Below are 267,861 nucleotides of genomic sequence, written 5' to 3' on the forward strand. Positions count from 1 at the left end.
ACAAAATATATAACAAGTCAAAAAGGGTACAACATCACCATTAAATAACTATAAAATGAACAAATATTAGATAATTCGGATTACAGATATCCTTCTTCAATAATAGCAAGATGTCAAATGAATCATGTCAAAATATTCAAACTGATAAACTTTTTCTAAATCTTGAAATTTATACAATTTAAGCGAACACCACAGACGCTGATACAATTTTAAAATTTCCAAACACGGCGCAAAGATTACAAAGATATGCCAAATGAAAATAGTAATTTTCGATGTGAACTGGCACAACTCTAAATTTCCAAAGGTTGTGACAGTTTAGATGTTATAACTGCATTGAAGTCAGTCCTCAAACAAAAACATCAAAAATGTCCTAACCAATCAAAGTTTGTATAATATTTCAAATTTGACAACGGTAGGGCAATTGCAACAGAAACTACATATTTAAGCCTCCCAAACGAATAGCTGTCTAATAATGATTTGAAAAATATTTGATCTAATGAGGTAAAATAATTGAACGTGGCTACGTACTTATACATCCATCCCGAATGAATGAAGCCCTGTAATTTAAACTGGTATTTTAAAAGAATTTCGAACTGTAAAGCCAGTACTAAAGCCGGAGTTACTGGAAACAAGTGGTGACAGGAAAATGAGGGACTCATTCTATGTTTTTTTCATTTATGCCCTCTGCGGAAACTGTCCGTAACTTTCTTATCCAAAATCTTTCCCGAGCGACTCTGTCGACCTTCGACCAACCCTCGTTGTGGTCTATGATTGTGATGGTAAGGTTTTTGAGATCATATTGTTTGTGCCCAGGTGATCTCAAATGACGACTTACGGGTAGGTCGGGCTTGCAAGTGTAGTCACTTCGATGACCATTCATGCGTTTGTTGAATGGCTGCTCTGTCTCGCCAACATACTGCATGCCACATCGACACTGAAGGAAGTATACAACATTCTGGGTTTTGCAAGTTACATTGCAAAATATAGTGTACACAGACCCAGTCGAGTGGCAAGTAAATGTTTGAGTATTTAGTATTTGTTGACAAGTCAGACAACGTCTGTCACAACATGACTTGCACCATCCTGCAATTAATTTAGAGTTGTGCCAGTTCACATCGAAAATAACTATTTTCATTTGGCATATGTTTATAATCTTTGCAACGTGTTTGGAAATTTTAAAATTGTATCAGCGTCTGTGGTGTTCGCTTAAATTGTATAAATTTTAAGATTTAGAAAAAGGTGGTCGTGTGGTCTAGCGGGACGGCTGCAGTGCAGGCGATTTGGTGTCACGATATCACAGTAGCATGTGTTCGAATCCCGGCGAGGGAAGAACCAAAAATTTGCGAAAGCAAATTTACAGATCTAACATTGTTGGGTTGATGTTTAGACGAGTTGTATATATATATATGTATTAATTTACAGATCTAACATTGTTGGGTTGATGTTTAGACGAGTTGTATATACATTATGAACACAGCCATGTATCACCATCATTGATGGCGATCCGATGGATACATCTGTTGTAGAGTTGTCACTGACTCAGACGTACTTATATTTAAGTACATATACACATATATATATAAAAGCCTAAAGAAGTGTACAAAACAGCACCGATAACAAAAGCAAGAAAACTATAAAGGTAACTATTTAAAGGGGCACTAGCTACGAGATATATAAAAAATCTAAAGTTTGATTTGTTTCTGTTCAATCAGTAATGAAAGTGAAATAGTGAAATACAAATTCGCTTTCTGCAGCCAAAAAGGTTCAATTTCGTCAAATTACGCTAAGAAACATTGATAAATACTTATTTATTTTTGCAAGTGAATGAGTCTACCTCTTTAAATCCGTATTCATGTGAACTTCAATTTAACCCCTAGCTAGAGATTGACAACGCATGCATTGTACGTGTACTGGTTATTTAAAGAAAAAGAATGTCAACAATGAAAGTGAAACTACGGTAAATCATTTGATTACTAATTCGATGCACATCAAATCATTCTTATACGGTTAAAAACAATGGGAAACATCTATTTTTAAACTATAAAATCAAATCAAACAGACCTATAAAAGTCCAATTGCATGTGTTCGTTTAATCTATTCATATCTTTATTTATGTTTACATCGCTTATATGGTCATCTGAGGTCAAGTCGATAGTTAATTAGATGGCGTCTGGACTAAAATACACACGAAACGAACCTATATATTATCTAGCCCATGCTCTGTAAACTATTTATTTTAGATAGTTTGGATAAATGTTTTACATTGTTATAAATCAATAAGTCAAAGCGGTGACCATGAATTTGACAGCTTGTGCCCCTTTAAATATTTCGGATAACAGATATCCTTTGTCGTATGGTTATGATGTTTAATGGATCATATCAATCTTCTTTGATTAAACTTAACAATATTGGAATTTATACAATTAAACAGTTTAATCGAACATCAATTAAGACGCTTGTACAATTCTAAATAATTTAAACATGATATAGGTTATATGGCTATTTACAACATAGAAAGCATTGAAAATACAACTTTCAAAAATTGAAATGATCAAAACTGCACGGTAAGTTTAGTACTTTAAAAATTTGATACACTGCTTGGGGACGTTTCGTCCCCGAGGGTATCACCAGCCTAGTAGTCAGCACTTCGATGTTAACATGAATATCAATTATATGGTCATTTTTTTAAATTTCCTGTTTACAAAACTTTGAATTTTCGAAAAACTAAAAATTTTCTTATTCCAGTAATATTATTACGTCAGCCGTATTTGGTATAACTTTTTGAAATGTTGGCTTTATAAATATTTTGATCTGAGCGTCACTGATGAGTCTTATGTAGACAAAACGCGCGTCTGGCGTATTAAATTATATTCCTGGTACATGTGATAACTTTTTTTATCAAAGATATCTAAGCTATCCAATTTTAAGTGGTTTTTAATTTTAAATTTTCTATTATATATTTGATGAACATTTTTAATTTTCAAAAATGTACAAAAATTTGTAATTTTGACATTTTAAAACTTTGCTCAATATTCGAAAAAGAAAATTTGAAAAGTTTTTCTAATTTTGAATTGATAAGTGTAACAGGGACACCAACAATATTAGATCTTCAAATTTTCTTTAGCAATTTCTTGTGCAGATGGTATAGTCATGTTGTCACAGGAGCAGGGGTTTGAAGACTGTTGAGGGAAGAACAGTCGCATTGAATTCCATTTTACAAAGTGTGAGCAAAACAAGGTTAAAACGTCAAAAGAATTGGGGTATTGCAGTCAACACTGTAATATAATATTTATCCCTATAAAACAAGTAACTGTTTCATCAAAGAAACACTAAATGTCATATAAGTACACAAGCAAAAAGGAAAGACGATAATTTAAAATTGACCATAGCCCAAAAACACAATTGATGGATGGATGTGAAATTTTATCACGTAATATTATATAGCAACAGCTTTTGTTGTTTTATATAAATGTTAAATCCAACATGCAAATATGAAACAGTTTTGTATTTGACGTGTCAATAATTTATGAGAAGCATACAGAATAAAGAAGAATGATGGCTGCTCAAAAGATTATGGCTCTTATAACTGCATGTTCCTTACTTGATTGTAAGTATATCAATAATTATTCATTCAATTTCCACAACTTATTGAGTCTGCTTAATACCGGGGATTATCATGCTCCGTAGAAATCGGATCCAGGTTGTACACACGAATTGCATTAAACAGTGTATATTTATTTTTGAAAATTGAAACTGTACACTTATCTTCATGAAATACATACTCGAATGGTTGAAAAAGCCATATCAGCTGGACTATTATTGTTAGATTGGCGTTGTCTTTCGTCCGTTTTTTGTCTTTTATGCTTTAAAACATTTCTTCCCAGACTTCCAAAAAGATTGCATTGATCATCAAAAGTTATATATTATCAAAATAATATTGATAACTAAGCGATCTCCCACTGATGCAGCAACCATACTTTTAAATTACTGTTACATGAATGCACAGTTAGTCAATTAAATATTAAAATATGCATCAATTCAAGTAAACCAATACAGCAAACATGAAGTCTTAAGTTATGTTTAATTGTTAACGAGGAACTTCCTTAAACCGCAAAATGCGATACAACTTTACCATGTTTACTGAAATGAATGCTTAGGTTGTCTTTCTTTTAACAAATTATATGATGTAAACCTTTATTAGCGATAGTGAGAGAAAGTCGTGATTTCCTTCTTCATACAACAAAACTCTTCTTGAAGTTACACGCTTGATATTTTTAAGAATTTTAATTTAACAGTACAGTATATATAAATTTGCACGAAGAAAAGCTACTGTTCTCCGACATGGTATGCGATCTCATAAATGTTGCTTTGTCACGCATCGGACGTGATTGCGTATTTCCCATCCTGCACAGCCAGACAGACGCAAGTTTTATTGCAAGGTCAGAGAAGTCAAAGTGACCATATGCATATGTTAACCCTTGTGTATATATAAAAATGAAAATAAAGTACCAGGATGCAATTGAATAGAACGTAATGACTACAAAGCTTCAATAAATAAATAAGTGAGTTAAAAATGCAGTGAAATATTCAATTTTTCAATACGCTTCTCAATCATTTTTTTTAGCAGGAAATGTATTAAGAACAATGGATACATTGATGTTTGGTACTGCAAAATGGTCAATCTTAGTTTCATTGCAACGATTGTCATAGATACAGTTTGGATCATTATGCAGTAGTTATTGAAGTGTAACGAGCTACTATAAAAGAAAAAAAAATACGCATATTATATACGTTAACCATAAAACCAAAACAAAATGTACAAGCCAAATTTATCTTTACAGATGCAGCAACATACAAATGCTCCATTGGCTGGTATCCTGGTCATAGTGGCAACTGTTACTATTTTAGTCGATTTGGAGCAACGTTTTGGAGTGCAATGGTAAGTTTAACTACCAACACGAGGTTCACATTTGTCTGTGTGAATTACGGGAAAAAACATGTATTACTAACTGTTTTTGCAATTCACACGTAGACATCTGTTTACTTCAAATTAGTTCCCTGTATAGACCAAGTCTTCAGTTGATAGTTGTTACACAAATGTAGCAAATATATACAAATTGACCGGAAAAAGTTTTTAAAATCTTTGTAAAATGTTTTTTAAATGAACTCAGAGCGTCTGAACAGTTTGTAACCTTGTGTTTTGGGAATATTAGTCAAAAGTAAAAGAAGCCTCGGTGGCCAAGTAGTTACTACTGTAATCACTATAAGCAGTCAATACTGAGGTTATGAGTTTGAATCCCGCTCGGGCAGGTGCACACGAATCCAATCTTAATATACTAGGATTGTCAGTTTTCCTATCGACGGTTGGGGGTTTTCTCCGGGCACTCCGGCTTCCTCCACCAATAAAAACTGTCCGCAACGAAATAGCATGAATGCGGTGCTTAAAAGTGGCGTTTAAACACCAAAAATCAAATCAAATAAAAAGTAAAATCACAATAATACTGAAAATTCAATACAGCAATTCCCTAATCAAATTGCAAAATCAATCGCTCAAACAACACATCAAACGAATGGATAACAACTGTCGGTTTAGGCATTTACTTAATACCCGGTATGAAAAAGATGGTGGATTAAAACTGGTTTTAAAGCTTGCTAAACCTCTCACGTGTATGACAGTCGCATTAAATTCCAATATATTGATAACCATGTTTGATGAGTCTTATGTAGACGAAACGCGCGTCTGGCGTACTAAATTATAATCCTGGTACCTTTGATAACTATTTACACCACTGGGTCGATGCCACTGCTGGTGGACGTTTCGTCCCCGAGGGTATCACCAGCCCAGTAGTCAACACTTCGATGTTGACATGAATATCAATAATGTGGTCATTTTTTTTTTATAAATTTCCTGTTAACAAAAGTTTTAATTTTTCGAAAAACTAAGGATTTTCTTATTCCAGGCATAGATTTCCTTAGCCGTATTTGGCACAACTTTTTGGAATTTTGGATCCTCAATGCTCTTTAACTTTGTAATTGTTTGGCTTTATAAATATTTTGATATGAGCGTCACTGATGAGTCTTATGTAGACGAAACGCGCGTCTGGCGTACTAAATTATAATACTGGTACCTTTGATAACTATTTGAACAAAACATACATACATGAAAGGTAAAAATGTCAGGTATTAAAAGGTACAGCAGTCAACATTATAACCCTGGTACCTTTGATAACTATTGTGTTATAATCTTAATCATTTTAAAGAATAACCAAATGTGTAACAAAGAAGCACAAAAAGGCATATACCGTAGATATCAATTTTTCGTGGATTGATGAACATTTGCATTATCGTTGATATTTGAATTCGTGGTTTTGACAATCTCTGCATGGAAATCCGACAGAAAATTTGTAATTCGTTGAACATTCAAATTCGTGGTTCACCTGTTCCCACAAAACCCACGAAAATTGGTTTACAACGAATAATAATGAATCCACAGTAGTCAAGCACATTAGCGAAAATGAAAGACAAAAATACACCTTTCTTTACAATTATATAATAACACAATGAAGGGATGTATAAGAACAGAAGCACGTTATATGCATAAAAAAACAGGCATATAGACAAAGCACATTAGCAAAAATTAAAGACAAAAATACGAAAACTTACCGTAGCACAATAACACAATGACAGTATGCATAAGAACAGATCCACGTCATATGTATCAAAGCTATATCAGATTGATATTAATAAAAAAAAAGTTAACCATTTGTTTTGTCGGGTTGATACAAAAAAGTTAACAGTACAATGTAATTGTTTGGGATAATTCCTTCCCTGAACAGAAATCAGTAAATTGGCCAAACATTCAAAGGATGTGAACTAATGTAGTTGTATGAGCTCAATTCAGTCACAAATTTAAGTAGCGTTACTTCTTGAAAATTAATCTACGGTAAACTAATAGGCTGCAATTAATGGTTCAATTAATTCAATGTTGATTATTATGTTTTTTCAACTAAAAAGACAACCTCAAAATTACAGCATTTAGGCATTTCAAATGCTTTTCTGTATTTTATTCTTTAGAAAGGTGTGTTTCAAGCTAGTCACATTATATTATCAGTGACGTGTATTACATTTGTGCAATATGAGTGATTCACTAGTTGAGCAGGATCAGCGTGTTATATTCTAAAGCAGCCTGGGTTGTCTGCTCTTTTTGGTAGGTTATGTGATACTCAGCATTGATAAGTTTTTGTGTAGTCTTTTGCTATGTTGTTTGGTGTCTGTTTTTCATTGTTGTATGTGTTTTCTACGATTAAGAATTTAAAGTGGCCCGTGGTATTTTCCGTTTGGTTTTTTTTAAAACGCACATAAATGCAGATCATGCTTTATGCTTACCTCAGACTTGGTCTGTCGAGAAACTGTTTCAGATATCATAAATATTCTTTTCAGAGTTTCTGTAAAACTGTCGGTGGCAAACTGATTGAAGTTGACAGCTATAGAGAATTCAATGAGATCATTAGAATAGCAATAAACAAACGTAAGATTTGTACCATTTAATTTAACTGAGGAGGTTTGAAAACAATATATTACTTGATCAAGTGAAAATCATTATCAGTTTGCAAAAGAAAAACATTTATATATCTAATTAGTTATCAAAGCTACCAGGAGTATAATTTAATACGCCAGACGCGCGTTTCGTCTTCATAAGACTCATCAGTGACGCTCAGATCAGAATAGTTATAAGGCCAAACAAGTACAAAGTTGAAGAGCATTAAGGACCCAAAATTCCAAAAAGTTGTGCCAAATACGATCAAGGTAATCTATTCCTGGAATAAGAAAATTCTTTTCGAAAAATTCAAAGTTTTGTAACAGGAAATTTATAAATGCACTAAATAATAATAATAATATATGATGATGATAATTTTTATAAAGAAAAATTCTATTCTGATATTTGTGTGCTTCTTTTGTTGTTACTAGATAAACGTCTATTGAAGCATCTATCATGCAAGAGCAGAACGAGAAGACATCATCACATTATACGCATCGTTAAATTTTAATTAAATGTTGGTTGGTTGAAAGATAAACTCTAAAGCAATACTATAACATAATAGATTACGAATACAAAGATTATATAAACCTTAAATTTGACTCATATATACAAGTAGTGGCAATAGAATATTTCGATTAGCTTTCTCACATAGACCTATCTTTGCAACGATATAAGCAGTGACTCCCAAAAATAATAAGAATAAAAAGTTAACTGAACAAAGCAACAAAACGTCACTTCTTTTATCTATTGTGTCGGTTTGTTTTGTTCATATATCGTTTTCAAAATAATGGAATTTTATTTGACTGTCATACAAGTGTGAAGTTTAGCTAGCTAGAAAACCAAATTTCGTTCTTATGTTGTACTGTTATACCACTGTCCCAGGTTAGGGGGAGGGTTGGGATCCCGCTAACATGTTTAACCCCGCCACATTATTTATGTATGTGCCTGTCCCAAGTCAGGAGCCTGTAATGCAGTGGTTGTTGTTTGTTTATGTGTTATATATTTGTTTTTCGTTCATTTTTTTTACAAAGATAAGGCCGTTAGTTTTCTCGTTTGAATTGTTTTACATTGTCTTATCGGGGCCTTTTATAGCTAGCTGACTATGCGGTATGGGCGTTGCCATTGTTGAAGGCCGTACGGTGACCTATAGTTGTTAATGTTTTCATTTTGGTCTTTTGTGGATAGTTGTCTCATTGGCAATAATACCACATCTTCTTTTTTTATATTAGTCAACCATTTTCTACATAAGAAAATGCCTGAACCAAGTCAGAAATATGACAGTTGTTATCCATTCGTTTGATGTGCTTGAGCTTTTGATTTTGTCATTTCATAGACTTTCCGTTTTGAATTATTCTCGGAGTAAGGTACTTTTGTGATTTTACTTTTTGCTCAATATTGTTATTCCACAAAGCTGTTTTGTACTTCCAATAGAATCCTAATGGCATCATTAAAGCTATAAGTGCAATGTAAAATATGCGAAGCATGCATTGGAATGTTATTGATCATACATTGAATTGTAGGATTCCCGAATTTTTGGATTGGCATAACAGACTTGTACTATGAAGGTGTATGGCAGAAAGCTACAACACAAGCGAGACAATCTTATTTCAGATGGTATGCGGGAGAACCTAACTCTGATGGAGGAAAAGAAAATTGTGTGGAGGTGTATACTAAGCATGGTATGACATGGAATGATCAGTCATGTACAGATATAAACCCATTTATTTGCGAGAAGTGACATAACATTTCCTTCTTTTCCTAAAAAGATGTAGTTTTGAATATTAAATGTATTTACATATGAAGATATGTTATGATCAATTCTTAACCCATGGCAAGTTAAAACAGAGTGATGAGTATAAAAGACAGATATGCATGAGGATACATCGTAACATTTAGACAGGTTCGTGAAATAGGTGTATCTTTATGATGATTCTTTAACCAACTTGACAAGCATAAATGATAAACTACTTTTGCTCATTGTTGAAGACCGTACGGTGTTAAAATGCCTGTGTTATTTTCGTCTCTTATGGAAAGTAGTCTCATTGACAATCATACCACATCTTCTTTTTTTATAGGTCCTCTTTGCATGTTTTTTACCATTTATTACGAACCCATAACATATACAATCGATTAAAAAAAGCATTCTGCGATTGTTGATAGAAAGAATTGTTGCTCATTATTTTTCTGGTAATTGTGACCAAGTTTACTAGTTGTGACCTTGATACACAAGCTACTCATACAAAATCTAACATAAATCATGCGAATATCTCTGTTCGAATATCTCTGCTATTTTATTTGACTTTCAAAATACCGCCTGCCTTTCACGTTTAGTATCTTGTATGTCCATCACGATTTTCCATGTCACAATTAAGCAATGCAATTGCCGGATTTTTATCAAGAAGAGTAATGTTAGATCACTTGTTACTCTTTCTGTGAATAAACTCATCATAGATACCAGGATTAAAATTTTGTATTTGCGCCTATCAGTGACGCTCGAATCCCAAAATGTAAAAAAAAAAACAAAAAAAATACGAAGTTGAAGAGCATTGAAAACCAAAAATTCCTAAACATTTTGTCAAATACAGCTACGGTAGTCTATTCCTGAAAAAGCTTAAGTTTTTCAACAATTCAATGTTTTGTAACCAGTTAATATATATAATTACGATCATATATGCATATCAATGATAATTCATGTCAACACACGGGTGTTGACTACTTGGCTGGTGATACCCTTGCGGAATTTAAACTCCACCAGCAGTGGCATCGACCCAGTGGTTTTAAATAAACTCATTATAGATACCAGGAGTTAAATGAAGAGCATTATAAGTATACTGAAAAACAAGAATTCAATACCATTAATGTCCTATAGATTAGGATAAAATAAAGATTTTTTTTTAAATAAAGTCATTTGTACATGTGATTTATTATACAAATTAGCATAATAAAACTTTTTCATATGACTTTAAAGTAACTTATTGTGTTTCCCTCGGTTTAAGTTTGTAACCGGGATTTGTTTTCTCTCAATCGATTTATGACTTTCGAACAGCGGCATACTACTGTTGTCTTCATTTATTGTATGAATTGTTTTAGAAAAAAGGGGTAATATGCATAAACATAACTTCAGTGTTTTTGATAATTATTTGATAGAATGTTTATTTCGAATTTCTGTTCTATAGCAATACAATCCTTTCTTAACATCTTTTTCATTTTGTATCGATCACTGATTCTTCAAAAAAGTAGATTTACAAATTAGAACACAAAATTATATAGTATAACACGAAATTCGTAATCGTTGTAAGAAACGATATTTTTTTTTAACCCAGTAAGGAAACTTTTTAGATATATGTTGTGCATTCGATAATTCGATAATACATGCCCCGGATCAAGTGAAAAGCTGGACACAACACAACACTCTTCAAGAATTCATAAATTCACGGCTAAATTTGAGTGTGCACTATTCAAGGTTCTATTAAAACACAGTTTTACCTTATTTCATATTTAATGCATATGCTAAAAAAAAAAGTCACTTGTGATACTATTAATGACAAGTATAACCAAAGTATGCACTTTTTAGCACGCAATGTAAAGGTTCCTTACCATAAAAAATTGTTATATAATTAATTTATAAAGTTTATGGCTACGATATTTTTAGTGGTACCTACCGCAAACTGGTCTGGTGTCGTACCATGTCGTCTAACTCGGCGCCGTATAGATGTGCAACTCATGGCTTGTATTATATCTTACCCGAGTTATGTTTTACTATTTACCGTAAAACGGCATGAGAGAAAATAGCTTTCATTATGTTCTTATTTCTCTCTTCTTTTTCTTATACACTGTATGATTTTTATTTGATTTTTATATTATATTAAAACGATAAACTAACCTCTCTACCCGACATGCTGTTCGTCGTGATGTCGTAAATCAGTCTACATTTTGTCATTAATGAACTTCACATTACAATTCGGAGTATATTTTGAACCATCATGTAAAATTTCAAACGACAATTCGTCACATAAATAAACTGTCTTCATTTGATCCATGAAATTCAATATTAAGGAACCCCGTGTTGAAGTGGAGACCGATGGCGATGAAATAAGCCATTTATCTTTAATTGATAATCTCTTTTATAATAAACAGTCAGTGTACAAAATGATTTAAATAAAAAAGCATACTTCTCATAACTGTAATAAAAGTATTAATTATTCTATTAGTCGTAGGGTATTTCAGTCGCCTACGAATTGTATTTTCTACATTGTCATAAGCAATCTTTTTACATTCTGAAGCAGAAAATTTATGATAAAAAAATGTTTTTGTATGAATTGAGTATAAGTTCTGTTCTTTTAGGCATACTCTGTTTCAACACTCGATTTTTTTTAATTTAAACCCAGGAATATATTTCCATAGCTATGTTTGGTTATATCTTTCTGAAGTTTTTTCCTCAGTGTTTTAATACTTTATTTCGGCCTTTTCGATTTTTTTTAATACAGCGTCATTGATGAGTCTTTTGTAGACAAAACGCGCGCGAAAATAATCCATTGCATATCTAAAAAATCACTGGTCAATTACAAGTTGTTTAATCAATGTTTATACAGTATAATACTGTGTTTCTTATTGAAAACATAAGTGTTAAATTTAGAGGTAGACTTTTTCAACAAATTGTCGGGAATCCTATGGGAACGGACTGTGCACCTTTCCTTGCCGACCTCTTCTGATTTCGATATGAATCGGGGTTCCTTCAGACACTTCAAAAACAGAAGATCAAAGAAGCCAGATGATTTAATTTCACATACAGATATTGATGATGTTTTTTTCCATCATCAATCTAAACTTTTCTGATTGGGTTTCCTATTTATATATCCCCTAGAAGTAGAAATTAAAGAAACAGTAGATAAGGGGTTCATCCGCCTCATTTTTAGACTTATACTTCGAACTTGACATACACAGTTATCTCAATACCACAATCTATGACAAACAAGACGATTTAATTTTGAAATTGTCAATTTCATCCACATTAGTAGCAATATACTAACTTCACCTGCATATGGGATATACATTTTCTAACTTTTTCGGTACACAAGAGCTTGAAGCTCCTACTCAGACATTGTAAAACGTCACCAGTGTCTGAGCAGAAATTTGATGAACTAGGGGTATGTCAAAGAACGTGTCGTCCTTTTTCTGAAAAAGTTCATCGGATGGTACCAAGACCTTGTTGATAAATATTCCGTTCAACTTCGCAAACAATACACGATGATCTTGAAGTATAGATTCTGGGTACTGCCGTTGTTTATCATCATTAAAACGTATTATAGTATTTGTTTATGTGTCTTTATGAATATAACTTTCAATGCTTAGTCAGTTTTTGGTGATATCAATTTAACGTGTCTCTGTACATCACGTCATTGTGTTATTGTTCCATGATATTTTTTGTTTTCTTGTCTTTCATTTTCCGCATATGTGCTTTGTCATTATGCCGTTTTAAGTTTCTTTGATACATATGACGTGGCTCGGTACTTATACACCCCGTCATTATGCTATTGTTCTATGATAATTCTTTCGTGTTCTTGTCTTTCATTTTAAGCTAGTAATGTGCTTTATCATTATGTTTTTTTTTGTGTTTCTTTGATACATATGACGTGGCTCTGTACTTATACATCCAGTTGCTATTGAAAACAAATATTTCTTGTCTGTCTTTTTTGCTAATGTGCTTTGTATATATGCCTTTAGGTGCTTCTTTGTAACATATTTGATTGTTTTATAGAGATTAAGATTATAACATAATGTTGACTGCTGTATCCAAATTTTCACCTATTATGTCTGTTTGTTTTGTTCACACATTGTTGTCAATAAAATGAAATTTGATGCGACTGTCATACAAGTCAGAGGTTAAGCTAGCAAAAAAACACAGGTTTAATTCATCATTTTCTACATAGGAAAATCCTGTAAAGATTCAGAAATAGGAAAGTTGTTATCCGTTCGTTTGATGTATTTGAGTTTTTGATTCTGCCATTTGATTAAGGACTTTCCGTTTTGAATTTTCCTAGGAGTTCAGTTTTTTTTTTTTGTTGTTGTTATTGGTTTTGGTAGGCGGCTTACTTATGTAGTAATGTTTTGTGATTTTACTTTTTGTTAGCACAAGTTTTCCTCCTATTCCCATCTGATATTTTAACTTGTCTTACCAGATTTATAAAAAGTGGGATAAGGAGGAATGAACTTTCTATCATTGTAGAACAGTTGTTAATTTTAGAAGTATTATTTGCTTTTATCTTTTAACCTTAACGTTCATTTTAGAATAGAGTATTTGCTTTGTTTAATGTCATATTCTAACGGTTTTTTAAACAATGGAAGCATGCTGTAGAATACTTTACATATTTGAATACTATTTCAGAATTACGACATGCACATGTAAAAAATTAGTAATCATTGCTTTATTAACTTGTTTTTCTTTCTTTAAAATTGTTAATTCAAATATTTGACTTGTTTATGTTTGTGAACTTGCAAGTAAATGGAAACTTAAAGGGGCACTAGCTACGATATATATAAAAAAATAAAGTATGATTTTTTTTTAGATCAATCATTAATCGAATTGAAATAATGAAATAATAATTTGCTTTTAGCAATCAATTTCCTTTAATTTTGTTGAAATAAGCGATTAAACATAATTTTTGACTGATTTACTTGCAAGTGAAAACGTCATCATCATTCTAACCGGTATTCGTGTGAACTTCAAGTTAACCCCTAGCTAGAGATTGACAACGCATGCATTGTACGTGTACTGGTTATTTAAAGAAAAAGAATGTCAACAATGAAAGTGAAACTACGGTAAATCATTTGATTACTAATTCGATGCACATAAAATCATTCTTATATGGTTAAAAACAATGAGAAACATCTATTTTTAATCTATAAAATAAAATCAAACAGACCTATAAAAATCCAATTGCACGTGTTGGTTTAATCTATTCGTATCTTTATTTTTGTTTACATCGCTTATATGGTCATCTGAGGTCAAATCGATAGTTAATTAGATGGCGTCTGGACTAAAATACACACGAAACGAACCTATATATTATCTACCCCATGCTCTGTTAACTGTTTATTTTAGACTTGATAGTTTGGATAAATGTTTTTCATGGTTATAAACCAAATATGAGAATTTGAGTCAAATCGGTTACAATGAATTTGACAGCTAGTGCCCCTTTAAGAAACATAAATCTGTTGATTCAGGATTGTAAAAGTCTGGATATGTGCTGACGATATATATCATGAAATGTATATTCTGAAGCGAAATAGCTATTTTTCGTTGTTAAAAGTAAAGGTTATTTTCAAAATAATTTTAATAATTTTATATCGATGTGATGGAAAAAGTAAAATATCAAATTTACCGAACTACGAGCAAATTCGAAAAGAAAATTCCACAATTAAATGGTAAAATCAATAGCTCAAACATATCAAACGAACAGAAAACAACTGTCATATTCCTGTATATGGATAAACATTTTCTAATGTAGAAAATGGTGAAATAAACCTGGTTAATAACTAGCTAAACCTCTCACTTGTATGGCAGTTGCAAAACAATACATTATATTGACAACGATGTGTGAACAAAACAAACAGACATAATAGGTAAAAATGTCAAAATAGGGGTACCGCTGTCAAGATGGTGTTATAATCTTAATTACTATAGAAACTAACAAAAAGGAAAAAAAAGAAAACAATGCATATAGAAAAAAACATAAACAAAACCGAAAAACAAGAATACAAAAATGTACCATAGCACAATAACACAAAGACGGGTGAATAAATACCATGATGAAGAAGTATATTGGGTTTTGATTTGCATTGGTTTTTTCTGGTGGCTTTTTTTTGTTATTGTAAATACCCATCTGAACAAGAAATATATGTTCAAAGTCTAATCTTCATGTTTTTGTTTGAAACCTCTTGAACTTTTTAACCCTGATACAAACAATAGATATTATAAGTTATCTACGTTCATATCCGTAGATATGGATATTTTAACACCCTGAAGTACGCAAGTACACCATGAGGCGTAGCCGAAGGGTGTACAGGGTACTGAAGGGTGTTTAAATATCCATATCTACGGATATGAACGTAGATAACGAATTTATCCCCGGTCTTAGTCCGAATCGGACGAGTTTAATGGAAATTCGGGTACAAAGTGTAACGTGACAACAACGTTTTTTTCATTATCTAAAAAAGTTTTATGGAAATTTGGAAATTTTACATAGTTTCTACGGGGTGTAGGATACTACCTTTGGTAGAACCCTACAGGTAGTCAAATATAAGACAAGGAAACTGGATTGTGTCAAATTTGGCGCTCAATGTTGTGAGAGTTACGTCATAGATGGTGTGACGTCAACGTGGGTCATTTGCATAGCTAGGTCAGTAGTCCCATTCCTTGAAAATTTGGCAGTCAAGTGATGCATTTAATAGAATGAGTGTAAATGATCGGCATAATAGAACAAAATCGTAAATGAATTAAATATTTAATTACAAACATCATGGATAATCTACAGAATTCAATATTTCACAAGGAGCAATCATGGAACTAAGGAAAACTTGCGTGAAGTTCCCCGGGATAATGGTTAGCAACGTCCGGGGATATGGGTTAGCAACACCCAGGGGCTATGGGTTTTGTAAAGACGTGCGTTAACCAATCAAAATCCTAGGTATATACTAAGCCGGGGATAATGTATTTTTAACGTAATTTATATTTTGGAATTGCACATAACTATTTCTTTCTCTGACAGTTTAAATCTTTTTTTTTTACACTTAATGGATTGGATGTATACTGATTGACATTTTATACTTGGAAAACATAGTTTATTCCATAGTTGGAATGTCTTTTGAACTAGCTGACAGAAGTTGCGAGTACTCTTAGACTGGTAGTGCTTTTTAGTTTTTGTAAATTTATTATTTATTGACTCGGGATATATTTTTTTCATATATTTTGGTGTTACCACTTTCATAGTTTTTGAGTGCTCAATTTTTTTTAACCACGGCTTTATGTTCCGGTCCCTATCCAGATGCCTTTAATTCCGCGGTTGTCGTTTTTGGATGAATAGTTGTTGTTGTTGGTTGATAATTATTTATTTATTTTTTTTTTGGTTGATATTATTAGCATAAATCAGGCCTTTGGTTTTATCTATTGTTTTGTTTTACATTTTGGCATGGTGGGACCTTTTGTAGCTTACTATATGCATGGTATGAGTTTTTCTTATTGTCGAAGGACGTACAATGCATTTTTATATGTGTACATCATCGTCCTGGTATCTTGATGACAGTTGGCAATCAAATAACACTTTTGTTATGTTTATAACCATACAAGACAAGCAAAATCGAAAATCAAACAAACAGAACACAAAATAGAAGGAAAAAAATTTCATAATATGTCAGATACAGTATAGCTGTGTCTGTATTTAGTCAGGAATATCACAGTTGTTTTCAATTCGTTAGATGTGTTTGAGATTTTGATTTCAAGGGACTGTCCGTTTTATGTTCCCTAGCAGCATCATTGTGGTGATAAATGTATATTTAATTATCTTTGAAAAAAGAAAGAGGTGTGGTTTGATTGTCAATGAGGCAACGATCCACGACTCCAAATGACGTGAATACAAGCAATCGTAAGATCTTAATCTCATTACGATAAACTATGTAGTTCAGTCGCATAATCTGATCTATCTGTATATTTATAGTTTCAGTAAAGTCATGAAACAAAATTGTCATGTGTCCCGTGGTTGTCTAGATGTTTGTATTTTTCTGATTTTTTAGATTTAGGATGTTTGGTAAGTTTTTTTGCTTAGATTTTTTTTCCATGTTATTGTTTTCGTGTTCAAACTAACGTTTGCTACTTGTTTGGTGCATTGGTGTGGCTTTGATATGGAGAACGGCAAAAAATTTTGTTTCTTTCCATTTGTTTTTGTTTTCAAGTAGATTTGTAAACAAATACATCATATCCTCTTTTCTATTGGTTTCAGATCTATGAATGATAAAACAGAAATTAATAGTTTTGATGAAAATATTTCAGCAAAACTAGCTTTGTAGAATGACGTTGCTAATGCTAGACTGTTACCTAATCACTCCACGGGTGTCAATTCAGTCAGACTGGAAAATGCACGTTGGATTCAAGCAACGCTTCATCTTTAAATAGATGTGATAGATACCTGATACCAACATATAATGCACATGTCTCATGTTTGTTTTTAGAGGGAAAGCAGACAAACACTATCACCATAAGTAACTATAAGAGACAAGACTAAAGAAGACGTCTAAAATCTTTATTTCACCAATAAAACATACAACAATAGTAATTGTGTAATAAAAACAATAAATTAAATATTCATTTAACAGAGCACAAACAACACTGTGCAACTTGTATTGTCATTAAAATTATATGTCATTCTAATTTTAAAAGAAATAATAATATATCAAATATTTCAACACATGCTTTAACATTCATGCAATGTAACTTGTCGGGTACTATTCATATGTGAGAATAAATTATATCACAAACAGCCTAAAATGTCTTCATTCAGAATTATTGAATTTCCAACTCCCATAAAAATATTTCAATTGTTCTGCAAGATTAAATGTTTACATCAATGCAATCTTCACGAATGTTAGTTGTAACCCTCTGGTGGAAATCAGCTCGTGGTCCTCGAGTCGAATGTTCATCAATTATATCATCTTTTGTGAGGGAAAGGGGTTCAGGGGTCTTTCGGGTGTTATCATTGTCTTCCGATTCCGATAAATTGTCATTAATGTGCTCAACATCAATATAAGATTGACTATTTTCACCATCCTCGTCATCGCCTCGGAGACGTTCATGAATGCGCTTGTGCCTTTCCAGATTACTTTTGTGACTTGTTGCATAATCACAGTGCGGGCAAGAGTAGTCTTTTTGACCACTGTGTACAGATAAATGCCTTTTCAACAACGCTTTTCGACAAAAACGTCGTCCGCAAAACGCACATGAATACCCGTTGTGATGGAAGATCATTATATGTTCTCTTAATGATGCTTTTGTCGTAAAGTTGACACCACAGCATTCTAAAACTTTTTCACAAGCCTGGTGCATAGTTGATATATGTCTCTTCAAATTGTTTCTTCGGTCTGTGACGTATCGACAATGTGGACACGGAAACAACTTTCCCCGAAATGTATTGCATACCAACATAGCCAACTCTAAATAATTTCTGTTAATAAATGGAGATTTCACTTTGGACAAATCTGTTGGAAAGCCAGGCGGAGTTGCGAAATTGTGATATTGGGCAAGTGTCAGTTGCTTTAGTTCGTTTGATGCTGTATTTTGAAATGGATACAATGCAGTTGGATACTGAAGGACTGTAGATGGTAAGGATGCCGTACTAGAAGAAGATCCGGTAGGAAGAGGTATATTTGGGAATGGTGACATATACGGTGCTGCCATTGCTCTGAGGGAAACACTAGTTAAACTAGATCGTATGTCAGGATTTCCGAGCGTATGCATACTTTCTCGTGGTTTAGGGATTGGATTTCGAATTGCAGGCATAGATGTCGGAATGCAATTGGTCTGTAAAGATCTGTTATATTCAGTTGGTAGTCTTGAATTATCATCGCAGAGTGGAGGCCCACTGTAAAATAAAGTCCATATTTAATATAAATATATTAACAATTTGTTGAATGAAATACATAACACTGTAAGCCGTACATTTGTTATACTGTTGACGAAATTCCTAGACAGAATGCACTTAAAACAAAACATATGATTGGCAAAGGAAGTTTTATAAGATAAAAAGTTGAAATAATATATGTTTTTTTGTTAATTTTGTTTATATTATAATTTCGTTCGACAAGCTGCTTCATTACAAATTGTTTTTAAAAATGTATTAGCTGTTGGAGATTATCATCGAAAATCTTGGAACTTGGTGCTTGAGAGATGATTAACTGGTGTCGAAGTTTAAAACTACTGACCAACATTAGCTAAATAAAATTCCAGCAATATTTAATTTGAGAAAGACGAATTTAACTAAAATGATATATATAAAGATTTTGATAAATCTGGGTTCTGTGGATTTTTAGTTTGCTTATCATTTAGTGATCAGTGAATCGGTTTCTGGATATTTAGGCGAGGGGGCATATATAGTCGAGTTATTCATATTCATTTTAATAATAAACTCATGAAAGATACCAGGTTTTAAATTTTAAGCGCCAGAAGCGCGTTTCGACTACAAATCTCATCTGTGGCGCTCGAAGTAAAAAGGTTTAGAAGGCCAAATTAGTTTCAGTATGAACTGCTTTAAAACACAATATAAATAATCCAAAAATTTATTCAACTTAAGATTTGCTCATGTTTTGATGTTTTAATAATAACTAAAAAAAAGTCCGCGAACAAAAATGATAGTAAAATTTTGTTTTAATTCTCAAAAATGCCAACATGTACTTGATAAAAGTTAAATCAGATTGATAGTTACAGAAAGCCATTTCAAAAGAACCAATAGGACAAATTTACAAAATTGAATTGTTCATACGATTGGTCGTAATGTATAGTGTATACTTCAAGGATTTCAATGGCTGCAAAACTAATTAAAAAAATAAACAGATTAATTCTAAAATATTAACAATGTAACATTTAATATATAAAACTAAATGTCACTGTACTTTGAAACAATAATATGCATATATATATATATATATATATATATATGTGTATAAAATAATCATACTAAAGACTTTACCGTCTTTTACATATTATATTTCATGCAATATGGGTCAAATAATGCACTTCATCGACATATATTTAGTAATACATAATGTTTTTGTAAACATTTTCAGACATCAGATGTTAAATTGTCTGTGGTAATAAAAAGCAGTGACAGGTTGATTAGCCTTACTACAACGACTGGAAAATACAAAATACAAATCCATTGGAATCAATCAAAACATGAATTGACAATTTAACAGTTATACTGTAAGAATAACTATTCAGTATCTGATAATCATTGATAGAGGGCTCTCTATGGTGCAATCAGTCAGCACTCAGTGTAACCAATATAAAATCAATGAACAAATACAATGTTAGTTCAACACCAAAAGAAACATGGAAAAATAAAGTTAAATACTAGTATTAAGAAACTGCATTTGATGTTCAAACTGTGGTCTCGTATCTTTTATTATTTTTAAAATAAATATTATTATTATTATTATTATTATTATTATTATTATTATTATTATTATTATTATTATTATTATTGTTATTATTATTCTTATTATTATTATTATTAATGAAGCTACTGTAATTTTCAAATACATAATAGTCAACAGAAGTAATGATACCCCAGTTCGAACTCAAATTTACAATAAATATAATAAATCTGAAATCTGTTAAACTACTAAATGAAAATATTCAATTGCAAAGCGAGTGCACATGATTCAAACATTCCAAAGCACTAGTCTCTGACTTTTTTTTATAGATTTTTTTTTTTATTTCAGAGTCAAATGCCTATTATACTAAGTCGTGAAATCAAATTGAGAGAATGTTATTTATTCATTAAAGGGGTGTTTTTGTATTTTTTTTTCTTTGCCTAACCGGCTACCAACATCGGCAATGATACCAGAGAAAAAGAATCTATGTTTTTTTTATAAGATTATACTTTGATTTCAAGTTTTAAGCCGGTTTTTTTATTTTCAAAAAAAAAAAAAAAAAAAAAATCTTGTGTCGTTTCTTTTTCTTAAATTAGTAATGCAGCTTCTGTGAAGATTTTTTATATTACACTCTTTACTAATAAACACCATTAAAAAATGTATCGTGTTTGAAAAAATCTATAAAAAACCCTATCAACAAACAAACCACATACAAAGGGACTGAATGTTTTAACATAAAAACAAATATTTTGTAAATTTTTCAAATTCTATTATACCTCTAAATCATGCAATCTTATCTTTCTTCAATAATTGTAACAATACGACGATAGGCTCAAATAAAAATATAATTCCATTCAACAGGAAAAGAATTTCAAAAAACAAGTTCATGTTAGAAGAAAATAGCTTCACTTAAAAAGTAAGACCTAGTCGGCAACAAATAAAATTAAATGTAATTATATTTCTATTTAAATCTATTTTCAAACAATAATGGTTAATAATCAATATAACATTGATGAAGAAATAATACAAGACTAGAAATTTTATGTAATCCTTCAAAGTAGCAGAATCTATCAAGATAAATTACACATAATGAGTTTGATAATAATTGAACGGAAAATAGAAATATTAGGAGGGCGCTTTTCCTAGCTTGAAGTCCGGATACGAATAGTCATGTAATTATTTCACTTTGGCAAGCAGAAGGAAGACCGTTGATAGCAATCGCGTGTGTTGAAATTAAATGATTATAATATCTTTTTATTTACTGACATTAGTTTGCCATTCCGACCGGATTAGCTCAGGTAACATAATAACAAAAAGGTCCGTATTTGGTTCGGATAATATCTTTAATTGTTGTCTCCTGCTATCGGAAATGAGGTAGTTCATGCCATTGCAAAAAGATTTTCAAATGATGTTTTAATGTTAAGTGGTTAAATTCAGTGCGATCTTGCTGTTTGGGGCTATTGAAAATACAACTTTTGAAATTGATAAATAATTAATGGATCAAAATACAGTTTATGCGATTAATTTTCTTTATAAGTTAGGATATAATAACATTTAAACTGTTACTGTTGAAAGGTGCACTCTCACTGAGATAATTGTTGACAATAGAATTCAATTTAGTTGTTAACGTTTTTAAAACGAGCACCATCATCTTCTCAAGAGAGCTTATGTCATATCATAAACAAAGCATAGAGAAGGGGCATCCGTTAAGCCGTAAACTTTGAATAGCTAGAACAATACGAAACTGAATTCTACTGAATATTTTAATTACGAATAATAGTTTGCTATATTGAAGCAAACCTTGCTAGATTTATAGGTTATTTAATATAGCATTTTCGATATGGGTTCTGGGAGCTTATTCACGAAGCATCCGTTAACTAACGGACCAGTTAACTTAACGGAGACGTCCGTTAAAATTTAACGTAGTATTCAAAAACGTTTGCGTTAACATTGTGATAACGGGTGCGCTATTAACGTATCATTCCGAGACCCCATATTAGATTGGGGTGTTTCCCCCATTGAAATAGCCGTGCAAGCTGATATCAGTCCGCTGGTCTAACACATGTTTTTCTCCATTTTATGCAGTATTAGAAATCCAAAAAAAATATTGTCATTAAACTTAAATATCTTGTAACATAATTTTTGTAAAAGGTTTGTCTGTCCTTGTTGAATATTTTTTTTCAAACGGCAGCTTTGTTTCAATTTAATTCCTGCTTATCATTATCGCTTTTAAAATAATTTTAATATTATTACATCACATTTGAAAATATGTTGTATGGTCTTTTAAAAAATAAAAAATAAATTAATCATGTTTAAAGATATAAAATAAAAATAAAATATTATATACTTTTTATAAACTACAGACCTAATAACGAATACATCCATTCTTTGATAGTTTTATAAATTTATTAAAAGTGGAAAAGAATGATGTTCAGAGAAAAGTAAAATGTGAATGCTACCTTTTATTTACGGAACCCCTGGTGAGGTGTTCAATATAACGGACGATGATACACACTGTCACAGATGGTTTACTAAATTGAATTTTCATTTCAATGTAAAATGTTTCATCGAGAATTTATCAAACACAATTTCTCAGTACGTTTGTGAGTTATAAAAATGACATAAAGTTTAATGTAATTACAACAATTTTTCTCTTAACGTCATCTTGCTGTTTAGCGTTTTTATCTTCGTATAGTGTTAGGTTTTGTTAAATAAAGCAACACTCCGGGAGATTTGGTTTTACCATTGAACAGTGTAATAAGGAAGGCAACAGATTTTGGCATAAAATTTGTAAAATGAGAAATCAAAAGGAATACACGATTGGTGAATGGCTTTGCTTTTATCAGTTTTAGTATTCTAATATCAAGTTTAGGTGAATTCATCAGCAATAAAACAGAAACCCATCAACAATATGAAAGAGGTGATGTTGTAAATAAACTTTTAAATTTTACTCTTTGAAATATAAGAAAAATAACAAAAATACGCAGTTTACAAAATATATTGAAAAAAAAAATAATAATATAACAATTTGAGTATTTTTCTTATAAAATCGTCTCACAGTACACTCGATATTAATAATAAAATTTGGTATTTGTGTTCTTTCTTCTTCTGTATTATTTTATCTTTCCTTTTTCTTAAGGCCGTGTATCGTCTGTACTTTTTCGACATTCGATTTTGATCGCTCTATTGATATCTTCATACGTATTCTTGTTGTAAGGGTCTGGATGTTTTTTTTTATTCATTAATTTTCTAGACCATTTTTCTCTTCCCCCCCCCCCCCTCTATTTTGCTTATTTTTCTCTGTTCCTTATAGTTTAACACTTCTATTGTTTGCCCCTTATTTGGCACTTTGTGCTTATTATTCTCTATTTTGTAAACCCCTTCCAAATTCTCTGTTGATAACTTTCAAGCGACTCTCCTCATTGAGGTTACTACATTGTACATTTGTAAATATCTGTAACAGTTATATCAAGGCTGGGACTATTATACTAAGTATAAGGTTGCAATATTTGAATATTTTCTGATTTGAGCATCCCCCGCTGAAATCAAATTAATTTTGTTTCTACGGTTTAATCAAATACTTTTCACTTACACTATCAATAAAAAAAATGTGTTGTTATATATATACTTCATACTACATTATCCAGAAAAGTCATTCATTTTTCTTGAGTGACATTATCCAACTAACCGTTGTAACAACCTTTCAGCTTGTTTCATGTAGTAGCAAGCACATTTTTCACGCACAGGTATGCAGGTTTAATTTATTTCCTTCCATACCTGCGGTTTATTGATTGTAGCTGCAATTTTGTTATTTGTTTTAGTTTTACGACTTTTGGTCTAGATGGGGGTAAGAGAGGGAGTGAGCTTTAGCATGTATAAAAAATAAAATCACAAAAATACTGAACTCCGAGGAAAATTCAAAACGGAAATCCCTAATCAAATGGCAAAATCAAATGATTTTTTCAATCGGGTAACAAACTAAAACTGAGGGAAACGCATTAAATATAAGAGGAGAACAACGACACAACATTAAAATGTAGCACACACAGAAACGGACTAAGCATTAGACAAAATCCTATGAGAATAACAAATATAACATCAAAACTAAATACATGATTGGCAAAATAGTCAAAATATGGTTACAGCAGTTATCACTGTCTTACAATCTCAAAACAAACAAACATTTACAAAAAGCATCTATAATATTTTCACATTTTGTGTCTGTATCAAGTCAGATTAGCTGGACAATATGTTTGTGTTGTTTTTGCCTTTTTCTGTTTCTTTCATTTTTGTTTTTGTTTTTATACTGTGTAGTATTTTGGCAATTCCTGTTATTCCTTTTATGTAATATTCAGCCTTATTTATTGAGAACATCTACGGGTAAATATTGCAGATAGTGCAGGAAAGTTTGCCTTGCAAGGCCACTTACAAATTCTTAAAACAACAATGTTGGAAGGATTAACACATTTTCTCTATATACAAAAGACATCTGATATAATGCCCGGATTCGTACAAATAATAAAAACGTGGCGGTGTATTTATACCTCCCGTACATCCAAAAGATCGTTCATACACACTTTTACTTAAAACTTTCTTGGAACCTGAATTTTCAATTCTAACAGGCTAAATTTATATGAAAATATATACCATGTAGTTGTTACAGATAACTACAGAAATTGTATAATAGTAAATTAAACTATACATCCACAAATATGAATTGAAATTCTTTTTTATAGAGTTCATGTTATTTTGATTGTTAGCAATGGTGGAGAGAACAACACGCAAAACCCTAAATATGTTCTATATAAATAGTGAATGAAATGAACAGACCACAAAAAATCAAAATCTTGATCCTACCATCAAATACATTTCTACATGAATTAGGCCGTTAGTTTTCTCGTTTATATAATTTTGAATTTGTCATTTCGGGGACTTTTATAGCTAACTATGTAGTATGGGCTTTTCTCATTGTTGAAGGTCGTATGGTTGTTAATTTCTGTTTCTTTTGGTCTCTCCTTTTTATTAGTGAACAGAAAACATAAAAAAAAAATATTTAGACAGCAAAAACTATACTAAGGATATTCCTACCTTGGTTAAGTATTCTTGAAAATGGTGCGGTTGTGTTATATATTTTTGGCAGTACAAAATAAAAGTGGGCGGTAAAAATCAACAATGAAAATTAAATTAGCAATGGAAAAATTAATTCAGCTAGATAATTACAGAAAACTAAAACACATCTTCAAAAGAATAATACAATATAACAACCAATCAATGAACACTTCATGTTGCTGAAAACAAGTTAAGAGTCCTACTTGATAAGAAAGTCATGCTCCCTTATATACTCTCATCTTGGTCACCTTTCCTGAATGTATTTAAACATTTTTTTTTTCTTCGTTAAACCAAAATAAAAAGCCGTCCGACTCGAAACCAATTGCAAGAGCTATGACAAGGGCTACTCAAACTGCGTCCATATCACGACCCTCCTCACAAATCATCCTATTGTGAATTCTATATTGAAGTAACATTTAAATCAAAGATGAAAGACTAATTTTCAAAGCATTTATAACAGTGACTGTTTTTAAAAGTCATTAACTCTTTCTTGAAATTCACAGTATCACAGTTTTATGTTTTACTTCTTTTAAATTGAGTTTTACTTTGCGTAGTGCTGTGTGGTTTTTTCTACATTTATTTTGGCTAAAAGTATAGGGGGAGTATATATATAAATTATGTACCCTGATTTCTACTTTAGCGTCACACCGAGTCAGATTTTAACGTGCTATTTCACAAGGTTACAGTCCGAGCGAAGGCATGACACCCTATCGAGACAAATTATTCTAACTTTTGGTCAATCTTTCTCCTCACATTCATTATGACATATATTTGTATTGTGTTTCAACTTATATTAACTTATTAAATATCACATCAACATGTTTCTCGTCCTAAATATTTAATCAACTTGCCACTGGACGTTAAACAGCAATTCATCCATTTATCATTTTATAAACAAAAGCGGATAATTTGATAGAAGTATCATAGAAAGGCCTTTTTTTCGATCTTATAGTTAATGAATACCGGTTACTTCAGAGTATACTCCGAACTCGTGATACTAAACTATATGATATTCCTATAGATGTGAAGCCATTTTTCTAACAAGTCATTCGTCATTAAAAAAAATTTATATTTGATTTAAAAAAAAATAGTACAACGTATCTATAGATTTTAGTATTTTTATTGTACGTTAAGATAGTAATTGATTATGAACCCTGGAAGTCTTTATAATTAGTCACTAGAAGACACCCGTGAAATCGCTGGTCCCTGACTGATTATGACCCGTGTATGAAGCAAATCCTAAATACACTGTTTGGTGGTGCGCCTGTCAGATGCAGAACGTACATATAAGGTATAGGTAACATGTGAATATACTATTGGTATCGGTATCGGATTAAACACGGAACTTGTTAATTATTGGGAAAACAAAAGGGTCTGGAGTGGTGTAATTTTTAATCAGCACCATTGTCCTATATTAACTATATATAAAGTTGATTTTTTTTTATTTTTCGTTTTAATCCGATGACGGCTGACAAATTTTACTATTATAGATAAAAAAAAAAAAAAAAGACCCAATACTATAGTATGAACGTTGCCAGTCTATACCTAAACCCGTAATCGGATCGTTCCCCTACACAAGCCGTATAGACAGTAAAATAAAATTGTACAATAGTAATTAAAATCAAAAAGATCGGTTTCTTTCCTCAAAGGAAATGAAACGGCGGGAATCGGCGAAAAACGCATACAGAATAGTAACAGAAATAGAATCCAAAACTTAAAAGATATCTTTGTCCTCTTGGTCTATCATAAAAGAACTGCAATTAGCTTGATCATTACTGGACCGTGTTTTCCCTACGAAACTGTTTTATACAAATACAATCAAAATCAATGTATACATGTCTGGGCAATTTCTTTATATGAAACAGTTTCGTAGGGGAAAAAGGGGGAAAATGTTCAGTTATCAATATTTCGGACTGCGTATCATTAGTGAGCAGTAGCTCACATATTCACTTTTGTTTAGAGCAATAATTATATATATGGCTACTTCAATTTTTTAAAGGCGTCTTTTAGATTGTGAATTAATCCTTTTTATATAATATATATTTTACAAAATAACGGAAGTTTTTCATTTATAATATTCTCAATAAAAATTGAATAATATGACTTACATTGGCCATGACATTTATTCCACTCGGACAGTGCTTAAATGTTACTATGACAAAAGTTTTAAAACAATTTCATGGCATTCTTTTTAAAACAAATTTAATCTATGGCCCATTTTAAAATTGTTGATTGTTAAAAAAAACTGCGCATGATAATTCATTCCAAAATAAATCCCTGTTGGATTGCCTTCATTAATTTAACCATAATTTGTTCGTCAGTATATAAAGATTATGCAGTTCACACAAAATTGATATTTATAAAATGATAAACATTATACATCAATATATATTTTATATCGATTTTAATAGATTCTTCCATTATTTGTTGAATTGAAATTTAATTGGTTTTGTAGAAACAGGTATTGGGTTTCGAGTTTGAATGATGTCTGTTCTATGAGCTCACCTGGATGACAAGTTGCACGCAGCGCAGTTGACGGCTACAATTGCCGTTGTGTATAGCAAATACCAGCTACTTCAATTACATCGCAGCTAGAAACTATCACAAAATAACAAATACCTTCAAAATTCTGAAAAGGACTAAACGATGAGCTAGGTGTGTAAAAACATATTAAAATCAATTAATCTTCAGGTATGCCACTGTTATGGCGATGACTGGAAAAACGCCACCACAAAGGATGATATTCTATTCATTTTGTGCTAAGTTATTAGTAACGCAAATAGAATGCATCAGTCCTTTTACAACAGGTTGAAACTATAAGAAAGCAAAACAATTGCATTACAGTTGACTTGCTGAAATCTATGTATCCGTAAATAGAGCCTGGATGTGCATCAAAATATAAATGGAATATAAATAAATGCTTGAGAAGCAAGCGAAATCACATCGATATTCACGCGGATACATTGAAAAGATCAAGTCTTTTTCTATTATATTTTTTTCACGTTATATTATTCGTGAAGATGGAAAATTGTAGGTTAAATCATTTAAGAGGTGAGAAGTAAGACAGTTGCGAAGTTTGTGTTATCTAAGGTAAGCGCGAAACACCGGCAAATAAATACTCTTCCAAAGTTGACAATAAAAAAAGCCAAAATGTTAAAACTTATCGTTTTAAAAAAAAATTGATTGTCTTTTATGTGTCATCATAAAGTCGTTTCATTTTTTGTAAACGAGATTTGCCGTATAAATAAGGTTTGAGCACTATGATTTTTATGAATGAAAGCAACATAGTATTTCAATAAACGAGGATAAGTAACAATTTAGTCTTTACCGATAATATCATTTCCACGGAACTATATAAAAGGGTTTATTATTCATCACAAAGAGGACGTATATTAATTTATTTATGTATTTAACAAATATTTTAAATTAATTTATTTATTTATTTAATTTTCATTTAATTTTAATTTTTGATTTGTTTTGTTTTATTGTGCAAAGGTGACGACTCGTTCCAACGCTCTCGCCACCTTTGCTTTTTCTAATCTGTTTTTTTTTTGTATGATTTCAAGTATGTACTTATGTATCATATCATATGTTATATTGCTAGCCTAAATAATATATGCAAAAGTATTACCGAAAGACAAAAGATGCAAAGCTCCAAATGTAGAAATAACACTTTTGTTCTTATAAAAAAGAAGATGTGGTATGATTGCCAATGAGACAACTATCCTCAAAAGACCAAAATGACACAGACATTTACAACTATAGGTCACCGTACGGCCTTCAATAATATCTTACATTGATATTAAATTTAAAAAGGTTATTTGTATTTGTTATTCACTTTTCCTCATGATTTCCAAAATATTAAAACAATGCAAGTCTATGCAACGTTTCCTTCTTTCTTTTATCTAATCGAATATTACATGTAATTATAAATTACTGTTAATTGTTTAAATCAAAAGAATTGTTTTAAAACCATATGCACTTTTTGTTTGTGGGTATCTTCTAAGATATATTCCTACGTTTTGTGTCGACTCATACATGTATGCATTCTGTCTGTAAATCCTTCTTTTTTTTCTAATTCTTTAAATATTTGTAAATACCAAAATTTCTATTTCATATTAAAGTTCGTCCAATTCATATCATCAAAAAAATAACAAAAAACAATAACAAAAATAACAAAAAAATAACAATTGAATAAGATAATAAAATTTTTATCCTAAGTGTCTCAATTTTTTTATTATTAATTTCATTTTCCTTTTTTAACATTATATATTTTTTTTAAATGGCTTTTTTTTGTAAATGCATATCTATATCCCCTTTTAAAAAAATAATTATTGATTAAAATACATTTTAAAACTCTACAACTTTATCATATACTATAAATACTTTAATGTCCTAATTTATTTTTGTATGAAAACTCAATGAAATTTCCTTACCTCATGGGCATTCCAGGGAACATCATTTTCATTTCAACAAATTCTAAGATTTTTCTATATAAAATTTCTCTGAATCTTGTTCAAGATAAATTAAGTTATCAATTGCAATCTTTTAAATAAAAAGATGTTTTATATTATTAATATAATTGTGTGGTGGGAGTGTCTTAATATATCACATGATCCTTTTATCGATATCTAATTGGTTCTTTTGTGAGACACTTCTGTAAATTACCGGTTTCGGTTTTCATGACTATATAGAGCTCTCATATCACGTTGAAGAAAGAAATTGTTTACAGTAATTTTCGGAACAACATGTAAATTGACAGACTCAATTAAAACACAAAGACTAACTTTGATCAAAGGTAGACATCTTGGACAGAACAAAATTCAAGATAAGAACCGAAATGTTTAAGTCGTGATCTTTATTAAGTACGTACAAGCAAACGAAATTTGTTTTTCATTTACTTATAGAACGATTTTATATTTACGGTAAAGCTCCATAAACAATATTTTGTAGCCATCTTTAAGTGAAATATTATATGGTATCATTGTCAAGACCCCAGCGGGGAAAAGTAATTGGCATTCTATTAAATTAAATAAATACAGTTCAACTTTAGTTGTTCCCATTCGCCTCCTTTTGTTCGTGTATTTAAAGTCAATTCATGCTGACGAGACTCTAATTTTCAATTGTTGGCATCAACTTCCCATTCAAGTGCACCTACAGCGATAATTATCTACCAAATTTGAAAATAAAACGTTGAAGTGATATGGTACTCTGTCTATCGACAGCCTTGTAGGGTAATGATTGTCCATGTATTCATTGAAGTATCTCCCTAGCGCAGGTGAACGACGTCCATAGAAGGGTATCATGGTAAAATTATTCAAATAAAAAGTGGAATTCATCAGTGAATGCTCTAATTATCCTGATTGCTCCCTAGGTTCGTAAAAATAACATAGATTAATTTCAAATCTTAATTTTCACAAACTTGTCACTTTGTCAATGTATAGAGTCATCCTTTTTCCCACCCCTTCACAGCGCGTGCTTGCTAAGAGATATGCACGCGCGTAACCATGAATTTTTCATTGGTTTAGTTGCGTCTGAAATAATAAAGAATAATGTTTCGGGTTTCCTCACAGACACATGTCTGAGATTTTCTTAATTTCATCTTGTTGTCGAAACCAGCAGGGATTCAACTTAAAGCCGCCCATCTACATCTGCCCCTCTGCCTTTTTTTAGAAAATAAAAGATAGTTGTCTCTCTAGAATGCTATTTTGTGGACATTAAATTATGAATTATGAAAAATGTCACAACCATTCTGAATGAATATTTAGGCAAATTTTCTTTTGAATTGTCAAAAGACTACTATCTTGTTTATATATTTAGCATAACCAGATTATGGATGTTTACATAAAGTGATACATTTCGCGTGCCATAATACGTATATATAAAAGAGGGCATCATAGATATACTTTAAAAAAAATCACGATTCGATGTTTTGTGATGTCTTATGGATATACATCTCACATGCAATATATATCTGAAAAGTACTATTGAATGTGCAGTAACTAAATTAAAAGTGAGTTGTCATATTTTTTAAAAGCAGTGGCGTAACTTGACTATTACTCCTAGTGAGGTACAATTTGAGCTTTTGGAGTAAATGTTTCAGTGCCATGCGGTTAAGCAGTAGATGGTTAAAAAGCAACTGGTATAGAAAAATAATTTTAGCATTTATAGATGCAAAAACTCGAATGTATACATATTACATATACATAGTATATTGATTAGTAATTGGCGTTTGCTTTTCGTCCAATGACAAATATTTCATGCATTTTAGGAATAGAACAAATTTACAAAATCCAATCTACAGAAAGGGTTGACCAGGATGAAGTGCATGTATTTTAACTGCAACTAAGAGGATATGTGAAACGAGAGCAGACACTATCTCTATGAACAACCGACATATTGTTGAACTGGAAATAGAGTATAGGATGTTGGATGGTGTCTGGGAATATAAAGTATACATCACGCTTAGCCAATCGAAAGCCGCCCCACCTACCTCCAGAGTGGAAAAAAGAGAAGAAAGATATCAAATTAAAGAACATTCAAACCCATGAGTCGATAATAAACTGGCAACGCCATGACTAAAAATTGAAAAGACCAAGACAAACAATAGTAATACAAAACATAGAAAACTATAGACTGAGCAACAGAACCCAACCAAAAACTTGGGTGAACTCAGATGCTTTGAAAGGGTAAGCAGATCTTGCTCCACATGTGACACATGTAGTATCGCTCATGTTATTAATAAGTCTAATTCGGTAGGTCACATTCGGGAAAAGGATTTGTATTTAATGTTTCGACATTAGGAATATATCCGCTATTCTCTGTGAAACGGATATTCCATAACGGTCAACCAACTCTTAGATTGCGTCTGAAAATTTACGAAGGGATGACTTCAACTTCACCACTTGGAACTTTTGGTTTAACAGCTTTTTTTGGGCATGCGCATCACCCCTCTATCAAGGAAATCATGATAAAAAATGCCTTATCGGGCCTTTTATAGCTGACTATGCGGTTTGGGCCTTGCTCATTGTTGAAGGCCGTACGGTGACCTATAGTTATTAATGTCTGTGTCATTTTGGTCTCTTGTGGACAGTTGTCTCAATGGCAATCATACCACATCTTCTTTTTTTTAAGTCATGGAATATCGTATAAACTGTGAGATATTTATAGATAATTACATGGCATTTTCCATATTTGCCGGGGTACCGTCCTTAGACTCCCATATCAATCCAAAGTGTCGTGCATGGGCTGATAACCGTGCCAATAGGAAAATGACATGTAATAATCTATTTATCACATATTTTCCAGCTGGAGAAAAAAAGAAAGCATATTATATATTAAATTATGTTTAATAATTTCAACAAAAATTAGAAAAAAATATTTGAAGAAAGAAATCAAAAATATTTATCACAGTGAGTTAAGGTCTTTTTAAGGGCTGATATGGATTTTCGAGGGCTGATATCGAAAAACGTACATATTAGTACAAAATGTGTGATTAATATTTCGTATTTCAGCATAAAGTTAATAATATATTTGAATAAGCTTTCAAACTTCCAAAATCTTGTTTTAGCCTAAAGGAGCAGTGGCATTTAGGCCTGGTTTTGGCTAGAAAATATTGTAAAACTATTTCAAATTTGCATATATTGTTTGAAAATAAATGGAGTCAGGAAATGTAAATGAAAAAAAAATTCACCATTAATGAAGTAAACTGTATGAAAAGTCTTTAGAGAACCATTTTTGCCTATCAACTAATAACATGCATATGCTTTTAAAAAGCTAGTTATTTTGTAACTGAGTAGCAAACATCCTTATTAATTTTGACATGAATTTCAAATGTAAACAATAAAAAATTATCAAAACGAGTATTAATTGTTTATAATAAGCAAAACTTGAAACTGGTATTTAATATACTTCACTATTCCTAGGCACGATATGAATTATGTATGCATGCTCAGTTTTTTGATGGGTTTTGCCTTTGTTTTTATTCAACCCGACAATTATAGATAAGGTTCAAGGGGCCAAGAACGATGGTAGAAATTATTCAGACATTTATAAACAAGTGTTAGAGCATACTTCCAAGTGATTTAGTGCAAGGTAAATCTTAAGGAATGTACACTATATTATGAGCAAGAATAGGACATTTTAAAATGAGTTGCCAAGTACTCTTTTCACAGTTACATTAAGTGCACTAGCTATACGCTCCGAGTTCCTGTGTCTTTGGTATTGCCCAACAGTTTCTTAATATACAAAATAAATCAAATATAAGAATCGAAATCGCTGTGCATGCCAGTTAGTTTTAATTCTGTGTCTTCATCTCGTAAATATATGAACAATTTTCTACCTGACACATTAATCAGTAATCGCAACAAAATTACAGTAATTATTATCTGATTATACCGTCAAGATATCAGGTAAACAAGGGATAATTCTGGAAATCACATCTAATATTCATTCTCTAGTAATAACAATGGCGTGCTTGGTGTGAACGGTTTGACAGTAAAGTACGTTAGTGACACAACACGCGTTTTTGCGTAAGGAGTTCTTTAACATTTTATAGGTTTCTTTATTTTCATAATTATCAATAATTGTAGTTGATTGGTTTTATGAATATAGTATGTTGGTAATATCTCTGAGAATAAAAAAGCTAAAGAGCATATTGTTAAGGCTCATAATTCTTAATTTCTTAAATCTATGCATATTTTTTGGTACGGAGTATATTAACCTACTTCACATACATGTACAATTGCACTCAAGACAAATGTGAATTTTTTTGAAAAGGTTCAAATCTTTATTACCAAATTCGTGTAAAGGGTGTAATTTTCGCTGAATAAATTCTGTTAAAGGGTGAGGAACTTTTTATGATAAACCACTATTTAAATTTTTAAAGTTTACATTTTAGAAGTAATACATAAAATGTCAAATTATTAAGAAAATGCAGAGTAAGAAATAAGAAATATAAAAAACAATGCAATATGTATATTTATTGGAAAATTCATCCCTACGAATTTTCGAAAGAAAACATAACGAGAGACTCGCCCGCGGCGGTCGACATACAATCAGGAAGATTTTATTTGTATACTTTGCTAAAAAAGCAATTCAATGTTCGTTCATGATATTTTCAAAAGTGGTGAATGCAGAAAAAACCCACTAATTTATCTCAAAATATTATGAAATCGATAATTCTAAACTCCAAATCATATATCTGTATAAGAGAGTAGTCACATTGGCACTCATACCACATCTTCTTATATCTATATATTATAATGTTTGTGTTTTTTCGCCGAAAGAGAATACTTTTCTCAGTGACAACGGTCCCACATCTTATCATTTTTAGGAACGACGAAGAATTATTTCATGACAAAAGACCAGAGAGAATAATCTCATTATATAATAGGATATATCATGTAATTGTATATATATATATAAAAATGTATCTTTGAGAGGGATATAAAAAAGACCTTCACAAACGTGCAAAAAAATGTTATAATAAGAGAAACAGCATAAAGATTACATGTATTAACTGAAGTATGAAGCATAATAGAAACCTCTTACTAGTATACTGTCAAAATTGAGAAATTGTGTTCGAGAAAAATACATAGCAAGTATATCATCAAATCTGGGTTGACCTTTTTATATTTTATATAAAGAAAATACAGTAGTATCATAAGTACTTTTATCAACTTTTTTGGTGGAATTTAAGAAAACAAAACAACAAATAACGCGTGGCACTTTTCTGGTACGACCGTAATGACATTATACAATGTTTACTTTTCGTGAGTTAGATAAATTGGTTTGACGAGGGATCTTTGTTTCGTAATAAAGACATGTTTTCATTTTTGACGAAAAATCACGATGCCAATGTCAAAAAGGTCAGAGACATATTTGTTAAAATTACAATCTAATAACATCTTAAAAATGAAAACATATTTGGTTGGTACTAAAAGTCCAATTTCCACAGAGTTAAAATCGTCTAATCATCTACTTAATTTGTTTCAATGACCTTTAACTTGATATGAATAAACGCTTTCTCCTTGGTTTTAAATAGGTACTCTATCTTTAATTTAATTTTGCTTCCTTTTTCCTTTTCGTCTTTCTTTCTTTTCACTCTATATGTTTGTTTGTACTTATATTTTGCTTGATAGTTTATTTTTCACATCTTTCAATACATAATGATGATAAAGTAATAATACATAATAATGATATAGTAAAATTTACATTTATAAGAAATACAGATATCACTATAATTCAAGACGATTCGGTTGGAAAAACTGCAGAAAGCGGACCAAATATAGTTAACCCGCGGCAGTTAGGGACCAAGTTACGTTAACATTTAATAATTTGTAAGTGATATTTAGCACTCGATAAAAGTAAAATAAACTAAATAAATTGTTTAAAATTTAAGAGCAGTCGTAGTTATACCTCACCGCAGGTATCAATTATTTCTATACCTGTTCCCTTCACGACTGTAACGCCATGATATCACGTGTCTTATTTGGCTTAATTGATGAGTTTCAAACGAGACGCTTACGACCCTTCTCTCAGCAAGCCTTTTAGCAGTAAGAATTGCAGCATTATTTTACACATTATTCACTGTCGATTGTGTATTTGATTTCATTTTATAATTAATTTAATTGAAAATATTTGTGGCTCTTATTATGTTAATATTATAAATTACTTTTTTGTTATTGAAGAGCGTAAAATACCACACACCTTAACTGTTAAAGAGGAAAACATTGTTGTATTATTGAAACGGTTTCAATTTATATAATAGTAAATGGCGGTTTTACTGTGTATTGACGAGTGTTTCTGTTAATGTAGAAAAGTTGAAACAAATCAAGGTGTCCAAAACATTCAACGAAAATTTGTCGATACTTAATTATACGATATAGCATTACATGATATAGAAATTAGTTCAATGCGCATTTCTATGTTGTTTGGGACAAACCCGAAAAATGTATGAAACATGGGAATCTATGATATCACTCAAGAAATAAAACCAAAAACATATTTCAAAATAAAAAAAAAACGATAGACTCAAAAGGATAATTACACAATAAAGCATTTTTCCATTTTGGAAAATCTTATAAACATCTAGAAAAGACTTATCAAAAAAGCAGTGCTGTCAATTTGTAGAAAGAAAAAAACAACTCAACATTGCAAATTGTCAGTTAATATGAACCACTGAATGAATAAATGAATGCTTCATTTGCAAGAAGCATAACCATGCTATTTCAAACGAAAATATATACAAGACAGGACAAATAAACAAAAATGCAATATACATGACAAATATACAAAAATATATACAATACATGACATACAAAATATATACTATACATTACAAACAAACAAACAAACAAATATATACTACACGACAAACAGACAAAATTATGTACAATACATGACAAACCAACAAAAAAAATATATATACAATACATGACAAACACACAATATTAAATACAATACATGACATACAAACAAAAATAAATACAATACATGACAAACACATATTATTATATACAATACATGACAAACAAACAAAAATATATAAAATACATGACACACCAACAAAAGTATATACAATACATGGCAAACACACATTATTATATACATGACAAACCAACAAAAGTATATACAATACATGGCAAACACACATTATTCTATACATGACAAACCAACAAAATTATGACAAACACACAATACAATGCAACAATTCATGACAAACCTACAAAAATATATACAAAACACACACAAATATATACAATACATGACAAACCAATAAAAGTATATACAATACATGACAAACCTACAAAAATATATACAATGCATGACAAACACACAATATTATATACAATACACGACAAACACACGATATTATATACAATACATGACAAACCAACAAAAGTATATAAAATTGAGAAAGGAAATGGTGAATATGTCAAAGCGACAACCACCCGACCATAGAGCAAACAACAGCCGAAGGCAACCAATGGGTCTTCAATGTAGCGAGAATTCCCGCACCCGTAGGTGTCCTTCAGCTGGCCCCTAAAATATGCATAATAGTACAGTGATAATGGACGTCATACTAAACTCCGAATTATACACAAGAAACTAAAATTTAAAATCATACAAGACTAACAAAGGCCAGAGGCTCCTGACTTGGGACAGGCGCAAAATTGCGGCGGGGTTAAACATGTTTATGAGATCTCAACCCTCCCCCTATACCTCTAGCCAATGTAGAAAAGTAAAAGAATAACAATACGCACATTAAAATTCAGTTCAAGAGAAGTCCGAGTCTGATATCAAAAGATGTAACAAAAGAAAATAAATAAAATGACAATAATACATAAATAACAACAGACTACTAGCAGTTAACTGACATGCCAGCTCCAGACCTCAATTAAACTGATTGAAAGATTATGTCTTCATCATATGAATATCAGGTACAATCCCTCCCGTTAGGGGTTTAGTATCATACTATCATAAAATATATGAGAAGAACATAACCCGTGTCATGCCAACAACTGTTTTTTTAGAAATAAATGTGTTTAGTTCCGATGCAAAGACCCTATCAGTGAATCAATGTTAAAGCCAAAATATGCAATCTTTAATGACCTGACAACAGTATCGTAACTATATCCCCTTTTAATAAGTCTATTTAAAGGTTTTGTTAGTTTCTGAGGAGAATACTGACATTTTTGTGCTTTATAAAGAATATTTCCATAAAATTTTGGATGTGAAATACCTGAACGTATAAGATGTCTGCATGTTGAGTTATATTTACGAATTATTTCCTTATACCGGTGATAAAATTTAGTAAATGTTTTGACCAGTTTGTGATATCGAAAACCATATTACTTTATACAATACATGACAAACATATACAATACATGACAAACAGCAGAGAGCAGTATAAGTAGTAACAGAATACTATTATGACAATACATGCGATTTTGTATTCCAAAGTGCTTTTTCAATAATTGCACAGTTTTACTAATATTTTACAATGAGCTTGTAATAAATTATTTAACTGTACCGATTTGTATGTGTTACTACAAAAAATACTATTAACTATCGTCTAAAAATTCATAGTTTTCTGCATTCTTCCAAAGCTGTAGTCCGATTTTGTCTTTTATACGTGTTTTAACACAATCAAATGATAAACTGTACTGCATGGGATCTTGTGAAATCTATACATCGTTAAATATAAGGTTACATAATGCATGTTTTACGTTAGAAGCCATTATTTGCATCTTTATTATTTTTTTTATAAATAAATCTGTTATCATATGATCCACTAGCACACAGATAGCAAACAATTTTAGAAATTGTTGACTTTTATGATGTTTATGGTTCTGTTAAGGACCAGTTTTAGTTTTGATGCTTCAATTTTGTTTGATGTATTTACCTCCCCGACCGTGGTCTTTTACGATGATTGGTTCGTACGTTTTTAATACAGTATGCATAATACCTTTTGGAAGCAATATAGCTAATATTCACTTCGATCAAATCAAGTTACAAATACGCATACCATGGTAACAAAAGTTAAAACAATTGTCCGTTAAAAAGTATATGAATTTCGCATAAGGGTTTCTGTATTTTATATTTTTTCTTAAACAGAAGTCTAAACCAACGCATTACATAATGTTGAAAAGTAAAGTATGATAAGTTTTATATCAGTCGAACTTATTGTATGTTGGAGTACTCGTTAAAATTTTATTCTTTTTCTGTTTTTTTTTCTGTTTTTTTTTTTTTTTTTTTATTTCGTTCGTACCATAAATATCGTGTATAATAAGAAATATGTCTTGTTTAAATAGTCAACTTTTCGGGCTATAAAAACAGGTTGCAAATTTAAAAATATCAAGACGAGTTGCAAAACTTTCGACGAGAGACATCTCACCTGAGAATGCGACTTCAAACGACTTAATTACGGCAGGACCACTCACAAAGTAATATGGCGCCTGACAAGGGTACATGTTCTATCACAAAGTTTGTTGATTGATAAAACTTATTCTGTCAGGTAACATGTAATTTGATGCGAGTCGTGTTGGCAGAGAATGACGTCGGGTTCTATGAGGACATCAATTGTTGATAAACTACTTTCGCTTTCCACGAGTATCGAATGAAGTCAAGACAATGGCAGAAATTCTTGACTCTGACAACTCAAAGTAAGGTTGAAATTAACAATCAAACTACTATGTTTAAGAGATTGAAAGTCATTGACATATCCTGAATAGTTTGTTGACAGTTGATGCCTTTATTAAGAATAACAACATAAAGGTGCATCCTTTTTAAAAGGTAGATTAAGTCCAGCTGTCAATATCGTCTGATGGTCAATTTTCACTAATACCAACATGGTCCCATCAGAAAATCATGCGACAAACTAGCTTCAATAACATATTAAATATCATCTGATAAGCTATCAATAAGTACCTTGATTGTTATTAAAACAAAAATCTCTTTAGTAAAAACATCTTAACACGTTCCGAATGAGAATATGGGCATTTGCCTTGAGAGCTGAACATTCATGTCTCACAACTGCTGTGTACTCATTTTTAAGAATTTTAAAGTTATTTGCTTGAAATCGTCATCTATGGAATAAATCTTAAAATCTATATATAATTCATATATAAACCATAAGAATATAAAACTTACGTTCTTTATATTATTTATTTGAAAAACTATGTTTGTGTTAATTACAAATACCACTGTCGTTTCGAAAAAAATAGTTAAAAGGAAACTGTCTACTAAAAATACGACAAGGACTTCCTATTTCAACTAAAATCAAATCTCGATAAAATTCCCTAATAATTATAATACTATAAATGTATTGATATGTATTATACCGAATTTAGAACTTGTAAAGTTTGGTACTTAATACATTGCACTTAAAATTTAAAGAATCGAGAAAAAACATTAAAATTCTAATAGTAGTTCATGTTGTTCCATTTTTCTGGTATAATTTTATTTCTTTTTATTGATGGCTCTGTTTTTGTCTATAAGTTGGTCTACAGAGTAAACCTAACATCTCCTTTTATGTGTATAATTCAGATAATTTGCCATTTGTCAGCTTATATCACGATAAGACAAAAACAACATGTTATAAAACATTACGTATATCTGACATGGAGGGCAAACAAAATAATAATGTTTAAGGACACTTTCAAAAACACTGATTATTCAATAGCTCCCAGAAGATTTTTCATATTGTTCGTGTAACTGATCTGCTGCCATATTGCGACAACCAACAATCCTCCTGGCGCAGACTATCACTCCGATTTCCGTCTCAGAATGACCAATCACCGTCTTCGTCTCTTCTGGTAACAGAAACCAGACCCAGAATTGGCATTTTTAAATACAGAATTATGCAGTAACGAGACGTAATGTTTGTTTACAAATTAGTTGATTAAGTTAATAATGAAGGGTTGAGATTTTACAATAGCTCGTCGACACCGTTGTGAATAAAACAATTAAGAAACAAATTTATCACAAAAAGTTGCTGATGAATGAGTTGTACTATTAGTTTGCCAAAGATGAATTTCTTTTCAAATTGATCAGCGTAAAAAGTATTGGAATTTAATTATTATATTAAACACCATTTAAACATGGGTTACTCATTTGAACTGTTCATTCAATTTACAACTGCCATAATTATAAATAACAATGATATTGTATTTTTAATTGCCAATTTGTTGTTATGGATACTAATGATTATTATCATGACAATGTTAGGGTATATAGCGCGCATGTACTTATAATATTATATTTAAACTATAAAGGCAACAGTAGTATACCGCTGTTAGTATACCCATGGAAGTAATATTCAATATTACTTCCATTGTATATTACTGTTCGAGATTCATAAATCGGGTTTTAACTAAAACTGAGGGAAACACATAAAATATAATAGAACTACAACACAACAGAAACACAACATTAAAATGTAACACACACAGAAACGAACTATTTGTTTTTCTATTTGTCAAGATACATCAACCCAACAACATAAAAGAGACATCAAGAGGTTTAACACATATAAAAGTGTATAGATAAACTATTATTCTTTAGTTTTCTATGTTGTGTCGTGTGTACTATTGTTTGTCTGTTTGTCCTTTTCATTTTTAGCCATGGCGTTGTCAGTTTATTTTCGATTTATGAGTTTGACCTTTCGTCCCTCTTTTAGAGGCCATCATGATTGACTTAGTAGATGAATCATTGTTTCGGAGTTTACTTCAAACCATATTGTTGGTACTTTATTATCAGCTAGAAATGAGAATATTAATGGTATACTTGATATCATTTCGAATTGTGCAGAGTCGCATTATAGAATGGTAGATTGATATATCATAGATTTATTTCTTTCGATTATAGCTTTACACACAAAACATGAAAGATGATACAAACACAGTGTTTACAATGTCGTCAATACAAACAAACATATAATAGTACAACATAAATGCAAGATCACATAAAAGTAAAAATATAAACAAATATATATTAGCCATGACGTATTTTTATACACGTATTAGCTGTATGCAAGGTATAGGGGAGGGCTCAGATTTCCCAAACTGACATGTTTAACCCCGCTGATTTTTTTACGCCTGTCCAAAGTCCGGAGTCTCTGGTCTTTGATAGTCAATACATGTTTCTTAGCTTTGTTTTATATTTTAGTGTGACGTCCATTTTCACTGAACTAGTTTCATTTAGGGGCTGCGGTACGGACCCTTTGGTGGCCTTCGGCAAGTTGTCTGCTCTTTGGCGGGGTTGTTGTCTCTTTAACACATTCCCCATTTCGATTCTCAATTTTAAGGCAGATAATTAACATACTAGGATAGTTAGTAAGACATGTACAGCTTTTGTTTTCAATCGGTATTTGGTAGCGAAATGCAATTCATGATAAGACGTTTTAAAGAAAACAGAAATTAAAGTAAACGGTAATAGGATTTAAGATTTTGCAGCTTTTGACTTAGCTAGAACAAAATTAAAATTAAAAGTCGCATTTTATTAACTTTTATGACCCGAGCTTTAGTTTCATGGTTTTTTTTTGTGTTTTTTTCTTGTTTTTTTTTTTTTACATATTTTACTTGTAACGGTCGCATCAGAACGTTTTTTCTATTTTCCTATTTGTATTTCAGTTGTTTCGTGTTACTCAATGTTAATAGTTGTTTGTTTATAATGATTGTTATTATTTATTAATTTATTTTGTATGAAGTGGCGAAATTTTCAAGGGACGTATATTGTCCTAGTGTAAGTGTATCATTCAAACACACCCTCATTAACGTCGTTCAAGAGATGTATGAGAAAACGTAAGATATAACATTTGTATCCAAATACCTGTTAAAGACTTCTTGCATGTTGCTTAACACGCGCTAATAGAATTAGTAAACAGAAAATTGGTTTGTAAGTAGCCCTAATTCAATCATACACACTTCTCACAGACATAAGATAATAAATATTGATAATGTTTGTGTAAACTTATCTCTAAGTCGTGATTTAGTTTACCTGAAGTTTATTGGCTTGTTATAAAAGATGCATTATATTTAGTATAATTAACTTTATGATTTGTTATATTGGATACGCTATCGGCTAACCTCGGGTGACTTCGCTTCTCTCCGTCTATCTTAAATGGAGTTATCTTAGATGATGCTACGGAATCGGCCGACTTTTGACGAATGTTTGGATACTGAAAACTAGAGGTCGATGCATTACTTTGTTCTCAAATTTCTCAAGCTAATTTAATCTTTCCATAAAGGTTTGGTTTATTTTCTACACTTCATTTGTGGGTTGTTAGTTTGAATCAATTTAGCCAAATTCCTATTAGCGTTATATTCACTGGATTTGCTAAATATTGGAACAACAACTAACAAAAAAGATGACTATGTTACACAGAAAGAAAAAAAACCTTTGTTCTTTAGTCTAAAGATAGTTGCCTAATTGACAACCTTACCGCATTGTTTTATACAGACGAAAGGACGTAAGAAAAAGTTAAAGATGACTGATATGTTGCCTTAAAAGAATTTAAGAATAAAAAAAAGTCTCATTGAGTCATCTTATATTATGCGACCTATCTCTTTATTTTCAGCAATTTAAATTCAAATACTTAAGCATGTCAAGTAGTAGGATCTTTTTTCAATATTGTTAACACGCTTTATAAATTACCGAGCGTTTAGAGTCAAATAAACAAAACAAATAAAATCAGCTTGCGTAGATGCCTACATACATTGATATATTTTTTTACATTTGTATTGTAAACAAAAGGGCCTCATAAAAAGTATAATTTGATAAAAAGTCGAAGAATCAAATGTTAAACTTAATTTGTTTTAAGTAAACATGATATGCGTTATCTCCCGTTTGATAAGAAAAATAACACAAATGGACATTACAAAATTGAATGCAGTATACGTGTGTTATACTTATGTAAATGGGACATTATCCTCGTTTTTCTGATTCTTTTTCTATGTATTTAACTGCGATTTAATCAAATATGAATTGTTATTCAAACATTGTTATATATTCACCTAGTGTATAATTTTATTCGAAAAAAAACATACTGTTAAAAACATTTGTTTATATTCAAACACTATTAAAAACGTCGTAATACTGATCTGTTTATTTAAAGCTTATTCAACGCATGACACATTTTTTAATAATTATACAGAACAAGAAATGGTGTTTTCATTTTCGCATGAAATTTTCAAATGTCATCGTATCTATGCATGTTACCAGACGTCTATTACTAGACGGAGTGTGTTACTCATAGTTTAATAGATCACACTGCGACACATCCTCCATAAAACAAGTGTTCTTAGGACATTCATATACATCCATTCGGTCTGGTCTACATCTTACAAATTTCTTACAAGTATATGGATGTGGTTTGTAAGCATCGCCAGTCTTTTCGTCACAGTAATTTTCTGAAATGGAGAACTTGCCATTAATTATATTCTTTGTAACGATTATAACTATGTTTAGAAATTGTGCTATACGAGCTAGACGCTAATGAATTCCAACCATTAAAACCAAATATACGTATATGATATCACTGGTGCGTTCAATTCTGGTGCCGACAAACAAGTTTGTAATTTAGACCTTCTATATTTAGCGCTTCATCTTAAGCCATAATATTTATTTGTAAAAGACTCAGAAACAATTAGAAATCGAGGCTTTGTACTCAAGTAAGTGTTATGACTGAAAGTGCTTGAGAATTGTCAATATAGTTTTACCTGGAATCACAAGTATGTGTTCCGTCCCAGCCTGGACACCATCGAATGAGGATACAGCGTATAATATGGTGTTGTTCATTTCTAGAGTAGGCTTGAACTTGACAATACTGTTAATGTATGTTTTACAACTATCCTCCCTTATTTTCATTCGCCATGAGAGGTCGGCCGCTGTAAACGTCTGTGGTGCATCTGTCAAATTACCTCCTTCATCATCTGAATACAGCCATGTTATATTGCCAATCGGAGTGGGATAACCGCCTTTCCATGTAGCCTCAATTTCAACAACCTGTCCTTCAATTATTCCAACTGGGCTCTTCATTTTGATACTTGCTGACGGTTTACCTATTTATAGAAAATATTTGGGCTTTTATTTTTTTAAAGTTTTTATTTACTTTCTTCTGTTTTTTTTTTTTTATTTTCTACCTTCTACGTATTTTACAGCTTGTTTCATTTTAACTGTTGAGAAGTCGACATATTGAAGATATGGACATGTTATACAATGATTACTACTAAACCATTCTAATCTTTTAAAAATAGCACATTAAACAGTGATACAAAAAACGAAACATATTTGTAAATAAAAAACACAATGATATAATATAAAAGCACTACATGTCAACGTACATTTTATCCAATTCTGATAAAATTTCATGAAAATATATGATTTTTTTAATAAACATTCACATACGTTTTAAAAAACTTGATTAACAATTTTGTTTAGAATTAACTGATTTTACAAAATATGTATATCGATATCAGAAAAAAATAAAATGCATTCAACGATGATTGCTCAAAATCATCTTCCCCTAACTATACTTCTTGTGATTTGATAAACTTAATTTTAATAGACTTGTCCGCCTTCTGCAAATCTGCCACCCTCGTATCATCCAATCAAAATCTGGCATTTTGTTATGAAGAATAAAAAAGTAAAATATAACCCTCGTACTATCCAATCAAAAACTGGAATTTTGACCTAAAGTATTATAAAAATACTTATAACAGAGCACAACCAACGACCACACAATGATCAATGTCAAAACGTGTTCGTATTGTGGGGTGAAAACCAATAGAACAACTAGCAAATACATAAGTAAAATATGGACTTTGATAATAAGTATAATCTGGTAATATGCTTAGCCATAAAAAGTCCCTGGATAGTAAAATGAAAAATGATTCATTATAGAAAATAAACTGCCTTATTTAATCAAATAACATTTGACGAAAAACAATTGAATGGTTCGATTTATTGAATGCTCGTGTTTGACGGCACTTTTAGCACTATTGGTTGTATCTTAGTGATCAGTTTTGATTGGCTGAAGAAACCGTAGTGCCCAGAAGAGCATCGACTTTTGGCAGAAATCTGATAATCCTGGTCAATTGACAATGGGGTCGAACTAAACTAACAAACCCTCAACATCATTTTTGATAAGCTGCACTGGTAAAAATGCCACACATATGTACATGTATGACACATGCGTTTCACATGTGTGTCACACGCATGTGAAAGAGACGTTTCATGCCACGCATGTTACACATGTGTAAAAAACGCAAGTGATACGCATGATGCACACATGTGAATTTCATGCTTACGGAAACACACCTGTGATACATGCGTGACACATGTGTGTCATTTTTGCCCTAGTAGTGATATTTCGATGGACTACATACTAACATAGTCCACTCGGCCATCGAATCCTCAATCATGATGAAGCAACAAAAACCAATGTATTTCAGTCTTATATATTGGGACTTGCAAATAAAGAATGTGCCTGTGTAAACATGTTAGTGTCTAACCAGCTGGTCAGTAGTGTAACAGTATAAAACGCTCCACAGTTAACATACTGAAATCTATTGCTGTCAGTCAAAAAGCCACTGAAATCTATTGCTGTCAGTCAAAAATTCATAAGATTTCGATTGACAGGTAGTGCAAAGGTTGTCTTATTATTAATGATTAATATAATTGAATTATGATCATTTTACAAGTTGATGTCATATTCAAAAGCTGTTTTTCGATTGACATTAAACATAAAAAAAAAATCCGGCAGTTTTTCTTCACAATGAATTAAAGATTTCAAGTGTCAAATATATAATGAATATATCACTGTCATGTAAAATAAACATATGTTTAACATAAGGAAATCAAAATCGTTGAATACAAGTTTCACGTTTACCTTTGGTTTTATTTCATTAATCTGTTTATCGTTCTTATTTAAAATGATCACAGCATTAAAGAGTAGTTCAGTAATTTAGTACCTTGGAATATTTGTACTTATAGGATGACCTCCTCCTTTGTATCGTCGTAGCATGTTCATATATGGAATGCGGGAAGCCAAGGTTCGATCCTAGGCCGCAACAAACCAAAGACATGAAATTCAGTACTTATTTTTGTTCCCACCAGGTAAACGACATTTTTTAGTAAGCGCAAATACTGGTCAGTTAGGGGTCAGAATAATATGTCTGGATAGTATGACTTGTTTTCCTGTTGGCTGTTACCTTGTGACAAAGCAAGCTAAAACATCGCTCAGCATGTCGGCCTAAACTAATAGTTATCAAAGGTACCAGGCTTATAATTTGGTACACCAGACACGCGTTTTGTCTATATAAGACCCGCCAGTGACACTCGGATCAAAATAGTTATAAAGCCAAAATAAATGCAAGGTTGAAGAGCATTGATTACTTAAAAAAATAAATTCAAGGTTGAAGAGCATTGATTACCTAAAATTCCAAGTAAAAATATGCCAAATACGGCTAAGGTAATCTATGCTTGGGATAAGAACATCCATAGTATTTTAAATAATTCTTTTTTTGCAAACAGTAAATTTATAAAAATGACCATATAATTGATATTCATGTCAACACCGAAGTGCTGACTACTGGGCTGGTGATACCCTCGGGGCGAAACTTCCCCCAGCAGTGGCAACGAGCCAATGGTGTAAGTAGTTATCAAAGTTTCCAGGCTTATAATTTATTACGCCAGACGTGCGTTTCGTCTACATATTAAACCCTCATCAGTGACGCTCAGATTAAAAAAGCTAGAATGCCAAAACAAGTACAAGGTGGAAGAGTATTGATTCTCCAAAGTTCCAAAAAAGGTTATGCAAAATACGGCTCATGTAATCTATGACTGGGATGAGAAAATCCTTTAAGTTAGTATTTAGAATAATTAATATTTTTGCAAACAGTAAATCACAAAAAGCACCATATAATTGATATTCATGTCAACACCGAAGTGCTGACTACTAGGCTGATGATACCCTCGGAGACGAAACGTCCACAATCAGTTGCATCGACCCAGTTGTGTAAACAGTTATAAAATGTACCAGGCTTATAATTTGTTACGCCAGACGCGCGTTTCGTCTACACAAAATTCCACCCAGTGGCATCGACCCAGTGGTATAAATAGTTTTCAAAGGTATTAAAAGCAGGGTTCACGTGAAACATTAATATAAATATGTTCTTGCTCTAAATATGCATATAATTTACTAATCGACGCGTGAGACATTCATTTATCAATTTGCCATTTTATATTTAGAATTAAAACATAAAAGTGACATTCCTTGTATATGAAAACACTGGAAGTGGAAAACGGACCTTATTAACACGGATTTAAATATTGAATTATTACACTAAAGAGTGCACTCAAACGTGATACAAATGTTTATATTACTGCTCTGCTACAACAGAACCCGCTGTAAATGTAAATGACTGTTTCCCGAGTGTTCAGTTCTCGCATGAATCAGTTCTTCTATATTGATATCGCTTAATCGTCCAAGATTTTCTATGCACAAGTTTTGCTGTCTTTTAGAGCTTGAATGACAGAACACAAATTTTTCTTTGTGCATGTTTAGCTGTCCTTCTTTTCCATACTAAAGACAATGCTTTATATGAACAAGTTTGACTATGCCACGATCGCTCTACGTTCTATGAAAAAAATATGAAAATATTGACGATTGTAGTATGGTCGTGGTACTATCGTGGTTAGGTCTTCATGATCGGGATGATCTTGGCCAACGTTAAACATGTTCAAAACACGTGGTGCGGTCGTGGCAAAATCATGTAGTAGCTATAGAGGCGTAGCGAGAGCACAGTAAGGTCATGGTAAGATCCGAAAGGTGGCTATACCATCGTAATGAGAGCGTAGCGAAATCGTAGTTCTAGTCGATCTCACAGCGACGTTACTTCGACCTATCTACGACCATCACTTTCTCCCGCGACCCAACAACTCTTCTACTACGACTATACCACGTTTATACTACTATTCAAGACCATAGTACGATTCTAGTACGATAATGCCGCCCTCATCACACTCTTACCAACTGAATACGTTCATACTACGACAATTTCGAGTTCTAGCCATGATTATTGTCATTGTCACATAACATATATTAAAGCTCTCCAGGTTTCGTCGGTCTATATGTAATTTGGACCTCATGTCCCTTATTTCCAACAGCTCAACCATGCTTGACACATCTGTATTATTCCCACTATTGTTCAATAAAATATTGCCATTTGAACTTGACGGATCAGCAATACACTGTGAATCAGGTTGGATTGATTGATGCAACATCTCTTCTGGGTCCAGATTCGTACAAGGGGCCCACCTGACTCTATCTCTACACCTACCACCACGCCCACGATTTCTGGTAGGTGTTGGTGGCATGTTCGTGTTGTTTTCGAAAATTAAACGTTTTAATGACAATGGTGAGGAATGGAACAGTATGCATATGGAACATGATGTTGACATAACTTCTGAGAGCGTATGAACGTGGTACGATCGTAGAATTATCGTGATAAGAGCGTGCTATAATCGCAGCAGAAGAATGGAAAGATCCTGTTGCAATCATATAAATCGTGGTATTGTCGTAGTGAGAACGTGATGAGCGTGGTAAGATCGTGATAATCGTAGCGAGTGCGCTGAAAGAAATGTGAAGACGTGGTATAATTGTAGCGGGATCGTTGTAGAAGCGTAATGAGGACGTAGTAACATCGTGAAAACAACGAAAATCTACATTTTCATGCCGCTTATACCGCGACCTCATGATCACCACGATTTGACTTTATTTTAGATCGCTTGTTGCAATCGTGGTCTAGTGTGGGGCATTAGGCAAAGTTATCAATGCAAAGTTTGGCTGTCCTTTTGATTTTGAAACTCCCTAAAGCAAAGTTGCTGAAGAAACATGCATACTCTTGCTCAAGCATTATAAAAAGCACGATGAAAACTGGTTGTGACCAAAGCTGCTCCTGATTAGTTAAATGTTTTTATTCATTACGACTTACGTTGGACTATAAGCTTTCCATGTTTCTCTGTTGTTGTCAAATTATCTTTGAATCCGCAAACAAAATCGTCTTCGTCCTCACATTGGACATCTTGTATTAAAACTTTTAGCGTTAGTTTTGTCATATTTGAACCATCCAAGAGTTTGAAACCATAATCATATGTTTGCCTTGGCAGGAATCCGGAAGCTATAGTTTTATGTGATTTTGTAAAATTCAGCTTTATAGTTTTCCCTTTGAGGTATACAGAGTCCCACTTATTTGTTTGTATTATGCAGGAAAATGTTGCTTGCTTTTTGCCTATGGCTGTTTCAACATCTGATATAAGTACTGGTTCTGTAAAATTATTTAAGAAATTAGAGGCTGATTATAGTCATTACTTTAATGTAAACAAAACGAATCATGCTAAAAGTTATAATCTTACTAATCAATGCGGATTTTTTCTCAATGATAAAGTTTAAATCAATTTAATATCATACAAACATTTGCTGTCAATGATTGGGAATAAATTAAAGATAAAACAATAGACTTTCACATCAGTTTATTGATTCAGAGACCTACCAATTGTTGGAGGCGAAGGCGAAGAAGGATACCATTCCACTGTTTCCTCAGTTGGTGTTGGTGGAATCAGTACTAACTTCGGCTTTTTTGTTGTCGTCGTAGAAGTGGGTTCGTTCTTCCAAAATGAACCCTTTCCTATTGGTTTTGCTGGAGAAGTAAACTTTAATTCATGTTCTGCATCTCGTAAATCAGTTATATACTTTTCTTTGATAATATTCGTGTTGTTATCTGAAATGGTTTTAAACATTGCAATCGTTCAAGGTTTGTTTTTAAAAAATGGGCGAAAAATGCTATCTTGAAGATTCTAGTACCAAGAAGACGACAAACACGGGGTAGCCAAAATGTAAAACTCTTTTCAAGTCAATGTGTTCCAAAGAGTTTTCCATATAATAAGCTAGATATACGTATCTTACGTGTTTTAAGAAGTCGAAAAAGACTGAATCATTTTACTCTCTAATCTTGTTTTATAATAATATTGTTTGTATACTATATGCCTTCCTGGGGCACTAATTTGGTAAATAAAAATATTCTGTATTCTATATGAAAGCTATATAGAAGTGGTTCTCTGACAGAAAAGAAGATCAGCTAGTCCTCTTAAGCCTATATAATTGTAGATAAATTGGTTAAATTAGAGTTTACTTGTATCACCATTCATGGCTGGTGTCACAACCATTTACTTGGATATTTCAAAATACTTTCAACAGATGGATCAGAGCACACTCATATGGAAGTCTTTTTTTCGATAAAAGCATTTTCTCCAAAAATTAAAATTAGGTGATGTATTTGTTATAGTAAACGGCAACCGTACATATTTAACCCTAAAATCAAGGTCAATTCAAAAGACATAATGATGATTCGTCACAACTCGGCCGATTCCGTACCTTCAACTTCACCCGAGGATTGACGATTGACATAATGATGATAAGTGAGTTCATACTTCAATTAAACTAGAAAATGATAGTGCGAATTGGGCATCCGTGTATTATGGACACATTATTTTTGTTGATTATTTACAAGTGTTATTTTTTTTTTTTTTTTTAAAGTTTTTTTTTTTTAAATCTCAGTACCCCTCTCTCATATCCTCTGTCTTCCCCTTCGCCCCACATCTTATCATTATCTTACGCACACTGACATTCTCTCTTTCACTCACTCTGTCTCCACTCAAACTGCTCCATGCTCTCGCTCTCGCTCTTCCCTCTCACACACTCACTTAGTACTCTTTCTCTTTCACACACAGAAAGTCTCGCTCTCTCTCTTAATCAGTCTTCTCACTCATGCTCTCACACAGAAACTCTATCTCTCTCTCTCCTCTCCATAAAACATACATACACTCTTGCTCTCTCTCTCTCAACTCCTCTCTCACTCACATCCCCTGTCGCTCACTTCCTCTCTCCTCTCACAAGCTCTCTCACACACATACTCTCTCTCACCTCCTCTCTCCTTTCATTTGCTCTCTCTCTCTCTCACATACTCTCCCACAAACACACTCTCTCACACACATTCTCTCTCTATCACACCTCTTCTCAGATGCTCTCTCACACACACACACTCTCTCTCTATCTCTCAGCTCCTCTACCCTCTCACAAACATACTGTCTCTCACCTCCTCTCTCTATCACATACTATCTCACACACGTACTCTCTCACCTCTCACATGCTCTCTCATCTCCTCTCTCCTTTCACATGCTCTCTCTCTCACATACTCTCCCACAACCATACTCTCTCACACACATACTCTCTCTCTCACCTCCTCTCTCCACTCACGCAGCCTTTCCATCATGCAGCACTCTTTCCTTCACACACTTTAACTTCTATATTCTCTTCAATCGCACACTCTCAACTTGAGACCTAAAATGGCTATGACAGTATAGTTGTACTCCGTCAGGGCTGTGGACACCACAGTCCATAGGGGAGGACGCTTCTGTCTACCAATGTCTGGGAAAGGTTGGTACTCGTCCCTTCAGTTAAACTTCATTAGGTATGAGTACAACATTAGATAAGAAAATCTATGCTTTTTATTGCAATGAAAATGTCCTTCTTCACCGGTCTGTTAACATTTTACAATTTGCAATATATACCTGTATGAAGAATTAACTGTTTTGTTTTCATTTGCATATCACTTTCTTTTAATATTCTTGACCATTTGTATGTTCAATTAGCTGTAGTACTGGAAATCTACTTTCAATATTCGGTACTATTTTGTTACTTTAAAATTATTGTAATATTTAGGTACTAGTACCTGTATTTTACAGGACTTGATTTGTTCAAAATTTAAGTACTACATATTTTTGGTTACTTCGTTACATTTTCAGCATTTTGAAAGTATGTCAATATCAAATCTCTTAAAATTATGATTTACAATCATGTAATATTGTGATCGCCTTTGGTATTATTTCTGTACCAAAATTTAAGTACGCATCAAGTACTGTAAAATACAGGTACGTAAATAGTACAATAATTTGAAAGTAAAGAAATAGTACTAAATATTAAAAGTACATTTCCAGTACTACAAATTTAAAGTGCAGAAATAGTACCTTTGCAAAAGTAGCAGTAAAAAATTATTATCCTATCTCCGAGTACTCTTGTGACAATTATGTGCTAGTTTAAACGAGAAGTCTTGTATGACTCAAACGTTGGTCTGATGACGAGAACACTATCCGTACGTCTTAATTTTCGTTTTTCTCCCAAAATTATCCAAACTGAACAGTCATAAGAATAGATGACAAATGCGACTATGCATGGTACCTATAAAACACAGAGGCTTGGTGATTAATTTATTGTGGAAGGAAAAGAAGTGACACACAAAATGAGATCTTCTCGTTTAATAGTATAGACAGATACCAAAACGATTATGTATTTGCATGTTACTGTTTTGATGTTCATTCTATTTATCATGGGACTATCATGTCATCGTGTGATTAAAACATGCTTACCTTGAAGTATCGCTAATGTTTCATTTGCTGTAAAATTTCCAGAAATGTGAATAAAATTTTGTCCACTTTCTATTATTTCTTTTTGTGCTAAAATAAATAGTATAGTTCATTTAGATTTATAAATAGTTTTAAAAATTCTCTATGAACCACCCTATATTTCTTCACACAAAAGAAACCTTGGATGGAGAGTTGTCTCTTTGGCACTCATACCACATCTTCATATATCTATCTGCTAGTAGAAAAAAGACGATGGATCGCTTTTTTACATGCAGTGTCAGCTACTCTGTTACAAAATAACAAGCTTTAACAAAGACTTGAATAATTGATAGTATATGAAAACAGGAAATAAAAAAGCAGAACAAATAAAGGGTCTGTGTGTTTTGTTTTCGAGATATAATTCATTGAAAATTAGGCGGGAAATAATTCTCTATATTTTTCGTGACATCTTTTCCTCGAAATACGATGAAAAATAACAAGGATTTCATGATTTTCAAAGCAGTCATTTATAACTATATGTAATAAAACTATCGAAAACGTAGGAGTTAATGGGCAACTTGTTGTAAAGGTACTAGATGGATAAAACCAGAGGATTTCGAATATCAGGTTAAAATTCAAAAACAAGAGGAGCAAACTTCCTTAAATGCTTTTAAAATGTAATGACGAGACTATGATTATGTGATATAGACATGAATCAGCAAAAGAAAACACTTTCAAGTCTTAAGTTTGACACTACCAGCAATGCTGCACACAATTTATTTAAAGCTAGCTTGATAAATTGTACAGACATTCGCAATTTGGTCTCTGGGTGTCTTTTGATTATATGTGACGTTGGAACCCTGTCTCATAAATACCGTCTATTGAAAAGCTCATTTTTTTTTACAATAATAATATTATGATCATCGATTTAAGTTGAGATTAAATTACATTTCATAAATTATATCCTGGCATTCAATCACTTATAATGTAGTTTAACTGTTTTATTGAAACATGTTGACTTCAATTTGATTAAGTTGAATTTAATTTTCAGGAAATATTTAACTCCAAATTGCCAATTTATTCATTTAGAGTTGTTTTGATAAAAGAGATTAATCCAATACTAAAATTCACCGTTTGGCAATTCAGAGTGAAAAAATAAGGTGAAAAAACTTGATATGAAATATTTCTGTGATAAAAAAAGTGCTATTTTGAACAAGGTTTTTAGTTTAGAATTTTAAATTTATGGAAAATGTTAATATGAAATTATGTCAAATGATTATTCTAAATGTCGTACGTATAGACTAGATCATGGAATTTATTAAATGTTATTTACGTTTCCTACAATTGGGTTGTCAAAGGTGCCAGGATTATAATTTAATACGCCAGACGCGCGTTTCGTCTACATAAGACTCATTAGTGACGCTCAAATCAAAATAGTTATAAAGCCAAACCAGTACAAAGTTGAAAAGTATTGAGAACCTACAACTTCAAAAAGTTGTGCCAAATAATGCTTAGGTAATCTATGCCTAGGATAAAAAAAATCCTTAGTTTTTCGATAAATTCAAAGTTTTGTAAGGGAGCTACCATTTGATTTTTATTGGGGTGGGGGGCTAGGATGAAATTTGAAAAAATAGGCAGGACAGGAGTTTTGAGTATGCCAAAAAAAAAGTCAGGACGACAATTTAGGTAAAAAAAAGTCAGGATAAACTGAAAAAAAAAGCAGGACCAAACAGAGTGAAAAATAAAAAGGCAGGACAGAGATTACAGCTAAAAAAAAAATGCAGGACAAAATTTTTCATCCTAGCCTAAGACTCATAAGGCTCATCAGTGACCCTCCGATCAAAATACATGTAGTTATAATACCGATAGATGGATGGTTAGTACTCGAAGACGAACGATTCTATTTTCGGATACATACATAAGGGTATACCCTTCTCGAACAGTAGCCCCAAGTTCTGTTTGATTAAAGTTAATTCTAATTCGTTTAATTTAAAACTTAAAACTCATCTTTTATTTGTATAATATCTCACAGTGTATATTTCAAGATAAAAGATTATAGGCAGCAACTGAACGACACAAACCCTAAATAAATCCATTCTTATTTGTCTCTCCTATTGCGTCACCCTGTAGTGACTTATTTATAGATATAGTAAAACATTTACATGCATCTTTGAATATGTTAACCAAGAACTTGACGATTTCTGTAATGAGAATCACAAATTAATTTGTCATTCTTACAGCATGTACATAAAGTCATGATATGATAATAAGTGTGGTCTAAGCATGATGAATGTAAATTTACCTATACAACAGGACAAAATTTTAGGTTAAATATCATTCCTTTTTGGACGTAATTTTGAATAATATTAAAAAAATATCATACTTTTGTTATCGGTTCTGTGTGTTTGTGTCGTTTGGTTGCTTACTCATTAATGTATCCAACATCTATATTTTACTTATGGTGAATAATTAAATCTGACTTACTTGCAATGTAGAAATAATGTATAACAAGTGCAACAATTGCTGCCGTCAGTGCAATAAAAGTTATTCCTAAACACACTAAAAATCTAGTTCTGTTTCGTATCTTTTTATAGTCCATGTCTCGCTGTGAGCGTTCGGACGAAACAGATACAGACCGTGGGTGATAAGGAGGGGGCATCTCATCGTCATCTGTTTGGAATTTTGGTGGAGAATACCAACTTGTCTCATGCGTCAAAATTGGAGGTTGAATAGGAGTTTTATAATTGCAAGGTAGAGTTGTTCCATTATTAAGCATCTACAATAAAAATAAATTGGATGTGATTCTCTTCAATTTGTTTAAATTTTGGTATTATATTTTATAATTGGAAAGAGTATTTACGTATGTTAAGGCTGTATTTATTAATGTATTTATTCTAAATATTTTAACATCAGAAATGTTAAAAGAAAGAATGAAATAAAGAAACCAATATTTCTAGCTTGGTGAACTTTCTTTCCTTGAATATGCCTGTAGTACCTTTACAGAACTTTGTCAACGTAAATGGTTTAAGTGTTCAGTATCTTCAAATAATTGATTCTAATGTTAGATGTATGGTTTCTTTAATATGTTAATTCGTAAAAATTCAAGTAGATCTGTTCCCAAAACAACTTCTAAATGTAAAATACGAGAATGAATGATTAAAAAAAAGATGTATCATTCGTAATTTAAATAAAATACATGTACAATGATTATAAATACCTGTGATAAATCATGATGCTTCAAGTAGCGCAAATACCTCCTATAAAGTGTGCCTTCAAAGAACAGGGTCCAGGCAGGTCTATCGATCTTGTCATCGTCAAAACTCATCAGTAAATATATGTATTAGTAAATCCTAATTTGAAAAATTTTCTTTTGATGTATGCTTGAGAGAGAAAAAACGTGCATTGCTATTCTGGGCGTGACGGACGTGGCAACAAGGTAATTAATTAAGGGAGAAAATTTAACAAGTCAAGATAAATATGTGTTTTTAAAATTAATTAGCTATGTTAATATATGCAAATGAAAATTACAGATTATGTGTATGTAAACATCCGACTACTCAAGCGTAGGATTTTGTTGTTTTACGTAAATAGTTTTATAAATGTTGGCTTCCGAATTTAAGGAGTAATAGATGTGTCCAAAACATTACAAATGCCTAGATTTTGACACATGTGGTTTGAAATTGTAATGTTTCGTTTTATTTAAATCGGTTTTTATTCCTGATATTAACTTTTTTTTTTTTTATTATTGGAAATTTTTTAACGTTCAGTAGCAAATATTACCAACATATTGTAGCGGGCAGGGGCTTGAAATGCTGGATCAAGTATAGAATACGTGATTGTAGTACCATCGGACTTATATTTAAGTCAAATGAAGTGAATCGGTTCTTATACAAATTACATAATTGTAGTACCATCGGACTTATATTTAAGTCAAATGAAGTAAATCGGTTTTTATACAAGTTAAATTATTTTCCAGGTTTATTATTTGAAGATTGTAGTTATGTTTAATCGCCATATTAAGTTGGGATTGACAGGTCGACAGGACGACAGGTCGACAGGCCGATAGGTCGACAGGTCGACAGGCCGACAGGTTGATAGATTGACAGGCCGACAGGTCGACAGGTCGACAGGCCGACAGGTCGATAGGTCGACAGCGACATGTCAACAATTAGCTTGATTGACAGTCCGACAAGTCGAAAATGTAGCTATTTCTTTTTTTATAATTTTTAAAAGAATTGTCAATCTGTCAACCTGTCGACCTGTCGACCTGTCTACCTGTCTACCTATCGGCCTGTCGACCTGTCGTCCTGTCGACCTGTCAACATTTTCATTAGATAAATACATTTTCAATTATAATTTTGAGGCTTTACAACGAATACAGAGTTCTGTGAATAAAAGTAATAGAATTTATCATGCGAAAGCACATATAATTCAGTGGTTTTAATTTAGTTTAATAGAAAAGTGAAAAGCAATGGTGACTGTTTAAAAAAGAAACTAACACCCAACAAGCAGTAACACAATACGATACAGTTCAATTGCTGACTTGTCAACTTGCTGACTATTTTTTTTGAATACTCAACTTCCCCCTACACAACATCCTGACTTAATGACAAATAATCTATATGGATAACATGAAACATCTGTTGACCTGTCGACCTGTCGTCCTGCTGACATGTCGACCTGCTGACCTGTCGACCTGCTGACCTGTAGACCTGCTGACCTGTCGCCCTGCTGACCTGTCGACCTGTCGACCTGCTGACCTGTCGACCTGCTGACCTGTCGACTTGCTGACTATTTAACTGAGTACCAAACCTTCCCTCTACACAACATCCTGACTTAATGACTAATAATCTATGGATAACATGAAACATCTTCTGACCTGTAGTCCTGCTATCCTGTCGACCTGCTGACCTGTCAACTTGCTGACCTGTCGACCTGCTGACCTATCGACCTGCTGACCTGTTGACCTGCTGACCTGTCGACCTGCAGACCTGTAAACTTGCTGACTATTTAATTGAGTATCCAACCTCATGCTAGTCCCTATCCACATTGACATATTAACAGCTGTTATGTTAATCCCCAAAAACACCGACCCACAAGAACATATTTAATGTTTCAGCGAATGAATATTTCGATTATTGCCGGAACTAGGCCTTCAGATTGTTGCGCGCCTAAACATATTTAAAGTATTGGCGTATGGATATTTCGAATATTGCCGGAACTACTTAAACGTATTCTATACTTGGGCCGTATAACGCGATAATTTAGTTACGAACGGATCAAGTTAACTCAGTGCAATGAAAAAGAAAAAGTTAACATGAAAATGGATTAAGATACAGTACACGTATAAAGATATGTATTATAGGTCGAAATATTTAGTTTATATACATCTATAAACTTTTACTGTTTCGACCACACTCGGTTCTTATTCACAAGTACACATAGGACATGTATTTTTTTTAAAATAGCAGGATAGAATGAACTTTCCTGAAATATGTTAACGTTGCTTTTAAAATTTCACAAAATTCAAAACATGATGATTGCAGTCGTGTGACTGTCAGTTTATAAATGTGGACATGATAGTGCTTTAAATTAACTCCTGATATTAACTTTTTTTTTTTTTTATTATTGGAAATTTTTTAACGTTCAGTAGCAAATATTACCAACATATTGTAGCGGGCAGGGGCTTGAAATGCTTCGACCCAAGAGTTTTTACTCAAATTATATGAGTAGTTTGTAAATAACAAAGTCAGTATGACAAGATATGAGCTGGTCAGTATAATATAGGCATTTGCTAAAAGTCACGTAAATAAGTTTCTATCTTTTATTCATTTCAAGAATCATATATTTTCATTTATATTCAAGATAAACAACAATTTAAACTAGTAATATACTTAAACTATAGACTTAAATGATATGACAAGAATCTATTCAGTATGATACATGTACAAAGTTATCTCTACACTCAAGAGATATTCATTAACTTATCTCTAAACTCAAGAGATATAATTTACTAACTTATCTCTAAACTCAAGAGATAATATGTTGGTGTGTCAGAAAAATACATAAAAAGGCTGAGTTCTGCTCTCTTACTAAGAAAATAAATTACCTAAGAGAAAATCCTAACTTCAAGTGAATTTAATCAGAATACCTCTTTCTGACATTTTTGTAAGTGATACCTCATCAGTTACATAAAAAATGTTTATTATTAGTTATATTCAGAACGTTTCCTGAATAAGAACTAACAATTAACTACAGTTTATAACCTTAAATAAACTGTTTTGTTTATCATAATTTCCAGACCTTTAGGAAATTATCCCTTAACTGCCTAATTTCTTATTTAATCCTATTTATTACAAAATGACAAACGTTAACAGTAAACATGAACTTCAATGAACAATTTCAATAATCCTAACTTTAAAAGATAAACTAGAAATAAAGCTTTAAAGAGTCCGCTAAAATGAAATACTCCTTTTAAACTTGAAAACGCTAACTTTACTATTTTCCTTTACAAATTTACCTTTTAAAAAAATAAAGTTTCCAAGAAAAATTAACCATTTTGACTAAAATAAATAACGAGCAAATAAAAATACCAACTGTAAGAACCAAAAGTTTAAGCAGAACTGACGACCAAGCGTCGAAATTACGTCAATGTTGGATTGTTGGATTGTTGGATGGTTGGATGGTTGGATTGTTGGATCGCGCGCTTGCCGTCCAACCAAATATTTGAATTCTTAAATAAATTACAAAAATCACAATAATATACAATTTAAGTAACCTTTACATAATAAACAAAGTTTGCATGGTACTAAACGAATTTTTATGGTAACTAAAAATACAACAATATATACAGCGCCACCGGAAGTCGCAATACGTAAACAACATTGCAAAAAGTTATGTGTGTCACCGGCGGACCGAAATGATAAATATCAAGGATAGTGAGCATTAACATCTACAAAACATTGAAGACGTTGACTATAAATACTAAAAGGAATTACAAGAAGTATGTGAAAACAGTTGCCAACACGTAAAAATAGTGTTTTTATTGAACAATCGTCCAAAGTGACACATGGGTTTTACTGCGCATGTCAATACATTTCATTCATAAAATTCAAGCACAGGTGCGTGGAATTTACTACGATTTACTACGATCTACTACAGTTGCTACAATTGGATCTTCACAAAAATACAAGACATACAGTTGGATTATTCAATGGATTATTACTATGAACTGGTAAACTATTACATGAACTTCAACTGGTTTATCAAATATATGCAAATGACATTCAATTCAATATTTCTAGAAACTCATAGATAACATTGTAATTGTTCTTACTATACTTATTAAATGTTAATTAAAACTTATTTGCTTCAATTATCATATGTTCCAGACTACAAGCATTACAAGTAGTATAATACAAGTTATTTCACACAGTTACTGTTTCCTACATAATAACTGTCATAAAAAATACAGAATATTAAACAGTACATATGTATGCTTTATCAATACCAATTTAAAACATACATCAAAAATATCTTACATGTCTATAACACGTCACAATAAAATACATGTACCCTAGTCGTCCTACTCTACAATATCATCAACATAAGAGCATTATATATAACGGCATACGAAAATGTGCCTTTCTCTATGAATAATTATAGACAACCGGATTCAATGTGATTGTTTCAAATTTAAAAGTGGCATAAAAACAAGCTATTCGCTCGAAATCATTATTCAGATTTCTATAGCTTCAAGGCGGAGAAGCAGCATTTAAGGTGGTACCCAACACTTTCACTAAAATCAATTTGGCTCGTTTAATTTTCCTAAAATTTTCACAAAGTATTTCCTTTGACCCTTTAACAAAAATATAAAAATTTCAAAAAGTTTGAACCAACCATTTTATCAGAAAAATTACACTGGTTATATAGCAGTTTGACAAACACCAATTTTGATCATTGAGAAGCTTAATATTCCCTTTACAACACAACGTAATTAAAACGTTTAGCTGACTTTACAGAGTTATCTCCCTGTAGTTTAGGTACCACCTTAAATATTTTGATATTGTTGCTACTTTGAATCGAACCCTTGACCTCAAGGTCTCATGTTAAACAAGCAACCACAAAACAACAGAAGCTGGAAGCGGTTGTCTCCAATTGCATAATGACTTTTTTCAGAAATGAACTGTATTTATTCAAATTGCGGGATGCTGGGGAAAATGGTTTTCGTAAAAGGTATCATTTACCTACGTCAAATATGAATTTGATTTTGAAAATTGTTTTTGATGTATTATGTTATGGAACCTAAAAGACACGTCGAATGCGATAGTTTTCGCGTTTCCTTTTAGAATCAAGTTTTTACATTAGTGACCTTAAACTTCTCTGCGATCCGGAAGATAATGAAATTTCAATTTTATTCTCAAATGTGTTTTTATCTGCCATTTCATGAGATTTTCTCTTAGTTACCTCAAACATTGGATTTGTTTGATTTCCATGTGAATGAGACTACTATAGGTCTCGGTGTGTGTGAATGAAAGTGCATTTCGACTAAACTGATTAGTACAGATACAGATTTCTGCGTATATGTTGCCGTTTGTTATTTGCCGCCTGCATGCTCAAGTCGAGTAATTGAACCAGATCTATTTTTTCAAAATCTGTTGGAGGGAGTATATAGTTATCAAAATAAAGGAAGTATTGTGATTTGCGGAGATTTTAACTCGCGTGTTGGTAGAAACTTGGACTATATAGAAGGTGTAGATAACGTAAAACAGCGCACCGTAGTAGATTTTAGCAAAAATCACTCTGGAGATGTTTTTATAAACTTTCTTTGCGATACCAATATATCAATGTTGAAGGACGATTTGATGACCGTGAATTTACATATATATCTCCTACGGGGAAATCGGTTGTAGACTATATGTGTGTACCATATGAAGATATAGACAATATTTTAGATTTTAAAATTATTCCGATGTCAAAGATAATATGCGAATGTAACTATGTACCAGACAGGATTCCGGATCACTCGTTGTTGTGTTGCGATACAAGACAACCGAAATTTGAACAAACCTCAAATTCCGCTCATGATAGTACCGATAAACGAAAAAGATACAAACTAAATTTAATGCCTGATGATTTTTAAAGTAACAATGAAATTCTCGATGTAGTGAATTCAACAATACTACAAATTGAAAACTCGATTCGTATTTCGGGGAATATTCAACATGCGTATGATGCATTCACGACACTGATTCATAAGGAGATGGACAATAAAATTCCCGTGTCAAACGGATATAGTAAAAGAAAGAAATCGTTGTCCAAGCCGTACTGGAATGACACTTTGAATTGTCAATGGGAAAAAGTTTGTGCAGTGGAGAAAAGCTGGCTAAAAAGTAGTATTTCTAACTCAAGGAAGCGCACATTGAAAGAACAATTTTGTACAGAACGTAAAACGTTTGACCGTTTAAACAGAAAGTATAAACGTAAATATCAATCAGACGAAAGACAGAAAATGGAAGATAAACTCTATGCATCAAATCAGAGGGACTTTTGGCGTTCTATCGGTAAAATTGGCATTCAAAACGAAAGAACAAAGTGTATACCATCAGTGATTGTAAACGAAGATGGAACTATTGACACAAATAAAAATAATGTATTAAACCGCTGGAGAGATGATTTCAAAAACTTATTTACCGAGGATTCTAACTTCGCAATTCCCGATGAACAGGAAAATGTGCATGAACAACGTGATATTTCTGCATTAAACGAATCGATAACTCGAGAGGAAGTAACATTTGCGATCATAAGTGCAAAAAATAGAAAGTCGACGGGAATAGACGATATTCCGGCCGAGGTTCTGAAAAACGATTCAGCAGCAGAATTGCTGTATACTATTATCAGTGGATGTTTCGATCTAGGAATAGTACCGTCGGAGTGGAATAGAAGCATCATTAACCCTATATTAAAACCAAATTCAAATGATGACAGGAATCCATTGAACTATAGAGGAATAACGTTGATATCGGTTCCGTGTAAAATTTATTGCATCATTCTTAATGCACGGCTCACAAAATGGTTAGAAGACAACAACTACTTAAGTGAAGAGCAAAACGGTTTTCGGAAAGGTCGAAGTTGCGAAGAACACATTCATTCACTCTACCAGACTTTGAACGACAGGAAAATTGCACGGACATCAACTTTTTGCATGCTTCATTGATATGACAAAAGCATTCGACACAGTCAATCGAACATTATTATGGTATAAGTTGCGAAAAATTGGAATACAAGGCAAGTTTCTTAGTGCTGTACAATCCCTCTGTGATAACGTCGAATGTACCGTCCGTGTGAATGACGATCTGACTCCATGGTTTGATGTCACGAGTGGCGTAAAACAGGGATGTATTTTATCACCATCTTTATTTTCGATATACATTAACGACCTTGCGGAACGTATTAACGCCTTAAATTGTGGAGTACCAATAGACGACTGCCAGATGAGTATACTACTGTACGCAGATGACATCATATTACTTGCGCCGAATGAACCCTGTTTACAGAAAATGCTTGATATTGTAACGAAATGGTGTGAAGCCTGGAAATTGTCGATAAACGATAGTAAGACGAAGATAGTTCACTTCCGACCACCTTCAATAGACATTTCGCAAAGTACGTTTACATGGGGTGGACATACTTTACTTTTTACCGACTCATACAAATACCTTGGTGTATGGTTTGATGAACACTTAACATTCCAGAAAAATGCAAAAGAACTATCTAAAGCCGCCAGTCGTGCTCTTGGTGCATTATGTGGAAAAGTAATAAGAGCTGGAGGTATGACCCATTCTGTATTTACTAAATTATACAACACAATGGTAGAACCAGTTCTCCTATACGGAAGTGGTGTTTGGGGATATAAGGACTATAGCATCTCATCCGTTCAAACTGGAGCATGTAAATTCTTTCTGAATGTTGGAAAACACACTTCAAATCTATCTACAAGAGGTGACATGGGTTGGACATCATGTAAAATTAAACTGCAGAAATCGTGTCTTCGGCTATTGTGCAAACTTCACAGACTTGAAAACAATCGACTCCCAAGTAAAGTTTGGCGTTGGGCGGCACGACGACGAAAAGGTTGGACATTCGAAGTCAACAAACTTGTGACTAAACTTGATGTATGTGGTCTTATAAGGGACACATCTTTATCCACAAAATACGTAATGAAAATAATTAATGAAAAGCTAGAACAATTGGACAATCATCAATGGTGTGAAGACATTTTCAACGACCGTGGTACATTAAACGGAAACAAACTCCGTACATACAGACTATACAAACAAACAGTAAACGTTGAGTCATATGTAAAAATGAACATTCCACTTAGTCAAAAGAGATATATGGCTATGTTTCGAGCCGGCTCGTTACCTCTGGCCTTGGAGACGGGCCGCTACTCCAGGCCGTAAGTTCCAATTGAAGATAGACTTTGTATATATTGCGATCTCGGATATGTAGAGACTGAGAAACATTTTCTGATGGAGTGCCCTTTATATGCAGATATACGATATGATTTATTTTGTGAATGTAATTATTTAATTGAGAATTTTGAAACAATGCATATGGACGATAAGTTTATATTTATAATGAGATCCGAGCAAATTCAGAAATGTCTATGTAAAATTTTGCAGAAATGTTTTATGAGAAGGAAATTATTTACATTTGATTGAAGAAGTACATTTTTATTTTGATAGCCTAGTTTTTGTCTAAGTTTTAAACATTAAGCATATTTGTTTTTCTCAAATTTTTAAAATAAGGTATTTTTATTTATTGAGTAATATTTTTATTATATTTATTTCTATTTTAGAAGACAATTCATAATTTTTTAATAAGAACTCTTATAGTGTTTTTCATATAATTAGTACTATCATTTTATATTTTTACAAAGTTTTTTTTTGAAAGCGATTTTGAAAAAGTAATTTATTAGATTGTTAACTGTAGAAATATTTTACCAATTTAACATGCAGTTTATTGTAAATATGTACATGTATGCTATTAAAGTGTCTCATAAGTCAAATGTTTGGCTAGGCATTGATTGAATTTTAAAGATGTTACTTAATTTACTTGTATATGTGTACTGTATCAATCGATGTGTGACACTCAAATAAAATATATATTTATTTATTATAATAATGTATGGTAAAATAGAAATGAATAAATGTCATGCATCTTAATCAGCCGTAACCGTTATATGATTGCTAATCACAATTCAATTATGCACATGTACCTGGTTAAAATAGAGACAATATCAAAAGGGATAATCAAAATCATAAGTCGAAAACCAACTAACAGTGCCATGACAAATTAAAAAACCGACCACAGAACAAACAACAGTACAAAAAAAAAACATAGAACTAGAGGCTCTCAAGAGCCTGTATCGCTCACCTGACTCTACTTGGGTTTTTGAAATCATACAAAAAAAAGATAGTTTGGCTACAAATTAACAACACTTGGCCATCATTAGGAAAGGAGCATTCATGCTATGTTTGGTTTCATTCAATTCCGTGGTTCTCTAGAAGAAGACTTTTGTATGCATTTTCCATAGTCCTATGTTAAACTAAGCCCCTTGCTGGCGGCCATCTTGGATGATGGATTGGCTACAAAGTAACAACACTTGTTCAGCATCTCATCAGGAACATTCATGCTATATGTTTGGTTTCATTCCATTCAGTGGTTCTCTAAAGAAAGAAATTTGTTTGTATTTGCCATGGGGTCCTATGTTAAACTAAGTCCCCCCCTGGAGGCCATCTTGGATGATGGATCGACTAAAAAGTAACAACACTTGGTCGGCACCTCATAAGGAATATTCATGCTATGTTTGGTTTCATTCCATTCCGTGGTTCTCTAAAAGAAGTCATTTGTATGCATTTCCCGTAGGGCCCTATGTTAAACTAAGTCCCCTGCTGGCGGCCATCTTGGATGATGGATCGGCTACAAAGTAACAACACTTGGTCAGCACCTCATAAGGAACAATCAGTGGTTCTCTAGAAGAAGTTCAAAATGTAAAAAGTTTACTTATGTTGCCCATTCTCTTGTTTTCTATACATTAGTTTGTGGACTTGGTTGTCTTTTTGTTAATTTTTGTTTGGTCAAATCTACCTCTCATTAGAATATTAAAACATTGAATGTTTATGCAATTTTGATAACTATTTAATTGCAAAAACTTAAAATTTCATTTGTTGTTAGATTTTCCCTACCAACAGTCTTTTTCTTTCTTTAATTTTGATAGATGATCATAGATAGGCAGTGCATTAACAAATACTGATGCAGAATACAAATTAAATCAATGAAGAGTCGTTTATGTCAAGGTTCCACAGGGTCACTGTAATATTTGTCACTAGATGCTTAACATTCCTGAATTAAACAATCATGGCTTAGTATACTATTGACATGCTGAATGTAGTGTTAGTTGTGGTATCTGTATGTTACAGACACAAGGTTTTTGGCCAAATTTGTCAAGGCAGATGAAACTATTGAGAGAAATATAGAGATCAAAAATTTTATTAGACATATAATATATGTTAAATAGAAAATATGCAGTGAACAAAAGACAATGCTAAGTTTCAGATAAAATATTTCATACAATTTTAAGTGAAATAATATGTAGAGCTCCATCTACATTTATACAATGTATCAGGAACTTTAGAGTGAGATATGTCAGATTCATATATTCAAAGCATACATAAAATATACACATACAGAAAGTTCTTTTTAACTTTATATCATATTGTTATCCTCATTGACAGATATGTAGTTTCTATGTACTGAAAAAAAAATTCTGAAAGATTTTTAAAGTTTAATTAAAAAATATACCTGAACTTAGTTACTTTTTTATGAATTGTTTTTAATAATTTTCATACCTTCAGATGTCAAAGGGAAAACTGTTTTTGTGAATAAAACAAACTTATTGAAAATATGTTGGAGGTGCTAACTTTGATGACCTTCAGAAAATATTGGGTCATTTATATTTGTTTTTATATTTCACAAAAAACTTAAATTTGCATGAATCTTATACAAAATCTAAAAAAGTTTTCTACAATGTCAAGTTTCCAAGCTCATATCTTCCTCCTTGCAAAAATTTAAACTATGAAATAAGCATTTGACCTATAATGGTTTACTTATACAAATTGTGACTTGGATGGAGAGTTGTCTCATTGGCACTCATACTAAATCTTCTTATATTTATGATCATTTATATATAAGGGTAGTAATGCCCTTTAACGTCAGGCGTCAAACAGTAATTTGCTGTTACCGTAAGCGTCAAATTGGTTAAAATTTTACCGTGATTCGTCATAATAAGCTTATCCTCATTCGTCAGAGATCTCAAATTATTATCGTGACAGACATTTTTGGAAAAAAATGTACGGGATTCAAAACCTGTAAAATTTCCTAAAAAAATAACTATGTCTGACATTTACCCAACAATAGGTTGTTCAATTAGCCTGAAAATTACATAGCAGATAGATCTTGACCTTTTCATCACTTTGACACCCTGTCACTTTTGCTCTTACTGTTTTAGTTTTTGAGATATAAGCCAAAAACTGCATTTGACCCCTATGTTCTATTTTTAGCAATGGCGACCATGTTTCTTGATAGATCAAAACTTCGGATACAATTTATAAACTAGATACCCTAAGAAACATTCAGTTAAAGTTTGGAAGTATTTGGCCCAGTAGTTACAGAGGAGAAGATTCTTGAAAAACTGCATTTTACCCTGTGTTCTATTTTTAGCCATGACGGCCATGTTTTTGACGAAATAGAAAATAAAACACAAACATTATTTTATACACCCTACTGATCATTCAGTTGAAGTTTGGTTGAATTTGGTTGAGTAGTTTTAGAGGAGAAGATTTTTTAAAGTTAGCAAATATGATGAACAAATTGTGAAAAATTGTCATTAAAGGACAATTACCCCTTAAGGGGTCAATTGACAATTTTGGTCATATTAACTTATTTGTAGATCTTACTTTGCTGATCATTTTTGCTGTTTACAGTTTATCTTTATCTATAATAATATTCAAGATAATGACCAAAAACTGCAAAATTTCCTTAAAATTACCAATTAAGTGGCAGCAACCCAACAATGGGTTGTTTGATTCATCTGAAAATTTCAGGACCGATAGATCTTGACCTAATGAACATTTTTACCCCATGTCAGATTTGCTCTAAATGCTTTCGTTTTTGAGATATAGGCCAAAAACTGCATTTGACCCCTATGTTCTATTTTTAGCAATGGCGACCATGTTTGTTGATAGATCAAAACTTCGGATACAATTTATAAACTAGATACCCTAAGGAACATTCAGTTAAAGTTTGGAAGTATTTGGCGTAGTAGTTTCAGAGGAGAAGATTCTTGAAATAGTTTACGACGACAGACGACGGACGACGACGGACGCCAAGTGATGGCATAAGCTCACTTGGCCCTTCGGGCCAGGTGAGCTAAAAATGAACAACACGTTTAACCGAATGTGATTTCTTGTGCTTCAGAAAGGTAAGCAGATTATTCTCAACATGTGGCGCCCGTCGTGTTTCTCGGGCAAGTACAATTAAACGCGATAGAAAGTCTTAATGGAATAATGGAAGGGATTGTGTTTTACATTACGACAATTGGAACATATCCGTCGCCATCTATGAAACAGATATTTCATAACTGTTAGCAAGCTAACTTCACTACATTTATTGTACCAGTTTTTATTATCAACCTGTTTTGAACAGTTTTGCAAGTAATGAAATAAGATTTAAGATAATAAATCAATTTCAAGAAATAAATACATTTTGAGTCTTCCTTTAGATACTGCTGCACCTCCGAAATAGCCAGGATATGATCTGTATTTTAGAAATTTGATATTGACAATATTTAGAAATCATTTAAATCAAGGTATGTATCCTCTTGCTATCGTCCAAGGTTTTGATTTTTAAATATATGATTTTAAGGGGGTATTCACACTGTCAACGTTTGCACTTGGTGGAATTTAAGATTGTCAATTAATTTTGCTTCCGTCATCACTCCAGAATGAAGACATATTGATATATAAAGATCTAGTGCATTCAAATTGTTGGTAATAATGTTATTACTACCAATGGGTTGGTACAATAACTTGTTGACTGTAAGTCTCCGAGGTTAACAACCACGTGGTAAAATATATTTATTGTCATATTTATAAATTAACTGTTTACAAAACATTTGAATTTATTAAAAAACTAAGGCTTTTCTACCTCAGGAATAGATTACCTTAGCTGTATTTGGCAAAACTTTTAGGAATTTTGGTCCTCAATGTTATTCAACTTCGTACTTTATTTGGCCTTTTTAACTTTTTTGGATTCGATCGTCACTGATGAGTCTTTTGTAGACGAAACACGCGTCTAGCGTAAATACAAAATGTAATTCTGAGTTTATTTAGAAACTATTACAAGAAGATTTAAGCATAATATAAATGCCATTCGTAAGTAAAACCTTATGATATGCAAAAACATAATTTTCTCAAACAGAGCTATTATCTTTAGATAGTTTGTCAGGATGAACGACTGAAATTAGTATTTCACAAAATTCTAAGAAACCAACGAGTATTTGCTGGTTATTTAAGTGTCTCGGTTTCTCAACTACTTAAAACATTATCATTTTGTCGTAAAGCCAACATATCAACTTTATTCCTAAGACATCATTACTGTTTTCTGCATGTTTCGAGCTTTGATACTCACTTGATATGGCATTGGAATCAAACGACAAAATAATCATACATGTATGACTTTAACCTTGATCTCACTCAAATTTTATTTTTATTACTGCCTTGTGAATCTCTCTGTACCCAGACTTGAGCCTTGTTTGACATTGGTATAAAATATCCGAGTGTGAAAAAGGGAAATTTAAGTAGCGGCTCATGATTAGGATAAGTGAAGGATGCATAATTTCCTTGGTTTATTTTTGTAGACAACTAGTATAGTTTTGGCTTTGCTTTGTTTACTTTTTTCTTTTTTTATTGACTTTCTTTCGTTCTCTTTCGTTCTCTTTTTTTTTCTTTCTTTTTTTAGTTTCATTTTTTCTTGTCGTTTTTTTTTTTAGATTAAATATTGCAACAAACCATCAAATAAATTTATAATACATTTTTTGTTCTAATTGTAAGAATTCGCTTTTTTTGACAAGCATAGATGAAAGAAATACCTTCAAGTCTTTCTTAACTTGTCTCTTTTGTTATACATGTTAGTTTATATTCCTCGTTATATTTTTTTATAAACGTACCTGATGAATGTGTATAATGTAAATAACTCAAATGTTTGTTGTCGTACATTAAAAAAATTGACACAAGTGGTACAAAAGAATGAAAATCGATACAAAAGATACAAAAAAGGAATCCTTTATTGAAAATAAAAATAGGAATGTCCAATTGTATATATAAGTTCAATGTCGTAACGTTCTGGAAGGCCACATATTTTCTATTAGTAGAATATGATTCGTGTGGCTGTTCAAAGTTGTTCTGTGCCAGTTGAAGTCGCTGGTTCAATCTGTCAACAAACACACTTTGTTCAATGTTCTATTGAAGTGTCTGAAAAAAGACAATAACACATTTAAAATGTTTGACGGACGCATAGACTATATCTCCATAAAACTATATAAATAGAAACAAGTGGCATGAAAATAAAGTAATTCATCAAATGGTTATGAATTCACGAGTTATGTCGCTTTGTGTGTTTTAGAAAGAAAAAAAATGTTCATAAAAATAACGAAAATCAAAACTGATTTGTTATAATTGAATTAAAGGCACCAGTTACATACAAGTTAAGGTAAAGCCCATAACATGATCGATGAGGAGTCGCATTCACTCGGAGGGGAAGTATATCGACACCAAGGTTGTGAGTTCAAAAGCCGCAAGTGGTAGGTGCGTTCGACTTCGATCATTATTTTCTAGAAGTGCCAGTTTTGCCTTGTTGCTGAAGGTCGGGTTTTCTCTTTGGCTCACACCATCAATAAGATTTGGCTATGACAATGGCGTTGTCAGTTTATTTTTTGACTTATGAGTTTGAATATGTCCTTTTCAGATCTTTCGCCTCTCTTTTATAATTATGTTATAAAAAGTATTATCGTTTCAATACCCATTTCTACTTCATAACTGATTTCAAACATTGAACAGATCAAGTTACTAAAAAATATACAAATACAATAACAATTTTTTTTCGCACAAACAAAATTACAATAACTGGCAAAGGCCAATATGAATAGAGAATGATGAAATAATAGGTTTTGCTGGAGAAGATAAAATCTCCTTTCTATTTTCTGGACATTTACGTATGTAAAGACTAGTTACTGTCTTAACTTTAAAAGAATTGCTTTCAATGCAACATTTCATATTTACCTTTGCTGTGAACATTCTTAGATGATTAAACCTGCTTTATGAAAGATTTCAATGCAACAAAAACTACATCAATGATTCATTTCCAAAATTGCTATCTTCCAAAATATATTTACATACTTACCTCTCACTGGTAAACGCACGTTTGTGAATCCTCACTGTAACATAGTCCTTCTGGACATTCCATCACATCAACCTTGTCTTCTAGACATCTCATGTACTTTTTACAAGTGTAGGGATGACGAACCGTCGAAAACAATGGAACAGACTCGCAGTAATATTCTGAAATAACATATTTTTGGATCTTTGAAACAGATATGATTCACAAAATGTGTTTGAATTTGAACAAATAAATGCTCTGGTTTTTATTGTATAGTTTTTGAAAGCTTGTAGATTATTTGTTTCTTGCATTATCGAAGGTTGTATTTTATATCATATTATGATTTATTTCTAACTCACAATGAGGAGGGTTGAGATAAATCACAACAAGCCACCTGATTTTTGTTCAGTCCCAATTTGGGACTTAGATAATACATGCGAATTCCTTTTTGTTTTGTCTATTGTTATACAACCGTCTTATATAACTGATGTTATAAGGAATATATACGGTTCGTCAATCCATGCGGTAACGAAATAATGTATTCTTTATCTAATTAAACGTTTTACCTGATATCAGCCATATTTCTCGTTCTGTATATTCTTCAGAATCTGGGGCTTGACAACGGATTTTAGCACCATTCCACTGCATTGGGAAATGGAAGTCTACTTGGACGGTTTCTTGTCGACGACAATTTTTATCTGTTACTGTTCTAACTGCACTATGAAACCTATACTCCACATACTCTGTATGGTTTCTGAATTTTACCCAAAACTCAAGATGACCTTTAGGATACCCTGGATTTCCTGTACAAGAAAACTGCACACTTGTCTCCCCAAAGATTTCAGTATTTATATCAAATACTGGTTTACCGACAGGAGGAGCTGTAATAGATAAAAAAAATTATGTGTATTTTAACTAATATCAACATTGTAAAAATATGATAATGATCCTATTGGAATTTTCATTAAAAATTAACATAAGCATATTTTGGTTATATTGTCTCTGACAGGTTCAAGAATATGTCAACACATGTATATACGTTGGTGAAGTCATATCAATTTATTACTACCACTGAGTCGATGCCTCTGCTGGTGGGCTGTTAGTCCCCGAGGATATCACCAGCCCAGTAGCCAGTACCTCGGTAAATATAAGCTTTGGATTTCAAATATTTTGGCCACGAGCATCACTGAAGAGACATGTATTATCGAAATGCGCATCTGGTGCAGGAAAATTGGTACCTTTAATTTTATTACTACACATGTACCACTGGGTAGATGCCTCTGCTGGTGGACTGTTAGTCCCCGAAAGTATCACCAGCCCAGTAGCGGTACTGGCATGAAAATACGGTATTTTTTGTGTTATTAAAATTTGCTGTTACAAAATGTCAAATGATTAAAAATTAAGGAATGCATCTGCCTCATGCAAAGCTCTGATTCCTTTCAAGGATTTGGCTATACTTTTTGAAGCTTTTGAATTATAGCTCTTCATCTTTTATATAAGCTTTGGATTTCAAATATTTTGGCCACGAGCAGCACTGAAGAGACATGTATTGTCGAAATGCGCATCTGGTGCAGGAAAATTGGTACCTTTAATTTTATTACTACCACTGGGTCGATGCATCTGCTGGTGGACTGTTAGTCCCCGAGGATATCACCAGCCAAGTAGCCAGTACCTCGGTACTGGCATGAAAATACGGTATGTTTTTGTGTTATTAAAATTTGCTGTTACAAAATGTTAGAAATTATTGAAAATCAAGGAATGTATCTCCCTCATGCGAAGCTCTGATTCCTTTCAAGGATTTGGCTATACTTTTTGAATCTTTTGGATTAAAGCTCTTCATCTTTTATATAAGCTTTGGATTTCAAATATTTTGGCCCCGAGCATCACTGAAGAGACATGAAGTGTCGAAATGTGCATCTGGTGCAGGAAAATTGGTACCTTTAATTTTATTACTACCACTGGGTCGATGCCTCTACTGGTGGACTGTTAGTCCCCGAGGGTATCACCAGCCCAGTAGCCAGTACCTCGGTACTGGCATGAAAATACGGTATTTCTTGTGTTATTAAAATTTGCTGTTACAAAATGTCAGAAATTATTAAAAATTAAGGAATGTATCCCCCTTATGCAAAGCTCTGATTCCTTTCAAGGATTTGGTTATACTTTTTAAACCTTTTGGATTATAGCTCTTCATCTTTTATATAAGCTTTGGATTTCAAATATTTTGGCCACGAGCATCACTAAAAGACATGTATTGTCGAAATGCGCATCTGTTGCAGGAAAATTGGTAACTTTAATTTTATTAAAGTGAGTTCGTACACCGACATATGTGAAGTGAATAACAGAAAGTAAATATAGGAAACTTTGTAATAGCTGGCCTAATAATCTGTCTTTTTAAATCATCAAATGTGATGTTTCCCGTGTTTTCTCGTGTTTTCCTTGAAAGCTTTAGACACTGGTACTTTTGATGTTTTAGGTGTTTCTGACTGACGTGTTTCTATAAACGTATTTGTCATAATTGAAATTAAATTGAGAATTAAAACAGGGAATTTGTCAAAGAGACACCAAAACAAGCAAAGAGCAAACTACAGCCCATGACCACCAATGGGTCTTCAACACAGTGAGAAAAAGGGCTTCATAATTGAATTTTCTTTTAATGCTTTGATAAAACTGCTAATGTATAATTTGGGCATTGTTCTCTGAATATTTCAGCAATTAAAACAATACAGACGTTATGATCATTCAAAATATGTTCCTGTTTACAAAGGAGTTACAACAATCGATGTGGTCAAGATGAACTTATTTTACATATGTATAAATGTGATACCCCAAGTTTTTGTTGGGTTCGTATTGCTTAGTATTTAGTTTTCTATGTTATGTCTTTTGTACTATTGTTTTTCTGTTTGTCTCTTTCTTTTTTAGCCATGGCGTTGTCAGTTTATCTTTTTTATCTGTGAGTTTGCATGTCCTCTGGTATCTCTTTTACGCTAGAAGTACTCAATGAACCTGCATGAGTAAGGTACTATAATAACGCCATCATTCTTTTTATATATGATTGCTTATAAAACAGTTATTGAATTTCAGGGTTTAATATGGAATACATACTTTTAACAACAACATCTGCTGACTGGTGATATCCTCTGTCTACAGAACAAACATATGTTCCTTCATCCTTGCAGCTAAATGTATTGAAAGTAAGTTGGATCTCTGCATACGTGTCTTGAATATCACTGGATACAGCAACAGTGCTCCCAAGGTTAGAAGTTGCAATTCCTTTAGATTGCAGAATAACCATTTCTCTCGAATTTTTGGCAATTTCTAGTTCCTGCCATGATGTGAAATTTTCAATACGACATTTTGCAAGAACGGCAGAAGCCCCTTCGAATTCTTCAATTGGCTGAAAGAGCAGCCCTACAAATATTATTGAAAAGTTTATCTGATTTGGTTTATTATGAAAATGCTTTATCATTGCACTCATTTAAAACCCATCCTGCACGATCACCTGTCTTTAGTATATGAGGTAACAAAATGAACCTAGGTGACTCTATTGTTGAAAAATTAAATGTAAGTGTTTTAAATTACCATCATATCTTCTTGAAATTGAAAGAAATTCAAGATAATAAAATTTAAAAAATAGAAATTCCATGTTTGGTAAGTTCCTGCTTACTACTGAAATAGACTGTGTGTTTATAGGTCTACTGATTATGACTACTTGCTCTCTTTTTTCCTATACTCGGTTGTTTCTATATAACTAATCATGATAATGTTGCTTTTTGAACATCTTCATGTTTTCATACCTGGACAACCAAAATCTCCACAGTCTTGGACCTCAGCATTATTCCCATTACAATCTTTCCCGCCATATTGTGCAGCTGGATTATTACATTCTCGTTTTCTTTGCTGAAATCCACCACCTCCACAACTAACAGTACAAGATGACCACTGCATCCAGTCTGACCACTGACCATCAACTATATAAACAGTAAACTCAATATAGTTTGTTTATATTTTACAATTAGAAATCAATATATTATTACATCAAATAGAGATAACTAAATCTGTTTCATAATAATCGCAAAGATGAATAGCATTACAATCAAAGACCACCTTAAACATTCTTATATCATTTAAATATTTGAATGATTTCCTAACTCACTTTTAAATGCAATTTCTTTATTAAAAAAATAAGAAATAAATAAAAAAATCACAAATATACCACGAGTAAAATTCAAAACTGTAGTCCCTATTCAAATGTCAAAATCAAAAGTTCAAACACATCACACGAACTATTTTCAATTTTACCGTTTCCCATTCAGTCTTTAGTTTAGCATATTCATAAATATCATTATAATCTGATAGATAAAAAAATCTCTTAAATAACATCAACGCGCACACATTTTATCAGTAGGTTCGATACTCTGAGATTGCTTCTAGTAATTGTAATCAGTCTTTTGTTACATTGATGTTTATTAATGGTTTGTTTGTAATCACATTCACATTCAAAATATCAATTTTTACTGCAATTAAAGCGTGTGGAGAAAAAAATCTTTTTTGTGATGCCGAGGTCCACATATTTGAAATTCTAAACATTGTAAAAGTGTTTTTAAGTATAAAGTATACACTTATCAAAGTGTTCTTTGCTTTTTCTTTTCCTGTACTTTTTATTGCATTCGTGTTATGTTTCTTTAGTTTTTTAAGGATGAGGCTTTAAAGGGATAGGGTTGAACTATTTTGTTCTCTCTTTTGTTGGTCAGATATGAAATGACATGTACATGGTTGTGTTATATTGTTGCTGTTTCATTGACATTTACCACATATCTTCTTTTATGCACAAAATTATAAGCAACGTTTTATTGTATTTAAAATCCACAATCGAAGGCAGTAAATAAATACAGTACTGTTTATTGTAGCCCTTAGATTAGTTGTTAAATTGAAAAAGTGCGGAATAACTTTTGAATTTGGAGATTTAGAAAGGCAATTCCTATAAATCTAATAATACTATTTCTTATATCAAACTTTTCATATTTCACTGATCATTGCGCAGAAATTATTTATATAAACTTTACTTAAACTTTTAAATGATAGTATCGCGAAATATACTTATTTTTTTGTTATTTGTTTCCTTTCTTACTGCACTATGAAATACTATGAATTTGTATAGAAAATGTGAAGACAATACGCAAAAATTGTATTTAACTAAAACCTTACCTGGACAATTGTTTGTTTTGCAAGCTTTGTTCTCTTTATCTTGTCCAGAACAATTACTTCCATTATACTGCGGAGTTGGATCTGAGCAGCTTCTTGTTCGTGCTGCTTCTCCCCCTCCACAAGTCACCGAACATACTGACCATGCACCCCATGCAGTCCATTTTCCGTCAACTAATGATAAATAAAATGTAGGTATAGATATATTTTAGATAAATATATAGTATGCTGTATATATTAGTGAATGCTCTAAGTATTCCATGTATTTCCTTATTTAATCATCATTTCCAAATGATAGGGAGGTATTAATGATAATCCGTCAAACTCAAACTCACTTGGACAATGCTGTGAATTACACAGTTTGTTTTCTGTTTTGTCTCCTTCACATTTAGTACCACCATACATTGGTGCAGGATTAGTGCACGATCTGCTTCGTGAATGTTGACCGCCTCCGCAAGACACTGGACAAAGTGACCATTCACTCCAAATTGTCCAGTTACCATTAACTGAAATAATGATACTAGTATATAGTAAACCATTGCTTGAGGTGATAAATATAATCAATATATAGCATAAGCTTAAATGATTGTCTTTAGTCAAAGAATTAGATGATCTCTATTTTTACATACACTCCACACAGATTGCACTATTATTAAACAACTAAACATTCTTTTTCACGCTTTTATCTATAATGTATTTTATTGGTCTCAAAAAGTAATTAAAAATATAGATGTGAAAAAAGTACAAATGACTTTGGCATTAATTCAAAATGAGAAATTATCTTTCTAATGTGTGTCTGATGCAGCACATTTGGTACCATTAAAGGCAACTTAAACTGTAGAATTGGCCGAGCATGCATAGTTTCGAATAGTAAATAAACTGATAGAAGTTAAGATATGAATATAACTTGGTAAAACTGATAGAATGAAGTTATTTTTTAAAGTGGAAGAAACTACCAAAGGATTATCAAACACCATAAATGCAATACAAACAGAGAACACAAAGGGCAAAACAAAACCAACGCGATACGATATCATAAACAACTATTCACAACACACAATACAGAAAGCTAAATAGTGGAAACACGAGCTCCAACAACTATTAAACTGTCAATGAATTCCGGTGCTCGACAAGGATCAACAGTCTCTTCTTCATTAGTGAGTACTGTCGCGTTTCATAACCTGTCTGTTCATAATATGAATGCATATATTTTTTGTAGATGTGTGACCAAACATTTATCACATAATGTTCATTTTAATGTTCTATACCATATTTGATTTCAGAATATATTTTTTTTTGAGAAATACGATAAGGCATCGACTCAATTTACAAGTTTGCATTACTTACTAGGACATGGCTGAGTATTGCAATTTTGAGTTTGATTGTCGTCTCCAGGACATTGTTGTCCCCCATATTTCGGTTCTGGTTCTGTACATGATCTGTTTCTACTATGATCCCCTCCACCACAGGTCTCACTGCATGATGTAAAAACACTCCAGTTTGACCACTGTCCATCAACTGAAAGAAAACACGATAATGGAAGAAACAACTCAGTTCGTACATGACGGTCAAAACATTATAATACACTAATGTTACCATTTTTTGTGGAAACAAAACGTAGTACAATATAGGGGTCTGGATTAGAGAACTTTATTTCTGAATCCATTATGTTTAATGCAATTTTTTGGTTGTTATATCAAATATTACATTGGTTTTTATGTATTGGTTGTATCATTTTAGTAGTCTCTGTTTGATTGATTTATTCAATTGTTATCTCTGGTATTTTTGTGAGTGTCATTATTGTCACATGGACAAATACCTCAGACTCTTATACCTCTTTTGTTCTTTTTTCATGGGAAAACCGTATCATACTACACGAGTATTAACACTTGAATAACTATGTATTTACTTTAATAATAGATAAACAAGTATATAATAAGTATATAATACTAACTAGGACAATGTTGAGTATTACAAATCTGTGTTTCAGTCTTATTTCCTTCACACTCATCCCCGCCATACTGTGGCTTTGGGTTTGAACATGATCGGGTTCTGGTATGTATGCTCCCTCCACAAGAAACAGGACATTCTGACCAGCTACTCCAGGTTGTCCAATTACCATTCACTGAAAAGATAATTTGTTCCCGTACATGTAAAATGATTGAGACAAGTTTTCAGTGAAAACTTATACAGTATTAGCTTTGGATTACTGAAATGAGGAATTACAATTGGTGTCACTTTAATCTTATTCGAGATTTATCAAAATTTCAATTTGAATTGCGAAGAAAGATGCTGGGATCTTTTTAAAATTGTTCATTCAAATGACAAAATCAGCTTTTACAATTGTTAGTTCAGTCAACAATTCCGAAATTATCGTAGTTGACTTTGCCCTTCATCTTATTTGATTTTATCCTCCAACTAGTGATTGTAAGTCGACGAAACACCCGTTTTGAGTCGTTAAGCATTCATTTTGGTATCGTTGATACCTTTAAATCATATCATTCGAAAAGGTTTTGCAATTGCATGCATTTCACTTTTAAACTTTTGGTATATTTACCTGGACATGACTGCGTGTTGCATTCATTGGAGTCGATCTCTTCCCCAAGGCATTGCTCTCCACCATATTCTGGTTTTGGATTAGAGCATGATCTATTTTTGTATTGTATACCTCCACCACATGACTGGTCGCAATCTGAAAATTCACTCCATGGTGACCATTGTCCATCAACTGCATTTAAACAAAAAAAAAATCGTTAAAGAGGGGCGAAAGATACCAGAGGAACAGTCAAACTCATAAATCGAAAATAAACTGACAACGCCATGACTAAAAATGAAAAAAAAACAAACAAACAATACTACACATGACACAACATAGAAAACTAAAAAAATAAACAAGAAAGAATAAACAACACGTAACATTCGATATTGCATTGTTTATATGATAGCAATTTGTTTTGAATAAAATTGTGATTTCGACCTTAAAAAAAAACAATATTTCATTTGATTATTTGTACTGTATGTCTTTTCATACTTTTTGTTTCATTTTAACAACTAACGTTTTTGATTTGAATTGCTTTACATAAGAAGCTAAACGTATAGAAAAGTAAACGAATGCCGTGTTTAAGGGAGGGCTTAGGTCTAGTAAAGTGCACTGTAGAGTTGATATGCTTCTAAACTCAACGCAGAATACTACGTTTAATCTTTTCGTAAAAATGCATTGCTTTTGTGTACATTTTCATTTGATTTTTGTACTCCAAAACAGTGACAAGTAGCTAGATTATTTTCAACTGCATTATTATTTTTTATTGTTTACACAACAATATTTATTAACATTGAAAGAAATCAATATCTCCTACTTTGAAATTAATTTGAATTACGGACGGATCTCTCTCACGCAAAACTTTCATTTCTTGTCCATATCTCGTTTTACTGTTGGTACATTTTTTTGTTTGTTTAGCGTTTCAACGTTTTTACAAATGTTGGTTGTTTAAATAAGGAAAATAAATTTTCGAAATCTTTCGATCAAAAATAGTATGCAAGGGAAAGAATAATATCAAGAAAAAACGTTTGTGTAACAGTTTAGCCTAAACCAAATGCAAGCATAATTTCAAATGAAGCAACTAAAAGACTCACTTGGACAATGATTGAAATTACAAGACTGTGATTCAGTAATGTTGCCATCACAAATATCCCCACCAAACTGTGGCTTAGGGTTCGTGCATGCTCGCATTCTTGTGTGTGTACCACTTCCACATGATACTGGACAAGCACTCCAGTTACTCCATTCCGTCCAATTACCATTTACTAAAAGGTATAATGAATTTAAAACTTACAGTGTAACCTGTCTTATCCGACACACTGGGGGACCAGAAAAAAAATGTCGAATTAGGTAGGTTGTCGGAATAATCAGGGTTTTTCTGAAAGTATAGACATATTTTGGAACCGTGCAAATGTGTCGGTTAAAGCAGGTGTCAATTTAGGCAGGTTACACTGTATTTGACTACACAAAACGAATTTGAAGTTTATAATTTACATATCTACTGTGACTGGTAAATTTTAGTACCTCACATTTCGATGCACAATATTCAATTCTATATTGTTAAAATTTTAAGAGCCCTACCAACTATCATGAATGTCAAACCAGTTGTTAACAGTCCAATGTATTTAGCACATCATATATTTTAACTTTTACTGTAAATGAAGAATTGAGAAGGACTGGATGATAATTTTAACAACCATTCATTTGAAAACCCTATTTCATGCAGTTTATTAAATTACTACTGATTTAATGTCTTTCTTTCATTTAATGATGATTAAAAAAATGGTGTTAAATCATTGCATATTCATATTTAAAATACGTACTGGGACATGGCTCGTTATTACAACTGTTTGTTTCATTTTCCACTCCAACACAATAGTTTCCGCCATATTGTGGTTCTGGATCAGTGCATGATCTATTTCTATTTTGTTGTCCTCCACCACAAGTCTGGCTACATATTGTAAACTCGGTCCAGTGTGACCACTGGCCATCGACTGAAAAATGAAAACTAAAATGTAGGAATTCAACAACAAAAACAAAAAGTAAGTATCAAAGTATTTTGACGAAGTCTATAAAAACTAGAAGTCAAGCCTCCGTTCCAAATTTTGAAAGTTAATGCTAACCATCCATTTTATGACAAGGACTGAACTTATCGATTACATGTATATGTTCGCAGACATTATATCACATAATTTATCAAGAAATCCAAAAAACATATTTTGGCATTCGAACTGAATACTATTATCAAACCCTAAAAAGATTTACGAATACAAGATAATAAGTATTTCAATCATATGGGTAAACACTATAAAAGAGTAAATTTGTTTAAGTATGGAAAATTCGATATCGTGTGAAAAAGTTTAAAATTATTAGTCGATTTTTTTTTATTTTCATATAATTGAGGGCTTGAAATATGAATTATCATCAAATATCTTTTGAATAATAATGAACACAGTAGGAAAATGGTTTTTGATTTATGCTTACTTGGGCAAGGGTCGTCATTACATGTTTCCGAGGTTGTAGCATTTCCTGCACATGGAGTTCCACCATACTGTGGTAAAGGATTTGAACATGTTCTTTCTCTGTCTTTCAATCCCTTTCCACAAGTAACACTACATTCATTCCAGGATGACCAATCAGTCCAATTTCCATCAACTGAAATGAACAATTGATAAATTTAATGGTAATAAATTTAATAAAATCATTAAATCCTTGGACATGAATTATGTATAAGTACTACCTATCATTGCAAATTCTATATAAACATGATTTTGTATCAACATTCTAAATGATAATGCAATAAGATGTGAAATATTGTATATGTCAATGGTTATGCAATATCAGAACTGACGATCAAATTCAAAAATAAAATTCTCCAACTGTAATTAAGGGCTACATCCATGTCCTTTTCAATGTTAAACTTATCTGTAAAACAATTAAAAGTTTGAATAACAATCTCAATTACTGCTGAGACTTTAAGTTTATGTACTTAACAGCTTCTACTTCTAATATTTAGTTGATTATATGATGACAATAAAATGACTTTATTGTCATATCTCATTTGTCTAATTTACTTAACGGATTAAGTGAAACATTATTAACTAGCTGATAATAATGTAGCACTTTTCATGTAGATATACTTGCAAAATACATACTTGGACAAGGATTGTCTGCACAATGAGAAATGTGGGTATCATTTCCTGTACAATATTTGCCACCAAATTGAGGTTCAGGATTTGAACATGTCCTGTTTCTTATCTTTAGTCCACCTCCACACGTGACGCTACATTCCTCCCATTCGCTCCACCCAGACCAGTTACCATCAACTACAAACAGACAAAAGCATTACAATAATGACATAAACAGTTACAATCCTCTGGTATCTTTCATCCCTCTTTTACAACTAGTAGTGGTTCGAAAAAGAAATATATATTGATCTATCTTTAGAAAACAAAATAATAATAGAATCATGTATTAAAGAGGTGATGAACATTTCATTAGACAAATTTAATTTCAAGATCAGGTACATTACGATTGTTTTCTTACTTGGACACGGGTCTTCATTACATGTTTCAATATTTGTGGTATTTCCGAAACATGGATCTCCACCATATTGCGATACAGGATTAGAACACTCTCTGTCTCTGACTTTCAAGCCACCTCCACATAAAGCGCTGCATTCATTCCAGGATGACCACTCTGTCCAATTGCCATTGACTGAAAATGACACATTATACTATTATCAACCAATCCACCAGCATTAATGGTACAATATGCTAACCACTATATGTAACATTTGTCACATATGGACCATTTTACAGGAACAAACAGATTAAAGAACAATCTAAACATTACATAATTCGCTAGATGTATATATTAACAATTTCAGATCTAGAAATCAGAAACATATGCTGTTATTATAAATGTGAATATAAAAGGAAGTTAAGGTTGTCATTTGATGATTCTCCTAGTGTGTGAGAATATAATGTGTGTGTGAATATATTACCTTCATACTGAGATAGAGGATAACGTTCATAAACATTGACTTCCATACGCTTATTGTTATTTCCCTTGTATATAAAAAGAAATCACAAAAAATCAGTAGGAAGTATGGTAAAAGAAAACAAACTTTTTAATATTTTCTAAGTCATCGAAATTGTTTTCCTTACTAATAATTGCGAATGTTAAAATTTGAAGAACACATTTTTCGGGTTAACTGTATATTCACACAGTCATACTTTGTTTAACATTGCCACTATTATTTCACAAATGTATTACAATCGTTGATTATAATAAAATAAAACGTAATGATAAAATTTATACTGCAAATTACTCCTTACTTCAGATTAAGTGAAAAGTATATCAATAGTGCCCAACTGCATATTCGTACAGACAAAAATTGAAATACTTCATTTTATATCTTCGACAAAGAAAAATATTATCACTGCATCAACCTAATTCTTTTACATGAAGATGTACTTGCGCAATACATACCTGGACAAGGTTTGTCTGCACAATTATATATGTTAGTATCATTTCCTGTACAATATTTGCCTCCAAATTGGGGTTCAGGATTTGAGCAGGTCCTGTTCCTATTCTTGATTCCACCTCCACATGTTACGCTACATTCCTCCCATTCACTCCATTCAGACCAGTTGCCATCAACTACAAAGAGACACGAGCATTACTATAATGACGAAAACTGTAACAAGTTATTGTGGTTCGAAAAAGAAATACATTTTTATGTATAGAAATCAAAATAATAAAAACATGCATTAATGATTAATTATTGTTATTCTTTTACTTTTCTACATTGGCTAGAGGTATAGGGGGAGGGTTGAGATCTCATAAACATGTTTAACCCCGCCGCAATTTTGCGCCTGTCCCAAGTCAGGAGCCTCTGGCCTTTGTTAGTCTTGTATGATTTTAAATTTTAGTTTCTTGTGTATAATTCGGAGTTTAGTATGACGTCCATTATCACTGTACTATTATGCATTTTTTAGGGGCCAGCTGAAGGACACCTACGGGTGCGGGAATTCTCGCTACATTGAAGACCCATTGGTTGCCTTCGGCTGTTGTTTACTCTATGGTCGGGTGGTTGTCGCTTTGACATATTCACCATTTCCTTTCTCAATTTTATTAATGAGTTAATGAATTTTCCATTAGACAAAATGTATTTAACTATGAGTTTTTTCAAGGTTTTCTTACTTGGGCACGGGTCTTCATTACATGTTTCAATATTTGTTGTATTTCCGAAACACGGTTCTCCACCATATTGCGGTACTGGATTTGAACAGTTTCTTTCTCTGACTTTCATGCCACCTCCACAAGTAAAACTGCATTCGTTCCAGTTTGACCACTCTGTCCAATTCCCATTGACTAAAAATGACACATTATAGCTTTTATGAATCAAACCGCCAACATGAACAGTAAAACATACTGATCACCCCATATACTATTTGTTACATTAGTTACTTTTTATTAGTTACAAACAGAGTAATGGACAGTTTAGAAATCAGGTTATTCGCCGGAAATATAGATTAACCATTTAAGAACTGCAAATCATGAATATTTTCTGTTATTATAGATTTGAATATAATTTGATGTCAAGGTTTGTCGTGTGAAGATGCTATAAGTATGTGAAATGTGATTTTTGTATGAACACAGTAAACTCATACTGAGATAATGACAACTTTGATATACATATTGCAATTTCCTTTATATATAAATTCATTAAAAGTTTGGAAAAAGAAAAACAAACTTTCTTTTTCTTTCTAAGTCATAAAAATTATTTTACTCAATCAACCAATGCGAATATATAATATGTGAACAACATTTTTTTATGGTTTGCTGTATAAACATGTAGAAATAGATTATTTAAGATTATAACTATCTTTTGACAAATATATTTCTTATCATTACCTAAAAACAAAAGTAGCCCTCGTCAACCTTCGTAGTAATATTCCTCACACAATACTCTTTACTTTAGGTTAGGTAGAAAGTATATCAACATTACCCGACTGCATATTCACACAGACAAGAATGTAATACGTTATTTAATATCTTCCCTAAAGAAAAGTATTAATCTAATTCGTTTACATGTTTACTTGCGCAATACATACTTGGACAAGGATTGTCTGCACAATCAGAAATGTTAGTATCATTTCCTGTGCAATATTTACCCCCATATTGGGGTTCAGGATTTGAACATGTTCTGTTTCTAGCCATGAGTCCACCTCCACATGTAATGCTACACTCATCCCATTCGCTCCATCCAGACCAATTGCCATCAACTATAAACATATATATAAGAGCGTGACATAAATGACGTAAACTATAATAAAAAGTATTGTGGTTCGCATTAAAAATGAATATCAAACATCACAAAGCAAAATAATGATAAGATCATTTAAAAAAGAGAGCTGATATGATTGCCTACAAGACTACTCTTCATAAGAGACACAATGACACCGAAATTACCAACTATTGGTCACCGTTAAGCCTTCAACGATGCGTAAAAGCCATACTTCATAGGTATCTATAATAGGCCACGAAATGACAATTGTAAAACAATTCAAACGAGACAACTAACGGCCATGTATTTAAAAGATGATATGGCAATGTTTCTGATGATTTTAGATGGAGTTTAGGATGTCATATATGAGGCATTAGTACTTTACCGATTATCAAATCTCATAAATAAAGTTAAAAGGATAAAATCAAGATAAAAACGAAAATTAAGAAATTTGCAAGACTGATTGTGATAATTAATGAGATGTCAAATCAAAACGTAAAGAGATAAAACCTCACTTATAGTTTATAAGGATTTTTTTAAACAAGTCTCGGTAATCTAAGTTCAACATATAATGGAGTTCTTTGTATATTAGTTTAAAGGTTGTTGCTTCCTTAATTAGTCGACATTATGATATCATAACTGTAATGTAGAACTTTATCTAAGACAAAAATAATTTCACTATATGGTACCATTTAGGAATCGTTTTCTTACTAGGGCATGAGACTTCATCACATGTTTCAATATCTGTAGTATTTCCGAAACACGATTCTCCACCATATTGCGGTACGGGATTTGAACAGTTTCTGTCTCTGACTTTTATGCCACCTCCACAAGTAACACTGCATTCATTCCAGAATGACCACTCTGACCAATTCCCATTGACTGAAATTGACCCAGTATACATAGAATAACGCAGTCCGCTAGTATGGATATTAAAACATACTGACCTACCTTTTACATTTGAAACATATGATTCTTTTTAACAATAACGTACTGTATATTGAACAGTTTAAAAAATCACTGGAGATATTACTGAACCATAATTTCAGATCTAGAGATCATGAAAATCGTCGATTATGATGAATTTTTATATGATTTGAGATGATGGTAGTCGTGAAAATATAATTTTAGAATGAACTCATAATGAATTCATGCTGAAAAAGACGATAACATTTTTAAATTTTGACTTTATTAAGCTTAAGCAATTTTATTTTTATATAATTAGTCGAAAATTATGGTAAAAGAGAAAAAAAACTTTTCTACTATTTGCTTAGTCATATAGATTGTTTTCTTAAGTAATCATTGCGTGTATGAAATTTGAGCATCACATTTTTCTGGCATTCCGTATAAGCACACATATATATTTATAGATAAAAAAAAATTAGATTGAGATGAAAGTATATCATAATGGGCCAAATTGTTATACATCAGTTTATATCTTCACCAATAACCACTTTTAACATAGTACTTTACAATGTAGATAAACTTGCGAAATACATACTTGAACATCGATTTTCTGCACAATTCAAAGTGTGCGTATCATTTCCCGTGCAATATTTGCCCCCAAATTGGGGTTCAGGATTTGAACAGTTTCTGTTTCTAGTCTTGAGTCCACCTCCACATGTGACGCTGCATTCCTCCCAATTGCTCCATTCAGACCAGTTGCCATCAACTACAAGCAAAGTAGAGTATGCATTTAAAAAGTGATATGAAATCGTGTCTAATGATTGGAACTTATAATTTCAGATTTGATGCAATATTGCTCTACAGATTACTTAGTAATATCACAATGACCATCAAAAATTGAGTGAATCGGAAGACCTCAAAAAGGAACAAGACTGGGTTTATCATTAGGGAAATGAGAATAATCAAAATCTGTAGTGATGACAAAAATCGTAGAGTCGGGAGACTTTCCATTACACAAAGTATGTTCACTTTAGGGATCGGCATTAGGACCTGTTTCTTACTTGGACATTGGAATTCCTTGCATGTTTCAATATTTGTAGTATTTCCAAAACACAGATCTCCACCATATTGCGGTTCAGGATTTGAACAGTTTCTGTCTCTGACTATCACGCCACCTCCACAAGTAACACTGCATTCATTCCAGGATGACCACTCAGTCCAATTCCCATTGACTAAAATTGACATATGATATGATATATATATAATAACACATCGTGAATATTAAAATTATACAGAGCTATCCACGGAACTCTCATTTCACATCTGTATAATATGTCTCATAAATACTGGAACTCAGGAATATATTTGTCAACATTATCATAAAAACAAATTTATTTCAATGTTGCATTAAAGAATTATGCTGGTGAATTCCTCGTTCCAGATATAATTCTCCGAAAGTATGGTAAAACGATAAAATATAATGCTACAAAACACATACTTGGACAAGGGTTGTCTGCACAATTAGATATAAGGGTATCATTTCCGGTGCAATTGTTGCCTCCAAATAGGGGTTCAGGGTTTGAACATGTCCTGTTCCTTGTCTTAAATCCACCTCCACATGTGACGCTACATCTCTCCCATTCGCTCCATCCAGACCAGTTGCCATCAACTAAAAATAGAAAAAAAACAGACCATAAATGCCCTATACTATTACAACTTATAATGGTCTGAATAGGAATCAAAAATGTGAACATAATTTAACTACAAAAAACGAAAAAGAAATGATATTATCGTGTAAAAAAATTCACAAAAATGTTTAGGTCTTATATAAGATTTTACTCTTTGCAATGTGCCTTATTAAACTAGAACCTTTGAATAACAAGAAAAAAATAATCAAGAAAAACACTATGACATTTTGAAATTTTAAAGACAATAGAGTTCTGTAATAGTAAAGGATTTTCATATCAAAATTTCAAAAGCAGGTGGTTTAAATTTAACTGGCGAGATGACTGATCAAAAAGTTAGTTGCTAAGTAGATTGTTGCCTTCTTAATGTGGTCAAGAGATAGATGAATATCGTTTTGATAAGAAACTTTATATTACATAAAATTATGTTCACGATCAGGAACGGCATTACATTTTTTTTTTCTTACTTGGACATAGGTCTTCATTACATAGTTCAGTATTTGAGGAATTTCCGTAACACGATTCTCCACCATATTGCGGTATAGGATTTGAACAATTTCTGTCTCTGACTTTAATTCCACTTCCACAAGTAACACTGCATTCATTCCAGGATGACCACTCTGTCCAATTGCCATTGACTACAATAGACATATGATATATACATTGACACAATCTGCGAACGTTTTTAATAAAAAAAAAAAATATATATATATATATAGACAATATATATATATATATATATATATATATATATATATATATATATATATATATATATATATATATATATATATATATATATATATATATATATATATATATATATATATAGACAATATATATATATATATATATATATATATATATATATATATATATATATATATATATATATATAGACACATTCGACAGCAATGTAAATGTCATAAACAGGTTAAAAACGTACAAATTATGGTAGCAATACCTTTTAAAAATTGGAGCTTAGGAACATTTCTGTAAATATTTCCCATAATAAACTTCATTTAAGTAATGACGTTAAAGGATATGTGCATTTTAAAGTTATTTTATGGATTGTTTTTCATCGATATTACCCTTCAAGCAAAAATGAATACAAAAAATGTAAAATGAATATTTATAAAAGAAGATTATTGTCAAGCATAATTCGATATCTTTACCAAATTGAATTCTTATTACTATTTATTTTCCAGTTCTTTTCAATGTACATATTACAAAAACATACTTGGACAAGGATTTTCTGCACAGTTAGAAATTAGTGTATCATTTCCCTGACACTTGTTGCCTCCAAATTGAGGTACAGGATTTGAACATGTCCTGTTTCTTGCTTTGAGTCCACCTCCACATGAGACGCTACATTCGTCCCATTCGCCCCATCCTGACCAGTTGCCATCAACTAAATAGAAAAGAGCAATCTGATAGTAATGATTTTTGATTATGATAAAAATACGAATGTAATTGCCCTTAATTTAAATTCTGTAATAACTCATCTTATCCATAGAGTAAGTTTGTTTTAAAGTAGTTTATATATGATAAACTTATTAATTTTTTCAAGAGGCGGTTGATTGTTATATAAATTGTAACATACATCTTTCAATTAGACAAAATCATGTTCATGTTCAGGAACGGAATCAGGATAGTTTCCTTACTTGGACATGGGTCTTCGTTACATGTTTCTGAATCTGTGGAATTTCCGAAACACTGATCACCACCATACTGTGGTTCAGGATTTGAACAGTTTCTTTCTCTTATTTTAATGCCAACTCCACAAGTAGCACTGCATTCATTCCATGATGACCACTCGGTCCAATTCCCATTGACTAAAATTGACAAATGATAAATAGTATAATGTGTCCTTTTAACGGTACCCGTTCGAAATTATGAGGCGTATTACGCCTGGAAATAAGGCGTAAACCAGGCGTCAGTGGTAGTTACGTGTCTAGATCCAGGCGTAAGGGGGCAGGTAACGTAAATTTGTAGTCCTTACTGGCGTAGAAAAAAGTGGTAAACCTGGCGTAAATTGAAATAAGCAAGGAATAAATTTTCTTACGGGTATACTATTGTTGATAGGGCGTCAATCATAATACCCATAATGCTTTGTTTAGAGGATCATGGGATTTTTGTTTCAAAATTTGGCTCCTGGTTTTAGTTTGCAAGAGTTGTACTTATGGCAGCTTTACATATTCAGGGATATTATAGTTAGCTTGTTTTGTGCGTTTTAGAAGAATTTGTAATTGGAATAATTATTATGGAATCAAATTGAATGAAAATTGTGAAATAAAAGGAAAGTAGTATACATGGTAAATAATAATTATGTGAGTATAACTAAGTTATTAAGAGTTATTTTCTATCAGAAATTTTGAAATCCCTAAACTTTTATTCTTCGATAATAATATCAAAATCTTTTACTTTAGGTTAAATTGCATTATTATCATTTATATTTTAGTTCAAAAGACAATAATTTAAAAAAAAAACTTATTTAAAATGCTACTTTTATTTCAAGAAAAAGTAATTGTCATAATTCTTATTTGAACTTAAACTTATTTGAGCCAGTGTCTGTCAATAATGTATTTATTTATATATTAGCTTCCTCAATGGTCAAAATTTCAAGTTTTTTGTCAAACAATGGGAAATAAAATAAGTGTAATATTATGTAAGGATATAACGCCTGGTTTATTTATTGACCAGGCGTACTCATTTGCATATAACGCCTTTTTTTTTTTTTTTTTTTTTTTTTTTTTTTTTTTTTTTTGTGGACCAGGCGGACTCATTTAAAAATACGCCTAATTTTAGCCTAATTTTACGCCTGGTTTCCGCCTCGGTTACGCTTGGTTTACGCCTGGTTGATGCCCGGTTGACGCCTTAACACGCATTGTGTAAACACTGTAATGCCGCCCGTATATTGTACGATTATTACGCCTGGTTTCCCGTCATATACGGGCGTCACACTTCGTACAGAAAATGTACAAAGAAATTTATTTGAAACTCGACATACTTGGATGGTTTTACTTTTGTTTTTTTATCGGAGCTTGGTTCATTTTAGTTCACTATTGTAGCAGAACTGTAATAGTTGTACAAATAAAGTAAGTTTATTATTTGCTTTTGTGCATACTGAAATATAACAAAATATAATTGAACAGTTAAAGAACTACAGAAAAAGATTACTGTCAATCGTTACTTTTTTCAGTGCTTTAATCTAATTCTTTTCCTTTAAAAAACATGCATTAAAACACATACTCGGACAAGGATTTTCTGCACAACCAGAAATGTTGTTATCATTTCCTATGCACTGTTTGCCTCCATATTGGGGTTTAGGGTTTTTACAAGTCCTGTTTCTAGTCATGATTCCGACGCCACATGTGACACTGCATTCCTCCCATTCGCTCCATTTAGACCAGTTGCCATCAACTATAAACAGACAATAACATCAAACTAATATTGTAAACTTATTGTGGTTCATTTTAGAAATAAATTTTAGAATTCACAAATGAAATTATAATATGACAATACAACACAAACTGACAGGAGCATGACAATAATGCTGTTAACTATTAAAACTTGGAGAGACTCGAATACGAAATATTTATTAAACTTCAGAAGTAAAATAATGATATGATCATATATACTATTTCAAAATATTAAGGATTTTCTAATCCCAGGCATGAATTACCTTAGCCGTTTTTTGCAATTGCGGGTCCTCAATGATCTTCAACTTTTTACTTTTTTGGCTTTATACTTATTTTTGATCTGAGCGTCACTAGTGAGTCTTATGAAGACGAAAAACGCGCGTCTGTTGTAACAAATTATAAGGCTGGTACCTAAATATTAATAATCATTATCTATATAGAGTAATATATTTTAGTTAAAATCATCTTGCATTTTCTAGAATTGCTGCCAAATATGGCAATAACCAATCATACATGTATTAAGATAAAATGTCGAAAAGGTTACAATGGATAGGATGGGTAAATTAGTGTTATTTTCATTTTCTAGCACTTGGTCGATATCGCTGCCGAAAAAAATGCTTGGCATCTTGGGTGTTTACAGTTCAGTATTCAGTGTTACGGTGCTGACAACATGATTTAAAATTAACATCTGTAATCTACTCCTTTGGAAAAGTAAGAAACTATCACGTAAAAAGGTTTTAACTTCAGTACCATTAATATGATTTTGACCTTTTTTCTTTATATGAAAATACATTAATTTGCGGTTACGGTTAAAATACAAGCTGTTATTGATAAAATTTCTGCATTTCAAAATTATGACATTGAATGTCTAAGATCTCAATTTATATTGCAAATTCATCATCCTTCTTGAATTGACATACAAATGAAATTATTTCCATTGAACAAAACCTTTCTCTTCTGTCACCAATACAATTATTGTAACTAAAATCATGGTATTTAGGGTTCAGACACAATCTGTTACGAAACTGTCATCCACATGCTTATATCAAACGACACCATGTACCCAAGCTGTCCAATAATCATTAATTGATATTTAGACACAGGAAAAGAGGGAAACAGTTTAAAAATGACATTTGCTTTGCTTGTATTGATAACAAAAGCTTATTATTTAACTTCCAGCTTAACATGATTTTTCATGCTATTATATCACCAAAGGAACTTTTCTAATCCAATTAGAAATTATTGGAATACATACTATTGTTTTATTTCCGTTACTTTAGAATTTATTTAATCTAAACTCTAATAACTGCTTCCCATATTCTTACCCTTATAATCCCTCCTCCACTCAATTTATTTCTCCTTTCTGAGAAACCGTAACCAATGGATTTTAGTTGATGTCACTTATGAGATGTCGAACGAAAACGCAGAAAATTATTGTTTTAACTACTAAAGACATATTTAGACAAAATAGCTTTTGAACCCGATTATTGTACCAGACATTTCTAAATTTACACTTAAACTTTGAATTAAATACAGTGACGTTTATATAATCTTAATTTTATTGATCTCACCTGGGCAATAATGCTCGTTACATAATTTACTCTCTGTGTTATTTCCTATACAATCCATTCCACCAAACTGAGGTTCAGGATCCGAACATGTTCGATTTCTAGACTTAATTCCTCCACCACATACATCAGTACAGTTGTTCCATTCGGACCATTCTGTCCAACTACCGTCAACTGTATATAAAAGGAACCATTGAAATTTTATTTTCGAAACGAAGGTCAAACGTATTTGAGACGTCGACTTCTTTCTGGAGTAAGGCTTGACTTTTATCTTTCGGACAAAATCAAACGATAATTTCAGGTTTATTGGCTCAATTTCAGTTAAGCCTGAGTCACATTTCGAAAGTATAAATCTTATGCTTGTGTAGTGAATCGTAACTTGTAACATGTGCATATGAAAAGAGAAATAGCAGTGTTATTTTGCTATATTTGACTGTACATAAAATGCTGTAAAAAGCAAAATCACAAAACAAACTAGACTCCAAGGAAATGTCAAAAAGAAAAGTCCGTCATCAAATGGCAAAATCAAAAGCTAAATGATAATAACCTTTTTACAATTCCACGATGTGTATTTTTTATTCTTTTTTTTTTTTTTTTGGAGTGGAGAAGCCTGAAAAATGTTAAGCCCTATGAACATTTGGTTTGAATTCTTTGATCATTAATTGTTAATTACATTGACTGCTTTTTCATACACAATTTTCTTTTTCAAAAACCCGGTTTGGCTTCTACTAACTATTTAAGATTCAGACTGTAAATGTAGCTTATTCATACAATAGATGATTTATATACTGTCTCATGGAAATCAAATCTAATTTCTCCTGACCTTTCATTTCATTACAATTATAACTCATTTTTATAAACAAAAAATGTTCTTGAAATATTGTGTCATGAACATTGACCATAACCCGCCCCTCCACAACTTTTCATTGGTAAAGTAAGAGTAGCACACAGATGAGAGCATACTTTATTATAGCAATGAATTACAATATGATTCACAACTGTTGCACACTTTCTAGTCCGTTTGTTGCAGTCTCTATATATTCTTGTATATTCCTTGTGTGGTAATTTTTCTGTACTATTCCTCCTGAATACACTATGTTAATACTATTCAAATTTTCACAAATGTTAATTCTTGATGCATGCATGATGATAAACAAAAATATTTATCCTGTCAATTTGTTGTATCTTTAAACAAATTATTTAATTGTATGATAACGACATTTGAATGAATCATATATTTTTCCGGTTTCTATGTTTACTGACTCCTAACACCTTCATTTGGTGCACCGCTTGGTCGTTTTTCACTCTGCAGAATAGTATCATCTTTTACTCTGAAATGTAACACATAAATGAGTTCAAACAAATTTAAAGGATTAAATCATACATATAAATCATGTATGTTAATAACTTTATACAATATGGTCAGTTAATGTATCCCTTTTTTACTTTATAATTAAAAGATATATGTGCATTTTCTATTGATTTTTTAATTAACAATGATATAATATGAGGGAGATAATAAAATAAAAATCCTTAGAAATTTGTAATGGGTTAAGCAAACTTAATACTGCAATTTCAGAAAAAATTATAAAAATATATTCATAGCAAATGAAATAAAAAAAAACAGATATCAATTGATATTAATATTAGAAAATAATAATAAAAAAAAAATTAATAACATTATTCCCCCATCACAATAGTTAAAAAGGGTAGATTAAGTGAAGTTTATATCTTATTATAAGTGCTTTTTTAATGTAGATATGATAATCAAGAGTTTTTAATGGGCCATATATTACTGTAACATCACTTGATAGTTTTATACTTCTATTATACAATAGACTTAATTGTGATTATGGTTATCAAATTAGTTCAATCAAAACATACAGTGTTTTACAATGAGATTGGAAAATATCTCAAGTCACGTTTCATGTTAAATATAAAAATAACATCAGGTTCCCCCTTTTAAATTCAAAAACACAAAAAGCGAATCTAAACTATTGTGACGCTCTGGATGGCTCCTTTAATTTTGTTATGATACCTATTTATAAATTGAGTGATTGTGAATATTACCTTCCGCAGACGTCAGGATAATCTGGATTATATTGAAGCATACTTTATAGTTAGTCCGTGACATTTCATTCAAATCATTATAAACTATAACATTCCAGTGATAAATTTTATGTAAACTAATCATTAGTACAATTACTTACCTCAATAATATATAATTAGCCTTTGTCCTTTAACTTCCTACGAACAATTGCCAGTGATCATCTATTGAAAAATAACGTGGTTTGTTTTGCGATTGCAAGTTCAAAAACGGCATGACCGCAGAAGTTATTTTTTAATATTTTCAAGTTTCTATGAATTTGCTTTCTACATATTCATTTATTTAGGTATTTTTGTCATCATAAACAAACAAATACTTTTGTTTACATTGAAATGAAATAATTATTTGAAGGTAAGTTTTCTCATAACATAACATCAGACAGTAGTTTTCATCCTATCAGAATCGCTGATCATGGTTTTTGAGATTAGGATGCAATCACTGAAATATTTTACTTTTTTCTTTCTTCTTTTTAAGGTACATCTCATGCAGTATTTGATATATTACATATAAAAAATCAATATGATGTGACAAAACAAAACAACACCAGAAAACTAAATGACAGTATTTCAAGATAAAAATTATAATTATTTTATGCAACCAAATAAGGGTAACTGTACTCGCTTGTCTTACTACCAGTATAAAATTAAATACATTAAGGTGGTACCTAACACTTTAACTAAAATTAATTTGGCCCGTTTAATTTTCTTAAAATTTTGACAAATGACTTACTTTGACCGTTTGACAAAAATATAAAAATTTCAAAACATTTTAACCAACCGTTTTATCAGAAAAATTACACTGGTTATATAGCAGTTTGACAAACACTTATTTTGATCATTGAGAAGCTTAATATTCCCTTATGAACACTACGTCATTAAAATGTTCTGCTGATTTTACAGAGTTATCTCCCTGTAGTGTTAGGTACTACCTTAAATAATCCTCTATTCTAAGAGTAATTGATTTTATTAAAAAATTAAAGTGTACGTGAATAATATCTTATAAAATATCAAATAGAAAGCATTGACATTCTATATTTCTGTTTGTTTTATGTAAATCTGTTCTTATCATTATGAAATTGAATGTCTGTCGTGAACATCTATATTTAAAATTATCATCATTACCTGACAAAACATACTGCATGCAAACCATTGTGACCAAGTTGTTCAAATACCGTTTACCTCCATTTAACAAACACAAAAAGTTTACAATGTGCGCATATTTTGTGTGATTTGTTTTATTTTTGCTGGCATCCGAAACAATAATATCTATTGTCTCAGCAAATTGACCTATTTGGCTTATGATACATTCTATCCTCGTGAAGAATTAGCTAAGAATACATGTCAGTCCATTGTACAATCGAAACAAACGTTTAGAATCGATATAGACTTATTGTACAGACACCTGTTCACACTTGAAGAATATGTGTGACTTCTGAACACATTTATGTCGATGGAAGGCCTCCTCTTTGAAGTATACAAACAGTAAAGTTTATTCATATCCAAGCGACGAGACTGCTTATGATATATTGGATTACAAATTCAATAACAATTGTGACCCTTCTCTTCCAAAACAAATTAAGACAAAATAGTCTCTACCTTTATATTTGAACTTAAGAAACATAAAAAGGAAAACAATACCAATTTGCTATTTGTAATGTATTCAAAATTATAGCTAAATATGTTTTACCTGGACATTCATGTTCGTTGCACACATTATTGTCTACGCTATTTCCAATACAATCAATTCCACCAAATTGTGGTTCAGGGTCTGAACATGTTCTATTTCTAAATTGAAGGCCGCCGCCACATGAATCGGTACAATTGTCCCATTCTGACCATTCTGCCCAACTTCCATCAACTGTATTAAAAAAAAACTTCGGGTGATTATTATATTTTATATGGGATAGACAGATGCACTGTAAAGGGAACAACCTGAAGATATTATATCATATTGAAATATCACGAACGTAGAAATATTAAAATAAATTAAAAAGAGAACAAAAATAATGTAAGTGAATAGAAAATTCCTAGCTAACTAAATATAATAACTGTATTGACAACAACTAATACGGTTCAGGACATTGATAAACAAGAATGTGTCCAAAGTACACGGATGCCTCACTCGCACTATCCTTTTCCATGTTCCATGGACCATGAAATTGGGTAATAATCTAATTTGGCATTATAATTAGAAAGTTTCAAGTTGATTGGACTTCAACTTCTCAAAAACAACCTTGACCAAAAACTTTAACGTGAACGGACGCACAGACGAACGGACGGACGAACGAACGGACGGACGAACGAACGGAGCACAGACCAGAAAACATAATGCCCCTCTACTATCGTAGGTGGGGCATAAAAATTGCTTCACACCAATTAGAATAAATATTCAATTGCATATGTCATGTATTTTTGTTTTACACTTTATGAAGTTGACATGTAACAAAGTAAAAATGAATGTTTAATTGTGTCCAGCTCTTTTAATTCTATAATATCATCAGAAAACATCATTGACACATGATTATCCATGCATTTGATTGCATAAAGGATTTTGAAATGTTTATCCTCAGTTTTATTTCATAATGAGGTAGGGTCAAATGTCGCGGTAAAACTAACAAAGTCAAATTACGAACTTGTTAAAGCCGAATGGAATTCAAACACGAAACAAAATAAATAGTATACTCCAAAGCAATGTTTTCAAATGTTAAAAATTCCAATACAATCAAATTGTAATTTAACGCATTATATAAAAAAAAGATGATAATCTTATTAATCAATTTCTATCTGAAAGACTTCAAATGTTTGATGCTGCTCTTTAAAATATTTGGGTACAAACTCAAATGTACCCAAACATGGTATAAATGCACTTTTAAGCACATTTTGTGGCATTTATAATTTGGCTAGATGTTCAAAATTACACACAAAATGCAAATAGTAATTGGTGTACACATATGCATCTACGATTTTGTGACTTATTGTTCTACACTGAAAGAGTTTCACAAAATAGCTATGCTGTTTAATAAGTTTAGAGGAGACTGAACCAATCTCTTTAAGAGTGAACAATTGATTAATTCAGAATATTATGTGAAAACATCAAAATATTTATCAAGTGATTACTTTCATTAGACCCTCAACTTCAGAACTCTTACGCCTGTGAATGTCTTCTAGACACCTGACAATCCTAACTGTAACGACAGTATTTGAACCTAACAAATAAAAATGCTGTAGAATAAAAAAAATAACGCTTGCTTGTTCGGGGCAGTTTAGGTTTCTGAAGCACGGAAGCAATATAATCATTATGTTATTTTTTATAGAATTGTATTTATAACCTGGGCAATAATGTGTGTTGCAGGAATAATTTTCTGTTCCATTTCCAATACAGTCAATCCCACCAAACTGAGGTTCAGGATTTGAACAGTTTCTGTATCTGAACGTAAGACCTCCCCCACAAGTATCACTACAACTGTTCCATTCAGACCAATCTGTCCAATTGCCATCAACTGCAAAATGAATCGTAAATACAGACTTACTCAACAGATGCAAAAATGTATCAGAAATGTATTATCTCAAGCTGGGATAAATTGTTAGCTATGCCTGTTAGTATATAAAATTGTGAAGTGTTTAACTCTGGCCATGCAAACTTAAACCAAACAGCTTCTGACATTATGAACGATTTGTTTTATTTTTTAGTAAATATTTTTCATTAAACCGTATTTTTAAAAGTCATGTATTTCAATGTAAATGCCTTAAAAAATCTTGTAGAAGCAACGAATTAAGACTTCATTTACTTTCCGTTTAAAAAGAGTTATATTATAATTTATTATCATTATCATTACCTGGACAGTAGTGGTCATTACAAATATCGCCTTCTGTACTGTTTCCTAAACAATTTTCTCCTTCAAATCTTGGTTCAGGATCAGAACAGTTCCTTACTCTTGACCGAAAACCACCACCACAAGACTGTGTACAATTGTCCCATTCTGACCATTTTGTCCAGTTGCCATCCACTAAATGTTGAAATATTTAGAAGTTTAAGAATTCAGGAAATAAAAAGTAAATATCAAAATGAACTTCATTCAATCGCCTAGCGTTTAAAAATGTAACTGTCAAGAGTTGAGAGATATCTTATTACACGATATTTGAGGGAGGGATATTTTTTTAACCTTATAGATTTAAGACGAGATGTAGACAAATTTAATCCAACTTTTCGATGGCAATGTTCTTCCATGGTTACATCCTCAGGCGTGGTCGCCGATTATTGTGACGTCACAAGTGAAAATTCAATAGATTATTTCAAATATTTTGGCCACGAGCATCACTGAAGAGACATGTATTGTCGAAATGCGCATCTGGTGCAAGAAAATTAGTACCGTTAATTTTATTACTACCACTGGGTCGATGCCTCTGCTGGTGGACTATTAGTCCCCGAGGGTATCACCAGCCCAGTAGCCAGTACTTCGGTACTGGCATGAAAATACGGATTTTTTGTGTTATTAAAATTTGCTGTTACAAAATATTAGAAATTATTATAAATTAAGGTAAGGAATGTATCTCCCTCATGCAAAGCTCTGATTCCTTTCACGGATTTGGCTATACTTTTTGGACCTTTTGGATTATAGCTCTTCATCTTTTATATAAGCTTTGGATTTCAAATATTTTGGCCACGAGCATCACTGAAGAGACATGTATTGTCGAAATGCGCATCTGGTGCAAGAAAATTAGTACCGTTAATTTTATTACTACCACTGGGTCGATGCCTCTGCTGGTGGACTATTAGTCCCCGAGGGTATCACCAGCCCAGTAGCCAGTACTTCGGTACTGGCATGAAAATACGGATTTTTTGTGTTATTAAAATTTGCTGTTACAAAATATTAGAAATTATTATAAATTAAGGTAAGGAATGTATCTCCCTCATGCAATGCTCTGATTCCTTTCACGGATTTGGCTATACTTTTTGGACCTTTTGGATTATAGCTCTTCATCTTTTATATAAGCTTTGGATTTCAAATATTTTGGCCACGAGCATCACTGAAGAGACATGTATTGTCGAAATGCGCATCTGGTGCAAGAAAATTAGTACCGTTAATTTTATTACTACCACTGGGTCGATGCCTCTGCTGGTGGACTATTAGTCCCCGAGGGTATCACCAGCCCAGTAGCCAGTACTTCGGTACTGGCATGAAAATACGGATTTTTTGTGTTATTAAAATTTGCTGTTACAAAGTATTAGAAATTATTATAAATTAAGGTAAGGAATGTATTTCCCTCATGCAAAGCTCTGATTCCTTTCACGGATTTGGCTATACTTTTTGGACCTTTTGGATTATAGCTCTTCATCTTTTATATAAGCTTTGGATTTCAAATATTTTGGCCACGAGCATCACTGAAGAGACATGTATTGTCGAAATGCGCATCTGTTGCAAGAAAATTAGTACCGTTAATTTTATTAAAAGAGAGGTGAAAATCAAATTATCAGACCACAATATTTTGAATTGATTTTCAATAAGGTATAGACTTTTCTTTATTAACTATGCAAATGAATAATATGTGTTTACCTGGACAATTGTGCACATTACACATATCATCTTCGGTGACATTACCAAGACATTCATTTCCACCAAACTGAGGTACTGGGTTCGAACATGTTCTGTTTCTAGATTGAAAACCTCTTCCACAAGAGTGGCTGCAGGTGGTCCATACTGACCAATCTGTCCAATTACCATCGACTGAAATAGATATAAACTTAACCTAAGCCTCTTGTATCAATATCACTTTTGTTTCTGGATCCTAATTGCAATTGTGAATGTGTCCTCACATGTACAAGTATAATTCATAATAAAATACTATTTAAATCAATTCTCGACAGACAATGTAATGATTTTGATTATTCTTATTCTTGTATAATCAACACTATGAAATTTGTCACATAAAAAAGTATCTTCTTGTTTTATGTAGCAAATTATTAACTTTATTTAGAATATATCGCATTCAATGATAAATCACCACGGTAAACAATTTAATATTCACAATTTTATGTTCCATGTAAGCTTTTTACAACAAACAAATGAATAGGGAATATTGTACAAAAAACAGTAGTTTTTACGCATTGGTATCCCTTACATAATCCCACTCGTATTTAAAGTATAGGAACACAGGAAGTAGGCGTTTAGCAGATACGAAAAGTGATAAAACGATACAACTCATTTATGTTCAGAGAATAACTAAATATGTAATTGATCTATTCAGTATTTCTTGAGAACTTGTCGAGTTAGACAAATGAACAGACAATATGATTGGTAAATAACAGGTTGATGAGTCTTTATATACTGAATCATTTTATAGCATAGCTTCCTATGATGATCAAATATATTTTAATATTGACGAATATATCCCGAATTTCATATAAGTAGTATGAAATGAAGACAATGGGTATTATGATGATTTACTGTTTGTCCAACATGCCATTTGTCATTTCGTTTGCAACGCATATTGTCAATGTCCCACATAATCATGTTGTAAGACGTGGTTTATTGTACTTATGCATGGTTGTGCCATCATAAATCATAAAGAAAATTGAAACTTGTTTTACAATGTGACAGAGATAACTACAGATATAAATATAGGCAACAGTAGTATACCGCTGTTCAAAACTCATAAATCTATGGACAAAAAACAAAATCGGGGTAACACACTAAAACTGAGGGAAACGCATTAAATATTAGAGGAGAACAACGACACAACATTAAAATGTAACACACACAGCAACGGACTAAGTATTAGACAAATTCCGATGAGAATAACCAATATAACATCAAAACCAAATACATGAATTTGGGATAGAAAAGTACCGTGACACTTCTTATAGTAATGTGAATTCACATTCTATAAATGTGGATATTCAAAAGGAGGTAAAAAAATGAGAAGAGGTATTGACAAATGACATACGATGCTGACATAGGGAAGAAAATCCACTTATGTTATAATAATACCTGGGCATTCATTAGTGTTGCAGTGATTATTCTCGGTATTGTTTCCAATACAGTCTTCACCACCAAATAGCGGTTCAGGATTAGAACATGTTCGATTTCTAAGCATAAGACCTCCTCCACATGACTTGCTACAAATACTCCATTCTGACCAATTTGTCCAATTGCCATCAACTAAATTTAAGATTCAATTAATATGTTTTACTCATATGTCGTTAAATCTGAAGCACATTGTGTAGAGAACTGAATGAATAAAAATAATTGGAGTTATTTAAATACAAGATAACATTTAGATTCCAAATATGGAAACAGAATTTTAACATTATGTCTTTAACTTCACTAAGTGCAACACATTCGTTTCATCTTTCTAAATCTCATCCTTTCCAAGTTACTTCAATATCAGCAAATGGTAGTCATCGGTATTTAAACTATTGATGTGATAAGATAATCGATACTCCCGTGATGTTAGCAGCAATGTCATGTCTTATGAATACAAACTAGTCCGCTTAAAATAACTGCGGCCTCAATTACATTCGGTTCTGTAATGAAATCTTTAAAGTTAGAACATCTGAACATAAATAAATCAAAGACTGAACTTACTTGGACATTTATCGTCACTACACGACTTTGTGTCTGTGGCATTTTCTATGCAGTCTTTTCCGCCAAACTGGGGATCTGGATTTGAACATGATCTATTTCTATAGACTATCCCGCCTCCACATGACACACTACATTCGTCCCACGCTGACCATGTAGTCCAACTTCCATCAACTACAAACGTAAGAAGTATTACACTTAATTTCTTTCATACTTACATTCCATACATAAAAAATCATATTTCCGTTTTAAGTCTTTTAAGGCAAAAATGTTGACCATGATCCATCAACTTAAGAAACAAAATTATCCATTGGTTCATGAAATTGCACAAAAATGCGAACAGTTGAAACATTTATCAAACGAAAGTATGTTAAAATTCATTATAAATAATACTATGTTTTAGTTAGAGTTTTCATACACAAATATCATAAAACATTTCTATCAATGTCTTCTTAATCCATGTATGTGGTAAACTTATCCTTAATACTAACTTACTTGGACAGTATTGACTATTACAGACGCTTATTTCTGTATCATTGCCAAAACAGTCCTCACCTCCAAACTGAGGTTCAGGATTAGAGCAGTTTCTATATTTTGTTTGAATTCCACCTCCACATAATACATCACATTCATCCCAGTCAGACCACTCAGTCCAGTTACCATTAACTAAATTACAAGATGAATATTTGCGTTATTTGTGCGTAAAAAAATAGTATTGTAAATATTTGTGGTGATGATACTGTTAACAAATGAATGGTTGCTATACGGGACATTCATTGTTAATTTCACATGATCAAGACAGACTTAAAAGTGTTTAGATTGTATAATGATAGCTACCTACAAAAAACATATAGAATTCTCAAATGTTTACCACTGTTATCCTATACTGAGATCAAATTTCATTAACAAGAATAATTTTCAAAAGACGCTTGCACGCTTTTGAACTTTCGTCAGAAAAGACCAATCGGAAACCCAGATATATAAAAAGAGTGACGAAGATACCTTTTTCTGCGAAACGTTTATTTTCAATGTTGCGTCGGTAGACGAAATAATTACGATTGACATACTTTGGTAGGATTGCTACGGATGATTCCAACAACAAAAGTAGACGTGGTATACACCATTGTAAAGATAAATCAATTCAGATTTACGATATAACAAGTTTAGAGTGGTTGACAGCGGAGAAATCGACATATAACGGAATTTCGTCACCACCTGACAATTTTTTTTAAAATGCGAGTCAAGTACCTTGTGTTATATTAAGGTATATAGGAATTTTTTTCTGAAACAAGTGCCTGTGCTTAAAGCCCGTCTGGAGTGTCTGGGGTTTATTTCACAGTTTGAACATTTAACTAATGACTTGTTAAATATGCTGAACTTTGTTTTCGCGTTTAGTCATTTTACAGAATTTGAATACATAGATGTGAAACACAGTTCATGTGCAAATAAAGCATATTTTAAGAATTATTTCAAAACACTGTAATATGTACTTCATACTTGGACAGGGGTCATCGTTACAATTCTGCTCTTCACTTTTATTTCCAAAACAATGGGTACCGCCGTACTGTGGTTCTGGATCGCTGCATGTTCTATTTCGTGACTGTGAACCTCTACCACAAGACATACTACAGGCTGTCCATTCATTCCAATTTGACCAGATACCATCAACTGGGAAAATAAAAAAAAACAAACAGTAGTTGAAGAAGATGGATTAAAACCTGGTTTTATAGCTATTTAAATTTAGTTTCTTAATGTTAGCAATCCTTACTTGGACAAACAATTTTGTAACATTTAATATCTTCTAAATCATTCCCATCACAATATTCTCCTCCAAGCTGTGGTTCAGGATTGTTACATGTCCTATTCCTACACTCATGCCATTCGCTCCAATCGGACCAATTCCCATCAACTGATAACATTCAAATTTTATATAATAGAATAAAGACATTAGCGTGTCAACGACAAATTTATAAAGTTCTACTTAAAGACCAAATGTGTTTAGAATATAGATTATAAGAATATCGGTATCCCATGTTTTTACATGAGCGCCACTTAAAAGTTAATTGTAATCGAACCACGAGTGATATCTTAATATCATCACCATATATTTGACTGAAACAAAGTACATAAAACTCTAACATTTACTGTTCTTTAGTTTACATATAAGGAGCAAAAATATTACTGTCTTACTTGGACATAATATAGCATTGCAAATTGCAACTTCAGTATCATTTCCATGGCAATCTTCCCCACTATACTGTGGTATTGGATCGGTGCATGTTCTATTCCGAGTTTTATCTCCACCACCGCATGTTACACTGCATTCTTGCCAACCACCCCAGGTTGACCAGTTCCCATCTACTGTAGAAAGAAACAAAATATTCCTAAGATGATAACATTTCCAATATATTCTATCTTTCCATATGAACAGATAATAAAATTTTTTCCATCTACTTACAACACAAAACAAGCGTAAAGCTCTGATAGAGTATACGTTTTGAAAGCAGTATGTTTTATTTTCATTCCAATTTACATTCTAAGCTATATCATAATTATCTTGACAATCATAACTATTACATAACATACGGTGAATTAATTGCCATTTCATAACATACCTGGACAATCGTTTGTATTGCAGATATCTGTTTCAGTTTCGTTGCCATTGCAAAGTTTCCCACCTAATTGCGGTGAGGGGTCAGTACATGACCTATTTCTTAATTTATAACCTTTCCCACAAGAAATTGTACATTCAGACCACTCATTCCATTCTGTCCATTGCCCATCAACTACAACATATATTATCACAAGCTATAACCCTTGATATATATTGCGTTAAGATAGAAAAACGTTATAATGGATTGTTCAAATTAGTTTGTCAAGTACTTCAAATAGGTTTGTTTGCTCTGACCGGATATTGAAAAAACTGATAGTTGTTTGGGTCTACCAGACGTAATGTGTATCATCTTTAAAACTAGAGGCTCTTAAGAGCCTGTCGCTCACCTTGGTCTATGTGCATACATGTATTAAACAAAGGACACAGATGGATTCATGACAAAATTGTGTATTGATGATGGTGATGTCTTGTAGATCTTACTTTACTGAATATTCTTGCTACTTACAATTTTCTCTATCTATAATAAACTTGGCCCTTTAGTTACACAGAGGAAACTATTTTTTAAAAATTTACAAAAATTTACCAAATCAATGAAAATTGTTAAAAATTGATTATAAAGGGCAATTACTCCTTAAGAGGTCAACTGACCATTTTGGTCATGTTGACTTAATTTGTAGATTTTACATTGCTGAACATTATTGCTCTTTACAGTTTAACTCTATCTATAAAAATATTCAAGATAATAACCAAAAACAGCAAAATTTCTTTATAATTACCAATTTGGGGGGGAGGGGGGCAGCAGCAACCAAACAACTCTTTGTCCAATTCATCTGAAAATTTTAGGGCAGATTAATATTGACTTGATAAACAATTTAACCCCTTGTCAGCTTTGCTCTAAATGCTTTGGTTTCAGAGTTATAAGCCAAAATCTACATGTTCCCCCTATGTTCTATTTTCAGCCATGGCGGCCATCTTGGTTGGTTGGCCGAGTCACCGAACACATGTTTTAACTTAGATACCCCAATGATGATTGTGGCCAAGTTTGGTTGGTTTTTTTTTTTGTAAAAGTTAACGACGACGACGACAACGGACGACGGACGACGGACGACAAGTGATGAGAAAAGCTCACTTGGCCCCTTGGGCAAGGTGATCTAAAAAAGACATGGACATACTTCATTTTCAAACCCCATGAACTAGCCTTGGCTACGAATATGTTCAGTATAAAATTTAGCTATAATGTTTATCCTATGACAATAATACTATTATAATAGTAAAAATAAATACACCTCCTACCTGCTTGAAAAATCAATCGATTTCTTTGCTATTTGTGTATCCAAAGACAATGTATGCCTTATTTTCTCGTATCTCAAATCTTTGAATTTCGAATGTGCTTCAAGGCAAAATTAATATATCTGAATAAATAGTCTATTGATAAGATTTTCTACAACTTGTTACACAAATTATTAACAGTTCACTTTACATACTTGGACAGGAAATGATGTTACAAATTTTCACTTCGTCATCACTTCCTGTGCAACTAGAGCCTCCATTCTGTGGCTTCGGATCAGAACATGTTCTATTTCTTTTAGTCTTTCCAATTCCACAAGTCAATGAACAATCTGTCCATTCACTCCATCCTGCCCACTGTCCATCAACTATGGTCATACAAATTACACATTTTTTAGTTATAATTGTTTTTTGTTAGTGAAGGATTATGATCAGAATATACTTTTTGATTTAAATTTTTCGAAAATGAATAACTACACTGCACAAATCGCAGCATGCATATACAGTTGTTACGCAAAATATAGTTACATCTTTCTAAGAACATCAACATCCTTATCAGTGTAATGCATGTTCATTTTGGTTTTGTCGTACGGATTTCAGAAATATATGAATATTATATAGACTTTTGTTTTATTCCGACACCACATGGTAAGCACCAATCTTTAGAAGAACTAAAACACACCCGCGAAATCGCGGGCATTCAGAGCGTAGTTTAAAGTATGTAAAGTGTTGTTGGAAGAATTTTGTGAAATATTGAATGACTGGAGAATTTCAGCAAAATTATCATAAATCATAGGTTATTGGGGACAGGAAAATGTTTTTTTTTAATCCCTCCTCCTTTATTTCCAAAATTCCCAATGTGTGGTTTTCTATCAATTTCAATATGAATATTCATTTAGTATGTTATGAACATTTAAGTAAGGAGCCTGTACTTCAGTGGTTGTCGTTTGTTTATGCGTTACATATTTGTTTTTCGTTCATTTTTTGTACATAAATAAGGCCGCTAGTTTTCTCGTTTGAATTGTTTTACATTTTCATTTCGGTGCCTTTTAAAGCTGAGTATGCGGTATGGTCTTTGCTCGTTGTTGAAGGCCGTACGATGACCTAAAGTGGTTAATTTCTGTGTCATTTTGGTCTCTTGTGGAGAGTTGTCAACATGGCAATCATACTACATCTTCTTTTTTTTGTAATCAATGAATTTTGTAAAAGATTTAATGACTGGAGAATTTCAGAAAAGGTATCAAAAGTGCACATGAATAATTTTAGCGCTTATCTGTATATTATGAACATTCACTATATAAATAAAGTGTATTTACTTTCAATTCTAAGTTTTCTAATCGATCCATGGTGGTCATTGATATAATATACAGACCCTCTCTATTTAATAAACTCTGTGACCACCGTGGATAGTAAACTTCAAAATGATAGCAGATAGAATTCTGAAAATACACTTTATTCGTAGTATATGTATGTTCAAAGTATACAGAAAAACGCAAACCGGAAGTATAATCTGACTTAAAATTTTGTCCAATGACGGGACAATATCCGGATGCCCTTTTTCTCGATTTTCTCCCAAAATAACTCAATCTGAATAATCATATGAATGGATGACAAATGCGACTATGCACTGTACCTATAGGACACAGAGGCGTGTTGATTAATTTATTGTGGAAAGAAGAGAAGCGACACCCAAAATGAGGTCTTCTCGTTTAATAGTATAGATAAGAATCAAATTACTGTACATGACAGTATCAATTGAAAAAAGTAAAATCACAAAAATACTGAACTCCGAGCAAAATTTAATCGTAAAGTCCCTAATAAAATGGCAAAATCGAAAGCTCAAACACATCAAACAAATGGAAAAACTGTCATATTTCGTACTTGGTACGGGCATTTTCAAATGTAGAAAATGGTGAATTGAACCTGGTTTTATAGCGTTAAACCTCTCACTTATATACAAGTCGCATCAAATTCCGTTATATTTACAGCTAAGGCTCCGTGTTGGGGACCGTTCTTTGACCTATAATGGTTTAGTTTTATAATTGTGACTCGGATGGAGAGATGTCTCATTGTCACTCATATTATATCTTCTTATTTCTATACCTTCCAGTAAAACGCAGATAAGTTGATACATGCAATGTTTTAATCTATTATATATGAGCATAATTCACTCATTTTTATTGGTCTTTCATATCATAGCATTATATATAATATTGTAGTTTGTTTCGAATTTTCTTGAAATGAATGTGTATAAGGACAATATCATCATTTCCCTTAAAAATCATATGTGAAACATACTTGGACAAGGAATACTGTCACAGTTTTTGAAATCAAGATTATTCCCAGTACAATTTTGTCCACCATACTTCGGTTCAGGGTCATTACATATCCTCATTCTGTCTTGTGACCCTATTCCACATGACTTGGAACATCCAGACCACGTTGTCCATTCTGTCCACCCACCATCAACTAAATAAACAAATTATTCTAGGATAAATATCGATTTTTTTTTACATTTTACGTACGGCTTTACTGCATCTAGATGCGCTAAACAATTTTTTGTTGTCCATCTCCTTGTTCTGATTTAAATCTAAAGTGAAACTTAGAAATGTATTATGTTTAACTCTATCAAATAGAGTTCCACTTACAGACTGTATTCTCTTTCGGTCATGGTCAATTCTGAAAAAAAAAAAACGGTTCGGACGCACAAAGTTATTTAATTTTATTTTCGTCAGTTACTACCATTCTCGATAGGACTCCTGGTAGACTAATTGTTCCAAAAAATATCATCAGATCAGTAGCCAGTGTTTGGTATTAACCCGATTAATATACTATTCGTCTAAAGTTGTTGAAAAATTCTGTCAGAAACTATGGTTTCAACTTTATCATGCAGAGTTGAATTTAGATAAATTATTATCCTGGTACGTCCTTTTTCCTTTTTGGTAACATAGTTCTTTACGTGTCTAAGTATTTGTAAATCCCTGGGTAACAAATAATTGGGTATGAACTTTCCTGATGAAGGTTTTACAATTTCGCACAACATTTATGAAGTGTTTGTTATTCTGTAGAAATGAATCCTGAACATTCCCTTTCAATTAAATAACATACACAGTCAAAATTAATCACTTAAATACCTGGACAAAATTCGACTCCACATTTATCCGATTCCTCTACATTGCCATTGCATTTCTTTCCTCCAAACGTAGGCTCTGGGTTAGAACATGTCCTTTGCCTTGTCGTGATTCCACCATCACAGGATAGGGAACAATCAGTCCATGCGTTCCATTCTGACCAGCTTCCATCAACTGAAATAACGTTATCCATAAGTAAAAATGCTTCCATTTGAAATACATACAATGCAAATGAAAATTTTATTTTTAAATTTGAAAATAAATTCTATAGTATTACAATTGCAAAAAGAGTCATCTATTGGATAATGTGCGTATGCATACTGTCTACATAATTTGTGTTCTTCAACTTGAAGTCATATCTTTACGATTTACCATTGCTATTGTTCGTAACATTATACTTTACACATTTTTTTTTCGAAAATAGAGGATGTTGAAGTAGCAACGTATTAAATGACATAGTTTTTGATTTAAAAAAAAGAGAAAGAAATGAACATCTTGTACTTTAACTGAAATGTTCTTCTGATAATTATTAAACAAAATGTTACCTGGACAAGGTTGGTCATTACATATGCTTGATACGATTTTGTCACCGACACATGTCCGTCCACCGTATTGAGGACTTGGATTAGAACAAGACCTAGATCTTTCCTTCCTACCTCCGCCACAACTACCAGAACAGTCAGTCCATGAGATCCATTCAGACCACATACCATCAACTGAAAAATATAAATATAATTATCGAATGAATTCAATTCATTTCCCCTTCTGAATTAACTTCGAGTTCGGTATTTTTGTTATAATTTTTTCAATTATTCAAACCGAAATACTGACCCTTCCTGAGCATAGACTTAATTTTTCATTCAAGTTTGTATTGCATTTTGTTTTGATCTTAGTATTGTTACTGTCAATATATTTTATGATATTTTGAATTTTTGAAATTTTGTCGGTCATTTTAACATCGAAGTATCATCACTTCAGTGTTTTCTAGTCTTTGCAACATATAATGGGCAGAAGTAAAGTGCAAACTTTGACTATACCTTTTTTTATATTAAAAATGTCTTCTGAATAATCTAGTTTTCAATTTTCTATCACATGAGTTATTAATAAATCATACATGTGACGCATGTACTCATATTTATATTCATGAACAATAAAAAAAAATATCTATTTTTGACTATCATGTCTTTTGTTTGTTTGTTGTTGCGTTGAAGATAATTATCAGTAATGATTTTACTTGTAATAAAAAGAATTTTAACAAACAACATGCTTCTTCGTAAATATAAAAAAAAATGTCTGACATTGATTTTTTGTAAAGTTATGAATTTCTCAATATAAATGAAGTGTACTTTACTGGGACAATCTCTCTCTTGGCACTTTTCATTATCAATGTGGACACCAATGCAATTCTGACCACCAAAGGACGGAGACGGATTGGTACACTCTCGTTTCCTTTTCTTTACTCCCATGCCACAAGACATACTGCATTTCTCCCAGTGATTCCACTCTGTCCATTTTCCATCAACTGTATATAACAATGTATAGAGTTTTTGTTTTTCTTTTAGTTATTCAATATTAAAACTCTTATTGAATAATTTTTGGGTATATAATGTATTGGTTTTGTTCATAATAGAGCGTTGGTTTTTAGTCGTTGTTTTTAATTTACTGTGTCTTTGGTGGAGAGTTGTCTCAATGCAAAGCATAGCACATCCATTATGTATATATGCACACAAGTTATTACAGAATTAGTAGATGTTAATTCTGGCTATTTCTTTCGTAAGCCTACGTCTCTTTCACATATATCCTATATAATAATGTTGATATTGATCATTTCAATTATAAATTTATTCACAAAATGTAACTCATAAGATTGAGACCAGAATCCCTTATAACTGTTCTTTCCATATTGTTTTCTAATTTTTACTCAAAATCTTTAAAAAAAATGTCGATTTAAGATGATTTAAGATAATTTAAGGTAATTGGTAAATATAAAACGAACCTGGACAAGGATCGGATTTGCAAGCCTGTACTTTAAGTTCATTCCCGTCACATAAATGATGTTGTATATCAAAATCCGAACAATATCTTATACGTTTCTGAATACCTTCCCCACATGAACTACTGCACGTTGACCAGTTTGACCATTCCACTTCTAATTAAAATGTTTTTACATAATTAAAGATTCTAAATTGAGGGAAGAAGGTAAAAAGGTGACAATCAAAAGTCATTACATTGCAGTCGTTAACTTCTATGTCATTTTTGTCTCTAGTGGAAAGTTTTCTCATTGGCAACCATAAATATCTTATTTAATAAACATGGCTAAAAAATAAACAAAGAAAATATCTAGTTTAAGCATAAATATTTTGTGCTGTGAAATGTTTAAAAGTATTGTGCTTTTTTTGGTTTTTAAAATTCATAAAACAGACACTCTTTCATATGTGATTGACAATTTCTTTTTTTTTTTTTTTACTTTGAATTTTCGTTCAAGCTTCAGCTATTTAGAATATTGGTAAAATATATGTATTGGGATACTTATATATATATATATGAGTCTAAAAGATTGTGTAACAATACCGATAAATAGATGGAAAACAAAACACTAAAAAATGTTGAATATCATCGCACAAAGATGGAGACTGAACAGATGATATAAATTATACAATAATTGCAAATATTTCGGCTCAACAAATGGCCTTCGTCAGTGTTAAATGTTTTAACAACACTGATATATAATGTATAAGGTGTAAACATCGATCATTAATAATACAGGTAAGTTTTGGTCGATTGATTTTAATCCAAAATCCTGCATATCATAATATAAACATTAGACTGTAAATGTAATTATTTCTTTCTATTGATTCCCTCTGGATGGAGGACGCCCAGTTCTTTTATCCAAAACCTCTCCCGATTCTCTCTTTGCCTATGTTGCCATGTACAAGCTTCAGCTATTCAGCTTCCCCAGAAACAGTCTGCTAACTTACAGAGAAAAACAGAAAAGTAAAAGAATCACATGTGTGCTCACTTACCATCCATGCCTGAGAAATAGTTTCAAGACCATTCGTGATCATTGGACAGCAATCGAGAAAAATTCTAAGTTATCCAAAATCTTTCCTGAGCCGCCCATGATTGCCTTAAAAAAACCTAACAACCTGAGAAATATACTTGTCCGTGCTGACCTTTCCAAACCTAACCATACTGTAGGGAATTGCCAGCCTTGTGGGGATAAGCGTTGCAAATGTTGCAACCAATTGCAGAATTCATCAACATTTCACAGTATGACCACAGAAAAGACATACAAGATCTTCTGCAATGTCAACTGCAAAAGCTCAAACGTGATTTACGTTCTTGAGTGTCCTATATGTGGTCTCCAATATGTTGGTGAATCTATGCAGCCATTTCACAAACGCCTTAATGGCCACAGGAGTGACCTCACAAAAAACCGTACATTCCTGTCAGCCAACACTTCAGGTTACCAGATCACAATCTGAAAGATTTTTATCACATGAAGATCCTTGTGATCGAACAGTATTGTACATGTCAACATAAGCAAAGAGAGAATCGGGAGAGGTTTTGGATAAAAGAACTGGGCGTCCTCCATCCAGAGGGAATCAATAGAAAGAAATAATTAAATTTACAGTCTAATGTTTATATTATGATATTCAGGATTTTGGATTAAAATCAATCGACCAAAACTTACCTGTATTATTACTGATCTATGTTTACACCTTATACATTATATATCAGTATTGTTAAAACATTTAACACTGACAAAGGCCATTTGTTGAGCCGAAATATTTGCAATTATTGTATAATTTATATCATCTGTTCAGTTTTTCCATCTTTGTGCGATGATATTCAACACTTTTTAGTGTTTTGTTTTCCATCTATTTATCAGTATTGTTACACAATCTTTTGAACTGATACAATTTTTCCTGTTTGTGTAGTATTGTCAACTCTGATGAACCAATACCTATTAAGTTTACTGGTTGGTAGATTCTTATAGACTATATATATATATATATATATATATACGTATCTATAAACATATGCTTGTTAATTTTATCAATTGCTATTTTTACCAGTAAACTCACTTGTAAGATATTTATGTTTATCCGGAAGTTCAACGGTTCCAGGAACATTAGCCATTTCCAGTGTTATATTGATGCTCTTAATGTTAACTAAAAAATCTCGAATTAAATAGTATAGCTTGTCGGTTTTAACAACTTTTGGAGACTTCTTTTTAATGATGTCCTCTACTATATTTTCGGTGTCAATCGGTGAGTTCTTTAAGAAATCCAGATTAAAGAAGATTCCAACTTTACCATTAATATTACTGTAAAAAAATCATTCAATATTAAAGTTTGGTTGTACCAGTCATTTGAAATTCTATTTAAAATGATATACCACATTCTAATTTTACGGTATTTCTTTTTGGAAAGCACGTGCATAAAGATATGATCATTGAACCTATAAATGATTGTTGTCTTAATTGATATCAATTTATACTAGCAAACCGAATGACATCAATATCCTACATCCTTACTATTTTGTATTCCACAAGACCATGCATTTGTCGGACTGAATATGACGTGTAAACATTTAAGCCATTAGTTGTGTACTGATTTATGCGTTAGTGTAAATGAACATGACTTAATTAGTATCTGTTATTAGCTTTCAATTACTTCGAGTACTCATAATTTTGTTTGTCTTCATTTAATTGATTTTGAGCATCGTGCCGATTTGACTGTCATAGTGAGTTCTGCAAACAAAATACAAAAACACTTACATCATATTGATAACATCACACTTGACGAAATGTGAAGCCAGGTCACTTGAGAGGAAATATCTATACATCTGAAAAAATCAAAACATTTGTCGTAATATCTCATGTTAATATTCAATCGTCACAAAGGCATGTTTGTGTTATTGCTCTTGCTGCTGTTATCACTGATGTTAAATAAAAGTTATCACACCTTCTCATTTCATGATTATATGTAATAAAATTAAAACTTATAGATCTAAATCTTTTTATATTAATCAATAATGGCATTATTTTGAGTCGATATGGTGTGCAAACAAAAACCTACAGCTAAGATGAACCTTATACTTAAGGCTATCTCAATAAAATTGTCACATCTTGTCATACTTTTCTAATCATTTCTTACGATATAGCATAGAGGTTTTGCTATGGAATGAAACTCATCGGATGAACTATCCTTCAAAACATCATTAAACTCTTCGTTGTCAATAATTAAACTGCTATGTGCTCGAAGGAGGGCTGAAACATTAAAAAGGAATATTTTATACCAGGTTATGCAACCGTTAATATCACTATTTAATAGGTTTCGTGATATGTTTTGCTGAAAAATCTCTTAAATACAGATAAAACAATATACATGAATATCTATGCCAGTAAAAATATTTCTTATACCTCAGATATAAATCATCATTTGGTCTTACCGAAATATATCATTGCTTTCTACAACAGAATTTGATAGAACTGAAATTCCTGAAAAAAAAACTGAAAGCTTCTATCGGGATCTTCTATGGCAATTTCCTGTTTAAATCTTGAAAATATATAAGGTAAAGAGGCTTAATATATCTCAGAACTATTGTTTAGTTTGGATAAAGAATGAATGAATGAAAAATATACATGGACCCTTTCCTACTTTGAAAAAAATGACGCCTTGCGATAGGAGAAATCTTCAAAAAAGTAAAAACACAAAAATACTGAACTCCGAGGAAAATTCAAAAAGGAAAATCAAAAATCAAAAGGCAAAATCAAAAGTCCAAGCACATCAAACGAATGGATAACAACTGTCATATTCCTGACTTGGTACAGGCATTTTCTAATGTAGAAAATGGTGGATTGAACCTGGTTTTATAGCTAGCTAAACCTCTCACTTGTATGACAGTCGCATCAAATTCCATTACATTGTCACTGAAATTCCATTACAAAATGTCAGTGATATTCCTTTATGAGGTTCTAGGTTGGGGTAATTCATTTCTGTATTCTTTAATTTTTTATGTATTTTTCTCTTAGTTTTATATTTTTTGGCCACTATCCTCTTTTCTTTTTTTTTGTTTTTTTTTGTCCATTTTTCTCTATTTTTGTCCTTTACTTTATATTCTGTAAAACCCCATCCACAATCTCCTTTACAAGCGTTGCCTAACAAATGGAAGGAATGAGTGATAAATTGTACACCAAGAAAAATACAAAGCTGTTAAAAATAATAGACTTAAATAAAACGTTAAGTATTAAAGACTGAATTTGTAATATTCTTAGTAAAACGGCTGATGACAATACGGTAAAAGAAACAATAAACTGTTGACACAAAGGTATGTCTTGGTAATAACGAAAATTTCTAAATGTTAAAAATGAAAGGCTGCAATGTATAACTAGCTGTAACCTTTGAAAATGAAATGATTGACATCCAAAATACAGTACAAATATTCAAAGTTAATGAAAAGTAATTTGGGATAGGACCAAATAACATCCATGGAAATGCCATATGCCATTGCTTATATACAAACTTATTTATTTATCATTCTGTGACATCATTTGGTTTCGGTGGTTAAAATACAAGTTATCTGTGGTATTCGGTTTTCAAGCAGTTCATTGGATTTTTAAATGAAAAAAGTATTCCATTTGATGTTGTGATTTTTTTCGGTGATAAAATACAAAAAAGTGACGCACGTGACTTTATAGGCGTTATAAAATATGTGAATCACACTTTATTACCAAAACAAATAAACTCGTTTTTACTATAATTGTTGTGGTGGCTTATCAATCTCTATGAAAATAAATACATGTTCCAAATAAGCAAAAGAGGCTTGTCACAGTTAATGAAAATTGACAATGATGGATATTCGAGGGCAGCATGAGTATATTTGTACTTTTATTATGATCTGAATGACATTTATTGTATACGCTTAAGTTAGTACTGTTGTTTATTTAAATGTTTTATCACATACTTCTTTGTATAAAATTAAACGATGAACATTATGTTTGTTCTTTAAAATAACAATTTAATATGTACTTTTGATGTGTTCCCTTTTTTTAATCTTTGGAAAGGGAATAACTTTCAGTTTCACCTTTTAAATTTGGTCAAGATAAAAACTTGATTACACAATCAGGAATATAACACTTGTTTTCCATTCGCTTGATGTGTTCGGGCATTTGATTTTTTCGTTTGACAAATGACTTCCTATTTAGAATTTTTCTTGGAGTTCTGTACTTTTTAATTTAATTTTTAATATTCCCAATTGTATGTTTATTGCTTCAATGTAGTCTATAAGTACATTAGGGACGTCAACCGCCAATAACCAATCACTCAATCTGTATGTAGCATCTAAAATCACCTCAGGTTTTAGTGGAGAACTTTTTGATTTTTATTTTTCTGTGTATTTGAGAATATTCATGCTTTTTTTTTAATTTCTTTTGGTCGTGTTGAGGTCTGTTCTTTCTTTGATATATGAGTAATAACTTTCCCATTATATTTGCTTATCTTTAATGTTTACCAGGACAAGGATTATGTTGACAAGCTTGCTCGTCATATTCATCCCCATCACATAAATGATTTTTGATATCAAACTCCGTGCAATTTCTAGTACGTTTCTGGATACCTACACCGCAGGTTTTACTACATTCAGACCATGTCGACCATTCTACTTCTGAATTAGAACATTTTTAATGAATTGATAATACGTTAAGTAGTAGTTTACAACAGGGGAATAAAACAAGAAAAAAATATCAAAGACAGTAATTCGAATAAAATAAACGTCACTAAATTGAAATCAAAAACAGAAAAAAAAAACATCAGCACAAATGAGTAATTTTGAAATTCATAAAACCATTAAACTTGATTTTTTAAAGTTTTGCTGAAGGTTTTTAGCAGCTTTAACTAATTACTTGATCACTTTTTTCAACTTAATGTAATTTTAATAATAGAATATTAAAAGATATAAGTGTATGATTCATTAGCGTGAATTCTATCAACATATATCTATTACCAGTAAACTCACTTGTAAGATATTTATCTCTATCCGGAAGTTCAACAGGTCCAGGAACATAAACCGTTTCCAGTGTTATTTTTAAGCTCTTAACGTAGACTAAAAAATCTCGAATTACAAGGTACAATTTGTCGTTTTTAACGAGTCTTCCAGATTTCTTTATAATGATGTCCTCTATAGTCTTTTTGCTATCAGTCTGTGAATTCTTCAAGAAATCAAGGTCAAAGAAAACTCCAACTTTGCCATCAACATCACTAAAAAGAAATAAATCGTCTTGTATAATGTGAAAATACAGTTTTAAAACCAGCAGCGGTATTGACCCAGCGGAAGTTATTATATAAGCGGTACCAATTTTACTTTTCCATATTTTCGGGACAATTAATGTGTCTTAAGTAATGGATGTCTAGAGTGATGCATAAGGCCAAATATTTAAAATCAAAAATCCTAATACATAAGTTGAAGAACTGATCAAACGAAATTGGATCAAAAATATAGTCACAAGCATGTTTAACCTAACACACTCTACATGTAACTTTTATATGTCAACAGACTGTAGTTTAGTGGTTGTTGTTGGTTACTGTCTATTTAAAAATTTAGAATAGAAATTGTGAATGTGTCAAAGAGACAACAACCCGACTAAAGAGCAGAAAACATAATTTATTTACTTTTCCGTTTATTTACCTTTAATAAATCAGGCCATAGATTTTTATTTAATTATTTCTCAAGAACTTGAATTGTTTGAAATTTTTTAATTTTGGGGCTTTTATAGCTGACGGTATGGATGTTGCTCATTATTGAAGACCTACCGTCATATATATCTACTGAAATCCTTTTCATATGACCTATATAAGATATTTGCAGCATTCGAAACCAAACCAAATATCCATTTTCTTAATACAAATATATATAAGACGCTACCAAAATAACAGAATGAGCAACACAAAGCCCATCATCAACGTGATATTAATAAAAAAATACAATAATACTTACACCATTTTAATAACATTACACGTAACAAAATATGAGGTCAATTCACTTGTTAGGAAATACTTATGCATCTGCAAATAACAAGAAATTCGTCATTATTCTATAACTATAACTAACATACAAGTGGGAGGTTTGGATAGCTATAAAATCAGTTGTAACCCATCATTTTCTTCGGCAAATACCTTTTGCCATGTAGGAAATATAAGAGTTGTTTTTCTCTAGTTCCGTTAATTGATAGTGTTGATTTCGTCAGTTTTTATGGTATATACATGGACTTCCACTTTTTTTCTTTTGCCTTGGAGTTTGGTATTTCTGTTATTAGTATACCTTCATAATGTATTGTAGATTGTAGATTGCAATTGTTAGATTTGTGACACTTATATTTATATTCAAATGCAAACACTTTGGATTTTTAAAGGTGTTGCAGCTGTTATCATTGAGGTAAACAGTTGTTCATATATTTTTTTGTTATTTGAAGAAGAAACATTAATGGCGTGTTCTTCTAATCAGAATTAATTAATCGAAGACCATCTGATGTTATCCAGTATTATATCTTTAGTATACTATACTATGCAACAAAGCTGCAAGCAAGATAAAACTATCACTTTAAGCTATTTTATGTTAATTTTCACATTTTATAATAGTGTTCTGAAAAATCCTTGCCTCATTACATAGTGGTTTCGCAATGGATTGAAATTCATCAGATGTAATGTCCTTCAAAGCATCATGGAATTCTCTGTTGTCAATTATTAAACTAATATGCGCCCTCAGCAGTGCTGAAAAATAAATATTTATTTATTTATATCATTATTAAACTAATTTCATCAATCATTGTTTATATTTCTTAAAAATGTCTACTTAATTCACCATTTTAATCCATGGGAGCTATTATTATATGCAGTTTTATTTATTCGAGTGAAAGGAATTCTTGTATGGAAGACAATAATCATCCGTTTTATAGGCTAAATGTATTGTGCTTTTCCATGTCAGCATTTGACAAGACTGTGAAATCCCAAAAACATTAGAACGGGGTTGTGAAGATTCCATCCGTCCTCCTATGAGTCTTTTTTAAGTGACGGAAAATGTGACGGTTAAGAGACGAACTATATCCCAATCCGTACGTTTAAATTGGATGAAGGATAGATAAATGCAAAATATATCTCAACCCTTTATAAAAAAAAATGTTTTAAATTTTGGACGTCTTCGATAGGAGATATCTCTAATCACCTAAATGCTACTCTAAGTTCTATTAAGCGTTGCTAAACAAATTCAAAGAGTCAGTAATAAATTGTACATATATAAAAAGCAAGAAAGTGTAATGGTAGATGATATTAAATGGTTACATATACAAGGCCGATACTGTAAAATTTTAAGTACTTTAGCGGACGATAGTTGGGCCAGGTCTCGCCTTTTTTTACGAGTAAAACGATGCAAATGCTGAAATTCAAATACAACAATATGAGACTAGAGGGTTGGCCAAATAATCTTCATGGACATACTATAATTATGTCATTGCAAATACAAATGCTTACGAAATACCATTAACGTCCAAATAGTCGAAGCGATATAAAGACAATCACGCCGTGTATTATAGATGCTTGAAATAGCTAGTACTTTCGTGTACCTATTTACACTCTTGCTAGTTTATAAGCGTAATTAAAGGTAAAACAAATATAGAGTAAATCGCATGCAATCTCTACATGACAAAGTAGTCCATTTGATGTGGTGAAAATTTATTCTTAAAATTAGACCTTTCTAACTCATAAACATTATAAATAATGTGAAATAACAGTTAATAGCCAAAACAATAAAAACATATTATTATTATTTTTGTAATGGCTTATCAATTTTTATGACCATAACAACATGTTTGAAAAAGGCAAATGGGTTTTGTTACAGTAAATGAAAACTGACAATGATAGATTTCCGCGGGCAGAATGGTTAAATTTGTACTTTAATGTAATCTGAAATTTTGAAATAATATGTTCTTATGAGAGAGCAGAAACATATGTTAAAAACCAATGAGAAAACAAAAATGAAACTGTGTAATCATAAGTGAAGGGTTACTCTCGGGGTTACTTTGTAGGTGTTTTAATGCTTATCATGATTAGATCTAACAGAGGGTACAATGACATTTATTGAATACGTGCATGTTAGCGCTGTTTTTTTAGAACGTCTTTATTGTTAACTAATCGTAATTGATTGCATAAGATGTGATTCTCTTTTAAAGATTATATGATTAACATTCTCTAATCTCTGTAAATTAAATGTTAACTTAATATAGGTTTGGGATCGCATTTAAGATGTGCATTTATCTTATCTCAAATCCAAATAAAAGGAATGCGTTCTTGTTTGAGATTTAAAAAACTTGTTAAGATCAAAATCTTTACAAATGTACTTTTAAGTTGTAAATTAGAAACAACAGCAAACTACCGACCTTCACACTTAATGATTAAATCAATTCGTTTATTTTTTTGAATTTGTCAGGTTTTATGGAATTTCTTCCTATGTGAATTTAACTTGGAATTTGCTATTTTGGTTATAGGATTTTATGGACAAAGGTTATTTAATATCAGTGTCTTTAAAGACAACTATGTCTATGATTAATACAGTTTTACTATAGAGTTTCGAATGATGTTAGGGTAAATTCAAATGTGGAACGGGTGCTTGTAAAGAAGTTTAAACCTAACCTCGCCGTAAGGCTATGGACAAGCAGTTTTTTTTTCAGACTCTCCGTTTTCCTGCTTTTTGTTCATTACTACTGTCTCGAGATTCCTTAATTTTTTTTTACAGATATAGCCTTTGTTAGACATTACGCTGTTTATTGTATGAATTATTTTAAATGTTCTTCAAAACTAAAATAAAATGTTGGCTAGTTGACATTGTGGAAGGCCACAAGACGGGTGCCGCATGTGGAGCAGGATCTGCTTACCCTTCCGGAGCACCTGAGATCACCCCTAGTTTTTGGTGGGGTTCGTGTTGTTTATTCTTTAGTTTTCTATGTTGTGTCATGTGTACTATTGTTTTTCTGTTTGTCTTTTTCATTTTTAGCCATGGCGTTGTCAGTTTGTTCTAGATTTATGAGTTCGACTGTCCCTTTGGTATCTTTCGTCCCTCTTTTGTAATTGAACACCATCGCTCTAACGTCCCACGGTCTCAACAAGTCTTGAAAATTAAGGCCGTCAGATGTCCAAAACCATTTTTGTCCTGTACCAAGTCAGGAAAATGACTATTGTTATATTATAGTTCATTTCTGTGCTGTTACATTTTAGTGTTGTGTTTCTGTTGTGTCGTAGTTCTCCTCTCATATTTGATGTGTTTCTCTCAGTTTGTAACCCAGATTTGTTTTTTTTCTCAATCGATTTATGAATTTTGAATAGCGGTATACTACTGTTGCCTTTATTTAGACTTTAAAAACTCATCATAGATACCAGAATTAAATTTTGTATTTACGCCAGACGCGCGTTTCGTCTACAACAGATTCATTAGTGACGCTCGAATCCAAAATATTTAAAACAAAACACAAATAAAGTACGAAGGTGAAGAACATAGAGGACCAAAACTAAAAGTTTTGCCAAATACAGCTGAGGTTATCTTTTCCTGAGGTAGAAAAGCCTTAGTATTTCAAAAACTCAGAAGTTTTGTAAGCAGTTAATTTATAAATATGACCATATCAATGACAATTCATGCATAACTTGTCGTGGATAATTTTTTTTAAAGCAGCTGCCTACCAGATAATTACAAAACATGCAAATTTTAGTGAAAACCCGATTTTACCGATGTAAGGGAAACAATCATTATCGAGTTACATATGTTTATCGCAGATGATCAACTGTCTTTGCTTGATATATTTTGAAACCTTTCTATCGTTGATAGGAAAAAACACGTTTAATACTTTTTCTTTCAAAAATTAAATTGTAATTTCATATCTATAAATCATTCAAGTTATTATTTATTTTAAGGAAACTAACCTCTAAAGTATTATATAACAGTGAATTATGGGAATTTTAGACTGATGTGTGCTGTTAATGCGTCAAAGCACTGCATCTTATCATTCTTAAAAGAACATCAATTACTTAGATTTACAACATGTGTTTTAATGCAAGTATAAATCTCCATCCGTCAATGTTATCAATCTTAGTTCTAAGCTTGAAGCACTAGATTTGACATGACCATGCCGAAAGGTATTCTAAAAAAGATTGTAGAAAATATTTGGAGATAGTATTTCAAAGTTTTAAATTTGTAAAATTCTACAAGTTGTCGTAAAAATAAGATTATTGCGATTTTATGTAATTTTTCTTCTTCGATGAAAAATATCTTGCTGTGAAGTGAAAAGATATTGACGTTTAGAGGAGCAGGGACTGATAACCTGAAGCAGCTGAGTTTACCCCAGTTTGAGATGGGGTTTATATATCGCCTTCTGTGAATTAGGTGTCGGGGTGTTATAGTTGGTTTCCTGAGACTTTAAGTCCGCAGTGAAACTGGCTTTGTGCGTTTATAGTATAACAAATAACTATTCTTATATTTTCTAATACGGAAACATTTATCCCTAAAACAGAAAAGTATGGATTATTTATAAAGTGTTTTGAATACGTCTTTATCGTGTACGTCTCTGATAAACTGTAACAATGAATTTAAAAAAATTGAAAACAACACGTTTAATAATTCTATGTGTCCGAAGCACTCTTCTGGATTTACCTTCATCAGGAACGCTCAAAGCCAAACATTTGAAATCTGATAAGTACCGAAACCGTTGAAGAGCTATATGACAAATATACCTTAAATAAATAGCCAAATTCATCTAAAGTCAACTTTGCCTGAGGGAGTTGAAACCTTAGTTTCTTAATAATTTCAAAATTTATAAACGGACAGTTTTAGAAAAGTTAGTTAAATCATGCCAGTTCCGAAGTACTGACTACTGAGCTGATGATACCCTCGGGGACTGATAGTTCACCAGCAGAGGTATCAATTCAGTAATGTAAAAAAATGAAAAGATTTAAGATGCACATGATTCACCCATACAATTTTCTACAATTGCTTATATTTTTCCTTGTTAAAACGCTCATTCTGACTTTGAACAACTTTCTTAACATTATTTATCAGCTTTTTTGCAGTTCCCGTAAGTGTTTAGGTAAAAAAAGTAATCATATATATATGTTGTGTACAAGTTGTCATTTTATACAAATTATAATTTGTACAAAAATATCGTACAAATTATAATTTGTATTTTGACTTTGTACAAATTACAATTTGTTTAAAAAATTTCACTTATAACTTGTACAATATTTTATAGCATGGATTTTGGTATTAAAAAGCATTTATTTAAAAAAAAAAGAAGATGTGGTATGATTGTCAATGAGACAACTTTTCACAAGAGACTAAATGACACAGAAATTAACAACTATAGGTCACACTATAGAATACTTATTCAATGACCACACATTAAACCTTCTTTTCAAGATCTAAAAAATACGTAAATGGAGACTGGAAATATAATTGAAACATGCATGCCATGAATTACACAAGAATCTTGACCTTGTGATAATTCTGATATATTAATAATAATTGGCCTCTTTGAACTATTAATAACTGAAAATCGAAAAAATAATTCATTTATCCTTTTTATTTTCTGGAACATTACCGATTTAATTCAAGGGCAAAATAAGCCAATATTTGTACAGAAAGCAAATAAAATATGCGAAAAAGGTTCTTTAATTGGTCTTGAAAAAAAAAATCTCAAATTCTACTCTATAGATTTTGCTTTTAAAAAAACTATATTATTACTGGTTGTTGGTGTGTGAATTTCTATTTTAATGATGTAAAATAATCATGAGGTCACCAACTTCGTTTTTACGGTATACATTCCTTTTCGATTTTCAGTTACAATTCATGTAATTCAATGATCCAAATTTACATGTAAAATTATACCAATAGATGTGAAATAGCCGATTTTCAATTCATTGACCTTATTACGTGTCAGAAAACAGATCTAGAACTTGATGTTGGGGGGATGTCATTAAATCTTGGGGGTATTTATTAAAGAGAGAAAAGAGGAACGAAAGATACCAGAGGGACAGTCAAACTTTTAAATCGAAAATAAACTGACAACGCCTGGCTAAAAATAAAAGAAGACAAACAAACAATAGAACACATGACACAACGTAGAAAACTAAAAAATATAAAATGTTTGGATAAAATATAAAGTAATAAGCACAAAATTTTGTGAAATTCACAATGCCATAGTTCATTCATGAATATGCTCAAACAAATACAGAACTTTTTTTTATATTGTATTAAGGTTAATTGTGTGGTCATTGAATAAAATTCTATAGTGTTCTCAATGATTTTTTCAAAGCAAAATTCATACTATAACATATTGTACAAGTTATAAGTGAGTTTTAGTCCAATTTTGTACAAATTGTACAAGCACTGTATGTACAAATTACAATTTGTACAAAGTCAAAATACAAATTATAATGTGTACGGTATTTTTGTGCAAATTATAATTTGTACAAAATGATAAATTGTACACAACATATATATATATATATATATATATATATATACCAGGCTTAGAATTTGTATGCCAGACGTCAATATCGTCTACAAATAAAGGCAACAGTAGTATACCGCTGTTCAAAACTCATAAATCCATGGACAAATAACAAAATCGGGGTAACAAACTAAAACCGAGGGAAACGCACTAAATATAAGAGGAGAACAATGACACAACACCGAAACGCAACACACACAGAAACGGACCAAGCAACAGACAAAACACCACGAGAATAACAAATATAACATCAAAACTAAATACATGAATTTGGGATAGACAAGTACCGTGCCACGTGCTACAAAAGACTCATCAGTGACACTCGAATCACATAAGTTAAAAATACCAAAATAATTAAAAGAACTAAATTGAACAGCATTAAGGGTACACAATATCTTTCAAAATGGATAATTAATGTTCTGCATATTAAAGACAATTGATGATAAAGATTGCATGTTAAAACAATCATTTATCGCACAAAATTTACACAAATTATGGATGAAAGTGTTATATGTGCTGTTATAAGATCATGTTTTAAGTCGATCTTTCTCTAAAATTTGTTCAAATTATAGGTAATTTCAAATGTATAAAAAATTTGCAATAGATATGTGAAGATGAGGTATGAGTGCCAATGAGACAACTCTCAATCGAAGTCACACTTTATAAAAGTAAACCATTATACTAGGTAAAAGTACGGCCTTCAACACGTAGCCTTGGCTCACACCAAACAGCAAGCTACAAAGGGCCCCAAAAGAATACTAGTGTAAATGGGAAAACCCAACAGTCTAACCTATATAAAAAATGAGAAAAGAGAAACACACAATTGCAATGAGTTTAAACGTTTTAATGGTACCAAACATTCACCCTTATCTAAAACAATTATGTAACATCACAACATAGAAGGACACACTATAAAATATCAACTAAAATATCTCTACTCAATCAAATGACGTAGTGACACAAATGAGCATACATTTAAACACAGAACGGATACATGTGAGCTATGATACATTGTAAATACAAAATTAATAATAATAAGGGATGGATAATAAAAGTGAAAGAATTATATCGCTGTGAAATGCTAAACAATTTCAGGAAAAACACCAAAAGCAAATTCCTCCGTTTTCAGTTATTTAAAACTCAGATAAATGAAAATATTTTTTTTATTTTTATAGTTATACTTCCGTCTGTATAACTTTCCGTTTAGGAACACCAAGAAATTTCTTTAAAGCAATAAACCTATTATAAAACTTGGTACAAACGTGTTCTTGGTAAGAATTGATGAAACAAAATCATTTATCAATATACATATGAAAATGTATCAAGATAGTGATGTATTCAAATAGATGTTTAGAAGAATAACAGGCACTGTCAAAAATATCGGAAAGATACCAAATCGTGACTTTCTTTTTCATAAATCAGGCTGTTACGCTATCTTTAAAACTCGAACTAGCAAGATTATTACATATACCAATTAACTATAATAAAGGCAGGCAGTGTGTCGACTTGCATTCAAACATCGTAAAACTTACTACAGAGATAAATATTGTAATAAAAATCACCGGCGTCTTTAGCTTCAAGTAGTTTAGAATCAGATACTTTGACTAATAATACTGAAATTAACTTTGAATTATCTGACATGTATCTTAACATCATGAACATCACACACAACCAATAATAAAATGTTTGTCATTGCGCTTACTGTCTGGTTGCCGTATATTATCTAAAGGAGGAAAAGCTGAAGAGGTTTTACCCAGAAAGAATTTTAAATAGCTGAAAATCAAATCGACCTTTGGTGAGGGTTTTTTACTATCTTCTGACGTTATATGCATATTTTTGTCTTAAGTCTACACACAGTGGTAAACTAAAACATGCAAATTTTTAAAAAGAATGTTATTAATTTATTGATTCTAAATGAAGTTTACTAACCAAATTATTGGTACAGACTCGAGTTCAAAATCAATATTCATTTTTAAACCTGCTTATTAGATACCAATTTTGCATTTTCTCTATCGTCGATCTATTTATTGGGGAAACTTCATCTACATATTTGAATATTCGTCAGGTGAAAAATTCTGTGAAAAATATTTAAAAATGCATGAAAACATACCTTTTTCTTTGGTAAAGAAAATAGATATTCCTACAATCATAGCTAACGCTGCCAACAAAGCTATGGCTATTAAGATAATGGCAATGATGTTTCTTCTGTGGTGTTTCTTCTTGTCTGATTTACGAGAAATGGTTGAAAATGACTGTCGAGTAGATGAACCTCCAAAACTAGATATCCAGTGGGATCCATGATATCGTATTGCAGGCTGAAATTAAATTATATAAAGAAATGAACATTGTAAATCACCCCAAACTTGATTTCTAGTGGGATAAATGATATCTTATTGCAGGAAAAAATTGAATTGTATAAAGACATTAACAATGTTATTTTCACAAACTAGATATCTAGTTGGATCCATGATATCTTATTGCAGGCTGAAATTGTGTCATATGTATCATATAAAGAAATGAACAATCTAACTCCTCTCAAATTGATATCCACTGGAATCCATAATATCTCATTGAAGACTCAAATCAAATTATATAAAGGAATGAACAATGTAATACCTCCCAACCTTGATATCCATTTGGATCCATGATATCTTATTAGAGGCGAAAATTCATTTATATAAAGAAATGAACAATGTTACTTTAATAAAATGTAAGATCACAAAAATTCTGAACTCCGAGGAAAATTCAAAACGGAAAGTCTCTAATCAAATGGCAAAATCAAATGATAACACACATCAAACGAATGGACACCAACTGTCATATTTCTGACTTGGAACAGGCATCTTCAAATGTAGAAAATAGTAGATTGAACCTGGTTTTATAGCGCTAAACCTATAGTTTGTTCCGAGATTTATTTTATTATGTAAACAATATGATATTTATGGTTTAATCTCTTGCCTTTCCGAACGATTTTGATTTCGCATATTGCTTATACTTCTTTCTAATAAGCTGAACATGTTAGATCTTTAAATAATAAGGTCGGGGTCCTGCATAAACACATGTAGAAACAATAGAACAAATTTAAAACTTTTTCAACTGTTTGGATTGTTTTCTTATAATAAACTTAACTCATTTCAAAGAAATGTATTGCTTTTTCGAAAAAGAAAAATATGATGGACAGCAAAAGGTTTTATTAATTCATTAACTGGATCATTATCTTTTGGGTTGGATAGGGCCTGGAAATAATCGTCATACTGATAAGTACTGATAGTTATGCAACTTTCAACAAGTTATCATTGATCAATTACAAGTAGTTCTTATCAAACTTACTTAACATTGAAAATTATAGAATTATTCAAAGTCACTATACAATAACTTAGGGGCAAAGCATCGAAATAGTCGTCAAACTAATATAAACTTATAGTAATGCATCCTCACGAAATATATCATTGCTCTATTACAAGTAGATCTTTTCAAACGAACATAAACGGAGAACTTAACTTTGATAATTGCTAATAAATTCAAAGTCACCTAGGGGATAGTTCCTCAAAACAGTCATCAAACTGATATATACTGATAGTAATGCAACTTTAAATTACATGTTAATGATGTATCATACGTAGTTCCTATCGAACAACTAACTTAAACAGAAAATTTTAAAATAATTGTTGACGCCGTCGCCGGAACAGCAATTCCTATGTCTCGCTTTCCGCAACTTTCGCAGGCTAGACAAAAATGAACAATATATTTAATTTGCAGTGTAATTCGTTTATGATAGAATAAAAGCAAACTTTTATTTGGTCGGGTTGTTGTCTCTTTGACACATTCCCCATTTCCATTCTCAATTTTATTTTTTTTATCAATTGTTAAAATATAATAACTGAATGATTTTTCTCAATCAGTTCAAAAAATAAATTATACTATTTCATTGATAAATCACAATAAAATTAACAATAAATATTAAAGAAACGTTTTTCACTAAACAACGAATCTATAATTTATTATAATTTTCAAAAATGCTGAATAATGTTTATCTGTTGTAAAATATAAAAACTTTTACATGTTAATGAATAATTCAAATATTTGGTTAATTACTGTCAAGTTGTGTCATTAACGAGACTATTTCGTGAAAAGTTCACATGTCTTACGTTATCCGTATCATAACAAATGTAAATGTATCACAATAAATACAACATACTAATTGATTTCAAGTTAACTATATCATATAAAAGACATTTGAAATCAGTTATGTTAACATTATTAATTCGTGCATTCAAAATTAAATTACACGAATACAAATACCTGTATTATCGTAAACCAAAGTACAAAATACAAATAAATTAACATACGTAGTATGAAATAAAACTACAAATTTATTGTATATACATTCAGTGATTACCAAAGAGATTCTAGGCATTTAATAACTGTTCGTATTATTTGAACAACTTGTTTAGCTCAGACGGCTTGCTATTCTTAATATCTTGAACATTTATAATATTTTGTCTATTTATAAAATGATGCTTTTAAAGCATTTGTCTACTCTCGTCTGTTATATTAAACATGTTCAACTCTGCGAATTTTATCATCTACCAATTTCACTTAAAATTTTTGTGTTCATGCACTTATAATTTTATTAAACGAATGCATGTCTGTCAAACATTAGTTATCAAAAACACATATCTTAACACCTTATGGCACGAGCAGTCATTTATCATTAACGAAAAAACTCAACTGAAGATAAAACCTTACATTTGTTATTTAGTAGTGTTTCCATATGCTCTAATTGAAATCATAAAGTCAAAATATTTTCGTTGAGTCATGTTCTGTTGGATTGAAATATTTGCTAGTAAGAAGAACAGCTACTATTTGTGGTATTTTACATTTTTAAAGGACATCATAGTGTTTATTCCCTTTGTTTTCATTGGTAAATTATCTTGTCCTGTTTTCTTTTATTTTCGTTTTAATGTTTTGTTTTTGCAATTCCCTTTTTACCTATCTATTTCTATTCTAGTTGTTATCGGGTGACTTTCACGAAGTCTTGTTGCTAAACGACATGTTATTATTTCACTTCTCATCCGGGCATTTTGGCTACACCCGTGAAATTGATATCAAGATTATTTCTAGTAGCTATGTTATATTTGTATTGGACTTCTGATACAAACATTTCCATATGAATTGTGTTCGTGGATATCCCGTAAATTCAATTCGAAACTTCTATGTAACAGACAGCTAATGAACAGTAGTGCTTTGGTACGTCACAAGATTATCCTTACATCCTTTAATAGTACACTGGACAAATCTTGACAATTCGATGGAAATTTGTTTTTTAACGTTCAGTGGCAACTATGTGATGCATAATAAGTACGTTGACTTGTTTATTGATATTATATTGATATGAACAGTAAGTTTGCTTTAGATTGATTATTGTTTGCGTAATGTCCAGTGGCAAATATTTCTAACATGTTAAGGACGATGCCATGTATCAACCAACTATAAAGAAAAACATCATATTCCCCAAGTTTTCAGCTAATTTAGAAAACGTTTCAAAGGAGATCGATGTGGATTGAGGAAAAATATGGTTGATCATTACATTATACTAACATATGCAAATGCTAGAACGTCAAATGACTGGCGGGATAGTTAAATAATTCTTTTAAAATTTTGTTTCGATTTTTTTTTATTCGCATAATTAAAATGTGTGCAGAGTTTTTAAGAAATTCAGTTGTTTTCGTTATTACGATGACCAACTCCAAGTGGTGTTTACATAGACATAGAAATACACTAAAAAGTTAATTTGTTATTGTAATAAATCACGTTCAAATGTATATTTACTTTTAATCCCCCTCTGTCATCTAAATGACCTACCATGAATCAAAATATATAGAATTACCACGATGCAGAAAAAACTAAAAGATCTGTTTGCTTCGTTTCTTCTGGTACCTATTCTAACATCGGCTCGGACTTCTTTTGAACTGAATTTTACAGTGAGCATTTATGTTTGTTTGTTATTCCATATTGGCTAGATTTATAGGGGAAGGGATAATTAGATCTCACAAAACATGTGTTTTTGCGCCTGTCCAAAGTCAGAAACCTGTGGCCTTTGTTAGTCGTGTATGTGGTTAATTCGTATGTTTCGGAGTTTAGTATGACGTCAGTTTTTTTCTGAATAAGTATACGTTATTGTATAAGTGTTTATGGACAAAAATGCATTTACAGATCTCATTTTTTCTATTAGATTGCATGTAGCAAAACCAACTATTATATTGATATATATTATTAAATTCCGAAATCATTTTAAATCAAGCCTTCATACATAGCTCTGGTCCCATACATATATCCGAAATATGACAAGGTACAAAAAGAAAGCTCCGGTACAAATTCACAAAAATAAAATGTAAGATTTTTTAACTGTATGATGTAAATAAATAAAAGATAAAAATCTCGATGCAAATAAATTTGATAAAACATTATACAATCGAACAAAACCACTCACATGGCTTCAAATTATAAAACAAATGTTTGAATTAAATTTGCCTTTTGATTAAAAGTCAGTTCTTTGAATGGTATATTTATAAACAGAATTGTTTTTAATTTCAAAATTGGCTCCCCTTGTCTATGGTCGACACAATAGCATATTTCTATTTTTGTCCAGCGCCGGCAAAATAGCCACTGAGTTTTGGTATTGGTCCAATTTGGATTCATCAGCTTTTAAACATTTATATTGTGTTTTGGAATTTTCAAATATATGTTGGCTCCAATCTTTAGTGTAGAGACTTTAATTGTTAAAATGCATTTATTGTGCAGAAACGTTGGTTCCTTTAATGTTCTAAGCTTGTTTACATTAACATTGACCTTTTATGTAAGGCTATACATACTTATTTACTCTCATTAAGATTATTTATGTAATAAGTGCAATTTTTCATTATATTCTTAAGTGAATATACTTCAATTCTGACTAATATTTACAAATTACTTGAAGTTACCCTTGTCCTGGATAAGACTCAAATAAGTACATTGATACTTTAATCATGTACAAACTGTTTAAGCGTCAATATGTTAAGTATCTGATTCAGTCCAAATATCAATCATGTACTATTCAAAAAAGTTGATAACCTAAGAAATATAAGAAATATTTTGAGTTTTCTTTTTCTTTTTTGCAATGCTGATAGTTACACATCGAGAAATCGGTAACGATTCTTTTCATATATACTGCATATTTACAGAAGATAATTCGAAATTTGCAAAGCTATGTACTTCAGAACTTAAAGTTCTGACCTTTTTAGACTTGTCATAGTGCATTCAATATAAGTTACATTTCCCATGAATACGGGTATTTAACAGGAGAAATATTCGCTTTCATTTTGACATGACTTTGAATTCTGAACAAAAACATTAACACCATTATATGTAGTCTTTCTGTACTAAAATCACTTTTAAAGTTTTTTGCATGTTTAGAAAATGACCTACCCTAAAGAAACCTCTATCTATAGATGTAAACGTTCCATTTAATCTACACCTTCCTTCAGTTGAGCATTCTGATATTGGAGACGAACTGCTTCGCGTGCTGTTCTGCATACGGCCACCTATTTTCCAACTGTCCAGTAATTCCATCCATTTAGCTTTACTCACACCCGGGAAATTGTCATACCTGTGTTCACTTATTGATGAATTGTCTCCCTGTGATATCTGTTCGGCAGATGGGATCGTTACAGTATTTGCCCCAAGCCTATTTGCAATGCTATTTGTATTTATCATATAGTTCTCTGGACAAAAATCTACCAGAGAGTTCTTTTCCATTTCAGTGTATCTTGGTGTAGTAGGCTCAACTAGTAAATCAGTAGCATCAGGATAATCGGCATGAGGTACCAGATTTTCTCTCGAGTTTTCAACTGGTATTTCCGATTTGTTTCTTGGTAATTTCGGTGGATATGGACAATAATACTGCATAGGAGCGGCTTCTATGTCTTTGTCAATTATGCTGTCAGTATCAGTGTTTGAAACAGAGGGTATTGACCCAACGTTCGGGAAATCGGAAAGGTTCTTCCAGTCGTTGAGGTATCTAGAGGAATGTTCTTTGGAAGTTTCACTGACAAAAATTGGAATATTTGACTGACTATCACTGCGATTTCCTATAACCGACGGTCTTTTCATATTGTAATTATCGGTATATAAGTTAGTCTTTTCGCGGGCTGTTTGGAAATCCGTATTTTTTGCAGGATCCATATAAAAACTTGGATTCATAATGCTATCCTTATTCTTTGAATTGTCATTTTCAACTCTATAATCTACATTATTTGTTTTTAGATACTCAATATTTTCTGAGTTTAACCCTATTGAGCTGTCCTCGGCATTTATATTGTCAATGTTTCTACTTGGATTCAAATTGTCGTTTATGTTGTATCTTGCTAACCACAATGACGGATTCACTACACTGTCTTCTGATTTCACATGAAAATCGTTTTCGAATGTATAATCTAATTCGTCTGTATTTAAATTCTCCGCATTAATAGATTCAGTCCAAGAAGTTGAATTCGCTATACTGTTTAACTCTTCTGATTCTTGATTTATAATTATAAAGTCTACTTTTTCCGATTTGGTAGATCCTTCGGGTTCTGAATTATCAGTTCGCAATGTACAAGTTAAATCATCGCCAGGCGACCAATTAATTCCATTATCGTCCGTCAAAAGATGGTCTTGTAACAAAGTATTTTTATCAAAATCAATTACTTGTTGATTTGTTACTTCAGGATATCCTGTGTCAACATTTTGTGGAAAAGAAAAACGGTGTGTCGCCAAAAGCTGTTTCCATTTCGGAATTTCCTCTCGGTTTGTTTCAGACGAAATTTTCCGCTCGTACCAGCAGCGCCATTTGGATTTTAATTCTTCACGTTGTCCACTATGCAAAAGTTGTACACCTTTACGATTTGACGGAATGTCATCCATTGTCTTTTAATTGACAGGTGTTAATTAAAAATTTATGCATAGATATTCATAAATAAATAAATAAAACATCAAACACTTATCACTCAATGTACAATACACAAATACTAGTGCATCATGGGTAACGATAAACCAAAGTAGTTTTTTCTACTTTAAACCAGAAAAGTAAAAACCGAACGATAATCTTCCTGATTAAATTGCACTCGTAGCACACAGCGTATTTCAAGAAACGCCCATTTTATGAAAAAAAATTTAAACACTTGATTTTTAAACTCTTATATTAATTTTAACTTTTTCACCTTAGTATCATTAATACAAATCTCACTTATGCAAATGTCTCCACCTTTACACCTCAAAGACGTTTAGTTGTTCCCCTCCTTTAGAATGGAATGAAATTTAATTATTCTTAAATGAATCATTTTACGCAACACATGTTAGAATTAGGTTTATCTTTCTTAGTAAAACATGCAAAATTCCGTCACACGCCTGAGAGAGAAGTGCCCTATCTGCATGTTTAAAGTGTAATCCATTTTTATGATTACTTCAATGCATCATCGTATGTAATAACAAACGACAATTCTTTCACTAGTCTGTGTATATAAAAAAATAGACTTACTGGTTTCTTCTCGCAAAATTGTAATACCAGATTCATCAACTTTAGATAATAAATTTGTTTTATAAAAAATATGTTGAATCTTTTCATGCTTTACATACATTAAGTTCATTGAATGTTGGGTCACTTTTAGATCTAGATTGTTGACATACAATTATTTCATATACAACACAACGTAACGAAAACGGTATTGAATTCGAAGATAAATAGCTCTTTAAAACGCATATATATGGAATCACATAAACACGTTTTGTAATAAGAAAATTAAAATTGATAAGTTTAACGTTATCTTCCCAAAGTGTATACGGAAATATATGAAATTTGTATTGTATTAAAGTGTGCATTTCCTTTGTAAGAAAGATATTTCTTATATAAATATGTTTATAAGTAGGTTTAATCACTTTTGTTTGAAAAACACAATCTGCTTTTAAATCATAAATGATTTCGAAAAAAACCAAAATGAAGTTATTTGTTACAAATATATGTAGACTGTAAAAAAAATACTACAAGTAAATGCAATTTAAAAGTGTATCAATTCCTACAAGTAAATGTAAAGTATGTGAATTACCACTGCTGTGTCCTTTCAATTGCTTGCTGGGACTTAATCTCTAGGAGATCTGTTGACTGACTGCTTTTATGTTTAGTATTTGTATTTCTAAAATGATCTTTTTTAATTTTGAATTGTCGGTCTTCGCATTATATAATCATAATAAAACAATTGCTCCTCACTCAAATGACACAATTTCAAATATTGTTCTTTCGGATACACAGGTCTATTTATTTTTATGCTATTAATCTTCTTTTTTTTGCAATGCCTATCTTTTAATGTCTATAGCGAACCACAATAATGCACACAAAAATCTTATATATTTGTATTAATTGGGTTATATCTTAGTTCCCCTTATATCAATATAATATACAGAATCACATACATTATAAGTGACAAGTTATACTATATATTGACGATTCTGTTTTTGAAAAACCAATTGCCCATAGGTCGTATTCCAGATATACGTCAAGTTATAAAAGTTCAATAAAAATTTATAAATTTCTTAAAATATTTTAACCTAAGGCCTTGGATTCTTCATAATTTGCACTCTTTCTCCTTTTCGTTACATTGAAATATTCTTTGATGTAAATAGCAGAAGAGAATTGAGATTAAATTAAATTGAAAATTAAGGCTAAAATTTGCTGATAGCGTGATAAAACCTAGTGCAAAAAGGTAGGAATTTTAGTTTTTTGAAAGCTTGCATTCATTTTAGTTTTAATGATTCTTTCCAGACAAAATTGAATGTGGTTAATTGGAAAGATCTACATTTTGACATTAAAGTGATTCGTGGATTATTTTTTGTTTCTATTGATGACAAGTTTCATTAATATTTGCGTTAAACTGTAAAAACAAATTAAGAATTTCGAGTTGTCTTAAGCACAAAGAATAAAGCAGTCTAAAGGGTTATCGTACCAATATTGTAATAAGATCTCTGAATATAGTTCACATTGGCACTAATATTGATATTGTCATTAGCAAATTAAAACATAACTAAATTTCATTATTTTTTCAGGCGAGATGTATAGAGACACAGACACGTTAACTTTTATTTCTATAGAAGTCGCTCTTCACTATACTACTACCTGTCGATACATTTATTTTTGGCATTGCACAAGTTATGTCTTCTTTGACTATTAATGACGTTAAAATACTAAATCCCTGTGATGTGTTTTAGTCGATTTTAGTCTCTGATGCATGATTTTTTATTATTTATTGGTTTTGGCTTTTAACTAGCTGTCAGTAACTGCGAGTACTCTCAAATCGTATTTTCTTGTTAATTCGACCTGTTGATACTGTTTATAATGCTTTTTTGTTATTTTTTATTTATATGGATCTTGTCTGTACACCAGCTTTCATCATTTGTAATATCTTCAATTTTTCACTTATTCTTACAACATTTGTATAAACTTCAAGATTATAAAAAAACCGGTTTTTTTCTAAAGTGAACATTGATTGGTTAAATATTTCTCAGTCATGTCCTGTGTTTGAATTTGTTTGTTAGCTTTTTGGTCATGAATGTTTGTCTCTAATATTTAATTAACTGTGCATTTGTATTCAGATATCGCAGATCAAATTTATTCGTTCATTGTTTAATTATACGTTTTTTGATTGAGTAAAGTCTGCCAATTGATATTTTATCGTATGTTTTTCTTTGTTGTGATGTTATGCTATTGTTTCAGAAAAAGGGAGAAGGTTTGGATCCATTAAAACGTTTAATCCCGCTGCAAATGTTTGCACCTGTCCTAAGTCAGGAATCTGATGTACAGTAGTTGTCGTTTGTTTATGTAATATATACGTGTTTCTCGTTTCTCGTTTTGTTTATATAGATTAGACCGTTGGTTTTCCCGTTTGAATGGTTTTACACTAGTAATTTTGGGGCCCTTTATAGCTTGTTGTTCGGTGTGAGCCAAGGCTCCGTGTTGAAGACCGTACTTTAACTTATAATGGTTTACTTTTTAAATTGTTATTTGTATGGAGAGTTGTCTCATTGGCACTCACACCACATCTTCCTATATCAATATAAAGTTTCAAGGACTTATGAACAGCATTTCTGCATCTGTCAGAGCTAATAGTGACAAGTGTTAAACATTTATAGGAATATTTAACAAATTCTAACAATATCAAGCGAAACCATTTAATGCATCTGCTTTAACATTTGACATAATATAATTATGTCACGTATGTGATATTGTTTGTTTATTTAAAAAGGGTGTGGTGGTTTTATTCTTTTCTAGGCTGATTGGTACTTTAGTATACTTATACATTCATACCACATCTTCTTTTTTATATTAACTCCTGATTGTAATACATATCAATATTTAATACGGATTTATATAACTATTGTACACATTGGCCTACTATTATTTGCATCGCACATGTATGAAAATAATTAATAAGTGTGAAAAGTTTCCGAAAATACAGGTCCAGTATATTTTCACTAGCAGGAACCGCCAGATTTGAAGACTTGGTGGTGGTACTAATGACCACAATACTAAAATTACTACGAGGACTCTCAAAAAGTGAAAACCGATTGAATATTTTTTTACATTGCAGTTTTGACGTAAATGAAGTATTTTGTGAATATTTTTAAAATAAGTATGGTATGATTGCCAATGAGACAAGTCTCCAATAAATAAAAAATGACAAAGAATGTAAACAACTATGTGTCACCATACAGCCTGGAAGAATAAGAAGATGTGGTATGATTGCCAATATGACAAGTTTCCAACAAAGACAAAATAACAAAGAAGTTAACAACTATGTGTCACCGTACTGCCTGGAAGAATAAGAAAACCCCGTACCACATAGTAAATTATACAACTCTTTAATAAATTTTATGTTACCGGAATGAGCGTGATTTTCTTAACACTTGAAGCTTTTTGTTTTCTTTACAATTTTGATCACGAGTTTGGCAGTAAAGATAAATTTGATTCCTGTAGCATATATAAAATATATAGACGACAATACATTTTGTTATAATATATATACATAGACAATTCTAAATGACATGATACCTACGATGGATATATATATATATCGATGGTGCAGTAGAAAGATGAAAATAGTGAATGCACATGCAGATAGCTTGGAGTCAATAATTAACGCTTTACGTTAAAACACGACTGGAAACGATGCTGTTCATTAGTTTGCTCATTTGTGCCCCCTGAGTAAATGTATACTAAAACGTAAACGTTATCGCATTAAATTCGAAAACAGGAAAGATAAAAAAAGTTATAACAAACTTAAAATTAGAGAAAAACAACAAGTTCTCTTCCAACGTAAGAGAAAGGTCTTACGCATCCACAAAACATGTATACACATTTAATAAAAACCACATGCAGGATAAACCTTACTATGGTGGCAGGTACCAGTTTTGGTGTACCAGAACATGTGTCCCACGCAGAAATTTTGTTATAGTTAAGTATTGAGGTATATAATTGCATCATGTGGACTGAAAAAATAAATGAATGTAAATTCTAGGCTATTGTACTACACAAGTAAGTAGTTGCATACACAGGTTGGGGATTTCCTTCACATATAGGTCCAATCAGATGTCAAAATAGTGGTCTCCTCACTTTACGGCATCCAATCAAAGTGGGGGGAAAATTCAGTTTTATGTAAACAAAAATATCATGAGATTTTGATGGTAAGGATAGGTTCGAACAAGGCTCTAATTCACTGAATATCCTTTCTCTCTTGAATTTTGGCTAAAATTCTTGTCGGCTTTTAGCAGGATTTTGCAGGTGAGGATTAGATTTGTATCAGAGCATCACATTTTTTGCCTTATTTGCAATTCATTTATAAATTTTTAAATTTCCATGCTGGACAGACACCCAAATTTAAAGGTTTTCTATATATTAACATAAGCACGCACACATCTTAGTTCCTTGAAACCATACATTTTATTTGTATATAAGCTTGAATGAATTTTCAAGAAAATAAAATCATCAATCCATGAAATTCTAAAGATTTATTGTAAAATAACTGGTTTCTGCCACCTATACACATGTAACAACGTGAACCGGTTAAACAAGATAACGGATCCAAGATGTAAAACGAATAAAACTTTGTTATGAGAGATCGGTTGATACGAATCATATAAAAATGTAAATACTTGCAGCAATTTAAAACAATCACCAAACAACCATCCTTATACAAATTAAAGGTATCATTCTGAAACTTGGCATACATTAATAAGCTGACCAAACCTACTGCATTATCATATATATAGGTAGAAAGCATATCTCGAACATTTTTCGACAGTTCGTAAATTAAGTTAAATAACCCCATTATTCAACAGAATGCCATTCACATTTTTAACGGGTAGTAGCTAAAGTTAAGATTATTAAATTGATCTGAAGATTAAAGTAAAAGTTTGTGGAAGGCGTGATCAAACCAGGTGCTAAAAGGTATGAATTCGAGTTTTTGAAATAATTGCATCTAAACTCGTATGGTCTAGTATGAATGTGTTTCGCAGACAACATTTAATTAATGTGTTTATTCAAGTTTGTTGGTTTCTTCTCGCAAAATTGTAATACCAGATTCATCAACTTTAGATAATAAATTTGTTTTACAAAAAATATGTTGAATCTTTTCATGCTTTACATACATTAAGTTCATTAAATGTTGGGTCACTTTTAGATCTAGATTGTTGACATACAATAATTTCTTATACAACACAACGTAACGAAAACGGTATTGAATTCGAAGATAAATATAGCTCTTTAAAACGCAAGCTTACTGTAAAACTTATGTTAGAAACTATATATGGAATCACATAAACACGTTTTGTAATAAGTAAATTACAATTGATAAGTTTAACTTTATCTTCCCAAAGTGTTTAGGGAAATATATGATATTTGTATTGTATTAAAGTGAGCATTTCCTTTGTAAGGAAGATATTTCTTATATAAATATGTTTATAAGTAGGTTTCATCACTTTTGTTTAAGAAATAATTGATGGCAGCTATACTTTATTGTATTTTTAACATGGGTAGGCATTATATTCGTGATTATTTTTGCCAGAGCGATAGCGAGGGATAAAATAACACGAATATAATGCCTACCCATGTTAAAAATACAATAAAGTATAGCTGCCATCAATTATTTCGATTCTGATTAGGACAATTACGGTAATTTCTATGTTCGCTGTGTATAAGGTTATAGTATGTGTGTAGGCTCTTCCATCAACCTCCCTGTTGATTTTTATTCAACTAGTTCAAACCAGTTTAAGTTGTAATAATTTTAAAATTCTAAATTAAAACAGAAATTAACAAATTTATTAACTAAAACAATGTTTGTGTCACAAAATAACAAAAAAGTTATAAATCAACGTCTTTTCCTTTGGCTTTGAGGTCAATTGTAGCTGACACGCACATTTCAGTCCGCACTTTTCAGTCAGTTGAACTTGTCAATGGCAGTGGACGTACCAGGAGAATCGGGTAAGTCTTTATTAACTAAATTTATCGTAAATGTTCCCCCGGTTATTGTAGCGTTTGTAAAAATGCTCATGTCTGACAGAGGATTCCTGGATAAGGTTGTACATGTACTGACATTTGAGACTTGGCAGGAGGGGCCCTTTGACACAGATTCATTACTGTTACTTTCGGTAGCTACACCCTGTAGAGTTGATGAGAGGTCACGCCTTTGTGCATCTGACGGTCCAGCAACGTAACTTTCTAACGATTTAATGTGTTTATGACCCGTAAAAAGTAAAATCACAAAAATACTGAACTCAGAGGAAGATCAATTGGGAAAGTCCATAATCACATGGCAAAATCAAATAACAAAACGCATCAAAAACGAATGGACAAAAACTGTCATATTCTTGACTTGGTACAGGCATTTTCAAATGTAGAAAATGGTGGATTAAACCTGGTTCTATAGCGCTAACCCTCTCACTGACATGATTGTTAAATCATCGACCCCGGCGCGTTTCAGCCCAGTACCAACGGTAGCTTTTATACAATTGTTGGTGTATCTGTAGGAAAGACCTGCTTCATTTGAAATCCTTGGCATCATTTGACTCAATTTGTTTTTTCCCATGGCTTGATTAGCATACCAGCAATTAGGTTTTGGATAAAGCAATGGCTGTTGAAACAGCGCATTACATTTAGGACTCAATTTAGATACATAAAAATCAAAACTTGCCACTGGACAGTTTTCATCTCCTGATTTTTCATACATACGCAACTCTTGACGGTTTTCATGGGAATCAACGCCATGGTGAGTTTTATTTGCCTCATTGTATGTCATTTTATAATATGTATGGTCCCTGTCATCTTTGAACTTACCAAAAGATGACTTTGTCAAACTATTTAACCCTTCCTAACCTCGTCTGCCAAAATTCAACATTAAGTCCCAGAATACTTTGTTTTGTAGTGTTACTGGTGAATCTGTGTTGAAAACCCCACTTGAATATAAACGCTGTATGTCTCCTTCAGCTACAGGTTTTTTGTGTACCGTAACATCTTTGCCGGCTCTTTTTAGGGTTTTTATCATTCCCGTTATAACATGATTTGATGTCATGAAGGCATTATCTTGCATTAAATTAACATTACGGTTGTATGGTGGAGATGTGAGATGACGGGATATTGCTGCACGTATTCCAACTAATGCTGATTTAGAGTAATCTGTCCCTTTTTTTGTTTGCAGGCTTGGATAGAAAAAACATAATCTGTCGTTTAATATGGAGCTTTCAAGTTCCTCAAACTTGACACTGTATTGGTTTTCTGTCAACCATCCTGAAATATAAATTAATATTTTATCAAGTTTAAATTATATTCACTTTTATAAACAATGCAAATTTGGAAATGTATATATGTCACAATATGATGTTTTAAGGCCTTTATTCTTTATTTTATTGGTTGAATGATTTGTAAAAGTCTTGTTGCGACTCACAGTTCATAATACATGTACATGTACGTCACACGAAATGCATACATTTTTTGCTGATAAATTTTGTTTTTCTAATGATGATTAAAATTCAAACTGAGTGACAATCTTGTTGCATTTGTAAATGGATTGGAAACCTTGGTGGTATATTGGTAATTACGCCTATTTTTTTATAGAAGAATGGGGTTCGATTCCCTGCTAGGGTCAATCCATTTTATCATAATTATGAAACAATTTTGTCATTTCAGTACGACAGTAATAATAACCTATAATTTATTTTACATTTTATCGTTAGATCATATGTTTCAATGAAATTATTATGCCTTTGCAACAGGAATAGTGAGGACACAATGTAGTCATAATAGCAGGAAAAATCATAATAATATATACATGTATATACAATGATAGATAATTGTTGTGATGTGAGTGAGTTTATTTACCTCTGAAAAGGCGCACTCCCCAATCAGTTTGTTGCTTAGTTGTCTCTTCTACTCTGGCCTGAGCCAACATATCTATGTGCTCTCTGCTTTGCATTTCTTTGAACCTTGGTTTCTTTAGTGGTGGTTCTGGTTCTAAAGCTAGTTCTGGTTCCAAAGCTTGTTCTGGTTCTTAAGCTTGTTCTAGTTCTAACCTTGGTTGTGGTTCTTCTACTGGTTCAGAAACTCCTTCAGCAAAAGTTGAAAGCTCGTCATCTGATTAGGAGCTCTCTTGCTCGAACTGGTATATTGTGGCATCAGTAAGTCTGGCAAACATTGACGTTACTGATGCATCACATACTTCGTGTCTGAATACTCTCTTTGTTTGTCCTGATGAGATATTCCTAATAATATACTGTAAAACAGTCGTTTCTGGTTGTAATGGTCAATTATTGTGTAGTTCTGTCCTTTATGTTCTACCTTAAGTCCAATTTTTAAGGGGATTGTTCTCGCATACTCCATTCTATTTTGTAAACAAGCAGACGATAGATGAAACGTGTTTTTCAGAGGGAGGGGTTTTGAAGTTGGAACAGCCAACATGGACGTTGCGGTATCTAGGTCAAATATGTCAATTTCGAATTGTAACACATTGTTGTCATTGTGAAAGTATTAGTAACAAAATGTGTATCATTTTAGAGTTTGAAAGTGTTATAAGTTAATGGAATACATTAAATGCATACCAATTTGATAAAATGTGCAAACTAATTTTATTGGATAATAAAGTATGGTTTCTTTACAAAGCTAATGAAGCACGTCATATTAGAATTGAAAAACACAATCTGCTTTTAAATCATAAATGATTTCGAAAAAAAAACAAAATTAAGTTATTTGTTACAAATATATGTAGACTGTAAAAAATACTACAAATAAATGCAATTTTAAAGTGTATCAATTCCTACAAGTAAATGTAAAGTATATGACTTCCCACCGCTGTGTCCTTTCAATTGCTTGCTGGGACTTAATCTCTAGGAGATCTGTTGACTGACTGCTTTTATGTTTAGTATTGGTATTTCTAAAATGATCTCTTTTAATTTTGAATTGTCGGTCTTCGCATTATATAATCATAATAAAACAATTGCTCCTCACTCAAATGACACAATTTCAAATATTCTGTTCTTTCAGATACACAGGTCTATTTAACTTTATGCTATTAATTTTCTTTTTTTAAATTTGCAATGTCTTACTTTTAATGTCTATAGCGAACAACAATAATGCACACAGAAATCTTATATATTTGTATTAATTGGGTTATATCTTAGTGCCCCTTCTATCATTACAATTTACAGAATCCCATACATCCTAAGAGACAAGTTATACTAAATATTGACAATTGTGTTTTTGAAACCAATTGCCCATAGGTCGTATTCCAGAAATAAAACCAATGATACACGTCAAGTTATAAAAGTTAAATAAAAAATTATAAATTTCTTAAAATATTTTTACCCTAAGGCCTTGCATTCTTCGTAATTTGCACTCTTTATCCTTACATTATATTGAAATATTCTTTGATGTAAATAGCAGAGAAGAGTTTAGATTAAATTAAATTGAAAATTAAGGCTAAACTTTGCTGATTGCGTGATAAATCCTGGTGCAAAAAGGTAGGAATTTGAGTTTTTTTTAAAGCTTGCATTCATTTCAGTATTATTCTTTCCAGACAAGATAAGTGATAAGTTTCTTCCTCAACTGTAAAAAAAAATAGAAAAAAAAGAGAATTAAGCAGTCTTCAATTTCAATTTCAAGCACTTTCACGAACAGTATTTATGCATCTTTCAGCGCTAATGGTGACAAGTGTTGAACATTTGTAAGAATACTTCACGGATTCTAACAATCTCAAGCGAAACCACTTAATGTATCTGCTTTTACATTTGACATAATATAGTTATGTCACGTATGCGAATTTATATGTTTATTTGAAAGGGTGTGGTGGTTTTATTCTTTTCTATTCTGATTGGTACTCTAGTATACTTAGCTCTTGATTGTAAAATATATCAATATTTAATACGGATTCATATAATTTTGGCCTACTATTAATTGTATCGGACATGTATGAAAATAATTGATAAGTGTGAAAAGTTTCCTAAAATACAAGTCCAGTATATTTGCACTAGCATGAACCGCCAGATTTGAAGACTTGATGGTGTTACTAATGACCACCATACTAAAATTACTACGAGGACTCTCAAACAGTGAAAACCGATTGAAGAATATTTTTTGCATTGAAGTTTTGACGTAAATGAAGTATTTTTGAATATTTTTGAAACAAGAAGATGTGGTATGATTGCTAATGAGACAAGTCTCCAACAAATACAAAATGACAAAGAAGTTAACAACTATATGTCACCGTACAGCCTGGAAGAATAAGATGAGGTATGATTGCCAATGAGACAGGTCTCCAACAAAGACAAAATGACAAAGACGTTAACAACTATGTGTCACCATACAACCTGGAAGTATAAGAAGACCCCGTACCACATAGTAAGCTATACAATTATTTAATAAATTTTACACTACCGGAATAAGCGTGATTTTCTTAACACTTAAAGCTTTTTGTTTTCTTTACACTTTTGAGTTTGGCTGTAAAGATAAATTTGATTCCTGTAGCATGTATAAACTATATAGACGACAATACATTTTGTATAATATATATAAATAGACAGTTCTAAATGACATGATACCTACAATGGAGATATCGATGGTGCAGTAGAAAGATGAAAATAGTGAATGCACATGCAGATACCTTGGGGTCAATAATTAACGCTTTGCGTTATAACACGACTGAAAAACGATGCTGTTAAAATAAATCATTTCATAGGTTGCATCATTAGTTTGTTCATGTGTATCCCCTGAGTAAATTCATACTAAAACGATATCGCATTATGCAGCAATTAAATTCGAAAAAAAGGAAAGATCAAAAACGTTTTCACAAACATAAAATTAGAGAAAAACAATAAGGTCTCTTCCAACGTAAGAGAAAGGCCTTACACATCCACAAAACATGTATACACACTTAATAAAACCACATGCAGGATAAATCTCTCAATACAAATGTCACAACTTGAACCGGCTAAACAAGATAATGGATCGAAGATATATAACAAATAAAACTTTGCTATGACAGATCGGTTGATATGAATCATATAAAAATTTAAATACTCGCAGCAATTTAAAACAATCACCAAACCATCCTTCTACAAATTAAAGGTATCATTCTGAAACTTAGGATACATTAACAAGCTGACCAAACCTACTGCCTTATTATATATAGGTAGAAAGCATATCCCGGACATTTTCCGACAGTTCGCAAAATACGTTAAATAATCCCATTACCCGTTAGTTTCAACAGAATGATATTCACATCTTTAACGGGTGGTAGCTAAAGTTTAGATTATTAAATTAATCTAGAAATTAAAGTAAACGTTTTCGGAAGGCGTGATCAAATCAGGTGCTAAAAGGTATGAATTCGAGTTTTTGAAATTATTGTACTTAAACTCGTATGGTCTAGTATGAATGTGTTTTGCAGACAACATTTAATGTGTTTATTCAAAAGTAAATTTGGAAAAATCTTCAATTCTTTTCACTGCAGTGATACTTCGATTACTTTTTTGTTTTTTTTCTTGACGACAGGTTTCATCAAGGTTTGCATTTAACTGTAAAGAAAAATGTCTTAATTACAAAGAATTGGTCAGTCTAAAAGTTGAAAGGACTTATGAACAGCATTTATGCATCTTTCAGGGCTAATGGTGACAAGTGTTAAAAATGTATAAGAATACTTAGGGCATTCTAAGAATCTCATGGAAAACCACATAATGCATCTGCTTTTACATTTGACATTATATAGTTATGTCACGTCTGATAATTTACTTGTTTATTTAAAAGGGTGTGGTGGTTTTATTCTTTTTTATAGGCTGGTTGGTACTGTCTCGTATACTTAGCTTCTGATTAAGATACATAACAATATTTAACCATATAGTTATTGTTCACATTGGCTTATAGTTATTTGTATCACATATAGAATAATAATTGATAGCCGTGGAAATTTATAAGAAAATACAGGTCAAAATTCTTCACTGCAGAGTCCATTTCTTGCGACAACAGAATAACATTATTTCGAAAACACTGGAAAAAGGACAACATATTAAAGACACATATTACAATGATGAATTGGCATATATATAATACGTTGTGATATAAAAATAAGATGTGGTATGATTGCCATGGATCCAAATTTACATAGCAACCAACAATTTTGGTTCACCGTAAAGCCTTGAACAATGAGCCATACCACATTGTAAGCAATTAAATTTATTTTGATAAATTTTACGTGACCGGACTGAGCATAACTTTCTTAACACTGAAGCTTTTTGTTTTCTTTGCACATTTTAGTTTGGTTATATTTGAATTTCCGGATGTCTGCATTTAAATTTCTTTAAATTCGGGACCTCGTGATTTCAAGCTTTTTAGCCCGGGATTTCTGGATCAGGAATTTTATACTTAATTACGCCAAAAGGCTCATCAGTGACGCTCGAATCAAAAATGTTAAAAAGGCCAAATAAAGCAAGAAGTTGAAGATCAAAAATTCCTTAAAGTTTTACCAAATACAACTAAGGTAAATAGATTTCTCAGAGGTCAATAATTAATGCTTTACGTTTTTACACGACTGGAAAACAATGCTGAAAGTTTTTAATAAAAAAACAATTCAGTTTCATAGGTTGCATTATCAATTTGTTCATTAGTACCCTCTGAATAAAGTCCTATAAAACGTTATCACAATAATGCAGCAATTAAATTCGAAAAAAGGAAAAAATCAAAATATTATACTTAATTTTAACATAAAGTAAGAGATAAACAATAAGGTCTCTCCCAACGTGAGAGAAAGTCCGTTAATGCCAATAAATCATGTTCAGATACCTAATAAAACCACATGCAGGATAAACCTCACAATACAAATGTCACAACGTGAACCGGTTTAACAAGATAACGGATCCAAGATATATAACAAATACAACTTTGTTATGACAGATATGAATCATATGAAAAATGTAAATACACTCACAGTTATGTTTAACAATCACTCTGCAAATTAAAGGTATAATTCTGAAACTTAGGACACAAAGTTATAACCTGGTCAAACATTAAGCACTTATATATTAGATAGAAAACACTACTCAAAATATTTTCAGACTGGTTAGCAATAGAGGGTACAATAAATAGTTAAATACCCATAATAGTTGTGAGAATTATTTGTCGGTACATTCAGCAACCGACAATTACACAGCTGTGGTCTTTAATACATGTTAGAAACTTGAGCACACTATGAAATTGTGCAACATCATATTGTTCACTGTAGGAAATGTTGTTTTTTTCAAAATACATTGAAATATTGAAGAACAACGAAAATATTTACTTTAAAGGGTTTTAATCTTTCATTTCAGGGCAAGTGTTTATATATGTAGAGTATTATCAAAGTGTTCAGCTCTCGTCTTTTCTGAATATGTGAATCATTGACTGAGGTATAGAAATATATATTGTCGAGTGATTTCTCCTTTCCAGTAGTGAAACTCGTTCTACAATCATGAGTCACGTCAGTTTGAATTGAAGATGTTTTATTGATGCTTGGTGTATGGAAATGCAACACTGTCAGCACATGGTAAAGAACCCTTACAATAACTCTTTGAAGAATACATATATTGCCTGTGTCAGTGTTATATACCTGAAGTAATCGAACGTGTGCTCTTTTAACAGTGTCAGTCAAATTTGAATTCAGCCACGAAACTCCCAACTGACCAACAACAGAAATAATCTATTGGTAATGTTCCCAATATGTATGAAATACTTTCCGCTGGACACTACGGAAACACTTATCAAGCGTAATATAAACTTCATTTATGGCTCAAAAATTTAAGATGCTCTGTAGACTTTAGCCGAACCCCATTTTGGTTAATGCTACTTGTAGAATTTGATTTCTGATTTTTTTTTGTGTGTATAGACCTGTGACTCCAGATAATATTTCAATTAGTGCAATTGACAGAACAACAGGTAATATATGAAGTTTTTCGTACAGAGGTCTATATAATTTTGGAATTCTATGCTTGAAAGCTAGGTTCGTTTTTTTTTTTTTTTTTTTGCTGATTGTTCAAAGAAGTTATCAGGGATTTATGATAAATTAAATTCACTCTTAGTCAAATGTTTCTCTTTTGTGGCTTGATTGTCTGAATGTACCACATTCCTTTTTTTATTGGGTATTTATAGTAACATGCTATGCAATCAAGAAACAACCTGACAGATGTCAAGTTTGAACTTATTCATATCTATCATATAAAGTAAAAGAGGATATATCAAAACCTTTTTACACAATCTGTGCTATTCAAATTTAAATAAATGGCTTAAAAGGTAAATACAACATTTTAAAGCAAAATCCATGTAATATCCAATTGAAAGACGTAACTCACTGATTATAGTTCCAGAGAAAAAAGTGACAACCATTGCAACTAGGGGCATGAATACATTTGATAAGTAAGAAGTTGATCAAGAGATAAATATGAAAAGCTTTATACAGCAAAGCATGCCCACATGAAACCTGGTTATAAATTTATACAGCTCTGATTTGATGTTCACATGAAGAATGTGACAGTAGTATCATGAGACAGACAGATATAAGGACCTGATGGCCAAACAGACAAGGGTAAAACACTTTACACCAACCTCCAAAGTAGGGGTAAACAAATACCCACTTAAAATCAATGGTGCAGGACAGAAAAGCCCTTACAAGAAGAGTTTCCAAATCCATTTATAAATTCTAAGGATAGTAACATTGACTTTAATGGAAAAATGGAATATATTTGTAAAAAAGGGAACATACAAAAAAAGGAATCAAGAATCAAAAGTCAAAGAAAGACCAAAAATACCATGGACAACAAAAAGACAAACAAACGATACAAGTCAACACTAAAGAAAAAACTAAAAACAAATGAAAAACAAAAGCCACAGCAAAATTTGGGCAACAAATTAACTTTAATATTCTAGATTTGAGGCTTTTGAAGTTCTTTTTTTTTATTTACATTGACACTGACATGAAACATCGAAATCATGATGCATGTGTTTGGTTCAGAAAAAAAGGTAATTAAATTGTAATTAAAGTTTGTGTTGCCATATCATTTCTATAATTTTATTTCAGTATAAACAGATAATAATCATTAACAAAACTTATAACATTTTGCTTATACAGTATCTATATCTCTGCACTTAATTGTCAAAGGTTACATAGTTCATATTATTGCATCTTATACATTCAGTTATCTCAAAGATTTATGCAAAACCTATTTTAAGAGGTAAAATATGCAAAACAATACTCAGTTACTAAAATTTACGAGTTTATTTGACAAGATTTCATTTAACTGCTGTAAAAAAACAACAGTAAATATTTCATAGACGTTAAATTGAATGCTTTGCAAAGTCAAATTAGTTCTTAACTAATAACATAAACAAAGTAAACTTATGTAGAATTATGAAGCAACACAAATTTTTGTACAAGTTTTGGTAACATAGAATTATTCAAAACAATCTTGACATATAGTTGTACATATAAAGAATGAAATAGACTATGATCCTTATATCATTTTCATAAAAAAAATATGAACTCTCATCTCAATGAAACCTATTTTCAGTGATACAATATATAACAATCATCAACCATCAAGATATTTATCTTTGAAATGACCACAATAATCTTTGACAAACCTGAAATGTAGCTAAAACTAATAGATTGTGGTATTTTCTACAGGATTCTCAAAATATTAGTCAAATTAAGGAACAAAATTTGTCGTTTTAAACTTTGTCATCTCAAACTTTTCTCCTTATTCATGGATACTTTTCTTATTAATAATTCTTTGGTTTTAATAATTTTCACTTATTATACATCAATCAGTCAGCATTCCCAATAACAATTAATGCACTGAGTTGTGTGCCTGAATACCACACAAATTTATTGACTCTAATCTTATTAAATTGGGATGGTTTTGTCCAACTTCCGCCACCAATAAAACTGACCTCCATGAAATAGCCAGAAGTGCTGAAAGTGGTGTTAAACAACAATCAATCAATCTAACCTAACATCTTTACCTTAGCTTATGACAGTACATTCATCAAACTTTTAAATAATGCATTTATGTCAGGCATTTGAAATGACATAAAGTTCTACACACAAAATCTGATAAAGACATTGCAAAAGCCAAAGCAATCCAGAAAATAAAATATCAATATGTAATATCAATCATTAATAATTATCACAGTAATCAACACATAATCAAATTGTTTTATAATACCGGTATCTAATATTTTTTTATGAATCTATATCAACAAGTCTTCCAGTTCTTTCCATAATACCACAGGTTCTGGGTGTTTTCTCTGCTTTAAATAGGAATCCATCTTTCCATCAAATAAACCAAAAATTCCACCTGTAAAAAACTTTTGGTTTTAATTGATAATCAAATTTGCATTATTTCATAAGTCAGTTAGAATACCTGTTAGTATATACAAATTGAGTTCACAGCAATAACGTGAGGAAGTTTCATAACGTTATGTTTTATGGGACAAGAGCTTTTTTTAATATAAACCACTCTAAATTTGATTTTACTCAGCAGTAAATGAAAGTCTGAAGAACTAAATAGATTATTAGAAAACTAAGGTTCCAACTCTCAGCAGAAAAATTTACCAAAGATTGCTTTTACTAATCTTAATAAAGGTTCCTTTTGGTCAAACAGCTCCTAAATTGTTTGCATAGCTTAACAGCCCTAGCATTGAATGTTCCTGATGAAGCCGAAGGTAAATCCAGAAAGGTATTTAAGACTGAACAAATCTATAAAGAGTTATCTATATGCCAAAGTGAAATTGGTTAAATAAGATGCTGAAGATCTTAGGTACAAACACATACACTAAAGATCTGCTAACATCATATAGCCTTATAAATGTATAGACTATATACCTATATCACCAAATGATTCACTTTATCAATTTTTAAAAAGTTTTAGTTCAAATAAGCCAGTCAGGAAGTTGTCCTCATTTCTAGATGTTTGTTATTGTTTGGGGAAATTGGTTTCATGTATTTACCTGTATGTATGAATAAAATTCTGTTTCCTTGGAACCTATCTGGATTTGATGAAAGTTCTTGCACTAGCCCATTTGCTCCTTTACCAGTGTAACAAGGATCTAATATAATACCAGTACTTCTACTCACGGACTGTATAAATTCTAAAAAAAAAAAATACTATTAAATTACATTCTTGGGCTACTGCTTTTCATGGTTTTGTGAATGGCTTTCTGAACTAATTATAAAACTGTAGACCAGATTTTTAATTCTCATAACATTTAGTTTTGATGAATGAAAGTAGACGTCCAATGATTGATGATATGTGATGATGAAGTGTTCATTTTCCATCTTCGTAATTGTCATACATAAAAAATTGTATTAAGCTTTATTACTATTTTATTTCAAATGAATTAATTAAAAAATTGAAAGTACATCTGTACCATTTTTTTACGTTATTGTTTTCTTGAAGTGACAAGCTTATGGCCAAATTAACACCTTTGATGATCATTTATCCGGCAGAGGACATTTTAGCGCATTGATAGGACATTTTAGCGGAAAAAAAATGGACGTTTTAACACCAAAGTAAAACGCTTTTTAGCACCAGATTTTTAACCCATTTTTGCAAAAAAATTAAATTGTCAATGCCCATTTTGACGAAATATTTTAATAAATGATATATAATAAATAAAAGACTTTAATAGAATCAAGACATGTCCATTAAAATACACCACTTAAAGTCTAAAAGATTAATTCAAATGTTAAAGTCCTTTCTTTTCTAAAATTTATATTCCAGATTAAATACAGCACTAAAAGTCTAAAAGTCTAAAAGGTTAAAATAAATTGATAACAGTCTGTTCTGGCTTGGAATTCATATCATAGAGAAGGTATGTAATGGGCTCTGGATATACCCCCTGCACAATACTGTTGATTTGCATTACAAACTGTTCTTTCTCTTGTCTAGATTGTGGTGCACATTCGTCTATACCTCATATTTTTATATATGTTGTTTGCAATTTGATAATAGAATACAGAAAAACATAAATAGCTGGGTGACAACTATAAAATTGCTCATTATAATGGACATGGAAAGACTCTGAACCATTATTTGTTCGCTTTGAATTACACGGAACTTCTGCCCAAAGCTCAAGTGGGAACATAGAACCTTTAGTTACATAGTAATAGTATTCGGTTAGATAATCTGCAAATTCGACACATCTCTTGATCCATGATGAACATATAAACAACTTAAATATTAAACCAGAATAAACTACTGTTCATGGTTATAGTGAAGCAAGCATTTATTCAACAATGTAAGTTTTCGGTAAAATGGGCTATCGATAATACAGGTGAATGGATTAAACCCGCGCTAAAATGGGCTCTAATGTCGGCGCTAAAATGTCCTCTAGTAGTTTTAAAATAATTGCTAAAATGTCCTTCGCCCCAATTATCTGCTGATTTTTCAAACTCAATTTAATAAGTGTCATCACTTCTGATTACAAGTGTGCAATATTTAAAGTGTTCATTTTGCAATTTCCTCCAATTGAGACAATGTGTGAGCATAGATGAATCAGATAATTTCCTAAAGCAATAATTGAATAATTTTTTTTTATTTAAAGTTGTCAGTAACGAAAGACGTACAAGTAAAAGAAAATGAACACCTTATTTGCAATGTCCCACAAATCATAACGTAAGGTCGTTAAACAACATAATTTTTTTATGATTATTTACAAGATTCAAATTTTTCACTTGATTTTTTTGGGGGACAAACCATTGACAGGTTGCAGTTACAGTGAGGGTCTTGATGATGATCCTTCATTTCTGTATTCGTTAAAATTTTAAGTAATTTTCTCTATTTTTTTATATTTAATCTCCATTATACTCTATTCTATATATCTTGTGTCCATTTTTTTTTTTTATATTCATCAAATTTCAGCACTAGATTATTCTTTGTTTTTGGGGGGGGCCTATTTTCCCAGTTTTCATGGATGGGATTGTGAACTAAATATGCAACAAGAATTTTACATATTTTACTTTAAAAAACCTAAATTGTACGACTTTTTTTATCATGAAAAATTATTTTTGATGAATGAAAGTCAGACACTCGATGATTGATGATATGCAATGATGAAGTGTTCCTTTTCCATTTCTGATTTTTTTTCTCAGAAAACTTAAAACCACAATTTTAGAAACCCACCACATTTTGCTCAAACCATAAAAATTGATAACCACAAATAAAAGTACTTTCATAGTATGATGTTCAACATGAAACGAAATGGTTAAAGGTTCTTGTTTTACTTGTTCTACTAAAAAAGATTCTATTTACTGCAATAAGTATCTATATTGTGTGTCATATGAGAAAATAAAAATTGAAGATGTATGAAGATGAAGACTCAAATATATTTTGACGCAAATTATTAGTAATGTGTTTAAATAGAGTTTACTTCAGTGCAAAATTTCAAAACAGTTAATCTTCTTCCTTAAGCACTATAAACAAGTGTTTAGTACTTTTTTTATCTGCTAATTTCAATATAATTTTAGCTATAAATTAAACAAATAAAGTGATAAGCTCCTTTTAGATTGAGTTGCTCTCTCTGCACTATTGAGAAGTGTTGAAAATAAAGTAAGCTTGAGAAAAAAAACTTCCGGACTATGAACGATTATTTTTCTTAAGTATGCAGTTCAAAAAAGTATTTTAAACTTATTATCAGTAACTTTCCATCTTTCCTAATTTTTACAAGATATCTATGAACAAGTGTTTTAGACAGAGGATTTTTTTATACTTCCTAAACTTTTTAAAAATAGAGTAAAGTTTTAAGGCCTCTTTTAACGAATCTGATGATAAAAATTGTTTGAAGTTATACTGAATTTTTCATGACTTATGAGTACTTTTCCTGGTAATAACTTTTTATTTAACTCCGCAATGCATAAAAATAAATTTAATTGATTATTTCATATAATTGTTAAGGCTATCCATTTAAAATAGCCACCACCCATCTAATTTTAATTAAAGTCCCTTCAAACTTTCCCATTCAATTAATTCTGGAAAAGCCTTAATATAAGTAAAATGACAATCAGTGTTTAAGCAAGTAACTGGTTTCAATATTTTTATTCTATTTAGGAATAAAGACATTTGACACTTGGTATACAACTACAAACTGAAAATATGTCCCTCAATATATATTTTTATTTTATTAACAAACCTTGTTCTTCAGGAGTAGATAAGCCATACCCAAGTCCTATGTAACCATCAACAATATCTATTATGTCATCGGCACAAACTGAATCACCAAGTCCTACTTCTTTTAATGCGTCGTTGGTGAGATTAATAATTGATTGCTTGTTATCGGAAATAGTTATTGCATGGATTCTGTATCAAAAAAAAAGTTTGGGTAACTAAAGATAAATATAACAAATTGATAAAAACTTGATTTGTTAAAATATACGTTGATCTCTATTTTACGAAATTTTCCTTTTATCTTACTGACTGATTATTTCCTGCTCAGAACAGTAGAGTGATATGAAAAATCAACACTAGAAACTAAGGGCGCATGTGCCGTTTTTAAGGTAAACATCAACATCATCATTAAGCCAAAATTTGACTGTCCCTCTGGTATCTTTTGTCCTTCTTTCAAAAGAGAGATAAACAGATTTTCATTGATCATCTCACATCAACTGATTTTCTTATTTTTGCTGTACTGGACAGACCTTTTATTATAAAATTCTAAAAGTTTCATATTTCTCTACAAATAAAATTGAATAGGGATTCCACAGTCAAATAACAGTTACTACAACTTTTACGTTGCAATGACAGAACCTATCCTCATTTACATTATGTATCATATCTATCCTCAATAAGTTAAAATTTAATGATTTAAGCAGTTTAATATAACAATACCTGAGTTTTGATTGGTTTAGATAGTTAGCTATAGAAAGTCCTGCTGCTGTTCCACCACTTCCACAGGCAAACACAATATCATCAAAATCTTCTAAAAGTCCCTTAGAATTGTTAATATTACCAATAAGACAGAATTCATTTATTTTCATATAAAATATAAATCAAATACAAACACTGCATGTTGATTTAAAAAAAAATAAGCATTTTAAAAAGTGTTGACAATACATTATATGCTTTTATTTCATCCTTAAGTCTGGAACTGATAATTGTCTCTCATAGTTGAAGGGTGTACAGCGAAATATAGTTGCTAACATTTACGTCATTTGATTCCTAGTGAATAGTTATCTCATTGGCAATCATAACACATCTCCTTATTTATAGGGGCTTTTATGGCCAAGTGGTCAAAGTAGTTACTGCTGTAATCACTAGCCAGTCAACACTGAGGTTGCGAGTTCGAACCCAACTAGTGTTGGTGCACTTGACTCCAATCTTAATGGACTGGGAATGTAAGTTTTCCTATCAAGGTTGGTGGTTTTTCCCGGCATTCCGGTTTCCTCAACCAATAAAAATGGTCTCCAAGAAATAGCCCAAAAATGGTGATTAAAAGTGGCGTTTAAGGTAGCACAATACAAAGATTTTATAACTCCAACTCCCAAGTTTTAAAATGCTGTAACTTTCTTAATAATGCTTGAAAATTTATAAAAGTGGTAGTTTTGGATAGCTAACAGATTACTCTTTCCAATTAATGCAATGTTAGTATTATGCAACAATTATGTAACCAATTATAATGTTAACTGTGTCTAAAATATTTTTCACCAAATTTCCACTTTTAAATGAAATTAGCTTCTGCATAGGTATCCCTAGAGGGTTGATTTTATTATATGTTGTTCCTATGGCCATTATCTACAAAAGGGTGTCTCAGATTTCAGATAGAATGTATAGAACAAATTTTACACCTAATCAAACATTATCTTCTTTTATGTGGTTAGGATGTTTACACTAATTAGAGATTTATGAGAGAATGGAATACCATAGAGACAATCTGAGACACCCTTTTGAAGCCCATGATGTGTTGATTAAGGTTTCGTTAAAATTTTCTGTATAGTTAAAGAGATGATAGAGCTAAATTCATTCAAGTGAACTTACCCAGATTTTGCCACTAATTACATAATAATTGATTACATAATGATTGCATAATAAAAATATTGCATTCATGTAAAAGATTTATCTTTTATCTATCTATATATACCTCTTTTATTATTTTCTATGCATTCCTAAGAAAGTTACAGCATTTCAAAGGTTAGTGATCGGAAGTAAAAAAATCTTTGTATTGTGCTACCTTAATACACAAACAAAAATCAATCTTATTTTATACTCTCACTCAAGCGACTGACATATAGTTATTTTCTCACAGCTTTTCTAAAACTGGAAAACTATGAAGGACTAGACTATATCAAAAAGATAATTAATGGTATATGTTCAAAGTTGAAACAGTATTAAATATAAAATCATCGAGTACCATATGCATATGCTTAAAACCAATTCTTTGATAGAAATTGTGAACATATATTTATGCATCTCTGAATACCTGAGAAATCATTTCTTGGAATGCTGTAAGATAACCATATAATCCAACAACATTAAATCCACCAATCGGTAACAAGTAAGAATCTTCACCTGTTTCATTCCTATAGAATAAAATAACTGTCAATGGGAGATAACTCCAATCAAAATTTCCTTATTTATAGTTGTTAGTTTTCAGTTTGATACATATATACACATATACCATGTATAATACTAATCGTTTTGTACAAATGTTTCACAGGCACTTGTCTCTAAAAAAATATTCTCCTTTTTCATTCCTATAAAATAAAATAATTATCAATGGGAAATAACTCAAAACATAATTTCCACATTTAGTTTTCTGTGTGATATATACACATATAGCATGTATAATAATAATCTGTTTGTACAAATGTTGCACATGCACTTGTCTCTGCAAAAAAATCCTTTACACCATATATTACGATATATAGGAAATTTGTTTTTAGAGACAAGTGCTAGTGACATGTTTAAAATAATAAACTGTTATCACAGAGATATGTCTCGCCTTTTAGTAATTTTGATTATGCAAATGTTGAAATCAAATTAGCAATACTTTAACACCTTACACAAGTTATGACAGTATTCAAAGTCAATGAACCATGAATCAGTTACTTGGCAAAACATTCTCCATGCAAATGAGATGTGCCAATGCTTATACAACTGCATACTAAAGACCATCATTATCATTGACTTATTATAAGTCGATTCCAAATCTAAATACAAACATTTACTAATAAACTATAGAAAAGTTTCAAAGTCAATAAGAGGGGGTAGGGCTATATAATCTCCATGGAAACAATACTTGCAAATGCCAATAAATTTGTATACCAAATTTCATTGACTTAACATTAGCAGTTCATCTTAAAGTGATATAATCACAAACTAATACATGTAAACTTAGATAAGTTTCAAAGTCATTACACTTTGACTGAGGGATGAGGCCAAATATTCTCCATGGAAATGAGATGTGCCTTATCTCCATGGAAATGAGATGGCACATCTCATTTCCATGGAGAATATTTGGCCTCAACTCTCAGTCAAAATGTAATGACTTTGAAACTTATCTAATGCTTATACAACTGAATACCAATTAACATTTGCCTTCCACGAATGGTTCCCCTTGAATTGACCTAATCACAAACAAATACATGATAACTCAGAAAGAAATTCAAAGTCAATAGACCATGACTATGGGGGCGGAGCCAAATTATCTTCATGGAAGTGAGATATGCCGATGCTTACACAACTATAAACCAAATATCATTGACCTACCACTTGTGGTTCCCCATTAACTAACCTAATCACAAACTAATACATGTAAAATAAGAAAAAGTTTCAAAGTCAATAGACCATGACTTAGAGGGCGGAGCTGAATTATCTCCATGGAAATGAGATATGCCGATGCTTACACAACTGCATACCAAATATCATTGACCTACCACTTGTGGTTCCCCATAAACTGACCTAATCACAAACTAATAAATGTAAGATAAGAAAAAATTGTGAAGTTAATAGACCATGACTGAGGGGGCAGGGCCAAATAATCTCCATGGAAATGAGATGTGCCAATGCTTATACTACTGCATACTAAATATAATTGACCTACTACTTGTGGTTCACCATAAACTAGACCTAATCACAAACTAATACATTGTTGACGCCACCGTCGCCGCAGCCGCTGACACCGGAAACAGCATACCAATGCCTTGCTTTTTGACTCCGTCAAGGCGAGTCAAAAACCACAATGAATTTCTCTACTTCAAATTTCATTAGTTCCAGGTGTGAGGAAGTGGATGATGATTGCACAAGAAAGAACATCAGTACACAGTTAGAAGTTTAGTTTCACATTTTGGCCATGATGAATATATTAAATATGAAAGTTTTTGTACAATAAAATTTATATTTAGTTAGCTGAAGATTAATATAGCCTTCCAAGAAGGTTTATACAAACACAGCAATTGTTTTTCACATGTTTTATCTGCCATTTTTCTGTTTAAAAGTCTGTATTTTCACATCCATACCGCCCATAAGTCTAGAAATTATTGTAGTGTTTTTCAACAAAACAATGACCCTCAAACTTTCCGATAGAAGTTAATGTAAAAATGAGATAAAATGGATATAATTTTTTTTTTACCTCTGGAAAGATAAATGTCTATGGTTTCAGGAAAGGTATCACTGTAAAAACTTACTTGATATGTGCTGCTAGTTTTTCCATCCTTGGTTTTATGTCTTTCACATATCTGCTTGTCTTTGGTACTAAATACATACTAGCACCACTCATTTTGTCCAATAAAACATTTCCTTCAAATGTAACATTGGTACTGCAATCTTTGTACTCAAGTTTACCAGTCTTAGTTTCTATTGACTCCATTGTATAAGGCTGTCAAAGAAATAACTTTACAAAATTAGTTTAATTCTTCTCTTGTAAAAGCATTTCAAACATATAGTTGGTATATGAGATGTTAAAAAATATTGCAAATTTTAACAAACAACTTAATTTGAACAATTGTAAATTTTCAATTAAGATCAAATGATATTTCACTAATCAAATCAAATAAAATCTATAGCTAAATATTGATTGTCTCTATAAAGTTACATTCATCATTTTTATTAATCTGTATTCAATCTAAACCTTTTCTGTCAAAAAAATATCCAACTTTTGTAAAGCAAATTACAAACATAATAATGAAAATAGGTTTATATAACACAAAGAAGGCTGAGAGACACAGGACAGTACCTCTTTCTAAGCACTATTAATCCGTCATCCCCCTCTTTTTTTATAAATAAGTTATAAATACAATCACCTTACCACTTCTGGACTTCCTAACAGAAGATGACACTTCAACCCAAGCTGTGCTGCAGCTACTGCTGTAGATCTGGCAAAATTAGACTGAATACCACCATAAGTGATTACATTCTTACAGCCTTGGTCAATGGCATCAGCAAATAAAAACTCAAGTTTTCTGACCTGGAAAGAAGCTATTGATAATTCAGTACCTCTCTAAAAATTTAATGTTCAAAATATACATGATATATGCTGTAAATTCAGAAATAATTGCATGCATTTTTTATTGCAATTTTTAAAGAATGTCCCAAGTCAAGAGCCTTTAGCCTTTGTTAGTCTTGTATTATTTTTAATTTTAGTTTCTAGTGTACAATTTGTAGTTGAGTATGGCGTTCATTATCACTGAACTAGTACCGTATATATATTTGTTTAGGGGCCAGCTGAAGGACGCCTCCGGGTGATAGAATTTCTCGCTGCATTGAAGACCTATTGGTGACCTTCTGCTGTTGTCTGTTCTACGGTTAGGTTGTTGTCTCTTTGACACATTCCCCATTTCCGTTCTCAATTTTATTAATGCATGTTAGATATTGTGAAACCTGCATAGCAATATCTATATCAGATATCAAAATGTGAGTTCTAATTATTGCGATATTCACCATCTGCTCACCCAGTTGCATTATTTGCATAAATAAAAACCATGCAATAATTTCTGAATTCCAAATATTCAAGCATTATTTCCAAAGGTTTTAGTTTTGCTCATTTCTAACTACTTCTCTTTTTTATTTCATGAAATTGATTGGGTTTTGTTTGAATTTGCTATATCAGATATTGTCAAGTGTCTGGTATTATCAATAAAAACTTTTTCATTTTTATTTGTGCTTATTGCCATAACATGATACATATCTGATGATTGAGCCTATTTTCAACTGGTTTTTTAAAGTTGGTTATGTAATGCTGTTACACTACTGTCCATTTCGGAGGAGAATTTACCACTTACAAACATGTTTAAACCATATTAACCCAACATGCTTTTTATTTCTATCCAAAGTAAATAAATTGTATTTGTAAATTGTTCCCTTCTGTCATAAATGTTTTTCTAATAAAGTTAAATGTTATTCAGCTTTAAAAAATCTGGCATTTGTTTCTATTTTTTTTCTTGTTTGATATGCAATTTTGTTTAGTAATCATATAGCTTGCTTTACAGTATTGGATTTGCTAATTTTTAAAGCTGTATAGCAAATGATAGGTGTTTCCATCCATGTAAATTGGTCTTAGGTTGAATGTTGTTTCATTGAATATCATACCACCATGACCACATGTCCTTACTTTTTATCAAAATATGACAAAAATTCAATGTCCAGATAAGCTTAAAGGTAACAATATCAACACACCTTATTACCTGACAATGTTGACCCTGTCAATATCAACACACCTTATTACCTGACAATGTTGACCCCGTCATATCATCTCTCTTAATGTAAACTTTAAAACCACTTGGTACATTTGGAAGTCTCCACTCATGGATTGGAGTATTCATATTACCAAGCTTAAAAAAATAAAAGACATCTTTTTGTCAAGTGTTTTCAACAAAATTCTAGATTTATATTTTTTATACCATACTAAACATACATATCCAATTAGTTAAAGAACATATTAATACAAATTCAAATGAGTTGAATTATAGACTTGCAAGCAAATAATACATCAACAACATTTTTTTTTTAGCTTATTTGGATTTTGAACCAAACTGACTGCTTCTAACATATACATGTTTTGATATTCTGCTTTTTATACAAAAAAACTATGTCAATTGGACATGCTTTGATACTATATATGCCCTTGAATTTTTACTAGATAACATTTTTGTTCGCCTTGGGGATTCCGTATATCTTCAGATTATCGGAATTCCAATGGGGACTAACTGTGCATCACTTATTGCGGACCTGTTTTTGTATTGCTATGAGTTACAATTTATGACAAAAATAAGCAAAGACCCATCGAAACAACATCTGATAAACAAATTTAATAATACTTTAGATATTTGGATGATATTTTGGCTCTCAATAATGACGACTTCAGTATGTATATTAAAGAAATGTATCCTGTTGAACTTACTTTAAATAAAGCTAATACTAACAATGACCACTGCCCTTTCCTCGATCTTGATATCTATATCACTAACGGAAAGCTGAATACTAAAATTTATGATAAAGGAGATGATTTTTCATTTCCTATCGTTAATTATACATTTTTAGATGGTGACGTTCCCTTGTCACCATCTTACGGTGTTCATATATCTCAACTTGTACGATTCGCTCGTGTATGTAACAATGTTTTAGATTTTAACGAGAGAAATTTATGTATTACTGAAAAATTATTACACCAGGGTTTTCGATATCACAAACTAGTCAAAACATTTACTAAATGTTATCATCGGTATAAGGACATCATTCGTAAATATAACTCAACATGCAGACTTCTTATACGTTCAGGTATTTCACATCCATTTTTTTATGGAAATATTCTTTATAAAGCACAAAGGTGTCAGTATTCACCTCAAAAACTAACAAAACTTTTGAATAAACTTATTAAGAAGGGATATAGTTACGATACTGTTGTCAGGTCATTAAAGATTGCATTTTTTGGCGTTAATATTGATTCACTTATAGGGTCTTTGAATCGGAACTAAACACATTTATTCAAAAAACAGTTGTTGACATGACACGGGTTATGTTCTTCTCATATATGTTATGATGGTGTGATACTAAACCCCTAACGGGAAGGATTGTGCCTGATGTTCATATGATGAAATTATAATCTTTCAGTCAGTTTAATTGAAGTCTGGAGCTGGCATGTCAGTTAACTGCTAGTAGTCTGTTGTTATTTATGTATTATTGTCATTTTGTTTATTTTCTTTGGTTACATCTTCTTACATCAGACTCGGACTTCTTTTGAACTGAATTTTAATGTGCGTATTTTTATACTTTTACTTTTCTACATTGGCTAGAGGTATAGGGGAGGTTTGAGATCTCACAAACATGTTCAACCCCGCCGCATTTTTGCGCCTGTCCCAAGTCAGGAGCCTCTGGCCTTTGTTAGTCTTGTATTATTTTAATTTTAGTTTCTTGTGTACAATTTGGAAATTAATTTAGTATGGCGTTCATTATCACTGAACTAGGATATATTTGTTTAGGGGCCAGCTGAAGGACGCCTCCGGATGCGGGAATTTCTCGCTACATTGAAGACCTGTTGGTGACCTTCTGCTGTTGTTTTTTCTATGGTCGGGTTGTTGTCTCTTTGGCACATTCCTCATTTCCATTCTCAATTTTATTGAAACAAAAATAGGCATATCTAATAAAAAAAATTATAATATTGAAGCTGAGATTGTAGCTTATGCTCCTTTTAAGTGTGTTAAGATCTTGTTAAAAAATTGTGTTGTAATTGCATTGTTAAAAATTTGTGTTGTAATTGTTTGTTGAATAAACTCTTCCGTAAAGCTTATATATTTTGCTACAAGATGATTCTTCTTTATACCGTTATCCTCGGGTCGTTAAATAAGCCAAAGGCTTCTACTTCTACTTTTTAGTGACCGCCTCAACACATTGAAGTTTATGTACTAACAAGAATGTGTCCACAGTACACGGATGCCCCACTCACACTATCATTTTCTATGTTTAAAGGACTGTGAAATTGGAATAAATTCTCTAATTTGGCATTAAAATTAGAATGATCTTATCAAAGGGAACATGTATACTAAGTTTCAAGTTGATTGGACTTCTACTTTATCAAAAACTACCTTGACCAAAAACTTTAACCTGAAATTTGCACTATCATTTTCTATGTTCAGTGAACCGTAAAATTGGGGTCAAAACTCTAATTTGGCATTTAAATTAGAAAGATCATATCATAGGGCACATGTATACTAAGTTTCAAGTTGATTGGACTTCAACTTCATCAAAAACTACCTTGACCAAAAACTTTAACCTGAAGCCAAAAACTTTAACCTGAAATTTGCACTATCATTTTCTATGTTCAGTGAACCGTAAAATTGGGGTCAAAACTCTAATTTGGCATTTAAATTAGAAAGATCATATCATAGGGCACATGTATACTAAGTTTCAAGTTGATTGGACTTCAACTTCATCAAAAACTACCTTGACCAAAAACTTTAACCTGAAATTTGCACTATCATTTTCTATGTTCAGTGAACCGTAAAATTGGGGTCAAAACTCTAATTTGGCATTTACATTAGAAAGATCATATCATAGGGCACATGTATACTAAGCTTCAAGTTGATTGGACTTCAACTTCATCAAAAACTACCTTGACCAAAAACTTTAACCTGAAGCCAAAAACTTTAACCTGAAATTTGCACTATCATTTTCTATGTTCAGTGAACCGTAAAATTGGGGTCAAAACTCTAATTTGGCATTTAAATTAGAAAGATCATATCATAGGGCACATGTATACTAAGTTTCAAGTTGATTGGACTTCAACTTCATCAAAAACTACCTTGACCAAAAACTTTAACCTGAAGCCAAAAACTTTAACCTGAAATTTGCACTATCATTTTCTATCAGTGAACCGTAAAATTGGGGTCAAAACTCTAATTTGGCATTTAAATTAGAAAGATCATATCATAAGGAACATGTGTACTAAGTTTCAAGTTGATTGGACTTCAACTTCATCAAAAACTACCTTGACCAAAAACTTTAACCTGAAGCGGGACAGACGGACGAACGAACAGACGAACGAACGAACGAACGAACGAACGAACAGACGGACGAACGGACGCACAGACCAGAAAACATAATGCCCCTCTACTATCGTAGGTGGGGCATAAAAAGTGACTGATTAGTGAGCTGAGACAGATATCTTTGTTTAAAACTCAAATTGTCCAAGACCAGTTATGTAGACTTTTAAATAAGATAATCTGATACTGATAAACAAGATAAAAAGCATCATGTGTGCAGCAATATATATATAGCATTGATATAGACAACTTTTGAGTTCAATGCATTTCTGTCAAAAACTTTGGGTTAAATGAACATCATTCTTGTGTTATAATTATTTGGACTACATGTAGCATTAGTCCTTAACCAGCAAAAGCCTCTCCTTGATTTGTGTTTGTTATCTTTTAAACTTTTATATCTGTACATAAAATTTGTACTATCTGACTGTAGATGCTTACCCTCACAAAATATTCAGGAATGTGTGACAGTCTGTTACACCAGTTTGGTGGTGAAAATGGTGTCAAAACTGAAGCCATGGTGCCAATTGGATGTACAGTTTATTTTGTTTTAGGCAGTATACATCACTTTTGCAAATGCTGCTGGTCTGAACATATAGAATAGAATAGGATAGAATATCTTTTATTTCCATAAGAGGTACCCTCAAGGGGCATAGTGCATATACATATATGACAATATAAAGTTACAATTTACAAATACAATAAAGCAGAACTACAAAACAGTATGCTAAAGTTAGACATTATAAATATTGCTAACTGTATTCCAGTGTTATATAATAAACGTTTACTCAAGTCAGGTGTTTTGATAAGAAATAGCCAAGTTGTTTCAAAATATTAATAGACTCACAGTTTAATAACCAAATAAATTTATTGACCATATCTAAGGAGTTAACAATTTTACATTCTTTAAATATCAGATCAAATAACAGATCTCTATCCTTAGAGCATACAGGACATTCTATAAGAAAATGAAGTTCATCTTCCACTTTATTTAAATTGCAATTAACACAAATTCTTTGATGATCTTCTAATTTGGAATATCTCCCAGTTTCAATTTTGAGTCTATGAGATGAAATCCTGAATTTTGTGATAGCTTTTCTCAGATCAAAATTATTCAAGATATCTAAATAATTTTCTTTACAAAAAGATGTTTTAAATTGACAATATGTTCTTAGTTTTCCTTGGCTATTTTGGTTATAAGCATTCTTCCAAGATTTAACATAGGATACTTTTAAACAATTAAGTAAACATTTTCTGAATTTGTATTTACTAAAATTAATAAAGTTACTAGGCAGATCAATAATTTTACATTGGTGTCTGACACTGCTATACCAACTATTGTGATTTTTATCATCTAAATCTTTAGAGGTCTGTAAGGCTTTATATAATAAAGAGTCATCAGGCATATTTTCAATTCTAAAATAATAATTTAGTAAGTTTTTTTATAATACTAATATAAATAGGAATCTACCCAGTTCAGATAGAACAGCAAAATTGCTGCTCTTTCTATTTACACCCAAAATAAATTTTGTTATTTTCATGTACTGTAATTTATCTGGTTCAAGATCTGAATAAATCTTAAATAAGAGTATATCATTTCTAAATTTACTATTCTTTGGGTTCAACGTACCCCAAATTTCAGAGGAATATAAAGAAATAGGTCCATTTATATGTTCTAAATAAAATGAGTTGTTTCCCTTCAATAGTTTTTCGGATTATCTCTATTTGTTTGGCCTCGGGTCTTTTCCTAGACATTTACTTGAAACCATTCTGAGGGGAAAAATGAGTAATCATCACCTGTGTATGAAGTTGAGACTTATCGACTGTTGTTTAAGCTCTGAACAAAGTGTTTGAGGGAAGGTGTCATGCCACTAAAATCCTTTCAAATCAAAGTTCGATAAAACTAAAAACGAAAAGTGAAGCAAGTTAGTGACAAGATGGCGGGAAACTATTAATTGCTAAATTTGATAGCCAGTGGGACTTTTGGCCAAGCATGGCTTGCAAGAAACAAAAAAGATAATTCAAAATGTGTGATCAAAGTAGTAAAAATTCTAAAAATGTCTGAAGGTGAACTTGATCAAGCTTTGACAGAGGTTTCAATTCTAGCAAGATGTAAAAATACCAACATTATAAAATATCTTGATGCCTTTGTTGACGAAGGGTCTCTTAAAATAGTCATGGAATATGCAGATAACAAAAACATATTTATAAGATAACAAAATCATTCTTTATATTGGTATATATTAATTTCAAACATTTCAAAACAAATAAAAGAAATATAGATATACATAAATGTCTATAATCAATAAACTAATGACAAATGCGAGTATCTAGTACATTACAGATTTTGTAACAATTTTAAATTCAATAAAAAAAAACTACATGTTTAAGATAAATTTATAACCCTGTTCAAGGTAGACAATCAACATATTGACTTTATGAAAATGAACATAGACTCATAGTTCAAAGAAATAGAACTCTTGTATACAAATGACACATCAATCGAATTATTTAGCGGCGAATTTGTGCGCCGCCTTCAAGGAAGATTCTAAGTTATCAATATAACCACAAGTTGTTAATCTATAGATACTGCCGACTAATGAATGCTAACCACAGTAAAGAATATTTGTTTGAAATTTTTTAACACTTACTCAAAAAAATGCTTGAACTACTTGACTTTCAAAGCTCATAATTAACGTGTTTACACACTGATATAATATGGTTGTTAAACATTACAAACCTGTAATCGTATAAGACACTATACACCTCGTGTGCTTGCATTAACTTATCTAAAAAAATATTTATTTCAAGCCTAAATATTTCGACATGTTGTTTACGTTTTATAAATTTTAGAATTCTAATTGTGTCACAAATTTCGGTTAAGATTTGACTAAATACCAATATCCTGATATCGTCAGGTAAATATGCTAGATAAATATTCATTAACTTAAATCTGTCCGTGATTTATTCTTAATCTAATAGTTCATGAACATACATAAATGTACTTTGGTAATTGTATCATTATTACATTTAGGACAAGTTTCGAAATTAGAGAACAATTGACATCTATTTTAACCAAATATAAAGTTTTTCTTGGGTGCAAACAAAAAAGTAATTCTCTAATCTAGCACATGTATACATGTACATTGTCCATTTGTACCTAAATATTGATGTACATGTAAAACAAGGAAAATCTAGAAATTTTACAAAATATACACAAATGTGTCATAGTTTGTTGCCTTGATAATTATGAAATTTGTTTTAATGTACCTTTGATAGTATAGTTTGGACATGTGAAGGAATACATATATATATACATGTATATATGGTAACTTCTCAATTTTCCGTAATATTTCTGAAAAATAGGTGCTTTATTTGCATTACTCCTTTGCTGTTTTGGACTACCAACCAGAATGCATTGATGTTAAACAACCATCCATTATCATCAGTTTTGTCTTGCTCGTGAGATATAATTGTTTTGCTTTACCATGTTCAGCAGCGGATCCAGACATTTTAAAAAGGGGGGTTTCCAACCCAGGACAAAGGGGGGGGTTCCAACCTCATGTCCCCATTCAAATGCATTGATCGTCAAAAAAATGGGGGATCTAACCCCCTTGAAACTCCCCCCTGGATCCACCACTGATGTTTGTATTTGCTGCATCACTACAGTTTGTAAATTGTGATAAACTTGAACATGCATGACAGGCAAGACATATATCATTGTATTGTGTTTTTTGTTTGTAATGATTCATATATATATCAAATGGTCATGATGGTGTTTTCTTTATAAATATTATATATGAAAGAATGTGTTATCCTTTTTTTAACCCTTCGTTTTCATGATTAGACATTTAGATTGTAGTATGTTACTGTCATCTTCCTCGTGTTTATAGAGATATATGATTTCTAAATTTTAACAAGTTAATAAAAAGAAATCACAAACATGATATTTTTTATTTGAAGGAGATCTGCACAAAAGAATAGTTAACCAAAAATTTTGGTAAGGAGGTAAGCAAAACCATGTATAGTATGCATGTCTGACATGAGCTGTAAATACAGTTTATGTATATTTCTTTTAACACTGGTCTTTCAGCATGTTCAGCAAAGGAAACCATGTGAGGAAAAAAGTTGTTAACTGTTAGTTATATAGCCTTTGACATGTTTAATTTTTATGTTTTAAATCATGTATATTATAACATTAAAGTTGTACATGCTTTTTCGACACAAACATCTTTAAGAGAATAAGTTACATGTAAAACATGATAATATACACTCATAATTTACAGTTTCTCTCATGTAACCTTAACATGTTAAAAAAGGTCATGACACTCAGTTTGAGATACACGAAAAAAGTGGTGGTCCAGGAGTACAAATGTATTAGTCATCATTTTTCTATTACATGTAAATGTTTTAAAAAATGAAATTATTTTTCTTTTCAGGCAATTCTTGATTGGTTTGTACAGATCTGCTTTGCATTGAAGTATATACATTCACAGAAATTATTTTTCATAGAGGTATTCATATTTGATAACAAAAAGTTTGAGACAGTTTGAGTAAGAAAAAAAAAATAATGAATGATAGAGATACATGTAATTGAAACTTTTGACTCAATTGGCCCAGGCCATTTTCTAATGATCAATTCTCAAACAAGATGTTGATTCTGGGTTTTTTTTCAGGCTTTCAAAACTTTTTTTACTTGTAACTTTTGTTGTCCTCCTTTAAATTGTGAGTTTTATAGATTATCGTTGGTTATCTCAACAAGATTGATTTTCTCCCTTGAGTCAGTCACGGCAAAAGCGAGAAAAGCAATCAAGTTGAGATGACTAATGATAATCTGTTTATTGCTATTTTACCTATGACGACGTTGTCAATTTCATTAGCAACGCCATGTGGCTCCTTAGTTTCTAGCGATAATTTTCCATCTCAAGCGAGTAGCATGATATGAAAAATTATCACCAAAAAAGATCAAAGGAAAAATGAACAAAATAGCAATAATGGATTTTATCAGTAAATATTAACCTTGGAAATTGAAGTCAACATTCCTCAGAAATAATAGAATGTGTTCATGTAACCAACAACGGTACATGACTACTTTATGTCAATCAAATATTAATAAAGGGTAACAATAATAATAATAAGATGTTTTTATTTTTAATTTTCCTGTTTGAAGATCATGTACAGAGGATATGAAGAGATTACAAAAATTATGATGTATGATCAACACCTAATTGCTGAGACTACAAATTTTTCAATTTATAAAGGGACATAAATCGAGATGGCAAACCAAAGTTAGAGAACAAAAACCAATTTTGGCTAAAACTTCATGCCCCCTCCCCTACGATGGGGACACCAAAAAAATCAACTCGAACTCCTGAAACAACCCCTCCCCCAGCACCTGCAAAAATTGATCTCAGGTCACCTGAAGGGTAAGCAGAACCTGCTCCACATGCATTACCCACAAAGTGTTGCTTTGACATAAAATGCTTTTCACTTCATTTGAATTTAAAACAAAAGTGCTGTGCCTGCTTGAAATTGAGCAATTTAGCATAGACAGCAACGAGCTATGAATTAGTGTTGTACTTGCACAACGTGACCAGGTTCAACAAGATAACAGAAACAAGAAATATAACGAATAAAACTTTGGTATGACAGACATGATGAAATTAATATAAAAATGTGAATACATTCACATCAATGTATAACAATCACCAAGCCATCACCCTACAAACTAAAGGTAAAATTCAGAAACTCATGAAAAAATATTAGCTAACCTAACCTACTAGACTTTGATTTTTTTCGAAAAACTAAAGATTTTCTTATCCCAGGCATAGATAACCTTAATTTGGCACAACTTTTTAAAATTTTGGATTCTCAATGCTCTTTAACTTTGTACTTGTTTTGCTTTATAAATATTTTGATATGAGCAGTACAGATGAGTCTTTATGTAGACAAAACACGCGTCTGGCGTACTAAATTATAATCCTGGTACCTTTGATAAATATTTACACCACAGGGTCGATGCCACTGCTGGTGGACGTTTCGTTCCTGAGGGTATCACCACCCCACTAGTAACCCTTCGGTGTTGACATGAATATCAATAATTTGGTAATTTTTTTAAATTTCCTGTTTACAAAACTTTGAATTTTTCGAAATACTAAGGATTTTCTTATCCCAGACAAAGATTACCTTAGCCGTATTTGGCACAACATTTTGGAATTTTGGATCCTCAATGCTCTTCAGCTTTGCACTTGTTTGGCTTTATAAATATTTGGATATGAGCGTCACTGATGAATCTTATGTAGACGAAACGCGAGTCTGGCGTACTAAATTATAATCCTGTTACCTTTGATAACTAACTACTACATGGCTAAAGGTAGAAAGCATAACTCGAACATTTTCCGACCGTTCGCAAAATATACCCCTTTACCGTTATATCAACAGAATGCCATTCACATCTATAGTGTGGAGTATCTGAATTTAAGATTATCAAATTAAAATGAAAATAAATGCAATGGTTTGTGGAAGGCGTGATCAAACCAGCTGCAAAAAGGTGGGAATTCGATTTTTTTGAATAATTGTATCTTCACTCGTAATGTCTAGAATGAATGTGTTTTGCCCAAGGGCCAAGTGAGCTTTTCCAATCACTTTGCTTTCGGTGTTCGGCGTCGTCTGTCGTCCGTCGTCGTTAACTTTTACAAAAATCTTCTCCTCTGACACTACTGGGCCAAATTAAATCAAACTTGGCCACAATCATCATTGGGGTATCTAGTTTAAAAAATGTGTTCGGTGACCCGGTCAACCAACTAAGATGGCCGACATGGCTAAAAATAGAACATAGGGGTAAAATACAGTTTTTGGCTTATAACTCAAAAACCAAAGCATAAAGAGCAATCTGACCTGTGGTAAAATTGTTTATCAGGTCAAGATCTATCTGCCCTGAAATTTTCAGATGAATCAGACAACCCGTTGTTGGGTTGCTGCCCCTAAACTGGTAATTTTAAGGAAATTTTACTGTTTTTGGTTATTATCTTGAATATTATTATAGATAGAGATATACTGTAAACAGCGATAATGTTCAGCAAAGTAAGATTTACCAATAAGTCAACATGACCACAATGGTCAGTTGACCCCTTTAGGGGTTATTGACCTTTATAGTAAATTTTTAACAATTTTTCGTAAATCTTAGTAATCTTTTACAAAAATCTTCTCCTCTGAAACTACTGGGCCAAATTAATCCAAACTTGGCCACAATCATCATTGGGATATTTAATTTAAAAAAATGTGTGGCTTGACCCTGCCAACCAACCAAGATGGCCACCATGGCTAAAAATAGAACATAGGTGTAAAATGTAGATTTTGGCTTATAACTCCAAAACCAAAGCATTTAGAGCAAATCTGACATGGGGGTAAAATAATCTATTAGGTCAAGATCTATCTGCCCTGAAATTTTCAGACAAATCGGACAACCCGTTGTTGGGTTGCTGCACCTGAATTAGTAATTTTAAGGAAATTTTGCAGTTTTTGCTTATCTTGAATATTATTATAGATAGATATAAACTGTAAACAGCAATAATGTTCAGCAAAGTAAGATCTACAAATAAGTCAACATGACCAAAATTCTCAGTTTACCCATTAGGGAGTTATTGCCCTGTATAGTCATTTTTTAACAATTTTCATTAATTTTTGTAAATTTGTGTAAATTTTTAGAATATATTTTCCACTGTAATTACTGGGCCAATTTCATTATAGATAGAGATAATTGTAGCAACATCTACAAAAACAGCACCTTCACCAAAACACAATTTCGTCATGAATTTATCTGTGTCCATTGTTTAATATGCACCAAGGTGAGTGACACAGGCTCTTGAGAGCCTCTAGTTTGTTTTTCATGATGACAGGTTTCATCAAGGTGTTTATTTAAGAGTTGTCTTAAGTACAAAGAATACTTAACGGATACCAAGAATCTCATGGGAAACCACATAATGTATCTGCTTAAATTACATTTGAATTATATAGTTATGTCACGTATGATAATTTATGTGTTTATTTAAAAGGGTGTGGTGGTTTTATTCTTCTTATTATTTAGGCTGGTTAGTACTCTCTTATACTAAGCTTCTGATTAAATTGTACAGCAATATTTTATATAGAACCATATAGTTATTGTACATATGGACCTATTATTATTTGTAGCAAATGTGTGAAAATAATTACATGATAGCCGTGAAAATATGTACCAAAAGAATTGACGTATATGAAATATTTTGTGAATATTTTGAAGAAAAGAAGATGTGGTATGATTGCAAATGAGACAAGTCTCCATCAAAGACGAAATGACAAAGAGTGTCAGTTTACATTCTGGAATAATGGGAAAACCCCGTGTCGCATTGTAAGCTATACACTATTTTAATAAAGTGTACGCCACTCGAATGAGCATGATTTTCTTAACACTTATAAGCTTTTTTGTTTTCATTACTTTTGTGTGATTGATTGTATAGGTAAATTATTTGATTCCCGCAGAATGGACAGATTGCTTGGAGATCAATAACAAATCCTTAACATTATTACACGACTAGAAAAACATGCTAAAAGGTTAAAAAAAACAATTCAGTTTCATAGGTTGCATTATTAGTTTATTCATTTGTACCCTGTGAATTAAGTCCTACAACAACGTTATGCTCTTCAACTTCGTACTTTATTTGGCTTTTTAAAAACTTTTTGGGGTTCTAGCGTCACTGATGAGTCTTTTGTAGACGAAACGCGCGTCTGGCGTATATATAAAATTTAGTCCTTGTATCTAAGATGAGTTCATTTACTGCATAATGTAGCAATTAAATTCGAAAAAGGAAAATTAAAAAAATCATTCTAAACATAAAGTTAGAGATGAACAATAAGGTATCTCCAAACGTAAGAGAAAGTCCTTAAATGCCAACAAATAATGTTTAGATACTTAATAAAACCTCATGCAGGATGAACCTCAAAATACAAATGTCACAACGTGAACCGGTTAAACAAGATAACGGATCCAAGATGTATAACAAATAAAACTATGTTATGACAGATATGAATCATATGAAAAATGTAAATACACTAACAGTAATGTTAAACAATCACCAAGCCATGATTCTGCAAATTAAAGTTATAATTCTGAAACTTAGGACACAAAGTTATAACCTGGTCAAACCTTAAGCACTTATATATTTTAAACAATTTGTAAACAAATCATATCCACTGTTATTGTCAATGTTATGCCATTCACATCTTCAACTTAATGTAGCTGAACTTTAGTGTATATGCTCTTAGTTTTGTTTATTTCTTCTTTATAATTAATAGATGAGTGCATTCAGACTCGTTGGAATACAAAAACTGGTTAGCAACAGAGGGCACAATAAGTACCCATAGTTGAGTGAATTGTTTTTCGGACATTCAGCAACAAAAAATACAAAGCTGTGGTCATTAATACATGATAGAAACTTGAGTATCCTATGTAATTGTGCAACATCATGTTCACTGTAGGGAATGTTGTTCTTTTCAAAATACATTGAAATATTAGAGAGCAACCAGTGTGTGGACTTTGTTTATATTTACTCTAAAAGGGTTTCATTCTTTCATTTCAGGGCAAGTAGTGAAATATATAGGGTATCATTAAAGTGTTCAGCTCTCGTATTTTCTGAATATGCGAATCATTGACTGAGGTATAGAAATGTATATTGTCAGATTGACTTCTCCTTTAAGTAGTTAAACTTGTGCTACAATCAGGAGTCACGTCAGTTTGGATTGAAGACGTTTTATTGGTGCTTGGTGTATGGAGATGCAACGCTGTCTTGCACATGGTGGAGAACCCTTGCAACAACTCCTTAAAAAATACATATATTGGATGTGTCAATATTAAATAAATTGTGCTCTTTTTACAGTGTCAGTAAAGTTTGAATTCAAATCTGTTACTCCAAGCCGACCAACTTTACAGAAATGATCTCTTGTTAATGTTTCCAATATGCATGAAATACTTTTCGCTGGCCACTACGGAAACACTTATCAAGCGCATTTCAAAACTTCATGTACGGCTCAGATAATGAAGCATGAGAATTTTTCAGAACCGTATTTGGTTAATGCAACAAGTAAAATTTGTTTAATTTGAAAAAAGAGGTTTATATAATTTTGGAATTCTATGCTTGCAAGCTAGTTCGTTTTTTAATTTGCTGATCATTCAGAAGAAGGTATCAGGGATTTATGATAACTTAAATTCACTCTTAGTCAAAGATTTCTCTTTTGTGGTTGGATTCTGCGAATGTACCCCAATTCCCTTTTTTAATGTGTATTTATAGTAACATGCTTTGCAATCAAGTAACAACCTGACAGATGCCTAGTTTGAACTACTTCATATCTATCATTTAAAGTAAAAGAGGATATATTAAAACCAATTTACACAATCAAATTTAAATAAAATATGTTCAGGTAAATACAACATTTTAAAGTGAAAACCATGTAATATGAAAGGCGTAACTCACAGATTTTCAGTTCCAGAGAAAAATGTGATGAAATTTCAATTATGGGCATAAGTATATTTGATTAATAAGAAATTGATCAAGAAATGAATATGAAAAGCTTTGTACATCATAGCATGCCAACGTATAGCCTAATAACAAATTCAGAAAGCTTTGATTTGAAATCCACATGACAGGAATATCATAAGACAGAAAGATATAAGGACCTGATGGCAAAAAGACAACGAGTAAAACAATTTACACCAACATCAAAAGTAGGCGTAACCAAATATTCACTTAAAATCAATGTTGCAGGACAGAAAAGCCCTTAGAAGAAGAGTTTCCAAATCCAGATATAAATTCTAAGAATAGTAACATTGACTTTAATGGAAAATTGGAATACATTTGTAAAAAGGGGAACATACAAAAAAAGGAATCAAGAATGAAAAGTCAAAGAAAGACCAAAAATACCATGGACACAGCAAAACGACAAACAAACAATAAGAGTCAGCACTAGCCCGGTGCTCTGCAGGGCACATCTTTATACGACCCCAGTGGTTGAACCCTGAACAGTTGGGGCAAATTTGGTCACAATATTCAAGCTTGATTCTGTCTGAATTTGGATTGTGATCAAATTTTTGACAAAATATAGGTGTTTGTCACAAAATTAATGTGGTCAAAGATCTAACAAATCTACTGCACAATACTTAGCAATTGAAGATTTCTTCTTGAAACTTTTCAAAATTCGAAATTGAACCTTGTAGTACAATATCAGAGAGATCCATACACTTAAACACAAGTCATTGTCATGATTGTTTGGGAACTAGAAACATCCTTCTTTTTTGGCCCTTTTTGGCCCCTAATTCCAACATATTTTGGGCAATTAATCCAAAACTTTATCCCAGCCTCCACTTTGTTATATGGTACATTGTGGTACAATTTCAGAGAGATCCATACAATTACACATATTAGTTATTGTCTTGAAACTAGAAAAATGCTTGTTTTGACCCCTTTTTGGCCCTTAATTCCTAAACTTTGGCCCCATAACCCCTAAAATGAATCCACACCTTCTACTTGTGGTTTTAAACATTGCAGTATGATTTCAGAGCAATTGAAATACTTCTACACAAGTTATTATCCTGAAACTAGAAAAATGCTTGTTTTGGGCCCCTAATTCCTAACAGTTGGGACCATCATCCCCAAAAACAATCCAAACCTTCCTTTTGTGGTATTGAACCTTCTGAAAAAAATTCATGAAGATCTATTCACTTAAACTAAATTTTTTATCCGGAAACCAATGTGTCTTCGGACGAGGACGACGCAGACGACGACATCATACCATTTAAATATAAATTTTTTTAGGGTCGTATAAAAATTGAAAAACAAAAGCCACAGCAAAATTTTGGCAACAAATCAACTTTAATATTCTGAATTTGAGGCTTTTGAAGTTCTTTCTTTGATTAACATTGACACTGACATGAAACATCGAAATCATGATGCATGTGTTTGGTTCAGAAAACAGGTAATTCAATTGTAATTAAAGTTTGTGTTGCTATAATTTTATTTCAATATAAACAGATACAATAATCATTAACAAAATTTATAAAATTCTGCTGATACAGTATCTCTATCTCTGCACTTAATTTTCAAAGGTTACATAGTTAATATTATTGCACCTTATACATCCAGTTATCTCAAAGATTTATGCGAAACCTATTTTAAGAGGTAAAATATGCAAAACAATACTCAGTCAATAAAATTTACGAGTTTATTTGACTTTGAAAGAACATTTCATTTTAACTGCTGTAAAAAAACAACAGTAAATATTACATAGACGTAAAATTAAATTCTTTGCAAAGTCAAATGAACTCTTAACTAATAAAATAAACAAAGTAAACTTATGTAGAATTATGAAGTAACATAAATTTGGTACACATTTTGGTAACAAAGAATTATTCAAAACAATAATGACATATAGTTGTACATATAAAGAATGAAATATTTTTCAAAGACTATGATCCTTATATCATTTGCATAAAAAATATTGTGAATTCTCATCTCAATGTAGCCTATTTTCAGTGACACAACACAAGACAATCATCAGTCAAGATTTTACAATAGATACCACAATAGTCTTTGACAAACCTGAAATGTAGTTAAAACTAATAGATTGTGGTATTTTCCACAGGATTCTCAAAATATCAGTCAAATTAAGGAACAAAATTTGTCGTTTTAAACTTTGTCATCTCAAACTTTTCTCCTTATTCATGAATACTTTTTCTATTAATAATTCTTTTGTTTTAATAATTTTCACTTATTATACTTCCATCAGTCAGTATTCCCCATAACAATTAATGCACTGAGTTGTGTGCTTAAAAGTTGATTACCACACAAATTTATTGACTCTAATCTTAATTAATTAGGATCGTTCTGTCCAGCTTCTGCCACCTATAAAACTGACCTCCATGAAATAGCCAGAAGTGCTGAAAGTGGTGTTAAACAACAATCAATCAATCTAACCTAACATCTTTACCTTAGCTTATGGCAGTACATTCATCAAACTTTTAAATAATGCATTTATGTCAGGCATTTGAAATGACATAAAGTTCTACACAAAAAACCTGATAAAGACATTGCAAAGGCCAAAGCAATCCAGAAAATAAAATATCAATATGTAAAATCAATCATTAATAATTATCACAGTGATCAACAAATAATCAAATTGTTTTATAATACCGGTATCTAATATTTTTTTATGAATCTATATCAACAAGTCATCTAGTTCTTTCCATAATACCACAGGTTCTGGATGTTTTCTCTGCTTTAAATAGGAATCCATCTTTCCATCAAATAAACCAAAAATTCCACCTGTAAAAATCTTTTGGTTTTAATTTATAATCAAATTGACATTATTTCATAAGTCAGTTTGAATACCTGTTAGTATATACAAATTGAGTTCACAGCAATAACGTGAGGAAGTTTCATAACGTTATGTGTTATGGGACAAGAGCTTTTTTTTTTTAATGAAAACCACTCTAAATTTGATTTTACTCAGCATTAAATGAAAGTCTGAAGATCTAAATAGATTATTAAAAAACTAAGGTTCCAACTCTCAGCAGAAAAATTTACCAAAGATTGCTTTTGCTAATCATGATAAAGGTCATACAGCTCTAACTTTTTTGCATATCTTAACAGCTCTAGCATTTAATGTTCCTGATGAAGCCGAAGGTAAATCCAGAAAGGTATTTAATGACTGAACAAATCTATAAAGAGTTATCTATATGCCAAAGTGAAATTGGTTAAATAAGAGGCTGAAGATCTTAGGTACAAACACATACACTAAAGATCTGCTAAAATCATATAGCCTTATAAATGTATAGACTATATACCTGTATCACCAAATGATTCACTTTATTAATTTTAAAAAAGTTTCAGTTCAAATAAGCCAGTCAGGAAGTTGTCCTCTGTTATTTCTAGATGTTTGTTATTGTTTGGGGAAATTGGTTTCGTGTATTTACCTGTATGTATGAATAAAATTCTGTTTCCTTGGAACCTATCTGGATTTGATGAAAGTTCTTGCACTAGCCCATTTGCTCCTTTACCAGTGTAACAAGGATCTAATATAATACCAGTACTTCTACTCACGGACTGTATAAATTCTAAAAAAAAAATTACTAGTACTATTAAATTTCATTCTTTGGCTACTGCTTTTCATGGTTTTGTGAATGGCTTTCTGAACTAATTATAAAACTGTTGACCAGATTTTTAATTCTCATAAAATTTAGTTTTGATGAATGAAAGTCAGACATCCAATGATTGATGATATGTGATGATGAAGTGTTCATTTTCCATCTTCGTAATTGTCATACATAAGAAATTGTATTAAGCTTTATTACTATTTTATTTCAAATGAATTAATTAAAAAATTGAAAGTACATTTGAACCATTTTTTTACGTTATTGTTTTTCTTTAAGTGACAAGCTTATGGCCAAATTAACGCCTTTGATGATCATTTATCCGGCAGAGGACATTTTAGCGCATTGATAGGACATTTTAGCAAAAAAAAATGGACGTTTTAACACCAAAGTAAAACGCATTTTAGCACAAGATTTTTAACCCATTTTTGCGAAAAATTAAAATTGTCAATGCCCATTTTGGCGAAATATTTTTAACTAATGATATATAATAAATAAAAGACTTTAATAGAATCATCAAGACAGCACATTATAAAATATATCATGTCCATTAAAATACACCACTTAAAAAGTCTAAAAGATTAATTCAAATGTTGAATTCCTTTCTTGTCTAGAATTTATATTCCAGCTTAAATACAGCACTAAAAGTCTAAAAGTCTAAAAGGTTAAAATAAATTGATAACAGTCCGTTCTAGCCTGGAATTCATATCATAAAGAAGGTACGTAATGGGCTCAGGATATACCCCCTGCACAATACTGTTGATTTGCATTACGAACTGTTCTTTCTCTTGTCTAGATTGTGGAGCAAATTCGGTTATACCTCATATTTTTATATATGTTGTTTGCAATTTGATAATAGGATATAGAAAAACATAAATAGCTGGGTGACAACTATAAAATTGCTCATTATAATGGACATGGAAAGACTGAACCATTATTTGTTCGCTTTGAATTACACGGAACTTCTGCCCATGCAAAGCTCAAGTGGGAACATAGAACCTTTAGTTACATAGTATTCAGTTAGATAATCTGCAAATTGGACACATCTCTTATTGTGTTTCCATGATGAACATATAAACAACTTAAACATTAAACCAGAATAAATTACTGTTCATGGTTATAGTGAGGCAAGCATTTATTCAACAAGGTAAGTTTTTGCTAAAATGGGCTATCGATAATACAGGTGAATGAATTAAACCCGTACTAAAATGGGCTCTAATGTCGGCGCTTAAATGTCCTCTAGTAGTTTTAAAAAAATTGCTAAAATGTCCTGCGCCCCATTTATCTGCTGATTTTTCAAACTCAATTTAATTAGAGTCATCACTTCTGATAACAAGTGTGCAATATTTAAAGTGTTCACTTTGCAATTTCCTCCAATTGAGACAATGTGTTAGCATAGATGAATGAGATAATTTCCTAAAGCAATAATTGAATTAAATTTTTTTATTTAAAGTTGTCAGTAATGAAAGACCTACAAGTAAATGAAAATGAACACCTTATTTGCAATGTCCCACAAATCATAACGTAAGGTCGTTAAACAACGTATGATTATTTACAAGATTCAAATCTTTCACTTGATTTTTTTGGTGACAAACCATTGACAGGTTGCTGTCACATGAAGGTCTGGATGATAATCCTTCATCTCTGTATTCTTTAATATTTTAAGTAATTTTTATCAATTTTTTTTTTACATTTAATGTCCATTATTCTCTATTCTATATATCTTGTGTCCATTTTTTTTTTATATTCATCATATTTCAGCACTATATTATTCTCTTTGTTTTTTTTGTTTTTTTTTTTTTTTTGGGGGGGGGGGGGGGGCTATTTTTCCAGTTTTCATGGATGGGATTCTGAACTAAACATGCAACAAGAATTTTACATATTTTACTTTAAACAATCTAAATTGTACGACTTTTTTTATCATGAAAAATTATTTTTGATGAATGAAAGTCAGACACTCGATGATTGATGATATGCGATGATGAAGTGTTCCTTTTCCATTTCTGATTTTTTATCTCAGAAAACTTAAAAACCACAATTTTAGAAAACCACCACATTTTGCTCAAACCATAAAAATTGATAACCACAAATAAAAGTACTTTCACAGTATGATGAAAATACTAAGACAACAGGGTAATTTAATAGTTTATCAATCCCTGATAACATACAAAGAGAAATAAAAAAAACATACTAGGAAACGTATTAAAAAAACATTACACTATAACTTACTGGTGGGATGTATAAATACCGAGCCGCGTTAAAGGGAAATCCGCGATTTTTTACTTATCATCTAATTATATGTTCATCTTAACATAAAAAACACATTTGCAAAGTTTTAAATTTATATTCCTTCTAATAACGGAGAAAATCAAGTATTTGTAAATTTTTTGGTTGAATTCTCGAGTGGGTCGTGACGTTTTAGCCCGATTTGTTGAATTCTGGGAAAAAATAAAATCTGTTTAACTCTTATAGCTTATCGACAATATACGTAATTAAAAGCGCACAGATGACGAATGGTCGTAGTTATTAACCACAATATAAGAATGAACGAAAATGAATATGCATATACCGTTTTGTATTGATTGAATTAAACTCCTAAAAAATTATCTTTAGTAATGTTTTTGAATAAATTTCATTAATTATTGTTGAGATTTTTTTCATAAAATATTTATTGAACATTTTTACTGATATTGAACTGAAAATATTTCAGTTCTATTTACTGTTATTGTTTTGATAATCATTTCAATGCAACTAATGTGTGAGCAGAGCGTGTATATTATTTTGTAAAGGTCACTGTATATTTCTCGGCTTGAGGTCAATTCGTTTACCTTGTAGCTATTTAGCCGCAGGTGTGAGTTCAAGCGTACACAGGTATGAATGTTGTTATTTGGAAAGGATAAACAGAAATGATTAGAAAGAGTATGCTGATATTCAATACACTAAGATTTAATACACGATGAGAATAAAGATACAATAATTAAATTGTGTAAATTAATAATTGAAAATAAAATTCAGATTCGTAATTTTGAAAGTGGATAAAATAAAAGGAAACAATTTTTGATTACTTTCTTAGCGGCAATTGGCGTAAAGATTCAAATATGAAGTAAAAAATAGTAGTTTTTATCTTAAAGTTTAATAAAAACTAAATGCAATATTACCCAATTTGATATACCATTGTACATCTGTTTGATATCATTGACTCTACCGGAATTTCTTTACTTGCATTCAAATCTGGCTGTGTTTAAATGCTCATAAAACTATCGCAATTTTTAATTGAAAAAAATACAACATACAACATGCATGATTTTTTTTTAGTTTCTTTTTAACATTTCATTTTTACATAATTAAATTCATTTGACAATTATTTACACGAACTTTTTGTGAAAAAAATACTAATTATCTAAGCTACTTCTAGCAAGGATTTGTATAGTAAGATCTTACTATACAAATCCTTGCTTCTAGGCATTATTTTTTTTGAGGATTTTTGTACATTTTTTTAAAAAATTCTATGATAATATTTGTGCAATGTTGAACATGATAGCCGTCATTTATCCAAATAAGCAATACAGTAGTTGTAATAAAACTTATATTTTAGTTATGCATAACTGATATTGACGAATTTAGAATAGTTCGTCCCTGCATCGTTGTTCTTGAAACAATCATTATTAGTATACAAGTAAGTTTCCTGACGTATAAGCGCCATTGAGGATGAGCTCCAGTGAAAGCAGACTAGAAGCGTGTCGTTAGTTGTTTGTTGGGAAAGGAGAGGAAATGCAACCACTTGTACAGATAAACGACAGAATTACCATACAAGCATTTATAGTCAACACAACCAGAAAGAGTTCCCATCGTTGGACGGGGAATATGAAGGCTTCCAAGAATGGACAAGTGACGTGTCTAACTCTGAACAGTTAGAAAACGGACTATCGACATCAACCGCTTGTTCTTGATATTTGAAACTGCATGCATATATACGTATACGTTTATGATAGTGATGAGTTCTTGCGTCTGACAAAAACTAAATTCCTTCATGGTTATATCTTGCTATACGTTTATATTGGTTTGTAAGGTAAACGGACAGAAAGTCACAGAACAAAACGTCGCAGGACATAGTCACAAATTTGGTAGTACAAAAAGTCACAGGATAAAAAGTCACAAAAGTTTGTTGACAATTATTTGAATATATAAGAGAAATATCTTGAAATATTTGCTTTTTTATACAAATGTTCATATTTAAGTTTAGGAAATGTGTCATTATACTTGAAAAATGAGGATTTATTTAATTTTCATCATGCAAAGGGTATATTTCTTGGCACCATGAAGCCATTTAAGTGCAAAGCCACGTTGGCATTTTGTTTTTTTAACAATTATTTGATCATCTTTGATATTTTTTGGATAAACTTTGTTTACAAAGTTGGTTTATATACAATAGTTCCAGGAAAATACAAAAATATTTTTGTAGAAATAAGTGTTTTTTATTCAAAGAAAATATTCAGAAAAAAATGAATTGTGACTTTTTGTCCTGTGACTTTTTGTCTTTGACTTTTTGTCTTTGACTTTTTGTCTTGTGACTTTCTGTCCTACATTCGTTTGTAAGGTGATAACTCAAAATCGTTATTTGAAAATCCTGTTTGTGAGATGTAGATTCATTTCTATACAGAAATATCGTCTATATATTAAGTTTCACAAGTGTATAACACGGAGAAGCTCTCAAGGTACATTACTCCCATTTTGTTTGGGTGTGAACCATCGATGTTTACAGCAATATCAAAGAATAAGATGATGATGGTAGAAAGACTTATGGGCGTCATGTGGCAAATATTACATGCATATCGGACTATGAGTTGTCAATTTGTATGAAAAGATTACCAATACAACCATATTATTGAGAAGGAATGTTTACATGCTATACCGTCTCGTACTAGTATTACAGGGTTCTTGTGGCGTTCACCTTTGACACACAACTTTTTAACGATGTTTAAAAAAAAGACAGAACCAATTTAATGTCATATTTCCCTATTTTTTAAATATAACTAAAAGTCTTTTATCTGACAAGAATACCCCTATTTAGCGGACAAGTAATTTATTCTTTTTTTCTGTTATTGAATACCAAGAAAGAAAATAAATCCCGAAATTAAGTCAATTTTTTTGAAACTTTGATACTCAATAGTTTCCCAGCAAAATATTCACATCCCTTGGGGATGATTAGTGTTCGTCCAGTTGCATATATAACAATTGTGATGACGAATTCCTTCCTTTGTTCGAGAACAATCTTATTGAAAAATAAATCTGTGATTTTACTATGTCCACAACTTCGAGGAACAAAAGCAAGTTATACATCAACCTGTATTTAAATCAAATTGGTTCTCTTCTTCTTCTTCTTCTTCTTCTGGTATAAAATAGTCTATCGACATTCGATGATTACATACTGTTGGCATACGTGGACTAGTCTATTTACAAAACTTTTACCCCAATTTATTCAAAATATATGTTTTTTTCTTATGTTCAATGTATTATACATGTTTATATTTTAAATTGCGCTATAGTTCCGTAACTTTCTACCCAGTCGTATAAAGGAATCGTCGACAAGTGCGTACATTTTTTTTAAATCAATATTTCTGGTATGTTCCAATCTGTCCTTCACTATTGACAATGAGTATATTTTACATTTTCCCAAATTCACCCTTGGAAAAAATATTTAAATAGATTTTAATTTCATCAAATCTTATTTTTTGGGTATTATTTATATTTTTATGAATAATATTCTTTACACCAGACATGTTATTTATAAACAAGCGTATGAGTTTAGTAATGACAAGTAAGACAGAGTTGTTTATTATGCATCTGATAGTTCAAAATGGAAAGTTAGAAGTGATCGGCCGTGTACAGTGATTAATACCTGCAGAAGTGAAACGATGCATGAACTTGCAAGCCCGACAGGCAATCGCTTGAATACCTGGACGTGTCACCTCACACCCCTCGCAATACCTTTGTAAGTAATACCTATACCCATGCTGGTGATCGGATGAGGGAAGATCAGAATTTATTTGAAAAAAAGTTTATTACTTTAAAGAATTATTATCAAATTATATTTTCGAAAACAATTTTCACGGAACACTTATATATGATTTCAACTTTGACTTTTTACTTAATTCCAATATTTACAGTTTAAAAACAACAGACCATGGTAATTTGAAAAATAAGAATATTCTCCGTATCAAGTTAGTGAGTCGGATAAAACAACCGTACGATTGACAAGATATTGACACGCAATTACGACTACATCAGTTACTGTAGTTATGTTCCTTTGTGGTTTATAGACATATCGTTGTTATAAATCGGGAAAGAAGACAAAATGGCCGAACGCAGAGAATTGATACTCTAAATTTAAAATCGATGGTGATCGCTTATCTAGCGGATTAAAACTTTAATATCTAAGAATTTGAGCATTTTTATACAGAATGAACATAATATCAATTTTTGATTTTTTTGCGAAGTTTCCCTTTAAAGAGTATTCATCAAAATACACATAAAAAGAAACAGAGGTGTAAATAAACCGCAAACAGATAATTAAACTAAAATATTGAAAGAGTATGACAAAGCCATGGTGCAAATCGAAAACGTCGATAAGATGCACATCAGTTAATAAAAGTTTAAACCATAACCAGGATCGAGTACCACAAACCCCACATAAAACTTCTGTGGTGTAAGTATGATGCGTTAATAAAATCACATTTGGTGGTGAATGAGTAGTATAAACGACCGTGAAGGTTTCAAATATGATGTTAATGTCTACTACTTGTTGAAATTATAATTCTTAAAATTTTAAATCAAAAGTTACCCACATCTGAAAGTAAAGTTATGGACAGTCTGCTTAGTTTCGTTCAAAAAGTTACAAACGTCTTATGCATTTTTTAAAGTTGGCCTTGCGCTTTAGTGAACTCTATATTAACAAATTTATGGTAATTGTTAGTTATTTCTTTCTTCAATAATCCTATAAATATTTACATTCTGCATGAAAAACGTCGCAAAAGGTACATTTTGTATGAATCAAATATCAACAAGTATAGAATCTGCCACCGTTTAAGCACAGTGATTATCAGTAACTTTCCATCTTTCCATATTTTTACAAGATATCTATGAACACGTGTTTTAGACAGAAGATTTTTTTATACTTTCTAAACTTTTTAAAAATAGAGTCAAGTTTTAAGGCCTCTATTAACAAAATCTGATGATAAAAATTGTTTGAGGTTATACTGAATTCTTCATGACTTATGAGTATTTTTCCTAGTAATAACTTTTTATTTAACACCGCCAATGCATAAAAATAAATTTAATTGATGATATCATATAATTGTTAAGGCTATCCATCAAAAATAGCCATCACCTATCTAGTTTTAATGAAAGTCCCTTCAAACTTTTCGATTCAATTAATTCTGGAAAAGCCCTAAGATAAGTAAAATGACAATCAGTGTAAAAGCAAGTAACTGGTTTCAATAGTTGGTGTCTTCTCATTTATCCAACTTTTTAAAATAAGGCATTCTCATTTAGCCAACTTTTTATTTTTGTTAATTATTGGGTTGTTTGTTTAGTAATAATAAGGTGTCTTTCTAAAATTTGACAGTAAATTTGTTCCTGTATGTTTTTATATTATCTAAAAAATATTATGTAAAAATAGGGGATAGTAAACTTTTTTTAGTATATATTAAATAATAAATAAATGTTTCATCAATTATAAAGAAGAAACCCACAAATCAGTAATATTTTTATATGAACATTTTAAAAAATGAATCTACTGAATATTCATTTAGTCACGGTGTGCTATTGATATTTCTGTGCAAGTATTTTATAACCAATGTGCTTGAATTGCTTTTGATTGTGTTTATATATTTACATATATGTACTAGAACACACCTGCGAAATCGTTTAAATCTGCCAAAATAAAGTGTATTTGCTTTTTACTATCAATTCTTAGTTCACTAATCAATCCACGGCGGTCATTGATATATTATATTATAAAAGATTTTATGACTGGAGAATTTCAGAAAAGGTATCGAAAGTTATAGGTGCTTTGGGACAGGACCATTGTTTTTCTAGCCCAGCTCCTGCTTTTTTTCCCCAAAAAAACTCACCTTTTTCTATTAATTTCAATAATGTAAGCGTTTATTTGAACATTTATTTCTAGAAATAAACTCATAATGTTGAGAGTCTTATAACAACAACACTTTAGGTACTGCTGCAGACATTTTATTGACCTCTGGCCTAGGGAAGCTAGCGAAATGGTACGGAACTGTTTGTGATTTATTAATAAACTTGTATTTTATATCCGGACGCCTTCATTTTCGTTTTTCTCCCAAAATAACACAAATGAAATGATCATAAGAGATGATGTTAATGCGACTATACGTGGTACCTATAGAACGTTTAATAGTATAGATATACATTGTATATTGTTTGGATTTTGTTCTGTTCAGTCTTTGTGTAGTAAAACGTATTCAACTTATATTTTGTCCCATTTGGATCATGTGGTCAGAAGAACAGAAAAAAACGAATGAAGAGGATCTATTATACAAAAAAGCTCCATATCATTGAAAAATCTCTTCATGAATAAAAGTGCAACTGATATTTTTCTATCCAGTTCACATTCTAATTAACGGTTAAAAAACTTGAAAATACTTTCAAATGATTAAAATCACATTAACTTAATGTCAGTTGCACTTTTTAACATGCTATGCTAAATAATACTACAGAAAATTTAATCCGGGTATAATTTTCAGTCTTATTTTTCACCTGTCATTCAACCCAAACTCTAATTGAAAAACCCTTTGTTCTTGATTACTTTTGATCCCATCTATCCAACTTTTTTTTTTACCTTTACAACCTAAAATTTTAAAAAGTTGGATAAATGAGAATGAACCCAATAGTTCTATACTATTTAGGAATAAAGGCATTTGACACTTAATATACAACTACAAACTGAAATTTTGTCTCTCAATATATATTTTTATTTTATTAACAAACCTTGTTCTTCAGGAGTAGATAAACCATACCCAAGTCCTTTGTAACCATCAACAATATCTATTATGTCATCAGCACAAACCGAATCACCAAGTCCTACCTCTTTTAATGCGTCGTTGATGTGATCAATAAATGATTGCTTGTTATCAGAAACAGTTATTGCATGGATTCTGTATCAAAAAAAAGTTTGGGTAACTTAAGATAAATATAACTAATTGATAAAAACTTGATTTGTTGAAATATACGTTTATCTCTATTTTACGAAATTTTCCTTTTATCTTACTGACTGATTATTTCCTGCTCAGAACAGTAGAGTGATATGAAAAATCAACACTAGAAACTAAGGGCACATGTGCCGTTTTCAAGGTAAACATCAACATCATCATGAAGCCAAAATTTGACTGTCCGTCTGGTACCTTTTGTCCTTCTTTCAAAAGAGAGATACACAGATTTTCATTGGTCATCTCACATCAACTTATTTTTGCCGTACTGGACAGACCTTTTATCATAAAATTCTAAAAGTTTCATATTTCTCTACAAATAAAATTGAATAGGGATTCCACAGTCAAATAACATTTACTACAACTTTTATGCTGCAATGACAGAACCTATCCTCATTTACATTATGTATCATATCTATCCTCAATAAGTTAAAATTTAATGATTTAAGCAGTTTAATATAACATTACCTGAGTTTTGATTGGTTTAGATAGTTAGCTATAGAAAGTCCTGCTGCTGTTCCACCACTTCCACAGGCAAACACAATATCATCAAAATCTTCTAAAAGTCCCTTGAAATTGTCAATAGTACCAATAAGACAGAATTCATATTTTTTTTAATACAAAATACATTTGTATAAACCAAATACAAACACTACATGTTGATTAAAAAATGTTGACAATACAATATGCTTTTTGTTTTTTCTTCCTTAAGTCTGAAACTGATAAATGTCTCTCATAGTTGAAGGGTGTACAGGGAACTATAGTTGCTAACATTCACGTCATCTGATCCCTAGTGAATAGTTATCTCATTGGCAATCATAACACATCTCCTTATTTTATAGGGGCTTTTGTGGACAAGTGGTCTAAATAGTTACTGCTGTAATCACTAGCCAAGCAGAACTGAGGTTGTGAGTTCGAAACCAACTAGTGTTGGTGCACTTGACTCCAATCTTAATTGACTGGGAATGTAAGTTTTCCTATCAAGGTTGGTGAATTTCTCCCGGCACTTCGGCTTCCTCCACCAATAAAAACTGGCCTCCAAGAAATAGCCAAAAAATGGTGATTAAAAGTGGCATTTGATAAACACAAAAAAAATCAATCTTATTTTATACTCTCACTCAAGCGACTGACAGATATTTATTTTCTCACAGCTTTTCTAAAACTCAAAAACTATGAAGGACTAGACTTTATCAAAAAGATAATTAATGGTTTATTTTCAAGATAGAAACAGTTTTAAATATAAAATCATCTAGTATCATATGTATATGCTTAACCAATTCTTTGACAGAAACACTTAGGCCAAATAAAAATATATGTGTGGTTCCAGTAACCCTACCGTCCCTACTTTTTCGGCTTAAAAATAGCCTACCCTAAAGATTTTATGGTCATTTTTCATTAAGCACTGTTAAAGTTCAGAATGTTGCTCCCATAGACTCAATGTAAAAAAAAAACATAAAATAAAAAAAATCCCTACCTACCTACCCTAACTTTTTTTCAGATGTAACTGGAACCACACATACTTTTTTATTTGGCCTTATCATGTATTTACATCTTTTAATACCTGAGAAATCATTTCTTGGAATGCTGTAAGATAACCATATAATCCAACAATATTTGATCCACCAATGGGTACCAAGTAAGAATCTTCTCCTGTTTCATTCCTAGAAAATAAAATAACTGTCAATGGGAGATAACTCCAAACATAATTTCCATATTTATAGCAGTTAGATTTCTGTTTGATATACATGAAATTTAATGTAGAGAAATTCATTGTGGTTTTTATTTTTAACATGTCACTAGCACTTGTCTCTAAAAACAAATGTCCTATATACATGATATATCTTAATATAAGGTGTATAGAATATATTTATATCAAGGGCAAGTGCCTGTGAAACATTTTTAAAAACAGATTATTATTATACATGATATATGTGTATATATCATTAGTTCCAGGTGTGAGGAAGTGGATGATGATTGCACAAGGGAAAAAATGTGATGACTTTTTTTTTAAAGTAATCATGTCAGTTAGAAGTTTAGTTTCACATTTTGGATATGAGGAATTTTTTGAAATATGAAAGTTTTTGTACAATAAAATTGATATTTAGTTAGCTGAAGATAAATATAGCCCTCCAGGTAGGTTTATATAAACACAGAGATTGTTTTTTACATGTTATATCTGTCATTTTTCTGTTTGAGAGTCCGTATTTTCACACATACTGCCCATAGGTCCAGAAATTATTGTAGGGTTTTATCAAAAAAGATTTGACCCTCAAATTTTCCAATTCAATTTAATGGAAATATGTGATGAAATGCAAATAATTTTTTTGGAACCTCTTAAAAGATAAATGTCTATGGTTTCAGGAAAGGTATCACTGTAAAAACTTACTTGATATGTGCTGCTAGTTTTTCCATCCTTGGTTTTATGTCTTTCACATATTTGTTTGTCTTTGGTATCAAATACATACTAGCACCACTCATTTTGTCCAATAAAACATTTCCCTCAAATGTTACATTAGCACTGCAATCTTTGTACTTAAGTTCACCCGTCTTAGTTTCTATTGATTCCATTGTATAAGGCTGTCAAAGAAATTACTTTACAAAATCAGTTTAATTCTTCTCTTGTAAAAGGATTTCAAACATATAGTTGGTATATGAGATGTTACAAAATATTCCACATGTTAACAAACAACTTTATTTGAACAATTGTAAATTTTCAATTAAGGTCAAATGATGTTTCACTAATCAAATCAAATAAAATCAATAGCTAAATATTGATTGTCTTTATAAAGTTACATTCATCATTTTTATTAATCTGTTAAAAAAATATCCAACTTTTGTAAAGAAAATTACAAACTTAATAATGAAAATAGGTTTATATAACACAGAGAAGGCTGAGAGACACAGGACAGTACCTCTTTCTAAGCATTATTAATCCGTCATCCCCCTATTTTTTTTTATAAATAAGTTATAAATACAATCACCTTACCACTTCTGGACTTCTTAACAGAAGATGACACTTCAACCCAAGCTGTGCTGCAGCTACTGCTGTAGACCTGGCAAAATTAGACTGAATACTACCACAAGTGATTACATTCTTACAGCCTTTGTCAATGGCATCAGCAAATAAAAACTCAAGTTTTCTGACCTGGAAAGAAGCCATTGATAATTCAGTACCTCTCTAAAAATTTAATGTTCAAAATATACATGATATATGCTGTAAATTCAGAAATAATTGCATGCATTTTTTATTTCAATTTTTAAAGAATGTCTCAAGTCAAGAGCCTCTGGCCTTTGTTAGTCTTGTATTATTTTTTATTTTAGTTTCTTGTGTACAATTTGTTGTTTAGTATGGCGTTCATTATCACTGAACTAGTACCGTATATATATTTGTTTAGGGGCCAGCTGAAGGACGCCTCCGGGTGATGGAATTTCTCACTGCATTGAAGACCTATTGGTGACCTTCTACGGTTAGGTTGTTGTCTCTTTGACACATTCCCCACTTCTGTTCTCAATTTTATTAATGCATGTTAGATAATGTGAAATCTGCATAGCACTATATATATCAGATATCAAAATTTGAGTTCTAATTATTGCGATACTCACCATCTGCTCACCCAGTTGTATTATTTGCATAAATAAAAACCATGCAATAATTTCTGAATTCCAAATATTCAAGAATTATTTCCAAAAGTTTTATTTTTGCTCATTTCTTCTCATCTTTTTAACTACTCCTCTTTATTATTTCAAGAAATTGATTAGGTTTTGTTTGTGTTTTCTATATCATATATTGTCAAGTGTCTGGTATAATCAATAAAAACTTTTTCATTTTTATTTGTGCTTATTGCCATAACATGATACATATCTGATGATTAAGCCTATTTTCAACTGGTTTTTAAGTTGGATATGTAATGCTGTTACACCATGACTACTGTCCATTTCGGAGGATCTACCACTTACAAACATGTTTAAACCATATCAACCCAACATGCTTTTTATTTCTATCCAAAGTAAACATGGTAAATAAGCTGTATTTGTAAATTGTTCCCTTCTGTCATGAATGTTTTTCTAATAAAGTTAAATGTTATTCAGATTCAAAAAAATCTGCCATTTGTTAATTCATTTTTTTTTTCTTGTTTGATATGCAAGTTTTTTTAGTAATCATATAGCTTGCTTTTGGATTTGCTAATTGTCAAAGCTGTATAGCAAATTATAGGTGTTTCCATCCATGTCAATTGGTCTTAGGTTGAATGTTGTTTCATTGAGTATCATACCATCATGACCACATGTCCTTACTTTTTATCAAAATATGACAAAAATTCAAAGTCAAGATAAAGGTAACAATATCAACACACCTTATTACATGACAATGTTGACCCTGTCAATATCAACACACCTTATTTCCTGACAATGTTGACCCTGACAATATCAACACACCTTATTACCTGACAATGTTGACCCTGTCAATATCAACACACCTTATTACCTGACAATGTTGACCCTGTCAATATCAACACACCTTATTACCTGACAATGTTGACCCTGTCAATATCAACACACCTTATTACCTGACAATGTTGACCCTGTCAATATCAACACACCTTATTATCTGACAAAATTGACCCTGTCAATATCAACACACCTTATTACCTGACAATGTTGACCCTGTCAATATCAACACACCTTATTACCTCTGACAATGTTGACGCTGTCAATATCAACACACCTTATTACCTGACAATGTTGACCCTGTCAATATCAACACACCTTATTACCTGACAATGTTGACCCTGTCAATATCAACACACCTTATTACCTGACAATGTTGACCCTGTCAATATCAACACACCTTATTACCTGACAATGTTGACCCTGTCAATATCAACACACCTTATTACCTGACAATGTTGACCCTGTCAATATCAACACACCTTATTACCTGACAATGTTGACCCCGTCATATCATCTCTCTTAATGTAAACTTTAAAACCACTTGGTACATTTGGAAGTCTCCACTCATGGATTGGAGTATTCATATTACCAAGCTTAAAAAAAATGAAAGACATCTTTTGGTCAAGTGTTTATATTTTTTTATACCATACTAAACATACATATCCAATTAGTAAAAGAACATATATTAATACAAATTCAAATGAGTTGAATTATAGACTTGCAAGAAAATAATACATCAACAACATTTTTTTAGCTTATTTGGATTTTGAACCAAACTGACTGCATCTAACATGTACATGTTTCAATATTCTGCTTTTATACATTTTTGAAACAAAAATAGGCATATCTAATTTTTTTTTTTTTATAATATTGAAGCTGAGATTGTAGCTTATGTATCATGTGTGCAGCAATATATATAGCATTGATAGACAACTTTTGAGTTCAATGCATTTCTGTCAAAAACTTTGGGTTACATGAACATCATTCTAGTGTTATAATTATTTGGACTACATGTAGCATTAGTCCTTAACCAGCAAAAGCCTCTCCTTGATTTGTGTTTGTTATCTTTTAAACTTTTTTATCTGTACATTTGTACTATCTGACTAGATACTAGTCTACTAGATGCTTACCCTCACAAAATATTTAGGAATGTGTGACAGTCTGTTACACCAGTTTGGTGGTGAAAATGGTGTCAAAACTGAAGCCATAGTGCCAATTGGATGTACAGTTTATTTTGTTTTAGGCAGTAAACACCACTAAATTCCAAATGCTGCTGGTCTGAACATTATAAATATGTTCTAAATAAAATGAGTTGTTTCCCTTCAATAGTTTTTCGGATTATCTCTATTTTTTTGCCTCGGGTCTTTTCCTAGACATTTACTTGAAACCATTCTGAGGGGGAAAATGAGCAATCATCACCTGTGTATGAAGTTGAGACTTATCGACTGGTGTTTAAGCTCTGAACAAAGTGTTTGAGTGAAGGTGTCATGCCACCAAAATCCTTTCAAATCAAAGTTCGATAAAATTAAAAACGAAAAGTGAAGCAAAATAGTGACAAGATGGCGGGAAACTTTGAATTGCTAAATTTGATAGGCAGTGGGACTTTTGGCCAAGCATGGCTTGCAAGAAACAAAAAAGATAATTCAAAATGTGTGATCAAAGTAGTAAAAATTCTAAAAATGTCTGAAGGTGAACTTGATCAAGCTTTGACAGAGGTTTCAATTCTAGCAAGATGTAAAAATACCAACATTATAAAATATCTTGATGCCTTTGTTGACGAAGGGTCTCTTAAAATAGTCATGGAATATGCAGATGGAGGTATATATTGACTTAATGACTAGCTATTAATTTAAATGTTCATCATAACAATACCCGACCAAAGAGTACCAGTGGGTTCAACACTGAGCAAGAAAATCCCAGTGTACATTTGTACATGTGTACCTGAAGGGTAGTCCAAATAATTATGACATCTTAAAAAGGCTTTACATCAACGGAAGGCGTCAAAGCAAAAATTTAAAATAGCCTTCCAAGATGTCATAATTATTTGGACTACCTGAAGGGCAGACGTCAGTGGCCCCTAAACAATAATGTGTAGTTCAGTGAAAATGGACATCACACTTAATTCTAGTCCAAAATAATTATAACTTAAAAGATTATTTTATTTTTTGCTACACTGTAATAGAGACTGAGTGAGTCTGACTGTAAGACATGAAAGCAAAAAATAAAATAGCCTTTCAAGATGTCAATTATTTGGCCTAAATAAACTCCAAAACATAAACATGATAAAAATGAACATAAACTAAAATTAAAAAAAGCATTCAAGACTAACAATGACCAGGTACAGAGCTTATGACATGGGACAGTGGCAAAAATGTGGCGTGGTTAAAAATGTTTTGTGGAAATACATGAAATATATAAATAAAACTAATTGAAACTTGTTTTTAGTAAATACTAAGTGTAAAATAAATACTTGCATAACCAGATTATCATGGGCGGAAATAAAGCGATTGTCATCCCAAAATCTGGGGATAGATTGGACATTCATCATGTTCATTTCCCCTGTCATGCCTGTGAAATGTCTATGAATTGCTCATGGCTGATATTAACGTATTGATGAATTCATGAAAAAAAATTAAGAACCATTCAATATTATGATCAGAAAATAGACCAGAATGATCATGAACCAATGAATGATAAATATTCATTAACTTAAATCTGTCCGTGATTTATTCTTAATCTAATAGTTCATGAACATACATAAGTGTACTTTGGTAATTGTATCATTATTACATTTAGGACAAGTTTCGAAATTAAACAACAATTGACATATATTTTAACCAAATATAAAGTTTTTCTTGGGTGCTAACAAAAAAGTAATTCTCTAATCCAGCACATGTATCCATGTACATTGTCCATTTGTACCTAAATATTGATGTACATGTAAAACAAGGAAAATCTAAAAAATTTCCAAAATTATACACAAATGTGTCATACCTTGTTGCCTTGATAATTATGAAATTTGTTTTTTTTATGTACCTTTGATAGTATAGTTTGGACATGTGAAGGAATACATATACTGTATAAACATTAATTTTCGTGGGGTTAAAATTTCATGGTTTTGTATCCAAAAGTAAGTTCGTGGGGATTAATTTTCGTGGTTTTTAAGTTTAGAAAAAAATTATACAAATGTCACTTTATAATTGACAATACTCAATAAAACTGATGTGAACTTTTGCCATTGGGAAAAATCAATAATTGCATTTCATAGTAACAGTAAGCACTAATCAAATGTTGTAACCTGCACACACTAATCTAATTGGCTGTTACACACCTTTGATGTTTTATCCAAGGAAAATGATTGTGTAATAAATGTATTACAACTTGAGGGTATTACAGACCCATTAGACTGTTAAATGACATTGATTGACAGTTCTTGGTGATTATTAATTACTGTACAAACAAAGGATTAGGATTATCATTTGACTTGAAGAAAACCTTTGAATATCATGTCTAATCAATTAACCTATTTATTTCATTGTCTGCATTTATGTTCATCAATTATATAATGTCAATAAGATTTAGTCAGATCATAAAATAATGTAAATCTACAGTTAAATTTTCGTTGGGGTTTTAATTTCGTAGATAATTCTTATCCACGAAATAAACCAAATTAAATAAAATTAAATTAAATCCCCCACGAAAATTTGTGCTTTTACAGTATATACATATATACATGTATCATGTGTATATGGTAACTTCTCAATTTTCCGTAATATTTCTGAAAAATAGGTGCTTTATTTCATTACTCCTTTGCTGTTTGGGACTACCAACCAGAATGCATTGATGTTAAACAGCCATCCATTATTATCAGTTTTGTCTTGCTTGTGAGATATAAGTGTTTTGCTTTACCATGTTCAGGGGCGGATCCAGACATTTTAAAAAGGGGGTTTCCCAACCCAGGACAAAGGGGGGGTTCCAACCACATGTCCCCACTCAAATGCATTGATCATCCCCTGGAGTCGCCCCCCCCCCCCCCCCCCCCCCCCCCCCGGATCCACCACTGATGTTTGTATTTGCTGCATCACTACAGTTTGTAAATTGTGATAAACTTGCACATGTATGACAGGCAAGACATATATCAGTGTATTGGGTTTTTTGTTTATAATGATTCATACATGTATATATTAAATGGTCATGATGGTGTTTTCTTTATAAATATTATATATGAAAGAATTTGTTATCTTTTTTTTTTAACCATTCGTTTTCATGATTAGACATTTAAATTGTAGTATGTTATTGTCATCTTCCTCATGTTTATAGAGATATATGATTTCTAAATTTTAAAAAGTTAATAAAAAGAAATCACAAACATGGTATTTTTTATTTGCAGGAGATCTGCACAAAAGAATAGTTAACCAGAAAGGGATACATTTTGGTAAGGAGGTAAGCAAAACCATGTATAGTATGCATGTCTGACATGAGCTGTAAATACATAAATATGTATATTTCTTTTAACACTGGTCTTTCAGTATGTTCAGCAAAGGAAACCATGTGAGGAAAAAAGTTGTTAACTGTTAGTTATATAGCTTTTGACATGTTTAAATTTTATGTTTTAAATCATGTATATTATAACATTAAAGTTGTACATGCTTTTTCGACACAAACATCTTTAAGAGAATAAGTTACATGTAAGACATGATAATATACACTCATAATTTACAGTCTCTCTCATGTAACCATAACATGTTAAAAAAAGGACATGACCCTCAGTTTGAGATACACTGGTCCAGGAGTACAAATGTACTAGTCATCATTTTTCTATGTTTTAAAAAATGAAATTATTTTTCTTTTCAGGCAATTCTTGATTGGTTTGTACAGATCTGCTTTGCATTGAAGTATATACATTCCCAGAATATTTTACATAGAGGTATTCATATTTGATAACAAAAAGTTTGAGACAGTTTGAGTTAGAAAAAAAAATGATGAATGATAGGGATACATGTAATTGAAACTTTTGACTCAATTGGTCCAGTCCATTTTCTAATGATCAATTCTCAAACAAGATGTTGATTCTGGTTTTTTTTCAGGCTTTCAAAACTTTTTTTACTTGTAATTTTTGTTGTCCTCCTTTAAATTGTGAGTTTTATAGATTATCGTTGGTTATCTCAACAAGATTGATTTTCTCCCTTGAGCCGGTACGGCAAAAGCGAGAAAAGCAATCAAGTTGAGATGACTAATGATAATCTGTTTATCGCTATTATGACGACGTTGTCAATTTCATTAGCAACGCCATGTGGCTCCTTCTAGCGATAATTTTCCATCTCAAGCAAGTAGCATGATATGAAAAATTAACACGAAAAAAGATCAAAGGAAAAATGCACAAAATAGCGATAATGGATTTTATATCAGTATTAGTATTAACCTTGGAAATTGAAGTCAACATTCCTCAGAAATAATAGAATGTGTTCATGTAACCAACAACGTTACATGACTACTTTATGTCAATCAAATATTTATAAAGGGTAACAATAATAAGATGTTTTTATTTTTAATTTTCCTGTTTGAAGATCAGGTACAGAGGATATGAAGAGATTACAAAAATTATAATGTATGATCAACACCTAATTGCAGAAACTACAAATTTTTGAATTTATAAAGGGACATAACACGAGATGGCAAACCAAAGTTAGAGAACAAAAACTAATTTTGGGTAAAACTTCATGCCCCCTCCCCTACGATGGGGACACAAAAAATCAACTCCAACTCCTGAAACAACTCCTCCCCCAGCACCTACAAAAATTGAGAATTGGCTTTTAGCTCGGTCTAGCTTTTTTTGTTTACCTATCATTCATATAAACCATTAGTATTGATATCTGTTTATTATTGCAGACTTGAAGACACAGAACATATTTCTTACATCACAGAATGTGGTAAAGATTGGTGATTTTGGAATAGCCAGGGTTTTAAGAGACAGTGCTGATTGTGCTATGACAGCAATTGGAACACCTTTCTACCTAAGCCCAGAAATATGCCAGAAAAAGCCGTATTCTTGACTATGCTAAAACTAGAAATACTGCCACAATCATAAATAAGTTGAGTAAACAAACTATACATGAATTTCTAACAGGTCAAAAATAGAAAAAATTACACGGTAACCAAAGTTGGCAACATCAAAATTTTATACCAATGCAATATAAACTTTTCTCCAACAAATAGTTTTATTCTTAACAGTAGTTTAGGCATTCATGACAAATTGTGATTTCAGAATTCATTGTAATATGTTGGTGCCATGTTGGTTTTGAAATTTTTTAAAACATTTAAATACATGTATTTACAAATTTACAAAAGTACAACTTGTAGGTAAAAGAAGTTGTTCATACTAAAAAATCTCATTCCTACTGGAATTGGTGAATAAATTCATATGTAAAGACACTAACGTAGAAATAAAATGGAGTGAAAACAGAAACTGTTTTTTCAGTGCCATAATCTGGGGATATTTACTTCAAGTTACAGTTTTAAAAATAACTGATGCATTTTAGAGACACGGGAAAATATAATGTTTTTTGTAATCATAATTTCCCTATAAATATAAAAATCTAAATGAAATTAGTGCTTACTGTTGATTTTTACTTAACAATATCAGATATAACCACAAAAGTGATATGTGGGCTCTTGGATGTGTTCTTTATGAAATGTGTACCCTTCATGTACCTTTCAATGCCAAGGATTTTGATTCTCTAGTGATGAAGATAATGACAGGCCAGTTTGATCCTCTGCCAAGGTACAGTACACTTTATAAAGGAGATTCAGTGAAGGTTGTATGAAATTATACTTGTTTTTTTGTCATTTACAGAATGCTTTTTTCAAAAATGTAAGATCATGTCACGGAGATTATATTCAAGCAGAAACAAATCCTTATGCATGTAGTTTTGTTTGTAGGGTTAAAGAGTAGAAGTATTATGATGCGACCAGAAAGACATTTGAATAATAAACATTTATGAAATGACTAGAAGATATTGAAAGAAAAAATAAATTGTTGTGTTTTTAAATTATCTGAGTTGTCTCCCATATTAAATAGGTCTAAATTTAAGATTATTTTCTTTATATTTTGAATAAACATAAACAAATTTGCATGCCAGTTTGCAAAACTGCAGAATACTTACATACTACTGTAAGATCTCTCTTGAAGATGAGATAATTACAAAATGAATTACTAAGTGATTTTGTCTGATTATAGGTGTCACACCACCAATTAAAAGTCCCAATTTTCATCCAAATTTTGCAATTTTCACAGTTTTTTAAATATTTTACTTAAAGTTTAACTTCATAGAAACTATGTATATTCTGAATTGTACAGGTGTCACCTTTCTGCATGCCAATTTTCAACATACATTCAAAATCATATAAGAAAGATGAGAGCTCCCAAAAGGAGGTACCACTAAAAATAACCTCTGGTTTTCTGGAAATCTTAATTTAGTATACCATGGAGCGCATTAATCCTCAATTTTAAATGCAAACTCCTAGACAGGTAAAATTTGGCTTGAAATGGTCTTTATATATTTCTCTTTCAACAAAAGTTTCATTTCTGCAAATTTGGTGGTTAGTTCAGGTGAACAATGACACCAAATGCACTATTTTTTGTCCGAGTAGGCCTACTTTCACATACGTTCTAAATTTGAGGGAGTAATTGGTGGTATGACACCTATAGAATTTATAAACATATATTAAAAATCAAAAAATATCTTTGACTCATCCATAATCACAAGGATTCTCTGATAAGTCTGTCTTCATCACTATGCAGCATATAAAGATAGATGATAAAAGCAAATTTACAGAATCTGTTAATATTTATTAGCTTCATAGCACTACTTTCTTGCATGTTGAAACATGAAACTTTTCAACAACAATATTCGTTTGTTAGATTTTAAACTGTCTGAGAGGTTCAGGGCTTAGTTTGATATTGAATTAAATTTGGTATAAGAGTATAATGATTTTTTAATGCCCCACCTACGATAGTAGAGGGGCATTATGTTTTCTGGTCTGTGCGTCCGTTCGTTCGTCTGTCTGTGCGTCCGTTCGCTTCAGGTTAAAGTTTTTGGTCAAGGTAGTTTTTGATGAAGTTGAAGTCCAATCAACTTCAAACTTAGTACACATGTTCCCCATGATATGATCTTTCTAATTTTAATGCCAAATTATAGTTTTGACCCCAATTTCATGGTCCACTGAACATAGAAAATGATAGTGCGAAATTCAGGTTAAAGTTTTTGGTCAAGGTAGTTTTTGATGAAGTTAAAGTTACATCAACTTGAAACTTAGTACACATGTTCCCTATGATATGATATTTCTAATTTTTATTCCAAATTAAAGTTTTTACCCAATTTCACGGTCCACTGTACATAGAAAATGATAGTGCGAGTGGGGCATCCGTGTACTATGGACACATTCTTGTTTTCTCTAATGTTTGGTCAAATTTGATTCAGCCAATGGTTAATATAAGCCACACCAGGAAAGACTTGAAACATTTAAGACAATAGTTGAGGTTTTAACCAAAATTTAAAATGGTTAAAAACCATGTGATAAGCAACCTTCATTTATAAGGAATATAAATATAACTCACTGTCAGGGAGCAAAACAAATCAATGAAAGTTACCATATTTTGAGTTCAGGATGACATCATAGTGACAATGACTTTTACTTTCTATTTTAGTCACTTTGGAACAACTATAAGATATCTGTGTACCAGATTACTTGACAAAGACCCAGATAAAAGGCTTTCAGCAAATGAAGCTTTGAATTTTTCACCTTTGAAGACATTTGTACAAAGATATGAACCTATCAAAAGAAAAATACCAACACTGGCCGTTAGACGATTTTCCAGTAATTCTGAGAATAAAACAATCAGGAGAAGATCGGGTTCAGATAATATTAAACCAATGAAAAAAGAAGAAAAAAGTGTCAAGAAGTCAATGAACTTTGTATCAAAAGATAATCAGGACCAGGCTATTAGAAAGCAGAGTGACCCATTACGTAGCATACAGGTCCAGGAAAAGGTTACCAGACGACCAAGTATTCGAGCAGAATGTCCAAGCCCCAAAAAGAAAAGCATTGACTGGATGTCTGATAAAGAAAATGTAAATACCTTAACATTAAGATAGAACAGGGAATCTGATCGATGATAGATATCTATAGATTGTCATTTCTTGTCTGAATAAAATATCTATCTCATCATGGTCAATAGTTACTAAATAACAGATATGCTGTTAAAGGTATTGCAGTGTCAACAATTGTTGAAATTTTGTTGTTTGGTCTTATCTTTATGTTGACGGGTTACAGCCTTACAATAATAGTAGTGGTTGAAATTGGTGTACATCTTTCAGCTGGAAAGTTGTTAATTTTCTCGAGCCTTGAAATCTACATGTATATCACAAGAGTACATCTAAAAAAAAAATAATAACTATTTTTGTTACCAGAAATACAAATGTAAATTTTAACTGCTAAAACAATGTGTATGAATAAAATGAGATATGGGGTAATACATCAATGAGACAGCAAGCCAATAAAAAACAAAGTAAAGACACCAAACATGCCAAACAAAGAGTTCAAATTTAGTCAGATAAACAAAGAAGCTCAATGTTTTGGACAGAAATTTATGTTTCAGTGAACATGTTAAAAAAACTATTCCAGAAATGTATTGTGCACATGAAAATCAGTTTTGTATGCTTTTGTGTTTGTTTTTTTTCCTGGAATATATCTAGGTTAAGTATCTTAAAAAGCAATGATAAAATATCAGTAAGCTTCAGAACACAGTACTTAGAATTCATAATTTTGATCACTGGCTTTCATTTCAGAACATAGTATTTAGGTATCAATAAAATAGTTTTTTGAAAACTGGATAGAAATGTCTATCATATCCAAGCAGCTGTCTAAAAGTTGTGCAATTTATTTGATTAAAGCAACTATAAATATAAAAATATTCTCTTTTGTAGATAGATCCTAGGCGGCTAATTGGTAATAAGACCTATCAAGTGAAATATCCTAAATTCCGTAGATTTTCATTGGCTACTCCAAGGATAAAAAGAATTGTCTCCCAGCAAAGATCATCTGTATCAACAGATGAGCAAGACAAATGCAAACAATTTAAGGTACTGTAGAGTTAAAATCCTAATGCTAGACTTTGGTTTATAGCTTGTTTGCTTTGTTTGTATATTGTACAATAGTATTTAGGATAGAATTCAGTCAAATTTAAATATAATATTTACAAGTGTAACTATGCATGCCTATATAGTTTGCAGATATCAATCTTCATTACAATGCTTGAGTTTCATGTAACATTTATACAAACAAGGCAAGCAGTGCAAACATAGTTTTACTCTACAAGTATTAGAGTTTACAAAAAAAAAATGGCATGAAACATGCCATCACGAACAAATTGTTTTCATATAATTATTTAATTTGAAACCCGCAAGTTGGCAGAAAATGTTTCAAAAATAAACAAATAAATAATTTGATTACTTATGTTAAGGGCTATTCCAGTAAAATTTACCTAGGAGGGGCGGAACGCCGACGATATTTTTTTCCATAGGTGGGGGGTTATCAACATAATTGTATTCTGGAGGGTGGTGGTCCCGATTTAAATTCATTTCTGTTGGTGGGGGGTTTCTGAATGATAGGTTAAACATATTGTTCCCCCTATTATGAAGGAAGATTCTCCTGAAAAGGTCATCCGACTGCAAATAAAGTTGGCAGACCACTAATTTTAAGCGTCCGTTTGTGTTCTTGTCAAACCAGTGATCGGGAAGGACGTGCCCCCTGCGCCTATAGCGCATATTGACAAGAAATGGCGCATACAGTGACAAATGTAAGCGCCCACGTGGCGCACGATACTTTTCACTTCGTTTCGAAACGTTTAGATATCGTCAAATGAATTTCCAATCGTGTTCCATGCCGCCATGTGTGTGTACACAACTGTGTAATGTTCCTCCAATAATAGGAGCACCTATATATTTTTGGGACGTCTCGGATGTTTACCTATGATAATAGAACCATGCGATTTCACGTCTCGGGTGTTTTCCTAATGTAATAATAAAACCATGCGGTCTAACTGATAACCCAAAAAACGTAATTAACCATCATTCATGATATATATTTTTTTTATAAACAACTTTAAATTTGTTAAATTTGGCTAGTACAGACGAGATTTAGCCCTTATAATAATCTCATTTAGTTTAGCTTGCTATTATTTCGATTGAAGAACCCCAAAGACTTTTTAGGAATATAGTTTTTGTCTCCATAAAAGACGCTTAACTGTCCTTGTTATTTTTTGGTCTTTGGCTCATTTTGACATTTTGTAAACATGACTTCTTCAGCGATTTTTTGTTTTGTTCTATGAATTAATGGTACTCTATACTGTTATTCTTGTCACCGTGATGAAGATATAATGATACAAGAAGTGCAGAGGAATTGCCTGAAATGTCCTCTGATACGGAACTTCTGGAATAAGTATGGTATCGACGAAGACCCAAATTTAATGTAAAAAAAACCAACATGAACATGAACAAGGCAACAGTACCAGTTTAAACATTGTAAAGAAAGGTTAACTTAAATTTTGTTGCGGTTGGAAGAAGTTATTGTATATTCATTGAAATTGAAATGGCAGAATTTGCTGTACTTAAATCTCTTTCCTTGCAAAGAATATGTCCTTATAATAAGGTGGACTGGCCAATTCTTTGCAATTTTTGTCCCAAATAATATTTTATTGCATACAGTTTATAACAACTTCAAGTATCCTCTCCCTTGTATACCGTCTCCCCACAAAAAAATATGTGTGGGTGACATCCAAACTATGCGGTCCATAAAAAAATATTTATATTTGGCACAGACAATTAGACTTTTATTGCGCATGTTGCGTGGGTGGTATTGAAGGAAAAAAATGGCCTAATTTTTGCGGGAAAATATGGCCTTGTTACACAGGAGAGTATATCATCTTCCTCAACATTTGCCTATTGAAAAAAAATGTATATGAGAAATACAAAAAATAAAAAAAGAATTACATTGTGCCTACCAAAAATATTTTATGGCTCAAACTAAACTCTGAAACATCAAATGGTTGGTGCCAACCAGTTTCCCCACCTGAAGAATATGTCGTACCTGAAAATGTTATTGACAGTTTTAAAAATAAAATGGGCCATAATTAAAATCGCACCCCCCTTTTTCGGTCACTGTGAGCTATTGCCGTCATGTTGCATCTGTCGTCTGCTGCTCCATAACATTGTTACATGTTTCATTTTATATTTTAATAGCAACATAGCTAGTATAAAAAAGAAGATGTGGTATGATTGCCATTGAGACCAGAGGCGGATTTAGGGGGGGCCAGAGGGCCCTCCCTTTTTGGATGCACTGAAATAGATAAACCAACAAATTTTACATTTATTTGACAGGATGCAACATTTTTGTATACTTTAAAAAAACTAGCTAACTTTTATTTTTTTTCTCTAGGTAGGGGGTCTTGGAAGAAAATACATGTTCTAGGTGGGGGTGTATTTTTTTAATCTTTTCCATAGGTGGGGGGTCAAAAAATAAGTGGCGTTCCACCCCCCCTGGATAATTTTTACTGGAATAGCCCTAAAGACATATGCATACACAAGATGTGCTTAGATAATTTTTTTTATTGAAACTCAATTTATGACATCACATTTCCTGGCAGTTCTAAAAAGTGTATTCAAACAGGCAACCTTTCAATTGCAATTTCATCAGAAAATATGTTTGTTCATGTATTATCTAAAATTATTAATGAAATACACATTTTGTATTGACATAATTTTGTACACATTTATCTCATGGCCATGAATGAGATAATAAGATTATATTTCTCACCACTTTACAGTAGTCTGTTTTGGTATAACTATTACATATTATATAGGGATTTTGATTTTTATGAGAATTTTTCACACAAATGTTTCAGTGAAATTTAAAATATAAATTTGGCTCTTTTTTTTCAGCAATCATAAAAATTGGGGTTTGGCATTTACAGGACCGAATTGATGAGTCTTCAAGTTTTTCTTAGGAATTTATTACAAAATTGACAAAAATAAACAAGACAGAATATAGTTTTACAGAACATATCCGGTTCATTCTGTGGTAATTTAGAGGACTTTTTTATGCAATATTTCTCTCATAAGTTGGTTTCTCAATTGCTTTTCACCTTTTCCTTTTAGGAAGAATGTGTTAGATCAGTTTTATACAGAAATATTGAAAGAGAAAGTAGACAGTCGTCGCATCCTTCTGACAGCAATAAAGAACAAGAAAATACCACTGTTGATGATAGCATTGATGATGAAGTATTCAGTGATGCTAGCTTGGTGTTAGCCTCCCTGGAGGAAAGTCAGCAAACTGTTGTCAATGTAGCTAAAAGAACATCTGTTGAAAGTGGTTTCAGAGGTCCAATGGAAAATGGTAGAAGGATGTCTAATGGAAATAATCGTAGAGCTTCGATTGAAAGTAATTTAAAAAGAATATCTCTGGAGAAAGGTAGGAGAGAATCTATAGACAATAGTAGAAGGCATTCAGTTGAAAACAGTAGAAGAGCTTCAATTGAAAGTAATTTGAAGTTTTCCAAGGAAAACAGAAGAGTGTCCCTGGAAAAAGGTAGAAGAGAGTCTGTAGAAAATAGTAGAAGGTCTTCAATTGAAAGTGGCAAAAGAGCATCAATTGAAAATGGTCCAAAGGCATGTAGAGGGAATGACCGAAGAAAATCTGTTGAGAATAAACAAAAATCTGGATTTGATAATCGTCCTAAAACCGCTGCTAAACTTCAAAGAAGGCCTACAGTAGACAAAAATTATCGTAGAGTTTCTGGGTCAGAAGGTTGTTTAGTCGTACCTAACCCTGCCGCAGAAGATCCAAAGACTATCAGAAGGTCATGCTCCTATGATGCCATCAGGAATGAAAAGGAAAGCTTAAATGTGGGAGACAGTTCATCGTCCTTAAATAAAAAGAAAAAATCAGAATCAGAAACATTTTTAGTGAAAAAACCTCCTTCTGGATCTCTTGATAATTCAATTTCTGGTAAGGAATACAAATATTAATCTTAAGGTAGTGCCCAGCATATGGTTCAGGAGAAAATGTTAAAAAGTTTATAAAAGGATGAATTGTTTGGTAGTTTGAAATTAAGCATGTTTAATGGAATATCTAAACACTACAGGGAGATAACTCTGTAAAAACCAGCTAAACCTTTAAATCACATTCGATTGTTAAAGAAATACTAAACTTCTCAATTATCAAAATTAGTTTTTGTCAAACTGCTATATACCCAATGAAAATTTCCCGAAAAGGTATATGGTTCAATGGCTTTGAAATTTTTTATATTTTTGTATAAAAAGGATCAAAGTAAATATTTTGTCAAAATTTTATGAAAATCAAACGAATCAAATTTCACTAAGTCAATGTGTTTGGTACCACCTTAAATAAAAGAAAGTAGAAACTAAAAAGAAAATTTCTGTCAATTTGGTCTCTTGTGGAGAGTTTTCTCATTGGCAATCATACCACATCTTCTTTTCTATTTAAAATGTCATGTACTACATTATGAGGTGGTAATTTCTATTTATTAACATTTTAAATTAGAACAACACAATTTGCAAACACTAGTACAATTTGATTCAGTGGATATGAATTATTCTAACATGACGTCCTTCAAACGCTTTGAGTACACACCCGTGGTAAAATATGAATATATTGCCAGTGCTGTTCCGATTGTACTCCCACGTCATATGCTTTTTTATGAATGAGATACCCGACGTCATAGAACAATGACGTTAGAATGTAAGCATTTTACGGGAAAATACACGCTTGTAAATCCGAAAATCATCACAAGGAAACATACACAAATGATGCTAAAATGTGGCAAAAGCCCTTTATTGTACATCATATAAGACATATAAATAAATTATCATTCAAATTCATCCAAAACTGTCTAAATACATTATTTTAAATAGTTTAAACATGTCACTAATGCAGTTTGCTCTGTTCTTTTACGCTAGTTTATTAGTGCGTTTATTTATGGGAACGGCAAATATTTGCCTACACCTAGAGCGCTTCGATCCAAAAGAATTGCCGTATGTGTCCTATCAGAATCGAAATAATTCATGGGGGCTTGAATATATCTAGATTTTACCACGGGTTGTCCCTTTATGCCGATATTTTACCCCTCGCTATCGCTCAGGGGTAAAATATTTGTCATAAAGGGCCAACCCGTGGTAAAATCATGATATATTCAAGCCCCCATGAATTATTTCTTAAATAAACAAAACTTTTTCTCATGTGAGAAATATTATTGTGATATAAACTTGAAAAGGTGAATACAAATTTATGTGTCTGATTTCAGAATGTGATCGAGTTTGAATTATTGCGATACTCACCCAGTCCCATTATTCACTATAATAATAAGCTGGTAATAATTTCTGAATTTACAGTATTAATTTATGCATATTTTCTCTGAATGCTAATGAGTTGCTAATACTATATGATGTCTTTTCAGCAGTCAATGCTAAGGACACATCGTCGTCTGCTGATAAAGAGATGTCTAAGTATATCAACAAAGCATTATACATGTCCCTGCAGGACTATTTACAGTCACCAAATACAGCAAAAAACAAAGTGTTCAAGAGACTTGGGGATATATTTGGAGAAGAAAAATTAGACGAAATTTTGGAAGTTTGTCGAGAATGTCTTTACAACAATGATAATTATGACACATTTCATTCAATGTTGTCTGAGACAGACGTCATATGCCTACCTCTTGTTTTTCAGTATTTACAATTAGAAGGATCTCAGTAATGTGTTGTATTGAAAGTTTCATTATTAAGGATTTTTGGAATTATTTTGGAAGGGGGTGACTCCCAAACCCATTCTTTTAGAAAGATAAATAATCTTTCGTTATATTAGGTGTTTTTAGAAATCCAAAAATAAAAAATTGAGAAATAATACAAATTGTTCATGATGGTGCTAATTTGAAAATCCTGTGTAAGTGTACATGTACTGGTAATATTGCTTCTAAAAAACTTTATAATGTGTAATCTTTACAAGTTACACATGGCATGTATTGATGTAATAAATTTTCTCAATTTCCTGAATGCAAATTAAGGTGGCTCTTGGGTACAAACATTTCAGCAAAAAGTCAAACTTTTATTTTTTCATCACAAATTTTATTTATTACACTATTAGTTATTACTTAATGATATGGTACAAAAAAACAACCCAAAAAATTGATTCTGTTTGGCCCCAGATGACTTTTAAAATGTTTATATCATTGGAAAATTCCCAAATTATCTCCCTTTGGCATTAAATTTGAAATATCTTTTTTAACTCATCGGTGACCTATGTTTTTTATTATTGTTTTCAAATAAGCTGTATATAAACGAAATAATTGTAAAATTTAAGCGATTTCTGTAATTAGGTTATTTTTTTATTTTGATATTACCTCTTTTTCTCCTATTAGTTCAACACAAAAAAAGGACATTAACAAAAATGTATGCTTCTTCCAGAGGCAGATTGTGAGCTTAAATGAACGGTGACCTAATTTTTTTATTTCAATTTTCTTTTAAGTATATGATAAAGTTCATTTATAAAAAAATATAGCAAAATCCTATATTAGAAAAAACAATTGATTTATACCTAGGAGCCTCCTTAACTTAAAGATGTTTTACTTTCAACAGTTTATTAAACTGTATATGTTGATTTTCAATATTTGGCCTATATTTTGGGTCAAATAAGGACCTTAATATTCCAGCATAATGTTTGAAGTATTCATGGGTTTGTTTGTGCAATACAAGATTTGCATGTTTAATTTCGTTTTCATTGCAAATATATTTTTGATATTGGTATTGTAGTCCGAGTAAATAAATATACAATGTCTATATACATATATGTACTATACATTGCCCCTATTGGCATAAGATTGTCCTGTGATCTGAAATTTACATTTACTATCAGATATACTTATTTATTGTTTATCTTTATTGTAGTTATATTTATACAGTTTGTAGAATTGAATTTGGAAATTATTAAAAAATTGTTGAATATGTGAATGTTTTGTTTGTATGTTTTAGTATTTAAACAGACATGGGACAAGTTGGCTTAATTGGGTTGTTTTTCATGTTAGAATTTTGATACAGATCAGGCCTTATATTGGAGAGTTAGCTATTGGCTGTTTTCATTACTAGTGTTGCATGGCCCAGTACAAGTAATTTATGTGATGTAAAATTCACAGTGTAATACCGACTTTAAATTTCCACTCGGTATACAGTATACATTGAAATATTATCAGAAGCATTTGCTCAGTGACTCATGAAAGCCTTTCTCACCATTTAGCCTATGTCATCCTAAATTAAGATTCCCATCTGAAACAACTTGTCAATTTTAACTTTAGTTTTATTCTTATATTGGACGCTTTACTGTTGTTTGCCAAAGGGCCAGTGGCAAATATTTCATGCATTTTCTAGACGAAAACAATAACAATACATCTATAAGGTAGCAGGAAATTTGAACTGCCCCTGGCATGGATAATGGCAAAAGATTTGCCTTCGTGCCATCTTCAGACCTGACTGTGAGTTTATATGCAAGAATTATTAATTGCGAGAAACTGGCATATTGTAAGGTATACACAAATACATGGAAATAGTTACAAAATTTTAACAGAATGACTTTAGATGGATACAAGGTATAAATAGTTTATAGATGCTTCTCTCTCAACTAGTCAGATATATTATATTTCAAGGTCGTCATTATATTGGCAAAAACACTGGATGTTACCATATCAATGTGTTCATTATACTCCCATTACATAAAGTATTTTATAATCAAAGTGCTTGTAAGCACTGAAGGTGAAGATTTCTTAAATTAGCCAGCGTGAAACAAAATTAACATTGTATGGTATTAAGCGTTGGTTGTATTTTTTTTTTTTAGTTAGAAGCAACACTAAAAAGTTTCTTTTGGTGTCAATCCTCTGACTTCTGTTGCAAATAGAAAGTCATAGGCATAGTGATCGGTGGCAACGAAATCTTTAATTAACTCCTTTCATGCTTTATATTTTGCTGAAGGTTGAAAACCTAGATGCCTTATGATATGAAGTTTTGGTCTGTCATATGTCTATTGTTCTTGACATCATTTTCATGTTTCAGACTATTTAAAAAAGAAGTTAATATGTTTGTAATGTTAATTTCTCTCTTATGAGTAATAGGATACTATATTTAGTATGTGCATACATTACAAGGTCCTCAAACCTGTCAGAACTTTTTTACCTGACCTCAGCCTCATTTTATGGGTCAGTGAACAAGATTAATAGTCCAGCCAATCTAGCATAAATTTGACCCTAACCTTAAAGTAATTGCAACAGAACATTTTAAAGTTTTAATCTTTAGCATTATGCCCCAAATATTCACAGAAAAAGTCCAACAAGATCTAATTTAAGGAAGACTAAATAAACACGATTTTAAAATTCCTATGGAGATTTGTATTGAAATGGGAGATAACTCTGTAAAAAAGGTAGAAATATCAATAAAAATTGATCCAAAATTATAACTTTAAAGCTTCTATTCAGCAGAATGTTTTAATTCTTGATATGTTAGCTGCCTTTATAGTATAAAACTCTCAAACAACTCTCAAGGTGCTTTATATCTTTTATCAAGCTACAACCTAGATTTAGTAATTCATTGGTTGACCATTTATTAAATTTTTCAACAAGTCAAGGTAGAGAATCTCTTTTTGTGGTTTAAAGTTTCTTTAAACAAGATAGATGCTGAACAAATATAACTAACAGATATAAACAATACCAAATTTTTACATTATTTTTTCAAAATGGTCACAAAGCCAAAAATTTGCAATTACCTTAATAAAAAATGTGCAAAAAAAATATATATACCCATAACACTTCAGTTTTGTACATTTCATGAGCAGAAGATTATATAATATAGTAGTCAAAATCAAACTTGTAACCCCAACAAAGTATCATATTCTACATGAATTTTATGAAAATCAACCAAAAACTGACATAAAAAAACTCATTTTTGCGGAGTTATCTCCTCTTTCCAATGTTCATTTCCTTAGGAAATTAAAAATGCTGATTTTGAGTTTTCCTCAAGTTACATTTTATGGGACTTTTTTCTGTAATTATTTTGGGCTAAATGCTATAGATTAGAACTTAAACCAGATGCTCCGCGGGGCGCAGCTTTATACGACCGCAGAGTTAGAACCCTGAACATTGGGGCAAGTATGGACACAACATTCAAGCTCGATACAGCTCTGAATTTGGATTGTGATTAAATAGTTGACACAACACAGGTTTCTGACACATAATGAATGTGGTGCAAGAACTTAAACTTAAAAACTTTAAATTTTAAATTGGACATTACCTATTATGGTCTTATATCCAAAATCAAAATACATGGTTAGATTCAGCATATCAAAGAACCCCAAGAATTCAATTTTTGATGAAATCAAATAAAGTTCAATTTTGGACCCTTTAGACCTCAATGTGGACCAATTTGATAACCGGGCCCAAACATCAAAAATCTAAATACATGGTTAGATTAATCATATATTAAAGAACCCCAAATATACAATTTTTGTTGAAATTAAACAAAGTTTAATTTGGGACCCCAATTTGGACCAACTTGATAACTGGGCCTATAATCAAAAATCTAAGTTCATGTTTAAATTCAGCATATCTAAGAACCCCAAGGATTCAATTTTTGTTGATATCAAACAAAGTTTAATTTTGAACTCTGGTTTGGACCAACTTGAAAACTGAGCCCATAATAAAATATCTAAGTACATGTTTAGATTCAGCATATCAAAGAACCCCAAGGATTCAATTTTTGTTGAAATCAAACAAAGTTTAATTTTGGACCACAATTTTGACCAACTAGAAAACTGGGCCCATATAAAGTACATGTTAAGATTCAGCATATCAAAGAACCCCAAGGATTCAATTTTTGTTGAAATCAAACAAAGTTTAATTTTGGACCACGATTTGGACCAACTTGAAAACTGGGCCCATAATAAAAAATCAAAGTACATGTTTAGATTCAGCATATCAAAGAACCCCAAGGATTCAATTTTTGAAATCAAACAAAGTTTAATTTTGGACCACGATTTGGACCAACTTGAAAACTGGGCCCATAATCAAAAATCTAAGTACATGTTTAGATTCAGCATATCAAAGAACCCCAAGGATTCAATTTTTGTTAAAATCAAACTAAGTTTAATTTTGGACCCTTTGGACCTTAATGTAGACCAATTTGAAAACGGGACCAAAAATTAAGAATCTACATACACAGTTAGATTCGGCATATCAAAGAACCCCAATTATTCAATTTTTGATGAAATCAAACAAACATAAAAAAGAAGATGTGGTATGATTGCCAATGAGACAACTATCCACAAAAGACCAAAATGACACAGACATTAACAACTATAGGTCACCATACGGCCTTCAACAATAAGCAAAGGTTTAATTTTGGACCCTTTGGGCCCCATATTCCTAAGCTGTTGGGACCAAAACTCCCAAAATCAATCCCAACCTTCCTTTTATGGTCAAAAACCTTGTGTTCAAATTTCATAGATTTCTATTTACTTATACTAAAGTTATGGTGCGAAAACCAACAAAAATGCTTATTTGGGCCCCTTTTTGGCAACTAATTCCTTAACTTTTGGGACCTCAACTCCCAAAATCAATCCCAACCTTCCTTTTGTGGTCATATACCTTGTGTTTAAATTTCATTGATTTCTATTTACTTATACTAAAGTTATGGTGCGAAAACCAAGAATAATGCTTATTTGGGCCCTTAATTCCTAAACTGTTGGAACCAAAACTCCCAAAATCAATCCCAACCTTCCTTTTGTGGTCATAAACCTTGTGTCAAAATTTCATAGATTTCTATTTACTTAAACTAAAGTTATAGTGCGAAAACCAAGAAAATGCTTAGTTGGGCCCTTTTTGACCCCTAATTCCTAAACTGTTAGGACCAAAACTCCCAAAATCAATCTTAACCTTCCTTTTGCGGTCATAAACCTTACATGTAAATTTCATAGATTTCTATTTACTTATACTAAAGTTATAGTGCGAAAACCAAATTTCTTCGGACGACGACAACGTGATACCAATATACGACCAAAAAAAATTTTTGCGGTCATATAAAAATGACTGTTGCATTTAGTTTCAGGTTAAAACATAGTTCGACTGGACTATAAGTGTTCATGGTCAAGTTCATCTCAGATACTTTAAGCAAAAGATCTAGTATATTTGGTGTATGGAATGATTTAAAATGTACATGTTGAACCAGTAGGTGTCATCTGACATTTCATTTTCGTGGTTTAAGCAGTCCGAGACCACAATTGTCGTCGAATATAGTCCCTAGTGTTGACAGTGGGTTACTTGCCAATGTTTTTTATACCCCTTCCAAATTTATTTCTCCATGTTTTATGCCTCAAGTTGCAAGTAGGGGGGTGAAATTACACTGTAAAAAAATTTGGGCTCAGAATTTTAATTAAAGGAAAGTAGTGATTTGGTCCAGCTGAAAAAGGTTAAAAACTAACACTTGGGAAGCTGTCAAAAGATTTCAAGACGCCTTAAACATAAAATTGTCCATATTTAGAGTTCGGGCCAATGAAGTTTTCCAGTGGCGTAGCTTGCATGTATGCTCAGATGCTCAAGCATCCACATCATTTTGACTAAAAAACAATTAGCAGCAGTTTAACTCGAAAGTATCCAAATGTAACAAGGCTGAGGATATAAGGATAACGTCCAGTCATTTTCGAAGCAGTATGCCTGGTCTCAAGTTCATTTAGGATACTTTAGTTTATGTAAACAAGATAGTTGAATCGCAGAATAGAGTTTCAAGTTAACTTTTGTTCGTAAAAAAAAGTCTACGTCATGCGAAGAGGTCTGATACGTAGACCCGTGGACATGTTTCATCTGAAATTGAACCTAGTGGAGTGATGGCTTCTCATTTGACTATAGCAACTAACAACTAAAACACCATATCCTGATATCGTTTCTTGCAACATGGTAAACGACGTGATAAAAAAATCAATTTGTAATAGATAAGTCCTAGGCTTATGAATTCCCGTTTCTATCTAGGTTCAAATACTAATTTTATTTTCAATCAGTAAAGAACAAAGATCCAATGTTTCCCGCCATCCACATTTCATTTCATATTTTATTTATCAAAGGACAAGGAACAAGGGAATAACTAAAAAAACACTTTTTTTCTTTTTCTTTTTTATTTTCAATATATAAAAGCTTCACCGCAAATGAAATAGGGTTTTCCATTACAATTTATCAAAGGGTCATAACTGATTAATAATATTTGATTACGACTTATTTTCCAAATTGTCAAAGACATGGTTTATGATATGAGTTTCACTTAATCTGACAAGAATTGTACACATGACAGTGCTAACAAGACCGGACGATCGGACGCCCGGTATTTTTATGTCTCCTGCAATGCGTTTAGCTCAGTAATAAAAAATCAAAACCCCAAGGTTGTAGACTCAAATTCCTGGAAAAAGAAGTCACCTCAGTTTCTATATTCCGAAGTTCCTAAATTATTCAGAAGTGCTGCTGTAATGAGGTCCGTTTTTTTATTTGTCAAATTTAAGATTGGGTGGGAAACTTTACATCAAATATTTATGAATTGAATGATGATAGTTTCGAGGAAACAATAAAATTTGGTTGAAAATACAAATATATGTATTGATGGGTATTTTGAATTTAAACAAAAATCTAACTAGTGTCGGATTCTGAGGGAGTACATGTGCTTAAATAAAAAATAATTTTCTGCAAAAAAAGGTCCAAAACAAATTTCGCCTCGCTCCGCTCGGCAAAACATCCACATCATTTCAACCCTGGCTACGCCACTGTTTTCTATAATTTTGATATATTTTGTCCCAAAAGTAGTACAACACACTGTAAAAATTTAATTGAGAAGGGCAGGTGGGATTTTTTTAATTTTCATTTATGTTCTAAAAGAAATGCACTACGAAATAATTGTGGTCTCGGCCCAAGCTATCTTAATTTTATTGATGTTTAATATGCAGAGTCAACTATATTTGGTGAATGGAAATGTTTTATGATGTGCAGGTCATTCTGGCAGTTTTATTTGACCTCCCAACCTTATTTTCACAGTTCATTGCTCAATGTTTTTGTGACTGCTTTTCCTCAACTAAAAGCAAGAAGTAAACTATATTTGATAAATGGAATGATTGTAAGATGTGTCTGTCTGGTACATATCATCAGACCTTGTTGATTGGACAATGTTAATTTTCTAGGTTTTTCTTCTTAGATACTATTAGCAGAAGGTCAGCTATATTAATGCAGATTGATTGTAGGGTGTACTTGTCTGTCTAGCAATTCATTTGACCTTGACCCCCATTTTCATATTTCATTGATCAATGTTTAGTTTTGGTCAATAGATATAGGAAGATGTGGTATAAGTGCAAATGAAACAACTCTCCATCCAAATAACAATATACAAAAGTTAACCATTATAGGTCAATGTATGGCCTTCAACACGGAGCCTTGGCTACAAGTTTATTATTTAGACATCAATCAATATGTCAACTTTATTTATGGAATGATTGTAAAGCATACATCTATTTCTGGGAGGTTGACCACATTTTCCTGGATCAAGTTACATGTTTGCGATACTTCTAGTAAAGCTTATATTTAGGATAAACGCCACAAATTCAATGGTCAGTATAGCAGGCTTTCAGCATGTGCACTCCCTATTTTTATGAAGTTTGTTCTGGAAATTGAACTTGGTTACGTCTTCCAATTATGTTTATGCATTGATGAATGCAATTTTAAGAAATACAATAACCAATACTTTGCATGTGGATATTATTGTATGTGTCGTTTGTTGATGTGGTTCATAAATGTTTCTCATTTTTTATTTAGATTAGACCTTTGGTTTTCCCATTGTAATGGTTTTTATACACTAGTAATTTTTGAGGCGTTAAAGCTTGCCATTTGGAGAGTCAAGGCTCAGTGTTGAAGACCATATTTGACCTATAATTGTTTACTTTTACAAATTACGACTTGGATGGATAATTGGAAATTCACAAACTTCATATTTAGCATTTTAAGTGATCAAGACAGACCAATTTTAGTCCTAATAAATGTTGTAAGGAGAAACAAAAATAAGAAAGAGTCTATAATCTGTGCAAGCATTGTGTTTTTAAGTTTCAAAACATTTGGTTAAAGAGAAACTAAAGTTATAGTGCGAAAACCAAGAAAATGCTTAGTTGGGCCCTTTTTGACCCCTAATTCCTAAACTGTTAGGACCAAAACTCCCAAAATCAATCTTAACCTTCCTTTTGCGGTCATAAACCTTACATGTAAATTTCATAGATTTCTATTTACTTATACTAAAGTTATAGTGCGAAAACCAAATTTCTTCGGACGACGACAACGTGATACCAATATACGACCAAAAAAAATTTTTGCGGTCATATAAAAATGACTGTTGCATTTAGTTTCAGGTTAAAACATAGTTCGACTGGACTATAAGTGTTCATGGTCAAGTTCATCTCAGATACTTTAAGCAAAAGATCTAGTATATTTGGTGTATGGAATGATTTAAAATGTACATGTTGAACCAGTAGGTGTCATCTGACATTTCATTTTCGTGGTTTAAGCAGTCCGAGACCACAATTGTCGTCGAATATAGTCCCTAGTGTTGACAGTGGGTTACTTGCCAATGTTTTTTATACCCCTTCCAAATTTATTTCTCCATGTTTTATGCCTCAAGTTGCAAGTAGGGGGGTGAAATTACACTGTAAAAAAATTTGGGCTCAGAATTTTAATTAAAGGAAAGTAGTGATTTGGTCCAGCTGAAAAAGGTTAAAAACTAACACTTGGGAAGCTGTCAAAAGATTTCAAGACGCCTTAAACATAAAATTGTCCATATTTAGAGTTCGGGCCGATGAAGTTTTCTATAATTTTGATATATTTTGTCCCAAAAGTAGTACAACACACTGTAAAAATTTAATTGAGAAGGGCAGGTGGGATTTTTTTAATTTTCATTTATGTTCTAAAAGAAATGCACTACGAAATAATTGTGGTCTCGGCCCAAGCTATCTTAATTTTATTGATGTTTAATATGCAGAGTCAACTATATTTGGTGAATGGAAATGTTTTATGATGTGCAGGTCATTCTGGCAGTTTTATTTGACCTCCCAACCTTATTTTCACAGTTCATTGCTCAATGTTTTTGTGACTGCTTTTCCTCAACTAAAAGCAAGAAGTAAACTATATTTGATAAATGGAATGATTGTAAGATGTGTCTGTCTGGTACATATCATCAGACCTTGTTGATTGGACAATGTTAATTTTCTAGGTTTTTCTTCTTAGATACTATTAGCAGAAGGTCAGCTATATTAATGCAGATTGATTGTAGGGTGTACTTGTCTGTCTAGCAATTCATTTGACCTTGACCCCCATTTTCATATTTCATTGATCAATGTTTAGTTTTGGTCAATAGATATAGAAAGATGTGGTATAAGTGCAAATGAAACAACTCTCCATCCAAATAACAATATACAAAAGTTAACCATTATAGGTCAATGTATGGCCTTCAACACGGAGCCTTGGCTACAAGTTTATTATTTAGACATCAATCAATATGTCAACTTTATTTATGGAATGATTGTAAAGCATACATCTATTTCTGGGAGGTTGACCACATTTTCCTGGATCAAGTTACATTTTTGCGATACTTCTAGTAAAGCTTATATTTAGGATAAACGCCACAAATTCAATGGTCAGTATAGCAGGCTTTCAGCATGTGCACTCCCTATTTTTATGAAGTTTGTTCTGGAAATTGAACTTGGTTGCGTCTTCCAATTATGTTTATGCATTGATGAATGCAATTTTAAGAAATACAATAACCAATACTTTGCATGTGGATATTATTGTATGTGTCGTTTGTTGATGTGGTTCATAAATGTTTCTCATTTTTTATTTAGATTAGACCTTTGGTTTTCCCATTGTAATGGTTTTTATACACTAGTAATTTTTGAGGCGTTAAAGCTTGCCATTTGGAGAGTCAAGGCTCAGTGTTGAAGACCATATTTGACCTATAATTGTTTACTTTTACAAATTACGACTTGGATGGATAATTGGAAATTCACAAACTTCATATTTAGCATTTTAAGTGATCAAGACAGACCAATTTTAGTCCTAATAAATGTTGTAAGGAGAAACAAAAATAAGAAAGAGTCTATAATCTGTGCAAGCATTGTGTTTTTAAGTTTCAAAACATTTGGTTAAAGAGAAAATGAGTTACAGCAGATATAAATTTTGGGATAAAGGATGGACATGGGTAAAACTTAATGCCCCCTCCACCACATCAGGTCCATAAAAATGTAATGCCATAGGGTAGGAATGGCCCTTAAGATAAGGTGAGCAGAGCTGAGGGGGCAATATTTATCTATAAGAGAATTTTAACATGAAAATCATATACCCATAAGGACAGGTAGACATATATACATTTTCATCATTGCCATGTTTGATGGTGAATCAAATGAATTCAACTAAAATTATGCAGAAGGCAGGATATGGCCATGTTTTATATTTTCCATTTTAATGTAATTTTTTTCTATATTAAAGAGTCGTGCATCCTTTTTACAAGACTCATAGTATCTTGAGCCTAGAGAAACCTACTATACATGCAGATAGAAGATGACTGATGTTATATAAAGTAATTCAAAAGCAACACAGATGAATATAATAAATAGCATGTTTTATTTGACATAGAATAGGTAATGTAATCATCGTCGTCGTAACAATGTCAAGAAATATTTAGAATGCCCGGTCTAAACCAGCTGTAATCAATGCCACAATTATACACAGTTCCCATAATTATACATAGTATAGTTAGGTTAAAAATTTTAAATATGACGGTTCTTTGAAGCAGAGCGTAGTGATTGCATTATGATATAGGATGTATAGATTTTCACAATGAAAATGTTAAATAAGACGTGCTATTTGCTGCTGTTCTATCATTGTCAGGAGAGATGTTCAGCATCCATAGCACCAGTTCGCCGATATCAACTACAGTTCTTAGTTTTGAGGTTCACTGAAATAGAGAGAAAAATTTCTTTACTCCACTTTGAAAATATAATCAGCATTAAAGGTACAAAATTTCAGATTTTTCAGACAAACTCTTCCGAGATTTTTATTCGGAGGGACTTTTACTGAATATTCATTTTTCCTTGGAACACATTTGAATATTTCATCAATATTAAAGGGGCACTAGCTACGAGATATATAGAAAATCTAAAGTTTGATTTTTTTCTGTTCAATCAATAATGAAAGTGAAATAGTGAAATAACAATTCGCTTTTTGCAGCCAAAAAGGTTCAATTTTGTCAAATTACGCTAAGAAATATTGATAATTAGTAATTCACTTGCAAGTGAACGAGTCGACCTCTTTAAATCCATATTCATGTGAACTTCAATATAACCCCTAGCTAGAGATTGACAACGCATGTATTGTACCTGTACAGCTGGTTATTTAACAAATGTTTAAAGAAAAAGAATGTCAACAATGAAAGTGAAACTACGGTAAATCATTTGATTATTAATTCGATGCACATAAAATCTTTCTTATACGGTTAAAAACAATGAGAAACATCTATTTTTAATCTATAAAATAAAATCAAACAGACCTATAAAAATCCAATTGCACGTGTTGGTTTAATCTATTGATATCTTTATTTATGTTTACATCGTTTATATGGTCATCTGAGGTCAAAACGATAGGTAATTAGATGGCGTCTGGACTAAAATTCACTTTCATTTCAACATTCTTAAAATAACTGAAATCATAAAACCTTTAAATATTTTTGGAGATTTACTTACATATTTTTCTGCAATAATTCCATCTTTAACAAACCAGAAATAAGGTGTTACTCCGTCTTCCCTGTAATCCATTAATACTATCATGCCTCCATCAGCCATGTTTTCTCCTAAAAAATTATTTCAACTTGTTAATACAACACCGAACAACCTTAACAAGTATTAAGAAGCAGTTTAATCAAAATTCGAATTTAATGTAGTATACCACCATTCTGGTAGTCGAAAAGTAACCCATATTTCATATATATCATATTTTAACTGAAATTTTGTTGCAGAAACACACTTCTTGTGGATTTTCCCTAAAATCAATTACATAAAAGCAATCAATCAAATACTACTGAAGGTTTTTTTTTATTATTAAAATCTTTGAATTGTATTGTTTAAATTTCAACTGCTTGCAATATTGAATAAGACATTTTGCCATTGTATAATTGAGAATGGAAATGAAGAATGTGTCAAAAAGACAACAAAACGATCAAAGAGCAGAAAACAGCCCAAGGCCACCAATTGGTCTTCAACAAGGCAAGAAAATCAAGCACCCAGAGGCAGACTCCAGCTGGACACTAAACACAAATGTGTACTAGTTCAGTGAAAGTGGACCTCACACCAAACTCCTTAAATATGCATTACAGTTTGCTTTAATTGGAAGAGTAAAATACTATAAATAACCCAAGGACAAACTAGAGGACCTAAAGAGCCTGTGTCGCTCACCTTGGTCTATGTGCATATTAATCAAAGGACACAAATGGATTTATGACAAAATTGTGTTTTGGTGATGGTGATGTTTGTAGATCTTACTTGACTGAACATTCTTGCTACTTACAATTTTCTCTATCTATAATAAACTTGGCCCTTTAGATAGAGGAAAATATTTTGTAAAAAGTTACAAAAATTTACCAAATTAATAAAAATTGTTAAAAATTGACTATAAAGGGCAATAACTCCTTAAGGGGTCAACTGACCATTTTGGTCATGTTGAACCTTATTGCTGTTTATCTATATCTATAAAAGTATTCAAGATAATAACAAAAAGCAACAAAATTTCTTTAAAAATTACCAATTTGGGGGCAGCAACCCAACAACCAGTTGTTCAATTCATCTGAAAATTTCAGGGCAGATAGATATTGACTTGATAAACAATTTAAACCCTATCACATTAGCTCTAAAAGCTTTGGTTTCAGAGTTATAAGCCAAAATCTACATTTTACCCCTGTGTTCTATTTTTAGCCATGGCAGCCATCTTGATTGGTTGGCTGGGTCATTGCACACATTTTTCAAATACCCTAATAATGATTGTGGCTAAGTTTGGTTATTTGACCCAGTAGTTTCAGGAGAAGATTTTTGTGAAAGATAACAAAAATTTACGAAAAAATTGGTAAAAAATGACTATAAAGGGCAATAACTCCCTAAGGGATCAACTGACCATTTTTGTCCATTTTGGCCATGTTGACTTATTTGTAGATCTTACTTTGCTGAACATTATTGCTGTTTACAGTTTATCTCTATCTATAATAATATTCAAGATAACCAAAAACGGCAAAATTTCCTTAAAATTACCAATTCAGGGGCAGCAACCCAACAACCAGTTGTCTCATTCATGTGAAAATTTCAGGGCAGATAGATCTTGACCTGATAAAGAATTTCACCCAGATTTGCTCTAAATGCTTTGGTTTCAGTTATAAGCCAAAATCTACATTTTACCCCTATGTTCTATTTTTAGCCATGGCGGCCATCTTGGTTGTTGGTCGGGTCACCGGACACAATTTTCGAACTAGATACTTATACTATAGTGATGATTGTGGCCAAGTTTGGTAAAATTTGGCCCAGTAGTTTCAGACGAGAAGATTTTTGTAAAGGTTAACAACGACAGATGCCAAGTGATGGGAAAAGCTCACTTAAGGGCCAGGTGAGCTAATAAAATTACAAGTGTGGTTCCAGTTACATCCTTTTAAAAAATAGGGTCTGTATGTCGGCAATAGTCAACATCCAGAAGAAAAAAAAGAATTTACCGAAATTGATTCCAGTTTTATACACTTCTTGCAAGAAGTTCACCATTTTACATGTGTTTGGTTGTAAAATAAACTGCCATGTAACGTTTTAAGCTAATTTTGTTGCACTCAATTAAGAATTTGTTGCATTTGAGCCATAAGGGAACTTCTGATAGAAATTCAGATGACAAAAATCTGTGAATTTCATTATATAAAATTAAATTCACAATCCTCAAAAATTGATCCTATGAAATAGAAATGAAGAAAAAAAGTTCTAGGGTTGGAGGGCAACTAGGACCACACATATACTTTTATTTGGCCTTTAATATATATTACTACATGTAAATATACCTTGGAAAAATTGCCAATTTTTGAAGTTTTCTAAAACTTTTTTTACACCTGTGGCTGCTCGCTTTTTGAATTCATCTGCAGCTTCTTTGCCTTTTTCTTCTTCAATTTTAGCTAATAATCTGAAATATAAAAAATATATTTTTTTAAGGATTCAATCATTAAAAACTTAAGTTTAGAAATCTTGATGATCAAATGCAGCTTTTGATTGTGTTATAACTGTATAGCCATTTAATTTTCTGTCTCTAACATGCATGCACAATTTATCTTTATATATACAAATGGTACAAACACGTGATCAATATATATAATTTTACAATATAAAAGACAAATTAGAAAGTGTTCAATAATCATGTGTGCATTATATATCTTTTAACTATTTGAATGATCAATTTCAACTACTTTCTTTATACTTTCTACAGAAATCTGAGAATTGTTCAGACATTTGTAAGCCTTATGAATTCTGAAAGTTGGTTTCCCTAAATACAAAAAAAAAATAAAGGGTCAGCACTGCAGACAGGAAAACCTATTATTTTCATTGAATTTCATGAAAAAAGCGAGAGAGGCACATGCAGTATCCTTTTACGAAACATATTCTCAGAAATGATCAGAAACTTAATCCCCATTGATACAAAAATTAATTGTCTTTAAGAAACGCTTGCTCTTTTCTTCTCATCTGTTTAAAAAAAGAATTGGCCATGGTGGAGAAAAATAGACCCTGCAGGGTAAGGGGAAATCAAAACTCATTATTGTATGTCCTACAGTGTTCTCCCCCGAAATTTTGGATAGCATCACATTTTGCGTAAAAAAATTAACTGTATTTTTTTTTTAATGTCATTTGTCGCGTCGCGTTAATGCTCTATTTCCTTTTTATGTTTTAGTTTTTATTGTTCAATTCATAACTGAGAATACAATTATATTAAAATTACAAAAACAGTTGTGTTCAGTTTATGTTTTCTTTATTCATTTATAGTTACAGAATTATTGTTTTCCTCTTGTGCAAAATAAAAATAAATATGTGGTTTCAGTTACCCAACAATAAGTCAAATGAATGAATGGTTCATTATAGTGCAACCTGTATATATACAAAACTAAATATCTAGTACACAAAATTAACTATTTTTATATTATATTAAGTAAAGATAAAGCAGCAAAAGTAGCAAAAAATTCAATTTAAAAACTTTTTTTTATGTTTATGAAATTCATTGTTTCATGGCACTCAATGAATTAGTCCCAGTTGTTTCTTATCTTTACATCAAAATGATATGTATTTTTAACAAAGTTATCTAACAAATAGTCTGTTAAAGCGTAGTTTTTTCTATTGATATATTTTTTCTGTGTACTGTCCATCTGTTGTCATTATCGTGAAAATGCGGATTTTTGTCATATCTGGTCCGGTTCCGATCCGTAGTTAGCACAAAAATGTGCAATGGCGGCCGTAGTAAAAATTACGAAAATGAGTCCGAGAATAAACATTGTTTGACAAGAGATTGAGAATGAATAAGACGCTTTTGATGCATTAAATGGATTAAACATAAACTTAAGCCAATTATGATCACTTTTTAAAGAAGTATAAAACTTATTTTAGCTCAAAACCAAAATTCTCCCTCTCGTATTACCGGAAGAGAAAGAAAATATTTTTTGGAGAGTTGCACAAATAAACGACCTTTAAAAAAAAAAAATCGTTTCAATCTTTGAAATTTCGTAATACAAAACGTAGATTTCGAATTGTTTTGTGATTGCATTTTTCCATGTCGAAATTGGTGATTGCAGACACGTGGTATAGTCATGTCACAAGTGTCAGCTTGGGATATTCGCATCCAAACAGTTATCACCCTGAGGGCAATTAACACCTGGCTATTTAATCTCTTAATTGCCTTTAGTGTCCGACTTAAAGGGATAACAATTAAAGGTGATATAATTTTTATGATCATAATCGATAATAGATGAAAGTTCAAAATTGAGGACAAGTAAAATAGCATCTTCAAAATAATTATAGCGTCGCGGGAATTATTATAGCATCACGGTGAAAAATTATAGCGTCGCGGTACCGCGACGCTAAAACGGCCTGGGGAGAACACTGTCCTATTCAGTTGAGCTAGTTATAGTTCTGCAGCAAGGACCTGGAAAGTTTATCAATGATACTCCATATCAACACAGAAGTGCAGACTACTGGGCTGGTGAAAAGTGCACTTATTGAATCCTGAATTTTAATTCATATTCAAGGACATTAAATAGTGTAAATAGAAAATCTTTCGATACTGAAATGATGCAATGAAAAAAACTGCCTAGAAATTAAAATGTTTTAGGAATCATAAATTATAAACAGAAGTGGTCGTATGGAGATTTGTTGAACCTGCATGACAAAATTTGACATACACTTTAATATATTCTTTGATAAATGTCTGGAAACCTTTCTTGTCAAAACTGGTTTCTTGAAGTTTGTGACTGTAAATTACATTAATTTTGGTTTCTACTAAGTCTTCTTGGCCTTCTGCTGCCTCCTCTGCTGAAGCGTTGGCTCCAATTGCAGATTCATCAATTTTATTGCTGACAGAAATATTCTACAAAAGATAAATGTACATTGCAGTTTGTCAAATACGTTGTAACATGTTGGGATTATTTTTTTATTTTTAACATACATTTTAAGCCAACAGATGAATTAATATTATCTCTTCAAACATGAGTGAAAGCCTGAAGATTGTGAATTCTAATCATAGAAAACCAGATAACCCTTTAGTTCTTTTACTGGCATTTCCTCCCTCATTTTGAGTGTTTTATGCTGGACGTCTCACACATTATGACATTGCTGACAACTTTTCTGCAGACATTGTAATTCACTTATATTGTCTGCTTACACATAAAAAGCCTTGGTACAAGAATAACGTCACACCTCAAAGCCTTGGTACTAGAATAACAAAGCAATTGAGCAGGGTGATATAGATGAAGAGAAGGATGATAATGTAAATAATAATTACCTTTCCCTCAATTTCATAGAAGAAGTCTTCTTTCACAATCATTGGTTCAAAAGCATCACTGAACAATTCATCTCCTGAAAAAAAGTAATTCAGTAATATAATTTCTCAAGTAATTTTGAAGAGACAAATTTTAAATCATATTTTCACATTAACCATCTTTGACTGGCAAGATCAAACTGGGACTTTGCAATTGTTTATTACTTGATTTAGTTATCATTTAAACCGTATTTTAGTTTCAACAAAAAACTTACACAACTTATTACATATACATGTACAATGCAGGCGTCTTCAATTTCTGTTAGTTTTATGGTGAGGGATAATAGGAGAAATGAGAAGACGCAGGGATCTCCATGGCTGGTTAACAATGGTGCCCCGCCATTGTTAAATTGTCTTCCGCCATCGTTCAAAATTGTTATCATTTTTATAGCCCCGACTCCATTTTTTTTAGCAATTATAATCAAATGCATGTAATTGCATAACCCTTAGGCTTTTTTATATTATAATCCAATACGTATACAGTTCTAACGCCTGAGGGATATCCAGATTAAGATCGCTAATCACTTCTACCTGAGCTTGTACAGGTAGATCAACAAACCATACAGGGGAATACTATCTGTAGATAGACGATTCATTTGTCAAATTATTCAACTTAGTTTCCACAAATGCTTATGATAATTTATATTAAATAAATGAATTATTAATCCAAAGAAAACAGTTTAAAAAGTCGAACACGTGCTTTTATTTTGACTTGCGCAATCAGCATCCCCCTTTTTGAAGAAGTACTAAATAAGACGTAAAACAGCAATTATTATTTCATCGCAAATAACTCGAGTACTGCTGCAACGATAATACAGAATTACTTTAAAAGTTAACTAGAGGCTCTTAAGAGCTTGTGTTGCTCACCTTGGTATATGTGCATATTAAACAAAGACACAGATACATGTAGATTCATGACAAAATTGTGTTTTGGTGATGGTGATGTGCTTGTAGATCTTGCTTAACTGAACATTCTTGCTTCTTACAATTATCTAGTCCAAATAATTATGACGTCTTGAAAGGCTATTATATTTTTTTTTCTTTGACGCCTTACTTCGACGTCATAACGCCAAACTCATATGTTCAGTTGGACTTTGAGAGGGAATTTATTGCTAAATTAAAACGTTTAGCTGATTTCTCCTTAAGATGCTTAATTTTAGGAGTATAAAATATATTTTTGAACCAAACTCAGTACATTTTGACGGACCTGAATTTCCGAATAACGTAAAACAAAGGTTCCGGAAATTCGGGTCTGTCTAAATTTTACCGAGTTTGATGTAAAAATTATTTTACAATCTCCTAAAAAGAAACCAGATAAACGTTTTAAAAAATGCAGTCGACATGTTCCCGCCTCGGATGGAATTGTTATTTATATTATTATTTCTGTAGGGATTAATTGGAAATATTTTGCACAAACAAACACATAAAAGGTAAGAATTTTTATATATGCAATTTTTTTTAGCCTTCAATGAAAATTTGATGGCTAAATTGGGTCTCAAAGTTGGGAGCAAAATATGCTCTCAAAGTCCAACCGAAAATGGCGGCTTCAGCATTATGACGTCGAAGTAAGGAGTCAAAGAAAAAATTATAATAGCCTTTCAAGATGTCATAATTATTTGGACTAACAATTATCCAGTCTTACATTATGACGTCAAAGTAAGGTGTCAAAGAAAAAAATTATAATAGCCTTTCAAGACGTCATAATTATTTGGACTAGGGGTAAATACAAGAATGTAAGGCGATGAAGATTGCAACACTTTCCCAGAGATGTGTTACATATGTACAGCAACAACTTAAAATCACTATCAAGGGATTAAATTAAGAGTATTGAACCAAATCTCCTGAAGTCAGTAAACAGAAAATCTAATGTACCAAGATACATATGATATTGTTCTACCCTTTTCTTTAATAATCTGTATCTGTATTTCCCACTTATGAATATGGATGGGTACGTCACAGATTCCTTTCGGTTATAATAATTTGTTCAAAGTAAAATTGTATCACTGTTAGAACCAAGTTGACCATTGTTGACAGGCGATCTCTACAGGGATTTCTGTTTTATTATCTACATAAGTTTTACAACAAATCATTGAATGAAAGACACCAGTTTTTAAACTGGGATAGTCAAAGGGAGTGTTTGAAATAGCTTTACAAACCAGCTGACTAATACACTCACATAAAAGATTCTGTTTTCTACTTTGATCGTAAAATTCAGCTTATCAAATTTACAAAAAATATCAAAAAGTGTATAATTCATTAATTTACCTGATATTTTACACCTATAAATAATCATTTTGGCTGATGTTGCTAGATTATTTTCTGTTATACACAGAAGTGTTGCGACACCGGCTGTCAGAACTGGTAAAAGGACCACTTCCGGTTTTGTTTGTCATCAAAACGTTTTAAACAAAGAAGGTTTAAAGTGACAGTTCTTCCAATGTGGGTTAACTCGGCCCCGAGACAAGTCGTCCGGCTACTAGCTATTACTACCGACTACTAGTCTACGTCATAACAAACCGTCTAGGAAGACAACTCGGACCGTCAAATGCATCCAGGAGTAGACATTTCATAAAGACCGATGATTGGTTTGATAGAGCAGCACATGTTTACAGTGTGAATGTCCTAATCAGATATTTCCAACTTAAGAAATAATTCATGAAGCCATAGATTGTTGGAAATTTACACATGGCCTGGGCCGTGATATTCGAATTTTATCCTGAGCGTTAGCGAGGGATAAAATTAACGAATATCACAGCCCAGGCCATGTGTAAATTTCCAACAATCTATGGCTTCCATGAATTATTTCGATTCTAATAGGACAAATACGGTCTTTCAAAAACTGAAGCGAGGGTGGATATGCTGTGTATGTGGCTGTTCTTTTTTACTCCCTGTTAGATAAAGCTCAAATATCTTTATAAATATGTTAACTTGTGTAGGTTATTTCGAGAATAACTGCTAGAAAAAAACTTTTTTATTCTTTAACTTCTCAAACCCAACATTTGTCATTTTTAATTTACATGTTTTTCTCGTAAGCTACGGTCAAATCAAAAGTTGACATTTTGTAACTAAGGAGCCGCCATGTTGACTTGCTGAAATGGGTAAATATGCGAATAATGCAATAGAATAGAAAATAAAACAAAACCTACCTCAAAAAATCAGTTTCAATACAATATCATACGAATTCCGATGGTTCACGTAACAGAAAACTTTCAAGTTTAGCGGTTCATTTGTATGACGTCATGTTTTGAAATGACTTAAATGCGCCAAAAAGAGTAATAGACTTTCGCGGAATTTTATTTAATTTTTATTTTGTTGATTTCTTCGAGCTCTTGTGCATTACTTCTTTTTAGTATGCATACGAATAAGAATAAAAGTTATTTTGTCTTTTTTAATTGCACTTTTTAAAACAATAAAATCGGCAAAGGATCTGCAAATAGGTTCCAGTACATGTAGATTTACGTGGGCAGGGCCGTAACTACATTGAGGCAAATGAGGCAAATGCCTCATCTTTTAAATTTCAAAAAAAAAAAAACTAAAACAAAAGATTGTCTTCATATGATTGTCTTCATATCAAATTGTTTTCACTGAAAATGTATTGCAAGAAGCAAGTTCTCTTCACTCTCTGATGTCGCTCCTGCATATTTTTCGTAATCCATGTTTCTAATTTACTTTTGGTTTTCAGAGTTGATGGTCTATTGTTTGTACTTTTGTGTCCCGGTCATTAATTGTCCTACTTTATGACTAGTCTGAGTGTTGATTTTCATTTGTAAACCTGTCACACTGTGTAATGTTGCATGTCCACCGATGTCCAGACATTATGAGAGAAAATATTTTAAGAATATACGATGCTACTGGACACAGAAAAAAGTGGCCGTTTCTGCATGGAGAATTGAACTTGATATCAAAGAATAAGAAACTGCCTTTCTTGTATATAAAACCATACCCAATTTTTCTTAGTATGGATTACAAAATTAGGTATTTTCTGTAGGTGAGATATGCACAGAAGTGATAGATGTGTATTATAAATATAGAAAATTGAATATCTTAATCAACAACAAAATTTAAAAAGAAAATAACTTTATCATATATCCAAGCGCCTGTGGACGAAACTAGATAGCTGACATGGTTTAAATTAAAGTAAGACCACCAATTTCCCGGTATCAAATCATTTGTTGAAAAAACATCAATGTATTGCCATATGACCTTTTACATTCAAGTTTTAAATTTGCATTAAGTCGTGTTCAGACCATTTAACAGAAAATAAAGGAATATGAAGTACACGTGCACGGGAGCTAATCGCACACAATGTCAATGTATAGAAAAAAATACAAATGATCATTGGTCAACGTTTTTATTCCTGTTCTTCATCTTGATAGTTGCTGGAGGGTCTTCAATAATGAAATTATCATAAATACTGTAAAACAAGGTCAATATGCTAGTGTCGACTGGAGCAGTACTAGTATTTAACGTATATTACTGCACTAATGACTGTCATTTTATTTAAATCTAGTCATAAAAAATCTCAAGTCAGCACAATACAAGACAAGAACAGACAGACAGATCCGGTATTAATGATTATGAGAATTACGATTTTTGCTTTATCCTACATATCGGTCTTTTAATGTTTTGAATTTCCCTAAAACTTTAAAGTCTTAAATAACAATGAATCTATGTTTTTGCTTTGAGACCAGAATATTGTCGAAAAAAAAGCTAAAAATGATTTGCGTTTCTATGTAAGAAAGAGTCCGGGAAACGCTCAGAATGCACGATTTTGCGTTATTTTTCTCAGAGATTCTTGGGGCCTTGGGCTTAAGGCCCCCAGACCCCTCGCCAAAAGATTATATTTTGCCTCAGTATTAAAACGGGCTAGTTACGGCCCTGGTGGGAAGTATATTGTAACAGCCATTATTATGCATATCTCTGAGTCTGCGCTAAGTATATTTTATCGAGAATTTTATCACAGTGTTGTTTACAAAGCTAAAGAAGCACGTCATATTAGAATAGAAAATAACGTGAGGTTCTATTTGTCCTATCCCATGCACATTTTGTGCCTTATGTACAAATAGAGATGACTGGTCAAAACTATGCAAATCGTCCCAAATATTTCTTAACTGTTAATTTTATGATTAAATACAGGATTTTAAATCATACTATAAGAAATCAGAAGACATTATTTCTTTCCGCTTTTATGAAGTCGGTAGGGAATAGTAATTAATTTAAATAACCGTTTTAACGTTAAAAATGTTATTTTGCCAAACGAAATGGTATCCACTAAAAGATCTTAAAAATTCCACAAGGTACGAAATGATGCACATCAATCAGACAGTTTTCTACCACAAAATGAAGCACATAGAAATATCCATTGAGGTTTGAAATAACACATATGATTGTGTTTTCCTTTATTACAGCAATAAAGTTGAAAACTAGAAATGGTTTTCCAGAGGAAAAAAATGGACGCCTTACAGATGAAAATTCGCTGCCTTATTATCCAACCAAAACTTTGGTGGCAATTACATGAATAGTACTTTTCAACAAAGCTGGAAAGAAATGGGTACTTCACAAATATTTTTTTTGAATTTTTGTCCATTTTTCTTCTTTTAAAGTAGTTTTGGCGAACGACGAGATTGATGTCGGATGGGGTTTTCAACTGTAATCTAAAGAGGATTACAAATAGATATAGGAAGATGTGGTGTGAGTGCAAATGAGAAAACTCTCCATCCAAATAACAATTTATAAAAGTAAACCATTATAGGTCAATGTACAGCCTTCTACACGGAGCCTTGGCTCACACCGAACAAAAAGCTATAAAGGGTAAAAAATTACTAGTGTAAAACCATTCAAACGGGAAAACAAACGGTCTAGTTTTTAACCGTAAGTTCAGTCGTTCAAGTGGTTTTCGAGATCCTTTAATTGAATATTTTATAAAATGTTTTATGCTAGTACCAGTGGGCAAAGCATGAACATATTTATTCATAAAAACATTTCATTCTTTTATAGAAATTGATCCTTCTAAAAAAAAATAAAAAAATCTCGGTTTTTTTTGCCCATGCATTTATTTCCCATAGAAACGTAGAATATATTAGAAATCAGAGGAGATTATGTTAATCTATATGGTACTTATTTGCTAAAATGAAATTATTTAATGATTTTTTTTTCTCCATTGTCCCAGGTTAAGGGATGGGTTGGGTTCCCGAAAACATGCTTAACCCCGCCACTTTCTATATGTATATATGTGCCTGTCCCAAGTAATGTAATATAACCATAACGAGATGACCCCAGAAGACCGCCGACGGTCATATAACCAAATGTAAACATACATTTAAGCATAAACAGATATAGAGCGTCCTTTTGCAATAGGATTTTTCTAGATGTGTTTGATATCAAATTAGACTTTATTGAATCCGTATTCATGTGTATCAACCCCTTAGCTGACTATAGGTTACACATGTATTGAGCTATTAAAAGGAAAATAATGTCAAAATGTAAAGTGAAACCAGGATGAACCATTTGGGTGACTTATTCGATCCACAAGAAAATCAATCGCATATTGAATACGGATTCAATAAGGTCTGTACATTCACTTTTTTTTTGGGACAAAATTGACCAAATCGGCTACTAAACGCGAAATAGTATTTCACTATATCATTTTCATTAATGGTTGAACAAAAAAATTAATCATATGCAATATTGTGTTAAATCTCGTAGCTAATGCCCCTTTAATAATTATTGAAATGGCTCGTGATAATCATAAAGTTTACGATGAACAGGACGATTTTTTCATTCCTATTGTTTATTTTCCTTTTCTTAATGGTGATCTTCAGTTGGCTTCTTACTGAATTAACATTTATCAATTTTTGTCGATATATATATGCTGTTTTTTAAGTAACTAAAATACCAGGTGTAATATCAACCATTTTGTATACTGAAGGTCCGGAAATGCCTGTATACAAAGTCAGACATGTGGCAGTTGTTTTCCATTTGTTTTTTTGATTTTACCATTTAATAAGATAATTTTCATTGGAGCTTGGTGATTTTGTTATTTACTTTTGCAGTGACGTCGCGGATTTCAATGAACCTAATATTCTCAGTACTGAAAATTTATATATAACAAAGATATACGTTCCTTAATTTTTGAATTTGTCAGAACTTTTACTAAATTTTATCTAAATTTTATCACACATGTAGACAGTTGTCATGTGTGATCTACCTTCAGGAATTTGAAATTAATAAATTTTAAAGCAATTGTATAAACGATTAGGGACGACATCAAAAGTTCAATGAAGGATAAAAAACTTAATTCACCTAGTTTTTTCACTGACCCCCACCTCCCCCCTCTTAACTTAATTTGGGAAAAATTGATTGACCCATATGGATACATGTAAAAACCAATGTCGGATAACCAAATCTTGTAGCAGTTCAACAGTGGCGGATCCAGAGGGGGGGTTCCGGGGGTCCGCACCCCCCCTTTATTTTGGCCGATCAATGCATTTGAATCGGGACATATGTTTGCACCCCCCCTTTGCCCTGGGCTAGCACCCCCCCTTTCGAAAATTCCTGCATCCGCCACTGTTCAACCCCCCCCACCCCCAAACTATTTGAATTAAGTTTTTTATCTTACATTGATCTTTTGATGTCGTCCCTTAACAAGTTAAAGAAATATTCATCAAATATTTGTCTTTGGTGTTCTAGACTTTATGATTAAATGTATAATATTTTATACTGCTTTTATTGTACAATCATCGTACGTGATATTATGTAGACTTATGTTGTTCTATATATTTGTTTTTGTTGTTGGCGTCATTGGGTAGCTGTCTTATTTAAGTATACTTCACATGTCATCTCATTCGTGTACGCTTTGTTTGTTTCTATAATTGGTCAATGAGTGACGGACGACAGACAAATGAAATTTAAATTAGGTCAAATACTTTTCCTTGAACCAAGTGAAAAAAGACCATAACACAAACAATGGTATACAAAACACAATATATAAACTAAATACTGAACAACATTAACTCCAACAGAAATAGGAGGTGATCTCATGTTCTCCGAAGGTGTCAGTAGAGATCCTACTCCACATGTGGCACCCATCGTGTTGCCTATGAAAGTATTAACCTGTTAATAAGTCTAATTCGGTAAAACGAAGATATTGTGGTTACGGTAGTTGTAATATCTCCATTTTCATCTATGATACAGAAATTTAATAACTGTCAACTAAATCGTGATGGCGTACGTAAAATTTACGAAGGGATGATTTCAATTAAGTTCACCACTTTGGATCTTTTCGTTTTCCAGCTTCATTGTGAGCAGCAACCATGCATCTAATGATCATGATAAAGGAAACGCAAGCCTTAGAATATAGATATAAACTGGGAGATTCTAATTACATATACCCCATATGCAGGCGCTGCCGGAATGTTGGTACATATATAAATGGAAAGTTCAAAATTAGGAAGTTTTGTTCACATGCTACCAAGTTAAACCAAATGAAATGCAATTAAGTCCAATTGATTCAGGAATAACTACATGATTACATTGTAATTATACAAATGAACATTTCCCAATAGGCTTCTTTAGAAGACCTCCTCAAATTGATTCGTTTTCAACTTTTTTAAAAACCAAAGTCTGCAAACTTTAACTTAATGACTATTAATGACAAAGGGCTACATGATCCTATACTATAGTTTTGAAAACATTTGATTTACGATTTACGAGAGATGTTACGAATTTGTTCGTACGGCATAGAAAGAAGAAAGAAAAAATATAATAAGAAACGGATCAAATTAACACAATAAGTCTACCAACTTAATGATCTTTGTCCTATTTATTAATTCAAAAACAGTTAAAACTCAAGTTTCGATGTCTGTAAAATCTTCTTAACCAATCAGATTGCTTGCGAGTGGATCCAGAATACCATACGAGTCTTGAAATGACGTTAAAGTGGAAACTGATGGCACATATTTACGACGGTGGGGAGACATCTTATACACCACAGGCCATGATACTCCGAAAAGATCTTTTCTGAATGAAACCCGTCTTCCTGTGCCAAACAATAATCTACTCCTGAACGAAAACAAACTCCTTAAAGACCGCTTGTGTCTACCATGCTTAGACGAAGGTGGACGTTTGTCGTTTGACTGTATATGATAAATATCTTCCGATTGTTGAGTTGCAGCATTTACCATAGTTATTATATCCGCAGAAACAATTTTATGTGTATTTTCTCCAGATTCTAGTCTTTCTGTAGCTGTCAAATTCTGTGAGTTGGGCGTGTTGCCTTTTTCATCAGTCATTGTTATTTTAATCCCTTTGCTTTTTGAATTTCCAACTAATTTTAAACTCTTAAGTTGCTCAGATATAAGATATCGCATCATCCTAAATTTGATACCATTTGAAAACATTTCATCATATACGAAAGACTTGTATAATTCATGAAAATTGAAAGCCTGAATTCCAATACCATCAATGTTTTCTAAGGCACTTCTGGTAATCAACTTGCCATTGATCGTATTCTTTGACTTTGCATTTGCCCTGCAATTAAAAATTTTACGTATATGGAGTTTATGTAAAAAAAAGAAAGGCAACCTAACGCATAATTAAAACATAGAAGGAAATATCTAAAAACAAAAATTATTATAAGATGTATTTATTTTATTACACGATGATGCTCAGATCCAACTTTGAGAGGTAAAATAACATAACAAGACCGACATTCTTAATTGTTTGGTACTTTGTAGAGAAGCGGCAACTACTATTATAAATAATTTCCAAGTATTTGGTTTCAGCCGGAGAGAGATTTAACAGCTCGGCTATATTCTAGAGTACAACTCGGAATTTATGATTGATGTAAAACAATTTTTAATCAGGAATGAATAAGATAAGATAAGATAAGATATTTTTATTTCAATTAAACGGCACATGAAGAGCAAAGCAATCTATTACAATGATTTTTATAATTGTTACAATAATGTTGACACAAATCATAAATATGAATTTAACTATTTCTAAGATGTTAGTCTACAACCAGATCAGAGCCATATACATTAAGTAGAAGCTCTCAAGAGCCTGTGTCGCTCACCTTGGTCTATGTGAATATTAATAATGGACACAGCTAAATTCATGACAAAATGGTGTTTTGGTGATGGTAATGTGTTTGTAGGTCTTTCTTTACTGAACATTCTTATGCTACAATTATCTCTATCTATAATGAACTTGGTCCAGTAATTACAGTGGAAAATATTTCCTAAATATTTACAAAAATTTACAAAAAATTATGAAAATTGTTAACAATTGACTATAAAGGGCAATAACTCCTTAAGGGGTCAATTGACAATTTTGGTCATGTCAGTGACTTATTTGTAGATCTTATTTTGCTGAACATTATTGTTGTTTACAGTTTAAATCTGTCTATTATTATATTCAAGATAATAACCAAAATCTGCAAAATTTCCTTAAAATTACTTATTCAGGGGCAGCAACCCAACAACGGGTTATCCGATTTGTCTGAAAATTTCAGGGCAGATAGATCTTGACCTGATAAACAATTTAACCCCTGTCAGATTTGCTGTAAATGCTTTGGTTTCAGAGATATAAGCCAAAATCTACATTTCACCCCTATGTTCTATTTTTAGCCATGGTGGCCATCTTGGTTGGTTGACCGGGTCACGCCACACATTTTAAACTAGATATTCTAATAATGATTGTGGCCAAGTTTGGTTAAATTGTCCTAGTAGTTTCAGAGGAGAAGATTTTTGTAAAAGATTACAAAAATTTACGAAAAATTGGTCAAAATTGACTATAAAGGGCAATAACTCCTTAAGGGGTCAACTGATAATTTTGGTCATGTTGACTTATTTGTAGATCTTACTTTGCTGGAAATTATTGCTGTTTACAGTTTATCTCTTTCTATAATAATATTCAAGATAATAACCAAAATCTGCAAAATTTCCTTCAAATTACTTATTTCGGGGCAGCAACCCAACAACCGGTTGTCCTATTCATTTGAAAGTTTCAGGGCAGATAGATGTTGACCTGATTAACAATTTTACCCATGTAAGATTTGCTCTAAATGCTTTGGTTTCAGAGTTATAAGCCAAAAACTACATTTTACCCCTATGTTCTATTTTTAGCCATGGCGGCCATCTTGGTTGGTTGTCCTGGTAACGCCACACATTTTTTTAACTAGATACCCCAATGATGATTGTGGCCAAGTTTGGTTTAATTTGGCCTAGTAGTTTCAGAGGAGAAGATTTTTGTAAAAGCTAACGACGACGGACGGACGACGACGACGACGGACGACGGACGACGGATGCAAAGTGAAGAGAAAAGCTCACTTGGTCCTTCGGGCCAGGTGAGCTAAAAAGGCATAACAATATATATTTTATTAACAGGCAAATATACCAGATATGTCAAAACTAACCAGGAAGCAAAGAAATCAACTAACGATACTTTTGTCATAGTCGGAACATTTCAGGAACTGCTAAATGTCAACTTGTAATTGAGAAAAGTCAAATCGTAAGTGAGAAATGTCAGACTTTAAGGCGAAGTGTACGTAATTGCACGCCTCTAGCGGAATACGGGATTAAAAACGTTCGTCGTTAGTTACGCAAGTTATCTCCCTTACTCCACGAAAGGACACACGAAAGAGAAACTACTTTCTGCGGTCTATAATGAATCCAACAAGCACTCCTATGCTGTCTTAAACCTCATAGAAATTATCTAAATACTGAACTCCAATTAGAAATCACAGCATTCTGTACGTTGTTCTGTGTGCAGCCTGGCTTAAAAACACTTGTTTGTTTTTTGTTTTAGACGCGTAGGAGAAGGCATTTCGTGTTTATGATATCAACAGAAAGAAAAAACGCCTCACAACAAAATTATAAACAAATAAACAAATAAACATGTAACAATTTTTCTTCTATTGATATCAAATTAATTAAAATGAAACCTGAATTGACCCAACAATATCGTTTTAAAAAGCCGTAGTCTTGAACGAAAAACACAGTACTCAACGTAAAGTTTTATAATAGGTAACAAATAATTAATGAAAGACGTGTGAATTTAATTGTCTAATTAAAAATACGTTGAAATATTCGTATTTTGTGCAATTGAAAATTTAAGGACATGATTAATATTCATTCGGAAATCAGACGATACAAGAGAATAATTTGACCACTAGTAGTGCAACACTTACAGGTCGGAAGAACAAAGACGGAAAACATACAAAAAATAAACAAACTAGGCCCCAAAAATTATTCAGTAACTTGAAAGTTGTCTCACTCTAACATTTATCTTAAAATAAGTAAAAAATATGTCATTCAACTCCCAGTTTTCAACTTTTTCTACATGTGCAGAAAATAAACACAGGTGTCTTCTATTCCGTCCGCAATTTATGGGAAAACTAAATCTAAATTTAGAACCATATTGAAATTGAAAGTACACATGTAAGATAAAATATAACATGTCATTTCTTCTTTCACAAATTCCAATTTCGAAGAGATATATAGCGAAATCTGTTTTCTTTTATTGTGCCTGTGTGTATCATTCAAAATTAGAGAATGTAATTTTGAAGTATCAAGTCTCAATTGAAGATTATGAATGAATAGAATATAGAATTACGGGGGGAGGGGGGTAGGACCTTTATCGGAACTCCGGGATCGGGTGTTTTTAAGCTCGGGATTTCGGGATTGACCCTTTCGGGATCTGGGAATTCTATTTCCGAATTTCGGGTAGTCGGTATTTAATTATTTTTAAATTCAGGACCTCGGGATGTCGTGTTTTTAAGCCCGGGATTTCGGGATCTGGATCCCTCCATCCCTCCTCCCTCTATTATGATTAAAGAAAAGAGGTCAGGGAAGTTTTGTGATACTTGTAACTGCAATTTAATATTTAGTGGAATGAGAGGTGAAATGTGTTCAGACTATTACATTTGGATTTTTTAAAAATTTAACCCAAGTTTACTGCAAGGGGTGTTTAACGACCTCGATGATTATCCATGAGGATCTCGCACTCGATCAGCTCTAGGTTTTCACCTAGTTCATGATCATACAAGAATTGAGAAGCCTGTGGTTTACTAGTCTCATAATATGAGACTGGAGTTCATATAATTTACATTCAACGGTTTTTTATCGAATATTTCAAGGATTTTGGCTATCAATGTTGACTCCCCCCCCCCCCCCCCCCCCCCAAATTGATTTGATAAAATGAATGGATTACCGCCGCTATTTCAAACTAAAGTCCAATGAACTGACTGGTATTCGAATTTGTTAAAAGAAAAAAATTTGTATTTCTATTGATTCAATGCCGTAATGCCGAAAACAACCATTTGTTTCCGCGAATTCCGAACAGCTAGAAATATATTCCCGAGTTTCAATTTGAGTAACTCGAATAATTCAAGCCCTTTCCATGTCCGATTTTCTCCCACACGAGAAATGTAGCATTCGTACATTAGCTGAATAATACGACTGAATTATTAGGGTTACAATTTGTGTAAATCCCGAATGCACATTAAAGTAAAGGTCCAGCCCGACTTTCGGGAAAGGACTGTTGTAGATTTCAGATTGATTTCTAGAAATAAAAATCATACAAAAATGTTTCACGCAAATATTCGTCTTCAAACGTGTAAAAGTTATACAACGGTTACTAGCCGGTCTGGATTGTGATAAAAAGAAGCGCATGCAATGCATAAAATATATAATGTCGTGGCTCAGGGATGTGTTGAATTATAGAGATGCTTATGCGGCACAAAGATAAGATTAATTAACCCAAATGTACTAAGAATTACCACACAACTTAAATTTACTTAAATATTGATTTGTTATCCTGTGCCAAACAGATGGCTGATATTCTGAGAAGAGACCTTGATGAAATGAAGTTTTATGGGAACAAAGATTTTGAAAACACGCCGCAGTGTTTAGATTTTAACAAAAATAAGGCACCAAGGTCGAAAATAGTTCTAGTTCATAATAAAGAAAATGTCAACCGTTTTCTAGCTTGGCGATCTCCGCACGCACCCGAATATAAAAGACAAATACAATACAATAGTACACAAAACGTAACATAAAGAACTAAAGACCGAGCAACACGAACTCCAACAAAACGGTATATATTTCATACAAGTATAGAACTATATGAAGCGTCGTAACTGTTACGGCGACGTCAATAACGTTGTCGTTGTTTTTTGTTTTTTTACACTCAAGATTCAACTTTAACAGGGTATAGCTTGAAAAGTAGCACGGTTGCTAAGGACTTTCTTTGCACCAATCGATTCCTCAGACATTTTAGAATCGTCTCATAAATTTTAAAAAAAATCGATTGTCTAATATAATAGAAAATCTTGGAAATGTAACAATTCCTGCCGAATTTCACGATTTTCCCTATATATCCTTGGTAATTTTGGTGTATGATGCTGTTAACTTCAACAGCTCGTATCTCAAAAACGAAAACGGTTACCCCCTTTTTTTATTTTATTTTCCGATTTATTTTTACAAGCAGAATCTACATGTAAAATTTTTAAAAAATCCATTGTGTAGTTTAATTACGTACACTTCGCCTTAAAGGAGAATTTGAAGGGAAAAAAATGTTGACATTCATGTTATTTCTAGAAATTAAGCATTCTGTCAATAAATAATTGGCATTAGAATAAGGAAATAACAAAACACGGCTGTATATGTTACCTGTGATTATTCAGACATTCATGATTGATTCTAAGGTCATCCCCAGCAAAAAAAAATACATATCGAAGTTATGGTTAAGATCATTCCTAATACTTGTACAGAACATATATAACGTTGATGTTTAAAATCTAGTCGGAAATACAGCGGCCAATATCAGAGTTTTTTACACATATTTTATTGTTCAAAATCACAAATGGATCAGACACAAGTTTTTCAACTTAGAAACGTCTTATCAAAGTGTACGGTTTCTATTTCTGCAACATTTTGAAACTATTTGTTTAGTAACAAAATAGTGTGTGTTTGTTGCCCATAAAACCTGTATTACAATAAAGCTAAGCAGCTCAGTGGCGGATGCAGGAATTTTCGAAAGGGGGGTGCTAGCCCAGGGCAAAGGGGGGTGCACGGGGGGTGCAAACATATGTCCCGATTCAAATGCATTGATCGGCCAAAATAAAGGGGGGGGGTGCGGACCCCCGGAACCCCCCCTCTGGATCCGCCACTGCAGCTAAGTTACTCCACTGGTTGAATCATACCGAGTGGCAAACAAATCTTGATCGTCGCCAAAATAACATTGGAACTGATTATCATCGTATATATGCAAGTGAAACAGTTGGACAGGTGTGGCTTCGCGTATTCATTGTGCATGATGCTAGCCTATCAAATATGCATGTTTTTGTACATTTTATATATGATTGTCGGTCCTAAGGAAGATTGCTGAAAAGGAGTAATCAATTGTAGATATCAATTTACAAATTCTATTTAAAGTGTGCAACATAGGAATTAATTACAATACAAAGTTCTTATATTTGATTCAATTCATTTAAAAGAGAATTATTTTAAGTACTATTATTTTATACAACTTAGGACTTTTGTATTTTTAAAGTTTGAAATAGGTCACAAAAACCCAAGTACATGCATACACCATTAATAAATTAAATAGATATTATATCTAACCGATATATGAGATCAGTTCGACTTCAGTCAGGGTGCCCGCATAAACCAGATAGATAAAGATGATATAATGAACTTAAAACTGTTTTATAATTATATAGTGCAAATTCAATTAACGGTTCATACTCGTTAACATATTATAAACACAAATCTTTATGTTGGCTTCTGACGTAGGAAGATGTACATGTATTTGGGGCAAAGTTTTTATTCACACCTTAACAATTAACAGCCCACAATTTGAACACCTTATAAGCTCACAAATATGTTGGCGTCTGACGAGGGATGACGTACGTTGAATAGTGAAAGTTAAACACCGGTTAGTTTAACACATATATTTTGGGCTATTATTTTTCTTTTCTGGTGTCATGCCTGTATAAAAATTAACAGTTCACATTTGCAAACACCTTATAAGCAAAAAGTTTCTGTTGACATCAGAAGATGTTCTACGTACGTCGTCTCTCGTCAACAGGTATTACTGTCAAACAGAATGTAGATATACGAAGATGTGGTACGAGTGCCAATGAGACAACTCTCCATCAAAGTCATAATTTTGTAAAAATAAACTATTATCAGTCAAAGTACGGTCTTCAACACGGAGTCGTGGCTGAAACCGAACAGCAAGCTATAAAGGGCCCCTAAAATGACTAGTGACAAACGGGAACACGATTAACGGTCTAATCTACACATGTATATAAAAAACGAGAAACGAGAAACACTTATGAACCACATCAATGAACGACAACTACTGAACAAGGACAGGTGCAAACAAATGCAGCGGGTTTAAATGTTTTAATATGTACCAACCTTCACCCTTATCTGAAAAAATGATGTAACATCACAACATAAAAAGCCGGACACACTATAAAATATAACTTGATATGACTGAAATCAATTAAAAGACATATTGACATGCACTAGTGAACATCCATGTACTGAATCAATAAATTTGATCTATATATGTATTACAATGCAAATACAAAATCAATGTACAAGCACAAGAAAAAAGACAAGAATTCAGTCATGACTTTGGCATTTTGCAATATTGTTATATGTAGGGTAAAATTCGGACAAAAGTATATATTGGTCTCAATTACATGTAACACTTTAAATTACATATATTTTGGCCAATGTTTTTACTTTCTCCTATTCCATAAAGCCGCCTCTGAATTCCTACAAAAGTTTAAAACCTTTTTAATCATGTATTCGCCAGAACATGTATGAAATATTTACCACTGGACGTTGAGCAAACAACAATCAAAAGAACATTTTTATTTATATGTTAAGCCTGCCAATGGATATTTTAATATGTGTTTTTCTATGTTGTGGTGTTAATATGCTATTGTTTCAGAAACAGGGATCCATTAAAACGTTTAATCCCGCTGCAAATGTTTGCACATGTCCTAAGTCAGGAATCTGATGTACAGTAGTTGTCGTTTGTTTATGTAATTTATACGTGTTTCTCGTTTCTCGTTTTTTAAATTTTATATAGATTAGACCTTTGATTTTCCCGTTTGAATGGTTTTACACTAGTAATTTTGGGGCCCTTTATAGCTTGTTGTTCGGTGTGAGCCAAGGCTCCGTGTTGAAGGCCGTACATTGACCGATAATGGTTTACTTTTTTTAAATTGTTATTTGGATGGAGAGTTGTCTCATTGGCACTCATACCACATCTTCCTATATCAATCCAATATCAAATTAAACATATAAAAACTTACTGTACTTCGTAAAAAGCAAACGCAAACAGGATGTACTTGAATAAGGTCCGTCTGGATAAATGCATTTCTAACAATATCCTGGAAAAATATTAAAGTGAGTGGGAAGCTTCTATATTAGGCCAAATAAGAAAAAGATGTGTGTTTCTTATTACCCTACCCTTCCTATTTTTTAAGCTCAAATTTGCCTACCCTAAAGTTTAGTTGTCATTTTTTTAAAAGCCCTATTAACTTCCCTCCCATAGACTCGATGTAAAAAAAAATCTGGAATAAAAAAATCCCAACCTACCTACCCTCTGTTTTCAAAGATGTTATAAGAAACACACATATCATTTTGTTTGGCCTTATCAATATATCTATATTACATCATGTTTTCTTCTTCATTTCAATATTGAAAATAATTATTTAAAAATCATCTGGTCAAATTACAATGGCAGTAAAAATGTGTCAAATAAAATATAAGCAACATTAAAGTTAAATTTATACGATTTGAATTTTAATTTTTAAAGGGAAATCTTGATAATATAATTTATACCAAACAACTTTTCATTATCAAATGTAGTCGAAATAAATATAAATTTCGAATTTAACAGAATACAACAAAACAAACATTCTAGTTATAAATGTCTGATAGTAAAACGGCTTTTTATCAATGGTTTCTGAAAACGTGATATATTTATATTAAATGAAATAATTGATCGTAACAATATACTTACAATGTATAGAAGCTATCTTCCGTTACTTAGCTGCCTCGCACCTGTTTGTCCATCTATGCGGTTGTTTATGAATAAAATGTTCTCTTTTTTTTTTAATGTTTTTCCTTTGGGTGTTTGGAAAATCAATTTTCACCTTTTAACGTGTGAAGGATTGGGCTTCCCGAAGATGGTCATAATGCATTAAGTTGTCATGAAAAGAACCGGAATGACGCATTCACATGTTTTCTTGGTTTGTCGCTTTTACAAACGTTGGAAGAAAATTATGTCCACTTAATAATTAAGGCTATATATTTAGCATATTGTATTAGAAACACAGCATAGTCCAATGGAATCGCAATATCACACACAAATGTTAGTGTTATGATCAATATTATACGTATTGTCCCCATCCGATTAAAGTGAAATTTTAGATCTATCATTTATGGGCATAGCGAAATCACAGATCTATTTTTGATAAGATGGTAATTGTACGATTCTGCTTTTGCAAAGAAACCTTATTAATAATGTATATATTGGATTATATAACTTGTCTTTATATAGGTTTGTTGTAGCAATACAGGGAAGCTAGGTTTCTGGCAGTATTATCATTTGTATATGTTTCAATATGCATTTTATTTTTCATAAAATTGAGAATGGAAATGGGGAATGTGTCAAAGAGACAACAACCCGACCAAATAAAAAACAACAGCAGAGGGTCACCAACAGGTCTTCAATGTAGCGAGATATTCCCGCACCCGGAGGCGTCCTTCAGCTGGCCCCTAAACAAATATATACTAGTCCAGTGATAATGAACGCCATACTAATTTCCAAATTGTACACAAGAAACTAAAATTAAAATAATACAAGACTTACAAAGGCCAGAGGCTCCTGACTTGGGACAGGCGCAAAAATGCGGCGGGGTTAAACATGTTTGTGAGATCTCAACCCTCCCCCTATACCTCTAACCAATGTAGAAAAGTAAACGTATAATAAACTGTTTTCTTATTGCATTAGACCTAAATGCATGAGCTTCGTTAAAATCCTAAGCAGGGCTTACAAATGCATATACTCTCGTCCATATATTCGTATCATAAGATAAGATATAACAAAAGTCTCTTGGTTTTGCGGAATGCACTTATTTAATCCCAATTTTTTTTTGTTACGAAAAAAGAATCTGAGAATTAATATATACACAATGGCAAACTGTAAGATGATTACATAAAAGTTTCATCGGGGTAAAGGGTCATTGCATTTGCCAGAAGTCGTAAATAAAGGGTACTCTATAGATGTGGATTTCTCCGATTTTCTGTGACAATATATATACTGCTATCTTCATGCAGACAACTGTCTAGTATTCTTAAGTTTGGACACTTTTCTGCGTTTTTTAAACATACCACATACGGATTATACTCAGTGTTATTACAAAGGTTCTTTAACTTACAGAGAGTGTGGTAATTTCTCTACACGATGCATCTCACCAAATTATTTTTTTCCAAAGTCGATGTTCCAAAACATTTCATACTGCAGCAAAATAAGCTTTCTCCCAGTCGAGTTTTGACCAACGCAATACCATTAAAAGTTTTTCGTTCGCCTGACGCTCCATATAGGGTTGGTTTTATTATCATTTTTTTTTTTTCATATACAAAATTAGACGGTTTTACATCTTTCGCCAAACCCGTACTTTTAAGTCTAATGCCCGATTATGGAAGATGTTGTAATGCCACGGGTGCTTAAATACTAGTCGAGTGTGCCTTTTTAGTGGACCTGTGGACTTCACATTACTCAGTGTAGCTGAACTCGCGGAGAAGAAGAAAGTTGTAAAACTTTCACAATCTCCAGTGGTACGTGTCAGAACAAATATAATTTTGTATTTATGCATTCTTAAGTCGTTTCACTTTGAAATATAACTTTTATGTTCTGTAAGAGTTGTTATTCAATATGAATAAAATAAATACTGCAATTTATTTTTAATGTAATGTACATGGTTGTACCATAAGGAAATCTTGACTATAGCAGTGAGTTTCCAATATTAAAGTAAACACAACTATATCAGTACTGAATTCACTACAAAAGATGTCTTTCAATTAAAGAACGAAACTATAAGTACTAGTAATATACAAGGTCCATGAGTATAATTTAAGGGTTTTCCTTTCGACAGACGATCATGGATTTTTTTAAATGTAAGTATTATTTTTCATTTAAAGAATGATACACAACTATCAAAGTACAAAATAACTTTTTTTAATGCGAGGTGTACTCGATGCATGCTACTTGAACCATAGTCATTCTGATTTATTTGTTTTGCCGAAAAAAATATCGAAAAAACACATTCTTATTCGTTTACACCATGTGCACAATGGCCTCACTTTACTGCACGAGGACCGGACGGTTACTTTGACTAGCTTTGGTGGACTGGTTTTTCTATGTGTAAGATTGTTCCACTTCAGAAATCGTAGTGATTATAGCTGTCAGTCATAATTTTAGTCAGGGGCGTAGCTAGGTATTCAGTCAACTGTAGGCATCAATCGGCCGGGGGTCTGGGCCGCTTAAGGCCCCCAGGAAGGGGGTCAGCGGGCAAAGCCCCCCCCTCGACGGAAAACGGTTTTTCAGCGTTTTAGCTGCAAAATTTTATGTACGAAAATATTAAATTTACTGGTTATTTAATCATGCTAATTATAATATACATGATGAAAAGTTCGAAGAATTATGAGTAATGTACCATAACATCTGACTGGTGAATTAACTGATAACGCAGTACAATTCGTGATATGGAAAATATTTACAATATGCATTGCCCAGCGTAGATCAGCGTATCCCTTTAGTTAAGCAGTACACCTTGTTTGGTATTATCATATCCTATTCCTTTCTGAATGATATATACGTTTAACTTAACTAATAGTACATATTGACGATCCTTCATAAAAAAAATAGGCACGTAAACACTACTATATAATAGAACTATCCTTTTGGCTAGACACCAACCATCACTCTTTTGAATCTTAAACCTTCACCCTAGCCACACAAACATGTATACAGACATAGTCGATTTTTTTTTACATCCAATGCCAAATATTTATGCAAGTTCAGGACCGTTGAAAAACAAAATTACAATAAATTCAACTTGGAGCTAGGTCCTGTGATAGGTGTCGTCCAGGACGAAGGTCTGGAAATTTAAAAAAGCGATGCATTGGAAAATGAGGGATTATTGGATAGGAGCAGAAATTTTGCCTTTCAGTAGACCAACTACGAACTCCTCAAAGAGTTGCACTCTCTCTACAACTAGGCATCGGATTTAATGTCCCCATTCTGACCAGAGGTGATTGCGTATTTATACATCCTGCACAGCCAAACGGACGACCAACATTGGCACGTCGGGTAAAGACTAAGTGGAAAGTGAAATGATCTAAACCAAAGTTCTAGTTTATAGTTTCTATATAAGGTAAAATCGTAAAAACATTCAATTCTATCCAATATTCCATTCACTAAGGACGAGAGATCAGTGGAGATAATTAAAGAGTTTTGACAACTTCATCTACAGATAACGTTGTTAATTATTTTTTTTTATACAAAAAAATTATGTGTGAAAAAATAATGTGTAGGCACGTTCCTAAAGTGGCTAACGGCAGCTACGCCCCTGTTAGCAGTAGCAGCTTTCACAATAGACAGCATCCATTTTTCCGTTATAAAATGAATAGTAAGTTGGAATATACCAAGTTCACTACAAAAAACATGACTGAGCATTCTATACAGTACGATATATGACATATATACACAAATTCTGAGTCGGATTTTAGGGAATTCAACGGAGGGATGCTACATATGACAAGTCACGGACCACAAGTGTAAACTTTGTATAAGATCTTATAAGTATCACTTCCAAACGATGGCTTGTCTGGTCCCCTTTCAAAATCTCGTTAATCCCTGCACCTGTAATTAAGCACTATACAAACAGTCAAACACAAAAAAGATTATACAAAATACTAACTTTGAGTTTCCGGGAAATGTACAAGATTTTTTCGGACGCGGGATTAATTTATTATCCATAATGTACTTCCTGTTTTAAAAAATATCCTCGTTGAAAAGAAAGTACATAAAAATTAGTTTCAAATCATCGGAAATGGACCTTCATGACTGGTAACTGACCATTATAAACAATTTTACAAAAAACTTAAGTAAATGAGCAAATATAGATACTGGTAATTATGAATCAAAATAATATGCTTCACAAAAATTGTCTTTCACAAAAATGGCCTACAAAAAAAGGCTACATCTGTACCTGACCAGAAATATGAGATGCACAGGGATTTGATTTTATTTGCCGAATAAACATTCCTTTTGAACCCCTTAAAATTTGACAAATCACCTTAATATTAAATGAAGAGACCTTGCACATATAGCTGTAGTCCGAGATTACTCTGACGTCCAACGGCTGTTTTGCCAGACAAGCTGGGGCCATATCAAAAAGTGGATATTTGCCCACCCAAAATAGATGTGCTGCTTCGTTGCTTCTGGTGCCGACTGCCAGCCTTGGAATTATATAAATCGGGCTTCAATCTGTTCATTTTTCATTTATTTTTTCATTTATGTAAGTTTCACCTACATTTTTGTACCTGCCAACCTTTATTTTTCCATATTTTAACAGTTTTCACAGAGACCCATCGATTTCTGCATTTTGACTTTCATTTTCAAAGATTATCACTTGACCACGAGAAAACAGGTGATGATTTATGCAAATGACCATATTCTAACATCTCGTTCATTTACGATGCAAGTAATCTAAATGTCCGAGAGCTTCCAATTGTTATCGTGGTTGGCACTAAATGCTTAATACCGATCTCCTGTAAAGGAGGTGAAAATTCATGGTTGGTTACTAAATGTTAAATATCGATCTCCTACATGACATGTCCTATAAACATGATAAAGGAGATGATAAAAGTATAATTATTTGCATATTTGAGTCTCGAGGTTGCGAAATCCCTCGTAACTTGAAGTCCATTTTAAAATAAAAGAAAAATGTCTGAATCGATGGGTCACTGTGAAAACTGTTAAAATATGGAAAAATAAAGGTTGGCAGGTAGGTGAAACTTACATAAATGAAGAGATAAATGAAAAATGAACAGATTGAAGCCCGATTTATATAATTCCAAGGCCTGCAGTTGGCACCAGAAGCGACGAAGCAGCACATCTATTTTGGGTGGGGGAAATATCCACTTTTTGATATGGGGCGAGCTCTGACGTCCCACGGCCTCAGCTTGTCTGGCAAAACAGCTGTTGGAGGTCAGAGTAATCTCGGACTAATATAGCTGATACCCTACCATCTCTTAGTCTTAGGTCCTCATATTTTTTTAGTATTTGCAGACCATATAATATCATAAGGACCTAAAAGCAATGGCTCTGCAGCTTCCTTACACACAGAAGTCGAAAAGAACAGGACAAAGGCCTTATCTTTTTTTATAATTTCAGAGCAACTTATTGCAATCACAAAAACAGACAGACTAATAAAACTGTTGTGGCAGACAGTCAAGTTACATCATGTACATGCACATGGTTTCATTCCATGTAACATCCTGCTGCACAGAACACAAATAAGCCAACAATCATTTCAGGAACTTTTAATGCTTTCTACTATCAATTACCCTTTCTGTTATCATGGTTATATCAATTTTAAAAGTGTGCAAGGCCAGTAAGATAGTGCACTGAATCTTTTAATAGTACCTTGACTTGTGAATTTGCCTTTAATAAAATATTCATTTATGTATCGTTATTCCTACAATATGAGGGCAATAAGAAGTACAACACTAGTTAAGGCATACAAGTATACATGTAATTCTAAAAACGTTACATCATCTGCATGTACAACGTCATCAGTATCAGTGCTAATCTATGGGATGCATCATAAACATATACATATAGTTATATCCCCTTTCTTAAGAAAAAATCTTTAAAGTTCTTGTTCTCAAAAGTTTCTTTAAACTGTTCTTAACTCTCGATTGTGTCATTTAAAGTATTAACTTCTACTACAGAACATATTTATAGTCCATCACTAGAAATCCTTCTTTTATACATGTTATAAGTCCATTATAAATTCACAATATCAAAACCCTAATCTAATTCAAACTAAAAAAAATTAAACACGCACATATTTACAAAGTCCATTCAACGCACTACACATACATAGTCCTGAAGATGTTTCGGTCTACTACGAATACGTTCTGAAGTTCTGATAGTTGGTTTCGGTTCTTGGTGTTCAATCACATTGTCGTCTACATGATTATCGATGGCGATCGGTTGAGCGTTATTGTCAGTAGGATCCACAGCTGTTTGAGTTGGTAGATCTACTTCTGACTTAGTGAATAAAGTGAGAGAAAAAAAAGAACATGGAGAAAATATCACAATAAACATGATAAAGTATATTTATATAAATATTATCATGATTATGGTTTCACATTGACAATTACAAAAAAATGAAATACATGTACAGTGATCCTAAATATATAGAAAATTGGATTTAGACAGGTCAACAATTCATAATTACCTGACTTTTTAGCTCACCTGGCACAAAGGGCCAAGTGAGCTTTTCTCATCACTTGGCGTCTGTTGTCGTCCATCATCGTTTACTTTTACAAAAATCTTCTAAGAAACTACTGGGCCAAATTTAACCAAACTTGGCCACAATCATCATTAAGGTATCTAGTTTAAAAAAAAAGTCCTGTGACCTAGCCAATCAACCAAGATGGCCGCCATCATGGCCATGGCTAAAAATAGAACATATGGGTAAAATATAGATTTTGACTTATAACTCTGAAACCAAAGCATTTAGAGCAAATCTGACATGGGTTAAAATTGTTTATCAAGTAAAGATCTATCTGCCCTGAAATTTTCAGATGCATAGGACAACCCATTGTTGGGTTGGTTGCTGTCCTTTTATTGGTAATTTTTAGGAAATTTTGCCGTTTTTGGTTATTATCTTGAATATTATTATAGATAGAGATAAACTGTAAACAGCAATAATGTTCAGCCAAGTAAGATCTACAAATAAGTCTAATGCCCAAAATGGTCAGTTGACCCCTTCAGGCGTAATTGCCCTTAATATTATAGTAAATTTTTAACAATTTTCATTAATTTGGTAAATTTTTGTAAATTTTACAAAATATTTTCCTCTGAACATACTAAAGGGTCAAGTTTTATTATAGATAGAGCAAATTGTAAGTTAAGCAAGAATGTTCAGTAAAGTAAGATTTACAAACACATCACCATCATCAAAACACAATTTTGTCATGAATCCATCTGTGTCCTCTGTTTAATACATGTATGCACATAGACCAAGGTGAGCGACACAGGCTCTTTAGAGCATCTAGTTTTGTTTATTGGTAGCTTCCCCACTCACACATACAAATGACATATTACATGTATTAATACCCAAATCTTATTTTATTTATATTCACAATCATATCATAAAAGCTAGTCAACGTTTTTTTTAACTTAACTTAACTTGAAAAGGATATTTGTAATCTAAAATTGTATAAATATTTCATTGACCATGTTTACATGGGTATAAAGATATGTTCATCATTGGACTGGCCTGTTTCACCAGTTAAAAACCCTTGGTAAAGTTAGCCATCTTTTTGGTTGTGCAGGATTTATAAATCAAAAGAAATGTACATGGATATTACATGTATGTCTAATAAAATTTATCAGTTGATTATCCTCCACATTTGAACATGTTGAAAAAAAATAGTGAAATGATTCAAATGGGGGAATTTATTTTTTTATTTAAAACTTGATAGGTACAAATTAAATGTGTACTGGCAGTCTGGTAACAGAAAAAAGTAAGTCCATTAATCATAATGGTGAGCAGGGGGTTAAAAGCATTGATTTTAATTGACTTGAAGTAGCCTGCTATCATCTTCTTTACTAAACAAGCAAAGCTCTGTGGCATGTTGAGCATTATGAAAATGCAGTTTGAACTTGGAAAACAACACTACCATGATTTAAATATATGACCAAGTGTATTAAATTTTAATCAAAAGATTTCCAGACATTTATTATGATTTTTTTTAATTTTTCAAAGGTCTTGGCCATGAAAACAGCCCACAGTAAATGTTGAAATGCCATCAAATGCAGACTTCCGTTTGAGTATACTTGTTGGTGACACGCTATTGCCTGAATATGAAAACGATGGCATTGTATTTGTAGAAAGTAGTTTTTTTACACCTCACAGTTACAAGCAACAAGCTAAGGAAACTGTGAATGGTGAGACGGAAGTCCAGGTTAGTGTCATAACTAAGAAATTCAGTAAATTATCAATGAGTAAAATTCCAAATAGTCATCATTGACATCAATTTCATTGTTAATTTGTTTTATTCTAATGTATTTATGCATGTATGTGTAGTACGCTAGACCTGCTCCTCATTTTTCATTGGATAGTTAGATTTGCATTTCCATCTGGTTGTTATTCAGTGCTTGGCAACAATTGATATTCAAATGTATGCATGGTTTAAATGATATATTTATTTGACCTACATTAATTTTGTATTTACAATTTTAAAAAAAAATATGAAAACTTTAAAGTATAAAATATACAGTAAAATGCAATATTGAATGAGAATTGAATTGTAATTTTAGAGTTGGCCAGTTACACCATTTTCAGTATGTATAGAAACAGAACCAAGCAGTCAGGCCTGTTACTATAGAGTATATGTTGATGGTCAAAAAGTCACAAGTAAAAGTGTCACTCCTGGAACAAAAAGGTCAGAATAATAAAAAAATAAGTGTTCATGGCATGAAGATTTAGTGTCTAGTCAGTAAAATTGAGTAACAGTAAGCTATTTATAAGACAATCACTTTTTATAATCATAGAATATTTCAGTTACCAAAAGTTGAAACTGGTCTTTTGAGTTATTATGTGTGAATATTCATGATATTGTAAAAGAACATTTTAAAGACATTGAATACTACAAGGGAAAGTAGATTTATACTTCTAACAGTCAATTCATTGGGTTGTCATCGTGTAACATAATCAGCATTACAAATCAATGTTTAATTTGAAGTTCACATTGCAAGACCCAGCAATGGAAGCAAATTTTACCCTTTGCTCACAAGCCGTAAAAAAAGTGATTTGTTTAATAAATTAATATCACTAAGTCTAAGGGCCTTGTGATATTTTGCCATCACTTGATCCCTGTCAACTGTTATTGTCTGTAAAGTTTTTCAAAAATCTTCTCTGAAATAACTTGGGTTATAATTGAACCAGTATTGTCCACAATCATCCTTAAGGTGTCTAGTTTATAATCTGTTTCCAAGGATTCTCCTGGCTAACCAACATGGCTACCAAGACTAAGAATATAACATAGGGTTAAATGAAACTATTGACTTTAGTTTTTGAACACTGAATTTAAAAAAACAACAAGCATAGATATTAAAAGCTTATTTTTTTTCTATCTTTCATGTCTTTCCTGCACCAGATTAGTAGCTATTCTTTATCCTGTGTACCCTGTCCCTCTGAAAAAATAATAAAAAAAACAACACTTCAATATACTATGCTTTCTTATTTACAGGGTAATTAAAGGTTTTAGAGATGGTACCCTTGTTAGAGAATTTTTGTTTTCTTTACCAAGATTTGCCAAAAATGAGGTAAATATTTATTGTTATTCATTTTAGCTTGACACCTAAGGTCTTATATAATTACATGTATGTTTATGTTTCATAAAGAAGTTGGGACAGTTTTTAGAGATTTAATATACTTGAGGTATTATAGACCTATTTCCTTTTGTTTGTTCTTTAACTTGATCATGTTATATTGCTAACATTAATCAGTTCTTATACGACCGCAAAAATTGAAAATTTTTTGGTCGTATATATATTGGTATCACAATGGCGTCGTCGTCTGCGTCGTCGTCGTCCGAATACTTTTAGTTTTCGCACTCTAACTTTAGTAAAAGTGAATAGAAATCTATGAAATTTTAACACAAGGTTTATGACCACAAAAGGAAGGTTGGGATTGATTTTGGGAGTTTTGGTTCCAACAGTTTAGGAATTAGGGGCCAAAAAAGGGCCAAAATAAGCATTATTCTTGGTTTTCGCACAATAACTTTAGTATAAGTAAATAGAAATCAATGAAATTTAAACACAAGGTTTATGACCACAAAAGGAAAGTTGGGATTGATTTTGGGAGTTGAGGTCCGAAACAGTTTAGGAATTAGGGGCCAAAAAGGGGCCCAAATAAGCATTATTTTTGGTTTTCGCACCATAACTTAAGTATAAGTAAATAGAAATCAATGAAATTTAAACACAAGGTTTATGACCACAAAAGGAAGGTTGGGATTGATTTTGGGAGTTGAGGTCCCAACAGTTTAGGAATTAGGGGCCAAAAAGGGGCCCAAATAAGCATTATTTTTGGTTTTCGCACCATAACTTTAGTATAAGTAAATAGAAATCTATGAAATTTAAACACATGGTTTATGACCATGAAAGGAAGGTTGGGTTTGATTTTGGGAGTTTTGGTCCCAACAGTTTAGGAATAAGTAGCCCAAAGGTCCAAAATTGAACTTTGTTTGATTTCATCAAAATTTGAATAATTGGGGTTCTTTGATATGCTGAATCTAAAAATGTACTTAGATTTTTGATTATTGGCCCAGTTTTCAAGTTGATCCAAATCGGGGTCCAAAATTAAACTTTGTTTGATTTCATCAAAAATTGAATAATTGGGGTTCTTTGATATGCCGAATCTAACTGTGTATGTAGATTTTTAATTTTTGGTCCGGTTTTCAAATTGGTCTACATTAAGGTCCAAAGGGTCCAAAATTAAACTTAGTTTGATTTTAACAAAAATTGAATCCTTGGGGTTCTTTGATATGCTGAATCTAAAAATGTACTTAGATTTTTGATTATTGGCCCAGTTTTCAAGTTGATCCAAATCGGGGTCCAAAATTAAACTTTGTTTGATTTCATCAAAAATTGAATAATTGGGGTTCTTTGATATGCCAAATCTAACTGTGTATGTAGATTCTTAATTTTTGGTCCCGTTTTCAAATTGGTCTACATTAAAGTGCAAAGGGTCCAAAATTAAACTTAAGTTTGATTTTAACAAAAATTGAATCCTTGGGGTTCTTTGATATGCTGAATTTAAAAATGTACTTAGATTTTTGATTATTGGCCCAGTTTTCAAGTTGATCCAAATCGGGGTCCAAAATTAAACTTTGTTTGATTTCATCAAAAATTGAATAATTGGGGTTCTTTGATATGCCAAATCTAACTGTGTATGTAGATTCTTAATTTTTGGTCCCGTTTTCAAATTGGTCTACATTAAAGTGCAAAGGGTCCAAAATTAAACTAAGTTTGATTTTAACAAAAATTGAATTCTTGGGCTTTTTTGATATGCTGAATCTAAACATGTACTTAGATTTTTGATTATGGGCCTAGTTTTCAAGTTGGTTCAAATCAGGATCCAAAATTATTATATTAAGTATTGTGCAATAGCAAGAAATTTTCAATCGACAGTATTCAGCAATAACAAGAAATTTTCAATTCACAGTATTGTGCAATAGCAAGAAATTTTCAATTGCACAGTATTGCACAATAGAAGAAATCTTCAATTGTACAGTATTGTGCAATAGCAAATATTTTCAATTGCACAGTATTGTGCAATAGCAAGAAATATCTAATTGCACAATATTGTGCAATAGCAAGAAATTTTCAATTGGAGTTATCTTTCTTTGTCCAGAATAGTAGCTGAATCAACTTAAATCATTGTTTTATACAATATACAATGTATATTCACTTTTACTACTAACTGATAAATTAAAACAATCTTTACCATTCAGTGATAACAAGCACTTTATTTTACATTTTAATATTTTCTGATGTATTTAGATGAGTAGTTATTGTTGCAAACTCCATAAGAAATTTGAATTGAGATCAGTTTTGGAAATAGGGAAAGGGGGATGTGAAAAAAAATGGGGGGGGATTAAATTTTTCTCATTTCAGGTTTCATAAATAAAAAGAAAATTTCTTCAAACATTTTTTTGAGAGGATTAATATTCAACAGCATAGTGAATTGCTCAAAGGCAAAAAAAATATTTGAAGTCTCATTAGACCACATTCATTCTGTGTCAGAAACCTATGCTGTGTCAACTATTTAATCACAATCCAAATTTAGAGCTGAATCCAGCTTGAATGTTGTGTCCATACTTGCCGTTCAACCTCTGTGGTCGTATAAAGCTGCGCCCTGTAGAGCATCTGGTTTTATTTTTGAATTACATATACTGGGGCGGATCCAGCAATTTCCAAAAGGGGGGAAAGGGGTGTGTGTTTTCAACCATATCTTCTTATTAAAATTCGTTGAATGTCCAAAATAAGAGGGGTTGAACCACCCTGTTACTCCCCCTTCTGGATTCGCCACTGATGCATGAACAAATTATCTTTCATTGACAAAAAAAAGATGTGAGCACAATTTAAAATTAATTTGTCACATTTCTTTTATGCTACAATTTGAAAGTACTTGTTTGCTGTTTCAGAATATCTGAATTAAAATGTGCACCTTTTTATACGACCAATTTTTTTGTAAGAAGGTTCAATACCACAAAAGGAAGGTTGAGATTGATTTTGGGGATGATGGTCCCAACCGTTTAGGAACAAGGGGCCTAGAAGGGGCCCACAACAAGCATTTTTCTAGTTTCAGGATAATAACTTGTGTATTAGTATTTTGTTTGCTCTGAAATTGTACCAAAATGTTGAAAACCACAATAAGAAGGTTGGGATTTATGTTGGGGGTTATGGTGCCAACAGTTAAGAGTTCAGGGCCAAAAACAAACGTTTTTGTAGTTTCCGGACAATAACTTTAGTGTAAGTGTATGGATCTCTCTGAATTTGTATCACAAGGTTCCATACTTCAAAGGAAAGACTGGGATTGAATTTTGGGGTTTTTGCTTCAAGGGGGGGATTAAAAAAGTGAGGGGGGGGGGGTCAGAACCCCGGATTCTCTATTTTTTTATGAGGTCTACATTATTTTTTCAAAATTTTTCAAATTGTTTGAAAAATTTCAAGAAGAAACCTTCAATTGCACAGTATTGTGTAAAAGATTTGTAAAAGATCTTTGACCACATTTATTTTGTGTCAGAAACCTATATTATGTCAAAATTTTGATAACAATCCAAATTCACACAGTATCAAGCTTGAGTATTGTGACCAAATTTGCCCCAACTGTTCAGGGTTCATCCTCTGCGATCGTATCAGGCTGCGCTCAGCGATGCATTTTATTATTCAATGGCTTTTATAACTTAACATGAACCAGATAAAATGTTTAACATTTTGATATTAAAAGAGCGTGCTGATACAAAGTTATAAGTTTTAACCAAGCTAATACTTTTTAGGAAAGTAAAGATTTTACAGCTTAAATAAATATTGTCTTATGTGTGAAAATATGACTTATTAAATTCAAATTTTTTTTCTTCAGTTTGACAGAATAGATGGCAATATATCTTCCAAAGTTGGTATCATTGAGGTTGAAAGTTGTTATGCCACATTAAAAACAACACAGAAAAGGATACGCAACAAGAAACTTGAATATGACCAGGCTAATAAAAAGGACTGTGGCAGAGTTACTGGTGGTAAAGTTAATTTAGTTAAATTATAAAAGTTTCTTGAAAGATAAGGTATTTCTATTTTACAAAACCACAATAAAGTCACTGACATCAATGCTAAAAGGACTAACAAGGACTGTGATAATATTAGAATCAAAAAGGGAAAAAAACTGCAACAATCAATGATGCCCAGGTTTTATAAAATGATAATATAGTCATATAGTCTATGATAGGGAGGTTAGTTTAATTGATTTACTAAATGATATTCATGTTGATTGAAAAGGTTATACAGTTGGAATAGACCAAGCTATAACAAAATCACTGGTGACAGTGTCTCCAAGCTGCAATCCTATTTTTACTGATAGCTTCTCTTACTTTTGAAAAAGAAATATAAAATTTCTGTCAAAATTGAAAATGTAGAGATCTTTAATTTCTATTTCAAAGTTAATTTTTAACATTCATGGGACCTTATACAAGCCTTTATGCAGCAATATTAACAGAATCTGTGCCTAGGACAAAACTGTGTATTTTTCTTATTGTACTGGCAAGAAAGATATTATTGAATTATTAACCTTTCATTTCTGTTGTAGGTAGTTACCTCATGTCAACAACTAAAGCAGGAAGGGTTGTTGGAATGAAGAACAGCTTCAGAAATGTGGATTTTTGGAATGTACATTCCGTAACCAGTAGACTTTCAGTAAAATATGTAACAGCCCAAACTCTTCAAGATATGAATGTTAGTATTGTGCCTATACCCTTTCCACAGGGACTGTATGATACTAGATCTAGAGCTTTACATTCAAGACCAAACATATTAAGAAAAAGATCTGGTAATAACACAAATTCCAATGCTTCTACAGAAATAAAAACTGAAAAAGATGAAAATGTGATAGAAAGTGTTAATCATGTGATTGGAAGTTCTGATCACATGGTGGGAAGTTCAGAGCAAGTTGAACATGTGGTAGACAGTGTCAATCATGTGACAGGAAGTTCTGATCACATGGTGGGAAGTTCAGACCACCAGTACACTGGAGGACCAAACTTCATTAAAGAAGAAGTGTTTTGCCCAATCTTAATAAATGGGGAAACTATTGATTTAACTTTCGATGATGATGAGTCTGCAATTGAGATAATAGACTGAAATCCTTGATATCCTTTGTATACTTGATTGTTTTCTAAAAAAATTGAGGTCACAACAGATTACGTTTCTTACTTTTACACGAAAAATAATGTTTATATATAGAAACATTTTTTCATACAATTATTTCATATTAAACTTATAGCTTTTGTCAAACAAAAGGCAATGATATGGGAAATTTATAACAACAAAAACAAAATTCCCACATTTACAGGAAAAAAGAATAACTTAACTAAGTTTTATGGAAAGCATATTGCATATAGCTTAAAACTTGATCAATTTGAAGAATACTACATTCAGGACTAGTCAAAGATTAGTGTTTTTTCATCCATATTATATAGGTATAACACATAGTTTTCTATTTACATGAAAAAAATAAGGAAAATAATTTCCACTTAGTTCATTGTAGTTATTTAAAGTCTTTACTAGTTTTATTGCTAAAGCATTCAACTGATTTTGTGGAAAAGAACAAAAACAGCTAATGGCTTCAACACTCTCATTCTCTATAAAAAATGAAGATTGAAAATTGAAGAATCAGTAAATACTTTTCCAATAGAGCTACATTTTGTAACTTATTCTAGCTGTGAGTATGGACAAGGCTAACAGCAAACATCATATTTATTTGCATGTAGAAATAGTTACATGACCATATCAAAGAATGTTATATATACAAGATTCTAAAGCATTCCTGTTTCACATATTTGACTGTAAATATTTTTACTTCATAAATTATTTAGGAAAATTAATATTTTTAATTTATTTAATTATTTATACTCTAAAATACTGCAACTCACTAAATGCAGTTTTGAATATCCATATATATAGTACAACCATGACCAAAAAAAATTAAATCTATTATATGAAGCGGTAGCTTTGATGATCCTTTGAATTTTTCAAATCTATCAATAATAAGTCTCAAGTCTGCTTCACAAGACATATCAATATATATTTGAATACTGCATTCAGATTCCATCTAATTTCTTAAAAGATTGATTAAAGCCCTCAAACATTGCATTTATAAAATCATGATTGACCTTTTTGTAATAAAATGACATAATTATTTTTTTATTTGAACTTTAAAGTTGTAAATTTTGAAAATTTGAGGACCTCATGTAAATGACAAAAAACCATCTGGTCACATCATACATGTATTTCTATTTTATATCATCATAAAAGTAAAGTGTTCAATAGACAAAAATAGACTATATGTATAATGTCATAGAATTTTATAATATGAGAAGAAAATTCTCACTTGTTCACTAACTTTTGTAGCACTAGATGTAACTTTTAAATATATACTAGTTATTTATATGTTTATTCATTTGATTTTGACAGATATTTGTCTTAAAAAAGTCCAATGTATTTTTAAACAATGTGTTTTCCTATTTAGTTTTCTTTACAACTATATTTTTACACCAGATGAATTCTAAATATTCTTACAAATCTATAGTTATTTAGATATGTTGTGTAATTGCTTATTCTAATTTGTACATGTTAGTTATATCTTGCTGTGCAGCCATTAATATATATGTTTTGTCTTCATGTCTGAAGAAATATCATTGTTAACCTAATAGGTATATATTAAACCTTGTTAGTAAATGGATTTAATTAACTAAGAGATTATGTTTTAATACTGCCAAAAGGAAGTATGAGAACTGCTCCAAAGTATGTGATTGTAAGATCAATCCCCAGCTTGCTCAAACCAAGGAAGAAAAATTAATAATTCTATGCTCAAACCATACACATGAATTGACTGCTTCTCCACTTTTTATGTTGCAAGTATGAGCATAGACTGATGGGTTCAAAGTCAGAACAATGTGGCAGACTCGGGTAACATGTCTTTCTTTGGACTGTTACCTTGTCAACTACCTATCAATCTTTTTAAACCAAATTCTGTGAAAATGTCATTGCAACTCAAGATGGCGATGGGGCGATGGGGCAATTATATTTCCTTGACTCACAGTGTCCCAAAGGGATAGCTTCGATATAGAAATATGGTCATCCCTTGATTTCTCCTACACCAAAAACCCATGCTAGAGAGTACATCTCTTTGGTTGATTTAGTGCCACGCTCATAGCATGTTGAATAATCCTTATAACAACTCATTGAGAGGTCCCTATCTAGCATACACTCTTTCTGGTGGAAGTCGAAATTCCCACCCTAAATCCGAGTCAACATACTCATTAGATTTAGTGTTAGTTTTTCTCATCCCGGATAAGTATGAAATATTTGCCACTGGACACTTATCTAATGACAATCATTCAATCTGTTTTGTGTTTCTAGACAAACCAAAAGCTGATATATTTATTGTAAGCCAAGACAAAAACAATCTGGAGTTATCTTTCTTTGTACAACTTACTAAAAAAACTTATAAAACTTAAAGTGTTAAGCGCCTGTAAAATAGAAATTTGTATAGTTTTTCTATTGTGCCACTCTTAATTTAGAATATTCAGTATATTAAGTTATGAGTTGAAAGAATGTAAAGACATACAATGATATGTTTATAAGAAATCTCTAAAGAATATGCATATCTTCTTATTTTATAAAAAACGTAACTTTTTTACACAATCAAAGCAAGTCTGAAATATTATGCATTTAATATACATCAGAACGTACTTGTTATAATTGCAAAGTGTATACCAAGTTTGGTCTAACATTGTCAATGAAAGATGTCATGAAGGACAATTTAGCTAGTTTTGACAATTTCAGTTTTTTGTGTTGCTTATCATCTCAAATGTGTGCCATTCGCAAATGTATAAAGTTAATAGTTAAAAACGAAGAAGCATGTGTGCATGTATATAGTGATGAGACAACTTGACTAACCAGTGGATGAAGATTATGGTCTTGGTGCCATGAACACTGCAGTACATTATTGCATCATAAAATTTACATCGTAATTAAAGGTTTTGTTTGATTGTCTAGTTTTCATAAGTTTTATTGTTCTTCAATTTTTTTTTACAATGAAGTGTAGCCTCTTCCATTTTTGAACATCATTGAACAAGATATTTATTATAGACTGTAAAAAATGCCACCAAATAACATGCAAAGCTCTATTTAAATCTGAGTTGTATGCAGTAAAATAGCACATAGAGGTTTTTTTTTATATTTTTGCTGAAAAGGGACTTGATTTATTTATTTTTATTTACCTATCGGAACAAAAACATCCAAATAAAAAATGATAAAATATTGGTTTTCCCTATTACAGTTATCTTTCTTTTACTGGCTTAAATACCCTGGTTGAGAAATTTCCAACAGGTGTATTTCTGGTCCAATATGCAAAATAAATAACTGAATTTAGTTAAAAATCTTCATACTTATATAATTACATTAGATGTATGTTTCACTGTAATACGTTATTCTGATTGGCTAACTACACATCACATGTTATTCCTTAAGCAATGGCATTACTCAATAAAACTTTTCATTCATGATAACACGAGGTCCCACAATAAAGTGCACAAGTAAATTAAATAAAAAATTGATAAAATTCGTGTTTTCATGATCCTAGCTAAAAAAATGTTATTATAAGTATTGAATGCTTCTTTTTGTAAATTTTTGTAAGCTTCCGCGCTCATACAAAATGTACTTCGGTCAACGCTTTTACACCCCAATGAAGTTACAAAAAGAAGCATTCAATTCTTAAATAAAACTTTGATATACTTAAAAAGTTTTACGTTTAAAAGATGTTGTCAGGCTTTGAATATGTCCGTTTATACAATTGACATGTTCTGAGAGCAATTGTGTGTTGCTGTTTTCATGCATGCATTTAATAGTGAGGGGCATTGCCAAGCTAGCTGTTATCTTTGCACCGTTTTAACACAGATACCGTGGTACTAATAAAATTGTCCCACATACAACTTATCATTCAGGTATAGCATCGAAAGGGAATTAATTTATTGTGGTTTTTACCATTTTTGTATCAAACTATTTGTATTAACTTTTTTAAAATAGCCTAAGGTTTCTTTTGTAATTTTTTTTTAGCCGATTTTAATACCAGAACTTCGATCTACAATTAGGAATAAAAGCACAAAAATGTCTTTTAATATTGTTTTTATCTCTTCCGTCATAATTGTTTTGAAAATGTTAAATCTCGTTCAAGTGTTTTTGGCTTAGGGCTAAACACAACCAAAACAAGAGATGAACTAAATTCCTCATAACCTCAACTTTAATTATAACCACTATAAAGTAGCCCTTCCTAAAGTATTTAAGAGTATTGCCATGATTGAATCATCTGTAGAGTTGTTTACTTGTTTGTTTCTATCTATCTGTAATTTTGAAGATACCAGTCATGTATTAAGGGCCCCTTTATTCAAATATTTTGAGAATTATAGCTAACTGTTGCTGATTGTGAAAAGTAATCCAAAGTATTGAACATTTTTTTTCCTTTTTACATGCCTGCAACAGAATCAAATTTCCATGTTCATTTTCTGTTAATGAGTTAGGACATTATCAAACGCGAAAATGATATACTTTGTAATAAAAAAATAAAATCATGTTCAATAGAAACAAACATATTCACATCGATAAAGGATAGACAAAACAATGGTTAAAATGTGAAAAAAAAGGAGAAATAACAAATATCGATCCCCAGAACACACACAAAAAACTAAATATTAAAGAAAACGGAACCAATCCCTCTTGTTCCGTACTCATCAACAGAAAATTTCTAGCAAGGAAATCCTGCATGATAGAAAACGCAAGTTTCAGAATATCGTCTAACATGGGAATTGTTGTATTGTTAAAAATGTCTTGTATGTCGGTTAAAAGCTCATTAGAGCTTATGTTTGTCCATGTTTGTATACGTTGCCGACTCTAAATAAAGCTTATTTATTTATTATTATATTTACATACGCCGCATGCAGATACTTCTTGAGTGTTGGTACATAAAAATGGAAAATTTACTATGTAAAAAATATAATATTAGTTTAAACCAAGGTATGAAGCAAACGTACAAATCATCTATCGCAAATTTATCTGGATAGACGTGGTTACCTTAGTCACCAAACTTTAAATTAAAAAATACTAAACTCATCATCGATATCGGGCATTATTTTTTTTAAATCTTGAAACAACTCATCAGTGATGCTAAAATAAAAAAAAAGATAAAAAGGGCATAAAAAACCAACGAATTTAAAATGCAGGAAGACATAAAAATTCGAAAGGTTTTGCCAAACACAGCTAAGCAGTCAGGAGTCTACTTCGTCAAAATTATCTCCCCATTACGCCAGTTCATTTTCACAATCGTAGAAATGGAAGCCATTGTAGGGATGACGCGCTACCAATATTGCTCTTTGAAACCGATAAATTTATCCACATTGCACCATTACGATCCTTATATGTCAGTTGTATTTTAAAAGACAAATGTATTAACTAGCTAATGAGCATCAGTTAAAAATCTAGTCTGCATTGATTCAACTTAAAACTATAATTGTCTGATCGGTTGTCAGGTGGAATTTTCGAAAATTCATAAACATTTAAAAAAATTCTAATTAAATATTTCGTGGAAGGGCAGACTAGATTTTTTTAGTGTATGAAGACTATAAACCCTGGTAATCACACTCAAAAAATTAGAATTTTTCGAAGATATGCATTTTCATCATCCAACTTCAGTGGCGGATACAGAAATTTTCATAAGTGGGGGCCCACTGACTGACCTAAGAGGGGGCCCGCTCCAGTCACGCTTCAGTGATTCCCTATATAAGCAACCAAATTTTTTCCCAAAAAGGGGGGGCCCGGCCCCCCCCCCTAAATCCGCCTATGAACTTGAAAGACTCGTCAAATACTTTCAGTAAAAAAATAGCTATTCGAACACACCTTCTCTGTTTTTGTGACTCATTAGATAGGTATTTCACTTGACCCATATATTTCATCTTTTAGGACTGTGATTTTTTTGTGTTATAAAGTCAACCTGTAGCTTTAATATATAAAAATGATAGAATTTGAAGCGAGACGATGTATGAAATATTCTTACTTTGTACGATATCAAGACAAAATACTCAACTCAAACACGCCCTAACATAAAAAGGTGCACTCGATTTTCTCTTTTCGATACAATTGTTACCCATTTTTTGGAATTTTTTATTCAGTCACATAATGAAAGGGCAGACACGAAAATTACTGAACTAATAGATTGATATGTTTTCCGTCCGTGGTAATTTTTTCATAAAAATCGGAGGTTATGCATTTTCTTCATCCAACTTGAAAGATACCCATGTCGTCGACTTGATATCTAATTGTTCTGCTTAACTATGTACTAGATAAATTGAAAACTTATGCAAATGGTGTTTTTAAAATAAAACACCTCGTAATTGAGAAGGAAATTGCAATTTTGTTTGTTTCTATTAACTTTTAAAAATTTTGTCACTATAGTAAACAATACAGTAAACATTTATCGCCTTCTCTAACAAAGAGCTTCGATTCTTTTGTTCTATTTCAACCTAGTTTCCGACTGTAAGATAAACACGGAAGTACTAACAATAAAAAAGCGGCCTCTTCATAGTTGAACCTATAGTAAATATTCCCAGCTTCTTTTTGTTTCCTAATTAGAAACACCATTTTCACGTCTCCGTCATACTTATTAGGAAAAAAAATTATCCTCATCGTATATCTGCTTTGAGACATATCATCTATTATTTACTGATCACGAGGAACATGACGGGTGCCACAAGTAGAGCAGGGCATTGCCGGTAAATTTAACCTTGAGCACAAGAAATTACCCATGTATGGTTTTTAGTAAGGTTCGTGTTGCTTGGTAAGAATTGTACGATGTAGTGTTTAGTAGGCTATTTCTTTTTTTGCTTTTTTGACATGATTGATTATCTGTTTTTGTTCGACTTGTGATTTTTATAGCCCTTTTATAATCTACATCCCCATTTTGGCAAAGGAGCATAGTTAGTCCCTCAAGAATTTTAAATTATGCCTTTTGAAAAATGTGTTTTTGTCGATGAAAGAAATTCAAGCATTTTGATGTTTTAAGTTTCTGAAAACTGTGATACTCATAAAGCAGTGGCGGATCCAGAAATTTTCATAAGTGGGGGCCCACTGACTGACCTAAGAGGGGGCCCACTCCAGTCACGCTTCAGTGATTCCCTATATAAGCAACCAATTTTTTTCCCAAAAAGGGGGGGCCCGGGCCCCCTGGGCCCCCCCCCTAATCCGCCTATGTAAAGCAGTGTTCTAAATATATTCAGCAATCTCCAAAAGTCAAAACTTTGGAAAGCTGATGATACATTAATACATCATACACGAGAATCCGACATAAAAGATGCAGTTATACACCTTTATTAAGGTACGCAAATATGAATGGTCAATTTTTTTGCTGAAAGAGTTTAAAGCTTAGTTTTTGGGGGATAAATGTACCTAATAGTTTCATTTGCTTTATTTACTAATATCGTATTTTAGACTCCTTAAGGATGTACTTAGGTGAGGTTAGGTGAAAATTAATAAATTAAGAAGCTAAAATTAATACTATAAACTGGCTGGTAGAGCATCAATAAAGGATAAAAATAAGCTAAAAATATTGACAGGTCATGGACCTCCTTTTCGAGATATTTGAGATTTAAAATATGGCGGGAAAAGGCTGACTCGGACTTTTACCTTATATTTGCATTGGTATTATTAGTTCTCAAAACAAAAGAAAAAAAAATTAAGAATCTTCTAAAATTTTGGTAAATGACCTTTCATGGGCTATTAAGTCTTATATGAAAAAATAAATGGGTGTTATGGGGCAAAATATTTTACATTGTATTGTATGGGAAAACACCAAGGAGTCCGAACATATGACACAAATTCCAAAACCTCACCTAAGTACATCCTTAAAGACGTGCAATTTTCTGGCTTTTACTTTTGTTGCATCATTTCCTTTTGGTTATCAAGTTGATCCCTGGTAAAGGAATACCGGTGTTCTATAAAATAATGGTAATATAGATCACACACAAAAATAAACAGCTGCGCCATGAGCGCATGATACGCCCGACGTCTTGTGTGGAAGTTTTATGCAATAATCATAAATAGTTTCTGAGAAAGTTTTAAGCAATAACCATATATTGTTTTTGAGACACGGCGAGGACATGTGAAATCCCCAACCCTGTTTTTTTTTACAAAAAACTAAATTTCACGAAAATAAAATTTTGAATCAAAACCAAAAAGTATACAGATCTTTAGATTAATATAACAAAAAAGTGTGTAAAGTTTTAAACAATAATCAAAAAATATTTTTGAGATACGGCGCGACATGTAAAAAAAACCTCCACT

General features: G+C 31.9%; 8 protein-coding genes and 1 long non-coding RNA gene across 18 annotated transcripts; 2 read left to right on the forward strand and 7 right to left on the reverse strand.

The window, feature by feature from the left end:
- Positions 1–18,143: 18,143 nt before the first annotated feature.
- Positions 18,144–19,160, reverse strand: LOC143066763 (uncharacterized). Its single transcript, XM_076239574.1, has one exon. The coding sequence runs from the start codon at positions 19,086–19,088 to the stop codon at positions 18,144–18,146; it is 945 nt and encodes a 314-aa protein (XP_076095689.1). The 5' UTR covers positions 19,089–19,160.
- A 25,224-nt stretch (positions 19,161–44,384) lies between these two features.
- LOC143068666 (uncharacterized) lies at positions 44,385–57,174 on the reverse strand. Its single transcript, XM_076242893.1, has 7 exons — positions 56,973–57,174; positions 56,240–56,531; positions 53,780–53,866; positions 50,848–51,075; positions 50,290–50,622; positions 45,013–45,354; positions 44,385–44,703 (listed from the first exon to the last, which is right to left on the reverse strand). Exons 1-7 carry the CDS (start codon positions 57,078–57,080, stop codon positions 44,540–44,542), a joined length of 1,554 nt encoding a protein of 517 aa, XP_076099008.1. The 5' UTR covers positions 57,081–57,174; the 3' UTR covers positions 44,385–44,539.
- A 13,970-nt stretch (positions 57,175–71,144) lies between these two features.
- LOC143068667 (SCO-spondin-like) lies at positions 71,145–119,655 on the reverse strand. 5 transcript variants are annotated; one of them, XM_076242894.1, is made up of 49 exons: positions 119,592–119,655; positions 118,614–118,855; positions 118,110–118,262; positions 115,754–115,866; positions 115,375–115,442; positions 114,680–114,921; positions 112,588–112,740; positions 111,943–112,113; positions 111,137–111,307; positions 110,595–110,765; positions 109,759–109,929; positions 107,658–107,828; positions 106,175–106,345; positions 105,750–105,920; positions 105,057–105,227; positions 104,055–104,225; positions 103,563–103,733; positions 102,966–103,136; positions 101,532–101,702; positions 99,813–99,983; positions 99,306–99,476; positions 97,664–97,834; positions 93,874–94,044; positions 92,133–92,303; positions 90,545–90,715; positions 90,121–90,291; positions 89,348–89,518; positions 88,694–88,864; positions 88,257–88,427; positions 87,791–87,961; positions 87,001–87,171; positions 86,117–86,287; positions 85,203–85,373; positions 84,489–84,659; positions 83,541–83,711; positions 83,150–83,320; positions 82,479–82,649; positions 81,818–81,988; positions 81,089–81,259; positions 80,013–80,183; positions 79,410–79,580; positions 78,803–78,973; positions 77,791–77,961; positions 77,459–77,629; positions 76,048–76,221; positions 75,356–75,661; positions 72,820–73,134; positions 72,278–72,435; positions 71,145–71,349 (listed from the first exon to the last, which is right to left on the reverse strand). In XM_076242894.1, the coding sequence occupies exons 1-48, from the start codon at positions 119,594–119,596 to the stop codon at positions 72,281–72,283; spliced, it is 8,253 nt and encodes a 2,750-aa protein (XP_076099009.1). In that variant the 5' UTR covers positions 119,597–119,655; the 3' UTR covers positions 71,145–71,349; positions 72,278–72,280. The 5 variants fall into 5 exon arrangements, with proteins under 5 accessions (XP_076099009.1, XP_076099012.1, XP_076099011.1 ...); XM_076242897.1 differs by lacking the exon at positions 92,133–92,303; XM_076242896.1 differs by lacking the exon at positions 90,545–90,715.
- A 31,107-nt stretch (positions 119,656–150,762) lies between these two features.
- On the reverse strand, positions 150,763–166,312 carry LOC143068668 (uncharacterized). Its single transcript, XM_076242900.1, has 9 exons — positions 166,176–166,312; positions 162,417–162,530; positions 161,009–161,167; positions 160,389–160,579; positions 158,183–158,282; positions 156,595–156,695; positions 155,900–156,066; positions 152,720–152,860; positions 150,763–152,067 (listed from the first exon to the last, which is right to left on the reverse strand). The coding sequence occupies exons 1-9, from the start codon at positions 166,251–166,253 to the stop codon at positions 151,961–151,963; spliced, it is 1,158 nt and encodes a 385-aa protein (XP_076099015.1). The 5' UTR covers positions 166,254–166,312; the 3' UTR covers positions 150,763–151,960.
- Positions 166,313–177,764: 11,452 nt separating this feature from the next.
- Positions 177,765–203,482, reverse strand: LOC143068670 (uncharacterized). 4 transcript variants are annotated; one of them, XM_076242903.1, is made up of 9 exons: positions 202,938–203,482; positions 194,078–194,191; positions 192,136–192,294; positions 191,536–191,726; positions 190,711–190,810; positions 189,618–189,718; positions 188,932–189,098; positions 179,734–179,874; positions 177,765–179,083 (listed from the first exon to the last, which is right to left on the reverse strand). In XM_076242903.1, exons 2-9 carry the CDS (start codon positions 194,180–194,182, stop codon positions 178,977–178,979), a joined length of 1,071 nt encoding a protein of 356 aa, XP_076099018.1. In that variant the 5' UTR covers positions 194,183–194,191; positions 202,938–203,482; the 3' UTR covers positions 177,765–178,976. The 4 variants fall into 4 exon arrangements, with proteins under 4 accessions (XP_076099018.1, XP_076099017.1, XP_076099019.1 ...); XM_076242902.1 differs by lacking the exon at positions 202,938–203,482 and adding an exon at positions 194,729–194,951; XM_076242904.1 differs by lacking the exons at positions 194,078–194,191; positions 202,938–203,482 and adding an exon at positions 194,729–194,951.
- Positions 194,970–210,675, forward strand: LOC143068669 (uncharacterized). Its single transcript, XM_076242901.1, has 9 exons — positions 194,970–195,416; positions 197,989–198,041; positions 198,453–198,525; positions 199,488–199,641; positions 200,242–200,379; positions 202,306–202,729; positions 203,585–203,740; positions 206,813–207,662; positions 209,131–210,675. The coding sequence occupies exons 1-9, from the start codon at positions 195,158–195,160 to the stop codon at positions 209,427–209,429; spliced, it is 2,406 nt and encodes an 801-aa protein (XP_076099016.1). The 5' UTR covers positions 194,970–195,157; the 3' UTR covers positions 209,430–210,675.
- A 9,701-nt stretch (positions 210,676–220,376) lies between these two features.
- Positions 220,377–229,281, reverse strand: LOC143068671 (translationally-controlled tumor protein homolog). Its single transcript, XM_076242906.1, has 6 exons — positions 229,126–229,281; positions 226,825–226,898; positions 226,226–226,410; positions 223,850–223,968; positions 221,514–221,620; positions 220,377–220,729 (listed from the first exon to the last, which is right to left on the reverse strand). The coding sequence occupies exons 1-6, from the start codon at positions 229,151–229,153 to the stop codon at positions 220,727–220,729; spliced, it is 516 nt and encodes a 171-aa protein (XP_076099021.1). The 5' UTR covers positions 229,154–229,281; the 3' UTR covers positions 220,377–220,726.
- Positions 229,282–235,619: 6,338 nt separating this feature from the next.
- LOC143068674 (uncharacterized) lies at positions 235,620–245,398 on the reverse strand. The gene is made up of 3 exons (XR_012976228.1): positions 244,912–245,398; positions 244,199–244,276; positions 235,620–236,388 (listed from the first exon to the last, which is right to left on the reverse strand). It is a non-coding gene; the product is annotated as an uncharacterized LOC143068674 (long non-coding RNA).
- Positions 238,241–261,220, forward strand: LOC143068672 (uncharacterized). Of its 3 annotated transcripts, none has more exons than XM_076242909.1 (6): positions 238,241–238,371; positions 252,962–253,160; positions 253,516–253,640; positions 254,448–254,523; positions 258,344–258,497; positions 259,061–261,220. In XM_076242909.1, exons 2-6 carry the CDS (start codon positions 252,999–253,001, stop codon positions 259,609–259,611), a joined length of 1,068 nt encoding a protein of 355 aa, XP_076099024.1. In that variant the 5' UTR covers positions 238,241–238,371; positions 252,962–252,998; the 3' UTR covers positions 259,612–261,220. The 3 variants fall into 3 exon arrangements, with proteins under 3 accessions (XP_076099024.1, XP_076099022.1, XP_076099023.1); XM_076242907.1 differs by lacking the exon at positions 238,241–238,371 and adding an exon at positions 248,938–249,024; XM_076242908.1 differs by lacking the exon at positions 238,241–238,371 and adding an exon at positions 248,952–249,086.
- The last annotated feature ends 6,641 nt before the right edge of the window (positions 261,221–267,861 follow it).

This window comes from Mytilus galloprovincialis, chromosome 3 (genome assembly GCF_965363235.1).
Source record: "Mytilus galloprovincialis chromosome 3, xbMytGall1.hap1.1, whole genome shotgun sequence".
NCBI classification, from domain to species: Eukaryota; Metazoa; Mollusca; class Bivalvia; order Mytilida; family Mytilidae; genus Mytilus; species Mytilus galloprovincialis.

Coding starts and splice junctions, on each gene's coding strand:
- LOC143066763 (XM_076239574.1), bottom strand. CDS start 19,088: ATGCCTGCAATTCGAAATCCAATCCCTAAACCACGAGAAAGTATGCAT.
- LOC143068666 (XM_076242893.1), bottom strand. CDS start 57,080: ATGAGTTTTGACGATGACAAGATCGATAGACCTGCCTGGACCCTGTTC. Junction 53,867..56,239: donor ACATTATTTCTACATTGCAA/GTAAGTCAGATT, acceptor TATTTATTTTAG/CACAAAAAGAAATAATAGAA. Junction 50,623..50,847: donor GCCTTCGCCTCCAACAATTG/GTAGGTCTCTGA, acceptor ATAATTTTACAG/AACCAGTACTTATATCAGAT.
- LOC143068667 (XM_076242894.1), bottom strand. Junction 90,292..90,544: donor TAACGAAGACCCATGTCCAA/GTAAGGAAACTA, acceptor TTTTCTATTTAG/TTGATGGCAACTGGTCAGGA. Junction 80,184..81,088: donor TAATTTCAATCATTGTCCAA/GTGAGTCTTTTA, acceptor GTTTAAATGCAG/TTGATGGACAATGGTCACCA.
- LOC143068668 (XM_076242900.1), bottom strand. CDS start 166,253: ATGGCTTCAGTTTTGACACCATTTTCACCACCAAACTGGTGTAACAGA. Junction 160,580..161,008: donor TGTTAGGAAGTCCAGAAGTG/GTAAGGTGATTG, acceptor TTTCTTTGACAG/CCTTATACAATGGAGTCAAT. Junction 156,067..156,594: donor CTAAACCAATCAAAACTCAG/GTATTGTTATAT, acceptor TTTTTGATACAG/AATCCATGCAATAACTATTT.
- LOC143068670 (XM_076242902.1), bottom strand. CDS start 194,806: ATGGCTTCAGTTTTGACACCATTTTCACCACCAAACTGGTGTAACAGA. Junction 194,192..194,728: donor TTCCTAAATATTTTGTGAGG/GTAAGCATCTAG, acceptor ATTTTTTTTAAG/CTTGGTAATATGAATACTCC. Junction 189,719..190,710: donor TCCAAGAAATGATTTCTCAG/GTATTAAAAGAT, acceptor GACAATTTCAAG/GGACTTTTAGAAGATTTTGA.
- LOC143068669 (XM_076242901.1), top strand. CDS start 195,158: ATGGCGGGAAACTTTGAATTGCTAAATTTGATAGGCAGTGGGACTTTT. Junction 203,741..206,812: donor ACAAATGCAAACAATTTAAG/GTACTGTAGAGT, acceptor TTTTCCTTTTAG/GAAGAATGTGTTAGATCAGT. Junction 207,663..209,130: donor TCTTGATAATTCAATTTCTG/GTAAGGAATACA, acceptor ATGTCTTTTCAG/CAGTCAATGCTAAGGACACA.
- LOC143068671 (XM_076242906.1), bottom strand. CDS start 229,153: ATGATTATTTATAGGTGTAAAATATCAG. Junction 226,411..226,824: donor TCTATGAAATTGAGGGAAAG/GTAATTATTATT, acceptor TATCTTTTGTAG/AATATTTCTGTCAGCAATAA. Junction 223,969..226,225: donor ATCAAAGAATATATTAAAGT/GTATGTCAAATT, acceptor TTTATATTTCAG/ATTATTAGCTAAAATTGAAG.
- LOC143068672 (XM_076242909.1), top strand. CDS start 252,999: ATGCCATCAAATGCAGACTTCCGTTTGAGTATACTTGTTGGTGACACG. Junction 253,161..253,515: donor ATGGTGAGACGGAAGTCCAG/GTTAGTGTCATA, acceptor TTGTAATTTTAG/AGTTGGCCAGTTACACCATT. Junction 253,641..254,447: donor GTCACTCCTGGAACAAAAAG/GTCAGAATAATA, acceptor TCTTATTTACAG/GGTAATTAAAGGTTTTAGAG.